The 245,611-nt window shown below is 46.5% G+C and overlaps 14 protein-coding genes, 1 non-coding gene and 1 pseudogene across 34 annotated transcripts; 7 read left to right on the top strand and 9 right to left on the bottom strand.

Moving 5' to 3' along the window:
* Positions 1–1,335: 1,335 nt before the first annotated feature.
* Positions 1,336–18,534, top strand: Pym1 (PYM homolog 1, exon junction complex associated factor). Of its 4 annotated transcripts, XM_048362381.1 has the most exons (4): positions 1,623–1,638; positions 2,124–2,272; positions 17,093–17,186; positions 17,599–18,534. In XM_048362381.1, the coding sequence occupies exons 2-4, from the start codon at positions 2,239–2,241 to the stop codon at positions 18,077–18,079; spliced, it is 609 nt and encodes a 202-aa protein (XP_048218338.1). In that variant the 5' UTR covers positions 1,623–1,638; positions 2,124–2,238; the 3' UTR covers positions 18,080–18,534. The 4 variants fall into 4 exon arrangements, with proteins under 4 accessions (XP_048218342.1, XP_048218350.1, XP_048218358.1 ...); XM_048362393.1 differs by lacking the exon at positions 2,124–2,272 and having other exon boundaries at positions 1,344–1,680; XM_048362401.1 differs by lacking the exon at positions 2,124–2,272 and having other exon boundaries at positions 1,349–1,638.
* On the bottom strand, positions 5,575–6,087 carry LOC125363357 (annotated as a pseudogene).
* Positions 18,535–29,218: 10,684 nt separating the features above from the next.
* Positions 29,219–38,725, top strand: Mmp19 (matrix metallopeptidase 19). Its single transcript, XM_048362289.1, has 9 exons — positions 29,219–29,561; positions 29,860–29,945; positions 32,012–32,142; positions 32,371–32,586; positions 34,021–34,266; positions 34,685–34,810; positions 36,337–36,501; positions 36,661–36,788; positions 37,816–38,725. The coding sequence occupies exons 1-9, from the start codon at positions 29,472–29,474 to the stop codon at positions 38,248–38,250; spliced, it is 1,623 nt and encodes a 540-aa protein (XP_048218246.1). The 5' UTR covers positions 29,219–29,471; the 3' UTR covers positions 38,251–38,725.
* A 455-nt stretch (positions 38,726–39,180) lies between these two features.
* LOC125363227 (transmembrane protein 198-like) lies at positions 39,181–45,303 on the bottom strand. Of its 5 annotated transcripts, none has more exons than XM_048362333.1 (5): positions 45,182–45,303; positions 43,537–43,796; positions 42,132–42,713; positions 40,790–40,953; positions 39,183–39,375 (listed from the first exon to the last, which is right to left on the bottom strand). In XM_048362333.1, exons 2-5 carry the CDS (start codon positions 43,709–43,711, stop codon positions 39,313–39,315), a joined length of 984 nt encoding a protein of 327 aa, XP_048218290.1. In that variant the 5' UTR covers positions 43,712–43,796; positions 45,182–45,303; the 3' UTR covers positions 39,183–39,312. The 5 variants fall into 5 exon arrangements, with proteins under 5 accessions (XP_048218299.1, XP_048218290.1, XP_048218282.1 ...); XM_048362325.1 differs by lacking the exon at positions 39,183–39,375 and adding an exon at positions 40,045–40,660 and having other exon boundaries at positions 40,790–40,950; XM_048362310.1 differs by lacking the exon at positions 39,183–39,375 and adding an exon at positions 40,045–40,660.
* A 437-nt stretch (positions 45,304–45,740) lies between these two features.
* Dnajc14 (DnaJ heat shock protein family (Hsp40) member C14) lies at positions 45,741–56,518 on the top strand. 3 transcript variants are annotated; one of them, XM_048362244.1, is made up of 7 exons: positions 45,741–45,843; positions 47,387–48,852; positions 53,906–54,012; positions 54,215–54,334; positions 55,033–55,193; positions 55,283–55,385; positions 55,569–56,518. In XM_048362244.1, the coding sequence occupies exons 2-7, from the start codon at positions 47,443–47,445 to the stop codon at positions 55,777–55,779; spliced, it is 2,112 nt and encodes a 703-aa protein (XP_048218201.1). In that variant the 5' UTR covers positions 45,741–45,843; positions 47,387–47,442; the 3' UTR covers positions 55,780–56,518. The 3 variants fall into 3 exon arrangements, with proteins under 3 accessions (XP_048218201.1, XP_048218208.1, XP_048218215.1); XM_048362251.1 differs by lacking the exon at positions 45,741–45,843 and adding an exon at positions 46,133–46,140; XM_048362258.1 differs by lacking the exon at positions 45,741–45,843 and adding an exon at positions 46,783–46,801.
* Positions 56,519–56,733: 215 nt separating this feature from the next.
* Ormdl2 (ORMDL sphingolipid biosynthesis regulator 2) lies at positions 56,734–59,225 on the bottom strand. The gene is made up of 4 exons (XM_048362518.1): positions 59,133–59,225; positions 57,992–58,166; positions 57,684–57,835; positions 56,734–57,189 (listed from the first exon to the last, which is right to left on the bottom strand). Exons 2-4 carry the CDS (start codon positions 58,163–58,165, stop codon positions 57,054–57,056), a joined length of 462 nt encoding a protein of 153 aa, XP_048218475.1. The 5' UTR covers position 58,166; positions 59,133–59,225; the 3' UTR covers positions 56,734–57,053.
* Positions 59,226–59,483: 258 nt separating this feature from the next.
* LOC125363334 (SAP domain containing ribonucleoprotein) lies at positions 59,484–114,335 on the top strand. 3 transcript variants are annotated; one of them, XR_007213216.1, is made up of 12 exons: positions 59,484–59,572; positions 63,327–63,426; positions 67,050–67,096; positions 67,527–67,594; positions 71,746–71,797; positions 73,694–73,767; positions 74,188–74,216; positions 77,155–77,180; positions 80,436–80,504; positions 103,739–103,828; positions 107,941–108,166; positions 114,110–114,335. XR_007213216.1 is itself a non-coding variant. In XM_048362496.1 (11 exons), the coding sequence occupies exons 1-11, from the start codon at positions 59,537–59,539 to the stop codon at positions 107,980–107,982; spliced, it is 633 nt and encodes a 210-aa protein (XP_048218453.1). In that variant the 5' UTR covers positions 59,484–59,536; the 3' UTR covers positions 107,983–108,223. The 3 variants fall into 3 exon arrangements, 2 of the variants coding, with proteins under 2 accessions (XP_048218453.1, XP_048218464.1); XM_048362496.1 differs by lacking the exon at positions 114,110–114,335 and having other exon boundaries at positions 107,941–108,223; XM_048362507.1 differs by lacking the exons at positions 80,436–80,504; positions 114,110–114,335 and having other exon boundaries at positions 107,941–108,223.
* Positions 101,441–101,548, bottom strand: LOC125341164. The gene has a single exon (XR_007208896.1). It is a non-coding gene; the product is annotated as a U6 spliceosomal RNA (small nuclear RNA).
* A 146-nt stretch (positions 114,336–114,481) lies between the features above and the next one.
* Positions 114,482–123,608, bottom strand: Gdf11 (growth differentiation factor 11). The gene is made up of 3 exons (XM_048362299.1): positions 123,113–123,608; positions 117,835–118,232; positions 114,482–117,341 (listed from the first exon to the last, which is right to left on the bottom strand). Exons 1-3 carry the CDS (start codon positions 123,606–123,608, stop codon positions 116,961–116,963), a joined length of 1,275 nt encoding a protein of 424 aa, XP_048218256.1. The 3' UTR covers positions 114,482–116,960.
* Positions 123,609–140,662: 17,054 nt separating this feature from the next.
* Cd63 (CD63 molecule) lies at positions 140,663–144,630 on the top strand. 3 transcript variants are annotated; one of them, XM_048362455.1, is made up of 8 exons: positions 140,663–140,687; positions 142,193–142,269; positions 143,146–143,334; positions 143,490–143,564; positions 143,666–143,758; positions 143,872–144,012; positions 144,218–144,301; positions 144,475–144,630. In XM_048362455.1, the coding sequence occupies exons 2-8, from the start codon at positions 142,204–142,206 to the stop codon at positions 144,538–144,540; spliced, it is 714 nt and encodes a 237-aa protein (XP_048218412.1). In that variant the 5' UTR covers positions 140,663–140,687; positions 142,193–142,203; the 3' UTR covers positions 144,541–144,630. The 3 variants fall into 3 exon arrangements, with proteins under 3 accessions (XP_048218412.1, XP_048218403.1, XP_048218420.1); XM_048362446.1 differs by lacking the exon at positions 140,663–140,687 and adding an exon at positions 141,399–141,464; XM_048362463.1 differs by lacking the exon at positions 140,663–140,687 and adding an exon at positions 141,779–141,850.
* A 756-nt stretch (positions 144,631–145,386) lies between these two features.
* On the bottom strand, positions 145,387–150,731 carry Rdh5 (retinol dehydrogenase 5). Of its 3 annotated transcripts, none has more exons than XM_048362433.1 (5): positions 150,513–150,731; positions 149,110–149,464; positions 148,749–149,007; positions 146,345–146,508; positions 145,387–146,045 (listed from the first exon to the last, which is right to left on the bottom strand). In XM_048362433.1, the coding sequence occupies exons 2-5, from the start codon at positions 149,426–149,428 to the stop codon at positions 145,867–145,869; spliced, it is 921 nt and encodes a 306-aa protein (XP_048218390.1). In that variant the 5' UTR covers positions 149,429–149,464; positions 150,513–150,731; the 3' UTR covers positions 145,387–145,866. The 3 variants fall into 3 exon arrangements, with proteins under 3 accessions (XP_048218390.1, XP_048218372.1, XP_048218382.1); XM_048362415.1 differs by having other exon boundaries at positions 145,387–146,090; positions 150,513–150,706; XM_048362425.1 differs by having other exon boundaries at positions 145,387–146,090; positions 149,119–149,464; positions 150,513–150,682.
* A 474-nt stretch (positions 150,732–151,205) lies between these two features.
* On the bottom strand, positions 151,206–155,248 carry Bloc1s1 (biogenesis of lysosomal organelles complex 1 subunit 1). Its single transcript, XM_048362538.1, has 4 exons — positions 155,106–155,248; positions 154,385–154,457; positions 152,302–152,434; positions 151,206–151,388 (listed from the first exon to the last, which is right to left on the bottom strand). Exons 1-4 carry the CDS (start codon positions 155,164–155,166, stop codon positions 151,278–151,280), a joined length of 378 nt encoding a protein of 125 aa, XP_048218495.1. The 5' UTR covers positions 155,167–155,248; the 3' UTR covers positions 151,206–151,277.
* An 11,434-nt stretch (positions 155,249–166,682) lies between these two features.
* On the top strand, positions 166,683–192,861 carry Itga7 (integrin subunit alpha 7). 5 transcript variants are annotated; one of them, XM_048362556.1, is made up of 27 exons: positions 166,683–167,080; positions 172,723–172,850; positions 172,937–173,016; positions 176,966–177,221; positions 177,725–177,856; positions 178,132–178,251; positions 179,087–179,294; positions 179,398–179,591; positions 180,531–180,619; positions 180,724–180,851; positions 181,011–181,106; positions 181,259–181,320; positions 181,474–181,643; positions 182,379–182,528; positions 183,503–183,618; positions 184,355–184,547; positions 184,642–184,722; positions 184,802–184,881; positions 184,986–185,060; positions 185,226–185,328; positions 185,986–186,162; positions 186,306–186,437; positions 188,870–188,983; positions 189,187–189,285; positions 189,398–189,523; positions 190,753–190,865; positions 192,102–192,330. In XM_048362556.1, exons 1-27 carry the CDS (start codon positions 166,875–166,877, stop codon positions 192,160–192,162), a joined length of 3,489 nt encoding a protein of 1,162 aa, XP_048218513.1. In that variant the 5' UTR covers positions 166,683–166,874; the 3' UTR covers positions 192,163–192,330. The 5 variants fall into 5 exon arrangements, with proteins under 5 accessions (XP_048218513.1, XP_048218504.1, XP_048218539.1 ...); XM_048362547.1 differs by lacking the exon at positions 190,753–190,865 and having other exon boundaries at positions 166,684–167,080; positions 192,102–192,861; XM_048362582.1 differs by lacking the exon at positions 178,132–178,251 and having other exon boundaries at positions 166,684–167,080; positions 192,102–192,294.
* Positions 192,862–193,705: 844 nt separating this feature from the next.
* Positions 193,706–197,758, bottom strand: Mettl7b (methyltransferase like 7B). Its single transcript, XM_048362589.1, has 2 exons — positions 196,898–197,758; positions 193,706–194,056 (listed from the first exon to the last, which is right to left on the bottom strand). Exons 1-2 carry the CDS (start codon positions 197,393–197,395, stop codon positions 193,820–193,822), a joined length of 735 nt encoding a protein of 244 aa, XP_048218546.1. The 5' UTR covers positions 197,396–197,758; the 3' UTR covers positions 193,706–193,819.
* Positions 197,759–218,900: 21,142 nt separating this feature from the next.
* On the top strand, positions 218,901–219,839 carry LOC125348141 (olfactory receptor 9-like). The gene has a single exon (XM_048341144.1). The coding sequence runs from the start codon at positions 218,901–218,903 to the stop codon at positions 219,837–219,839; it is 939 nt and encodes a 312-aa protein (XP_048197101.1).
* A 9,888-nt stretch (positions 219,840–229,727) lies between these two features.
* On the bottom strand, positions 229,728–230,669 carry LOC125354402 (olfactory receptor 10P1). Its single transcript, XM_048349988.1, has one exon. The coding sequence runs from the start codon at positions 230,667–230,669 to the stop codon at positions 229,728–229,730; it is 942 nt and encodes a 313-aa protein (XP_048205945.1).
* Between the last annotated feature and the right edge of the window lie 14,942 nt (positions 230,670–245,611).

Below are 245,611 nucleotides of genomic sequence, written 5' to 3' on the forward strand. Positions count from 1 at the left end.
GTATACATCCGGCCAAGGTCCCACCGTGTACTAACCAGACAATTGAGTTTCGTTTCCTGCCAGCCCCAAAGCTGGGGCAGGATATCTGGAGGTGGAGGGTGGCCTAGAGTAAGGAGGTAAACAGGGGCTTCTTTTGGATCGTTCCTTCCCCTCCTCTTTGCAGAGCATCTCCTTTGGAGCTTTGAAAGAGGCAGGGACTACTTAGGCAGTTCAATCAAGACTAATGGGTGTCACTAGTTTTTGTTATTGTTGTTTTGGTCGGTTGTGGAGCTTTTAACTCTGGGCCCCGGGTCACTGTCCCTGAGCTTTTCAACTCAAAGCTAGCACTCTACCACTTGGGCCACCGCACCACTTCCCATTTTCTGGTGTTTAATTGGAGTCTCACAGACTTTCCTGCCCCAGGCTGGCTTTGAACCACAATCCTCAGATATCAAGCCTTCGAGTACCTAGGATTACAGGCACGAGCCACCAGCACCACCCTGGGCTAGTTTTTAAAGGCAACTGTTACTAATTACAACAATAAGGACTGAACACTAGGAGGGGCAGGATCGAAGAGGTGTATACACAGAGTAGGTTTGACAGCTTACATGAAAATAAGTTTTGCTTTTTTTTTTTTCTCTTTTGGTGTTTTTGTTTTATAAACCTCTGCTTAAGCCCATGCAGGAGGTTGAGATCTGAGGATCGAAGCCAGGCCTGGCAGGAAAGTCTGAGAAACTCTTCATCAGCAATAAAAGGTCAAAAATGGCACTGTGGCTCAAGTTGATAGAGCTCTAGCCTTGAGCACAAAGCGGCTCAGGGATAGTGCCCAGGGTCCCGAGTTAAAGCCCCAGGACTGGCAAAACAAAAAACCCTCTGGCTGTATATATGGTTTGAAGTTGAGTTTTGGGACCTGAGGAGTTGGGGGCCCAGATAGAAATCAAGGAGCTGGGAGAATAGGAAGGAAGACAAGGTGTGGGCCCCAGGAAACGTCTAAGGCTTAACGTGTTTCGGGATCTTAATCGGTCATTCCCCTGGTTTTTGCTTTATTTCAGTTGGGGCGGACTTCCAGAAAGCTAAAGCGGTCGCCAAAGTTGACTTCTTCCCTCCTCGGAGGCCCCTAGGACCTCGGCGGCCGAAGTGGAACGCCGAGGGAGAGTAAAAGGGTTAAGGCCAAAGACAGGAGGGGGCGGAAGGCTGACACCCGAGCCGAGCCACGGAACCTGCCGGCGGCCCCTCCCGAGCTGCAGGGGAAACAAGTCTAACAGGACTTAGTCCTCCGGGAACCGCAGTTACCGAGGGACAGGGCGGGGGGGGGGGGGAGGGGAGGGGGGGGGGAGGGCGGGGACCGGACTTTGGGTTCCACTGAAGAACAATGACGCACGGAGCGGGGCAGGCCTGGGGAGTGACCACACGGGCCCCGATTATTGGCCGGTTGCCCCGCCCTTCATCCCTAGCGCCTAGGTTAATTAGAATACTAAGTGGATCCGCCCAGATGCCTCCCCAGTGCCCTCTGACCCCTGTCAGGCTGGGGCCAGAAGTCACTTCGTCACCGAATCCGAATCCCCGTGGCCCGGGTCTGAGTCGGGCCGGGTCTAACCAGGGCCTGCGCGCCCAACTCGGCTATGGAAGTCACCGGCCACTCCGAAGCTGCGGGGACAGGTGACCGATCCGCAGCGCCCTCCGATTTGCACACTTCCGTAGGTCTCTGTCCCGAGAGGGTGATGATGGGCGGCCGAGGACGGTCGGCACGCGAGCTCGACCCCCGTCACCTTGTAGGGCTGAGCTGGTGGGGGAGGGTCTTCCACTCGTCCCCCCAGCCACGCTGGTGCGCTCCGGGACAAGCCTGGAGTTTGCCTGTCCCGCGTCACCAGCCGCTCTGGGACCTGAGTGCATGCCCGGGCCTGAGTAGTACTCCTTTTCCGCACTACTAGCCCCTCTTTCCGGGTGCAGATGGGCCTCGTGGGCTTTTCTCCCAAGACCTCCGAAAAGTGCCTGGGATCTGCCTATAGGTTGGAACTTCCGGCGCCCAGAGGACTGTTTTCCACACAGCAGGCATTCAGCCATAGTTTCGACAAACCCACGGGTTTGTTTTATTAATTGCATCTGCTTCTAACTCGTCCTTCTCTTCTGCCGCGGTGGAAAAGAGACACGGTCTCTTTAAGACTAAAATGGTGGCTGGCTAGAACCAGGACTCCACTTCCGGTGGGGAGGGGGCGGGACCCCGGCCCGCTCACGCCGGAAGTGGTTTGTGTTTTCAAGATGGCGACTCCCTATGTAACTGACGAGACCGGCGGTGAGTGCGGGAATGGTAGAGTTGCTTCTTCCCCCGGGCTCTTGGGGAAGGGGTTCGGACTTGGAAAGGGGTCTGTGGCCCGCCCATATCGGGGCCCCTCCTTTGCCCCGCCCCTTGGACCGCCTTCTCCATTCATTCTCTGGGGTGTCACCTGCGCCCTCTTCTGGTTCCATATTTTTTTGGGGTGTCTCTGCTTCCGGTTACCCAAATTCTGGGGTCTCTCAAAGCTCCCTGTTAAGGATCCTCTCTGGGCTTCAGCTTTTCTCTAGTATTTGGAATCCCCATCTCTTTATTTGGTTCTCCAGGCCTAGACCTTCTGCACTCTCAATTCCCTCCAATTCCTGTCCCCCTCACCCATCTCTGAATTGTACCCCCTTTGCATCCCACCCTAGCCCTGTTTTCATTCTTATTCTCCAATTGTTATCTTCTGAAGACCCCTTCATTGCTATATAGTGTTTTTCCCCACTCTTTCTCTCATCTTCATTTCTTGGGTCATTGAGTTCAGAGATGTGAAAGGAAAAGGAACTTAACTTTCAAGTTGAGTTTTCTACACTGCAGCCACCCTTTTTTTCCCCTCTGCGGTGATGGTGATAGAGATTGAGAGGTCCAAGGTGATCGATTGCAAAAAGGAAGCTGGCTAGTGGCCTTTCTGAAACCAAGCTTTTTGACAAATTCATAGAATTTATTATTCCTTCTAGCTTGAGGAATTTCCGCCTGGCTGTCTGAGATGCTGAAGTGTCTACTTTGTATGTGAGAAACTGAGAATCAAAGCTTTCTTCATGGTTTTGTTCTATTGCCTTGTCCACATTACATAGTAATGGTGTTGACCCAGTGATTATTAAATATGATTATGTATGTGAAAGTAGTTTGTAAAACGCTTTGCCAAGTGCACAGTGGTTTTATAGCCCTCATTGTAGTCTTAATTTGTAATTATTGAAGTCTGTATGTGTAGTCATCTGTAGACTTGACACCACATATGTTGTGGTATGCACAGTCCTTTTCAAAGTGTTCTATATATGTTTCTCATTCTGCTGCTTTCCATGTTCCTTATACTTCAGCCCACCAACCTTATGGTGTACATAATGACAACCCAGACTCTGCTACTTTGCTCCAATTTCTCATTCTAAAGTGGTATACCGTCCTTCCTTATGCTCTCTAGTTAGTAGGTCTTTGTTTAACTAGTACCCTCTCCTCTTCCTCCTCCTTCCCCCCTCTCCCCCCTCACTAGGTAGTTCAGACTAGAACTCATGATTTTCTTGCTTCCTGAGTGCTGTGATTACTGACGTATACCACCAAGCATTGCTGGATACCAACTTTTAATGTGTACTTTGAAAATACTAGTATTATTGTATATTTTAATTGTTTTATTGCTTAACCTAGGGCTTGAACTCAGAGTCTGACTGCTTCCCTGAGCCTTATCCACTCAAGGCTAGGGCTCTACCTTGAGTCATAGCTTTACTACCAGATTTCTTGGGCGGTTAATTAGCGGTAAAGGTCTCACATAGCCTGCCCAGGCTGGCTTTGAACTATGATCCTAAGACCTCAGTCTCATGAGTAGTTAGGATTACAGGAATAAGCTACCAGCTATCTTGAATCATGTCTATCAGCTATATTCTTGGCTTCTGCTTCTAGCCTGTAGAATATTGTTAGACAAAAAACACAGAAACAATCAGTACAATATTAGCACCTGTGGAGATACGGACTTCTCTCCAATTCTTTTTTTTTCTGGTGTCTTAAATTCCCCCATGGCTATTCCTCCAATCTTTTTCACCTCTTTATAACCCTCTCTTTAATTCTTTCTGGCACGTGGCCTTTTTTGTGCCAGTTCTGGGGCGTGGACTTAGGGTTTTTGGTTTTTTTTGCCAGTCCTGGGCCTTGGACTCAGGGCCTGAGCACTGTCCCTGGCTTCTTTTTGATTTTTTTTTTTTTTTTTTTTTTTTTTTTTTGCTCAAGGCTAGCACTCTGACACTTGAGCCAAAGCACCACTTCTGGCCATTTTCTGTATATGTGGTGCTGGGGAATTGAACCCAGGGCTTCATGTATAAGAGGCAAGCAATCTTGCCACTAGGCCATATTCCCAGCCCGGTTTTTTGTTTTGTTTTGTTTTTTTTGGTACTAGGAATCAAACCCAGGACGTGGCACTTGCTAGGCAAGCGCTTTGCCACTAAGCTCCATCCATCTGGGTTTTGTGTGTGTGCCTGTCCTGGGAATTGAACTTAGGGCCTGGGTGTAGTCCCTAAGTTTATGTTCCCAAGGCTAGCACTCTACCACTTGAGCCACAGCTCCACGTCCAGCTTTTTTGATGCCTAATTGAAGATGAGAGTTTCATTCTCGTGTTTGCTGGCTTTTAATCCCCATCCTCAGATTTCAGCCTCCTGGGAAGCTAGGATTACAGGTGTGAATTACAAGCACTTGGTGATGCACTGCTTTTTTTTTTTTTTTTTTTTTTTTTTGCCAGTCCTGGGCTTGGACTCAGGGCCTGAGCACTGTCCCTGGCTTCTTTTTTTTTTTTTTTTTTTTTTTTTTTTTTTGCTCAAGGCTAGCACTCTGCCACTTGAGCCACTGCACCACTTCTGGCCATTTTCTGTATATGTGGTGTTGGGGAATTGAACCTAGGGCTTCATGTATAGGAGGCAAGCACTGTTGCCACTAGGCCATATCCCCAGCCCCGATGCACTGCTTTTAAATGCAAAGTTATGTATAATATTTTCTTATGGTGCTGGGATTTGAACTTAGGCATTGAGAGTTTGCTAGGCTGATGTTATACCATTTAAGCCACACTATTCAGCCCTGTGTGTTTTGCAGTTTATTTTCTTTATTTTTATTTATTTATTCATTCATTCATTTATTGCTAGTTCTGGGGCTTGAACTCAGAGGTACTGTCTCTCAGTTGCTTTTGCTCAATGCTAGCACTTGAGTCACAACACCACTTCTGGCTTTTTCTGTTTATGTGGTACTGAGGAATCAAACCCAGGGCCTCATGCGTGCTAGGCAAGCACTCTTTGACTAAGCCACATTCCCAACCCTGCAGTTTATTTTCAAGTTTGTCTCTCAAACTTATCCACTTGTATTGGCTTGAATCTTTGATCCTTCAGTTCTCATCCTCTTTAGTAGCTAGGATTATAGGTATGAGCCCTCAGCAACTCTTTTTTTTGTTGTTGTTGTTTGTTTGTTTTGAGACAGGGTCACAATACATTGCCCAGCCTGGCCTCAAAACTCCTGATTTAGGTGATTCTCTGGCTTTAGTCTCCCACCTTGCTCAGCTTGTTTGCTCTGCTGGAGCTTCACCTCTCCAGCCACACTTTTTTTTTGGTGGAAAAAATGTATGTTTATAATTAGCCAGCTGGACTCAGTTTAGATGATTCCAATTTTGTTGGCAACATCTAAGACATCATAATCAGGAGCCAGTCGAACATATACTTTCTTCTCTCCATCAGGTCTGATGGAGAGAACCTTAGCTACATCAATGTCATAGAGCTTCTTCACAGCCTGTTTGATCTGATGTTTGTTGGCCTTGACATCCACAATGAACACAAGTGTGTTGTTGTCTTCTGTCTTCTTCATGGCTGACTCAGTGGTCAGGGGGAACTTGATAGCATAGTCATCAAGCTTTTTTCTCCTCGGGCACTCTTCCGAGGGTATTTGGGCTGTCTCCGGAGCCACAGCGTCTTGGGCCACCGGAAGGTGGGTGAAGTACGCATCTTCTTTTTGTGGCTGTGGACACCTTTCAGCACTGCCTTCTTGGCCTTCAAAGCCTTTTCCTTGGCTTCAGTTTTAGGAGGGGCCGGAGCTCCCTTCTTAGCTTTCGGTGCCATCTTGGTGAAAAGGCTCCAGCCACGCTTTTTTTTTTTTTTGGCCAGTCCTGGGCCTTGGACTCAGGGCCTGAGCACTGTCCCTGGCTTCTTCCCGCTCAAGGCTAGCACTCTGCCACCTGAGCCACAGCGCCCCTTCTGGCCGTTTTCCATATATGTGGTGCTTCATGAGTAGGAGGCAAGCACTCTTGCCATTAGGCCATATTCCCAGCCAACCAGCCACACTTTTAACCCTGCTTTTTTTGTTGTTGTTGGTCATAGGCTTGATCTCAGGGCCTGGTTGCTGCCCTGAGTTCTTTTGCTCAAGGTTAGCACTCTACTACTTTTAGCCATCAGTGCCAGGTCCTGTTTTCTGGTGGTTAATTGGAGATAAGAATCTCATGGACTTTCCTGCCGGCCCAGGCTGGCTTTGAACCTTGATCCTCAGATCTCAGTTTCCTGGGTAGCTAGAATTACAGGTGTGAGCCAACAGTGCCCAGCTACTTAAAGCCCTGCTTTTTGATGATTATTTTGGATAGTCTCATGGACTTTTCTCCCCAGGCTGGCTTCTAACCTGCCCTCCAAATCTCAGCCTCTTGAGCCTCTATATCTCTTTTATTTAGAAGTATATGCATAAGCCCTTGGACACCCTCTTGAAACTGAGGACAACTTGCCCATATTTGTAATCTCTATTGCAACTACTGGATGTAGTATTTTTTCATATAGGAGATATATTTGTTTATTAATATAATTAGTATACATTAATCATTTAATTTATAGGTACTCTGGCTATAAACAAGGTTTTCCAAATCACCAAAAACTGTATCCTTTTTCTCAGTTCTTGTCCTTGATCACTCTTCAGTATTTACTAGTGTTAGTCACCTGCCTTCTTAAAGGAGTGTTATTACTTTTAGTTATCTACCATTACTTAAAACTCTTTTTGGTTTCTATGGCATAGGATTTTCTTTTCCTGTGAATCATTTCCTGTCATTGTTTTGCCTCTTTTTTCTTGAGGGAAATAATCATGAGCATTTGGCCAACTTGGATCTTCTCTTTTTATATTTTCTCTTTATTGCAAACCATATCCAGGTCTTCAATTGTTGGTTCTGAAGTCATCTTCAGGCTGGATTCTGGATTCCAGATCTCTTTTATCTGAAGCAAATCCCAAGACTCATTAGTCATTCCTCCTAATTCCTTGGAAGTCTTAGAATCCTTGTTATGTTGTCTCTTTGCTGTCTTTCTGCAACTCCAGAAAATAAGGCGCTCCTCTCTCTCTCTCTCTCCCTCTCTCTCTCTCTCTCTCTCTCTCTCTCTCTCTCTCTCTCTCTCTCTCTCTCATAGTAGTAGTAGTAGTACCAGGGTTTGAACTCGGTCTCAGACACTCAGTTTTCTTGCTCACAGCTTCTAATCTACCATTTGAGCAGACTCCATTTCTGCATTTTTGCTGGCTGGTTGAACATGGAATCTCAAGGACTTTTCTGCCTGGGCTGGCTTGAAACTTATCCTTTGGATCTCAGCCTCCCAAATAGTTAGGATTACAGGTGTGAGCCACCGGCAGCTATCTAGTTTAAGAGTTTTTATTTCTAATAAACTTAAGGAAACAGGTTGAGGTTTATAAAACAGTAGATGTGGGGAAATGAGAAAGCTTAAAATATTCTTGTAGTGGTCCCTAATCTATAGTTTCTGACTCTGAAAAATGTTATCTGAAAGTCCTGATATTCTGCCCTTGGTTTTTATTTCTAGGGGTGGGAATCGCCAAACCTCTCCCTTCTTTTTGACTTCACCCTTGGATACCATCAAGGCCAGAGGATGGAACCAAGATAACATAAAATAGGTGCTCCTTTGTGTATCTCTGAGGGCTTCCACTCAGGATGGCCATTCAAGAAACTCCTGCCCTGCCTTTCTTTATTTCTCTTAAACCTTCAGCTCTACAGTAGTCCCCTTTTATCTGCAATTTTAGTTATCCAAGGTCAAATGAGGTCCAAAAACACAGCACAGTACAATATTTTTGAGAGAGAGAGGCGGTAGTGTTTATTATGGTGTATATTTTGTTGTTGCTTTTTAAATTATTTTATTTATCTCTTACTGTGCCTAATTTACAAATTAATCTTTATCATAAGAAAATATGTAGCAGGGTGCTAGTGGCTCACACCTGTAATCCTGGCTACTCTGGAGCCTGAGATCTGAGGATTGTGGTTTGAAGCCAGCCCAGGCAGTAAAGTCCCTGAGAGACTGAGACTCTTATTTCCAATCAACTACTCAAAAACTGGAAGTGGAGCTGTGGCTAAAAGTGGTAGAGAACTAGCCTTGAGCAAAAGAGCTCAGGGATATCACTCAGGCCCTGAGTTAAAGCCCCACAACCAGAAAAAAGAAAATTATGTAAAGGAACAAACATAACATATAGGATGAGTATCCAAAATGCTTGGGACAAAGTATTTTGGATTTTTATAGATTTTTGAGTATTTGCATATACATAATGATATATTTTGGGGATGAATCCAGTCTAAACACAAGATTCATTTATGTTTCATATGTACTTTTTACATATGGCCTACAAGTAATTTAGTATATGCGCTGCCAAAGCAAGCACTCTACATGTAATTAAAAATATATAGGGGCTGGGGATATAGCCTAGTGGCAAGAGTGCCTGCCTCGTATACACGAGGCCCTAGGTTCGATTCCCCAGCGCCACATATACAGAAAACGGCCAGAAGCGGCGCTGTGGCTCAAGTGGCAGAGTGCTAGCCTTGAGCGGGAAGAAGCCAGGGACAGTGCTCAGGCCCTGAGTCCAAGGCCCAGGACTGGCCAAAAAAAAAAAAAAATATATATATATATATAGTTACTATGCAGGTGATATACAGAAGACTACAAGTAATTTTTGTACAATATTTTTAGTGCATTTGCATTTTTACAGCAAATTGTCACATGAGATCAGGGTGAAGAATTTTCCACTCAGCATAATGTTGATAATCAAGACCTCTCTCTGATTTTGGAGCATTTAAATTTTAGATTTTTGGATTGGGAATGCTCATCCCATGTAAGATTCAGTACTCTGCATTTTCAAGCATCTACTGAGGGCTTGGAATGTATCCCCCACAGATAAGAAGGGACTACTTTCTATACAATTAACTTAAATATATGTTTCCAGTATTGCCTCTCCCTCATTCCATGTAAAATATTGCTTGTCTACAATTGAATTAAGAGCCGTCTTCTCCTCTGGACTTCATTTGCTTCACTGCCTTTTATTCTCCTTATTTTCTACATTTGAGAGTATTGTGAGGGTTGGGAATATAGCCTAGTAGCAAGAGTTCTTGCCTGGTATACATGAAGCCCTAGGTTTGATTCCTCAGCACCACATATATAGAAAATGGCCAGAAGTGGCGCTGTGGCTCAAGTGTCAGAGTGCTAGCCTTGAGTAAAAGGAAGCCACGGAGAGTGCTCAGGCCCTGAGTTCAAGCTCCAGGACTGGCAAAAATAGAGTATTGTGAGCCAGGCACCGGTGGCTCATGCCTATAGTCTTAGCTGTTCAGAAAACTGAGCTCTGAGGAAGGAGGTTTGGCCCTAGCCTGGGCAGACAAATTCATGACTCTTATCTCCAATTACCCAGAAAAGAGCTGGAAGTGGAGGCATGGTTCAAGTGATAGTGCCCAGCTATGAGCAAAATGCCAATCAACAGAGGTCCTGAATTCATGCCCCAGTACCAGCACACACACAAAAGTAGTAGTTGTGGCTGGGCCTGATGACATTCATGTAATCCCAGCTACTTGGGAGGCAGAGGCAGAATTTCAAGTTTGAGGCCAGCTTGGGCAAATGGAAAGACCCTAACTAGAAGCCCCAGATTTATAGTACTGAATTTAAAAAATAATTAACTTTTTCTTCTGACTATACTGAAGATGTTATACTTTTTTTTTTTTTTTTTTTTTTTTTTGCCAGTCCTGGAGCTTGAACCCAGGCTGGACACTGTTCTTAAGCTTTTTTGCTGAAGGTTAGCACTGTATGACTTGAGTCACAGCTCCACTTCTAGCTTTTCTTGGCAGGACAGAGCATGGGGCTTTCCTGGCTTTGAACTGTGGTTCTCAGATATCAGCCTCCTAAGAGATAGGATTACAGGTATGGTCCTATGTTGGTTTTTGTTGTTGTTGTTTTTGCCAGTCCTGGGGCTTGAACTCAGGGTCTGGGCACTGTCCCTGCCTTCTTTTACTCAAGGCTAGCACTCTGCCACTTGAGCCACAGCGCCACTTCTGGCTTTTTCTATATATGTGGTGCTGAGGAATCAAACCCAGGGCTTCATGCATGCTAGGCAAGCACTTTGCTGGTAAGCCACATTCCCAGCCCCCCCCCCCGCCCCTTTTTTAAATTATTGCATACATGAGTTGTGTAAAAAGACTGTCCTTGTGACATTTCCATACATACGTACAGACCTAACTCATGACTCTTCCTTACCCTCATCCTACTTCTAAAACAATTCAACACGTTTCATTCTCATATATGCAAATGAACTAACCATATTTGTCCTCATTCTCCCTCTCTAAGCACCATCTCTCATAACCACCCACACAACAGATTCTTTTACTTTCTTGTCATTTATTTATTTCTAGCGTGTATTGTACCAAGGAATTTCACCATGACATTTCAGATTTGCATATATTATATTTATACATTATGTTATATATTAATCAGTAACCCTTTGTGTTGCTTTCTTGTTCCCAATGTCAGCAGACCCCTATTGATCAACAATTTTCATTGAGATTCCTATTCCATCTTCATACATAGTTGCAGTATACTCAAAATTATATACTTTCCATTGTTCATTTTTCCCTCTTTTCACTGCCCCCTCGTCACCCTGAATGTGTAATTTTTCCCCCCTGGTATTATAAAATAACTACTTACATAGCTTTTATGTTGTATTCTGTATTGTAAGTAGTCTAAAGATGATTTGAAGTATACAGGAGAATTCACATAGGTTATATGCAAATACTATGCCATTTTATATAAACTTGAGTGTTGGTGTCCTTAGAGTTCTGGGACCATTCCCCCATCGACACTGATGTTGGCCTTTTAAAGCACTACTTTGAGCAAATAGACATGTGTTCTGCTTTCTGCCTTCAGTGTTGTGCAGTCTGTGACAAATGTCCAAACTCAGGAGATTAGAGATATTTCCTACTCTCACCAGTTTATCTCTAGTCTCTGTTCTCATTATAGCTGCTTTTTTGTCCAAAACATTTAATTCTTGCTATTTCCTAATGAACTTAATTTTGTTTCTGTTTTTGTTTTGAAACAGTTTGGTTTTGAATTTGCATCTTATAAGCCTCTGGAGTGCTAGGATTTGGGTGTATACCACCCACATGGCATTATACTTAGGTTCTTGGGTAGGTTTTTTGTTGCTGTTGTTTGTTTGTTGTTTGTACATGTCCTGGTACATGTACAGAACTTGAACTTGGCCTGATTGCTGTCCTTAAGATTTTTGGCTCAAGGCTAGCATTCTACCACTTGAGCCACAGCTCCATTTTTGGCTTTTGGTGATAAGAGTGTCACAAACATTTCTTCCCACACTAGCTTTGACTTTGGTCTTCAGATCTCAGCCTCCAGAGTAGCTAGGATTACAGGCATAAACCACAATACCTTGCTTTTATTTTTTTTGTTCTGGTCCTGGGGCTTGAACTCATTGCTTGGGTTGTGTAAGTTTGGCACTTCCACTTGAGCCACACATCCACTTCTGACTGTGTTTTTTTTCTTTTTTCTTTTTTCTTTTTTTGGCCAGACTCAGGGCCTGAGCACTGTCCCTAGCTTCTTTTTGCTCAAGGCTAGCACTCTACCACTTGAGCCACAGCACCACTTCTAGCCATTTTCTATATACCCTGGGCTTCATGTATACAAGGCAAGCACTCTTGCCACTAGGCCATATCCCCAGCACCCCCCTCCTTTTTTTTTTAATGGTTAGAGATAACAGTCTCATGGACTGTCCTGCACTGGCTGACTTTGAGTAACAGTCCTCAGTCTCCTGATGGGCTAGGATTATAAGAATGAACTATCAGGACCTGGTTCTTTATGGTTTTCCTTCTACCAGGTTGCATGATTTTTTTTGTGTATGTCCACTGGTCTTGGGGCTTGAACTCAGGGCCTAGGTGATGTCCCTGAGCTCTTTTGCTCAAGACTAATGCTCTGCCAATTTGAGCCACAGTGCCACAGTGGTTTTCTGGCGGTTAATTGGAGATAAGAGTCTCATGAACTTTCCTATGCAAGCTGACTTTGAACCACAATTCTAATACACACACTTCAGTAAAATTGGATTTGAAGTTTGTCTTAAATTGTTTGCTACTTACAGATGTCATAATTTTCACATAGTTTTGTTTTTTGTTTTCGTTTTTCACTCCTGCTGGAATAAGTTCTTCATGTTAAATTCTTCTTCTTCTTTTTTTTTTTTTTTTTTTTGCCAGTCCTGGGCCTTGGACTCAGGGCCTGAGCACTGTCCCTGGCTTCTTTTTGCTCAAGGCTAGCACTCTGCCACTTGAGTCACAGCGCCACTTCTGGCTATTTTCTGTATATGTGGTGCTGGGGAATCGAACCCAGGGCTTCAAGTATACGAGGCAAGCGCTCTTGCCACTAGGCCATATCCCCAGCCCCTCATGTTAAATTCTTAAATGGGGTTTCTAGGTGTGTTGGTTTTTTTTGTTTTTTGTTTTTTGTTTTTTTGCCAGTCCTGGGGCTTGGACTCAGGGCCTGAGTACTGTCCCTGGCTTCTTTTTGCTCAAGGCTAGCACTCTGCCACTTGAGCCACAGCGCCACTTCTGGCCATTTTCTGTATATGTGGTGCTGGGGAATTGAACCCAGGGCTTCATGTATAGGAGGCAAGCACTCTTGCCACTAGGCCATATCCGCAGCCCCCCATGTTATTTTTGCTTTCTACCCTTTTCCTGTCCTTCCCCTAGCCAGTAAATGACCAAATATGTTGATTCTTTGATACTATATGTTTGTTTGTTTGTTTGTTTTTGGCCAGTCCTGGGGCTTGGACTCAGGGCCTGAGCACTGTCCCTGGCTTCCTTTTTGCTCAAGGCTAGCACTCTGCCACTTGAGCCACAGCGCCACTTCTGGCCATTTTCTGTATATGTGGTGCTGGGGAATTGAACCCAGGGCCTCATGTATACGAGGCAAGCTCTCTCGCCACTAGGCCATATCCCCAGCCCTTTGATACTATATGTAATGTGAATCTCTTCCTTTGTATTCTCACTGTTTAAGCCAGTTCTGCCCCTTCATGCCACATTATTGCAGTCTCTTTCATAACTGGTTTCCCCAGTCTTCTGTGTTTTTCTTTTCCAAGTCAGCTTCTCAACATGCTGGATTAATTGTCCTAAAACACTGCTTTGTATAAAGGATTCATTCATTTGGCAAATATTTATTGAATGTGTGCCATGTGCCATATTAAACTCTGTAACTGACATTCATGGTCTGAACATTCTCCTCTCTTCTAGCTGTTTCTCTGGCTCAGCCAGATTGGACTATTTGCCATTTCCTGAAAATGCCACCTACATCCCATGTCTGCCTTCTTTGTTTTAGAATAAGCAGTTTCCAATCTACTCTATGTCCCTTTTCACTGGGTTCTCTTCAGAACCCAACCCTAATCTGCATCTTCCCTCCATGTCCCTCTCTTTTTTTTTTGATTCATTATTTGTGTTTTATTCTTTGTCTCCATACTATTACAGTTAGCTCCCCTACCCCCCAAAAAAGAAAAATATTTTCTCCTGTTTATCTTTTATTAACCAGCTACAAATCTTGTTTATAAGTCTTCCTAAGATGGATCCACTTGGCATTCCCAGCCTGGTTTTTTGTTATTCCCATATATGAGCTGTCTGATTCACCTGGTTCCGCTTCTGTTCTCTTAATACCCATACCCATGCCACATGCCTTTATGCCAGTATTGGAGCTTAACTCAGGCCTCTCCCTCTGTTTCTTTGTTTGGTGGTGGTAGCGATCGTAGGGCTTGAACTCAGGGCCTATCCCTGAGCTCAAGGCTAGCACTCTACCACTTTGAGCTATAGCTCAATTTCTGGCTTTTCAGTAGTTAATTGGAGATAAGAGTCTCACAGACTTTCCTGCCCAGGCTGGCTATGAGCCCTGGCCCTCAGATCTCAGCCTCCTGAGTAGCTAGGATTACAGGCATGAGCCACTTGACACCCTGCTTGGATTGACTTTTTAGCTGGATTAACTGAGTTTTGCACTGGTGAGTAATATTGTTGACCCATTAAGCATGCAATTGCCAAGGTGATAGCATCAAACAACACTGGTCAGTCGTGTTCTTCATTGCAACACACTTGTAGTAGATTATGCCGGTTTCACTTAAAAATCCTTTGATTATGCAATAACAATGAGTATTAGGCTGTGGCCTTTGAGTACACATCTTTTCAGCATTCTTTGTTACTAAAGGGAAGAAATCATGAAACACTTACTTGTGCCACATACTTGAAGTGAGGTGGAAGTCTCAAGGAAAAGCACTTGCACAATTGTTCCAGTTGCAAGCAATTGTTCCAGCCAAGCAGGCTTCCTTTTCATGAGACACCAGTTTTACTTGAAAGAACTTTGACCAACTACGGTAATTCAGATATATATGACATTGTTTTCCAGAAAATGAAAGAAGCAACATTGTCACTTCAAGGAAAACAACTGTATTTATTGCCCATGACAAACTCTCAAATGAAAATTTGAATTTTGAAAAATTTGTGTCTGTGATATGTGCTTGAAAGCTCCCTAGTAACTTAATGACCTTTCTGAAGGAATTAATTAGTATAATTTTTATTATTGCATAAGGAAATGCATAATGACCAGTCACCAAGGCTCATGTCTGTAATCCTATCAGGAGGCTGAGATCAGTTGGAAGCCAGCCCAGGCAAAATTAAGAGACTTTTATCTCCAATTAATTAGTAAAAAAGTAGAGATGTAGCTCAAGTAGTAGAATGGCTCAAGTGATATAGAACACCAACCATGAGAGAAAAAGCTAAGCAAGAGTGTGAGGCCCTGAATTCAAACCCTAGTACCAGCACAAAAGAAAAATGCATCATACTACAAAGCAAGAGTTAAAAATAGTTACTGAAGTGGCTGGGACTATGGCCTCGTGGTAAAGTGCTCGCCTCGCATACATGAAGCCCTGGGTTTGATTCCTCAGCACCACATATATAGAAAAAGCCGGAAATGGCACTGTGACTCAAGTGGTAGAGTGCTAGCCTTGAGCAAAAAAAGAAGAAGCCAGGGACAGTGCTCAGGCCCTGAGTTCAAGCCCCAGGACTGGCAAACAACAAAACAAAAAGATAGTTACTGAAGTAAAAAAAGTTTGAAGACTTCTAGACACTTTCCTATAGTTTTTTTTTGTTTGTTTGTTTTTTGTTTTTTGCTAGTCCTGGGGCTTGAACTCAGGGCCTGGGGCACTATCCCTGAGTTTCTTTCACTTGAGCCACAGCACCACTCCTGGCTTTTTCTGTTGTGTGGTACTGAGGAGTCAAACCCAGGGCTTCATGCATGCTAGGCAAGCACTCTACCACTAACCCACATTCCCAGCCTAGTTTCCCCCTATCTCCCAGCATTTCATGAACACTATTCAGTTTTGGTATGTATCCCAGGCTGGCCTCAAACACTTGATTCTTGATTAGCCTCCATAGTCCCTAGAGTAGAGCCACATATATCTCCAAACCAACTCCAACCTTTTGTTGTTGTTGATTTTGTTGGGTGTGAGCTTGAACTCTGGGCCTGGGTGCTATCCCTGAGCTCTTTGGTTCAAGGCTAGTGCTTTATCACTTTGAGACACAGAACCATTTTCAGGTTCTGGTGGTTAATTGGAGATAAGAGTCTCAAGGAGACTTTTCCTGCCCAGGCTGGCTTTTAACTGAGATCCTCAGATCTCAGCTTCCTGGGTAACTATGATTACAGGTGCAAGCCACCAGTACCTGGCTTCTAACTTTTTTTTTTTTTTTTTTTTTTTTGCCAGTCCTGGGCCTTGGACTCAGGGCCTGAGCTAGGGAATCAAACCTAGGGCTTCCTGTATACGAGGCAAGCGTTCTTGACACTAAGCCATATTCCCAGTCCCCTAACATTCTTTTTAACAACAGTGTAGTACAACATTGTGTGAATGAACCAAATCTGTTTGTTCATCTGTTAATGACCATTTAAATTGCTTTTTGCTAATTTAAGTAATGTGTGTCAGCAGATATACTTTACACATATCCTGGTGTCTTTATATCTTCAGTGGTATATTTTTCAAGATCCATCTAAATAAAATTTCTATATAACATTTTGCAGATTGTTTTCTCCCCATATAGTTCTTGTATTTTCTCCCTTTAGCCTCTTGTTTATTTACTGTCTATAATGTCTCTTTGTTGTTGCTTTGTGTTTTAAAAAATTTCTTCATCTATGCCTGTCTTGTTTTACAAGTTATAAAAATAGACCTCTGAAGGAAAGGATGGTATATAGTACATAGCCATTCTATAAGTAATGGTAGAATTAGGGTCTCAGGGTGATATGGTAACAGATGCCTTAGCAATTTGCATTTGGTAGACATATGAGTGCTGAGGGGAGTTTTGTACATTTATGCATACTTCTCTCATCCTAAGAAATGTTTCGGTATTTTTGTTTGTTTTTTGGTGGTACTGTGATTTCAATTCAAGAGTTCAGGGGCTGGGAATATGGCCCAGTGGCAAGAGTGCTTGCCTTGTATACATGAAGCCCTGGGTTCGATTCCCCAGCACCACATATATAGAAAATGGCCAGAAGTGGCGCTGTGGCTCACGTGGCAGAGTGCTAGCAAGAGTTCATGCTAGCTAAGTTGGTACAATGCTACTTGTGCCATGCTTCCAGCCCTCCTTTTTATTTTTCTAGTGGTTATTTGGAGATGGAGTCTAATGAACTTTTCTGTCTGGGCTGGCCTCCAACCTTCATTCTCCAGTCTACTAAGTAGCTAGGATTTATAGGCATGAGCCATTGGCACTCAATTTGGGAAATGTTTGAAAATAAGAAAGTAACTCCAACTTAGTTTCTCCAATTTCAGGCAAGTACATCGCTTCAACACAACGACCTGACGGGACCTGGCGCAAGCAGCGGAGGGTGAAAGAAGGCTATGTGCCCCAGGAGGAGGTCCCAGTGTGCGTGCTTAGGCTTGAGGCGGGGGTATTTAATGAGGTCCCCACAGAAGGATAGAATATTTGTGCCTACAAGTTTAGGGATGACTCTCCTGAGCCCCAAGGAAATGGAAGGAGGGGCAACTGTCTGAGAAAGGAGAGGAAGGAGCTGGGATTCAGGGGTAAGTGGGGGTTCCATGTGACTAGTTTGTTCCTGTGACCACTATTCATCAGAACTTCCAAATAGAAGTGAGAAATTCAATGATTTGGGTCCTCGGGGACCCTCCTATAGCATCTTCTACCAAACAAAGTTGGGGAGGGACCCAAAGAAAGCAAGGAAGTAGAAATGTGATAAGAGTTATTTGATTTGGAAAGTCAGGAAAAGGACTGAAAAGTCAGTGCTTCTTGGAGACTGTTGACATGTTGTTTCCTGCAGGTATGAAAATAAGTATGTGAAGTTTTTCAAGAGTAAACCAGAGCTGCCTCCAGGGCTGAGCCCTGAGGCTACCACTCCTGTCACCCCATCTAGACCAGAAGGTGGTGAAGCAAGCCTCTCCAAGACCGCCAAACGCAACCTGAAGCGAAAGGAGAAGAGGCGGCAACAGCAGGAGAAAGGAGAGGCAGAGGCCTTGAGCCGGACTCTTGAGAAAGTGTCTCTAGGAGAGACAGTCCAACTCCCCAGTGCTCTGCAAATCTCCCAGGCAGCCCCTACAGCTGCCTTGGACCCTGACTTAGCAGCCACCACAGAGAAAGCCAAGAAGATAAAGAGCCTAAAGAAGAAGCTTCGGCAGGTGGAGGAGCTGCAGCAGCGGATCCAGGCTGGGGAAGTCAGCCAGCCCAGCAAAGAGCAGCTGGAGAAGCTAGCAAGGAGGAGGGCACTGGAGGAGGAGCTGGAGGACTTGGAGCTAGGTCTGTGAGGCCTTTGGGAATAGGGAGTGGACTGCAGAACAAACCATGGGGCTATCTGGGACCCAGGGAGCATGGGCAGTGGCAGTCAAGTGGGGAATGCCTCATATTGGCTCCTTTCTACTTATTGCCTCCCAGCTCTGTCCTCCAGAACCTAGCCTCTCCTTCATTCCTTCCCTTTTCTCCCCAACTCCTATTTTTTGGACATTTTCCCTCCAATTCCTAGTGTTCAAAAACTCAGCAACTACCCCAGGTACCTCTGCTGCTGATTTGGGTGTCTTGTTTAAAAGAAAATGGGGTGGGTGGGAATGAAATCTCTGAGAACTGAGGCTAGGGTTTCGGGAACACACCCAAGTTTGGGAGTCTTGGTTCCTGTTCACAGTGTTTATGACATTTTTCCCTGGCTGTCCCTAACCTTTTTTTTTTTTTTTTTTAAGAGTACAATAATAAACTCAAGTAGACAACATGTGGTCAAACCTTGTGTCTTTGTTTTTAGATCCTAGTGTTTGATCTGTAAATTTGGTACAGAAGTGGGAGTAATATTTCCTTCGCTTGTTTATTTACTTTTTTTTCTTGTGGTACTGGCACTTACATCTAGTACCTTATACATGCTAGGCAAGTGCTCTACTGCTGAGCTATATTCCTAGCCCTTAGGTGTTTAAAAATTAGTGTGAGGGCTGGGAATGTGGTTCAGTGGTAGAGTGTTTGCCTAGTATGCATGAAGCCCTGGGTTCAATTCCTTACTACCACATAAAGAAAAAATGCCAGAAGTGGTGCTGTGGCTCAAGTGATAGAGTGCCATGCAAAAATTAGTGTGTGAAGCCAGGTGCCAGTGGCTCACACCTGTAATCCTGACTACTCAAGAGGCTAAGATCTGAGGATTGGGTTTGAAGACAGCTCTGGCTGAAAAATCCCCATGAGACTTTTGTCTCCAATTAACCACTGGAAAGCCAGAAGTGGCACTGTGGCTCAAAGTGGTAGAGGGCTAGCCTTGAGCAAAAGAGCTTAGGGACAGCTCCCAGGCCCTGAGTTCAAGCCCCACAACCACCCATCACCCACCCCACCCCCACAAAAAACAATGCTGGTAACCAGTGGCTCACACCTGCAATCCTATTACTCAGGAGGCTGAGATGTAAGGATCCTGGTTTAAAGTCAGCCCCAGTAGGAAAGTTTATGAGACTCTTATCTCCAATTAACCACCACAAAACCAGAAGTGGCACTGTGACTCAAAGTAGTAGATCATCAGCCTTGAGTAAAAAAGCTCAGGGACTGTGCTCAGGCCCACAAAAAAAAAACCTGTGAGAAATAACCATTGATTTCTGTACATTTGTTAGGTATCAGTGAAGAAAAATTTGTATTGTAATCTAGTTAAATGGAATAAATTGGGCTGGGAATATGGCCTAGTGGTAGAGTGCTTGCTGCGTATACATGAAGCCCTGGGTTCGATTCCTCAGCACCACATATATAGAAAAAAGCCGGAAATGGCGCTGTGGCTCAAGAGGTAGAGTGCTAGCCTTGAGCAAAAAGAAGCCAGGAACAGTGCTCAGGCCCGGAGTTCAAGCCCGAGGACTGGCAACAAAAACAAAACAAATGAATAAATTTACTTTGGCATGTTAATTTTTTTTCTTTTTGTGTACTTGTTCTGGGGCTTGAACTCAAGGCCTGCATGTTGTCCTGAGCAACTTTTGCTCAAGGCTAGCACGCTATCATTTGAGCCACAGCTCCACTTCTGTCTTTTTTTGTAGTTGAGTAGAGATGAAAGTTTCACAGACTTTGCTGCCCAGGTTGGGCTTTGAACTGCAATCCTCAGATCTCAGCCTCCTGAATAGCTAGGATTATAGGTGTGAGCCACTGGTGCCTGGCTTGACATTGTTAATTTATGTGTGATTGTTATGACAGACCCCTAAGGGTCAAACTAATGACAAAGGCTGAAGAACTTTCAACCAAAAAGAGCTGTCATTCAATTTTTATGCCTGCTGTTAATGACACCCTTGGTTACTACAGGTTCTTTTTCTGCCAGCTGCTCCTGTGGAGATTCAGGACCAGGGACCTCAGTGATAATCAGCTATCTCAGGTATTCAAAGATCTTTGCGTTACTCAGAAGATCCAACATGGGGCTGGGAATATGGCCTAGTGGCAAGAGTGCTTGCCTCCTACACATGAAGCTCTCGGTTCGATTCCCCAGCACCACGTATATGGAAGACGGCCAGAAGGGGCACTGTGGCTCAGGTGGCAGAGTGCTAGCCTTGAGCGGGGAAGAAGCCAGGGATGGCGCTCAGGCCCTGAGTCCAAGGACCAGGACTGGCCAAAAAAAAAGAAGATCCAGGGGCTGGGGATATAGCCTAGTGGCAAGAGTGCCTGCCTCGGATACACGAGGCCCTAGGTTCGATTCCCCAGCACCACATATACAGAAAACGGCCAGAAGCGGCGCTGTGGCTCAAGTGGCAGAGTGCTAGCCTTGAGCGGGAAGAAGCCAGGGACAGTGCTCAGGCCCTGAGACCAAGGCCCAGGACTGGCCAAAAAAAAAAAAAAAAAAAAAAAAAAGAAGATCCAACATAATCTACTCTTCCTTAATACCATCATCATATCTTACCGTCCACCAACTCTAGTCAAACTGTACTCCAAACATACTGAACAAGCTATGGCTCATCAAATGAGCCATTTCTGACATTGTTCCTAAGCCTCAGTCCTTGCATCTTGCTTGTACTGCTCCTGAAAGCATTGCTCCTAATCCCTTCCTTTTTTGGGGGGGAGTGATGGGTAGGGGTGGGACTGGCTACTAGTGTTTGGGCTTAAGCTCAGGACTTGGGCTCTGTCAATGACCTCAAGACACTGGTGCTCTGCCAGGTATCAATGGCTCATGCCTATAATCCTAGCTACTGAGGAGACAGATCTGAGGATCCTGGTTCAAAGCCAGCCCATGCAGGAAAGTCCATGAGACTCTTACCCCAATAAGTTACAAAAAAGCCAGATATGGGAGGGGAAGGAAAGTGGGAGAAAATGAGGGAGGGAATAACACTGTTGACAAGAAATGTACTCATTACCTCACTTATGTAACCCCTCTGTACATCACTTTTATAATAAAATATTACTAAGAGAAAAAGCCAACTATGGAGCTGTGGCCCAAGTAGTAGAGCACTAGCCTTGAGCAAAAGAAGCTCAAGGACTGCCCAGGCTCTGAGCTCAAGCCCCAGGACTGGCCAAAGAGAAAAAAAAAAAGCCAGCATGAAAAAGTACTGTAGGTGTGGTATGATATTTTTTCTGCCTAGCAAATTGAGTTACAAAAATAAAAGGTGGGGCTGGAATGTGGCTTAGTGGTAGAGTGCTTACCTAGCACACATGAAGCCCTGGGTTTGTTTCTTCAGCACCACATAAACAGAAAAAGCCAGAAGTAGCACTGTGGCTCAAGTGGTAGAGTGCTAGCCTTGAGCAGAAGAAAGCCAGGGACAGTGCTTAGGCCCTGAGTCCAAGCCCCAGGACTGGCAAAATAAATGAGTGAGTAAGTAAATCTAAATCAATAAAAGGTATATATATATATATATATATATATATATATATATATATATAGAGAGAGAGAGAGAGAGAGAGAGAGAGAGAGAGAGAGAGAGAGAGGGGGGGGGGGGCAGCCACTGGTGGCTCATGCCTGTAATGCTAGCTACTCAGGAGGCTGAGATCTGAGGGTTGAGGTTCAAAGTGAGTCAGGGCAAGGCCAGGAGACTCATCTCCAATTAACTACAAGAAAACCTGAAGTGACGCTGTGGCTTAAATGGTAGAGTGCCAGGGTTGAGCTGAAGAGCTCAGGGACAGCGCCCAGGCCCATGACAAGCCCCATGACAAAAATAAATAAATATATACATGTATATATGTCTCCAGCAATACATGTATATTTAAGTATTTTCAGTGATTAGCATTTTATTTATTTTGGTGGAGTGGGATTTGAACTCGGAGTTGTGCTTGCCAAACAGGCCCTATATTGCTGAGCCATGCCTTCTGCCAATAATTAACTCTTCTTTTTTTTTTTTTTTTTTGCAGTCCTGGGGCTTGGACTCTGGACCTGGGCACTGCCCTTGGTTTTTGCTCAAGGCTACCACTGCCTGCCTCTTGAGCCACAGGGTCACTTCTGGCTTTTTCTATTTATGTGGTGTTGAGGGATTGAACCCAGGGCTTCATGCATGCTAGGCAAATACTCTGAATAATTAGCTCTTAAATTTGTGATCCTGAAGCTTGAACTCAGGGCCCAGGTACTGTCCCTGAGCTTTTCTGCTCCAGGCTAGTGCACTACCAGTTAAACCACAGCTCTGCTTACAGCTTTTTGGTGGTTAATTGGTGATAAATGTTTCACAGATATTACTACCCAGGCTGGCTTTGAACCATGATCCTTAGATTTCAACCTCTCAAGTAGCTAGCATGTACAGGCATAAGCCACGGATGCCTGGCTGGTCCTTATCTTTCCTCAAGGCTGGCACTCTACCACTTGAGCCTCAGCTTCACTTTCGGCTTTTTCATGGTTAATTGAAGATAAGACTCCTACTCCTACTCCTCTTCCTTCTCCTCCTCCTCCTTCTTCCTATTATTATTACTATTATTGTTGTTGTTTTGCCCATCCTGGCTCCAAACCTCAATTCTCAAATTTTAGCCCACTGAGAGTAGTTAAGATGACAGGTGTGAACCACTAACATCTGCTTAGATAACCATCTTTTTGACCTGTTGTTTCAGGCACACCACTCCTTTCTTCCCATGAACCTCTAATCGGCAGGATAAGATTGTAACCCAGGTAATGGCTATAAAGCAGGTTTCTTTGTGTAGTGTTCCTCAACAATGTGATCAGACACTAGCTAGTTACCCTTAAGGATTCAGAGCCCATGTGTTGGTTTTTAATTGTCCACTAGGTGGTACTAGGAGAGGCCATTGTTTGCAAATTAACCTGACCCTGGATTGCAGCTTGTTTTAAAGTGGCAGATTGTGCTAATCTTGAGCTCAAGTAACAGTCTCATGGACTTTTCAGCTATCCTCAGCTCTCATCCTTCTGAGCATCTAGGATTACAGGTTTGAATCAATAGTGCCTGTTTCATTTGTTTTGTTTTAGATAGAATTTTGCTATGTATCTATCTCAGGCTGGCCTTGAACTTTCTCCATAGACAAGGCTGGGCTCATGATCTTCCAGCAGACAAGCACACACTTCCTTAGAAGTGGCTTCTGGGGGGACTGGGAATATGGTCTACTGGTAAAGTGCTTGCCTCCTATACATGAAGCCCTGGGTTCAATTCCCCAGCACCACCTATATAGAAAACAGCCAGAAGTGGCCCTGTGGCTCAAGTGGCAGAGTGCTAGCCTTGAGCAGAAAGAAGCCAGGGACAGTGCTCAGGCCCTGAGTCCAAGCCCCAGGACTGGAAAAAAAAAAAAAAGTGGCTTCTGGGTAAAAAATATCTGAGGATAAATTCTCCTGTAGGATCAGTAACCTTCTTAGTTACCTCTTCCTGCCCCATTTCAAAAACTTTTTTGTGGGGGCTGGAGATATGGCCTAGTGGTAGAGTGCTTGCCTCACATACACAACGCCCTGGGTTCGATTCCTCAGCAAAACTCCAGAAGTGGCACTGTGGCTATCCTTGAGCAAAAGGAAGCCAGGGACAGTGTTCAGGCCCTGAGTTCAAGCCCCAGGACTGGCAAAAAAAAAACACAAAAAGCAACTTTTGTGTGTGTGTACTGATCCTGGGTCTTGAACTCAGGGTCCCGAGATTATTTGCTCAGGACTAGCACTCTACTGCTGGAACCATAGCTCCATTTCTAGCTTTTCGGTGACTAACTAAAGATCAGAGTCTCATGGACTTTCCTTCCTGGGCTGACTTTGAACAGAGATTCTCAGATTTCAGACTCCTGAGTAGCTAGGATTCAGGTGTGAGCCGCTGGCACTTAGGCTAAACTGTCTTTTGTCAACATCTTATCAAGACCTTGAGCCTACAAAAAAAGAAACCAGCCAGGCACAAGTGGCTCATGCCTGTAATCCTAGCTAATCAGGAGGCTGAGATCAGAGGATCGCAGTTAGAAGCCAGCGGGACAGGTAAGTCCATGAGGCCCTTATCTGTAATTAAGTGGCACTGTGGCTCAAAGTGGTAGAGCACTAACTTTGACCAAAAATCTCAGGGACAGTACCCAGGTCCTAAGTTCAAGATCCATGACTGCCAGAAAAAAAAAAAAAAAAGAAGGGGGGGTGCTGGGAATGTAGCCTAGTGGAAGAGTGCTTGCCTAGCTTGCACAAAGCCCCGGGGTTCAATTCCTCAGCACCATATATACAGAAAAAAAACAGAAGTGGTGCTGTGGTGGAGTGCTAGCCTTGAGCAAAAAGAAGCCAGAGACAATGCCCAGGCACTGAGTTCAAGCCCCAGGACTGGCAAAAAAGAAAAACCAAACATTTTTTTCAGGCCCATGACAGTCCCCAACCATCATCTGTTTGTGGGATTATAGGGTGAGGCTAAGGAGGTCAAAGCATTCTCTCCAGCCCCACTGTTCTTGGCAACAGCAATGCAGATCAGTTTGGTTTTCACTAAAATTGTTGCCATTTCCAGAAGGAGCGCTCCCCCTACTTCTGTGGTCATAATTTTTCATCCTAGAAGCTGAATGAACACTGAAATTTCTTATTCCTCTCTTACTCATTGTTCCAGGAACTAGAATTTATCCCTTCATGTAATAGGCACTATGCTGTACAATAGGACCCCAACAGAGGCCTCCAGAAAGTTCTAGGCATATCCTGAGGGACAGCGATTTTTGTCTGCAATTGGAGGAGGGAGCAGATCTTGATCTCTCTCATACTTTGGAAGGAACTGAAAAGCTTCTGAATTTAGGTCTAAGGATCTCTCAACTGAACTAGTTCATTTCAAGTGTGTGTGTGTGTGTGTGTGTGTGAGAGAGAGAGAGAGTGTGTGAGAGAGAGAGAGAGACAGACAGACAGACAGAACAGAGTGCATAGGTGAGAATGTCAGGAAGTGTGTGTCTGAGGAAATTTGGGGTTTTATGGGAGCAGAATGTGCCCACCCACTCCCTGAATCATCCTGAAGCCCCTTCCATGTCCCTGATCACTAACCAGTTCCAGCTGTGCACAGTCCTGGCCCTCAATTCCCATATGTTTCTAGGAACTTATGACTAATTAAAGGAATGTGTTTGGGTATGGGGTAAGAAAGTACTCCTAAAAACAGAGGTTTCCAAGTAACGGTCTGAAGAGCTCAACCCCATCATCTAGGGAAAGCTCTCTTTCTCCAGACCCTCTCAGGGTTTTGTGGGAAAACAAACCAGTGGAACTCCCTCCTACCTTTTTCTATTTCCAGAGCAAGTTCTGATCAGGCTTCACTTAGTCCAAACTCACATTTTTTCATTCCTACAGTTTCTAGTTTCAGGCCCAAGATTTGCCATTTATGTGTGTATGTGTTTGCAGTACTGAGGAATGAGCCCTGGTCCTGCAGCATACTTAACAAGCTACTGCTTTTCAGCCTCACTGAACTTGGCCTTCATATACTAGAATGTCCATCCTCTGCTCACCTCCACAGGGCAAAGATGGCTGATAGCCAGGCATGGTTTATAATCCTAGCCTTTGGGAGTCTTTGGGAGTCTGAAGAGGATCAGGGCTATAAGGCCATCATGGCCTTATATAGCTGAGACCCTGTGAGAGAAAGAGAAGGAGGGGGAGAGAGGGAAAAGGAGAGGGAGAGAAAAAGACAGAAAGAGGAGAGAGATTGGTTTCTTTCTTTTTTAAATGTGAAGATTTTTTTTTTAATTTTTAAAATTTTTGCCAGTCCTGGGGCTTGAACTCAGGGCCTGAACACTGTCCCTGGTTACTTTTTGCTCAAGGCTAGCATTCTACCACTTGGGCCACAGCACCACTTCCGGCCTTTTCTATATATGTGGTACTGAGGAATCAACCCCAGGGCTTCATGCATGCTAGGCAAGTACTCTACCACTAGGCCATATTCCCAGCCCCAGAGATTGGTTTTTTGAGGTCCTGAAAATCTGTATACACACATCTCCACTCATAGCAGTTATCATTAGAAAGTACTCTCAGAAGTAATCAAAAATATTTCTAGGTGGGACACCAATAGCTCAAGCACCAATAGCTACTCAGGAGGCTGAGATATGAGGATCAGAGTTCAAAGCCAGCCTGGGCAAAACTTCATGAGACTCTTATCTCCAATTAATACCAGAAACCTGGAAGTGGTAGAGTGCTATCCTTGAGCAAAAGAGCTCAGGGACAGCACCCAGGCCTTGAGTTCAAGCTCCATGACCTGAAAAAAATTTTTTTAATATATGTATATTTCTAGCCAGGCACAAGTGGCTTATGCCTGTAATCATAGCTACTCAAGAGGCTGAAATATAAGGATCACAGTTCAAAACCAGTCTGGGCAAGAAAGTCCATGAGGGGCTGGGGATATGGCCTAGTGGCAAGAGTGCTTGCCTCGTATACATGAGGTCTTGGGTTCAATTCCCCAGCACCACATATACAGAAAATGGCCAGAAGTGTCGCTGTGGCTCAAGTGGCAGAGTGCTAGCCTTGAGCAAAAAGAAGCCAGGGACAGTGCTCAGGCCCTGAGTCCAAGCCCAGGACTGGCCCCCCACCCCCCAAAAAAAAAAAAAAGTCCATGTGCCTCTTCTCTCCGATTATCTACCAAAAAGCTGGAAGTGGAGCTGTGGATTGAGTGTAGAACTCTAGCCTTCAGCAAAAAATCTCAGGGACAGCACCTAGGCCCTGAGTTGAAGCTCCAGGACTGGCACGAAAACAACAAACCCTTCTACAAGCCAGGCACCTTTGCTCACATGTGTAATCCTAGCTGCTCAGGAGACAGATCAGGAGGACTGAGGTTCCAGCTTAAGCAATAAAGTTTTCATGACACCATTTCAACAGAAAGACACAAATAAAAACAACTTCTCCACAAACTCTCCTGCCATAATGTGTGGACAAAGAGGGGAACCAGCTTGCAGGAAAGGAACAAGCAAATCAAACAATCTGGGAGTTACTTCTCTCAAAGTCAAGTTTTCTTTTTTGGGACAAGCTGATTACTAACCCTTTGTACACACACCTGCATCTCCCCTGGTGAGAGATGACAAATACTGAAGGAAAAAAGAGCTGGGTCAGTGGTGGGAGCTCGTGGCAGGCGTAGTCATGACGCTTGGTGTGTGCAGAATTAGTCATGCAGTCCTTGCATACATGAACCACCTGCAGCTCTTGGGGGGGGCGGTTGTTTGGGTGTCTGTGGAAACCCCCCAGAGGCTGAAGAGCTGTATGCTACAAAGATCATAGAGTCCATGACTCTCCTGCTTCTAGCTATGTGACCCAAAGCTATTTATTAGAGCCTTATTAATTCTGTCAAAAGACCAATAGACAGGGGTATTACTGAGATTTAAATAATAAATTATTTGGCAACTTTTAGAATTTTGTTCTCCCATTTTCTGGCTCCTTCATTTCTAAAATGTGGTTCCACCTCTAAGGCCTTCTGTGGCAGTGGGCATGATAGGGTAGGGGGCACCAAGATAGAGAAAAGGGATGAGAAAGAGCCCTATAAGGGGCAGAACAGAAGCTGTGTCCCAAACTCCTTCATTTCCTGGGTGCACCAGCATGCTGAGAGCCTGTACCAATCCTTACTCAGAGGTTCTCTGTCTCTGGTCATTTGGGATTTAGTCACCCAGTTGTTACCCAGTGGGTACTGGGTGAGTCATGAAACCACTGAGGGCAGAAGATGAATCAGGAGTATCCGCCACTTTGATCCTAGAGAGTAAGGGCTCCTCTGTGGCCTCCTAGCCTTTCAACCTGGCGTATAGGGAAGGGCTCACAAGTAAGGTCTTACTGAGAATATGAGTTTAGTAACCCTCTCCGCTTTCCTATGCCTACTTCACTGTGCGTTTGAACAATGTGCAAATGTTGCATAAGTCCTAGTGGAGGCTACAGTGGCTCCTAACTACACAAAGAACAAACCTTTAAGGTATGAGCTGGGTGCTCACGCCTGTAATCCTAGCTACTTAGGAGGCTGAGATCTGAGAATTGTGATTTGAAACCAGCCTAGGCAGGAAAGTCTATGATACTCTAATCTCCAATTAGCCACCTAAAAAGCTGGAAGTGGAGCTGTGGCTCACGTGGTAGAGGGTAGTCTTGAGCATAAAATGCTCAGGGATAACACCTAGACATGGAGTTCAAGCCCCAGTACAGGCACAAAAGAAAAAAAAAAAGTTAATGTGTCCGACAGAGAACATGTTATGGGGTCATCAGAGGAATTTGAATATAGGTCAGGCTCCATGTCCTTGTTCAAGTTTCTCTCTCTGTTTCACCACATAATGTTATAAAAAGTAGCCAAGTCTACTCAGGAGGCTGAGATCTGAGGATTGTATTTCGAAGCCAGCATGGTCAGGAAACTCTGTGAGACTCTCATTTCAAGTAATCACCAAAAAGCCAGAAGTGGAGCTGTGGCTCAAGTGGTAGAGTGCAAGCCTTGAGCACAAAAACTAACGGACAGTGCCCAGGCTCTGACTTCAACCCCCAGGACACACACACACACACACACACACACACACACACACGCACACGCACACACACTCTCTCTCTCTGCATGTGCGTGTGTGCGTGTGTGTGTGTGTATGAGAGAGAGAGAGAGAGAGAGAGAGAGAGAGAGAGAGAGAGAGAGAGAGAGAGAGAGAGAGAGAGAGAAATAGCCAGGAGTGGTGCTTGTAATCCCAGTTTTTCTGGAGGCAGTAGTAGTATTCTTGAGCCTGTAGTAGTGGTGCAGGCCTCTAATCCCAGCTCTTAGGAGGCTGAGGCTGGAGGATCATGAGTTCCAGACCAACCAGGACCACATAATAAGACCTTGTCTCTAAATAAAAATTAAATAATTAATTAATTTCTACTTGATCTTGGAGGAGAAGAAATGAACCTCCCCCTTAGTCCCTTCACTTGAAACCCAAGCTACCTCAGCTGTCTCCTACCTCTTTGCTTTTAATTAATTTTCTTATTCCAGAGCAGATAAGTTTCCCTGGGATACAGGAATGTCCATCTCCACAAGGTAACTCTGATCCTATTCTGATCTTCAGAGATTTTACTTCTCATCTTGCTGGGAAGTTCACTGGAGCAGTTCAGAAAGTCATCTGGTGTCCAGTAGAGGACATTGAGGGAAAAGAGGGTTGTCAGGGGCTCTTTGGGGCTTTTGCCCTCTGGTAGGGCAAGGGTTAATGGTGAATTGCAACACATCCCTGGGCTGAGTCACCTCCCCATTGCCACCCCCCATCCCCCTCAGTTGTTTCATAAAGAGGACCAGAGTCTAACAGTGAAGACAGCTGGGGGTAAGAACCCCCTGTCTAACTGCTTCCTCAGACTCCCAGAAATCTCAGTTCAGAGAACAAGGACAGACTCTGGCACTCTTACCTTGTGGGACCATGAACTGGCAGCAGCTGTGGCTGGGCCTCTTACTCCCTATGACAGTCTCAGGCCGGGCCCTGGGGCCTGCAGAGAAGGAGGCAGCTTTGGTGAGTCCCTTGGGAAAGAAGGTCCCAGGCCAGGGGAGTTACAGGGGTTCCTACACCAGAGTCTCTTTGATCTCCATCCTGCCTGCCTTTCTTTTCCTTCTTCTGTTCCATGATCTATCCTGCCCACTCCCTTTATGCGTTCCCCTCTTTTCACCTAAGCCCCTTCTCCAACACACTTTTCCTTTATCCCTCCCATATCTGTTCTCCTCTTCTTGGGATGGGCCTGTGAGGTCATTTGGAAGGTTTACTCTATGACTAACCCATTTTTACTCTGCTTGTCTCTACTCCCTTATTACAGGATTACCTGTTGCAGTATGGATACTTACAGAAACCTCTAGAAGGACCTGATGACTTCAGCCCAGAAGATGTCATGGAGGCTCTGAGGTGAGAGGTCAAAACGCACTTGCTTTCATAGTTGAAGTCTCAACGATTTCTTTTTTGCTCAAAGCTTCCTCTCCCCAGGCCCACCTCTGCCTGACCGAAGTCACGCTGAGGATCTGTTAGATGGGTGCTATCATTGTTAAAATAATAGTGCATGGGTTGGGGCTGGGGATATGGCCTAGTGGCAAGAGAGCTTACCTCCTATACATGAGGCCCTGGGTTCTATTCCCCAGCACCACATATACAGAAAATGGCCAGAAGTGGCGCTGTGGCTCAAGTGGCAGAGTGCTAGCCTTGAGCAAAAAGGAAGCCAGGGACAGTGCTCAGGCCCTGAGTCCAAGGCCCAGGACTGGCCAAAAAAAAAAAAAAAAGTGCATGGGTTGAGGCAGGGATTGAAGATGATGAGCACAAATTTTGGTATGGTGGTGCTCAGAGGCCAAGGCAGGTACAGGGAGAGTTCAAGGCCCTCCTGTGTTACATAGCAAGTCCTGTGTCAAAAGAAAAGAAAACAAGAAAGAAAAAAAAAGGAAAGAAGGATGGAAAGAAAAAAGGAAGGAAGGAAAGCACAGTTATTGACTCCTCCTAGGCCTGGAACATTCCTTCAGAGACTCCACATTTCCTCCTCTCCTCCTCCTCCTCACCTCCTCCTCCTACTGTCCTGGGGCCTCAACTCAGGGCCTGAGCACTGCCCCTGGCATCTTTTTGCTCAAGGCTAGCACTCTACCACTTGAGCCACAGTGCCACTCTGGCTTTTTCTATATTTGTGGTGCTGAGGAATTGAATGTAGGGTTTCATGTATATGAGTCAAGCACTCTACCAGTAGGCCATATTCCTAGCCCTATATCCATGTTTTCGTATAGTTCACATACAAAATGATGAATCAAATGGGTTGGGAATGTGGCTTAGTCGTACAGTGCTTGCCTTGCATGCATGAAGCCCTGAGTTTGATTCCTCAGTACCAGATAAACAGAAAAATCCAGAAGTAGAGCTGTGGCTTAAGTAGTAGAGCACTGGCCTTGAGCAAAAGAAGCCCAAGAACAGTGCCCAGGCCTTAAGTTCAAGCCCAAGGACTGGCAAAAAAAAAAAAAAAAAAACAGAACAAAATAACCACTATGAATTGAGTTGTTGACATGATGGTACCTTTTGGACATTTAATTAATTTAGACATTTAGTTGTGGGTTTTTTTTTTCTTTTTTTGTGGATCAGTACTTTGGCTTCATGCAGGGCCAGACCCTCTACCACTTGAGCCACACCTCTTCTTCTAGCTTTTTTACTGGTAAATTTGAAATAATGGTATCACAAACTTCTGCCCACTGGCTTCCTATCACAATCATCAAATATCAATCTCCTGAATAGTTTGTTTTTTGCCAGTCCTGGGGCTTGAACTCAGGGCCTGAGCACTGTCCCTAGCTTCTTTTTGCTCAAGACTAGCACTCTAACACTTGAGCCACAGCAGCACTTCCAGCTTTTTCTATATATGTGGTGCTGAGGAATTGAACCCAGGGCTTTTCACTAGGCCATATTCCCAGCCCCCTCCTGAGTAGTTTGGATTACAGACAAGAATACCTGGCTGCTTTTCTTTATCCTTTTAGAAATGTCGAGGTCCTTGAAATGTCCACAGGCCCTATACCAGTCCATAGATGGGTGAAATTGCCCAGGAGCAGGCTGATCTGGGAAGTGTATACAGTCAGGAGGGGAGAAGGCCTAGGGAGGGCAGGCCTTCTGGTGGGAACATTGCTGAGAGACTTAAGAACAGGGGCCCCAGATACACCCCCAGAGCGGGAGAAGTCTAGAAAGTTTAGTAGTGGGAGGAAGGCTATACCTGAGGACAATCTCACTCAAAAAATACTGAAAATGGAAAGTTGAAGTTGATGCATGTTGCCATTTCTACAGAAAAAAGAAAGTCTCATTTATGACCATTGGAAGGTGGAGTAACCCCATCAGTTTCAAAGATTCTGCGCCTATCTTGGTCTCTACTTTGGGCAGCAGGACACAGAAGAGCTAGCCCCAGTCCCTTGACAGTCCAGATTTACCTGCCCTGGTGAACTCACCCCCTTTCCCCTTTCTAGAGCTTTTCAGGAAGCATCTGAGCTTCCAGTGTCTGGGCAACTGGATGAGGCCACAAGGGCTCGAATGAGGCAGCCTCGCTGTGGTTTGGAGGATCCCTTCAACCAGAAGACTCTTAAATACCTGCTTTTGGGTGAGGACTGAGCCTGGCAAGGGAGGGAGAAGAGAGGTTAATGTGGCACTGGCATGAATGTCAAGGCCTGCGCCAGCTCAGTATTGACTGGGTGGTTGATCACCTAGTGATTATTTGGTTATTGTATGTTAGAGGGGCTGGAGAGCTCTCTGTCATTGGGAGAAAGATCTGGCTCTCTAATTCACAGAAGGATCTTTGTTTCTAATCTATTTTCTGGCTCATTACCAGGCCGCTGGAGAAAGAAGCACCTAACCTTTCGCATCTTGAACCTGCCCTCTACCATCTCAACCTATAAAGCCCGTGCAGCCCTGCTTCAAGCTTTTAGGTACTGGAGTAATGTGGCTCCTTTGAGCTTCCGAGAAGTGCAAGCTGGCTGGGCTGACATTCGGCTGTCTTTCCATGGCCGACAAAGTCCTTACTGCTCCAATACCTTTGATGGGCCTGGTAGGTGCCAGTTCTCAGCTCTTACCTTACAGAAATCTAAGTTATTATTATTGTTGTTGTTTGTCTGTTGTAGAATTTAAAATGGGGGCCTGGGTGCTGTCCCTGAACTCTTTTGCTTAAGACTAGCACTCTACCACTTTGAGCCACATCACCACTTCGGGTTTTCTGGTGGTTAATTGGAGATGAGAGTCTCACAGACTTTCCTGCTTGGGCTGGCTTTGAACTGTGATCCTCAGATCTCAGCTTCCTGAGTAGTTGAAATTACAGGCATGAGCCACCCAGTACCCAGATTATCTCTGTCTTCTGGAGCCAGGACTCTGGAGCCTAAATGTTCAGGTTCTTCTTTATGTCCATGTGCACCTATACTCTCTGACCCACTTCCAGTATTCCTTAGTAGTTGGTCACCTATCTAGGACCTTACCAAGCCCCCACTTTAGAGTTTATGTCTCCCACCAGTGGCTTAAGTTCTTCTATCAAGAAATGCTTGAGCCAGGACTGGTGGCTCAAGCTCTGTAATCCTAGTTACTCAGGAGGTTGAGACCTGAGGATTGAGGTTCTAAGGTAGCCTAGGAAGACAAATCCATGAGATTCTTAATTCCAATTAACTAGCAAAAGGCTGAAAGTGGAGTTGTGACTCAAGTGGTAGAGCAACAGCCCTGAGCAAAAAAGCCAGGCAAGAGCATAAGGCTGTTAAGTGCTGGTGAGCCACACCTATAATCCTAACTATTTAGGAGGCTGAAATCTGAGGATCATGGTTCAAAGTCAGCTCACGCAGGAAAGTCTGAGACTCTTATCTCCACCAAAAAAGTTGGAAGTGGAGCTGAGGCTCAAGTGGTAGAGTGCTAGCCTTGAGTAAGAGAGGTTCAGGGACATTGTCCAGGCCCTGAGTTCAAGCCCCAGTACTAGCACTTAAACAAACAAACAAAAAAACCAGACACAGTAGCTCATTCCTGTAATCCTAGTTACTCAGGAGGCTGAGATCTGAGGATAACAGTTTGAAGCCAGCCTGGGCAAGAAAGTCCATGAGGCTTATCTCCAATAAACTACTTAGGAAAAAAAAAAACAGAAGTAGTGCCCTGGCTCAAGTGGTAGAGCGCTAGCCTGAGGCTCAGAGACAGTACCCAGGCCATGAGTTCAATTCCCAGGACAGGGGGTAAAAAAAAGGTAAAAGATACCTGAGAGAGGAATGAGCCTGAGAGAGGAATGAGCCAGAGAAAGGAGTGACAGGGGACATTAAGGAACTGTGATGGCCATCCCTGATAGAACAGGGTAAACACAGGGAAATCACAATGAAACATAAAAAACAAACAAAAATAGTGAATGTATCCAGGAAGAATTCTAAGGGGAAGGAGTAATTAGAGTTTATACCAGGCAAAGTATGCTCTAACATAGTAACTTTCAACCTCTTTCCTGTCTACCTTTGCTTTTGTTCAGGGAAGGTTCTGGCTCATGCTGACATCCCAGAGCTTGGCAGTGTGCACTTTGATGAAGATGAATTCTGGACTGAGGGAACCTATCGGGGGGTGAACCTGCGTATCATTGCAGCCCATGAACTGGGTCATGCCCTGGGACTTGGGCACTCACGATACACTCAGGCACTCATGGCTCCTGTCTATGCTGGCTACCGCCCCTACTTCAAGCTGCACCCAGATGACGTGGCTGGGATCCAGGCTCTCTATGGTCAGGCTCTTTCTTGAGTGAGCACAAGGGGCAATCTAACTAGCATGTCTGTGGGCTGGAAGATGCTGACAGAGAAATGACTTCTTCCTCTTTCTTCACCTAGTTCTTCAGACTTCTTCAATTTCAGGAACTGTTTCCTTCTGACTCTTTTATGTCTAATCTTCCTTCCAAGATTCCCTTCCTTCATTCCTATTCTTGGAGATAAGAGAATGCACATTCTAGCAAACCTCCTTCTGCCTTTCAGGTGCCTCTCAAAATGAAAAATGTATCTTTTGCTGATATCAATAAGATATTGTCTTCTACAAAAGAAAACTTGCTAGGATTCCCTTTATCCTTCTCTATGGGGCTATTGAGCAGAGCTCATGGGAGGCCATGTTTGATGACTTCTTTTCCTCAAAAGCATCACTTCACTTTGCAGGCAAAAAGACCCCAGAGATCGGGGATGAAGACGAAGAAACAGGGGTGCCCACTGTACCCCCCGTGCCTACAGAGCCTGGTCCCATGCCAAACCCCTGCAACAGTGAACTGGATGCCATGATGCTGGGTAAGATCCTTCTCTAGCAGCCTGGCAATCAGAGCAGCCTACAGATACCAAGGCCTGGTTCAATGGGACTGTAGTATGAGCAATTGAGATTCAGTTACAGGTAGTCATTGGTGCATGGAAGAAGCCATGTGACAGGAAAAGGGAGGATTTAGGATCAAATGAAAAGAGGGCCAGGTAAGAATTTGCCAAGGATGCCACCATAACAAGGGCCATTAGAGAAGATCTGGAAATGCAACCAGATGGACTGGCCTGGGAATCTCTGGTAGGGAAGGCTCTGCCTCTGTGTAGAAGAACTTGGAAGCCATTCCGTGGGGGTTGGGCGGAAGGTCTGAGGTCCTGGAGGAAGAGCCACTGTCTGCAGTGCTTTTGTTTTGTTGAGTGAATCAAAACGCAAAGCCTCTAAACAAAAAGGGCTGAACACTGGATCATCCTCTACCTTAAAATTTCTCCCTGAATTAATTTTTTTCTAATTTTTGTTGTTCATCTTGGGGCTTGAACTCAGGGACTGGGTGCTGTTCCCTGAGCTATTGTGCCCAGTTGAATTAAAATTTTATTTTATTTTATTTTTTGCCAGTCCTGGGCCTTGGACTCAGGGCCTGAGCACTGTCCCTGGCTTCTCTTTGCTCAAGGAAAGCACTCTACTACTTGAGCCACAGCACCACTTCTGGCCATTTTCTATATATGTGGTGCTGGGGAATTGAACCCAGGGCTTCATGTATATGAGGCAAGCACTCTTGCCAGTAGGCCATATTCCCAGCCATCCCTGGCTTCTTTATTGCTCAAGACTAGCACTCCACCTTTTGCCACTTCTAGCTTTTTCTGTGTATGTGGTGCTGAGGAATCGAACCTAGGACTTCATGCTTGCTAGGCAAGCATTCTTCCACTAAGCCACATTCTCAGCCTCCAAATTAATTTTTTTTAAGAATTGGCCTGAGGCTACTCAAGAAGTTGAGATCTGAGGATCACTGTTCAATACCAGCCCAGGCAGGAAAGCCCATAAGAAAATTTTTATATCCAGTTAACCAAGAAAAAGCCAGAAGTGGAGCGGTGGCTTACGTGGTAGAATGCTAGCTTTGAGTAAAAGAGATAAGTGCTCAAACTGAGTTCAAGCCCCAGTATCAGCATATGCACAAGAAAATTAGCCTGGCCAGGTACCCATGGTTTACCCCTGTCATCCTAGCTACTCAGGAGGCTGCGATCTGAGGATTGTAATTTAAAGCCAACCTGGGCAGGAAAGTCTGTGAAAATCTTACCTCCAAGTAACCACCAGAAAAACCAAAAGTGGCTCTGTGACTCAACTGGTAGAGCACTAGCTTTGAGCTGAAGAGCGCAGGGACAGCACCCAGCCCAGAGTTCAAGCCCCATGACCAACAACAACAACAACAACAACAACAACAAAAAAGGAAGAATGAAAAAGAAAATCATCCTGGGATGGGGGAGGGTTCAGATTATTATCCACCTGTGATACCACGTCTTTTTCTTTTTGACCATGTCTTTTTCACTTGTTGGCATACCTTTGTTCTCAGGGCCCCATGGGAAGACATATGCTTTCAAGGGGGACTACGTGTGGACTGTGACAAATACAGGGCTGGGGCCCTTATTCCGAGTATCTGCCCTTTGGGAAGGTCTTCCAGGAAACCTGGATGCTGCCGTGTACTCTCCTCGAACTCAATGGATTCACTTCTTTAAGGGTAAGGGGACGAATTAGTCGCAGTGTCTGATCTGGGGATGGCTTTCATCAAAAGGAAACCTTAAAAGTGCGGAAGAGCTGAGAACTTTCTGACAGGATGGACTAGAGAGATTTCAGAAGTCCACCTGACAGGCGACTTGCTCTTCTTCCACACTCTCAGGAAACAAGGTGTGGCGCTACGTTAACTTCAAGATGTCTCCTGGCTTCCCCAAGAAACTGAACAGGGTAGAACCCAACCTGGATGCTGCTCTCTATTGGCCTCTGAACCAAAAGGTGTTCCTCTTTAAGGTATAAAATTCAAAACAAGGACACATCCCTTTTGAGGGGTGGGCTACCACATATTGAGAAGGAAAGATAGGATGACCTTCTACAGCTACAGTGGGGGTTCCCTAAGCCCCTAAGCTCCTTCTTTCTCTCTCTCTTCCTTCCTTTTTTTTTTTTTTTTTTTTTTGGTCGGTGTGGAGCTTGTACTCTGGTGCTGTCCCTGAGCTCTTCAGTCAAGGCTAGTACTCTACCACTTGAGCCACAGCACTACCCACTTAAGCCACAGCTCTACTTCTGGTTTTCTGGTGATTAACTGGAGATAAGAGTTTCACAAACTTTCCTGCCTAGGCTGGCTTTGAACTGCAATCTTCAGATATCAGCCTCCTGAGTAGCTAGGATTACAGGTGTGAGCCACTGACACCTGGCTTTTCTCCTTCTTTCTTTTCTTTCCTTCTTTCTATCTCTATTTCCTTCCTTCCTTCCCCTCCCTTCCCCTCTCCCTCCCTTCCTCCCTCCCTGCCTCCCTAACTCTCTCTCTCTCTCTCCCTCTCTTTCTCTCTCGCTCTCTCTTTCCTTGTCTGGAACTCAGGAGGGCCTGGACAATGCCCCTGAACCATTTTGCTCAAGGATAGTGCTCTACCACTTTGAGCCACCAGTGCCACTTCTAGTTTTCTGGTTTTCTGGTGGTTAGTTGAAGATAAGAGGCTTTTCTGCCTGGGCTGGCTTTGAACTCTGATCCTCAGATCTCAGCCTTGTCAGTAGCTAAGATTACATGTGTGAGCTACCAACACCTGGCTACCTAAGCTCTTTCATTTTTTTTTTTTTTGCCAGTCGTGGGGCTTGAACTCAGGGCCTGAGCATTGTCCCTGGCTTCTTTTTGCTCAGGGCTAGCACTCTACTACTTGAGCCATATTGCCACTTCTGGCTTTTTCTGTATATGTGGGGCTGAGGAATCGAACCCAGGACTTCATGCATGCTAGGCAAGCACTCTACCACTAGGCCACATTCCGTATCTAAGCTCTTTCATTATCTTCTTCTCTCCATTTACTAGGGCTCAGGGTACTGGCAGTGGGATGAACTGGCACAAACTGACTTCAGCCGCTACCCCAAACCAATCAAGGAGTTGTTTACTGGAGTGCCAGACCAGCCCTCTGCTGCTATGAGCTGGCGGGATGGTCGAGTCTACTTCTTCAAGGGAAAAGAGTACTGGCGCCTCAACCGGCAGCTTCGAGTGGAGAAAGGCTACCCCCAAAATATTGCCCGCAACTGGATGCACTGTGGTCCCCAGACTCCAGTCACTATCCCATCAGTTGGGGCCACCACTTCCTCAACCCCAGGCACGACCTTGGAGAGCACTCCTTCAGCCATGGCCACTACTTTGAACCATGAGCACACACCCACAGACTCAATCTGGGACATGATCCCTTCAGCTACTGACTCTACCAGCCTTTTGCGCCCTTCTAATGTCACCCTTCAAGAGACCTAAGGCCTAATCAAATGTCTGTTCAGGAGAAACATGCAGGTGCTACAGTACAAGCATGAACCATGGACCCCATGCCTTTGACCACCATTTTCCTGGGCTCTTTTCCTTCTGGGAAATATAATTAAGTCCCCAGCTCCATCCATTTCCTCCTCATCAAAAATAGCACTTCCAATTGTCATCTGCGGGTGGACAATGGTTGGGGGGGGATGTCAATTAAACTGCTAGCTGTCTGGAGGCAACAGCTGGGGAGGCTGAGTCATGTTCTTCCTGGGCAAATTAATGGCTATAAAAAATGAGCAAGGGCTTTGGAATCCTTGAGAATTACATTTACTTGCTTGTGACTCTGGGCAATCTTGTTGAACCTTGGAATTCCCCATTTGCAAAATTCGGTTAATTTCAGCCCTGCAGGGTTGTTGCATTAAATGTGATATTTATATATGACGTGCCAAGCAATTTAATAAAGGCTAACCTTGTGTTCTTTTTATTTCATTTTTTTGTGTGCCAGTACTGGGGCTTCTATTCAGGGCCTGAGATTTTTGCTGGTTAATTAGAGATAAAGAGACTCACAGATTTCCTGCCCTGCCTGTCTTTGAACCACGATTCTCAAATCACAGTCTCTTGAGTAGATAGGATTACAGGCATGAGCCACCTGTGTCTGTTTGGACCCTGTGTTTGCCAGTTCTGAATCTTGAACTCAGGGCCTGGGTGTTCTCTCTGAGCTTTTTTGCTAAGACCAATGCTCTACCACTTGAGCCATAGCTCCACTTATGGGTGTGTGTGTGTGTGTGTGTGTGTGTGTGTGTGTGTGTGTGTGTGTGTGTGTGTGTGTGTGTGATAAGAGTCTTAGGGACTTTTCTGCCCAGGCTAGCTTTGAACCTCCATACTCAGATCTCAGTCTCCTGAATAAAAAGGACTATAGGTATGAGAGCCAGGCACCAGAGCCTGGTTACCTCTTTGTTTTGAAGGACAGAAAAACAAAAGAGCAGCAACAGTAGAAACCAGTCTCCCTGGTGGAGTTTTCAGTGTCATTTTATTCACATGATCCCATGTTCTTCCTCCCTCCCATCATAACTTTGCTGTCCAGGGAGGGATCTGTCTTCGTGCTGTCTGGGAAACCAGGGAACAGACCTTGGACAGGAAAGTCAGAGTGGAGAAGAATTAGAATGAATTAGTGGCTGGAACAAAATTTTGGTTAAGGAGGAAGCGAGTATCACCCACAGCAAGAGGCAGAGAAGGCATTTATCTCCCATGCAGTCCTAAAGATCGGGCTTCTTTGGGAAAAATGGCGAGACCCTGGCTGGCATTTGGGCCAATAACTCTTTTTGGAGTGAGGACGGCTCTTGGGGAGGTGGGTATAGGAAGCAGGTGCTATAATTTTCTCTCAATGAGAGAGAAAGGGCACCATGGAGAATAGTGCTGAGGTAGAAGGCAGCTTGAACCAATAGGGTCTGGGGGGAAAAAACAACAACCAGAAACCCAATTACGCCCTAATAAGGGAGCACCTGAAGTTTATCTGGGCCATTCTCCTCATTAAAAGCCTACCACATACTTTAAGAAGCACCATATTTTGTATAGGGCCTTAAAAACAACAACCCAAAATGCCCCTCAGCTGAGCGCAAGTGGCTTGCCTGTAATCCTAGCTACTCAGAAGTGTAAGATCTGAGGATCTCAATTTGAAGCTTGCCTTGGCAGGAAGCTCCGTGAAACTCTTATCTCCTGTAAAGTACAAAAAAGCTGTAAGTGGAGCTGTGGCTCAAGTGGGAAAGCAAAAAAGCTCAGGGACAGTGCCCAAGCCCGGAGCTCAAGGTCCAGGACTGGCGCACGCATGCACGCGTGCACACATACAATCTTTTATTTTACCATTGTGATGCACACAGAGATAAATATTTGTAAGGCATGGGGTGGGATAAGTGTGTAGCTCAGTGGTAGAGTGCTTGTCTAGCATGTACAAGGCCCTGGGCTCAACCCCCAGTAGTATAAAGCAAAAAGATCTCTTGGTATGCAGGGAATTAAGGCAAACGTTTCTGTAGGGACCAAGGCATTTCTATTAGATAGAAGTCCTTATATTTCCATCCCTCTCCCTCACTCCCTACAAGACTCTTGGCTGCTTGTCCCTGAAATGCATCCCTGTAAGGACTCATCTGGAGCACAGGTCCTACTCTCAAGCCAAGAGGTGGGGAATTTGTGTGAGTCCTGAGGGCTCTGATCCTCTCCACTTAGCACTCCCAGGCCCTCAATAGGGCAGGAGGGTGGGGGCATCAGTGGATGCTTAAGTTCAGGTCTGGGTGGAGCTAGAGGGCAAGGTGAGGGGGACAGTGGAACCATAGTCAGAATCCAGGTCCAAGATGATGTGAGGGGCTGTGGCCTGGGTACTTGGTCCTAGATGGTGTTCCTGAAGACTCTGGAGATAACTCTGGAGGAGTACAGGACAGAAGAAGGGCCTGGATTAGAACACCTTGGCTATTACCTATCCTAACCCTTCCCTAAGCCCTCTGCCTCATCCAGCCCCTAACCCTCCAGGGTGTCCCATCCATCCACTCACAGGTGCCAGACTGTCAGCAGGGCTCCGGGAATTGGTGGTAGGGAGCTGCCACGAATAGCTGCCCTCACACAATCCTGCTCTGGAGGGGGTCCGGTGCCACTTGGCCTCTTGCTGAGGGATCCGAAGGAGCTGGAAATGCCTTCGCTGGTGGCTTAGGATCACTGCTTGAGAAGGGGCAATAAAGACTCAAAGAGGCTCTTTACCTCTTTAGGGCCTGAAAATCCCCGACCCTAAACAGACTCACATTCCATAGAAATCCACTTGGACTTTCCTGTTGTGCTTTTCTCAAGTCTCAACCTCCCTTCAGTTATTGGAATTTTTTTTTTTGGGGGGGGGTACTGGGACTTGAACCTGAGTCTGGGTGCTATCCCTGAGCCTTTTTGTTCAAGTCTGGTGCTCAACTACTTAAGGCACAGATCTACCTGTGTGTGTGTGTGTGTGTGTGTGTGTGTGTGTTAATTGTTAACAATAATTTCACAGACTTTCCTGCCCAGGCTGGCTTTAAATTGCAATCCTCTCAGATCTCAGACTTCTGAGTAGCTAGGGGAACAAGCATGAGCTATGGACACCCAGCTTGGAATTCTACTTTTTCTTCTTTGGTTTCTCTGGGATCCTCCTTTGATTTCATAGCAGTCTCAGTATCCCAACAATTGGTTTTCTCACTCTTACCTATAGCTCCCTTGGCTATTTAACTTCTAACTTTCCTTTCATGTCCTGCCCTGTTGATCTTATTTTTTATTTTATTTATTTTCATTCAGTCATGGGGCTTGAACTCAGGGCCTGGGTGCTGTTCCTGAGCTTTTCTGTTCAAAGCTAGAGCTCTATCACTTTGAGCCACAGTGCCATTTCCAATTTTCTGGTGGTTTATTGGCAATAAGAGTCTCATGGAGGCTGGGAATATGGCCTAGTGGCAAGTGTGCTTGCCTCATAGACATGAAGGCCTGGGTTCAATTCCCTAGCACCACATATACAGAAAATGGCCAGAAGTGGCGCTGTGGCTCACGTGGCAGAGTGCTAGCCTTGAGCAAAAAGAAGCCAGGGACAGTGCTCAGGTCTTGAGTCCAAGCCCCTGGACTGGCAAAAAAAAAAAAAAAAAAAAAAAAAAAAAAGTCTTATGGACTTTCTTGCCCTGGCTAGCTTTGAACTGAGATCTTCGGATCTCAGCCTCCTGACTACCTAGGATTACAGGTGTAAGCCACTAGTGCTCAGCTTCCCTGTTGATTTTAGATATCCTCCCATTCTCTTTCCAGTGTTTCTCCCCTCCCCCCAACCCTTCAAGTCTGCGAAGTAAGGACACCAGTAGGCACAGGTTGGCTGTTTACATACTGCAGCACTAACTCACCATTGGCATGGCCTCCATATTCTTCAGCCACGAGTTTCCACTGGGCCAGGGCTCCAAGAGCTCCCAAGGCAGGCCAGGTCCCCAATAAGACCCAGCTATACCAACAGAGAGGAGGCAAGGCTGCAAGTGCCTGCAGGCGTTGGCCCAGCCGACTACCCAGTGCCAGCCCCTCCAGGAAGTAGTCAGCACAGGCCACCAGCACTGCAGCACCCAGAAGAGCTGTGCCCAGAATGGTGAATGGACGTGACCACCGAAGTGTGAGCAGGGCTCCCAGTAGTGCCAGTCCCACCAGTCCCCCCGCTGGCACCCAGGCTGAGGGTGGTTGATAGATGGGTTCAGTGCCCAGCAGGATCCCAATGCCCATGGTCAGGCCTAGCAGGAGACCAGTCAGGAAGAGTCCAACACTTCGAACCAGCATGGTGACGAGGCCACAGAGGAGGCCAATGCCGAGCGCGATGCCTGCGGTCACCTCTAGGCTCAGCTGTGTCTCCAGCACCCGTTCCTTGTGGCACAGAAGGAAGATCACCAGAGCTCCTGACAGCAGGCCGGAGAGAAACATCACTGCCTTGAAGCAGCGGTAGCCTGGGAAGAGAGGTAGGAGGTACTGAAAGGTAGAAAGAGGACTCTACAGGAATGGCTAGGGCAAATTAGGAGAGGAGCAGTCATCAGAGGAGCAGAAGATGGGAGCAGCAAACCAAGGTGACGTCAAGGCAGGGGGTGGGATGGGTTAAGCTCCAGGAGGGAAGGAGGGTATTCAGAAACTGTAAGGCGGGGCTGGGAATATGGCCTAGTGGCAAGAGTGCTTGCCTCCTACACATGAAGCTCTCCCCCTGCACCACATATATGGAAAATAGCCAGAAGGGGCGCTGTGGCTCAGGTGGCAGAGTGCTAGCCTTGAGCGGGAAGAAGCCAGGGACCGTGCTCAAGCCCTGAGTCCAAGGCCCAGGACTGGCCAAAAAAAAAAAAAAAAGAAACTGTAAGGGGATGGAGGGGAAAGCCAGGAGGTAAGATAGATGTATTGAGGAGAATAAGTATAGGAAGAAGGGCTAGAGCTGGTCCATTAGGGGATGGCACACAGGAAGAAATGACTACAGACTTGTTCTGGTTTCTAGGTGTTTCCTCAGGCATGAAAGATAATTTGGGAATAGAGTTTTGAAATAGTGGAGTTTTGATAATTTGGAAATGGAGTTGGGAAAGGAGGATAGAGAATGCCAGAGGTGACAGCTGGAGGAATGGGCCAAGGGGGGGGGACATAAAGCTGGCAAGGGTAGTATAGGCCACTCTGAAGGTAGGCATTTCCTGATGGAGAAGGCAAGGTGAACCAGGAGCAAAGAAGAACTGTTTCCCCCCATTGAGGGTAACAGTTGTGGGCAGCTGCCTCCCAGGACCTTGGCCCTGCCCTCACCGAAGCAGCAGTAGACGATTCCAAAGCAGCAGCAAAGGGCACACACCAGGGTGGGTGCCAGTTCAGGATTGTCCTGGGGCTCCAAGACACATCTTGAGTTGGGAGGCTCTGAGAGTTGTTGATTAAAGGGCCTTGGGTCAGATGTCAGAGTCAAGGGCAGCAAGGTTTTCTCCATGGCCGAAGAGAAGGTGGTCACAGAGTGGGAGGTTAGTGTCAGCTCCTTTCATCCATCCATAAATGTCTTGAGGTAGCTGGGAAACCTGCAAGGGAATGCGGAGCAGGAACTGAGGCATCTATGAACCTTTTTTATTTTTTGGCTAGTCCTGGGACTTGAACTCAGAGCCTGGGCAATGTGTCTGAGCTTCCTTTGCTCAAGGCTAGCACTCTACCACTTGAGCCACAGCACCACTTCTGGCTTTTTCTGAGTAATCCAACCCATGGTTTCATGTATGCTAGGCAAGCACTCTACCACTAAGCCACATTCCCAACCCTATCCATGAATCTTTTTTTTTTTTTTTTTAGTGGTGGTAGTGGTTGAGGGGCTTGAACTCTGGGCCTGGGCATTGTCCTTGAGCTCTTCAGCTCAAGGCTAGCACTCTAATACTTAAGCCACAGCACCACTTCCAGTTTTCTGGTGGTTAACTGGAGATAAGAGTCTCACAGACTTTCCTACATGGAACCGTGATCCCCAGATCTCAGCCTCCTGAGTAGCTACGATTACAGATGTGGGCCACCAGCATCTGGCAATCCATGAATCTTGAAGATTATCTATGTTTCTTTTGTAGAATGGCCAATTTCAGGAGGGAAGATGACCTGGTTGTAGTTAAGTAAAGAAGTCTTCAAGATTGTGCACAAGGGAGCTTTTCCCATCCTCTGAACCAAGGATATAAAGTAAAACGTAGACAAGTGAAAGTCTTGTAAGACAATAAGGCTTTGTCTATCCTCTAGTTTTCCAGGGCTAGAGGAATAGGAAGTCCTAGGTCTGTAAAGGGAGAAGTATAAGGGCATTGAAGTTATGCTAAAAGTCTCAACATCTTGTTCCAGCTAAAAAGTTTATCTCATCTGCCGCTGGAGCTCAATACTACCTCATGGAAATGGAAAGGGTGGGGTTAAATAGGAAGGGGAGAGGAAGGAAGAAGAGGAGAGAATGAGTCATGGTGGGGTCTTAGGACAGCTGCTCCAACCCCAAGGAAGAAAAAAATAGACACTAAAAGAGTTTGAGACAAGGAATTAAGTGGAAACAGTCACAGGGGTTTGAAGCCTTGGGTTTCAAGCTGAGATGGAGTTGGGGGAAGTGGAAAGGAAGGAGAAGGGGAAGCATGGCTCCACAAGGAATAACCAAGCCGCCTTGCCCACAGACACCCCAAAGCTCAGTACCCACTTGCAGGACACTGATGGGACTTTCCTTACTCATTACTTTCCCCTAGGAGTGTCTAGGCTGCCAGTGGGATCTGAATTTAGATTCTGAAAAGAGCCGGCTGAAGAACTGGCCCTTGGGATATTGTGAGAATGGGGCAGTGTGACTTGCAGGCACTTTCCTTCAGCTGTCTTTTGTCAGTCCTAACAGACTGAAGGTTGGCTCGGAAAATCTGGGATCCTAAACAAGGGGGGAAGTTGGGGGGAGAGGGGGGTGTTAACTACTCACCACCCTGCCTGGGCTGAGAAGAGGAGAGGGGTGGAAGTGCTTCCCTAGACCCCCAGCAGCATCCCAGCCTGCCCGGAGGTCCAGGGTGCCCGGGTGATTGTCGGCCGCCGGCACTCGTAGGGCCGCTCTTGCTCGTTGCACCCTAAACTCTTGCAAGTCGTGGCCCAGTGAACTAAATGCAACTGTCTTGGAGGTGGGGGTGGGGTGGGGTGGAGGAAGGGGGATTGTGTGTGTGTGTGTGTGTGTGTGTGTGTGTGTGTGTTTGAGGGGTGACATCACGGGGCGGGACCCTCCAATCCTTCCCTCTGTATGGGGGGGAAGGGGGAACCCAGATTGCCTACTGCTCTAGTTCAGAGCCAGAGACTCCCCAATCACAGCAGAGAAAAGTCTAGGGAGACACATCAGGAGATTTGGAGAAATGTTTCCAATGCATTTAAGATGAGTCGACAACTTGAAGCTCTCAAAGCCCTAACTGGGGTGCAAACGACCCCCTAGCTCCGGTTTGGTTTCTTCCACTTCCCAGAGAATTGGAGTATTGTCTTTCTGGAGAACCGGGTGGTCGGGATCGGGAGCCGGGGAAGGGACTTTTACTGATCTGGGGGCGCTGGTGGTGGGCTGAGTGGAAAAACACTTGCGGAGCATGACGGGGCATTGACAGAACTGTAAGGCTAGAAGCGTGTGCAGAGAAGGGGAGATCCCGGGGGTCTGCGCGGGAGCAGGGGGTGGCGGGCCGACGTCGGCTGAGGGGGCTCGGCATGCAAATAAGTGCGAAGAGGCCGGACGAGGAGGGCAGTGTTCTGTGGTACTTGGCTCGGGTTCTGAGCCCGCGGAGTCCCACTCCCAGCTCCCCCTACCCAACAATCCAGGACCGGGCCTGCGAGCCGCGTCCAGAGGGGGAGGACCCGGGGCGTGGGAGCCGCAGTTAGCGGGGCCGCCCGCCCGCCCGGGCCGGAGCCGGGGTAGGCCGTGGGTTGCCTGGAGAGGAGGAGGGGCCGATCACAGAGCCCGGGTGGGGGGTGGGGGGCAGCCTGTGGCACCGTCTTCCCCGCTCCACTTAGGCCGGACACAAAGGGGCTTCTGTCCTGCAGAGGACCGGGAAAAGATCAGGGCGGCGGCTCCTGTAGGCTCCCTGTTCTTGTTGTTTCCCCTCTCCTCCCCTCCCCCCCGTTGGCAAGGAAAATAGACTTTTGTATGGCTCGGCGGCTGTCCTCCATCTCCCAGTCCCCGCCTAGCTGAGGGATACAGCCAGAGCAACTCTGAGAGTCGGTCCTTCCCTCTTCTCCCCTCCCTTCCCCCTAGCCTGCAGGCATTGCAGCCAGAGCCCACTTCGCTTCTAGCAGCCCGGCTTTCGAGAAAAGCCATTCCAGCACTCCGAGGGCGGCGGTGGATGGCCCTTTAAGAGGCGGGACCAAGGGTCTCTCCAGGGCCGCTTCCTCTTGTTTTGACGCCGAGTTAGCGGCGACTGGCTCGCGCCCCAGCCAACCGCTTTTCGTCCTCCCCCCCGCCCCGCCCCATCCTCGCCTCCCACCCTGTGACCCCGGAAGTGGAAGCAGGCGCAGAGCCCTGCTTGCGGCGGGGACGGAAGGCGGAAGCGGAGCGGGAGTGGGAGGCGGAGCCGGGGGAGCTGCTCTCGTAGCTCCCCCTGGCATCAGGCCCGGCTTGCTCGAGGGGGAGGAGTTACCGCCGCTGTTCGGTACGTTACCTTCGCCCCTTCCGTCCGGCTGGGTGAGTTACCCGGTGGTCTTTCTCTGGGGCAATCCTAAACTCCTCCCTCCTCCTCCCCCCACCCCCTGCCAGCTTTTCTTTCAGTCTCCAGGTCCCCACCCTTTCCTGACAGCCTGTGGGTCCCCGCCCCCCGCCCCCCCCCCCCCACCTCTCAGGCCGCCTTTCCCTTTTTCCTTAGAGTGACAGTCTCCCCGACCACACCCTTTGCGGTCCCTTATTCGTTCCCTTGATTGAGTGAATATTTTAGTTTCCTGGGAAAACAAACTTTTAAGGTTTGGAAGTGGGGTGGGAAAGGTTACTGTGAGGGTTATAGTCTGATTACTACTGGACACATTGCTAGGATGAGCGAATGCCCCCCCAACCCCCCCGCAAGAACCTGGGATAAAATGGGGGCACATTGAATGTGTACTCAAGACTTTGTAAAAAGGCTTCTCTTGGTCCCATCCTTGATCATTCTCCCCTTGATACCTTCTTTTACAGGTATCAGAACTTACCAGGATGGCTGTGACCTAAAATCCTCAAGAAGCCCCGGGGAAATGGCCCAGAAGCACCCCGGAGAAAGAAGGTTGTGTGGAGCCCACCACGGTGGTGGTGCCTCCCTCAGGACTTCAGGACCCTCGGTGAACCCTGAAATACTTTCTTTCTCAGAACTCAGGGACTCAGCAGGGACTGTGCCTAATGGTACCCGCTGCCTCACGGAGCACTCTGGTCCTAAGTACACACAGCTCCCAAACCCAGCTCACTGGTCGGATCCAAGCCATGGCCCCCCAAGGGGTCCAGGACCACCTAGAGAAGAAGACCCTGGTCAGAGTGAGGCATCTTCAGAAGAAGAGTCAGGAGTGGACCAGGAACTCTGCAGAGAGAGTGAGGCTGGGTACCAGGAGGATGGGAACCCTTCATTTCTTTCCATTCCATCTGCTTGCAACTGCCAGAGAACCCTTCAGATCCCCGAAGGGCCTTACTCTGAGGGAGGAGATGGTTCTTCCAGCAACTTTTGCCACCATTGTACCTCTCCAGCCTCGGGGGAAGATGAAGAGTTGGAAGAAGAATATGATGATGAAGAACCTCTTAAATTCCCCAGTGATTTTTCACGTGTGTCCAGTGGGAAAAAAAACCCATCTCGGAGGCAGCGGCACCGTTTTACAACCAAGGAGGAAACTCGGGAGGTTGGACGTAAAGATCCCAGGTCCCCTGGTCGAAATCGGCAGGGCCGAAAACGAAGTCAGACCGATAGGCGCAGAGGCCTGGGATTATGGGGGGCAGAAGAACTATGTCAGCTTGGACAGGCGGGCTTCTGGTGGCTAATCGAACTTCTGGTATTGGTGGGAGAGTATGTGGAAACTTGTGGCCATCTCATCTATGCATGCAGGCAGCTGAAAGGGAGTGATCTTGACCTTTTCCGAGTTTGGGTGGGAGTCTGGGCAGGGAGGCTTGGGAGCTGGACCCAGGTGGCATACCAGTTTCTAAGCCAAGGCTTTTACTGTGGGGCAGGACTGTTCACCCGTTTTCTTAGACTACTGGGTGCTTTGCTACTCCTGGCTCTGGCTCTCTTTTTGGGCTGTCTGCAGCTGGGCTGGCGGTTTCTAGTGGGGCTAGGTGACTGGTTAGGCTGGAGAGATAAGGCCACCTGGCTTTTCTCTTGGCTAGATTCTCCAGCTTTTCAGCGTTGCTTTAGTCTTCTGAGAGATAGCAAGCTGTGGCAGCAGCTAGTAAGATTAGTTCAGTGGGGTTGGCTGGAGTTGCCTTGGGTCAAGCAGAGGACTAATAGGCATGGGAATGCACCTATAACTAGTGGGCGCTACTGTCAGCCAGAAGAGGAAGTGACTCGACTCTTGACCATGGCTGGGGTTCCTGAGGATGAACTAAACCCATTCCATGTGCTGGGGGTTGAAGCCACTGCGTCAGATATTGAACTGAAGAAGGCCTATAGGCAACTGGCAGTGATGGTGAGTACCCTCTACCTATTTCATGTTCGCCTTGGTTCCCATATTCCAAGCTTGGGGAGAGTGAAATAAAGGAAAGGCATTGTACAAAGTCTACTTGAAACAACATTTTTTTTTTCCTTTTGCCAGTCATTGGGCTTGAACTCAGAGCCTGGACACTGTCCTTGAGCTTCTCTTGCTCAAGGCTAGCGCTCTACCACTTGAGCCACAGCACCACTTCCAGCTTTTTCTGTATGTGTGGTACTGAGGAATCGAACTCAGGGCTTCATGCATGCTAGACAAAGCACTTTACCACTAGGCCCTGAAACATAACATTCTTAGGAAAGAGTATGAAGATTTTCTCTACTATGGAATTGACTTTCCCTCCATATTAATCTTTTGATTAATGACAAATTAATCTTTCATCATAAGATTTTTGTTTTGGGGGGCTGGGAATGTGGCTTAGTGGGAGAGTGTTTGCCTAGTATGCATGAAGCCCCGGGTTCAGTTCCTCACTATGACATGAACAGAAAAAGCTGGAAGTGGCACTGTGGCTCAAGTGATAGAGTGTTAGTCATGAGCAAAAAGAAGCTCAGGGACAGTGCCTAGGCCCTGAGCTCAAGTCCCAGGACTGGCAAAAAAAAAAAGATTGTTGTTTTTCGAACCAGTTGTAACAGACAGTGATGGACTTCACATGCCCTATATGAAGTCACTTTAACTAGGTTGGAGAAGAGTACCTCAGCTGCCCCTCCCCTCCAATAGAGGAGGAATTTCTTTTGTTGCCTTTTTGTTGTTGACAGTATTGGGGTATGAACTCTGTACACTGAACTCTTAGCATTTTGCTCTTGCTGGTTGATGATCTACCACTTGAACCATGAACCTCCAGGTCCTGATTAGCTAGGATTACAAATGTAAGGATCTGGCACTTAGCCTTTTTTTGCCAGTGCTGGGGCTTGGGACTCAGGCCTGAGCACTGTCCCTGGCTTCTTTTTGCTCAGGGCTAGCACTCGACCTCTTGAGCCACAGCGCCACTTCTGGCCTTTTCTATATATGTGGTGCTGAGGAATCGTACCCAGGGCTTCATGTGTACTAGGCACTCTGTCACTAGGTCATTTTCCCAGACTCCTTTTTTTTTTTTTTTGGCCAGTTCTGGGCCTTGGACTCAGGGCCTGAGTACTGTCCCTGGCTTCTTTTTGCTCAAGGCTACCACTTTGCCACTTGAGCCACAGCGCCACTTCCGGCCATTTTCTGTATATATGGTGCTGGGGAATTGAACCCAGGACCACATGTATATGAGGTGAGCACTCTTGCCACTAGGCCATATCCCCAGCCCCAGACTTCTTCTTTTTTTTTTTTTTTTTGGCCAGTCCTGGGGCTTGGACTCAGGGCCTGAGCACTGTCCCTGGCTTCCTTTTTGCTCAAGGCTAGCACTCTGCCACTTGAGCCACAGTGCCACTTCTGGCCATTTTCTAGATATGTAGTGCTGGAGAATCGAACCCAGGGCTTCATGTATACGAGGCAAGCACTCTTGCCACTAGGCCATATTCCCAGCCCTAGACTCCTTTTTTTTTTTTTTTTTTGGCCAGTCCTGGGCCTTGGACTCAGGGCCTGAGCACTGTCCCTGGCTTCTTCTTGCTCAAGGCTAGCACTCTGCCACTTGAGCCACAGCACCACTTCTGGCCGTTTTCTGTATATGTGGTGCTGGGGAATTGAACTCAGGGCCTCATGTATACAAGGCAAGCACTCTTGCCACTAGGCCATATCCCCAGCCCTAGACGCCTTTTTTTTGAGACTGGGTTTCACTGTATAGTTCAAGCTGACTAAATTTATAATCTTCCAGCTTCCGCCTCGAAATGTTGGGACTGTAGTCATGTACTATCATGACCTGCAAAGGAGAGTTTTGTTGGTACCAAGGTTTGAATTCATTCTTTGCTTTTACGTGGCTGGCATTCTACAACTTGAGCCGTGTTTCCAGCCCTGCTTTTTGCAGGTTATTATTGTTATTTTGCCAGTCCTAGGGCTTGAACTCAGGGCCTGAACACTGCGCTGAGCTACTTTTGCTCAAGGCTAGCAGTCTATCACTTGATCTCACAGCACTACTGCTGGCTTTTTCTCTTGATATGGTACTGAGGAATCAAACCAGTGATTCATTCATGCTAGGCAAGCACTCTATCACTAAGCCACATTCCCTATCCTTTGCTGGTTATTTTGGAGATAGAATCTCATGGACTGTTCTTTCTAGGTTGATTTCAAACTGCAATCTTCCTGTTCTTTCCCGAGTAGTTATGATTGATTTCAGAGGTAATTCACTGGCACCAGCTCAAAGGAGGGATTATTTATTTATTTTGCCAGTCCTGGAGCTTGGACTCAGTTCCGCTCAAGGCTTACACTCTTACTACTTGAGTCCCAGCATCACTTCACCTTTTTGTGTATATGGTGCTAAGGAACGGAATCCAGTGCTTCATGCATGCTAGGCAAGCACTCTACCACTAAGCCACATTCTCAGCCCAGGAGGGATTTTTAAACATGGGGAAACTTAGCTGTCTCCTAGAGGCAAGTGTGGACCTTCTGTGGAAGGGATTCAGGGAGTGCATGTTAAGTGATTATTCCAAGACAAAACAGGAAAAAGCTGGCTATTTTTCTTTTTTTTTTTTTTTTTGTGGTTCCTGGAGTTGAACCTGGGGCCTTGCAAGTGCTCTACTGAGCTATATTCCCAATTTTGAAAACAGGAAATTTCAAGAAGAGCAGGCCAAAATTTTAGAGGGAATGAAAATGGAACATAAATCATAGGTATGTTTCTCTATATATCATACATGAAAGTACAGTTTCTTTTATTGATAAGAGAATGTGCTGGTAATGTACTGTATGTATGCTTGAGGGGAATGGTTTAATGCAAGCAGAGATTGCAGTTAGAGGGCTGGGAGTGTGCCTCAAGTGGTAAGCACTTGCTTAGAAAGGAGGCCTTGGGTTCAATCATCAGTACTGGGGGAAAAAGATATAAACATTGTTGCTATTTTTAGGCTTATGGTTGGTGTTGCTGGGGATCCAACCCAGGGCCTTGTGCATACTAGGCAATTGTTCTACTGAGCACTTCAGGTTTTACTGCTTCTTGTTGCTGTACAAGTAAAATATAAATTGGTTTGGAGGCCTACTTCTGAGTGTATGGAACTGGACTTGTTAACTCTCAGTGTGCAAATTATCTCAATGGCTGCATAACAAAGAGAAATGGGTAAAGTTTCCCTTAATTGCAGATGTACAAGAAGTCTCTATATCTGTAATTTACCAAAGAACCAAATTAGTTTGGTGGAAAATGAATGACTCTTAGAGGATACCCTCCTGTGTTTTTAGATAACTTTATGCTTAGTTACTAATAGCTCTCTTCTCACCTTCATGTCTTTTAGCAGGCATTCTCTCTTGAGAAATCACTTTTTTTCAACTCGAGTAGAAACGTGTTTTCCCATCCTTTACACACCTGCCTCTAAACCCCAAGGTTCTCTTTTTTATTTTTTCTGGGCTAGAGTTTCTAGTTTTCTTTTAGAGAACCTAGATCCTGTTGAACATAAAAGGCTGCCATATTGGGCTGGGGATATAGCCTAGTGGCAAGAGTGCCTGCCTCGGATACACGAGGCCCTAGGTTCGATTCCCCAGCACCACATATACAGAAAACGGCCAGAAGCGGCGCTGTGGCTCAAGTGGCAGAGTGCTAGCCTTGAGCGGGAAGAAGCCAGGGACAGTGCTCAGGCCCTGAGTTCAAGGCCCAGGACTGGCCAAAAAAACAAAAAACAGGCTGTCATATTAATTTGGGAACATGGGAAGCTTATTTGGCATTAAAGAGAAGTGCTGGGAGTGTGCCTGAAGTGGTATTAGGCAATGGGGATGGGACAATCAGGAAGCTGTAGGAAGAGAGGCTATTATTTTTCATGGAGGAAAGCTCAAAAATGTATAAAAAGCTTTGCAGAGCACCATATGCTATTTAATTTCTGGAAAAGAAAGGCAGATTATTGTAGTAAGACTTGGAAATGAATTTTTCTTTCCTTTTTTTTTTTTTCGAGATAGTGGCTAACTAGGTAGCTCAGGCTGACCTGAAATTCCCTTTGTAACCTAGGCAGACCTCAAACATGATCTTCCTGATTCAAGCCTCCTGAGTACTGGAATTATAGGCATAAGCCACCACGCCTAGCTTTGGATGTGAGATTTTTTTTTTCTAGTAGGAAAAGAATGAGTGTGTGTAAATAACATTTTTGAAACTCTGACGACTGGTAATATAGCTACAACGTAAGGGCTTTGAATGTGTGTCAGGTAGGATGACCAGCCATTCCTATGTGCATTTTCAGTACTAAACTGGGGTAGTTTCAGGCAAAATCAGATAGTGGGGGCTGGGAATATGGTCTACTGGTAAAGTGTTTGCCTCCTATACATGAAGCCCTGGGTTCGATTCCTCAGCACCACACATATAAAAAAAGCCAGAAGTGGCGCTGTGGCTCAAGTGGTAGAGTTCTAGCCTTGAGCAAAAAGAAGCCAGAGACAGTGCTCAGGCCCTGAGGCTACGTTCCAGGACTGGCAACAAAAACAACAGTAACAAAAACAAACAGAATCAGATAGTGGATAGCCAGATTATGTGCTACCTTTTTTTCTTTTGCCAGTCCTGGGGCTTGAACTCAGGGCCTGAACACTATCCCTGGGTTCTTTTTGTTCAAGGCTAGCACTCTACCATTTGAGCCACAGGGCCACTTCTGGCTTTTCTGTTTATGTGGTGCTGAGGAATTGAGCCCAGGGCTTCATGCATGCTAGGCAAGCACTCTATTGCTAAGCCACATTCCCAGCCCCATGTGCTACATTCTTCATATGTATTCTTACTTCATCATCTTACCAATCTGTAATAGACAAAAGGTGAAATATTCAAGGTCATAGAGATGACAGCTGGAACCTGAATCCAGATCTGTATGCGGAAGCAAAGTTGTCAGTAAGCAACACTGATTCTCCAAAATGGTGGAGAACTATTTGACATGGGAATGGACCCAAGATAGAGGATTGGGGTTGGGATGGATTTATGATAGTATGTGCTTTGTCTTGGTAGGTTCATCCTGATAAAAATCATCATCCTCGGGCTGAAGAGGCCTTCAAGGTTTTGCGGGCAGCTTGGGACATTGTCAGCAATCCTGAAAGGCGGAAAGAATATGAAATGTAAGTTGGAGATGGGAAATGGTCAGGTAAAATAGATTTTAAAATACCCAATAGGAGAGACCCCTGGACTTGTGGATAGAGGCTGTCAGGAAGAGAGAATGGAATGAAGTTCCTTTCTAAATAATAGGGGTCTTAAGAGGCAAACAGGTCTGTCTCTGTTCCTCCCTCAGTACCCCATAACTTAACAAAGCCTTCCTTTTAGGAAACGAATGGCAGAGAATGAGCTGAGCCGTTCAGTGAATGAATTCCTATCCAAGCTGCAAGATGACCTTAAAGAGGCAATGAATACTATGATGTGTAGCCGATGCCAAGGAAAGCATAGGTATGAATTATGAGGGCAGGGATGGGACAGCCACAGCTCAGAGATTGGGCAACTAGGGCAGGGTGTGCGTGTGTGCAAGGTCCTGAGTTCATATCCAAGTACTGACAAAGAGAAACAGAGATTGGGTAGCCAAACACACTTCTTGGCTGAGGGAAAAAACAAAAACCTGGTAATTGTGATATAGATGATGAACAAAAAGACTAAGGTTTCTCCACTGCTACTGTAGTACAAGAGAATTGAGGATTCCTTTTTTTGTGTGTGTGCCAATCTTGGCGCTTGAACTCAGGGTCTGGGTGCTGTTGCTGAACTTCTTTTGCTCAAGGCTAGCACTCTACTGTTTGGGCCACAGCTCCACTTCTGGCTTTTTCTGAGTAGTTTATTGGAGGTATGTGTCATGGACTTTTCTGCCTGGGTTGGCTTTGAACCATGATCCTCAGATCTCATCCTCCTGAGTACCTTGGATTACAGGCATGAACCACCAGAGCCCAGCAGGACTGAGGATTTGAATTAGCAGGAAGAAAATAAAATTAGCTCTAAGATTGAAAGTTGCGGGAAGCCTGTATGTACCTAGGCACATAATAATTAGAGATTATTTTAACATTTTTGATCATATTTGATTGTAATGATGAGACACTACTGGCAGTGCCCTTGGGAGACTTAAAAAAAAAATTAAGTACTGTACTTTCATTTGGTTGCAGGAGATTTGAAATGGACCGGGAACCTAAGAGTGCTAGATACTGTGCTGAGTGCAATAGACTGCATCCTGCTGAGGAAGGAGACTTTTGGGCAGAGTCAAGCATGTTGGGCCTCAAAATCACCTACTTTGCACTGATGGATGGAAAGGTCTATGACATTACAGGTACCTTTCTGTCTTTTAGAAATCTTCGTACTTCATCTTGTATGCTCTAAACTGAGATTTTTCTGGCTAATTATTTCTCTTGTTTGCAGAGTGGGCTGGATGCCAGCGTGTGGGAATCTCCCCAGATACCCACAGAGTTCCCTATCATATCTCATTTGGTTCTCGAATGCCAGGCACCAGTGGTCGGCAGAGGTAGGTGATGTTCCTTTGAATTACCTATCCACTATTTGAGTTCTGAGTATAGTTTCAGATGACTTGCTGTTTAGAATATCTAAGTGCCTTACTTTCTGGGAAGTTTGGGAACTGACTCAGTATAATTTTAGCAATATGACTTTTAACATCTTGTGGCTTATTCATTTATTTTCCCCCTCTCAGAGCCACCCCAGATACCCCTCCTGCTGACCTCCAGGATTTCTTGAGCCGGATTTTTCAAGTACCCCCAGGCCAGATGTCCAATGGGAACTTCTTTGCAGCTCCTCAGCCTGGCCCTGGGGCCACTGCAGCTTCCAAGCCTAACAGCACAGTACCCAAGGGAGAAGCCAAACCGAAGCGGCGGAAGAAAGTGAGGCGGCCCTTCCAACGTTAACACCCCTTCTCTTCTTTCCTCAAATCAATGTCAGGGAGTCAAAAGGGCTGTGTACAGCGCAGGATGAAGTTTGATTTGTTTTATTTTTAACTATTTCAAAAAGGGAAACTTTTAAGCCTAAATTGTTCACCTCAGTCAGTACTTGTAGGAAGCCCCTGAACCACTTTCCTCCTCCCCAACACCCAGGAACTGAATCTTGTCTTTTGACAATACCAAAGAAATGGGGTAGCTAGAGCAAAGAATCTAGGTCCTAGACCTAGGCTAGACAGTATATCCCTTTAAGGTGTGAGAACTGGGTATTTTCCTGAGGTCAGTAAACCATTGTCTTACTTGCTTTTAGGGCAAATGATGCCCCCTTTTAAACGGAGTGTACTTTATTTTAGGGGGAAACCTCCTCTTTTACCCTGATATATTAGTCAAAAAGAATGAGAAAGCATGTCGCCCTAATTGTGAAGAGGTATAGAGTTCAAAGAGTGGAAATGGAATTTTTCCTGACTTTTCACCTTGTGGGCAGATTATCCCACTTCTGGCTTGTTGCTGCAAGGATGGCCAAAATTAATAATTTTTAAAAAGTAGACTCATGCCCTCTACCCTTGGGTGAGGGGGAAGGATAAAGGGATTTTGCAGAAGCCCCAATGTGATCCAAGGGTTTGTATTTTTTTAAGTTTGTTCATATTTGTATGTACATATCTATTTAAAGCCAGGGGATTATCTTTCTATAAATATATAACTGGCAACCTATATCTTCCCTTTCTTCTTTGCCCACATAGTTGGAGCTCCTTTTCCCAGGTGAGAATCTTTTCTCAGTGTACTAAGTTAGCTGAGAGTGAAGGAAACCTCCTACTGTACCAAAAGAGAAGGGATAACAAATGATTTAAAGTTTTGTAAGTAAATCAGCATTCTGTATTTCCTTCCCAGCATTATGACATCACTCTATCCTTGCTGACCCAAGTTGCAGCTGAAAAAAAATTTTTTATTATGAGGAAAATACACAGCAAAACCAAACTAGAAGGTGGTAGGGATAAGGAAAAATGTAATCTCCAAACAAGCTGCCTAAACATGGATGGCTTCCTGTTACACAGGGTGATTTGGCCCTTCATTTCATCTGCCTTTCCTGACTCAATCTTGTCATTAACAGGAGCACCAATTTCTAACTTATTTGCTTTCTGAGCGTTTGGGAAAGGTTCTATAGTTCTCAGAATGGAGAAGTGAAAAAAATTTTTTTTTGTTCCAGTGCCTTCTCCATGCCCATGGAGTTGTCTTCAGCTCATTTTTCAGTATTTGTTGATGCCAAAGAGACGAACCCCATGGAATTGTGGTAACTTAGGCAGCAGCACACTGAGCAATGAGGTAGTGTTGATGAGGAAATGAGCAGCATCATACTTGGTATAGAAGCTGGCCAGTAGGTAGCTAGGGAGAAAAAATAGGATGAGTGAAGTATGGCCTTCCCTACCCATGCACCTGTTTTTCCAGTGACTATTTTAAATGATGTGTGTGTGTGTGTGTGTGTGTGTGTGTGTGTGTGTGTACACGTGTATTCCTTGGATATTGGAAAATTTTCCAGCTATATCAACAGTATTTACTTTGGAGTTGAGGATATAATCCGTACCTTTGATTAGAGACTATAAACCGATTTGTGTTCATTTTAGTCTGTATGACTCTTTAAGAGTCCTGCTTCCACTGTCCCCAGTTTTTGAAGATTATCATTTCTGCAAGGAATGCTTTACAGAAGTCCCTGTCTCCTATTTTTTACTATTCTCTGTAGACTCAGGACTAGTATGCCATGCTATCTTTAAAGGGTCTTACTAGGTAGTCTGCCTTTTAAGGCTTCCCTATGGACTCTTCCACCTTGCTCTAGAGTTGCTTCTGATTGCAGCAGCATCTTCCCTATCCCACAGACTCACAGTACAATAGGAGAGATGCTGAGGAACTTGCGAGAAGAAGTAAACTGAAGCCCATAGTCCATCTGTTCCCAGTGTGTCAAAAGTCGAGCTTTTCCTTGGTCAGGGGTCTCAAAGGGTGTCCCTTTCACTGTATGTAGGAAGACATACATTGCCTGGGAAGAGGAAAATGGACAGTATGAGGGGCAAAGTAGTCCTTCAGTCCAAGAATTATGCTTAAGATTCCACAAGGAAGACATAAATCCCCACACAATTTTATTTTTGGTTAGGAAAGGCCTGGGGTAGGTACAAGGGTATGGTTTAGTGCTCACCAAGTTATGAATGACGTTGGTCAGGGTCCAGACAACAGGAATGCTGAAGAAAGGGATGCTGAGTAAAACCACATGCAGCAGTCCTACCAAGATGATGTAGGCCAGCCAGATGCCCCGACTATTCATCACTCGAGTGTTGGGATTTACTTCACTGTGTGCCACCCCCACATTCATCCTACCACAATGAAGGTTCAGACAGGAATCCAACTCAATTTCTTCATAATCTGTGTTTGAGTTTATTTTCCTCAGTTGTCTCCTAAAGAACCTCAAGTCCTCTGAATTCTATTGTACATGCAGAAACAAACAAACTACAGATGTGGGGAACATTACAAAAGAAGAGAAGTTATGGTAATTTTTACTCTGATCCTTACACTTCAGTTGTAACACAGTATGCCTAGGCTTGGGGCACCCACTTCAAGGAGTGGGGGTTAGAGGAATATCTCACCTAACTTGGAAGAAGTAAGTAGTCAGGAAAAGATCAAATATAGTCAGAATTTTTTTAGAGAGTCAATCAGGGGGCCAAAAAGAAGAAGTGTGAGTAAAAGTACCAATAGTCCCCACCTTTTTCTCTGGGACTTGCTCATCCTCACACTAGCCTGACATATCAGCAGCATACAACCTCATTCCTTCTCTCAACTGTGGGGCCCTGCAAGAATTTGCCTGCAGTTTCTGGTCTGGACTAAGAAGAGACCCGAGCTCAAAGCCTCTACTTATATTTGCTAGGGAAGCTCAAATGAACTAACAAAGGCAATGAAAGAGATGAGAAAATAGTTTAATAAAGAGATGGAAACCGCGGAATGGGGGTGAAACATCAAGCCGAAATCCTGGAAATAAGAGTTCAACTGCCCAAATAAACTCAATTGAAGGCTTAGGTAATAAACTAGGCTCTTCAAAAGTGCTATACCTTAAACAAATGATGCCTGGTTAGTAAGCAGCTCTCCTGGCACGCCCTAAAATTCCGTAAGCCTCAGTTTCGAGCCCGCCCCAGGGCCCTCCCAGCGTCCCATATTCGCTCTTCCGATATATTCAAGCTTTCTTCAGCCTTACCATCTTGATATTTAACTCTCTACTTCCCCGCCACTCGTTCTGCGTCCCACCATTTTCCCTCAGAACCAAATCCCAAGATTTAAGCAGCTCCTACCTGCCAGCTTCGGGGAGCCGTCAGGCTGAGGGCGCGGCGCTCCGTTCAATACCTGTGTTCTCCCGGAAGTTCCCGCCCGCTCTGCGCACTCTCTATTGGTAGAGCCGACTAAGCGCTGCCACTAGCCATTGGTTGGCTGGTGGTCTGCAATGTGGACATACAATTGGCCGCTTTTTAGGTCGTTAGGCAGCTGCGGGTCCCGCCCCTTTCTCCCAGGTCCGACTTTGAGAGAACTGCCGAAAGGCTTGAGAGTCACGTCAGCCGTTGACGAATCAGAAGAGCCGATGGTGTAGGGTGAGAGTAAGAGTGGTAGCGATTGGTTGGCTCTGGTCCCTACGTCTAGGCGGGAGCTCCGGGAGGCGGAGGCAGTCGGTGGGGGCCTAGTTGAGTGGAGGGGTAACAAGATGGCGGCGGAGACGGTGGAGCTCCATAAGCTGAAGGTACGGTGGAGAGAGGGAAGGGCTGAGGTGGGCTTTCCGGGAAGATTTCGCGTTCTTGTCTTGCACGTTGTCATTCCAGGGTTTTCTGCTCGTTTCCGGCTCCGGCTGTGGTTCTTTTGTGCCTCCTTTCCCAAAGGCCTCCACTTCTCCCCACGAATTCCCCACTTCTCCTCACGAATTTATTGCTGTCTTGGCCTGTCGTTTCGGCTTCCTTCTCGTCGTCGCTTAGGCCGCTAACCCCTCCCCACCAGGCCGAGCGAGAGTCCTCGGCCGGGTTTGTTACTCGTTTATCCAAAGCTTGGTTACGTCAGTGTTCCCTCCTCCGCCCCAGGCAGGCTCCAGGGCTGGTTTTATTTTTCTGCCCAAATTGGTGCTTTCGAGTCTGTTGACCAAAAGCCGAGATTCTTCTGTTAGCAGATGGTGAGCATTTTTGCGTCTGTATGTGTACATTTATATACATGTATATCCTGAACATGATTCAGAAAATGCTTGCGTTCTCTTTTTCTAGGTGAGGCACGCCTCCAGTAAGAATTTTGAAACCAGCTGAGCACAGTGGCTCACGCGTGTAATCCTAGCTATTTCAGGAGGCTGAGATCTGAGGATCACGGTTCGAAGTCAGCCTGGGCAGGGAAGTCTGTGAGACTCTTACATCCAGTTAACTACCAGAGAACTGGAAGTGGAGTTGTGGCTCAAAGTGGTAAAGCACAACTAGCCTTGAGTGCAAAAGCTCAGGGACAGCACCCAGGCCCTGAGTTCAAGTACCACGATCGCCCCCCCCCCCCAAAAAAAAAGAAACCCAAAGAATTGAAACCGTAGTGAGGCCTCAGAAAATAGACCTCTCCGTAGAAGCTTGGTATTAAGGCAGCCTTTATAAAAGAGTTTGTAAAAATACAGACCTCAGCTTTGAAAGTTCCTCCAGTTATCTCAAGTTACCTCATCTGGTGTGCCTCTCCTGCCACTGAGAGATAGTTCATAACTGCAATAGTTTGGGAAAACAGTTCCAAAGTTAGGGTTATCTTTGGCTTGTTTCTTATTGGGTCCTGGTAGCTCCATTGGGTGACATTCTGAATTCCAGGAGCTATTTTAAGCTGTATCTTTTGGGAATCTTGGTAGTTTTCTTACACTTAGAATATTATTCCTGGAAGGGGAGAGTAGTTCATTTTAGGAAGAGAATATCTTGATTAGTTCCTTATTTGTGGTTCTATTAAATAGTTTTCCCATTAAATGTTTGCTCTTGTTTTGGTTGAATCATCCCAGGAACCCTTTTTTGTTTTGTTTTGGGGACAGTAATGGGGTTTGGGCCAGGGCACTGTACCTTAGCTTTTTCCACTCAAAGATAGCTCTCTCGGGGGCTGGGAATGTGGCCTAATAGTAGAGTACTTGCCTTCTCTACTAGAAGCCCTGGTAGAGTGCTAGTATTGAGCAAAAAGAAGCCAGGGACAGTGCTCAGGCCCTGAGTTCAAGCCCCAGGACTGTCAAAAAAAAAAAAAAAAAGGGATAGCTCTCTGTCACTTGAGCCATAGCTCCATTTCTGGCCTTTTGGTGGTTAATTGGAGATTAAAGTTTCACAAACTTTCCTGCCCAGGCTGGCCTTTGGAGTAGCTGGGATTATAGGCAAGAACCACTATCCTTGGCTCAGCACTCATTCTTTTTTTTTTTTTTTCCCTCTGTCAAGTTGAACTTTTAAGATGAAGAGCTTTTTGGGTAAGCCTTAAAAACATTTTGTATGTTAAAAGAAAAAAAAACCCAGATATTAGCCAGCAACTGGTGGTGCATGCCTGCAATCCTGGCTACTTAGAAGGCTTAGATAGGATGGTGGTTTGAAGGCAAACAAATCTAAGACTCTTGTCTGTAGTTAACCAACAAAAAGATGGAAGTGGAGGTGTAACTCAACTGGTGGTGGTGTGCTTGAGTGAAAAAGCCAAGCAAGGCTATGAGATCCTGAGTTCAAGTACTGGCGCACATGCACACACAACCAAATACAAGGGATTATGTATTGTGTGACTCAGTACCACTTTGTTTGAATCCACTGGTGAGTGTTCATCTTACATGGCATCTTGGTGGTATCTGACAGCTCATAGCTGTCTTCAGAACGCATGCTTAAATTACATTTGCTTCTCTTTTTCTTCAGAGCACTTCTTAATTTCTTAGTGGTTACAAGTATCTTTAAACTCTGATGAAATGTATATACCCTTTCCCCAGAAAAAGGCATATATATGCAATTGGAGGGACTCTATAAAATTATCTTGAAACTCTGAAGAGCCATGGTAGAACCTTTTATACTCTGACTCTAGGACAGTTAATTTGGTCCCACCCATGGATCCACCTGATTTTTTGGATTTTCTGCCTGAAGATTTTATTTTTTTCATATAGTAACTTGCAGAGTAATCATTAAAAATCAAGTACTTTTTGTTTCTCCATAAGTGGTGAAGTTTTGTGATAATAAATAGGTACATAGCCTGGTACTTGTGGCTCTTACCTATAATCCTAGCTATTTCAAAGGCTAAGCCCTGGATTTTGACTGAGGCTTAAAGCCAGCCCAGGCAGAAAAGTCTGCAAGACTATCTCCAATTTACCAGCAAGAAGTTGCATTGGAAGTATGGCTCAAGCGGTAAAGCCAAGGGTGAGCTAGCTGTGATCAAGGAAGCTTATGGAGCATGTGAGGCCCTGAGTTCAATCCCCGATACCAACTCATACACAGCTATGCAAATAAACTAGTCTTATCAAAGTGTGACAGTCATACTACTGAAAAGTCATCTTGCATATTGAATATTGGTAGAGGGAAAATGGGTCATCTTCCTCTTCCCTCCAACATTAATTTTTTTGGTGTTTCTGATAGCCAGCTTTGTGCTGGCTAGGCACTCTGAAACTTGAATTGTGTCTCCAAATCTAAAAGTTTGTCATCTTTGTTGAATATAGGGTTTTAGTATTGTTTAGAGCAATAGTTTTATTTATTTATGTTTGTTTGCATGGGTCCTGGGGATTGAACTCCACCTGGGCGCTGTCCCTGTGCTTTTGTGGATAAGGCATTGTGTGTGTGCATTGTGTGTAATGGCTCTGCCACTTGAGCCATTGCTTCACATTGGCTTTTTGGTGGTTAATTGGAGATGAGAGCCTCATGGACTTTTCCTGCCTGGCTGGGCTGGCTTACAGATAGCTAGGATTATGGGTGTTAGCTGCCATGCCCAATTTAAGAGCAGCAGTTTCAAATTGAACTTTGTCTTTCCTTTCTTCTAATTTTATTTATTGATTGCCAGTAGTAGAGCTTAAATTCAGGGTGGTGTCCCTTAGACTTTCTGCTCAAGGCTGGCATTCTTCTACCACTTTGGTGGTTTGTTTGTTTCTTTTTGTTTTGCCAGTCCTAGGACTTGAACTCAGGGCCTGAGCACTGCTCCTGGTTTCTTTTTGCTCAAGAGCTAGTACTCTACTACTTGAGCCACAGCACCACTCTGGCTTTTTCTATATATGTGGTGCTGAGGAATTGAACCCAGGGCTTCATGTATGTGAGGTAAGCACTCTATTACTAGGCCATATTCCCAGCACCACACTTTGGCTGTTAATTAGAGATAAATCTCACGGACTTTTCTTCCCAGATTGGCTGTGGTCCTTAGATCTCAGCCTCCTGGGTAGCTAACTTACAGGCATGAGCCATCAGCACCTAGATAGTTATTTTATATTCTTCATCTGATTACTACATCTTTTTACTTCATGGACTCATCCTGTTAACTAAGGAAAAAAATATATTATTTTCCAGCTGGCTGAACTAAAGCAAGAATGTCTTGCTCGTGGTTTGGAGACTAAAGGAATAAAGCAAGATCTCATTAACAGACTCCAGGCTTATCTTGAGGAACATGGTGAGTACATATGGAGGCAAGGTGATGTAAGGGGATTAAGTTTTAGACTCTGACACTTAGATTTCTTCCTTCCTTAGATTATTGCTAGTGTAAACTCTAAATTAAGAACATCAGGAAAACTCTTGGGCTGGGCTTGGTGTACATACCTGTAATCTAGCACTTGAGAAGCTTCGACATAATTGTATTTGAGTCCAATCTGCTAAAAAAAAAATAAACAAAAGTTAGCATGGAGCTATGTCTCTGTGTTTTATGCCTATAATCCTAGTTATTCAGGAGTTAAGATCTGAAGTTCCTGGCTCATAGTCAACCTGGGTAGGCAGACCTGAAAGAATTCTTAGCTCTAATTCATCAGCAAAAAGCTGGAAGTGCAGATTTAGTATCAGTCGAGTGAAAAAGCTAAGCAAGACTATGAGGTCCTGAGTTCAAGACCCAGTATTGGCACACGTATGTGAGCTCGCATACAAAGTTAGCATGGATAGCTGGGTGTATTTCAATAGTAGATCATGTGTGTAGCATGCAGGAGGGCCTGACTTTGAACACTAGCACTACAAAAGAAAATGAAAGGAAGGATGAATGAATGAATGAATAAATAAGAGTGTGTGTGTGTGTGTGTGTGTGTGTGTGTGTGTGTGTGTGTGTGTGTTTATATGTTATAAATGTGTTAGCCTGAAGAACCAGGTCTGTAATCCCAGATGCTGGGAGGCTGGTGTAGGAGAATTATGAATTTGAGGCTACCCTAGACAATTAATAAAACCCAGTTTTAAGGAAGGAAAGGTTGGAGGAGGGAAAGAAGTAGGGATAACCTGGTGGTACAAATATCACTAGATGAAAACTTTTTTTTTTTTTTTGGCCAGTCCTGGGCCTTGGACTCAGGGCCTGAGCACTGTCCCTGGCTTCTTCCCGCTCAAGGCTAGCACTCTGCCACTTGAGCCACAGCGCCGCTTCTGGCCGTTTTTCTGTATATGTGGTGCTGGGGAATCGAACCTAGGGCCTCGTGTATCCGAGGCAGGCACTCTTGCCACTAGGCTATATCCCCAGCCCTAGATGAAAACTTTTAAAGTCCTGAATTTTAATTCCTCTTTTGCCAAGAATTTACTATGTCAAACTCTTCATATGTCTTAAATATTCATGATATGATATATGTCTGGAACCAAATCTATAAACTTGGCAAGCTGTGGTCTCTCTTAGGTCTGGTATTCTCCACTTCTACTTTTAAGAAAACAAAAACAAAACAGATCCTAATTCCTTCCTTCCTTCCTTCCATCCTTCCTTCCTTCCTTCCTTCCTTCCTTCCTTCCTTCCTTCCTTCCTTCCCTCCCTCCCTCCCTCCCTCCCTCCCTCCCTCCCTCCCTCTGGGTGTACTAAGGCTTGAACTTGGGGCTTGGGTACTGTCTGCCTGGGCAAACTTAGATCCTTAGATCCTTAGATCTCAGCCTCTTGAGTAGCTAGGATAATAAGCCTGAGCCAGCAGTGCCTTAAGTCTATACTTTTATCACTCGTGCATCAGAGTTTTGTATCTCCACAAACCTAAATTTGACATTATCTTATCAAGTGTCCTATTTGTGCTCATTTGTTGTTTTTAACTTACATATCATTTTTTTTTTTTTTTTTGGCCAGTCCTGGGCCGTGAACTCAGGGCCTGAGCACTGTCCCTGGCTCCTTTTTTGCTCAAGGCTAGCACCCTGCCACTTGAGCCACAGCACCACTTCTGGCCATTTTCTGTATATGTGGTGCTGAGGAATCGAACCCAGGGCTTCATGTATACGAGGCAAGCACTCTTGCCACTAGGCCATATTCCCAGCCCCTTACATATCATTTTTGTATAGCTCTTTAGGTTTCTTTGCTCGGTTTTCTATTCGGGTTCCCTTCATTCATTTACTGGTTTGCAGATTTTTTTTTTCCCTAGTAACTTCGTTGTTTTAAGAGACATTCTTTTTTTCTGTTTTCTTTCTTTCTTTTTTTTTTTTTTTTTTTTTTTTTGTTGGTCATGGGCCTTAAACTCAGGGCCTGCATTCTGTCCTTGAGCTTTTTCACTCGAGGCTAGTGCTGTACTACGTTGAGCCACATCTGTACTTCAGTTCTCTGGTGGTTAATTGGAGATGAGTCTCACAGCCTTTCTTGCCTGGGCTGGCTTTGAGTTACTATCCTCAGAGCTCAGCCTTGAGTAGCTAGAATTACAGGTGTGAGCTATAAGCTCCCGCCTGAGAGATTTGCTTTTGTGGTTAGTTTTTTACATTTTTCTTTGGTATTCTTTCCTAAGTAGGAGTCTTAGTTTTTGAAAAATCCAACATTCTTCTGTTGCTTTTTTGCTTCTTAAAAAAAAAAAATTGGGCTGGGGATATGGCCTAGTGGCAAGAGTGCTTGCCTCATATACATGAGGCCCTGGGTTCAATTCCCCAGCACCACATATACAGAAAATGGCCAGAAGTGGCGCTGTGGCTTAAGTGGCAGAGTGCTAGCCTTGAGCAAGAAGAAGCCAGGGACAGTGCTCAGGCCCTGAGTCCAATCCCCAGGACTAGCCAAAAAAAAAAAAAAATTGATATTGTGGGGCTTGAACTCAGGGCCTGGGCACTATCCCTGAGCTTCTTTGTGTTCAAGGTTAGTGCTCTTTCACTTCAGCCACAGAGCCACTTCAAGTTTTCTAGTGGCTAATTGGAGGAGATAAGAGTCTCACGAACTTTCCTGCCTAGGCTGGCTTTGAACTGTGATCAGCATATGTCGGCCTCCTGAGTAGCTAGAATTACAGGCCTGAGCCACCAGCACCTGGCCGATTATTCATTTTGAACCTGAGACCTTGCACTTGCTTTCTCAGTTGGTTGGCTGGTGTTTTACCACTTGAGCAACACTTCCACTCTGGTCAGTCTAGCTTGCTTTTTGGGGTGTGTGTGTGTATGTGTGAGTGTGTGTGTGAGCATGCACACCTATACGTCTGTACTGGGGCTTGAACTGAAGGTCTTGTGTTCTTGTTTGGATTTTTCACTTCAGGATAGTACTCTAGTACTTAAGCTGCACCTCTATTTCTGGTTGTTGTTTTTTTCCTCAAGACTTGCACTTAACCACTTGAGCCACAGCCCCACTTCTAGCTTTTTGGTAGTTAGTTGGTGATTAGAAGCTCACGGACTTTTCTGCCCAGGCTGGCTTCAAACCTCAACCCTCAGATCACAGCCTCTAGAGCAGCTAGAATTACAGAGGCGTGCCACTGGCTCAAGGCCACTTAATTGCTTTTTGTTGGTTAATTGGAGATGAGGGTCTTGGGAATTTTTCTGCTCCTGTTGGCTGTGAACTTTGATCCTCAGATCTCAGCCTCTTGAGTAGCGGTGATAAGCCACTATTGCCCAGCTCAGTCTGGATTTTTGCTGTTTATTTTGGTGATGGAATATTGTAGACTTGAGGTAGCCTGAGCCAGCCTTAAACCACCATCTTCAAGACCTTAGCCTCCTGAGTAGCTAGGATTATAGGCATGAGCCACTAGTCCTGGCCAAAATCTATTCCATTCTTCAAACATTCCATATCAGATAAGCATTGATTCTGCCTTCACTGCTTAATTTTATTTTTGGAAAACAAAGAGATTTTAACTTTGTTTTTGTAATGTAGTTTGACCTGAATATTTTAATGTTCTTTAGCTGAAGAAGAGGCAAATGAAGAAGATGTATTGGGAGATGAAACAGAGGTAAGTTGGAAAAAATTGGCTTGGTAATGTGCTACTGCCTTGGCCAGTATTGCTAAATATCAACCATTACAGTATTTAGATGCTAATTTATTTGGGGAGCTCAAGAACAGAGTGAAAATTCTGAGAGATTTGTTCATTTTGGGGTTGTAATATTCTTTTGTTGATGGGTATTTACTACTGTTGATTCATGGTAACCTTTTTTTTTTTTTGCCAGTCCTGGGGCTTGAACTCAGGGCCTGGACACTGTCCTTGAATTTCATTTGCTTAAGGCTAGTATTCTACCACTTGAGCCACAGCACTACTTCTAGCTTTTTTCTGTGTATGTGGTACTGAGGAATCAAACCCAGAGCTTCATGCATGCTAGGCAAGCACTCTACTACTAAGCCACATTCACAGCCCAGTTAACCTTTTTTGTTTTACTTCATTTTAGGAAGAAGAACCAAAGCCCATAGAGCTGCCTGTCAAAGAAGAAGAACCCCCTGAAAAAACTGTTGATGTGTAATTGTCTTTTTAAAAAATAATCTGAATATAATGCATATATAATGCATATATGAATATATTGTGCTATTTTTAGTGGATTTAGTTTCAATTCTATTTACCTCTTAAATGTTCCCATTAGCTTTTATTTCTGGTTAATTAGAAATTTTCAGAAGAATAGGCATCAGTGGCTCATGCCTATAATTTTAGCTACTTAGGAGGCTGAAATCTGAGGATTGAGGTCTGAAGCCACTCTGGCAGACAAGTCTGAGAGACTTACCGATATCTAGTTAACTATGAAAAAACTTGGAAGTGAAGGTGTGTCTCAAGTGCTAGAGCACCAGCCTTGAGCATAAAAACTATTAAGTAAGTGTGAGACCTTGAGTTCAAGCTCTAGTACTGGCACAAAATAAACAAAAATGAAACAACAGCACAAAAACCCCAGAAATTTTCAGGTAAAGTAAAAGTTTTTCTTCAGGTTGTACAACAGGTGATTAAAACCACGTGTCTTCAAGCCCAGATATAGTTCAGTGTTAGCCTTAGTTCTTTTTTTTTTTTTTAAACAGTCCTGGGGCTTGAACTCAGGGCCTGAGCACTGTCCCTGGCTGCTTTTTGCTCACGGCTACCACTCTACCACTTGAGCCACAGCACCATTTCTGGCTTTTTCTGTTTATGTGGTGCTGAGGAATTGAACCCAGGACTTTATATATATGAGGCAAGCACTCTACCATTAGGCCATATTCCCAGCCCCAGCCTTAGTTCTTTCATAGGTTTATCATAAGAATTATTCTGCAGAATCTGTAAGATTGTCTGTAAACATAAAATTCTGTAAACTGTTACTCTTCTAGAATTACACTCTTACAGAAAAATATAAAATGGCCAAGGTACTTGTGGCTCATCCCTATAATCTTAGTTAGCTATTCAGGAATCATAAGATCTGAGTTTTGTGGTTCATAGCCAGCCAGGGCAGAATTGTTGGTGAAATTCTTCTTTCTAGTTAACCAGTAAAAAAAATGTAGACCTGTATAAAAGGAGTTTTGTAATGAAGGAGGCAGTTGAGCAGAGGTTTTATTTCTCAAGTAACACTGTATCCTTTCTTTTTGATATGCTTTAGTGGAGGGAAGACAAATATTAGAATAAAAAAATGGGTTTCAGTTTGTTTAAATCATCCTACAATGTTGATCATAGGCATTTTGAGGGAGAGTTCTCTCCCAACATATTTAGCCATTTTGTTAGCATATTCAGAAAAATTGAGGCCGGGCACCAGTGGCTCACACCTGTAATCCTAGCTACTCAGAAGGCTGAGATCTGAGTATTGTGGTTCAAATCCAGCTGGAGAAGGAAAGTTTGTGAAACTTGTATCTCCAATTAACTATCAGAAAACTGAATGTGTTGGTGTAGAGCAATTGTCGAGCTGAAGAGCTCAGGGACTGTGCCCAGGCCCAGAGTTCAGCCCCACCACTGATCCAAAAAGAAAAAAGAAAAGTTGAGTTCCTTTTATTATTTTTGTTTCTGATAGGTATATGAAATAGACTTAAATATAAAAAAAGAGAAATAGTACATGGAGGAGTATACAAACATAAGTACCTCCTGTTAGATTTTTTTATCCCAAGGAAATTGAAATTGAGATTGAACTCAAGACCTTGTATATTCTAGGCAAACACTATACTACTAAGTTACATCCTTATTCCTTCCATTAAGCCTTTACAGAAGTTTTCTAGTAGATTCTTTTGAGGGTATTTCACCTCTTGTGTGTGTATAGGAATGTATGTGTGTTTTTATGTATATACAGATAAATGCTCTATACACAGGTTCTGAGTCTTCTTTTATGTTTTGTGATCTTTCCTATATAATAACCTTATTTTTGCTGGCACTGAGAATGTAAGTCAGTGTATTGGCTTGCTCATTACTTGCTTGTTCAACTCCTACCACTTAAGTCATGCCTCTGCCTGGCTTTTGCTGATTATTTTTGGAAATAGTGTCTTGGATTTTCTGCTTGGGTTAGCTTCAAACTTTGATCCTCCAGATCTCATCTTTCTGAAGAGTTTAAATTTATAGACATGAGCCCTGGTGCCTAGCTTAAGTGAATAGCAGTTTTGTTTTGTTTTTGCCTATATTGGGCTTTGATTTCTGGACATCATGTTTGCTTGCTTGCTTGTTCCACTGGAGTTCTCAGTTGAGCCATGTCTTCAACCCTTTTTACTCTGTGTTTTTAACACAGGATCTCAGGTTTTTACATGGATTGGCCTAGACTGCAGTCCCAACTGCAGTTAGTTGGCTTCACAGCTAACTATAATGACGGGTACACACCACTGTGCCAATTTTTGTTGTTGTTAAGACATGTTGCTTACTTTTTTGCCCAGGCTTTGAACTGCGATGCTCCTGATCTCCAGCTGCTGAGTAGCTGAGATTACATGTGTGAGTCAGGCAGTAGCCTGGCTCCTATTGAAGATACAGTGCCTTGAGAACATGACTTAGTGAGAACCTTAAAATAGGAATATTTGGAGACTTCTGGGACAAGAAGGAAGATCAAATGAATACAGTGATAATTAGCTTCTTTAGGTTAAAATATTGAGGTTGGAAAGTTGGTAGAGCTTTGGAAGAAGTTCATTATATTTAGCATTTATTAAATGTGCAGTCATCTTGTTTATGGAGCTTAAATTCTATTGTTGAATTTTGAAATAAGGACGTTTAAAAGGGGATGATGGTGCTGACTTTGTTTTTCTGAGGCATACTTGTGGTTTTAGACTAAAGTATATACAGAAAGATTCTGGGTCCCCATAGTTTAGAGAGCAGTTTTTGTGACTGACAGTGAATACTGGAAATATACCCTGTGCCCCCAGAATGTGATAGGCATTGTTCCGTGAGTTTTAGCTGTGTTTAAAAGAGTTGGAATATAAGCAGTTCTGAACTCTCTTGGATTAGTTCCCTTTCTGCCATGAGATCTATTACAATGATTGTCTTTAAAGATGAGAACAAAGGAAGTCATTAACTTGTGGTTGATGGAGGGGATTGCTCTTTTAATGACATTGGTCTTCAAGTAAAACATTAAACTTCTGTGGTCCTTTATTTTGTGAGTGTGTGCTAGAATAAGGCAGAAAATGCCATTGCATATTCAGAACTAAATCCTCTGCTTCACCTCTGGCCCCAGGTTCTTCAAAAACATAGCTTTCTAGTTTAATGGCAGGTTTGTTTTTTTGTTTTGCACCCAAGGCAATTAAATGTTGTAGGACTTAGTTATGGTCAGCAGGGGGCACCCATTGCTTGTCTTTTGCTTCAGGGACCTCCCAACAAAAGGAACGGGTGGTGGGGAGAGTGTAAGTTCCTGTTCTAGAATTGCTTCCTCTGAAAATGTCATTAAAACCTTACTACCTTTCAGGGCATCAAATGGGAAAAGTGTCCAGGGTATTGGAACAAAAGCTATCCATGTCTCTAAATGAGGGACCTTAATGAGACTGGTTATGACCCACAGTTTTATTGGAGTTGTTTGTTGGAGAGTTAATGCCCTTCCATTTATCCTAGGTACTTCTGAGCTTTGTCTCCCGCCCCTTCGGTCCCCCTCTTTTGTTTTCTCTTAAACCTTTTGCCTGTAACTTGTCATGTTTTCCTAATTCAAGCCCCTCTTAACCTTTTTTCTTCTCATTCTCTTTGGCATTTTTATTTGTTCCAATTTGACTGTTTCAGTTAGAGCTACAGTCCCCTTGGGAGAAATAAGGGATTTGTAAAACAAGGAAATTGGGGCTTATTGGGCACTCATTAGTTGTGATAAAAATTGAAAGCTGGTATTTAAATTAGGGTTGGACAACTCGTCATTAGTTCAAAGGTAAATTTAAAGTTCCTAGGAAAAAGCAAAATCATTTTTTGGCATCCTTTGAGTGTTTCTCTTTGGTCCAGAATATTAAACTAGATTTCTTTTTCTGATGACTTTTTTCCTCTTCAAATAAAAAAACCTAGTCTTATTTGAACTTTTTCTTCTCAGTAGATGACAGTTCAAGGAACCAGAGTTTTAGTGGACTTCAGATTTCTTTGGATTAAGAGGTTGCAGGGGAAAAAAACAGCAGTGGCAGAGGATATGGATTAGAGGTCCATGACTCAGGCAACTTCTATTACATTTCTAAGGTTTTGATGTAAAATACCAATCTCCTGATTTCTGAAAAATCTTTCTTTTCCAGGGCAGCAGAGAAGAAAGTAGTAAAAATTACATCTGAAATATCACAGACTGAGGTAAGAATTCTGCTCCTTGGTAGAGCAGTGTCAGCATTTCTCTGTCTCTGTGCCTCTGTGTCTGTCTCTTTCTGTTGCGAGTTTTTAAGTCAGTATCTTGCTCTGGAGCCCAGCATGACCTCAAACTAATGGGCCTTCTGTCTCAGCCTCTTGATTGCTGGGATTACAGGCATGTGCTATCATGCCCAGCCATTTCTCTCTCTCTCTCTCTTTTTACCCTTTATTTTATCTGTATGATCATTTCAAAATCTTATTCACAGCAGAAAGTCAGTATTGACAGCTTTTAATGGTGGAATTCTAACTACTCTTTGACACAGAGTGTCAGCTTTGAAATAGTCTTGTTTATAATTCTGTGGTCTTACAGGAACTCTGTTATAAAGTTGTATATAAACCTATGATTAGCGTTTGATAGGATTATGTCTTGAAAAAGTAGCTGTGATAGTGTCTCCTTTAAATTACTACCTGGGCTGGGATTTTGGTTTAGTGGTAAAGTGCTACCTAGCATGCACGAAGCCCTGGGTTTGAGTCCTCAGTACTACATAAACAGAAAAAGCCAGAAATGGCACTGGGGCTCAAGTGACAATAGAATGCTAGCCTTGAGCCTAGAGAAGCTCAGGGACAGTGCCCAGGTGCTGAGTTCAAGCCCCAGGACTGGTTTTAAAAAAAAAAATACTACCTGCTAGCAGATGAGATTGAGATTTCTTTGGATTCTGTCTCAGGATCTCTGAAACCAGCTTCTAGTTGAGGTTTTCTGTTCAGTGTTATACCTTTCAAAGGTGGAAACAATTGAAATTTTAGAATGCCATGAGATGATGCTGCCCCATTTCTAACTGAAAAATTACCATTACAATTAGAACCAAATTATTACTACTATTATTATTATTATTATTTTGCCAGTCTTGGGTCTTGGACTCAGGGCCTGAGCACTGTCCCTGACTTCTTTTTATTTAGAGCTAGCACTCTTCCACTTGAGCCACAGCACCACTTCTGGCCATTTTCTATATATGTGGTGCTGGGGAATCGAACCCAGGGCTTCATATATACGAGGCAAGCACTCTTGACACTAGGCCATATTCCCAGCTCCCAAATTATTTTTAAAATCACTTTTCTTTTTTTTTTTTAAATCACTTTTCAAAGACCAGCCAAATGTAACTTTTATGTTTTGGGTTTTATAGAGTGATGGGTTTTATATTATTCTTCCTTTTTGTTTCTAGAGCATGAATGTGGAGTTTGTGTGTGTATGTGTTTGATTTCTGGAAATAGCTGTTCCATTAAGCTTTAGGATACATACAACTTAATATACTCTATGCCTGTCAGTGTTTTAAGTTTAGATCCTTAAAACTACTGATGTTTGTAAAGTAAACCTTTAACCAACCTTTTTTTTTTTTGGCCAGTCCTGGGCCTTGGACTCAGGGCCTGAGCACTGTCCCTGGCTTCTTCCCGCTCAAGGCTAGCACTCCGCCACTTGAGCCACAGCGCCGCTTCTGGCCGTTTTCTGTATACGTGGTGCTGGGGAATCGAACCTAGGGCCTCGTGTATCCGAGGCAGGCACTCTTGCCACTAGGCTATATCCCCAGCCCCTTTAACCAACCTTTTTATTTTGTACTAATCCTGGGACTTGAGCTCATGGTCTAGGAGTTGCCCCTGAGCATTTGTACTCAGGGCTAATGCTCAACACTTGAGCCACAGATCCACTTTCTGCTTTTTAGTGATTAATTGGAGATAAGAGTCTCATGGACTTTACTGCCTGAACTTGCTTTGAACTGGGATCCTCAGATCTCAGCCTCCTGAGCAGCTAGAATTATAGTCATGAACCAGTGCTGCCTGGCTTCTGACCAACTTTTAAAATCCAGAAACTGAAATTTTTCTTCTTATCTTTCATCTGTCATCACTTAGAGAATGCAGAAGAGAGCTGAACGATTCAATGTACCTGTGAGTTTGGAGAGTAAGAAAGCTGCTCGTGCAGCTAGGTGAGTGTCTCCAGCTTTTTGGACCTCATAGATTTGAAGGCCCAGTGGTATGACTTTTACTTTTAGTTATAAGTGTTGATTTTAATTATAATAATGGCCCAGCTAAAAGGAAATGAACACATTTTAACTCTGTTACAATATCTCTGCTAATTGAATGTAGTATAGATTGGACTTGATTATTGATAAAGTTTTATAATAGGTACGTCAGGAACTGACTGATAAAGATTCCTTTTAGTATCGTCCCTTCACTCTTGGTGAGAAGGAGAGTAAAGTGAACCTCTTTCATAGGGTTGTTAGAATTAGCTAATGATTGCAAAACTTGAGATCACAAGCTAGAAGTGTCATGTACCCTTGACATGGGGACAGACAACCAGGAGTGTGAACAGCTTCCTAAAATTTAGCTTGTTTTTGTTCCTGCAGGTTTGGAATTTCTTCTGTTCCAACAAAAGGTAAGACTACAGAGATTCATCTGAGAAAGTTACTTACGTTCTGTTTTGATTTTTTTTTTAAAGATTTAATTTCTTCAAACTAAGGTAAACATGTTAGCTCTGGAAGTCCTTAAGTGGTTGCAGCATTTGTGTTGCTTTAGGTAAAGGCATATTTAAGATTTCCAAGCAAGTAAGTAAGAGAGGGTTCTGATGTTACAAGAAATAGGAGGAGCTGCCATCATTTGTCTTGGCTTCCCTGGATATGCCCAGAGACTTTTCTACTACTTTTCTTACTTAGTCTATTGTTTAATCAGAATGAAATTACTTTTCTTATCATCATAAAATTAGTGTTATGGGATGGTGTAAGTGGTAAAAGGGAAAAGACTATCTTTTACCTTCATTATTTTACTTCTAAGAACTTACAAGGAAATAATCTTGAATGTGCTTAAAAGATTTATTTTTAGTTATTAATAACTAAAAACAAGGGCTGGGAATATGGCCTAGTGGTAAAGTGCTCGCCTTGTATACATGAAGCCCTGGGTTCGATTCCTCAGCACCACATATATAGAAAAAGCCAAAAGGGGCGCTATGGCTCATGTGGTAGAGTGCTAGACTTGAGCAAAAAGAAGCCAGGGACAGTGCTCGGGCCCTGAGTTCAAGCCCCAGGACTGGCAAAAAAACAAAACAACTAAAAATAATAGAATATACAATAGAGGGGCTAGGAATGTGGCCTGGTGGTAGAGTGCTTGCCTACCATGTGTGAAGCCCTGGGTTCCATTCCTCATGGCTCAAGTGGTAGAGTGCTAGCCTTGAGCAAAAGAAGTTCAACAGTGCCCAGGCCCTGACTTCAAGCCCCAGGACTGGCTAAATAAATAAATATACAGTAGGTGACTGGATAGATAAATCTATGTGTAGTATGGCAGACTGTTTTATGCTAAAAAATAAAATTCTAGCTGGGTGCCAATGACTCATGCCTGAATCCTACCTACAGAGGAAACTGAGCTCTGAGGATCAATTTTTTGTTGTTGTTGGTTATGTGGCTTGAATTCAAGGCATGGGCACTGTCCCTGAGCTTTTCATCCATCGCTAGAGCTTTACCACTTTGAGCTACTTCTGGTTTTCTTGAGGCTAAATTGGAGATGAGAGTCTCATGGGCTTTCCTGCCCTGGCTGGCTTTGAACCACAATCCTCAGATCTCAACCTCCTGAGTAGCTAGGATTATAAGCATGAGTCACCAGTGCCTGGCTAGGATCAAAATAGGAAACCAGACCAGGCAGGAAAGTCCATGAGATTCTGATTGCCAACTAATTAGCAAAATTGGAAGTGAGGGCATAGCTCACGTGTTAGAATGCCAGCCTTGAGCTAAAGGACAGTACCCAGGCACTGAGTTTAATCCCCAGTAACTGGCACAAAAACAAGTAAGTCTTGCTCCTCATGGTCACTCAAATGGTTTTGTTTTTTTTTTTTTTAAACTAATTGAGCAATGCTTCCCAGCCTGGCTTTATGCTGGCTATTTTGGAAAAGGGAGTCTTGTGTATTTTTCCCTAAGCTTCCTTCAAAGCATGATTTTTCAGATCTTATCTTCTTGAATAACTAGAATCACAGGTAGTGCCCCAGAAGCCCAACCTAGGGAGTCTTCTTAATTACACCAACTAAAACATTTTCTAGTATAAAATGCACCTCTAACAGGTATTTGTTGCATAATCAAATAATTACATTAATGACTGCATCTAAACTCAACTTGATGACACACCTTTGACTATATTTTGTCACGCGTGCTTATGATCCTCATGAGTATATTTTGTGTAAGTTTATGTTTGTGGAGTTAAATTTTTTCACAGCTAATATTTTTAAAAATTTAGCTTACATTAACAGTGTAAGGAAATTTCACTATGATATTCTATGCATGTGTACGGGGTACTCTGAGCAATTCCATCCTGTTTATTCAATTCCCATATGCTCCCCGTCTCTCCTTCTTAAACACTGTTTTTGCCCATTTTTAAAGTTATCTTTAATATATTTTACCAAAGGAGTTTTGATTCAATATGGCAGTTTATGAGTACAATGTTCCTTGGTACATCATTCTCCATCTCTTCTAACCCCACTCATTCCTGTAAGTTACCTGGTTTCATTTTGACATATGTACATTGACTATTATGACTGTTTCCACTCTTCTTCTCTTCTTTAATCTTCACCCCTCTCATGGACACCCGCTTTCACAGGGTGCATATTCCAAGTTTCTAGTATTCATTTTGATGAATTGCAACCTAGTTGTTCAAAGATGGTACACCACTGGAATCCTCTTTTGTGTACACCATAAATTAGTCAATTTGTGCGTATCTGATAGGCTTCATTTACTATCTTTGTGTGTGTGCATACATGTGAGTATAACCTACTTAAATCCTCTTTACCCTTCAGTATCCCTTCCTTGAATAAAAACAAAACAAAACAAAAAAACAAGTCTAAACCCAGAGTGGAAGTATATACCTATAATCCCAGTAGTCAGGAGTGGGGCTCAAGTGGTAGAATGATAGCCCTTGAACTCTGGGCCTGTATGCTATCCTTGAGCTTTTGTCCTTAAGGCTAGCACTCTACCACTTGAGCCACAGTTCTAACTGTGGCTTTTTTTGGTCGTTAATGGGAGGTAAGAACTTCATGGACTTGATTGCTCGAGCTGGCTTCAAACTGTGATCCTCAGATTGCAGCCTCCTGAGTAGCTAGGATTACATAGATGAGCTACCAGTGATGACCAGCTGTATGATTAATGTGTGTGTGTGTGTCTGTGTGTCTCCTGGGCTTAAACTCAGCCTGAGCGCCCTGTCCATGAGCTTCTTTTGCACAAGGCTAACACTCTATCACTTAAGCCACAGTGCCACTTCCAGCTTTTTATGCTGTCAGATTACTGACTTTCTTTATGACTTTTAAGAATATTAAATAAAACTCTTATTTGCTTCCTTAGGTCTGTCATCTGACAACAAGACTATGGTATGCAATCTTTTTTTAATTCCTTGTAAAACTAGATCTTAACTCTATACAGTTAATTTTTAAAATGAGAGATTTCCTTGGTTTGGTACCTTTTTTTTGATACATGTCCTGAATAATGATATGTATAGTAATATGTCCTTTGCTTTATGAAAAAAAGTTTTCCCAAACCTAAAAATATAATAACAATAATAATGAAAAAATGATTGAGATACAGAAGAGTTAGGATAATTGCCATTTCTTCACTGTTTTTTTTAGACTTCTTTCGTGCTGCTACTTGTCTCTTTGTTTAGAAGGATAAATAAATGTTGTTAGTTAGAGAACAATCTCTTTGTCTTATGGTACTGGAATTTCAGGCCTTGTCCATTGGCTTTAGGTAATACCTTTACATTTATTTTTATATTTTTTTTTTGCTGCTACTACAAATTTAGGGTTTTTTTTTTTTGCCACTCCTGGGTCTTGAACTCAGAGCCTGAGCACTGTCTCTGGCTTGTTTTTGCTTAAGGCCGGCACTCTACCACTTGAGCCACAGTGCCATTTCTAGCTTTTCCTGTATATGTGGTGCTGAGGGCTCAAACCCAGGGCTTCATGCATTCTAGGCAAGCACTCTACCACTAAGTCATATGCCCAGCTCTGATTCCCCCCCACATCCCCCCTCCCCCCCAGCTAGAGTTTGAAGTTGGTGCTTTATTCTTTCTAGGCTGATACTCTACCACTTGAGCAAACACTTTAAGTCCTTTTTTTTTTTTCTTTTTTTTTTGCTGTCATAGTGCTTGATCTCTGGGCCTTGGGTGCCGTCCCTGATCTCCTTTGCTCAAGGCTAGCACTCTACCATTGAGCCACAGCACCACTTACGGCTTTTTCTGTGATTAATTGGAGGTTAGAGTCTTACAGACTTTACTGCCTTGGCTAGTTTTGAACCATGATCCTCAGATCTCAGCCTCCTGAGTAGCTAGGATTACAGGCATGAACGACCAGTGCCCGGCTCCAGCCCTACTTTTTGGTGATTATTTTGTCTTTTTTTTTTTTTTTTTGGCCAGTCCTGGGCTTTGGACTCAGGGCCTGAGCACTGTCCCTGGCTTCTTTTTGCTCAAGGCTAGCACTCTGCCACTTGAGCCACAGCACCACTTCTGGCCATTTTCTGTATATGTGGTGTTGGGGAATTGAACCTAGGACCTCCTGTATACGAGGCGAGCACTCTTGCCACTAGGCCATATCCCCAGCCCTTGGTGATTTTTTTTTTTTTGGCCAGTCCTGGGCCTTGGACTCAGGGCCTGAGCACTGTCCCTGGCTTCCTTTTTGCTCAAGGCTAGCACTCTGCCACTTGAGCCACAGCGCCACTTCTGGCCATTTTCTGTATACGTGGTGCTGGGGAATCGAACCCAGGGCCTCATGTATACGAGGCAAGCTCTCTTGCCACTAGGCCATATCCCCAGCCCCGCTTGGTGATTATTTTGAAGATGAGATTCAGCAAACTTTTCTGTGCTGGCTGACCTTGAATTGTGATCCTACAGTTCTCAGCCTTCAGAGTAGCTAGAATTACTAGCTAGCTACTTGGTGTTACTAGCAGTTGGTGGTAGTGTCTAATTTTGTTCTTTTTAATTCTAGTACTGGGACTTGAACTCACTTTGCACTCTGGCTTACCTTTTTCTGCTTATAGCTGGTATTTTGCCATTTGGTCCACACCTCCAATCCAGCTTTAATCTTGCAGACTTTTTTTTTTTTTGCCAGTCCTCGGGCTTGGACTCCGGGCCTAAGCACTGTCCCTGGCTTCTTTCTGCTCAAGGCTAGCACTCTATCACCTGAGCCACAGCGCCTCTTCTGGCTTTTCCTATATATGTGGGGCTGAGGAATTGAACTTAGAGCTTCATGTATACAAGGCAAGCACTCTGCCACTAGGCCATATTCCCAGTCCTCTTGCAGACTTTTCTGCCAGACTAATTTTTTTTTTTATGTTATTTTTTTTTCCCAGAGCTGGGGACCGCACTCGGGGCCTTGTGCTCGCCAGGCAGGCACTCTTCCGCTGAATCAGATCCCCAGCCCCTATCTACCAGACTGATTTTAAATTGCAATCCTGAGATCTCAACCTCCTGAGATGCTAAGATTACAGATGTAAGCCACTGGCATCTGGCTGATAACTTCTAATTCTTTTTTTTTTTTTTTTTTGACCAGTCCTGGGCCTTGGACTCAGGGCCTGAGCACCTTTCCTGGCTTCTTCCCGCTCAAGGCTAGCACTCTGCCACCTGAGCCACAGCGCCCCTTCTGGCTGTTTTCCATATATGTGGTGCTGGGGAATCGAACTGAGAGCTTCATGTGTAGGAGGCAAGTACTCTTGCCACTAGGCCATATTCCCAGCCCAACTTCTAATTCTTAACCACAAGAAAATCTGTGGAAGCAGTTTAAAAGTTGTATTTGTACTAAATACAAAATCTGATAGTAAAGAATGTTAAAATAAGAATGGCCTTCTAAGCCATTGTGATCAAGTCAGCATGTTTAGAAAATGGAAACATGCTGTGTTAAAATGTTCAGCTTTATAAAATCCTGCTGAAAGAGTTATTATTTGGTGTTGTAAGTGAAATTCAAATGTTTTGTCAGTGTTGTTATTATTTTTTAAAATGTGTTCTAAACCTATGATAACAACTTTTATACCAAGGCTCCCACAAGAAAGGGTAGAGAACCAGGTTGGATAGTGGCAGTATATTTGTCTTCTCAAGATTACAAGTGCTGAGTGGTAGGTTGTTCGTCTTTGCATGAAGATAGAGTTAACTATTTTCAGAAGCTGTGTTTAAAAATGGGATTGGGCTATGAATGATGGAGTTGTTTGGAGGTAATATTTTATATATTTGGTTGCTTTTTCAAGCCATGTTTGGCCTACTTTGATCTTAGCTGCCTTTGACAAATAGAGATTGGACTAAAACCTTCATGCATTCCAGAAGAGGCTTTTTAGTAATCATTGGAGTGCATAGGTGCTACTTTAGTTCCCAAGTTTGTCATAATATGGTGTCTTTGATGTTACAGGTTATAGGGTTGTTTGTTTTTTTCCAGGCAGTGTCCCAGGCTGGCCTGGGAATGACTATGTAGCCCCACATTGGCATCAAACTCAGATCTCCTGCCTCACCCCACCCAAGTACAGGGATTACAAGTGTGTACTACCACACTGTTTTGATGCTTTAAGCTTTTCTGAATTCTTAGCTTTTTACCATAGTTTCTGCCTTCTTTTCTTTTTTTCTTTTTAAAAGTATCCCTATATTTTTGTAGGTTAACCTGGATAAGCTAAAGGAAAGAGCACAAAGATTTGGTTTGAATGTCTCTTCAATCTCTAGAAAGGTAATGTAGATTGGATGTAAGTGCTGTTTTCACAATATTAAATCATCTTGGCAGGTTTATACAGATTGAGGACTCTTGTGAGAATGTAGCTGTCTTCTAAGAATGTATTATTATTAACATTTGTTGCTCGTGGGATTTGAACTCGAGGCCCCAGTGTTGCCCCTGAGCTCTTTGCTCAAGGCTAGCTTTCCTACTACTTTGACCCACAGCTTCACTTCCAGTTTTTGAGTTGTTAATTAGAGATAAAAGTCTCATGGGCTTTTCTGCCCTGGTTGGTTTGGGACTGGTTTTGAACAGCAATCCTCAGATTTCAGCCTCCTGAGTAGCTAGGATTACAGGCATGAGCCACCAGTGCCCAGCTTAAGTATTGTTTTGACTGATTAAGTCATCTGCTTGTCTCTTTTGTTTTGGAATTACAGTTGGAACATATTACAAATTTGTGGAAACAGTCTTTGCTATTCTTCCTAAGCTGACCTTTTTTTTTGTCGGTCATGAGGCTTGAACTCGGCTTGGACACTGTCCCTGAGATCTTCAGCTCAAGGCTAGTGCTCTACCACTTGAGCCACAGTGCCACTTCCTGCTTTTCCTGTTTTGTGGCACTGAAGAATCAAACCCTGGGCTTAATGCATGCTAGGCAAGCCTTCTATCACTAAGCCACATTCCCATCCCCCTAGGCTGACTTTTGAATAACTGCTTATATATTATAGTTTTCAGCTGTACTAGAATAGCAAATACATTAGGCATGACATAGAAACTTAAAGAAATCTGGCTTCCCACACCCCATCATCTTCTTCCTTTCCCCTGCCCAATAAAAGTCTGTCTATTCATGTTTGTAGCTCAGCTCTCAGTGAATAGGATCCTGTTGGTTTAGGATAATGGGAAGTGACAAGGCAAAGAATGGCTCTGGCATTTATAGACATTTTTTACACAAGCGGCTGTAAATTGTCTCATCCAATTCTTTGGACTATTTGAAGATAGAATGGCATCCCTATTCTCCTATAAGCCATATGGTGACTATGGACTAAGAAACCTCTTACCCCCTGAAACAAAACCAAACCTAGAAAAATAAGATCTGCCTCGTTGGTTCTGATTGATTACCAGCTTGTTTTTCAGTCTTGTGCTTGACTGGTTATTTTTTTTCCTGTCAGTTTTCTGTGTCTTCTAAGAGAAGTAGTGTTTGGGTCAGTCGTATTGGTAAAGGACAGGACTTGGTCTGCCACATAATAAACTCACCTTTGAAAGGAGAGTTGTATAGAGGAAATCAAGATGGCAAGCTAGTACAGTTGATTTGTAATGGCCAAAAGACATTATTTTTGGTAAAAACAACAACCACCAAAAAATAAAACAAAATAAAATGAAAATCCCCCAAAAGCTTCTCATAATTGTCTACCTGTGCTGGCTTCCATCCACAATGCTCAGATCTCAACCTCTCCTGAATAATTTGTGATTGTAGATGTGGACCACTGTTGTTTTTTTTTTTTTTAATAATAAAATAAAACAATGCTGGGCGCTGGTGGCCTGCTGTAATCCTAGCTACTCAGGGTGCTGAGATTTGATGATCATGGTGTAATGCCAGCTCAGGCAGAAAAGTCTGTTAGAAGCTAGGGCTGGTGGCTTACGCCTATAATCCTAGCTGCTAACAAGCCTGAGATCTGAGGATCAAGTTTCAAAGACAGCCCAGGCAGGAAAATCTGAGACTGTTATCTCCAATTAACTAGCCAGAAACAGATGGAAATGGAGGTGTGGCTCAAGTGATAGAGCATTAGCCTTGAGCACAAAAGCTAAAGGAGAGTGCCAAAAAAGAGAAAAGTCCAGTATACTCTTTTCTTTTTTGTGGGTCATGGGGCTCGAACTCTGGGTTCTGGCTACTGTCCTTGAGCACTTCAGCTCAAGGCTAGAGCTGTACCACTTTTGAGTCACAGTGCCACTTCCAGTTTTCTGGTGATAAGAGTCTCACATATTCTCCTGCCTGGGCTTTGAATCTTGATCCTCAGATCTCAGCCTGAGAAGCTAGGATTACAGGCACGAGCCATTGGCACTTGGCTCCAATATACTCTTATTTCCAATTAACCAATAAAAAGCTGGAACTGGAGGTGTGACCCAACTGGTGGAATGACTGAGTGAAAAGGCCAAGTGAGTGCATGAGGCCTTGAGTTTAAGCCCCAGTACCTGCACCAAGAAAAAAAAAAAGCCAAACCCAGGTTTACAGAGCACTGGAGTATGGGTGAGGCTCTTCTTTCTAGGAATATACTAAGCATTTGTTACTGATTATATTGATTGGTGTTAGAAGATAGAACCATACTGTATCCCCCCCCCCCTTTTTTTTTTTTTTTTTTTTTGCTTTTGCTCTAGTAAAATATTACCAGGGTTTCTTTACATTTGTGCCTCCTTATATAGGTAACTTCTACTAATTAGTTATTGTAGGAGTGGTCTATCTGTGTGCTGGAGATGGAACCTAGGGTTTTGCACATGCTTACATCTCCATTTCTAGAATATTCTTGAATAGGTGTAGCAGTTACTTTCATGGCCTTTTTGTAATATATCTTTGCTACTTATTAGTAGTTGGAGATGAACTACTTCAGAGCAAGAGAGCTAATAGGCCTTCTTTGTTTTTGAAGAGATTGCCTCTGAAATTTGTTGAAATAACAAAGAAGCTGGGACAGAGTCGATTCCAAGTACAAGAGAGTACCAGTGTCATGCAAATTTCACTGTGGCTAACAGATTGCAGTTTGGTCTCAGTTCATGGAATATGTTTGACTTTATGTTGATTCTCTCTTGCCATCCAAAATAAAGGAAGATGCAACTGTTCTGTTCTATCAGTCCTAGGTTTTGGTGTTAAGCCATTGGAATATGAACAGAAGAAGACGTTTTCACTGTGGATTTAGGAGTTAGTCCATCCTTCTTAGAGGGTCTATAATTTTAAAATTTGTCAGTTTACAAACTGTGGGGTCATGTATACAACATTGTCAGTAGGAAACTGAATCTTAGGACTGTAAGCTGTGATGAGGAATTTGGTAGATTAGTTTCAAAGGGGATAGTGGTAAAAGAATTAAGTTCTATGACAAGCTGAAAAGAGTAACCTAAACATTTTTATTATTTTTATTGGAAGTGGGGCTTGAACTCAGTGCCTGGCTACTGTCCCTGGGCTCAAGGCTAGCATGCTACTGCTTTGAGCCATAGCACCACTTTTGTTTTTTCTGGTGGTTAACTGGAGATAAGAGTCTTATGGACTTTCCTGCTGGGACTGGTTTTGAACCATGATCCTCAGATCTCAGCCTCCGGAGTAGCTAAGATTACAGACATGAGCCACCATCACTCAGCCTATAGATTATTTTTAGCTAATTTCCACTATAGCTATTTTCTGCTAAAAAGTAACCTGTAGATTAACTATTGGCTATTAAAATATTTCCAAATGTCTTTAGGAAGCAGTGCTTGAGTGTAAAACTTAAATCTTTGATTTCCCTTACTTCCTGGGGTTGGAATCAAGGAATAAAAATGCTGCTTATATACAGTGGTTCATTTTAATAGGTTTGTGTATGTTGTGTGCACGCGTGTGCTAGTCACGGGGTTTCAACTGTGGGCCTTGTGCTCACACTTAGCCTTTTTTGATTATAGCTGGATATTCTTTTTTGTTTCTGTTGGTCATGGGTCTTGAACTAAGGGCCTGCTTGGGTGCTATCCTGGAGCACTTACCTACCACTTTGAGCTACAGCTCTACTTCTATGTTTTTTGGCAGTTAATTGGAAGTAAGAGTTTCATGGACTTTCCGCCTGGGCCTGCTTCAAACCATGAGCCTCAGATCTCGGCCTCCTGAGTGGGTAGAATTGTAGATGTGAGCCACTGGCTCTGGGTTTAAATGCATTTTTGACTTAATCTTTTTATCTTTTGACTGGTTTATTGGGTATAATCTCATCATAAATTGAAAACCATCTGTATATAGTTGAAGTAGTAAATGAAGGTGAGTGGATAAATAAACCTAAGTGAGTTTCCAGAATAGGTGTCATTTCTCAGAACATTTAAAGCTCAACAAACAACAACAAAAAAATTTTCCCCCAGTACTAGGACTTGAACTCTAATTAACCTTTTCCATTCATGGCTGGCACTCTACCACTTGAGCTATGACTCAACTTCTGGCTTTTTGGTGGTTGAGGCAAGCGCTTTATCACTAGTCATATTCCCAGCCCCTTTTTGGTGGCTGATTGGAGATAAGAGGGTTACATATTTTTCTGCCCAGGCAGGCTCTAAACCTCCATTTTCAAATCTCAGACTCTTGGGCAGGGAATGTGGCTTAGCGGTAGAGTGCTTGCCTAGCACGTGTGAAGCCCTGGGTTCGATTCCTCAGTACCACATACACAGAAAAAGCCAGAAGTGGCGCTGTAGCTCAAGTGGTGGTAGAGTGCTAGCCTTGAGCATAAAGAAGCCAAGGACAGTGCTCAGGCCCTGAGTCCAAGCCCCAGGACTGGCAAAAAATCAAAACAACAGCAAAAAATCTCAGCCTCTTGATTAAGAGGTGTGAGCCATCAGTGCCTGGTCATGGCTCAACAAAAATGTAACCTAGTTTTAGTATTCCTCCTAATTTACAATACTTTGAAAGTAAGTAATTGATGTTTTCAAGAAAAGACGCATTGTATAATCATGTATCTGGTTTTGTTTTGTTTTTTCCCCATCTTTTTCTCCTCTACTGCCCCAACGGAACAAATCTTGAGGGAGTGGTGAAAGAGCTGTTTAAAGAGGAGACAAAAGGAGAAACTCTGCCCTTAGTTTATCCAGTCATCTGGTTCTTCATTTGTCTCTGCTGAGGAACAGAACTTGTCTTTTGTCTGTAACACAAATACATCTTCACCTCCTTCCCTTTCCATCCCCCCACAAAAACTTCTCATTCCCTTTTATTATGGTTCCAATCAATGATGTCATTATGTGTGCCATTCAACTGCTGTCAAACCACTTGGATATAGGAATTTGGAAGAGCAAAGGGGCAGAATGGAATTTTTCTCTCTTCTACACAGGGCTCTTAAAAATGTATTCTTATTTGAACTAGAGAAACAGGAGTGGTGTTTTTCTTTGCTTAGCTTTTTCCTTCTGCCTTCCCACTGTGCCCTAAACTTTAGACATACTTTTTTCACCTAGGAAAATTATGAAGGAAGAGAAAACAACAACAAATGTTAAGGATATAAATCTAACACTTTCACAGGAAAAGTTTTTTTTTTTTGCTTATGCCAGTCCTGTGGCGTGGGAGTCAGGGCCTGGGCACTGTCTCTGAGCAGTTTTGCTCAAGGCTAGGGCTCTACCACTTGAGCTACAGCTCCACCTCTGTTTTTTTTGCTTTTTGGTGGTTAATTGGATTTGAGAATCTCCCAGACTTTCTTGCCTGGGCTGGTTTCAAACTGCTATCAGATCTCAGTCTCTTGAGTAGCTACAATTATAGGCATGAGCCACCAGTGCTTGGCAAAAAGCTTTTAAATTTGAGAAGGTAACATTTTGGATACTATATCAGTGTTACTGGCTAGTCCCTTGCCCTGTTTACATAGACTAGATATTTGGGAAGTTTCTGGTAGAAGGTTGGACTTTTTCTAAAGGATGTGGCTGAGACCACTAAGGTCTTTTGTAGTAAACAAAACTTTCTGTGTAGTACTCTACTCTGTCTTTGCATTCCTTCCTTCCTCTGATGTGTCAAAACTGATGACTTTGGGCCCCCCCCCCAAAAAAATTATGTCTTTCTTGTCTCCCCAAAGTTAACACAGCCTGAAAAAGGAAGGGATTCTGTTGAGTCTGTTTTACTTTAAATGCCTTCACTAATTTTTGCAAGTCTAATTCTTAGGGTAGGATTGTTCCCTGAGTGACTTTTCTATTGAGGTGGAATCTTGTGATCTGGAACTTTGACTGCAATACTCAAATCTCAGCCTTCTTGTAGTTGGAATGAAAGGCCACCCTGTTGGTTGAGAAGAGGTCATAACCTGTATACCTGGAACTTCACTAGATCTCAGCCTCCTAAGTAGTTGTGATTACAGGTGTGAGCCACTCTTGACACCTGGCTGGCTTTCTTCCCTTCTTTCCATTTTCTCTTTCTTTTCTTGCTCTCTTTTTTGTAGTTTGTACAAAGGGGTTTCAGTTCCGTTTATGAAAGTATGCATACAATGTATCTTGAGACACCTGGCTTAAGTTATGCCACAACCGGGGCTAGAGTCATAGCTTAAATGGTACAGCACCTGCCTAGCAAGTAGGAAACTGAATTCAAACGGCAGTATTACCAAAAAGAAATAATCATCTTAAATGCTATTTGCAGTATATAAGTAAATTATTTTTAATTTTTTTATCTAGTTTCTTATTTAATTATAGATATAACATTGAGGTAACCAGTAGGTAGCTAGCTATGCATTTCTTTCTTTCTTTTTTTTTTTTTTTTTTTGCCAGTCCTGGGCCTTGGACTCAGGGCCTGAGCACTGTCCCTGGCTTCTTTTTGCTCAAGGCTAGCACTCTGCCACTTGAGCCACAGCGCCACTTCTGGCCATTTTCTGTATATGTGGTGCTGGGGAATCGAACCCAGGGCCTCATGTATACAAGGCAAGCTCTCTTGCCACTAGGCCATATCCCCAGCCCCTAGCTATGCATTTCTAAGTGGAATAATGTCTATTTACTCTCAGGTACTCCCTAACTGGTGAAATGTGAGCTAACTATATGAATCTAAGTATAGCCATCCTTAGAAATCTTCATGGGAAGGGGAAAGTGATGGTTGGGAAGTTATTTGATTTTGAAGGGAAATAGGGTGTGTATTGGGGATTTTGCTTGTTTTGTTATAGTGAAATGAGCTGGTGATGATATGTTTGTATACTGGGGTTTGAACACAAATCCACTTACTGGGCAGGCACTCTACCACTTGAATCACACTTCTAGTTCTTGATTTTTTTTATTTAATTACTTTTTTTGTGCCAGTCTTGGGGTTTGAACTCAGGGCCTGGGAGCATCCCTGAACTTTTTTGCTCAAAGCTAGCACTCTCCCACTTGAGCCACAGCTCCACTTCAGGGTTTTTGATAGTTGATTGGAGAGCCTCATGGACTTTTCTGCTTGGGCTGACCTTGAACTGAGATCCTCAGATCTCAGCCTTCTGAGTAATTGGGATTACAGGCATGAGCCACCAGTGCCTGGCTCAATAATTTTTTGGAATTTAAAGCCTTCTCATGTTGTAAGAACTGTAGTAGTTTAGGAATACTTAAGATATATTTTAATAATTGAGCTCCTAACACTTGAGTAATAACTTGTTTGTGATGGCATTGATAAAGTTAACAGTTTATACATATGGGCTCAATTCAAATAAGATTTAATAGTTACATGGACTTTTCTGTGTACTCACCACAATAGTATAATTGCTCTTCTTGCCCGAAAAATGATGGTATGGATATTCATAGACTACTGAAGGTGCTTGCCTAGGCAACAGTTACTCTCTTGATCAATCACTTGGTCCATGTCCTCAGCCATGTGTGTGTGTTGGTGCTGGGGCTTAAACTCTGAGCCTCTGCTTTCAGCTTCATTGCTCACAGATGGTGCTCTCTATTACTTGAGCCAATATCCAATTCTGGCTTTTTGCTAATCAAAGACAAAGTATCTCAGATCTGTTTGCCCCTGTCCATAGTGGGGCTTGAACTTTGGGCCTGGGCAATGTCTCTGAGCTCTTCAGCTCAAGGCTAATGTTCTGCCATTTGAGCCATAGCACCACTTCTGGTTTTCTGGTGGTTAATTAGAAATAAGAGTCTTACAGACTTTCCTGCCTGGGCTGGCTTTGAACTGCAACCCTCAGATCTCAGCCTCCTGAGTAGCTAGGATTGCAGGCATTTGCTACCTGTGCTGGCTTCCTGCTGGCTTTCAATCATGGTCATTAGAGCTCAGCCTTCTAAGTAGCAAAATTATAGGCACGAGCCACCTTGTGTCTAGTACCCCCAACCCTTTTTGCTTGTTATTTTTCAAATAAGGTCTCCTTTTTAATTTAGGCCTGACTGAACTATAGTCCTCTTATTTATTCTTTTCCTTTAGTTAGAATAGCAATTTTGAATCAGGAGCCACCACACCCCAACTTTATTGATTGAAATGGAGTCTTGGTTGAAATGGAGTATTTTTAACTTGATAATCTCTAGAAGACTCTAGAAGGTGAGGAGGGTATGGTTCACAACTGTATTGCAAGCTGTTTGGGAAGCTGAGATTTGGAGGATCATTTTTTGAAGTCAGCCCAGACAGAAAAGTCCAACAAAAGAATTCCTCTTCAAAAGAATTAGCAAAAAGCAATGCCGAGGGCTGGGGATATAGCCTAGTGGCAAGAGTGCCTGCCTCGGATACACGAGGCCCTAGGTTCGATTCCCCAGCACCACATATACAGAAAACGGCCAGAAGTGGCGCTGTGGCTCAAGTGGCAGAGTGCTAGCCTTGAGCGGGAAGAAGCCAGGGACAGTGCTCAGGCCCTGAGTCCAAGGCCCAGGACTGGCCAAAAAAAAAAAAAAAAAAAAGCAATGCCGAAAGTGTGACTCAACTGATAGAGTGCCAGCAGAAAGCATGCAAGCTTAGTAAGTGTGAGACCCTGAACTCAGAGCATGGTAGAAGATAAGAACCTAGAAGTTAACTCCAGGGGCTGGGGATATGGCCTAGTGGCAAGAGTGCTTGCCTCGTATACATGAGGCCCTGGGTTCAATTCCCCAGCACCACATATGCAGAAAATGGCCAGAAGTGGCGCTGTGGCTCAAGTGGCAGAGTGCTAGCCTTGAGCAAGAAGAAGCCAGGGACAGTGCTCAGGCCCTGAGACCAAGCCCCAGGACTGCCCAAAAAAAAAAAAGAAAAGAAAAGAAGTTAACTCCTTTCTTCTTCCCTTTTCTATGCTACTGTCTTTTCCCACTTTAAAAAAATATAGAGAGGGCTGGGAATATGGCCTAGTGGCAAGAGTGCTTGCCTCGTATATATGAACCCCTGGGTTTGATTCCCCAGCACCACATACATAGAAAACGGCCAGAAGTGGTGCTGTGGCTCAAGTGGCAGAGCGCTATCCTTGAGCATAAAGAAGCCAGGGATAGTGCTCAGGTCCCGAGTCCAAGCCCCGGGATTGGCAACAAAACAACAACAAAAACAATGGAGGGTTGGAGATAGGGCTCACTTGGTACAGTGCCAACCAATGAGTAAAGCTTCAGATACCAAGTTCGAGTCCTGGTCTGAGACAATAAATATATGCATATATACATGTATAAGTTCCAGGCAGATCCTTAGGACAGAAATAGAAATGCATTTGCAGTATTGATTGTACATCTGAAGTATATATCTGATTTTTGCTTTTTAATTCTTTTTTTTTGGCCAGTCCTGGGCCTTGGACTCAGGGCCTGAGCACCTTCCCTGGCTTCTTCCCACTCAAGGTTAGCACTCTGCCACCTGAGCCACAGCGCCCCTTCTGGCCGTTTTCCATATGTGTGGTGCTGGGGAATGGAACCGAGAGCTTCATGTGTAGGAGGCAGGCACTCTTGCCACTAGGCCATATTCCCAGCCTGCTTTTTAATTCTTAACAGTGGAGATGTGGCTTTTTTATGTATTAATTTCTCATAATACAGAGATACATTCTTGAGATTATATTTGAAACTCGTGGTGTAGACTTTTAGACAGCAACTTAGTGAGTCTGGGCACCAGTGGCTCATGCTGGTTATCTTAGTTATTCAGGACACTAAAATCTGAAGATCATGGTTTGAAGCCAGCCTGGGTGGGAAAATTGGAAGTGGAGCTGTGGCTCAAATGGTAGAGCACTATCCTTGAGTGATAAAGCTCAGGGACAGTTCCCTGGCAAAGAAAGAAAGAGAGTGGGAGGGAATGAGAAGGAAAAGGAGAGAGAGCGCAATGAATTTTGGGATATAAAGTAGAGGCAGTTGTAGAATTTTTGTTCTCATGCCCTGTTTAGGTATTTGCTTGTTGAGGAGAATGTACAATTATAAGGTGAGTACCCTTGAAGGATGGGCGATATCCTCAGTGCTATAGAAGAATAAGCAAAATATGTGAGCGTTATGACAAATCCAATTTCCCCTTTTTACTTTATTGATGTTTCTTTTTCTCTTACCAATTTGATAGGGCAAAATATGCTTTTTTTGTGCTTGATCCTAGCCACCTCCCTATTTTGCTCCTGTATACCTGAAGTGTGTTCTGATGTTTTATGGTTGGTTTATTTAAGGGTCTACATATGTAGCCCAGGCTCTTTTCTCTGCCTCCAGGGTGCTGAGATTACAGCCATGTTACCACCATACTAGGCTGGGGGGATGGGTGTGTATGTGTCAGCTGTGGGACTTGAACTCAGGGCCTGGGTGCTGTCTCTGAGCTCTTCAGCTCAAGGCTAGTGCTCTACCACTTTGAGCCACACTGTCACAGTTTTCTGGTAGTTAATTAGAGATAAGAGTCTCATGGGCTTTCTTGTGCAGACTGGCTTTGAACTGCAATTCTCTTATCTCAGCCTCTTGAGTAGTTATGAATACAAGCATAAGCCACCAGTGTCCAGCTTTTATTTTTTGCCAGTCCTGGGGCTTTAACTCGAAGCCTGTGAGCACTGTCCCTGAGCCTCTTTGTGCTCACAGCTGGCGCTCTACCATTTGAGCTATCGCTCCATTTCCGGATTTTTTTTTTACCCTCCTGAGTAGTATATTAGAGTTAAGAGTCTCATAGACTTTTCTGCCTGGGCTGGCTTTGAACCACAATCCTTAGATCTTATCCTCCTGAGTAGGATTACAGGCCATTGGCCTATATTGTTTCGTGTAGTCTAGTAGCTGGGATTATAGGCATGAGCCACTGTACACAGCATAGCCCAGGGATTAAGCCTTTCATATTATGTTTTTCCTTGTATTGAACTAAGATCGTGCTGCTATATTTGTGAAAAAGGTTTTCTGTTGGTTGGTTTTGTTGTATTTGTTGTCTTGCAATGCTGGGGGTTGAACCCAGGACCTTGTGGCGAGGCAAGCAGTCTACCACTGAGCTCATTCTCAGGCTCTTTATTTGAACTAGGAAAGTAAAAAGATAGTTGTGCTACATGCAACACCCTTTATGATTCTCTCATGGCTTTCTTTTTTGTTGTTTGTGGGGCTTGAACTCAGGGGCTGGACACTATCCCTGGCTCCTTTTGCTCAAGTGTAGCACTCTACCACTTGAGCCACAGCACCACTTCTGGCCTTTTCTTTTTATGTGGTATTGAGGAATCGAACCCAGGGCTTCATGCATTCTAGTAGGCAAGCACTCTACCACTAAGCTACAATCCCAGCCCTCATAGTTTTCTTATCTGTAAGAAGCATGAACTTTTTTGGAAGATCCCTAGTGTTTGTTGAGGAAAGTAAAGTCTAATAGCTTTATTTGGACTTGATGAAAAATTGTTTTTGAAATTTTCATCTGTATTTTATCAGAGATATGTGTAGCACTTAAACAAGGATTGCCAGAGGGCAATATATTTTAATATATATATATATATATAGTTTTTATTAAGGTATTGTACACAAGAGTTACCTATTTCACAACTCAGGTAATGTGCACATTTCTCATTTGGACAACGTCACCCCTTCCCTCAGTTTTCCCCTCACATCCCTGCCTACAGTGTGGCTTCCCTTTTGACATTTACATTTATTCAGTTGGGGTAGAGCCAAGAATCACCTTCATTTTTTAAATATGCCAGATGACAAGACTTTTCCCGGTACTTATTCTAAATTTCTGAATATTCAGGTAACTGTCTTTGCTTCATTCTTTGTCCCAGATAAGACTTAACCTCCCTTCGTAAGTTTTAGTTTCCCTCTACTGACTTCTTGACATTTCTACCAAACTCTGTATCACTTTTCCTTAAAAGCATCAGCTTCCTGGCTTTTAAGGGAGGGAGGTGGGGACTTTTAATAGAAACTTGATTTCTGGAGGTCTCAAATGTGAAGCCTTCATTTCCTCCACCTGCTTAGCTTTGCTGCTTTGCTTTGCTTTGTCCTACAATCAGCTAGAGCAAGACCTAGTCAGCCTCCTCTGGCAATGAAGAGGATGGGGACTGGGGAAAGAGCTTGATTTGTATGTGAGAAAGAAAAAGTGATAGGAGCTGGTGAGTCAGAAGAGTGCTTCTGAGCTGACCGTGATTTTGAGCTTCAAAGTCTGTGAAGATAGGAGATAACAATTCTTAAGTGGTCTTAAATTCTAGTAGTCTTACCAGGTGCTAGTTGCTTATGACTGTAATTCTATCTACTCAGGAGGCTGAGATCTGAAGATCCTAGTTTGAAACCAGCCCAGACAAGAAAGATTGTGACACAATGGAATTTTGCTTATCCATTAGAAAGAATAAGATTATGTCATTTGCAGGGTAATGGATGGACTAGAACAAATCATGCTAAGTGAGGTTAAGCCAAGCTCAGAGAGACAAATGGTGCGTGCTTTCTCTCACAGTGGAAGTTAAATCTAAAATAAAACGATAATATAACCCATACAGGACTTTCTAGGCATTCACACACAAGCTGTCAGACTAAAGGAGAGGATATCCTAAGGGGAGGAACCCAAAGGTGTAACTTCTCTGTACACTTAAAATATTATTTGTTGTAACAAATTCCAGGAAATGGGAACAAAGTGGTAGTGGTAATTGTTTTTGCTTAAAGTCTGCAAAGCCTGGCATGATGGCTCAAGCCTGTAATCCTAGCTACTTGGGAGGCAGAAATCTGAGGATCATAGTTCAAAGCCAGCTGGGGCAGGAAAGTCTAGGAGACTCTTATCTCTAACTGCCACAAAAGCTGGAAGTGGAACTGTGGCTCAAGTGGTAGAGCACAAAAACTCAAGGACAGTGCCCCGGCCCCTGAAAGTTGGTTCTGGTCTCACAGTTGGAGAGTGCTAAGAGTAGGAAAAATGGTTATATTGAGGAAGTTAGTATATGTTTGTGAGTAGAGTATCTCTTTACCATGTATTTCTTAAGGTGCATTCTCTGCTAGTCTAGTCTTTCACCTTTAGTCTTCCTAAACTATATGCATTAACTTTATTACTGCTCTATATTCAGTGATCTGATTGGTATGAAGGCTTAGAAATAAATAAGTTCAGATAGGTTTCAGAAATGGGCCAAGAGATGACAGCTATGTATTCCAGCATTGAAGTGTTTCTGAGGAAAGGCCATCAGTTGTCATTTATCTTATGAGTATGAAATTAGAAGCTCACTTACCCTGGAGTGTTTCATAACCTTTAACTCTGGAAAGTCAAAGCCATGTTGTCCTTAATCTATCATCAACAGAACCCTTAGGCTCTGCTTTTCATCCTGCCATCAGTCAGTCACATGGCAGTGGGATTCAGGAAAGTAATTATAAGGCTCCCCTTTTCCTTTTTCCTCACTACAGTTCCCTTGGAAAATTACATTGGTCTGAGAACTGCTAATATCTTAGGGTAGTGATTCCTTTACAATAACAGAAGTTACCTGTTACTTTTGCAAAATTTATAGCCATTTTGGGTTGGGAGTTGCTCAATGGTAGAACACTTGTATCATATGTGCAAGGCCCTAGTTTCGATCCCAGTAATGGGGGAAAAATTGACCAGCTTAGTTCCCTGTCTTTTTTCATCACTCCAGGGAAAGACTTCTAGGGAAAAATGAGTCGCCATACTTGAACTTCTCTGAAATAGTCCTTTCTACTTGTAAAGATATATCAGACTGCATTTCTGGATTTGAATTTGTCCTCACACATATAAGGGATAAGGGATGAATGTGTTCTTAGTACAATCAGAAACAATACTGGGCTTGGTTAATTCTTTGTCCCCTTCTGAGAATAGTAAGGAGATTTCTTGGATCCAGTGAATACCTAGCTTTGTGTTCTTGAGAATTTTTGAGTTCAATTTTTCTAAATTTGCCTGGGTTATACTCTAGGACACTGTTTTGTTTTCTCCAGTTTATTTTTGATCTAGAGTGGCACTGGTAATAAGATTGAAGAGAGCTAATGCTTTGAAAAGACAGCCCATGGGGGTGCTAATTGCATCAAAGTGTGGACTCTTTTTGGCAGAGCAAATAGCCCTTGGCTAGGCTAGGATCAGTGTTTTTTATTGTATGCAGAATAAAGGTTAGTGGGTTTAGGGAAATGTCCTCTTGAATTTGAATCTTAAGGCAAAAGTTAGAGCTCTAATCTGTATAGAGATATCAATAGTATTCTGAGATGAAAGGCAATCAATTTAAAGATATGTATGATATTCAGCTGCCAGTTGTTGCAGCTGGTTTTCCATTTGGGACTTAATACACTGGCTACAGAGTGCATGCTATTGAAACCATTGCCAAAAAGCCCTTAGTTTAAAGTTTCTAATTATAACCTTGTACCTCTTGTATTCCTTCTCAGGTCATTGAGGTATTTTTAAATGATTCTATTATGTTTGGCCTGGAGTAAGTTCTTAAGGGACTAGCAGCAGTCCTTTAACCAATTACACTTTGAATCTTGTTTTCTAAGCAACTTCTGTGGCTCTAATTTGATCATCTTCTTTGTATCGTATAGTTCTTCCCCATCTCAATACCTCCTCCTTCTTTTCTCTCTTTCTCCTCTCACCCCCAGGGTGGGTTAAATTGAGCCCAGTATCTCCAGTAACAGTTATTATTATTATTATTATTGCCAGTCCTGGGGCTTGGACTCAGGGCCTGAGCACTGTCCCTGGCTTCTTTTTGCTCAAGGCTAACAGTCTTACCTCTTGAGCCACAACGCCATTTTTGGCTTTTTCTATTTATGTGGTGCTGAGGAATGGAACCTGGCACTTCATGCATGCTAGGCAAGCACTCTACCTCTAAGCCAAATTCCCAGCCCTAGGTAACAGTTACTATGCCACACAACATTAAATTTTATTTTGAGACAAAGTCTTGGAAGCAGGTTAACCTTGAACTCACACTTCCAACCTCAGCCTTCCAAGTAGCTGGGATGAAATGTATTTGCCATTACACTTGAATGGGCTTCCCTTTTCTAAGAGAAACATTTTCAGAATCATTTGTCAGCAATAAACCATACATAGCCGGGCACTGTGCCTATAATCCAAGCTACTGAGATCTGAGAATGATGTTTAGAAGCTACGTTTGACAGGAAAGTCCATGACACTCATCTCCAATTAAACAATCAGAAGCCCAAAGTGAATGTGTGCTTCAAGTAGTAGAGTGCCAACCTTGGTACCAGAAGGAAGGAAGGTGCATGCCACACATTTGGCTCCAGACATACAGCAGTAAAAGAAATACAGTTATACTGCTTACAGTGATTCACAGAGTTCACAAGGTAAATGCTCTCAAGTTGCATGAAAGTATAGCTGTGTATTTTTAACTGTATTGGGTTTGAGAACCAGAAAGAACATTTCTCCATGAGTCTTTACTGTAACTCAGTGGTGAATTTATTCATAAACCTTGTGTGATTAAGGCTCTTTCTTATTAATTTCTGTATTTTCAGTGACCAAAATATAGTGCCTGATCCAAAGGAGACATTCGGTTGTTGGTGTGAATAAATTATTGAATGAGTTTTATAGTTGGCAGTGTTCTTGAAAATGATTTATGCCAGGTGTGGGATGATTGTCTAAATAATCCCAGCCTCCAGAGGCCGAGGAAGGATATTCTTGAATGTGAAGCTAACCTGGGTTACATAAGACACCAGGTGGTACAGAGTACTTGCTTAGCATAGTAAGACCCTGGATTCCATCCTTGACACTATGAATGAATGAATATGCTAGTGAAAATAATTCCTCAATTCCTTTTTTTTTTTGGCCAGTCCTGGGCCTTGAACTCAGGGCCTGAGTACTGTCCCTGGCTTCCTTTTGCTCAAGGCTAGCACTCTGCCACTTGAGCCACAGCACCACTCTGGCCGTTTTCTGTATATGTGGTGCTGGGGAATTGAACCCAGGGCCTCATGTATACGAGGCAAGCTCTCTTGCCACTAGGCCATATCCCCAGCCCCCTCAATTCCTTTAGAACTATATAAGTAAAGGTAAAATCCTTGCTCAGTTCCCTCTGATACTACCTTATGTGGGCTTATGCTGTTTTTAGCCACTTGAGTTGGAGAAGTCAGTACAGCCTGACAAAAGTTTTCAGGGGCCTTGAGAGAAAAAATGGTTAAGATCTGGTGGACAAGACTGGTTTTTGTCCAGTTACTACACTAAATTTCAACTTTGAATCTAGCCTTCTGTTCACTTATGTCCTTTGGTAATAGATCTTACTCTTATTGTTTGTCCTGTGTTGATTCCATCTTTTTTTTTTCCTTTTTTCTTTTTTTTTCTTGCCAGTCCTGGGGCTAGAACTCAGGACTTGGGCATTGTTGCTGAGCTTTTTTTTTTGCCCAAGATTAGCACTTTACCACTTGAGCCATAGCACTGTGGTACTGAGGAATCAAACCCAGGGCTTCATGCATGCTAGGCAAGCACTCTCCTACCAATCCACATTCATAGCCTGATTCTACCTTTTATGTAAGAGAGTGCATGGTGTAGTTAGCTTCAAAATTTTGTTGGTTTCAGGGGGAATGTGGCAAAAACACACACACACACACACACACACACACACACACACACACACAAAAACAACCCTTTGGGGCTGGGAATATGGCCTAGTGGCAAGAGTGCTTGCCTTCTATACATGAAGCCCTGGGTTTGATTCCCAAGCACCACATATACAGAAAAACGGCCAGAAGTGGCGTTATGGCTCAAGTGGCAGAGTGCTAGCCTTGAGCAAAAGGAAGCCAGGGACAGTGCTCAGGCCCTGATTCCAAGGCCCAGGACTGGCAAAACAAAACAAAACAAAAACCCTCACTTTTTTTGGTTTGGGGGAGGCTGGTCATGGGGCTTGAACTCTGGGCCTGGATGCTGGGTTCTTTTTGCTCTACCATTTGAGCCACTCTGCCACTTCTGGCTTTTGCTGTGATTATTGGGGATGTGATTATTGGGCACTTTCATGCCCAGACTGGCTTCCAATTATGATCCTCAGATCTCAGCCTCTTGAGTAACTAGGATTATAGGCATGAGGTGGGCCCGCCTCCTAACACTTACTTAATACCCTTTGTAAGATAGTTAATATGTCATACGTGGTAGTTTCTATGTACCAAGTTTCTGCATATGTAATTGGTGTCTTGGAGTAGTCTTGAATGTCTCATTCATTTCCTTTAGCATGTGTTATTTTCTTTATACTTTGTGTCTTAAGGATTTACCAAGTATAGAAGAGAAACAAGGAGCTGGGAATGTGGCTTAGCAGTAGAGTACTTGCCTAGCATGCGTGAAGCCCTGGGTTCAATTCCTCAGCACCACATAAATAGAAAAGGCCAGAAGTGGCGTTATGAGTCAAATAGTAGGGTGCTAGCCTTGAGCAAAAAGAAGCCAGGGACAGTGCTTAGGCCCTGAGTCCAACTCCCAATACAGACAAAAAGAGAGAGAGAGAAACAAGGAAATAGTGAAATTTGAGAAATTCAGAGTGTCTTCAAAGGAACTGTCTTTGTTACATAATAGCAATATGCAATAGTAGTAAATATTCTGGAATATTTGGAAATATTTGGCTTCTTACACGAGTGCTCTCTTTTGCACAATTCTTTTTCATTTTAGAAATGTAAACATCTCATTTTGAGGAATGAGAAAATTGGGAGAAATAAAGTCTGGATGAGCTTATATTGCATTGAGTAAGGCTGGTTTCTTCTCTGATTTTGAGTTGTATGTTTAGAGTTAACATTTGATGGAAAATCAGGGCATTTCAGATTAGAGGAAGGAATTGAGAGGGTGATGAAGAAAGGAGAGTTTTACAAATGCATGTGACACAGAGCTAGAAAGGCCAGTGCTGTCTGCAAATGTGTAAACCCATTTGGGCTTGTGAACATGGCCTGGGGGAGTATTGGCCGGATGAATACAGAGAGAGATGAGTTTTGATTGAGGTAATATCTTTCAGATGGGTCTCGAAATCCCATGAAACAAAACCTGTCAGCAAGGAGCTGACGATGGAGTGAAATTTATTGTATGTTTGTTTTCATGGGACATAGTCACCCTAGAAGGGTCAAGTGAAAGAGATCATTAGAACCATGTTGATTTACTAGGCTGTTGTACACTTTCCTGCAGGGCAAGAAGGAAGGAGGCCACATAGGGGAGTTGAAGGGTACTGGTTGAGGAGGGAAGGACAGGCTATAGGGAATAAGGAAGCTGTATTGGGTTTTTTTTTTTTTTTTTTCATCTTAGAGTTCCTAGTAAGTTTGGAGCCGATGCTTTGCTTGGACCTCTGGAGAGGCCCCAAACATCTGATTTTAAAAGACAGGTATGGAGAAATCTCTACTAGCCTTAGCTAGAGAAGTGAGTCCTCATTCTCTTTCTTCTACTCTTCATCCTTCACCTTTGAATGCAAAAGGAAATATATTTAATTTCAAATTGAAACTTGCTATTTTAGGATTTAGCAAAATGAAGAACAAAGGAAAAGACTCCTTTCCTGTCCCCTACCTTCCAGATGGACATAGACATTTTTGATATGTGAAAGAAGTGGCCTTGCGATTTGTGCTAGGATTCAGGTTTAATGTGTTCTCTAAATGCTGAAGTACACATAGCACTGAACTGAATTTGCTTAAAAAAAAAAAAAAAAAGCTGGGCGCTGGTGGAGCACACATGTAATTCTAGCTACTCTGGAGGCTTGAGATCTGAGGATCATGGTTCAGAAGCCAGCCAGAGCAAAAACGTCTGCGAGACTCTTATCTCTAGTAAACCACCCAAAAACTGGAAGTTGAATGGTGGCTCAAAGTGGTAGAATGTTAGCCTTGAGCAAAAAGAGCTCAGGGATAGCACCCAGGCCCTGAGTTCAAACCCATGACCAACAACAACAATAGAAAAATTTAGGGCTGGGAATATGGCATAGTCGCAAGAGTGCTTGCCTTCTATACATGAAACCCTGGGTTCGATTCCTCAGCACCACATATATAGAAAACAGCCAGAAGTGGTGCTGTGGCTCAAGTGGCAGAGTGCTAGCCTTGAGCAAAAAGAAGGTAGGGACAGTGCTCAGGCCCTGAGGCTACGTTCATTTGCCTTTTTCCGAGAAGAAATGTTCCTTTTTTCTCTTCCTAAAACTCATTCTATTAGTTAGTCTCCATTGATATCTTACTTTGTCTTAGTAGTCATATTAAAAAATCAGTGCAACTTTCCCCTTGCTGTATGCAGTAAATATGGGGTGGAGCTTAGTGTTCAATTCTTTTTTCCCCATTGTTATTATAAAGGTGATGTATGGAGGAGTTATAGTTCTTTACAATTGTTTATTACATTCCAACCTCTGGAATGGCTACTTAGCAAAAGTTAGAAACACATTTCAGCTGAAGAAAACCTTAATTTTTTTTTCTTTCTTTTTTTTTAAACTGCCAGTCCTGGGACTTGAACTCAGGCCTAGGCACTTTTTCTAAGCTTCTCTTGCTCAAAGCTAGCACTCTGCCACTTGAGCCACACCACCACTCCAACTTTTTCTATTTATGTAATACTGAGGAATTGAACTCAGGGCTTTGTACATGTTAGGCAAGCACTTTACCACTAAGCCATCTTCCCAGCCCCTTAATCTATCTCTTTAAATAAATAACAAAGAGACATGACAAAGAAAGCAGGACACTAGGTACCAAGTCACAGGGAGACCAAAACTTGGGAGAATTAGTCTTAGAGAATTTAAAGGATCCTATACCCTTTATCTCAAACAGGTGTATACATGTGCACATCTGAAAGAAGCTGGGAAGAGGGCACAGAATGAATGGAAAATTGGGAGGAAAATACAGTAGAAAGGGCCCAACAGCTGCAGTGGACATTGATGAGAGCAAACTAAGCAACTCAGGGGCAGCAGGGAGGAGAAAAAGAAGGAACAGATTACACTGAGCAAAAGGAAAGAAATGTATATGTATATATCACCCGATCTGGAAGGAGTTGTTTTACGGGTTAATAATCATAGTGGTCCTAAGCATTGTAGACTAGATTGACAATGTACATCAAGGGTAAGATTTGGGGTGGGGGGAGGGCGTTGAAAAAAAAATGAAGAAGGCAGGGAGGGTTGAGGGACTGAGGGGGAGGGAAGGAGGGAGAAAAATGAGGAAAGGGGTTATAAGTATGACAAGAAATATATATGTATTTACTACCTTAAGTATGTAACTGTAACCCCTCTGTACATCATCTTGACAATAAAAAAATATTAAAAGCAAAGATACACACACAAAAAGAAAAATACACACTGCCTTATGTATGAAACTGTAACCCCTCTGCACATCACTTTAACAATAAAGAAATAAATAAATATATCTACAAAATATATTTCCTTAAAATATATGTGTCTGTATATAGTTATTGTAAAGATGATGTACAGAGGATTTACAGTTATATAAGTCAGGTAATAAGTATATTTCTCCCAGTATAAATATATTTCCCCCCAGTCCTGGTGCTTGAACTCAGGGCCTGGACACTGTTACTGAGCTTTTACTCAAGGCTAGTGTTCTATCACTTGAACCACAGTGCCACTTCTGGCTTTTTCTATGTATGTGGTACTGAAGAATTGAACCAAGGTCTTCATGTAAGCTAGCAAAGCACTACCACTAAGCCACATTCCTAGCCCATGAGTACATTTCTTTATGGACAGAGTTGACCCTTCCCTTGCTCTCTCACCATTTTCCCTTCTATCCCCACCCACAGGTTGAACAGTTCATTTGCAACAGAGTGTCTAGTGACATAGTGTCGCTGCTGCATTTGTTCACCTTTTGTTCCACGCTTTTTGTCTCCCCACCTTCCCCCATATAGGCAAATTTACAAACAAAAGGTAAAACAAAAACAGCAACAAAGGGAAAAAAAAATCAACCCTCTTGTTTCCATTTCTTGGAGCTCATTTTGATAAATATTATTTTATATGATCATATGCATATAGCTATTGAGCCTTTGTGATTTTTCTCCTAAGAATATCCTCCTTTGGTCTCACTGTGTAAATGTCTAGAGTCCTGTATAATTTATCATGTCTCACTGTATTTTTTTAAATAGGGAACACTTCACGAATTTGCATGTTATCCTTGCACAAGGGGCCATGCACATCTTCTTTGTATCGTTCCAGTTTTAGTATATGTGCTGCTGAAGTGAGCACCTGTTGTTGTTTTTTTTTTGTTTTTTTTTGTTTTTTGGCCAGTCCTGGGCCTTGGACTCAGGGCCTAAGCACTGTCCCTGGCTTCTTCCCGCTCAATGCTAGCACTCTGCCACTTGAGCCACAGCGCCGCTTCTGGCCGTTTTCTTTATATGTGGTGCTGGGGAATCGAACCTAGGGCCTTGTGTATCCGAGGCAGGCACTCTTGCCACTAGGCTATATCCCCAGCCCCTGTTGTATTTTTTGTCTTGTACTATCCAGTGTATTTACTTGTAGCTTTATAGGCACATTTTAAGTTACTACAAATGAGGGAAACCATGCAGCCTATGTTTTTGTGAGTCTGGTTTACTTCTCTTAATACAATTTTTTCCAAGTATTTCCATTTCCTTACAAATAGTACATTGTCATTCTGGTGAAGGAGTAGAATTCCCTTGAGTATGTCTACCACATTTTCTTTATCCATTTGTCCATTGAGGGGCATTTGGCTTGATTCTATATCATGACTATGGATGGCCTTAGTATATTTCTAACAAGTCCTTTTCCTAGGTTCTTAGTTTATAAAGTGGAAGCAGTTGTTATGGTAGGAGGATGCTAGTATTGCTTCAGTTATGTAACCATGTAAAAGTAATTATAGTAATTTACAAGTACTTCTAGTTAAGGTTCTTGGTGATCCTTTTCCTTTGGGAATTAAGCATTCTGTATTCTGCTACTATTCATCCAAAGAAATACTGTGTTAGATACTAAAGTTAGGAAAAATGTGTTCTTGAGCAAAGTGTCCTAAGGATTAAAACAATCTAAGTATTTGTATAAAGGGGTTTTAATTCAGCATGTTAGTTTGTAAGTACAATGAATCTTGATCAGATTTTAATCTTGGCTCTACTACTTAGTGTTTTTTAGATTAATTTGTGTATGTGTGTGTGCACATGCATGTACATGGGTGCTAGTACTGGGTTTGAACTCAGGGCCTTGGCGCTGTCCCTGAGCGTTTTTTCTCAAGCCTACCACTCTACCACGTAAGCTGCAACTCCACTTCTGGTATTTGCTGGTTAATTAGAGATAAGAGTGTCACACAGACTTTCCTGCTCCTGTTGCCTTTGAATCAAGAGCCTCAGATCTCAGCCTCCTGAGTAACCAGGATTACAGGTATGAGCCACCGGTGCCCATTTGAGATTAATCTTTTAAGCTTTAGTTTGTATACGTATTCAGTGAATCTAATCATTGAACCTACTTCATAAGATTATTATAAGACTAAAAAGAAATAACAAATGAAAAGAACTTGTATGTGTCAGATAGGAAGCACTCAAATGTTAGTGCCCATATTTTTATTATTATTTTGTAGTTAAGGACAAAAATACTTAGTACCTGGTTTTTCCATTGTTTAGATTATATGAATAGGTTATCCACTGTAGATTTATTAGTGGTTATAATGAAAAAGGTAGAAAAACTGTAGGCAATATTTTATCCTAATAATATCTAAGATTAAAAAATTGATGTGTAAGATTTTTCACTTACAGCACCCAAGCTTTCTTAATGTCCTTTGTACTCACTAGGAAGGAAGCACAACATATAAACTGAAAGTCAAAGTTAGCTGGGTACTGACTCACACTTGTAATCCTAAACTACTCAGGAAGCTGAGATCTGAGAATCACATTTCAAATCCTGCTTGGGCAAGGCAGTTCTTAAGACTCTTTGTTCCAATTAAGCACCAAAACAGCCAGAAATGGAGCTGTAGTTCAAGTAGTAGAGTGCTAGTATTGAGCAAAACCTTGGAGAGTGCCCAGGCCCTGACTTCAAGTTCCAGAACCCACACCAAAAAAGTCAGAATGTGACTTGGATTGGGCTTGCTCTTAGAATAACTCACTCACAAGAACTAACTCAAGATCCCACAAGAACTACATTAATTCCCTCTTACATCTTGCTACCAATGACTTAACCAAATTTCCACAAGGTTCAACTTCTTACAGGTCTTACCATCTTCCACCACCATCACATTAAGAAAGCTTCTAAAACATCAACCCTTGGGGACAAACGTGTTTAAATAATAACACCAGCTTTATTCATTGGATCCTTGGTTCTTGGGTATAAAGCTGGGTTACTTATTGTAACTGATAAAGTTTTATATCTATGTACTTTGTGAATAAAAGACTGATTTGTTTCAGCTGTTTGTTTTGTTTTGTTTTTGTTGTTGAGCAGTCTGAAGATGATGAGAAACTGAAAAAGAGGAAAGAACGATTTGGGATTGTCACAAGTTCAGCTGGAACTGGAACCACAGAGGATACAGAGGTAAAATAGAATGCTCTGTAGAGCTGTTAAAATGAAATAAATGATGAGGAATATGTTGGAGAGGAGAAAACACCTTTATTTCTCCATCCCGCTTCTCAAATTGTCCAAATGACAAGATATTCCTTTTGCGTGATTGCATTTTCTAGGTTGAAGTTACACTGAATTCCACCAATGTATTTAATTCCATGTTAGATTAACCTAGTAAGAAACAGCAATGGATTTGATATCATGAATACTTTTCTTTTTATTTTTTAAATGACTGTGGCACTTATCAATTAGAGTACTTTGCTAAGCCTTCATTTCACTATTTGAGTAGTAGAGATTATAAACTTAACTCAGAAAAGGATTTTCAGAATGAAGTGAAGTGATTCTATGTAAAAAAGGATGGCTTTATTCAAAATGCTTAAGAATGATGGCCTGTCATATTGTAAGTATTCAAAAGTGTTTATTCAGCAGTGTTTATTATTTTCTGCTTGGCATGTTTCCTTTGATCATTTAATGAAAGCCACCTCCAACCTAGGCACAAGAATAGTTAGGCCTAACTCCCCTCTGGAATTGATAGTGGATACATATGAGGCTTCTCATTCTTATACTTGGTTTATAATTAAGTTTCTCAAAATGAAACTTAAGCGTTCTGAGAAGCTAGGATTACAGGTGTGAGCCAGTATAACCCGGCCCCAGTAGCTTTTTAAAAGACCTGTTTATCTATACCTCAGATTACCCTAGAGTAATTGACATTAACTGAGATCAATCATTGCTAATTTAATTGATTGATTTGAATACCTCTAATAGTGTGTGGGTATCAACAGGAGTGGAGTGTATATAAAGGACAATTGAAATTATACCTGTAGACTTCTTGAGTGTAGGCTTCTTGAGTGTCAAGGCATTTATAATGGTGTTTCTTACTTCCACAATCTAGGTTTTCTTCTATCTACTTCTGGAGATAGCCTCTAAAATTTATTTCCTTACCCATAGTCTTTCCCCGCCCCCCCCCTCCCGTGCCAGTCCTGGAGGCTTGAATTCAGGGCCTGGGCTCCGTGATTTTCTTTTTGCACAAAGCTAACACACAATCATTTGAGCCACAGCTTCCCTTCTGGCTTTTTTTTTTTTTTTTTTTTTTTTTTTGCCAGTCCTGGGGCTTGGACTCAGGGCCTGAGCACTGTCCCTGGCTTCTTTTTGCTCAAGGCTAGCACTCTTATCACTTGAACCACACCACCACTTCCAGCTTTTTCTGTTTATGTGGTACTGGGAATTGAACCCAGGCTTTATGCATGCTAGGCAAGCACTCTACCACTAAGCCATATTCCCAGCCCCAACTTCTGGCTTTTTTTATAGTTTAGTGGAGATGAGTCTTACTTTCCTACCTGGGCTAGCTTTGAACTGCGATCTAAGATGTCAGCCTCTTAAGTAGCTAAGATCATAGGTGTGAGCCAGCAGCCTCCAGCTCTACCCCAACCTTATAAATAAGCTAGAATAAGACCCACAGTTTTTTGTTTTTGTTTTTTTTGCCAGCCTTGGGGCTGGAACTCAGGGCCTGAACTCTGTCCTTGGCTTCTTTTTGCTCAAGGCTAGCTCTCTACCACTTGAGTCACAGCGCCACTTCTGGCTTTTTCTATATATGTGGTTCTGAGGAATTGAACCCAGGGCTTGCTGTATATGAGACCAGCACTCTACCACTAGGCCGTATTCCCAGCCCCAAGGCCCATACTTTTATGAATTAAATCATATTAGTTTACACTCACCAGTAGGAAAAAGCAAAAGGAATTTATTTTCTTTGTACTACTGAGTACTTACATTGTTAAATATCTGCTTATATACTGATTTACCAGAATGATCATGAAGTAAACTTAGACTTGTTTTAACTGGTTAGAATTACTCTCTTCTTATAAGGGGAAACTTGTTAAACCAAGCATCTTTGCTAATAATTAAGTGTATTTGTCTTCGCCCAAGTTAAGGAATACAGAGATTTTCTGGCAGAGTACCATGGCTTTTGTTAGAAGAGGTAGTGTATGCAAAGGAATAGTAACTTTTTTTATATTTTTTATTTTTGCCAGTCTTGGGGCTTGAACTCAGGGCATGAGCACTGTCCCTGGCTTCTTTTTGCTCAAGGCTAGCACTCTGCCACTTGAGCCACAGCGCCACTTCCGGCTTTTTCTATATATGTGGTGCTGAGGAATCGAACCTAGGGCTTCATGTATATGAGACGAGCACTTTACCACTAGGCCATATTCCCAGCCCCAGGAATAGTAACTTCTAAAGCTGATGAAATTCATGTGAATCAGATTTTTGTTTGATTTTCATAGTAGAATGGCTGGGATTTCTTTTTTTGTGTATGCCAGTACTGTTGCTTGAACTCAGAGCCTCATGCTCATTTAGCTTTTTTTGTGAGCCATGCCTCCAATTCTTATAGTCAGATTTCTTTTAAAATCTGTATTAAGTTGGGTGCCCATGGCTCACACCTATAATCCTAGTAACTCAGGAGGCTGAGATCTGAGGATTGTGGTTCAAAGCCAGTCTAGTGAGGAAAGCCCATAAGACTCTTCAGTCAACTACCAAAAATTGGAAGTGGAAGTTTGGCCCAAGTGGTAGTGTGCTACCCTTAAGCAAAAAAGCAAGTGACAGCACCAAGGCTCTGAGATCAAGATTAAGTACTGGTACACATGCATTCTTGTGCATGTGCGCACGCATTGTATTAGGCTGAGTGCTGGTGGCTTATACTTGTAATCCTAGTTTTACGGGAGACTACTAAGGATTAAGTTCAGAGCCAATCCAGACAGAAACAGTAACCAGCAAAAGAGCTAGACTGGAGACAATGACTCAAGTGGTAGAATGCCAGCCATAATTTAAAACTCATCTGAGTGGAAGGGATGAAGGGCGGGGGGGCGTGGGAGGGCAGTCCTGGACCTTGTCCACTCAGGGCCTAAGCACTGTCCCTGGCTTCTTTTTGCTCAAGGCTAACACTTTGCCACTTGAGACACAGTGCCGCTTCTGGCCTTTTCTATATATGTGGTGCTAGGGAATCGAACCCAGGGCTTCATGTATATGAGGCAAGCACTCTTGCCACTAGGCCATATTCCCATCTTATCTGTACTAAACTTTCTATGTGATTGGGTTGAAAAGTCCCATGTGTGTCAGAGGATGAAGGGCTAGAGTGCTTTTTGTGTCTGTTTTTTTGTTTTGTTTTTTTGCCAGTCCTGGGGCTATGAACTCAGGGCATGAGCACTGTCCCTGGCTTCTTTTTGCTCAAGGCTAGCACTCTACCACTTGAGCCACAGTGCCACTTCCGGCTTTTTCTATATATGTGGTGCTGAGGAGTCGAACCTAGGGCTTCATGTATATGAGGTGAGCACTTTACCACTAGGCCATATTCCCAGCCCTAGAGTGCTTTTTTTAATCCAGCCTTTCTGTCCCAAGTTTGTGCCATCACTCCAGTGCTGTTTCTTAAGGGATCTAGGACTAGGACTCTCCTGCAAACACCCTTCCTCCACTAATTTATTCTGTTGGTATTGAAGATTTACATGCTTCTCTGTGGATTGGAGTCCTGAGACTTAAGGTGTAGCTACTGCTTGCTTAAAGCAGAATGCTCCCTCATTGAATAGTACCGGTTACTACCCCTTTTTGTTCTCTGAAATCTCCCAGCTCCCCACTGAGTGGAAGACTTTCCTAGCCTGTTCAGGAAGTACACTTTCCAGAATAGCTTCTTCTAAGGTGGAGCTGCCGTTTTTCAGGATTTTTTTTTCCTATATAGTGAGACAGGATCTCAGTATGTAGCCCAGGCTGGCCATGAACCTCAGCCTTCTGATTACTGAGACTACTGATGAATGCCACTTCTGTTCCTTCACAAAATCTTTGCCATTTCTATCATTATTTTCTTTGTCCCCTCCTGTCTCATGTCTTACTAATATTTCCTCCTCATCCTCTTTTTTCACTAAATCTTCCCAGCTTAAACTGGATAACTAGAAGGACTCGGGAATGAAGTCTCTGGCTTAAAGTCTTGACTCATCATTCCTCTGGCCTTGTGACAGTTCATGTGAGTTTGGGTTAAAGCAGCCAGGAACCTAGGCCACTATTGTTTTAACAAATGTTTTTTTCTTCTTGCTTTTTCCTCACAGGCAAAGAAGAGGAAAAGAGCAGAGCGCTTTGGGATTGCATGATGAACAGTTCTTCATGCTTTCTGTTCTCCAGTGGTTTCCATTTCTATGGTTCTTCTTGGTTACATATATATCTAAATGCACAGTCACATGTCTACTACATCCAGCTCCCAGTGAGGGAGTGTGTACCCCAAGTACATCTGTGAACTCCAGCAGCAATTGGACTTACTGCTGTTCCAACTTTAAGGTTGTTGTGTTTTTGTTTCTAATTATTTTGCTTGTTAATAAAAAAAAAAGAGAGAGAGAGAGAAAATAGAACAATGTGTTTTATTAGGTGCTCCTTTTTTAAGTTTTTGGAGCCAGATCAGACCAGATGAGGGGAGCTTCAGGGACAAATATTAGAGCCATAATTCTTTTATCCTTTTGGAAAAGAAAAGAAAGAGGATTGAGTCTACCTTCTAAGCCTATTTATTCATTCTCATTTTTACACTCACAGACATCCATCTACTTTGTGAAGAAGAGGCCAATTTACTACCTCTTGAATTTTTGCTTCAACAGGTTAAAATGATCATGAGATAAAATAGAACTTTGGGAGGTTTTAGGAGCTGCAAATGATATAATTATAAAGACTAATGACTGATAAATTTATTCTATATGCCTTGTTAGTTAAAATGTGCCAAAATCCCACACCAAGAAGGGCCCTTTTTTCCAGGATGGCCTAGCATGATATTGATACCAGAAGTCATTATGTTTGACCTTGTTGGTTAAACAGTTCTTGTAGGTAAATATTTGGTGTGGATATTCCTTAGATAAAACATGTCAGGTGTCATATGTTTAGCATCATTACCTACATCATTGGGACATAAGCAGTGGGACTGGATGCTTCTTGTTTTTTTGCTGTTTTTTTTTGTTGTTGTTGTTTGCCAGTACTAGAATCTGAACTCAGAGCCTTGTACTTGTTCTACTGTTGCTCTACTACTTGAGCCATGTGTCCAGCCTGTTTTTTTTTTTTTTAACTTGGAGGTGGAATCTCATGGACTTTTCTAACCAAGCTGGCTGATTTCTCTGATCTCAGCTTCCTGAGTAGCTAAATTTAGTTACAGACATGAGCTACTAGTGCCTGGCATGCACATAAGTGCACGTGTGTATATGTGTGTATGTGTGCATGCTAGTGTGTGTGCATGCTGGGCATTAAGCCCAGGGCCTTGTACATGCTGGACAAACACTACCACTAAGCACTGAGTTACACTCCAAACCCCACCTCTACTTTCTGATCAAACCCATTAAATCAAACTAGGGTGCTAAAAACTTTCATTTAAATGTGCTATTACTATTTTGACAGTGATGTTTCTTGGGTATTGAAAATATTTATTTTTGCTGAGACTCCTGATTAGAAAAGTATGGGCTGTCCCCAAGCAGGCTGCTTGCTTGTACTTGAAGTTGTATATATGTTTGAGACCTAGTATTTAGTATTTTTGATGTGTTAGTGTTGTATTTCTCCATTTAGTCTTTATACTTGAATATCTATAAAAGCTTGCTTTTGCTTTTTTAGTGGAGGGGAGGTGTGAAGTCATAAAACTTAAAAGCCTGGTATCTTACCTGAAAACTGCTTTCATAATTAGCTTCTGAGATGCTTGTTTGTACCTAAACCAGCCTGACAAGGGCTGGGAGGAAGCCCTGGGCTCCATTCCTCAGTACCACATATATAGAAAAGGCCAGAAGTGGCGCTGTGGCTCAAGTGGCAGAGTACTAGCCTTGGGGAAAGAGAAGCCAAGGACAGTGCTCAGGCCGAGTCCAAGCCTCAGGACTGGCCAAAAAAAAAACACAAAAAAACAGCCTGGCTAAAAAATAAGTCTCGTGGGTGAGGAAAGCAGAGACCACCATGTAGACACTTTAGCAAAACTGCACCATGGACAGCAGATCCAAGCCTTGCCCATTTGCGAATTTTGCTTCATCTGTGACTTTGTAGAATTGAGGGACAGAGATGGAAGAGCAAGTGAAGTGACTTTTCCTTTTCTCATCAGTCTCTTCTGTCCCCTCCCTTTCTTTAACTTCAGGCCCCAATCTCTGGATTAGCTTCCCCTTACCCCTTTCTCTCTCTCTGTCTCTCTCTGTCTCTCTCTCTCTCTTTGGGGGGGGGCAGTCCTGGGGCTTGAACTCAAAGCCTGGGCACTGTCCCTGAGATTCTTTTGCTGAAGGCTACCACACTACTACTTGAGCCACAGAGCTACTGTGGCTTTTTCTGTTTATGTGGTACTGAGGACTCAAACCCAGGGTTTCATGCATGCTAGGCAAGTACTATACCAGTAAGCCACATTCCCAGCCCCAGAATTTATCTTTTTGTAGTGAGAGAGATAATAGATTCTGTAAGAATTTCTACCCCAGGATGGTAAGGGAAGAACCTGTGGCTCCTTCAGAAGGTTTCTTCTGTTTATCTCCCATGACCTTCCAAAAATGTGTCTTTACTAGTTAGGATTCCCTTCTTGAAGCCTAATCATTCTCTTGACACTTTGCCCAAATCTTTTATACAGTGTCTCTCAATATGGGAGGATTTTTTTTTCCTGGTTAACCTTTTTCCATTTCTGCAGTTCATATGTTATTCGAGCTGAGTTACAGGTAGCTCACACCTGTAATCCTAACTGCTTGAGGGAGGGTGAGACCTGGAAGATCAGGGTTTGAAGTCAGACTGGTCAGAAAAGTCTTTGAGACTCTGTCCAGGCTGAAGGCATGGCTCAATTGGTAGAGCAGCAGCCATGAGTAAAAGCTGAGGGAGAACTTAATGCCCTAGGTTCAAGCCCTGGTGCCACCCTCCACCCTCCCCTGAGGAGAAGAAAAGGGAAGAGAAGGGGGAAGGGGAGACTCTAACTTCCAAGCTTGACCGATATCATAGTTTTTTTGTCTCAGTGTTATGTCACACTTACTTTTTGAGCTCACATAGTTTACCATGTCTGTGTCTAATTTAGTCCAAAGGAGAAAGCCCATTTTATTTGCTTAGATAAAACAGACATGTGGGCTTGTGATTCTTTATCTAGAACCCATGTACCTCTTCTATCCTCTATTCTTCCCCTGTGTGATACAAAAGCCCAAAGCTTAAAGCTCTTAAATGAGGGAGTCTTTGGCTGGGAGCCAGTGGCTCATGCCTGTAGCCCTAGCTACTCAGGAGGCTGAGATCGAGGATCACAGTCAAAGCCAGCCTGAGCAAGAAAGTCCGTGAGACCCTTATTTCCAAATAATCATAGCAAAGGTGCTGTGGCTCAAGTGGTAGAGTGCTAGCCTTGAGCTAAAGGAGCTCAGGGACAGCGCCCAGGCCCAGAGTTCAAGCCCTAAGACTGGCAAAAAAAAGAAAAGAAAAGAAAAAAGGAGTCTTTAAAAGCTGCAGAGAGAATGAGCTTCTTTAGCTGTAAATCTGTACCTTTTTATACTTTTCTAGGATATTTCTCTACCATCCCTAAAATGCCTTTTCTCCGGCCCCATTTCTTGAGAATTATTGAAAATAGAAGGCTAGAAGCTTGTGGAGTTGAAAGGCTATGAGAAGGAAGGTGTCATTAAGCAGAAATTCTTAGTGTTGAGCTGAGTCTTCTTGCTATGCTATGAGAAATGGAAGGAGGGAGGGAAGAAGGAGCTCAGATCATTAAGACAGGATAGTTTTTCCCTGTTCTCTTTTATGAGGCTTCTTAAAGTCATTGCCACTTGTGACTACTGAAATTATTTCCAAATCTAATCTTGCCTTCTCTTGGTGTTTCTAGACCCCTTTTTTTCCCTTCAAGGGGATTGAAAATGAAGTTTCACACATTTAAACTGTTCAAGCACATAGTGTTTCTAACCTTTTTCATTACTTTTCTTCTTTGTTGTCCTTGTACTTAGTTTCTCACCTGTCATATCAATAATGATAGAATACAATAGGTTAAAATGTAATACTACATGTTAGGTACTTTGATTTATTTGTTCTACCACACTAGCCCTGAGACCTGGGCAAATTACTAAATTAAATCTTTTTTTCATTTTCCAAACTGTAGGAATCCTGTTGTGAAGGTTACTGTGAAAATTAGCTGATCCCATATTATGTACCTGGCATGATTTGCATGCTATACTTAGCATAGCAGTCAGTCAATAAATATTAACTCTTAAGTTTATTAAAGTTCAATTAAGGCTTAGGTTAAGTGGCATTGTTTTTATTAGGTTCCAGTTAAAGAATAGGGGTTAAGTGGAATAGTTTGAGCCTGCATATGTGTACATGTGCTTACTTTTCACAATTGTTTTTGGTGTAGAGACTGCAAAGAATTCTAGGTGCTCTCTTAGCTCTAGCTCACTGGCAGAAAAATTGACCTTTTCATGTGGGACATTGATTTTCCTCCTCCTGTTCCTCACATGCAAAACCTGGTCAAAGGCAAAGTACAGGATAACTTATGCATTGTCTTGGAGGAAGTTTGGGAAAAGAGGGGAAAAAACTTTCTGTAACCTTATCAGTTTACAAAACCATTCCTGTAATCCTAGTAGAAGTGTTGCTCAAGTGGTAGAACAGCCTTAAGCAGAAAAGCCAAGTAAGAGCACAAAGGCTCTGAATTCAGGCCCCAGGGTGGGGGGGCCTATTAGTCATCTTATACTTTCTTCTGAATGCTTTTTTTTTTGGCCAGTCCTGGCCTTGAACCCAGGGCCTGAGCACTGTCCCTGGCTTCCTTTTGCTCAAGGCTAGTACTCTGCCACTTGAGCCACAGCGCCACTTCTGGCCGTTTTCTGTATATGTGGTGCTGGGGAATTGAACCCAGGGCCTCATGTATACGAGGCAAGCACTCTTGCCACTAGGCCATATCCCCAGCCCCTGAATGCCTTTTCAATGCAGGAGATAAATGAGTAATAGGAAGGGAAAACCCATTGTTGGCTCAGGCCAAAAGCTAGGGATAGATGGGGAGAAGTAGAGTGCCAGCTGAGTGGAATGAACGTGCAAGCCCAGGGAGTTCAGGCCCTCTGTTCAAGCCCCATTACTAGTATACCCAAACAAAAAACAAAGCAGTTCCTTTGGAGGAAAAAGGAAAGATGTAGCGTTTTTGTTATTCATTAACTTTACCCATTCCCAACTTGTTTTGTAGTTTGTCTGGGTGGGGATCCATATATTCATGGAACAGTACATTGAAACCCTCTTTTGGTCCTCTCTCCTTCATGCTGGATCAGGTTGATGTCACAGGAGTTTGTTGTTTATTTTGGGCAGTTCTGGGGCTTATACTCAGAGCTTTACGTTTGTTAGGGAGGCACTCTATTGCTTAAGTTGTGCCTTAAGCTCTTTTTGTTCGAGAAATAAGGTCTGACTTTCCCCCTAGACTGAACCTATGTCTACTTCCTGCCTTAACTGGAATAACAGACCTGTACCACCATGCCCCGATTTTTCTGATAGGATCTCTGCCAGGTGCCACCTGTGAGCTATTCAGGAGGCTGAGATTTGAGGATCATGGTTCAAAGCCAGCCTGGGCAGGAAAGTCAGAGAGACTCTAATCTCCAGTTAACCACCAGAAAACCAGAAGTGGCACTGTGGCTCAAGGGGCAGAGTGCTAACCTTGAGCAGAGGCACTCAGGGACAGTGCCCAGGCCCAGAGTTCAAGGCCTATGACTGACAAAAGATAGGATCTCCTTTTTCTGCCCAAGGTAGCCTCTGGCCATAATCCCTCAATCTCTACCTCCCATCATTATTTTTAATGTAAGCAGGGCAAGATTCTCTTGCCACCTTCAGCTCTCATTGCCTGGAGTGCAAGGTACTATGCCTCTATGGAGACAATTTTTGTAGTGTAGTGTTTGAGGTGCTTGTTGCACAGGCAGAATGAATGGGAGTTGGTGTGGCTCATAGGTTTTGGTGACAGTGTTGAAGGACACAGGACTGCGGAATAGGAGAGACATGAGCTAGATTATCTCAAGATAACTTACATTTTTCATTCTGAGGAGATTCAGAGATGTCTTCAGAGAATTTTCCAGAGAAGAATTCAGACTCTCCAGAAAAGAATTGTTAGATCCTTTCCCTTTCCTGTCTTCTGTGTCCCAACCCTCTTCCCACAGTCCTTTATAGTGTTTTTCTGTCTTGCTCCAAGGACCCCTTTTGATCCTCTTCAGTTCCTGGTCTCCTTGGTGTAAATGTGGCGCTTGATTAGAAGAGGTCAGCACTGAATTCTAAACTCTTTGACTGCTTTTATTTTTCTTTTTTCAGGTTCAAGTGCTGGATTGTGTCATGTGACCATCCCAAAACTCAGAGCACCCTATGGCCATCTTTGCCCTCTGTCACATAACTTGAAAACTGCTTGATGGCCTTTTTGCAATGGTTCCTCTTTCCAGGAAGCCTTGATCTCAGTGAAGAAGTCCTTTCCTGGCATTCCAGTACCCCTCTCAGTCCCATACTTCTCAGACACCCTTAACAAACAAAGGCAATCACACACATGATGTAACAAATACACAAAGCAAATAATTACACTAAAAACTGGTATGTTTGGAGGGGCACTGACCAGGTCCACACACATATGCTGTGTGTGGTGGGGTTAAGGGCTAGCTCCCTCTAGGGAGCTGGGCCATGTACCCAAGCCAACCCATGCCTCTTTGGGGATGGGTAAGAATGAGGGAGACTTCATATGAGAGTCCTCCCTCCTTGCAAAGTTCTTTATGGTGGTAACAAAGGGACGATGTTTTAAGTGTCCTCCAAGTTTAATGCCCTAACTCTAGACTATTGAGGGAAGTTGGCTGGTGCCCACTGCCTAACACCCACCCCATCCAGTATCAAGAGACATTTGGGCCTGGGGAAAGCATCTTCACTTTTCTGTTCCTATCCTTCCACCAAGGAAATGTAAATAGTGTTGACAGTCAAGGGTATCTTGTTTTCCAAGCCTGGGGCAGGAGGAAGAACAGAGCCAGAGGAGAGGCTTGGGGTTAACATGGTTGCCATATGGAAAGTGAGTTGAAGTCACTTATTCCTTTAATAAAGCACCTTACCCCATTTTCTCACTATGAAAATCAGAGAAAGATGCTAAGACTTCGCAACAGCACCTTCCCAAGGTTCATCACATACCTTTGCCCTTTCCGTGGTCTGGTCTAAGCAGGAGAGACATGCTCTCCGGAAGAACAAGCCTTCTAGGCCTGCTTGCCAGCTTGTGCTTTACTTCATCATTGTTTCTGCCAGATTGTAACTGCTGACTATTTGGAGGGATTTATTTTGTCATACCCTCTTTTCCTCTCTTCCTCCCTCTAGGCTCTTGCTGGAGCCAGGAGGTAGCTGGTGAGTAATGGATAGGGTATAGATTCTCAACTCCGTGGCTTCAGGCACTGTCCAGCTAGGAGGCAGAGGGGAACTTGTACTCCAAAGCCTGTGACTCTGCTAAGCCTCACATCTCTTCACCACCACTCTGGTGCCCTGGTTATCTAGTCCCACAGCGAGAGGTATTTTATGTCCATAAAGTGCCCGTGGTAAGTGCTCAGAATTCATCTCTTGGCTGTGGTGGGTGCTGCTATTTTTCATTCCATCGAGGGGAAGAAACTGAGGCACAGTGAGTCCAGAGGAGGGTGGGTCCAGATTGTGAAAGGAACGAAGGGGGGCTTAACTAGTGGCTTGAAGTGGCAAAGTCTGCCTGCTCTGTAGCCTTTCAAATCCAGAGGGTCTCTATCCTTCTCATACTCTGCTGTAACTGGCCTTGTCATGTGCCTTACCCCGCTGTACTATCCCCTCCCTGCTGCCAGATACTATTTTCCAAAAATAAAAGATAAAAATTATAGACACTCTACTCCCTTATTCTCCCTCCTTCTACCCTGAGCTTTGGGGTTGGGGGACTAAAATGCCCCCACCTCCAGAATCCCTTCCACCTTGGTCTGCTGGCTTTATTCCCTAGCCCAGAGCAGTGATTTGGATTCAAATGCCCTGTGACCTTCAGCCTCTTCACTACTTCCTAGACCCTTTCTAACCCTTCCCAGACCTCGAGGATTCTGGGATCTGTACCTTTTTTTTCCCTTGACCTGAAGATAGAGGCTGGGAGCAAGGGCATTCCACAGGCTCTTTGGTCTCTCTTGGCTGAGGGGAATTTGGGCATAAGCAGGTTGTACCCCCTGGCAAAATAATACCATGAAGGTGGGCCTGAGGGTTAGTTTAGTGGCTCTCATACATAGATCCTGGATGTTGAGGGCTCCCTCTCCCCTCCCACCCCTTCCCAGCTCTTAAACCCTAACCTGTTTCCATGAACACTCAGCTCAACCCCATTTGGCTCAAAAAGGTTAGTTAGGGTGATTATGGGGTATAAACTTAATGTGTTAGCCCTCTTGCCCTTCAATCCCATCCCCAACCCTGGAGGCTTTATACAAGTGCTTAAGTGGGTATTGGGGAAGAACAGGGTTTGAGGAATAAGGAACAAATGGGGCATAGTGGGCAGGGGCCCCCCTATTCCAGTAAAGCCAAATACCAAAAAAAAAAAAAAGTCACAATAAATAAATAAATAAAATTCCCAAATCCTTACTTTTGCCCCTGTCTTTGTTTCCCTTCCCCTGGCAACTTTTGGAGGGAGAGGGAATAACCTAAGAATGGATTTTTTTATTTCTTCCTACTGAGTAGTCAGGGGAACTCCCCAAACTAGACCAAGCCTCTTACCTTACCAGTAGAAAAAAGGAGGCTTGGTGTGGGGCTTTCATTTATTACTCCATTTCCATCTCTTTCTCAGCATTTGTCTCTGCCTAGTCTCTTGTCTCATCTGCTTCTCTGTCCTTTAGCCTTCTCCATGCTGCTCAGTTTGCTCCTGTCTCTATTCCTCCATCTCTACCTGTCTCTGCATCTCTATCTTCTTGCCAAACCTTCTCATCTTGGACACTGCCTACCCTGACCATGCCCCTCCTCTCCCTTTACCCCCAACCCCTCAGCCCTCAATCCCCACTTGCCTCCCTCTGTTGTATTGCACACTGCATGGTCAGGGAACAAGGTGTGGTGTTCATGGGAAGAGGCGGAGGGAGCTGTAGGGCTTGGGGGAATTAGGGCCAGGGCTGGGAGTGTTGGGGAAGGGTCTGGTAGGGAAGGCCATCCACTGTCCCCCACCTTAGGAGCAGCCACAGCGATCCACCACCATGCCAGGGATCTTGCCGTAGATAATCTGCTGCTTGTCATTGAAGTAGAGCATGTTGATTGGGGACATCTTGGTTGGGGTGCAGCAGGGCCCAGCAGAGCCTCTTGGATTGGCTTGTTGCACCAAGTGGGTGTGTGGATACTTTTGCATGAACATGTACTCGCACTGGCCGGAGCAGTAGTTGGCTTTGTAGCGCTTAGGTGCGATGATCCAGTCCCAGCCAAAAGCCTCAAAGTCCACTGTGAGAGGGTATCGGCAGCATCGGGACTCGCTTGAGTGCTCGTCACAATCCAGGCCCAGGTTCCGCCGGGACCGTTTTGTGTTCTCTAGGACTCGAAGCTCCATGAAAGGATGCTGAGGGTCAGGGAGAGGGGAAAGAGATGTGACATAGCCCTGAACAGTAGATCTTCCCTGTTCCTTCCCGTCCTGCCTCTCACAGGGGCATCAGAACAGAAACCATTGATTTCTTGGCTATTTAATCCCTACTTACCCCAGACTTTATATTCTACACACTTTTGTCACCTAACCATCTTGACTCACCTCCCCTAATTCTTTTCTGGCAACCTGAGCCTCAAGCAGCTCGGCCCAGGGCCTCATCAAGGGCCCATTTGTATTCCCACGGATCTCCCATTAACTGACATCTTTCTTCACCCCAAATCCAGTTTTTAGCTGTTTGCCTGGCTTGGGTCCCTGGATTGCCACTCTAACACCCAATGCCTCTAGAATCAGCTCCTGACCCCAGATAAATAACACTGGTCCCTAGTCTCCTCACATGCCTAGTCTACTTTTTCTAACATCCCCACCTCCTCAGGGCCATATCCACCACCACTTCAGGCCCCCTGCTCACCAGCCCCTCAGCTCCTGGCCCCAAGGAGGTGACAGCCAGGTCTGTGCCACTGGGATCAAAGGCGTTGATCTCGATGCCCCAGTTGCTCTGTGGCTGGCGGAACCAGCTGTGTAGCACTTGCTTGAAGTCGATGCTCTGCCAATGGCCGGAGCGTGAATGTAGCTCAATCTTGAGTGAACGGATACGGATGTGACGCCGGCCTCCTCCCCCTCCCCCTGTGGTCCCTTCCCCAGTTAGGGGTTTCAGTCGCAAAATCTGCAGGTAGACTGTGGCTGGGCGGGGCACTGGCCGAAGGTACACCCACAGCTGGGCCTTCAGTACCTTTGTGAACATCACCTTGGGGCTGAAGTGGAAATGGCAACAGAGAGGGCTGCCATCTGTCTGCACTGCAGGGTCCGCTGATAAGAGAGAAGGGGGCACAGCATCAGCAAAGAGTGTATGGAGAGCTTCAGCAACCCTGGGAGGCACTGGCAGGTTCTTCTGAGCCTGAGTTTTCCATTTCTTCTTTACCCTTCTGCACCTCTGGTACCCAAGAGTGTCTCCTCTCTAGGATGAAGGCTGTTAGGCTTTACTGATCTGTACCAGTTACCCTAAGATATAGGTTCCCCTTTACCAAATGGCCTATAAAGCTAGTTATTAGGTAATTCTTTCCTCCAGACCTTTCAAGCATATGACTCCAATTTTTTTCTGAATCTTCAGTATTCTTCATAGAAGCTATACCTCACTACTCCTGTTGTCCTGGCTGCTTTGCTGTTTATTGGTGGAGCCTGATACCCCACCCCCAAAAGAAAATGGCCTTAGAGGAGATCTGAGAGGTCCTTAGAGAGTATAGGCTAAATTTATCTCATAAAGTAGAACTCAGATCTAGGCTTCTCGTCTTATTCATTCTCCCCTAAATAAAATTTCCTTAGCTGCTTCCTCATTGCCATTACTGTCCCAGCCCACCTTCCCTCCCTTCTTCCCTTCCTTCCTTGTGATACTGAGGTTTGAATTCAGGGTCTTGGAGTTGATAGTCAAGCATCCTGACACTTGATTCATACCCCAGTATTTTTAGCTTTAATTTTCAGATAGGGACGCAAGCTTTTTGTACAGGTTGACCTCTTCAGACCATGACCCTCCTATCCTCACTGCCCAAGTAGCTGGGAGTAGCATGAGCCATGGTGCCCACCACTGGCCCCCACTTTTGAGGAAGGGAAAAACTTATTTCCTATTTGCACAGAGTGTCAGAAATAATTTTTAGCACATCAGATTAACCACTAGCAGCTTTTTCTCCTCTGAGCTTTCTTTGATCCCTTAGTCTACTGCTACTGAAAGTCTTTACAAAGGTTCAACACCCCAACATTACATTTTGATCCATTTTCCCTGGTCCAGGATCATAAATAGATATATTGATTCTCAATATAGGCCCTCTGCTTCTTCCTCTCAGTTCTGGTTTCTCTCCTTCCTAATTCCTTAAATCAGTTGGGAATGCTTAAGTTGTGAAGTCTTTCATGCCCAGTTTTCACATTCTGAAGGACTTAGCATATGTTGTCTCCCATCAGCACTCCCCACCCTCCCCAAAAGGAGGTGAGATGGGGAGGAAAGTGCTTAAAATGATTTCCATATATTCAGAACATGATACACAAAGTTCTTCTGTAGTATCTTTTCCTTGGTTCTTCTGAGGTCCCCGTGCTCTGGTAGTCCTCCCAGTGACCCTACTGGTGGGAGCTTCAGTAGAGGTGCAGTAGAGTAGGGTTTGGGGAGTGGAGATTGAGATTAGGAGAGTAGTAGCTGGGGCCAGGAAGCTACTAGTGAGACCTGGAGTGATAAGCAACAATCCACATGGGTATTATGTGCCTAACTGCAGCATAAGAATTACCTGAGTTTTACCATTAACTATTCATCTCCTTGAGAACAGATTCTCATAGTACAAAGCTGTACTAAACATTCCATGCTGAATGGAACTCTCGGCTCTTACATTACAGGAGCAAGGATCTGTTTTTCCTAAACTCTGTTCTTTGGTTACAACCCCAGTGGGTTTGTTTTTGTTTTTAACCTGGTCCTGGGGCATGAACTCAGGGCCTGGTCACTGTTCTGGAGCCTCTATGTGCTCAAGGCTAGCACTCTACCACTTGAGCCCCAGTGCCACTTCCGGCTTTTACTGAGTAGTTTATTGGAGATAAAGAGTCTCGTGGACTTTTCTGCCTGGGCTGGCTATGAATGGTGATCCTCAGATGGCAGCCTCCTGAGTAGCTAGGATTATAGGTTTGAGCCACCGCTCCCCGCCCCCAGTGGTACTGCCTGACTCCTTACCCACCACACTTCTCAGTGTGGTACAGGGAATTTTCAATAAATGTTGGTTTAACTCTCTAAGCTCTAAACCTATGTCACTATCAAAGCTGTGCCAGGATTTGGAGGTAAGGGATTGAGCACCAGAGTCCCGTCCCCTCAGTCTGGTTCCTTGTCCTCAATCTTCACCCACACCAAAGAATCCTCACACTTACACTTCTGTGGATGTGGTGACCAGGAGGGGAGAAACAGAGATGGGAGATGGCAAGGAATGGTGTGAGGAATGGCAGAGATGGTGTGAGGAATGAAGGCAGGTTAAAGATGAGAGGAACTAAGCAAAAAGATCACAGAAAGGGAAGAAGTCAGTTTGCAAATTGGAGAAGGCTGAGGTAGTGAGTTGGAGAGGAGTGGGCAGGAGTTAAGAAGCTAGAGGTAAGAGAGTGGAACCTAGTGGGGTAAAGAAAAGAGCAGAAAGGGTGCAGAGGGAGAAACAAAGGGGAAGCAGGTAGAGCTACAGAGGGAAATGGGGCTTGAGAATGTCCCCAACACATGCCTCTCCCCCCCCCCCCCCAGCACTCGTGGCACTCATGGGGAGGGGAAGGGGCCACATCTGTGTTGGATTGATTTGGTTGGTGGCAGGCAGCAGGTCAGGTTTAGTAGGCGGTGCTGGTGGGGGAGAGAGGTCAATGCACTATTTTCACCAAAGGCCCAACCCCCTCCTGCTCACTGCCTCCCCTTCCTCTCCTCCTCCCCCCCCCCCCCCACACACACAACACACCCTCTCCTAACCCAGGCTGGAAGGCCTGGGGGCAGAAGGTTGGGGCTGAGAGGGCAGGGGCCTCAAGGGGTGTGCCAGAGAGACAAACTAAGGGGCTGGGCTTGGCTCCCGGAAGGGCAGGGGGCTGGGTTCCCAGGATGAAGGCTGGGGTGAGAGCCTGAGAGGGTCGAAGGAACTAGGGCAGGCAGGCACAGCAGCCAGGGCGAGGTGGGGGCTGGGGTCCACTGTATAGGGCTGGGGGAGGGGAGGCAGGGGGAGGGGAGCAGAGGCCATCTCTGCTGACAAACACCTCCCCCGATTAGCAGAGCACAAGTCTCTTATTAAAGCGGGTCCCTGGGGATTAGACTATAAAAGTCTCTTTTTCCTTTTCCCCTCTCTCCCTCCCCTCCCCTCCACTCCCCCTCCCTGTCTTAAGAGCACTGCTAGACTCTTAAAGGGGCCGTACAGTACCTGGTTGGAGACCTAGTCCTAGTTGCCCAAGCCCTGAGATGGTGCTAGAGTAGACTTTGGGGTAAGACCCCACCAGCTGATACTCCTCCACCCCCCCACCCCGACTAACATGCACTGCCCCGTCCTGAACACAGCATCCTTTCACTTCTTGCATCCCCATTACCAGGGCTAACTGTGGGCTCAGTCTTTAAGGTTAAGGGATGCTGAGATAGTGGCAACAAGAACATCACAGCCTAGGAATCCTTCCATCCTGGACATCCTTCCACTACAAAACATAGACCTGAGTATCTCTTTACCTCTGCACCCTTCGTTTTCCAGCCCACTCTAGATCAGAATTCCTCTACAACTTTTTTCTAGAAGACTTTCACCATTCCTGCCTGCAGTGAATCTCAGGCTGACCCTAGCTCCCAAAAGCAGGAACCCTAGAAACAGAAGGAAGACTAAGGAACCCAAGACCAGATCTCCATGCCTTGACCTGCCAGCAAGTTTAATTTCCCGGTTCTTTGCGTTCTCTTCACAACACTGCCCAAGCACTGTGGAGTTAAGTTCTGCAGAAGGAAGGGTGGCAAGCTTCAGGCACTCACACTCCCAGAGGCACACCTGGGTTCCTGTGCCTCTAACACGGTGGTGGGCCATTAGGACTCCCCTCAACTCCCAGCTTTTTATGACCCATCTGCCAATAAACCACAGTCTCCCTCCTCTGCTGTCCAGAGCCATAAAACCAAAGAGTCTGTGTGAGTGTGTGTGGTGGTGGGGAACCTTGCCATTCCACTAGGGAATAGAGAGGGGCCTGGTTCCCTGGAGTTGGGGGGGGGGGGAGGAGACGCAGCAGGAGAGGGGAAGAGGGAGTCACCTGACCCCAGGGAGAACTGGAGGTGGGGGTGATAGTATTGGCCTGGATTTTCCAGGCCATAAAATTTCAAAGCAGCTCATGTCTATTAACATGTTCATCTTCCGTTTGGTCAGGAGCTCGGGTGCCTGGGTTTCACCGCCCCCCCCCCCCCCGAGTTCTTTCTCTTTTCTCCTTGGATCTTCCTCGGGCTCCTGCGGGTAGAGCAGTGAATAAGGGCCGGACTCGAAGGTCTGAGTAACCCAAGATGTCCTTAAGCCCCACCCCCACCCGCAGCGCCTCGGAGTTGAGTTCCCCGAGCTCGGTCAGGACTTGGGTAACCCAGTGTGGAGACAGGGCTCGGGCAGGATGTGGAGGTGCCAGCTGGGCTGTTGGGCAGGACACGGGGTTCTGGGATCCTATTCCTGGGACGGGTGGAGGGGCCTTCGGTTCTCTGCAGCCCGCCGGGCGCAGCGCGCAGCGCGGAGCGCGGGGCGGCGAGGGGATGCCGGAGCCGCGGGGCGGCTGCACTGCGGCCACCCGGGCGCTGGACGGGACTGCGGGGGTCCCAGCGCCTCCCGACGCTGTTCCAGCCTGATCCACCCTCCCCCGGCCAACACACACACACGGCCCCTCAGAACACGCCAGGGGGGGACCCCTGACGGTGGCTCCTGGACTCCCAGCCTCACCGCCGGGGGTGTGCGAGGCAGGGGCTCTCCACCCGGTCTCACGCCCAGCCTCCCGGAACGGGGCGTGCACGGAACTCCGCTGCCCACCGTCACCGCTCAAAAAAAGAAAAAGTTCTGCGGAGCAGCCCCTGCTCCCTAAGCCAAGTTTGTTTTTTTTCCCCCTCTCTCTCTCTTTTAGCCGGGAGCGCCCCGCTTCCCCCGAGCCGGGCGCGCGCGGCCCCGCGCCCGCGCCACCCCGCGCCGCCCGCCCGCCCGCGCACTTACTCTCCTGGGCCATGCTGATGACCGTCTCGGTGGTGGCGTGGTACTCGTCCTCCTCCAGGAAGTCCTCGGGCTGCAGCGCGTCGCCCTGGAAGTCGTGCAGGTCCAGGATCTGCTGCAGCGGCGGCGCCTTGGGCAGCAGCTGCTTCACCACCTCGCGGCTGATGTTGGGCGCCTCCTTGAGCCGCAGTTTGCTCAGGATCTGCGACTTGATGCTCTCCAGCCGCAGCTCGCGGCTGTGCTGCCGCCACACGCACACCGGACAGCCGTCCGGCTCGGGCGCCGCCGACGGGGCGGGCCGGCTCGCGCGCTGCCCCCCGGCCCCGGCGGCCCCGGCCCCGGCCCCGGCCCCGACCCCGACCCCGGCCCCGGCCGCCGCCGCTGCCGCCGCCGCCGCCGCCGCCGCCGCCGCCGCGGGGCCCTCGGCCGCCTCCCCCCGGGGCCGCAGCTCCAGGGCGAGGAGCAGGAAGCCCAGCAGCAGCGGGGCCGCGAGCACCATGCTGCAGGGGAGGGGAGGAGGAGGAGGACTGGGGGGCGGGGACGCCGGAGTCCCGCGGGGAGGGGGCGGGGGAGGAGGGGAGGAGGAGGAGGGGGTCCGGGCGGCGCGGGATTGGGGGCTGCCCGGCCGCGGGGGGGCCGGGGGGCCGGGGGCGGCGGGCGCGCGGGCGGGGCGGGCGGGCGGCCGGGGCGGGCGGCTGGGGGGGCCCGGGTCCGGGCCAGGCCCTTTATAGCCCCGGCCCCCGTGTCGTCAGCGTCCGCGATTGGCTGCGGAGCCAACAAAAGAGGTAGCGCTGTCATCCGAGGCGAGAGAGGGAGCTGGAGAGAGCGGAGGAAAAGAGAGAGGGAGAGGAAGAGAGAGAGGGAGAGAGGGAGGGAGAGGGAGAGGAGGGAGGGGGCACCGGCCCAGAGGAAGATGCTGGGACGGGACGGAGGGATGAGGGAGAGGGGGGACAGTTAGGGACCAAGGGGGAGAGGGTCGGATCCAGAGAGACCCAGTAGGCAGAGGAGAGATGGGGAAACAAAGGAGGGAGAAAATTAAGAGTCGGAGTGGGGAGAGTCACAGAGAGAGAGACCCCGAGAGGCCGAGAAGAAAAGCTCCCCCCCCCCCCCCCCCGCCTCGGTTTCAAGAGGGAAGAGAGTCAAAGACAAAGATAAGGAGTCTAGAGAGAAGTGTGACTTGGAGGGCCGGAGACCAGGAGAGATGTCAAGGCATAGAGACAAGAGTGGGAGCTGGGGGACATGGTGATGGGGGGCCCAGTCCAGTACCCAGGGGGAAACAGAGGATGGCAGAAAGGGGGGGGGGGTACCAGAGAGGAGCTCCATGCAGAGAACTGGGGAAGGCAGAGACTCCTGAGACTCTCCGAACCATAGGGACTAGGGCGAGAGGCAGCCTTGGTGGAAGCACCGAGAGCCCAAGGGAAAGAAAGAGGATCCCTAGCTAGAGGAGGTACTCCTAAGAAATTGTTTAAAGAAGCCATGGAGGCCCTGCTCCAGTGACGCACGGCTGTTATCCTAGCTACTCAGGAGGCTGAGATCTCAGGATCAAGGTTGAAACAAAGACTCCAATTAATCATAAAAAATAACTGGAAAAGGAGCTATTACTCGAATGGTAGGCACTCTAACCTTGAGTGGAAAAAGCTAAGGGATAGCACCAGTACCAACACACACACACACACACACACACACACACACACACACACACAGCCATGGAGACTGTAATCCTAGCCCTCTGAAGGCCTAGCCAGGACTGTCACTATACATAGTGAAACCCTGTGTCAAAAAACTGTGGGCCTGGGGCTGGGGATATGGCCTAGTGGCAAGAGTGCTTGTCTCATGTATACATGAGGCCCTGGGTTCAATTCCCCAGTACCACATATATAGAAAATGGCCAGAAGTGGCGCTGTGGCTCAAGTGGTAGGGTGCTAGCCTTGAGCAAAAAGAAGCCAGGGACGGTGCTCAGGCCCTGAGTCCAAGCCCCAGGACTGGCCAAAAAAAAAAAAACAAAACAAAACTGTGGGCAGCTGGTGTTGGTGGCTCATGCCTATAACCCTAGTTATTCAGGTTACTGAGATCTGAAGATCGTGGTTCAAAGCCAGCCCAGGAAGGAAAGTCTATGGGACTCTCCAATAAACCACCAGAAAACGGGAAGTGGCGCAGCTGATGCGGTAGAGCGCTAGCCTTAGCTGAAGAGCTTAGGGACAGCACTAGGGCCCCAAGAGTTCAAGTCCCATGACTGACAAACAAATCAAGGGCTAACAAAGGGCAAGGGTGCACTGGGGGCTCATGCCAGCTACTCTGGAGGCTGAGATCTGAGGATGGGGTTCAAAGCTAGCCCTGGGCAGAAAAGTTCCTGAGAGACTCATCCTCAGTTAACCTCTCAAAAACTGGAAGTAGAACTGTGGCTCAAAGTGATAGAGCACTAGTCTTGGGCAAAAATTGCTCAGAGACAAAGCCCAGGCCCAGAGTCCTGGCCCCACAACCAACAACAAACCAGTCGCCCCCCCCCCCAAATGGAGACAGAAAGTAGCAGGACTGAAACACTGAAACTCTGATGTGAGACCAGCCCTCTTCTGCATAGATGAGACCCTAGGCACTGCCAGAAAGCAGAGTAGAAGAATGCCTAGGGATAAAATGCTTTGGGAATACTTAACTTCCTCACTGTTGCCTCTTCAAGACCTTAGTTCCTAAAGGCCTATTTCTCAATCCCCACATCTCTGGAGATCACTAGGCTAATGGAAAATATTTACAGAATCAAACTCCATTCAATGTTTGCTGAAAAAAGAAAGATGAACTTCATTATTGAGCTTTTCAGACCAAGTAGATGGGTGTTGATTTCTTTTCTGGAATTAAAGCCCAATACTGTAATAAAATATCATAAAGTTGGCTTTGCATAAGCATGAGAGCAGAGCCTTGGGTAGGGGAGCTGGAGTAAAATGTGGTGAAAAAATTGGAGCTCCAGGTGTAAGAGGAGGCTGGGTAGGAGTTAAGAACAACAACTTGGGCCAGGGGTCAGTGCCTCCTGCCTGTAATCCTAGCTACTCAGCAGGCTGAGATCTGAGAGTTGCAGTTCAAATCCAGCCTGGGCAGGAAGGTCCATGAAATTCTTATCTTCACTTACCTGGCAAAAAGCCAAAAGTAGAGCTGTGGCTCAAGTGATACGAGTACCAACCTTGAACAAGAAAAGTTTGAACCACAATACCTACACTCATCTAGTTTTAAGGGTTACATAGTAATCAATAGAGACCTTCATGGGCTTCTCCTTCAATATTCTTTCCCTTTCCCTCTCATCCCCTAGAGCAGTGGTTGTCTTTATCGAATATTTAGCTATGTCCTGTCCTTCAGTGTTTCTCTCGTGGCATCACCTCAACAAAACTGTAATCTCCTGCTGTAGAAAAGGTAGCCTAGCTTCATTTCCTCACCAAACCCTTCTAGTAGAAAGTGCAAAGAGAAATCAGATTCAGGTTCTCTCTTCCAGGAACTTACAGACCAGAAAAGACAGTAGATAAATTGTACCAGCCAAGACTCCAGACCAGGGGGCTGAGCCAAGGCACTGTAAATGTCAGGTGAAGTAGAAAACTCCTCTCTTCTAAGATGATCTCTGAATCTTTGCACAGGTTGATTTTCCCTAGAATAACTGCCAGGACAGGGCTATAGTTCAGTGGTGGAATGAGTGCTTCGTATATGCAAGACCCTGGGTTCAATCCCCATCCCCAAGCATCTCCTCAAATCTTTTGGCTGAATTTACTCCTTCCTGGGTCTCTGTATTGATGGATTTGTTTGTGTGTGTGTGTTTGTGCACCTGTGAGCATGCCAGTATTGGTGTTTGAACTCAGGCCTTACATTCTCCCTTACCTTTTGTGCTCAAGGCTGGTGCTCTGTCACTTGAGACATACCCCTACTTCTGGTCTTTTGCTAGCTAATAGGAGGCATGAGCCTCAGGGACTTTTCTGTCTTGGCTGACTTTGAGCCTTGATCTTCAGAGCTTAACCTTCTGAGTAGCTAGGATTACAGGTGTGAGCCACCGGTGCTCGGCACAGTGAGAGTTTTTAATCCATTATCCAGAAGTCCTTTTCTGATTCTGACTTCGCAACTAGAGCTATGCTATCTGGGTTCAAACCTCTGCAGTCTTCCTTTTTAGCCTATGTGAGCTTGGGAAAGTTATAAAGTCTTTTTACACTGCAGATTCCTCATTTTGTAAGACAGGGTAACATTTCTGTAGCTATTTCATAAGATTATGTACCAGCCAAGACTCCAGACCAGGGGGTTAAATGTGTTAGTCATAACCAGGCTCTAGCAGCTCATACCTATAACTCTAGCTATTCAGGAGGCTAAAATCTGAGGATCATCATTCAAAGCCAGCCAGGGCAGGAAAGTCCATGAGACTCATCTCCATTAAACCAGCCTTAAATGGAGCTGTGCTTCAAGTGGTAGAGTGCTATCCTTGAGCAAAAAGCTTGAGAACAATGCCTAGCCCCTGAGTTCAAGCCCTAGGACTGACATAAAAATAATAAAGAAAAGTGTTAGTTATTCCCCTTCCTTTAACTTATAAGAGAAGTTTTCACTGAAGTGCCTTAGCTACATCGAATAAAGAACGAATGAGCTCGAATGCGCTTTGCTGAGTGAGCCTGCAGAACTGTAGAGAGAAAGCTATGTATGTCCACGAGGGGTTACTGTTTGCCAAATATTGCCAGGCAGGAACAAATGGGACAGAAAGTATTTAGCCCTTCGCTTTCTGCCCTGCTGGTTCTGGGACTAGGCGTAATCCAATAAGTGGACAAGGCTGCCATCTGGTGTTGGAACATGGACTGTCAGCTCCTTAAAGGTAAAACTAAAACCATAAAACCGTGTGGTTTTCCTAGCTTGTACATCCCGCCCCCCCCCATAACCCCCCATTTTGTTGTGTTGTGTTGTGTTGCGTGTGAGGGGGAGTGGAGAATGGAACCCACAGCCTTGTGAATACTGAGCAGGTGTTTTACCATGGCACGATACCCTCAGCCCAAGAAGTTCTACTTCATTATGTGTTGTCTGTTCTTTCTCCAATCTGCTTATATCTGCCCCCTTTTCCTTAGTCCTTTAGGATTCTGAAGCTGCAGTGTTTCTGGGAACAACCCACAGGTTTTTCTTTTCCTTTCTCTTTTCCTCTCCTTCCCTTTTGTTTCTTTTCCTTTCTTTTTGAGACAAGGTTTCATCGAATAGACTTGCTATGTAGCTTAGGCTGGCCTTGAACTCATCATCTTCCTGCCTCCAGCTCCAAAGCACTGAGATTACTGCCAAGCAACGCATGTTTGGCTCTGGGAAGTTTCTTTCAGGAGCTTCAGCAGGCCAGCTGTCCCCAGACTCAGTCCTGAGGAGGGCAGCCTGAGACTTTACAGGAAAGCAGTTGTGAGGGAGAACTGGACATTAAGATTTTAGCATATCCGAATACATGCCAACCCTGGCTTGGGTTCCAGCCCACTGTCCTGGTCTCCTTGGCAACTGACTTCCTGCCAGGGGTACCCCTCTCCTGGTGTTACCCTGGCAACCTTCAGGCCTGCCTTTCAAGGTCCTGACTGGTTTATAGTAAATATGAGTCGGGGCCTAAGGAGGCACTTAGATTGTGAGGGGCAGGGATGGGAGGCTGTGTTCCAGGGGGCGGAACAGGGTGAAGTTCCAGGACCTGCTGGAGTAAGAGGTGGTATGGCCTTGGGTAGAGGCTCTGTTACATTCTGTGGTAGAAGAGCTGCAGCCATGAACTACAGATCTCTAGAGTCAAGGCCACTGCTGCTAGAATTGGAGAACACTGTAAGGAGAGAAACCTGCTATCCTGCACCTCCACCCTCAAACTGCCTTGTCCAACACAACCTGGCTCATTGGGGAATACTTGTTTCTCATGCCTCTCCCAGTAGGATCCCTTATTGTAATTCAACTCCCTTTTTGCTCCTAAAGTCCTTGTTTTGAAGGTCAGTGGATGGATTCCTTGACACTACTGGCCTTTCTTAAGACAGGGAGGGGAGAAGAAGGTTGGTTGAGCTATAGTGGGGAGAGGGGCCTCCCTCAAGGTTTTCTCCACCCCTCCGGGCATGAGGCTCCAGGGAGGGGGGTGGCAGCTTTGGGTGGAAGGTGGTGTGTGGCTCTGCTCCCCACAAGCCCGGAGTCCCACCCCCAGGGAGGACCTCACTGTGTAATTACTGCCCTTTCCCACACCACTGTTCTCAACCATATAATTTATCTTGCTCAGGTCCCTGGGCAGCTCTGTGAACCTCTTTAGCCCTAAGGCTCTCTTAACGGTAGTTGGGTTTGGGAGAAGGGAACCAAAGTGAATTTGCATTTCAAATTTGCATTTCGGGCTCGAGGCCATACCACTAGAATTCTTCCCAGAACTCTCTCCATCTTTACCCAGCCACTTCTCACTTTTCCTTTCCTTTTTTGTGAAGAGCCTGGGCTTGAACTAGGCATGGTATACTTCTAGCTTTTTGATAGATAATTGGAGATTAGAGTCTAATGGACTTTCCTTCCCAGGCTGGCTTTGAACTGTGATCCTCAGATCTCAGCCTCCTGAGTAGCTAGGGTTACTCGTGGGAGCCACCAGCACCACATCTGGCTTTTTGGCTTTTCTTATTGCTCCACCTCCAGTGTGGGAGAGCAGTGGCCCAGCCTGGCTGCATTACCTGGCGGTGTCAGCAGGCAGCGCCCTATTCTAACTACTAATCAAAAAGAGGTCTGATCATGATACTCAGTATACAGTACGTGGAAAATCAAGTATGCAACTTGTGAATAGGAATGGGAGGGGAAAACTGGGAGAAAGTGAAGGAAGGGGTGACTGTCCAAAAGGAAATGTATGCATTACCTGGATTATGACATGGCAACACCTGTGCACAACACCTTAATATATTAAAAAAAAAAAAAAAAGGAAAGAAGGGGATTCTGAATGTGATGTCTGCTTCTCCAGATACATTAAAATATGGGTGGACAGATGTTGGAGGCTCTGGGCCCAGGTGATGGCTTCAAGCGTGGGACCTGGGCACCAGCAGGGCCAGCTGTGCAGGACAGATGCTGCAGGTGCTGCCGGGGCTGTATCTGGGTGGTGCTGCTACTGTTGCCAAGCCTGGTCATCTGGGGGAGGGGGCAATGCTGCCATGCTGGTGGTGGACTCTGAGCCCAGTTTCCAGGTGGGAGCTGGGTTCAAAGGTCTCTGCAGCCTCTCCTTACTGGTGCTCTACAAACCCGAGACCTACCTGCTCTGCCTTGGGGTGTGTGTGCACTGGTCGGCTTCTCAGTTGAGGTGTAGCTGGAGTGGCTGGTTTCATGATGAAGACTGACCAATTTTACCTTTGCAAAAACCTATGAAAACCTCCAGACTTGGGTTTGGGAATATGGCCTAGTGGCAAGAGTGCTTGCCTCGTATACATGAAGCCCTGGGTTCGATTCCCCAGCACCACATATATAGAAAACGGCCAGAAGTGGTGCTGTGGCTCAAGTGGCAGAGTGCTAGCCTTGAGCAAAAGGAAGCCAGGGACAGTGCTCAGGCCCTGAGTCCAAGCCTTAGGACTGGCAAAAAAAAAACCCTCCAGACTATTAAACCAGAAGCTAAGGTGAATGAGGAGTTTGAATGGCAACTGAAATGATGCCGGGTAGTGGAATATGAAGTGGATACCGCTAGTGCAATTTATAAGCGAGGTGGTTTATGAAAGGTGACAGAGAAGTATCAGACATGCAGGATTTACTTCAAGAATAATTTGCCATTGACCCAGCAACCATTTCATAAGGATTAAAAGATGACATTCTCTAGGGCTGGGACTGTGCCTTAGTGGTAGAGTGTTTGCCTAGCATGCATGAAGCCCTGGGTTCAATTCCTCAGCACCACATAAACAGAAAAGGCCAGAAGTGGCACTGTGGCTCAAGTGGTAGAGTGCTAGCTTTGAGTAAAAGAAGCCCAGATTCAAGGCCCTGAGTTCAAGCCCCAAGTCTGTCTGGCAAAAAATAAAAAGATAACATTCTCTATAAATGTATAAAGTGCAGGTGATCTTTATTTCACAGTTCAAGTATTTTGAATCATGAGGAGGGAAGTGGGCCTACAGCCTTTGCCCACAAGAGAACAACACCGTCATTCTTGTCACAGAGAGTCAGGCTTGGTGGCCATCTTATTTCATTCTGCACAGTGGATGGAATCTACTTTGTTGGCAATGATAGGTGGACAGTCTCTTTGCCCAAAATGTAATGCTGAGGTGGGTTCCTTCAACTGGTATGATGATCAGCATTTGTGCGGCAGATGGCTGATACCTGCTTTGCAAATACACAAGAATAGAGTGGATGAGATGAAATGCTCCCAGTTTTAGGATCACAAATAAGAAAATTTTGACCTGTGACTTTTGGTGACTTGGAAGGAAACTTGTTGGTGATTTATTATTCGTGGCAGACAATCTTGTTTTTAGGCTCCTGTTTTATTTGGAATGTGAGGAGACAAAAATCTCTTGGTGTGGCACAGGAGCTGGGTTATTACAATACCTCAGACGAGAAAGCCTAACCTGGGCTCCCTGGCCAAAGAAGGTGAAGGCAGCAGAAGACAGAAGTCTTCAGAGAAAATTCAGTTTTCCAAGTTGTTGTCAGGTGAGGATGGTGTGTGTGTGTGCGTGTGTGTGTACTGGAGGTGTAAGGATAGCCAGAAAGTCTGGCTAGGCTCTTCTTAGGAAGTCTGCACCTCCCACCATTGCAACTCCATCTGCTCTCAGCCCAGCACGCTGAGTGAGTGGCATGACTGTATCCATGTGTGTGTGTGGGGGGGAAGGGAACAAACGGGCTTGGGGCAGGCAAGTTCTTCACATCCCTGCTCCCTCTTCCTGTGCCCACCAGCCTCTGTATCCAGGCCTGTTGCCTGCCTGCCTTCTTTTCTTTATTTCTCTTTGTCTCTTTCTCTGTCTATCTTTCTCTTTTTTCCCTCCCTCCATCCCCCAATCAACCCTGCCTTCTTTTCTTTCTTTCTTTCCTTTTCTTTCTTTCTTGTGTTGGTCTTAGTTTTTCACTCAAAGCTAGCACTCTATCACTTGAACCACAGTAGTTAATCAGAGATAAGTGTCTCATGGACTTTTCTGCAGGGTCTGGCTTTGAACCACGATCCTTAGATATCAGCCCCTTGAGTAGCTAGGATTACAGGCATGAACTGCCAGTACCCCGCAGCTCCTCTGTGATCTTCCTCACTGCTCTATGATGTGGGAGAGGAAGTTTCCTTCCTATGAGACTGAGAAGAAGCTGAGATTCAGAAAGTTAACGTTGGGAGGGTCCTGCAGGGGCAGGTGGAGCACCTGAGCTGGTACATCCAGCCGTGGGCTTTTTCCTGTAGGCTGAGCCTGACCCAGAGGCTTCACGTCCCTCTGCCTCCCTCTTCTTGCAGAAGGACACACGGGGACCTGGTCAGTGTTCTGGGGATCACGGTGAAGCATGCGGCCTCCCAGCAGGAGCAGCCACCATTATGACTGCAGACTCTGCTAGCCAGCACAGCACTGACATGGCCAGGAGGCCGCTGTGGGGGTCCCCCGTGGGAACTCACATGGGGGCCCCCCGTGGGAACTCACATGGGGGCACACCCTGTCTATGACAGGTCTCTCACGGTAGTGCTTCCATCAGGCCTGTAGGTGCCTTACCTATACCTCCCCATGTTTTGCTCTGAGCATGGAGTCTGGGCAGATCCTCTTCATTATCCAAAGTTGGACCCTCAGGGTTCAAATCCAGGCCCCCTTTAGATGCAACCTCTGTTTTTTTTTTTATTTAGAGCTTTAATTTAAATGTGTTCTTCATGTTACAATGCAACCCTTTAAAATCAATCCATACATAACGTTAAAATACTTTCAAAATTTATCAGCAGAGGCAACCTCTTGACCTTAAATTCCAGCCACCATTCTTCTTACCCTCCCTTAGTGGGGGTGAGGCCTTGACCCTGATGCACCTTTCATTTCCTCAAGTCCTACCGCCCCTGTCTCCTTTCTCCTCCTGCCTATTTTCTCCCCTAATGTCTTCCACCACCACCCCTTTCCTGCCATACTAGGTTTTGAACTCAGTGCCTGAGCTTTTTTGCTTAGGCTAGTGTTCTACCACTTGAGCTACACTTCTATTTCTGGCTTTTTGGTGGTTAATTAGAGATAAGTCTGTGGGCTTTTGTGTCTGGGTTAGCTTTGAACTAAGATCCTCAGATTTCAGCCTCTTCAGTAGCTAGAATTACAGAAATGAGCCACACATCATGGTGTGAGGCCAGCTTGGGCAGAAACAAATCTGTGAGATTTCATTTCCAAAACAGATAGCAGGGCTGGGAATATGGACTAGTGGTAGAGTGCTTGCTTCGTATACATGAAGCCCTGGGTTTGATTCCTCAGCATCACTTATATAGAAAACGGCCAGAAGTAGCTCTGTGGCTCAAGTGGTAGAGTGCTAGCCTTGAGCAAAAAGAAGCCAGGGACAGTGCTCAGACCCTGATTTCAAGCTCTAGGACTGGCAAAAAACAAAACAAAACAAAACTAGATAGCAAAAAGCAGGACTGGAGGTATACCTTAAATGGTGTAGTGCCAGCCAAGAAAGCATAAGGGCTGGGTCAGACCTGTAATCCTAGCTACACAGGAGGCTGAGATCTGAGAGTCTTAGTTTGAAGCCAACCCAGACAGGAAAGTCCATGAGATTCTTTTTTTCTTCTTCCTCTTCTTCTTCTTTTTCTTTTGCCAGTCCTGGGGCAACTTCCGGCCCTTTCTATATATGTGGTGCTGAGGAATCGAATCCAGGGCTTCTTGTATATGAGACAAGCACTCTACCACTAGGCCATATTCCCAGCCCCCCAGTTAACCACCAAAAAGTCAGAAGTGAAGCTGTGGCTCAAGTGGTTGAGAAAAAAAGCTCAAGAACAGTGCTCATGCCCTGAGTTCAAGCCCCATGGACTGACAAAAAAATAACAGAGAGAGAGAGAGAGAGAGAGAGAGAAATAAAGTATAAGGCCTTGAGTTCAAACTCCAGTAAAAAAAAAGTTCATGCCTGTAATCCAGTACTGCCAATAAATATATAAAACAAATAAAAATAAACAAACTGGGAATGTGGCCTAGTGGTAGGGGTGCTTGCCTAGCATGCATGAAGCCCTGAGTTTGATTCCTCAGCACCACATAAAAAAACCAGAATAAAACAGAAGCAGTGCTGTGGCTCAAGTGGTAGGGTGCTATCCTTGTGCAAAAAGAAGCCAGGGACAGTGCCCAGGCCCTGAGTTCAAGCCCCAGGACTGGAAAAAAATAAAAAATAAAAGAAATGCTACTAACTCCCTATCCTACTAACAATTACCTTCTGTCTTGACTAGTTTTACCTACACTCTTGCTTGTCTCCCTTCCCAACTCTCCATGGCCTCTGGGAACCTCCTGGTGCACCCTTCTGTTCCCTGTTGTTTTACCACTCAGAAGACACCCCTGTGCCCTTGCCAGAGCTTGCCCTGGGCTCCCTAGGCAGGTACCATTCTCTTGACCTTCCTCTCAGCTCCCCCTCTCCTCCTCCTTGCCTTTCCCTTGCTTCTCACTACTGAGCACTAGGGTCGCTGTTGTCCCCTAACTCCTACCCCCACCTCATAATGTTTTTCCTGGCCTCCTAGAGAAGGGGGGCAGGGACATGGCCTTAGAACACTTAGAGATCTGGGTTCAAATCCTAAGACTTCCTTTCACTGTCTGGGGCTCTGGACATGTTACCCTATGTCTGTGAGTCTTGGCTCGATCCTTCCTTCCTTCTTTCCTTCCTTCCTTCCTTCCTTCCTTCCTTCCTTCCTTCCTTCCTTCCTTCCTTCCTTCCTTCCTCCCTCCCCTCCTCCCTCCCTCCCCCCTCCCTCGCTCCCTTCCTCTCTCCCTCTCTTTCTTCCTTCCTTTTGTTCTTTCATTGCTCATTCTTTCTCTCTCTCTCTCTTTCTGCCAGTCGTGGGGCTTGAACTCAGGGCCTGAGCACTGTCTCTGGCTTCTTTTTGCTCAAGGCTAGCACTCTACCACTTGAGCCAGAGCGCCACTTCTGGCCTTTTCTATATATGTGGTGCTGAGGAATCGAACCCAGGGCTTCATGTATACAAGGCAAGCACTCTACCACTAGGCCATATTCCCAGCCCTTGTTCTTTTTTTTTTTTTTGTATATGAAGCGAGCACTTTTACCACTAGGTCATATTCCCAGCCCCCTTGTTCTTTTTTTTTAGTGCTGGTCCTGGGACTCGAATTCATGGCCTGGATGTTGTTCCTGAGTTTTTATGCTCAAGGTTTGTGCTCTACCACTTGGCCCACAGCTCCAATTCCAGCTTTTTTTTTTTTTTTTGGCTGTTAATTGGAGATAAGAGTCTTATAGCGTTCCCTGCCTGGGTTGGTTTTGAACTGCCATCCTCATATCTCAATCTCCTGAGTAGCTAGGATTATGGGCATGAACCATCAGTGCCTGGCTTGGTTTCTTATTTCTAAAACAGGAAACGGAATAGAGTCAAGAGGTGATTGTCAACTCAAAATGGATCAAGGACCTCAACATCAGACCTGAATCCTTGAAACTACTGAAGGACAGAGTAGGAAAGACACTAGAACTTATAGGCACAGGAAGGAACTTCCTGAATAGAGTCCCAGGGGCACAACAAATAGGGGAAAGACTCAACAAATGGGACTACTACAAATTAAAAAGTTTCTGCACAGCTAAGGTCATAGCCACCAAAATAGAAAGACAGCCAACGATATGGGAAAGGATATTTACCAGCACAGCAACAGACAAAGGCCTGATATCTGTCATCTACAGAGAACTCAAAAAACTAAGCCCCTCCAAGCCCAATAAACCTATTAGGAAATGGGCAAAAGAGCTAAAGAGAGACTTCACAAGAGAAGATATAAAAATGGCAAAGAAACACATGAGGAAATGCTCAACATCCCTGCTAGTAAAGGAAATGCAAATAAATACAACCCTGAGATACCACCTCACCCCAGTTAGAATGGCCTATACTCTGAACTCAGGAAACAACAAATGCTGGAGGGGGTGCGGGGAAAGAGGAACCCTTCTCCATTGTTGGTGGGAGTGCAAATTAGTACAACCACTTTGGAGAACAGTATGGAGGTTTCTCAAAAAGCTCAATATAGACCTACCCTATGACCCAGCCATACCACTCCTAGGCATCTATCCTAAACAGCAAAACCCAAGATATCAAAAGGACATTTGTACTTCCATGTTTATTGCGGCACAATTCACAATAGCCAAAATGTGGAAACAACCCAGATGCCCCTCCACAGATGAATGGATCCAAAAAATATGGTACTTATACACAATGGAATACTACATAGCGATTAGGAATGGTGAAATATTGTTATTCGCAGGGAAATGGTCAGAACTCGAACAAATAATGTTGAGCGAGACAAGCCTAGAACACAGAAAACAAAGGGGCATGATCTCCCTGATATATGACTGTTAACAAAGGGAGATGGAGAGACAGTAGAGACCAAGTCTGTGAACACTGTATATGTGCTTGATACATTGTAAATTGCATATGGGTCTACCTGACCTAGACAAGGGATGGAAAAACAGGTTGTAAGATATCACAAGAAATGTACACACTGCCCTACTATGTAACTGTACCCTCGGTGCACAACACCTTGTAAAAAAATTTTTTTTGCTTAATTAATAATAAAAAAAATTAAAAAAAAAAAAAGAGGTGATTGTGAGGATGAAGCCCTGAGCTAATGAACTTTGTGTTTAGCACAGGGCCTGGCATCTGGTAGAGAGGCCCAGCCCTGCCCACTCCGCTCCCTTTCAGCCTCTTTACTAGATACCCTCAGCCCCTGACCTCACCCTGTGAAGCCTTCTGGAGGCTATGGCTCTTTTCTTCCCTGGCTTACCTGTCCATAGATTACTCAAAACTTACTGATTAATATTGTTATTATTATTATTTTGTGCAGGTCCTGGAGCTTGAACTCAGAGCCTGGGCACTGTCCCTAAGCATCTTTGTGCTCAAGGTTAGCACTCTACCACTTGAGCCACAGCTCCATCCCCAGTTTTTGAGTGGTTAACTGGAGTTAAGAGTCTCACAGGGACTTTTCTGCCTGGTCTGACTTCAAACAAGATCCTCAGATCTCAGCCTCCTGAGTAGCTAGGATCAGAGGTGTGAGCCACTGGTGCCAGGATAGTCATATCATTGCAAAGCTAACAAAATAGATTTTTTTCATGCTGCAGCAATGGAGATTATAGTCTCAGATCCTTGTGCATGGTAGGCAAAGTCACCCCACTGAGCAACAAATAAAGCCAGCCTAATGAAAAAATATTGTCATTTCTACTTCTCATTTAATAAATATGCACATTTCCCAAGTTGTTTCCAAAATGTTTTTTTGCAGCCGACTTGTTTGTGCAAAGAAACAGGACAAAGCATTATGCTTGGGCTGGGAATATGGCCTAGTGGCAAGAGTGCTCGCCTCATATACATGAAGCCCTGGGTTCAATTCCTCAGCATCACATATATAGGAAAGGTCAGAAGTGGTGCTGTGGCTCAAGTAGCAGAGTGCTAGCCTTGAGTAAAAAGAAACCAGGGACAGTGCTCAAGCCCTGAGTTCAAGCCCCAGGACTGGCAAAAAAAAAAAAAAAAAGCATTATGCTTGCCTGTTATGTATTTTAGGTCTATCTTGATATTTGGACAGTTTGTCCACCCATCTTTACCATATCTAGCACCAGTCTCTACCTGCCACATATCTGGTGTGTGTGTGTGTGTATGCACGTGTCTGTGCATATGTGTGTTAGTATCAGGGCCTGAATTCAGGGGCTCAAACTCTCATGAATCTGTTGCTCATGGCTAGCATTCTACCAAATGAGCCAAGCTTCCAGTTAAGCATTTTACTGGTTAATCAGAAATGGAGTCTTGGAGGGGACTTTGCTAACTGGGCTGGTTTTGAACCTTGATCCTTCAGGTCTCAGTTTCCAGAGAAGCTAGGATTACAAGTGTAAACCAAGAGTGCCAGGTCTGCCATATACTTAGAAAAAATACTCCTTTTCTAGTGGTCCTCACTAGACACTATGTTGAAAATGAACTATACAACTTGTGGTGCGGAGTAGGATGGAAAAACTAGGAGAGAGCCAGGGAAGGGGTGACATTGTCCAAAAAGAAATGTGCTCTTTGACCTGACTCATATCACTGTACTTTACCTTTATTATAACAAAAATTTTAAATGCTACTTCTGTACAGCTGACCACTTTTCTGTCCTTAAGAACTTGCCCTTCTATTCCTCAAGGTCACCATGGAGATTTCTGTGAGATCCATTCTCCTTTCTCCATCCTTCCCTGTGCTCATCAGCCTGATTCTGAGAACTTGGTTCTGCCTCCTGGCAGAGGGCAATCCACATTTTCATTTTCTGCCCTGTGCCTAGCACATGCCTGGCATCTAGTGGGAGAACAAGAAGAAAATGGGTGAATACCCCTTTCGCTGGCATTTTTCCTCCTCCACGGCCTGCTGAGCAGAAGGGAGAACAAGATCCAGAATGAGTCCAGTGTATGCTATTAGGAGCGTGAAGGGGCAGAAGGCATTCCTCAGAAGTCCAGCCAGATCACTTTCCCTTTGCTCTTTCACTGTTTGTTTGCTTGTTTTATGAGCATATAAATTGCAGAAAGTGAGGAGTTTCATGCTGACATTTTTCATGCATGAATATAAGATACTTTGATTGTATCCACCTCATTACTGTTTCCCATTCTTTCCCCTCTTCCATTTTCCCTACCATTCCCCCTTATACTGTCATGTGTATCTCCCATCCCCTACTCCTTATACAAAAGAAAATATATGAAACTTGTCTCTGAAACTTGTTTGTTTTACTTAACACAATGATCTCCAGTTTCATCCACTTTCCTGAAAATAACATAATTTCATTTTTCTCCCTTCCTTTCCCTTTCTTTCTTTGTTGCTGGTCCTGGGGCTTGAACTCTGGGCCTGGACTCTGTCCCTGAGCCTCTCTGTGCTCAAGGCTAGCACTCTACCACTTGAGTCACAGCACCACTTTTGCCTTTTTCTGTTTATGTGGTACTGAGGAATTGAACCCAGGGCTTCGTATATGCTAGGCAAGCACTCTGCCAGGAAACCACATTCCCAGCCCCTCCCTTTCTTTTTTGAGGCAGAGTCTCACTACAGAGCCAAGGCTGGTCTCAAACTTACGATCTCCCTGCTTCAGCCTTCCAAGGGGAAGTTGTTTTTTTTTCTTTTCTTTTTACTTTGAATTGGAAATTGGTACTGAGGATCCACTCTAAGGCTTTGCATATGCTTGGCAAGCATTCTACCAAGCATTCTATATTTACAGCCAGAATTAAAACTAAATACATTAAAATTAAATACATATATATATATACATATACACACGCATATATATTTGCCAGTCTTGGGGCTTGAACTCTGGGCCTGAGTGCTGTCCCTGGGCTCCTTTTGCTCAAGGCTATTGCTCTACTACTTTGAGCTACAACACCATTTCTGGATTTTTTTCTGTGATTAATTGGAGATAAGAGTCTCATAGAGGGGCTGGGGATATAGCCTAGTGGCAAGAGTGCTTGCCTCGTATACATGAGGCCCTAGGTTCGATTCCCCAGCACCACATATACAGAAAATGGCCAGAAGTGGCGCTGTGGCTCAAGTGGCAGAGTGCTAGCCTTGAGCAAGAAGAAGCCAGGGACAGTGCTCAGGCCCTGAGTCCAAGCCCCAGGACTGCCCCCCCCCCCCAAAAAAAAAGAGTCTCACAGACTTTCCTGTCAGTGCTGGCTTTGAACTGTGGTCCTCAGATCTCAGTCTCCTGAGTAGCTAGGATTACAGGCATGAGGTGCCAGTGCCCAACTAAGGGTGGCTTTAAAAAATTTGTATTGTGGTGGTTTTAACTCTGGGCCTCACAGACTTTGACACTACCACTTGAGCCACCCCCTCTGCCTTTTCTTTTACTGTTATTTTTAGAATTGGGGTATCACTTTTTTGGTCTGAAACAGGGGCTGGAAATGATTCTCTGCCACTTGCTCACTGGTTGGTACTCATGACCTAAGCCCCACCTCCAAGCCCCAGGTCTCTGGCTAACCAGGATGGAGAGCCTCCTTTATAGGATTTCAGGAGATGACAGGCAGCAGACACCAGATCCAACTGCCTCCTGAGTAGCTAGGATCACAAATGTGAGCGTCCAGCTTTTTTTTTTTTTTTTTTTTTTTAAATTGGTTGAGACAGGAGTCTCACAAACTTTTTTGTCTGGGCTAGCCTTCATCTTCTATTCTCCTGATCTCTGCTGTGGAGTAGCTAAGATTACAGGCATGGAATCATGCCTGGCTTTATTTATTTATTTATTTATTATGGTAATGGAGCTTTGAACTCAGGGCCTTGTACTTGCTAGGTAACCCGACCCTTCTTTTCCGGACAGGGTCTCACCAAGTTGTTCTAAGCTGTTCGGATCGGGCTCCCACTGGTGATGCTCCGGTCTTCACCTTCCGCTTAGCTGGATTTACAAGCACGTGTCATCGAGCTCGCCCTTTGCTCACAAAAGTTTTTTTTTCTTTCTCCGTCCAAACTTCCCCACCCCCAGGGCCCAGGAAGCGGCTCTCGAATGTAGTACCCAAGAATCCGGGTTCGGACCCGACCGGGGCCTCCGCGCTCGCGGCCTCCCCCGGGCTTTGCTTGGGAGAAGGGAACCCCGCAGGCCACGGTGAATTCGCTCTGCGATCCCTAGCTCCCCGCCTCCTCCTCCCCCCGCCCCCCCGAAATGGCAGGGAAGCGACCCTGGACTGGCTGCTAATCTTCCCCCAGGGAGGAACAGCGAGCCGACCGTAATGGACGGCCGGGTAAGCTGGCCCAGGAGCCCTGGAAAAATGGAGAGGCCGCTTCAGGCGGGAGGCCAGGAACCCCTAGTCCAGAAAGCCGGGGGACTTCCCTAAGCGAGAGGGCTGGAGACTTGCTGGAAGTGTCGACTCCCGGCCCCGCCCGATCCAGGCAGACCCAGGACCCGGGCGGTGGGGGCGCGGACGGGGCGGCGGTGGGTTCTGGGCTCCCCAGCTGGTCCCGAGACCGTCCAGTCACCGCCCCTGCCTGGCGCCCTCACCCGCCTCCCCGGCTGGCGGCGCTCCGAGGGGTCGGGCGCGCGGAGCCCCCTCGGCGCCGGGGGTGGGCGCCGGGCTTCCGGGAGGGGGCCACGTGGCTCCCGTCGGGCTGGGCAGCGGGGACCCGGAGCCCACCCCGCCCCGGCCGGCCGCGGTGACTCAGGCCGCAGCTGTTCCCGCGTCACGAGGGCGGCGGGCGGCCACGGGGGGAAGGAGGGGGCGGCGGCGGGAGCCGGGGCGGGGCCGCGGCAGGCGGGGCGAGGGGGGCGCAGCCAGAGGGCCGGGCGCCGCGGCGGAGTGGAGCGGGCGACCTCGAGGAGCTCAGGTGAGGCCGCGGGCCGAGGGGACCGCCGTGGGCCGGGGGCGCCGCGGGTCTCAGAGATCCCTGCGGGCACGCTCTTCTCCGGGGCCCTGGCCTCCTCCCCCTCCTCCGGGACCCAGCCCCGCGCTCCCCGGAGCCTTGGGAAGCTTTGCCTGAAAGTTTCCTCGAGGAGCCCGAGTGGGCGCGCGGGGCTCTCGGGATCTTGGCCGCCTCTCGGGATCGGCGTCGCGCAGAAAGTGGCCGGGGCGGTGGGGTGCCGCGACCGAGCCCCGCACGGGCTTTTGGCGGAGGTTGGGCGGGGAGCGGGGGCTCGGGGAGCCCCGTCGAGGATCGGCTTCGAGCCTGGCCCCGGGGCGGTGGTGCCCCGCGGTCGGGCCGGGCAGCGCGGGGTGAGGGGGACCGGCTGGGATCGCGTCGCCCCCTCTCCTCTCTCCCTCCTTCCCCCCCCCTTCCCGTGGGCAGCGGCGGGGGGCAGGGAGACGTGGATCTGACCGCGGGCTTCCGGGTGGGAGGGGCCGGGAATGGGGGCCTGCCCGGGAACTCGCGAGGGCCGGGGAAGGGGAAGCCCGGCGCCCCCCTCCCGGTCTCACCCCTCCCTTCACGCGCTCCGGGCCTCATCCCCTCCTCCCGGCCTCTCCCCTCCCTCCCTCTGCGGCCTTCCCCCCCCCCGCCCCGCCCCGTCCGGTCTCCCCTCCCTCCTCTCCGGCCTCACCCCTTCCCCTCGCCCCCAGGCCCTGCAGCCATGGCGGTGGAAGGAGGCATGCGGTGTGTCAAGTTCTTGCTCTACGTCTTCCTGCTGGTCTTCTGCGTGAGTTGGGAGGAGGAAGGGGCGATGGGGGGGCTGCCGCCGCCGCCGGCTGGGTGCGGGGACTCCAGGCCCATGAGGCTGTCTGGATGAAGGCAGCAGCTGGAAGCCAGATGGGGGGGCGGGTGCAGGGCCCCGGCAGCTCGGGCCGCCCTGCCCTCCAAGCTCCCCTGCCCCCCCTTCCCCCCCCCCCCCGCCCCGCCAGTCCCTGAGGCTACCAATTCTACGAGTTCGGAACCCGGGTTCGTCCTCCAGAAATTGCTGCAATTCCTGTCCCTTCCTCCTCCTCCCGTCTTCCTGTCCGGTGACCCAACCACTTGTGATATGGGGCGGCCTGTGGGGCAACCAGCCAACTGCCCGATGCTATCAGGGCGCCTCCTCTCCCAACCTCCTCAGCCCTCCCTACTCCCTTCTCCTACCCTGCTAGCTGCCTGTCCACCTGAATGCCCCCCAACCGGAGAGGTTATTGTCCACCCCCCTCCCCCAGCCATGCCACCCTGGCCCCCTTCACCTTCCCTTCTCCCTGACCTGGCTGGGCCTAGTCACCAGGGTGGTTTGGGGAGTCAGGGGAAGCGTTTCTCCGCCTTAGGTAGGCACTTGTGCCCTGGAGTCAAGCTTTTCAGCTTCCTTTCCGTTTTGTATTGGGTTCAACTCCTGGCTCTAGAGCTGCTTAAGGAAAGGCATGACCCCTGACGCCCCCTTCCCTGAACTAGTCAGTCCCCAGCCTTCACTGTGGGGCCAGGATGGGGGTACCTCCATCCCTGGCAATCTCAATTTTCTGGGTGCTGGTCAGGTGTGTGCCCTTGGTGCACCTCCACCGCCCCAGTGCAGGCCTGTTGGGTTGTGCGTCTGCTCTAACCTCCACCTGCTTTCCCTCAGGCCTGTGCAGTAGGACTGATCGCTGTGGGGGTAGCTGCCCAGCTCTTCCTCAATCAGACCATAATCCAGGAGACGACCCCCAGCACCCTGCTGCCTGTGGCCATCATTGCCGTGGGTGCCTTCCTCTTCCTAGTGGCCTTTGTGGGCTGCTGTGGGGCCTGCAAAGAAAACTATTGTCTCATGGTCACTGTGAGTAGGGGCGTGGGAACAGCCGGGAGATTTCTGGGCTCAGTGGGGTGGGTGGGTAAGTGAGGCTTCCACGAGTGTTCTAGAGGCCGTGGGCCATCACAGGCCCTTTTTATCCAGACTTCAAACCTAACTCTGGCTCTCTTTTGCCCCCCCAGTTTGCCATTTTCCTGTCTCTTATAGTGCTGGTGGAGATGGCCGTGGCCATTGCGGGCTACGTGTTTAAAGACAAGGTAAGCAGAGAACATGGGAAGAATCTTCCTGCATTGGGGTGCTCTGGGGCCCACTGTCCTGATTGTCTAATATAACTCCCCTCTCCTCTCCTTACTCTTAGGTGGTAATGGAGTTTGAGAAGGGTTTCCGGCAGCAGATGGAGAATTACCCTAAAAACAACACTGAGTTGTTACTGGATGAATTGCAGAAAAGAGTGAGCCGGGTTGCTCAGTGCGGGAGGAGTGTGTGTGTGTGGGAGAGCATTTTCACCTCCGTGCCAGAGGTGGGGGCTTGCTTAGCAACTTCTACTTTTCTCTGCTCCCCCAGTTTAGCTGCTGCGGAGCTAGTAACTATACAGACTGGGCGAAGGTCCCTGACATGGCTAAGAACCAAGTCCCTGACTCCTGCTGTGTCAACGTCACTGTGGGCTGCGGAAAGGATTTCAAGGTGGAGGCCATCCATCCCAAGGTAGGGGAAGAAGACTGGCAAGACCTGTGGCAGAAGAAACCTGGGGTGCTCCTCTGCCGCGGCCCCCTCCTCCCCCCTCCCCCCTCCTCCTCCCTCCCCCTGTGGTTGGGAAGGGGAGGGAGGGGTGAGGAGAGGGTGGGAGGAGAGACAGATGGACCCAGGAGGTGGCCGGAAGTCTCTTTGATGGCTCTTTGCCGGCCTGCAGGGCTGTGTGGAGAGCATCGGGGTCTTCCTGAGGAAGAAGGTACTGCTGGTGGCCGCAGCGGCCCTGGGCATCACTTTTGTGGAGGTGAGTGGTGCTCTGGGCAGGGGCTGGGACTCAGTCCATGGCGTGTAGGGAGGAGGGTGCTGAGCTGGAGGTGCTGGCCTGGGGAGGGGGGGTCCTAGGTGTATGTGGGATCCCTTGAGGGGCAGCTTGCTTGTGCTTCTGACTCCTTTACTCTGCCCCGTATTGCCTTCCAGGTCCTGGGAATTGTCTTTGCCTGCTGCCTGGTGAAGAGCATCCGAAGCGGCTATGAAGTGATGTAGGGGCCTGGGCTGTTCAGCTTCTTTATCGTGGGGAGTGGAGTGATGTCCTCCAGGTTTTTCAATTAAACGGATTATTTTTTCACACCAAAAGAGAGAAGGTTTCTCTGTCTTAGAGTGATATTGGATCCTGATCCAACTTTTTTTTTTTTTTAACTGTACTGGGGCTTGAACTCATGACGTGTGTTGTCCCTTAGCTTTTTCACTCAAAGCTGGTACTCTACCACTTAAGTCACAGCTCCACTTTTGGTTTGTTGGTTACTCATGGACTTTCCTACCTGGGCTAGCTTTGAACTGTGATCCTCAGATTTCAGCCTCCTGAGTGGCTAGGATTGCAGATGCCAATCACCAGTGCCCTAGCCCCTTCCCTCTCTGTATGTTCTCAGTCTTCTGAGTGATGGATACTAAGTTGTTTGGGACATGTATGGCCAGTGTTTCTGATTCTTTTTTTTGCCAGTCCTGGGGTGTGAGCACTGTCCCTGGCTTCTTTTTGCTCAAGGCTAGCACTCTACCACTTGAGCCACATGTTCATGTGGTGCTGAGGAATTGAACCCAGGGTAAACCCAGGGTTCATGCATGCTAGGCAAGCACTCTACCATGAGGCCATGGTTAATATTTCCTTCTATGAAAACTTTTTTTTGTCAGTCATGGGGCTTGAACTCAGGGCCGAAGGGCTGTCCTTGATGTATCTAACTCAAGGCTAGTGCTCTAGCACGTGGAGCCATAGCACCACTTCCTGGATACTTTTTTTTTTTTTACAAGTCCTGGGGCTTGGACTCAGGGCCTGAGCACTGTCCCTGGGTGATTTTTGCTCAAGGCTACCACTCTACCTCTTGACCTACAGGGCCACTTCCTGCCTTTTCTGTTTGTGTGGTACTGAGGACTTGAACCTAGGGTTTTATGCATGCTAGGCGAGCACTCTACCACTAAGCCACATATATTTCCAGTCCTGGATACAGCTTAAGATTCATCTTCACCTTTCCTCTTCCCACATGAAAATTAGATCAGGCAAACACAATTGTATCCTTATCGAAGGGAAAGGCTTCCCTCTGGTGGTCACTCCAGGTACAGCTCCAAAGACCATCTATAAATGTGAGGGGGTTCCTATCACCCCCTAGTGGGCGTTGGCTGTTTTTACAGGTTAGCTATTAAAACTGGAGAGAGATGTTGGTCAACACAGTAGAACAGTTTTTCATTGAGCATCTTTTCTTTTAAACGATGCACATTTTTTGAGTGCCTCTTTTGTGCCAGGCATTAGGCAGAACCAGGAAGGGGACAGAAATAGAAGTGGCTGCCTTTGAAAACCAGTCTCTTGTTGGAAGTCTGGCTTCAGTGGACTGTCTGGGCGGGCTTGGGAAGGACCCAGGTGAGCAGAGCATCCACCAGGCAGGCTGGCAGATAGGAGGCGGGCAGCCAGAGGAGCTTGGCATCCCAGCCTGGGCTATAGCGGGTTCGAGGATGACGAGCAGTCAAGGCGTGCTCCAGACATCTGCTCACCTTGGTGAGGTCTGGGTCACAGATGAGGCTCATGATGCGTCGCTGCACTTTGAGGTCTGCGGTCCCATGGGTAGTGGCCATCAGTATCCTTGCCCATTGCACTCTATCCACCCCACCTTCTAGATCCTTGGGCCTGTTGCCCAACAGTGCCGAGAGGGATCCTTGGTTCCTTCCCATTGTGGGAAGTGGGCACCATTCCCAGGCCCTCCCCAACCCCGACCCGTCTCCTTCCTCCTGCTAGGCTGATGCAGTAAAGGCTTTTCTGGCTCTCTCATGTCTCATGTACCCCCAAGTAGGCCCAGTGACTCACATGTGGTGAGGAAGGCCTCCCCGTAGCGGGCCTGTGTAGCTGGAGGTAGCTGGGCCCAGCAGGCCCTCAGGGAGGCCTCCAGAGTTTCCAAGGTGGTTGCAGGGGTTCTGAAGAAGCCAGGTTCCACGATGGAGACTCGGACCCCAAAAGGAGCCACGTCTCGCCTGGAATGTCAGCAGAGGGATTTCTGAGTTCTTGCCTTACATGGAGGTGATTTTCAGGGCCTTGGGTGGGGATTCCCAAGATGGAAGGTCATCACAGATCAGGAAGGGAGGGATGAGGGGCAAGTATGGCAGGTGGAGGGAGTTTTTTGGCTTATTTTGCCAGTCTTAGGGCTTGAACTCAGGGCCTGGGCACTGTCTCTGAGCTGCTTTTGCTCAAGGCTAGCACTCTACCACTTAAGTCACAGTGTCACTTCTGGCTTCTTCTGTTTATGTGGGACCAAGGAATTGAACCCAGGGCTTCGTGCATGCTAGGCAAGCACTCTACCACTAAGCCACATTCCCAGTTTGTTTGCTTTATTTGCTTAAGCCTGGGGCGTTGTATTTGGTAGGCAGGCATAAATACTCTGTCACTAAGCTGCATCTCCAGGCCTGAAAAAGGTATGTTTTGGTTTTCGTTTGAAGCAGGGTCTTACGTAGCCCAAGCTGGTTCTGAACTTGAGGTCCTCCAGGGTGCCTCTGCCTCCAGGATGCTTTCTTTTTATTTTATTATTATTTTTTCTAGCTTCAGGACTTTATGCTTGCTAAGTAGGTACTGTGAAGCTTGATCCATGCCTCCAGCTCTTCCTGCCCTGGCCATCTTTGAGATAGGTTTCTTTTTGCAGGTGCCTCCCTGGACAGCAGTTCTTCTAGTTCTTCTGGTTTGTTTTGCCAGTCCTGGGGCTTAGACTCAGGGCTTGAGTACTGTCCCTGGCTTCTTGCTCAAGGCTAGCACTCTACCACTTGAGCCACAGGACCACTTCCGGCTTTTTCTGTTTATGTGGTGCTAAGGAATGAAACCCAGGGCTTTGTGCATGCTAGGCAAGCACTCTACTGCTAAGCCACATTCCCAGCCCTATACTTTCTGCTATAGCTGGGATGACAACTATGCAACAGCACACCTAACTTTTTCTGTTGAGATGGTGTCTCTAGAGTTTTTTGCTTGGGCTGTCAATGAACTGTCATTTTATCTACACATTTCCATTAGCGAGATAGGGTTACGATTCTTTTTTTTTTTTTTTTTTTTTTTTTGTGCTGCCCTGGGCCTTGAACTCTGTGTCTGGGCACTGTCAATGAGCTCTTTTGCTTAAGGCTAGTACTCTGCCACTTGAGCCACAGCACCACTTCCATTTTTCTGATGGTTAACTGGAGTAAGAGTTTCATGGGCCAGGCACTGGTGGCTCACACTTGAAATCCTAGCTACTCAGGAGGCTGAGATAGAATAGTGGTTCGAAGCTGGCCAAGTAGGACAGTTCATGAGACTTTTATCTCCAAGTCACTGAAAAACGGGAAGTAGAGCTTTGGCTCAAAGTGGTGGAGTGCTAGCTAGCCTTGAGCCAAAAAGCTCAGGGACAGTGGCCAGGCCTAACTGATCAAAAAAACAAAAAACAAACAAACAAAAAACCAAAAGGGAGTCTCATAGACTTTGCTGCTCAGGCTGGCTTTGAACCGAAATCCTCAGATCACACCTCCTGAGTAGCTAGGCTTACTGATGTGAGCCACCAGTGCAGTTTGCAATTCTCGATGGAGATGAAAACCCCATTCTCTAGCTCCCCAAACACAGGATTGAGTCCTGGGTGCTGGACATGAAGGATCTGATGTGTTGGGTGGGGTGGGGGTTAATCTGACGTGAAGAATGGGGTGCATCCCACTGCCTGTCTAGATGTAGAAATCCAAGTCCCAAGTATGTATTTGATGATGCTGACTGGGAAATTAAGGACTGAGGAACAGGGGCAGAGAAAGACACCGTGATCTGCGGGATGGTGATAGGGGCTCAGCTTGGGGCAACCCGGGCTTCTGCCTCAAATCCAGTTCCCTGTTGACCTCAAGGCTGCTCTGCGCGCTCCCAGAGCCTTGTGTGTGCTGGTGGCTGGGGCTCAGGCTCAGCTCCTTGTACTCCCTGCTCTCTGCACGCAGCTGGTATTCTGCTCCTTGAGTCAAACCTCCAATCCTAGTCTAGTATTTTTGTGGCCAACTGGAGATGGAGTCTTACAAACTTTTCCTCATGGGCTGGCTTTGCATCAGCACTGTCTACATCTCAGCCTCGTTGGTAGCTGGGATCCTCTGCCTCCCCACTGTTGGGGACTCTAAGCATGTGTCACCATGCTCAGCTTCTTCTGCCTTACGCTGGGCAGTAAGGAGTGCGTTTATTGAGTGGGCTGCCCCTTGCAATGGCGTAGGGCCCGGAGTCCTGTACCTCTTACCTCAGACTATCAGAGAAGGCCTCCAGACCAAATTTGGAGACACAGTAGCCTCCACCATTGGCTGCCAGGCGACCCAGGACACTGGTGATGTTCACCACTCGGCCCCGGGCCTGCTGTAGCAGGGGCAGCAGGGCAAGGGTGACCTCGATGGCACCCAGTGTGTTCACATTTAGCACCCGGTGGAAATCATCTCGTGTCAGCCACGGTGTAGGCCCGATAATGCCAGCGATGCCAGCATTATTCACCAGACCAAAAAGCCCTGTGGGAAGATGAGACAGAGCGGGGAGCACTCCCACATTCTCCCCTCCTTGGGGCATCTAAATACATATCCCCTGCAAGTGTCCTGGGCCCATGCTCTTACCGTACTCGCCTGCTTCTTGAACATGTGTCTCTGCCCACTTGGCTGCCTGCTGGACACTGTGGGGGTCAGTCACGTCCAGCAGGGTGGTGTGGAGGCGGGAGGAAGCCATCTGCTGTAGGTTCTCAGCCCCTGAGGGGGTCAGGCAGCCGGCTAGCACTCGGAAGCCCCTCTGGTCCAAGCGCAGTGCCAGAAGGCGCCCAAAGCCCGAGTCGCAGCCGGTGATGAAGACGAAGGCATCGCTGGGGGGCAGGCTCTGCCGATCCCTGAGCCACCACAGCACTGCCCAGAGCAAGGCACCCAGCAGCAGAAGCAGCCACATGCTGGGCCCAGGTGACCTGCAGGCGATCACCTAAGTCTGGGCAGGAAAACTTGTCATTTACTTTGGCCCTTCTGCCCTCGCTTGACATTCTCCCCAATTGCAAGTGTCTGGTTTGAGCAGACTGAGAAATTTGATCAGTTAGGCAGATAATTGGCAAACTATGGCTTATTGGGCAAAAACAAAAGAATGTGGGCAGACTCCATATTTGTGGCTAACTTTAAAATGGTTGAGTGGAGTCCTGTGCTTGGCTCTGCATTGTGGGAGCCGCTTTGCTTTGACTGAGTCAGAGACGCTGGAATCCTCTAATGGAACCTGAGCCCTCAGCCTTATTTTTGGAACTGCATGGAGGGTGCAGAGCCGTACACTGCAGTCCTGATGGCCTCATGTCCTGCTGTGTGATGGTGGATGTGCGTGCGTGTGTGCATGCGTCTTGGGATTGAACTCAGGGCACTGGGCATGCCGGGCAAGTGTTCTGCCACTTAACCCAATGATTGTAGCCCTGGGGCTTGAACTTAGGGCCTGGGCCCTATCCCTGAGCATTTTTTGCTCAAGGCTAGCACTCTGCCACTTGAGCCACAGCACCACTTCTGACTTTTCAGGCTTGGTTTTTGAACTGCGATCCTCAGATCTCAGCTTCCTCAGTAGTTAGGATTACAGGCAGGAACCACTTTACAGGCACCCATGGTTCGTCACTATATCTGTTAACCTATTTTTTCACCTACCAAATTAAGCTAATATTTGTCAGCTCTGCTTCAGAGTCACAGTGGACTAAAGAGACCTGCCAGAAAGCCTGTCAAAGCCTGTGGGCTTGGAATGTGGCTCAGCGGTGGAGTGCTTGCCTGGCATGCATGAAGCACTGGGTTCAAGTCCTCAGTACCACATGCACAGAAAAAGCTGGAAGTGATGCTGTGGCTCAAGTGGTGGAGTGCTTGGCTTGAGAAAAAAAAAAAAAAAGCTGAAGGACAGTGCCCAGGCCCTGAGTTCAAGCCCCAGGACTGGGGGAAAAAAAAAGCATGAAGCCTGAGTGTTCAATAGGGGGCCTTACTTGGTAGTCTCACCGCACCCCGCTCTGGTGTCCACTTACCCCTTCTGCAGAAAGCTGGCAGTACCACAACGTGCCACACTGCTTCTCTTGCTGCTGTTTAAAGACTTTGTTCCCGGTCTTCCCCACTAGCTGTGGCAAAGGCCAAAGTCCAGAGTGGGTATTAAGTGTGTGTGATGGGGCGTGGAGAGGGCGGGAGAGGGGAGCCAAGGAGGCCGGAGCCGCCTGGCTGAAGCTAGGACTTGGGTGGAGGCCAGCTCTGTCTCCTCAGCCCTTTTTATTCTGCTGCTTCCCGGTAGGGAGCTGTCGAGAATGGCACCTGCTGTCTGTCGGTGGCTTTGGACCTGACAGTTCTTTCCCTCCTGAGACCTGAAGTGTCTCCAGGAATCAATCTCCCACCTGGTCCAGCCTCATGACACTGCTTACGTGCCAGCCTGGGAGAGGCCATAAGCCGGAGCGAGGACCAGGCCTTTTTCCTATCTCCTTTCTCCTCTGGAGGAGCCAGAGCTAGGAAGGTTGGGGCGGAGAGCATTTCTCTGGGGAGGTAGGGAGCTTGTGCCCTGCTTAGCCACCAGGACCCGCACCAGGCCTGCAGAGGAGGGAGCAGCAGAGGAGGGAGCAGCAGGGAAGTCTAGTCCCACCCTCTGCCTGAAAGGCCCCTGTCCCTCAGGGAGAACCTGACCTTCCCATTCATTCCCACCTCCACAGGGAAGCTGGGTGAAACACACCACAAAGAGTAGCTACTGTATTTTATTCTTGCTCCTGTGGGTGAGGCCAGAGAGTGGGGGAGAGGGGAGGAGAGAGGGGTTAGGAGGAGGCGGACTGCAGCTGCCCTTTGTAGACGTACTCCAGTGCCGTGGCAATGGTGCGCATGTCCAGCTCGATGCTTCGCGCCCAGTTCTCCACGTCCCCAATTTCCTGAGAATGGGGAGAGGGGTGTGGAGGCCAGGACTCAGGCTAGGTAAGAGGACGGCTTCCAGGCCATCTCCTGGAAAGGGCTTCACTTGGGTCTACTAACGGCTTTTACTTCATATTTTTTGTCAGCCATGGGGCTTGAGCTTAGGACCTGGTCACTGTCCCTGAGCTCTTTTGCTCAAGGCTAGTGCTCTATCACTTTGACCCACAGCTCCATTTCTGGTTTTCTGATGCTTAATTTAAGATCCGAGTTTCACAGACTTTCCTGTCCGGGCTAGCTTTGAGCCTCAGTCCTCAACTCTCAGCCTCCTGCATGGCTAGGATTACAGGCCTGAGCCACCAGTGCCTGACTTCTTTTCTTTTGTGCTGGGTCCTGAGGCTTGAACCCAGGGCTTGGGCACTGTCCCTGAGCTGTCTTACTCAAGGCTAGTGCTCTACTACTTGAGCTACAACTCCATTATCAGGTTAATTGGAGATAAAAGCCTTAGATTTCTCTGGCTTTGAACTGTGATTCTCAGACCTTAACTTCCTGGGTATCTAGAATTACCAGCGACTGGCTTCTCAACTATTTTGTTGATGGGGGTCTTGCTATGTTACCTTATGTTAGCCCTGAACTCCTGGACTCATGCAATCTTCCTACCTCGGCCTCCCAAGTAGCTGTATCAGGATGTACACGAGCACGCACCATGATGTACATGAGCACTTATCATGATGTACATATTCTGAGCATATTTTTGTGGTGTTGAGGGATTAAGCTCTGGCTCTGTGCATGTACACATTGTCTCACTGAGTCACATCCCCCACAGTTTTTCTAGCTGTTCTAACATTGGGGCCACAGATGGGGTATCTGCCACTATCCCACTTTCTCCTAATCCTGGGCTCAAATGAGGGTAGTGATGTGGGGAATTTGGCTTACCTTGAGTGCCTGGTTAAAGTTTTCCACCATCCCGATCCACTGGCCTGTCTGCTTGGCAAATTGGGCAGCCTGGACCTGTAAGGTCTTCACCTCATGGTCTAGCTTCCTCTGGTTCATGTAGGCCTGGGCCACACTAAAGATTGGAGAGAGGAAGTCATCCTCTGGTTTGTGGGGTGGGGTGGGCCCCAGGACTGATGTTCTATTGTAGCAGTGTGTGTGTGTGTGTGTGTGTGTGTGTGTGTGTGTGTGGCGGGGGGAGGTGGTGTGCAGCCAGAAATCAAGGCTTGGGAAAGCTTGGGCTTCTGGCCTTTCTTGGACGTGATGCAAGTGAAGCCTGCTCCTTCCTCCATTCCCAGGGTTCCCAGGAGAGCCAAGTTGAGATGCCGACTAGAAACACATCAGCTCCTATTTCCTAAAGGAGTCCCTGCAGCTGAGTGGGAGAAGGGAGGGTTAATTTGGGGAGATATCCCTGAGGAAGAAGCTAGTGGGGAGAAGGGGTGTGTTGATGCTGGGAAAATCCATCTGGCAGAGATGGGAAGCTCAGGGATTTGTGCAAGAAGTTGGGAAGGGAAATTGGGCCCCTCCCTGAATCTAGGGTGGGATGGGAGGGCAAACCCCCTCTCCAGGAGCCCTGGGTCAAGAGAGAATATCCCAAGAGTTTCCTCTTGGCTCTGTCTCTCCCCACCCTTCTCCTTTTGACCACACATAAGCAAACACACAGATTCCTTCCCTTCTCCAGGCAATTACCCTTCTTTCTCTTCAATCTAGGTGTTAGCTGTGATACCATTACTGTCAAAGGGTAGTGACACAGGGTAGTTTGGGTCCTAATCCACCAATGGTTTGGCTCCTCCTTCTGCTGAAATGATTATTCTCCCTACTGGCTGATGCATCTTTCACTCACTGCTCAATCCTAAATTCTAGGTCAGCCAGAAGACTCCACATCCGGTACCCCCACTCACTGGAATGTGTGGGGGCGAAGGAGACAAGGGGTTGCTGGGGGGAGGGGAGCAGTCAAGAAAGTAGGCAGGACACCTGACAAGGGCTGAGACAGACTGGGTCTTTGTTTTCCTTTCTATGGAATAAATGGAGCTGTGGGCAGCAACACAAAACTCTTTCTAATCTGGATTTGGTTTAGCTGCCCTCTAAGCCGAGAGTGGGGTGGTCTCTAGCAAATGAAGAGGGAGATGCCTGAGCCAACTTCACACATGGTAGCACAGGAGGAGCCAGTATAGGAGGGAGGGAACCAGGCAAACCCTGCCCTTCTCTGGAAAGCAATCCAACACTGAGAGAAAGCTGCCTGGAGGGAGAGGAAATTCGAGGCTCTAACTCCAGTCTTCCTTTCCCCTCATTTCCCCTCAAGAGGAGTAATGATGATGACCCGAGCCCCTGCATGACTTCTTTCCATGACTCAATCTCTGGATTGACAACTAAGCTGCTCTACTTGGCCTGAGTCAAAGGTATTATGTGGCCTCTTTTCTTCCAACACACAGGCTATCAAATCCTCATCCCCTCACTCTTCTGAGTCACACAGGGTCAGGAGACAATCTTCTTTGCTCCTTTTCACGTCTTTGGATATTACTGACATTTTCATTTAGGCCTGGGACAAAGGATGATCTCTAGAGGCCCAGAAGGAAAGAAGCAGACAGTCCGGGTCTGCTGTGGCTCCTGGCATAGGTTGTACTCTAACCCCCACCAGCTGTGCCATCTCTTTCCTGCCAGCTGTTCCCCAGAGGCTTGCCAGAGAGTGAGAGGTGGGGGAGAGGGCAGAAGTTGTGGTCAAGAAGGGTGACGTCCCTCCCACCAAAATGACAGCTGGACTTGGAAGGATGAAGGGAGGTGGGCAGATGGCATCAAGTTGTAAGTGCCAAGGAAGTGGGGAGGGGGAGATTTGGCAGCTTCACCAACCATTGCAGCTGCTCCTTCCTCATCCCTTGTTTGAGGTCTGAGCTGATTCACGTTTTTCTCTTTTAAGTTACAATGCCTGGGAAGGGCTGCACAGAGGGAGGGAGTGGGACATGGCAACCCTTCAAGAGGAGTCTGAGGGCTTAACGTGGGTGGGTGGTGGTTGGGCAAAGGTTCATACCCCACATTGAGGTGATCCACCAAAGCTTCTGTCAGGCAGGTCGCGGCCGTGATGGCCTCTCGTCTCCTCCTCTCTGGGGGAAGGAGAATGGGGATTGGAGAAGATACTTGTTTGTTTTTGAGGGGTGATGCTAACGGTTCCTCATCCATCCATTCCTATTCTGCTAGTTCCCAGAACATCACAGCTTAACTCAAATGCCAGAGCTGAAAAGGACTTTTTTACTAAACACAAGCAATCCCCTTCCATTTAGAAATGAGACTAGTATCCTGATAGGGGAGGGGAGCCACTCGGGGGTCTGAGGGGTCAGTGGCGGCACGCAGGACGGCCTATCCCACTCTTGTTTGCAAAGCGTCGGTCACCCTGGGACTGGATAGGAGGTGGGAGGGACAAAACCGCCCCCATCAGTCTCAGGGTTTAACACTTCTTCAACTACCCAATGAGTAACCGGCATTTCTTCGCACTTCCGGGGTGAGAGACTCCGCGGGCCAATAGGCAGCGTGTAGCACGCGCAGGGGGCGGGGCTCAGGCGGGACCTGAGGGGGCGTCACCGAGGGGCCAGGGCGCGGCCCTAGGGACCGGGCGGGTGGGCAGGGAAGCACGTTTCCAAAAAAATGCATTCTCGGGGGTCCCTTCCCTTCACACCCCGCGGCTCGCTGGCGGGCGCCCGTCCGCGGGCTGATTCTAGGCCGCAGGCCGGGAAGGAAGCAGCTGTCAGGCTCACCTTGCAGTTCCTTGCGTTCATTCTGTTTGGCCTGGTGCTCCCGGAGCAGGCGGGACAACATGGTGGCGTCGGGCAGGGCTGGGCTAGCGGGTGCCCGCGGACAGTGCGGGAGGAGGAACGCGCCGAGGCTCCTGCGGGGCGGGGTCACGTGGCCTTGGCGTCACGTGATGGCGGGAACCTCCCTCCGTGAGGGGCGGGGGAGGGGGAGGGCGGTGGTAGTGGCGGGCTCCGGTGGGCTCCGGCGGGCTGGGTGGGTGGGTGGGTGGGGATGGTGGGGGAGTTCTTCTGTGAGTGTTGGAGGAAGTTCTCTTTAGCACCCACTTCCGATATATGTATGTATATATTTATGTATATATACATCTATATACGCATACATACATACGTACGTATATGTGTATATTAACACATATACGTACATTGGTCTGGTCCTGGGTCTTGAACTCAGGGCCTAAGCTCTGTCTCTGAGTGCATATATAGACACGCACACACATATGCACACATTTACGTACATTGGTCTGGTCCTGGGTCTTGAACTCAGGGCCTGAGCTCTGTCCCTGAACCTTTATGATCAAGGCCAGTGTTCTGCCACTTGAGTCACAGCTCTAGTTCTGGCTTATTTATTTTTTTGTTAACTGGAGATAAGACTTTCATGGTCTTTCTTTCCTGGCCTGGCTTGGAACTGCCATCCTCAGATCCCAGCTAGGATCACAAGCTGCAGAGCCTGTGTTTAGCCTCTCCTTTGGCACTCAGGCCAGGAGAGGCTTGGTGTTGCCAGGTTGCCCATCATGATTGGGTTGTTGGGAGCTGAGACTCTCTGGACTCATTGAAATTCTTTCCCCTTGCTTGCTTGTCCTTTCTCCTGGCACTTGGTGCCAGTTTGCAGTGGATTTCCAGTTCACTCCTCCTACAAGAAAAATGTTTTCCTCTTTTTAGCCTGTTTCTCACCTCTCTCTCTCTCTCTCTCTTCCCCACCCCTTTGGGGGCACTCAGCTCTGGGTGATCCCTATAAAGAAGCAATTTAGGCCCTTGGAGTGGCCTTCTAGGGAGCTTTGCTAATTTGTTGGGCTGTGTGTGGTCAATACAAAGTCATCCCTGTCCTTTTGTGGTCAGGGAATGCAAAGTCATTTTAAGCCTTAGCAGAAGCATTAAGGGCTGCTGTCAAAGTGAAAGGTAAATTATACAATGCCTCCAGAACTAAGCAAACATGCTCTAGGATTGACTCCAACAGGAAGAAGTGATAAACATAATCAACATATTGCTATTGTTACAGCACCTCTTAGTGGCTTTTAAAAAGATTTATTGATGTCCATTAGTTCTTCAAGGAAGAGTTTCATTGTGACATTTCCATATATACATAGATTATACCCTGATCAAACTCACCCCCTCCATCTCTTTCCTACTCCTCTACCCCTTCTTAGAAGTTTCAGTGCCAGGTGCCTGTGGCTCACACTTGTAATCCTGCTTACTCAGGAGGCTGAGATTTGAGGATTAAAGTTTGAAGCCAGCCTAGGCAGGAAAATCTGTGAGACTCTTTACCTCCAATTAACCATCAGAAAACCAGAAGTGGAGCTGTAGCTCAAAGTGGTAGAGTGCTTAGCTTTGAGCACAAAAGCATAGGGACAGCATTAAGGCCCTGAGTTCAAGCCCCATAAAAGATAAAAAAGAAAAGAAAAGAAAAGAAAGTTTCTAAAGGTCCCATATATATGTATAAAGTCATTCCACAATTTTTGCCTCCTTTACCCTCACTTGACCCTTCCCCTTCTGCTAGTACCTGTCCTAAAATTGCCCATTTTACTTGCCTGTCATTCATTTTCTCCCTACACCTTTACTGGGGCTTGAATTCAGGGCCTAGGGTCTGTCCTTTAAGTTTTTCACTCAAACCTGGTGCTCTATCACTTGAGCCACACATCCACTTTCCCTCATTATTAATTGTTCAAGGCTAGGAATGTGCCTTAGTGACAGAGTGCTTGCCTAATATGCATGAAGTACTGGGTTCGATTCCTCAGTACCACATAAATAGAAAAAGCCAGAAGTGAGGGGCTGGGAATATGGCCTAGTGGTAGAGTGCTTGCCTCATATACCTGAAGCCCTGGGTTCAATTCCTCAGTACCACATATATAGAAAATGGCTAGAAGTGGCGCTGTGGCTTAAGTGGCAGAGTGCTAGCCTTGAGCAAAAAGAAGCCAGGGACAGTGCTTAAGCCGGAGTTCAAGCCCCAGGACTGGAAAAAGAAAAGAAGCCTTGATTTTCCCACCTTGGTATCTCACACCTGTGATCTCAGTAGTTGGAGACTGAGGCAGGAGAACTTGGAATTCAAGGCCAGTTTAGGCTACAAGCTAAATACTGTCTCAACTCTCCTCAGCCTCAAAAAAGCCTGGCCCCAGATTTTTGTGAGTGTGTGTGTGAGTTGTGAGCTTGAACTCAGGGCATGGCACTGTCCCTGAGCCTCTTTGAGCTCAAGACTAGCACTCTACCACTTGAGCCACAGCACCACTTCCAATTTTTGAGTGGTTTATTGGAGATAAGAGTCTCATGGGGACTTTTCCTTGTGGAGCTGGCTTCGAACCATGATCCTCAGATCTCAGTCTCCCGAGTAGCTAGGATTTATAGGCATGAGCTACTGGCACAGGGCTAGTCCCAGATTTATTAAATAGATTCTCTGAAGGATAGACGCCACACATCAATATTTTGTAAAAAGCTGTTCTGGTCATCCTTCTTTGTTTCCTCCCTCCCTCCCTCCCTTACCTCCCTCCCTCCCTCCCTCCCTCCCTTACCTCCCTCCCTCCCTCCCTCCCTCCCTTACCTCCCTCCCTCCCTCCCTCCCTCTCTCCCTCCCTTCCTTCCTTCCTTTCTCTTTCTTTGACAGGTTCAGGTTGGCCTTGAACTCCCAGTCTTCCTGACTCAGCTTCCAGACTGCTGAGATTATAGGCTTGAGCCACAATGCCCTACCTATTCATGTGATTCAAATGTACATCCAGGAATAAGAACCACTGGCCTAAATCATATCTAAGACTGTTTTCAACTTACATTTAACTTATTTTCAGATCCAGTAGCACAGTTGAAATTGGCTTCATTGTATTTGTCAGGAAGTCAAATGAGTGCTAATTGAGTTCGAATAGAACATTCTTCTCAAATTTTCTGAGTAAGATTAGAGAGCTACTGATACATTGGTGCATTTGGTTATTTGTAGACCCAAATCCTGGGAGATGTACAACTATCAAAGGAGTGAGAAGCAGTTCATGAATGGTTAAATGGCAGCATTTAGCAGAACATCAAGCACTGAAATAAGTATTTTCAGTAGAGGCTGGGATGTAGCTTGGTGGTAGAGTGCATGATTAGCACATCCAAGGACTTGGGTTTGCTCCCTAGTATCACTTATACAAAACTGAATAAAAACATTGGTGACTGGCTGGGAATATGGCCTAGTGGCAAGAGTGCTTGCCTCGTATACATGAAGCCTTGGGTTCGATTCCTCAGCACCACACATATAGAAAAGGCCAGAAGTGGCACTGTGACTCAAGTGGCAGAGTGCTAGCCTTGAGCAAAAAGAAGCCAGGGACAGTGCTCAGGCCCTGAGCTCAAGCTCCAGGATTGGCAAAGAAAAAATTGGCTGCTATTTATGTGTCTGTATGCTTACATATGCCATGAACATTTAAAAAATATTTTCTAAGCCAGGCTCATGCTTGTAATCCTAGCTACTCAGGTGGCTGAGATCTGAGGATGGTGGTTCAAAGCCAGTCCCTGGTAAGAAAATCCATGAGACTCTTATGTCCAATTAGCCACCAGAAAACTAGATATAGAGCTGTGGCTCAAAGTGGTAGAGCACTAGTCTTTTTTATTTATTTATTTATTTATTTATTTATTTATTTATTTATTTATTTATTGCCAGTCCTGGGCCTTGAACTCAGGGCCTGAGCACTGTCCCTGGCTTCTTTTTGCTCAAGGCTAGCACTCTGCCACTTGAGCCACAGCGCCACTTCTGGCCATTTTCTGTATATGTGGTGCTGGGGAATCGAACCCAGGTCCTCATGTATACAAGGCAAGCACTCTTGCCACTAGGCTATATCCCCAGCCCTTAAAAAAAAAACACTTTATTTATTTATTTTGCCAGTCTTGGGGCTTGAACTCAGGGCCTGAGCACTGTCCCTGGCTCCTTTTTTAAATTTTATTTATTTATTTATTTATTATTATTATTATTTGCCCATCCTGGGCCTTGGACTCAGGGCCTGAGCACTGTCCCTGGCTTCTTTTTGCTCAAGGCTAGCACTCTGCCACTTGAGCCACAGAGCCACTTCTGGCCATTTCCTATATATGTGGTGCTGGGGAATTGAACCCAGGGCTTCATGTATGGGAGGCAAGCACTCTTGCCACTAGGCCATATTCCCAGCCCCAGAGCACTAGTCTTGAACAAAAGAGCTCAGAGACAGCACCCAGGCCCTGAGTTCAAGCCCCACAGCTAACAACAACAACAACAAACAAAACAACAACAAAAAAATTCCAGAACTGGGTGCAGATTGTTGGTGCTTGTAACCCTTGGTACTTAGGAGGCTGAGGTCTGAGGATTGCAGTTCAAAACCAGCCTAGGTCGTATACATGAAGCCCTGGGTTCAATTCCCCAGCACCACATATATAGAAAATGGCCAGAGGTGGCGCTGTGGCTCAAGTGGCAGAGTGCTAGCCTTGAGCAAAAAGAAGCCAGGGACAGTGCTCAGGCCCTGAGTCCAAGGCCTAGGACTGGCAAAAAAAAAAAAGAAACACACAAAAACAAAATCAGCCTAGGATGCAAAGTCCACGAGACTCTTATCTGCAATTAACCACCAATAAAGTAGAACTAGAGCTGTGGCTCAAGTGGTAGAGCACCAGTCTTGAGCTCAAAAGTTAAGGGACAGTGACCGGGTCCTGAGTTCAAGCTCCAGTCCTGGCACAAAAGAAAAAAAAAATTCTGAGTACTTACAAAGGGTCAAGCACCGGCTGGGAATATGGCCTAGTGGTAAAGTGCTTGCCTCGTATACATAAAGCCCTGGGTTCGATTCCTCAGCAGCACATATATAGAAAAAAGCCGGAAGTGGCGCTGTGGCTCAAGTGGTAGAGTGCTAGCCTTGAGCAAAAAGAAGCCAGGGACAGTGCTCAGGCCCTGAGTCCATGCCCCAGGACTGGCAACAAAAACAAAACAAATAAACAAAGGCTCAAGCACTATCTATGCTGTCTGTCTGTCTGTCTGTCTATCTAAGAATAATCCTGTGAAATAGTAATGCCATCTCTAATTTGTAGGTGAAGATTCTGAGATACAGAGAAGTGAAGTACTTAAGCTGGGATATAAATTCAGGCTCTCTGACTCCAGACCGTGTGTGATCAGTGCTTGTGGCGGACCCAGGAGAGGCGGCTCCCAGCATTTTTCAGAAGCACTTCTGGCCTTATCACTGCATCAGCCTCATTGCTGGGCATGAGTTGAAGGGAATCCTGGCTGAGGAGGAGTGTTTGGGAAGAGGCTGTGCCCCTGGAAAGAGCTGATTAATAGAAGCGGGAAGAGTGAGAGCATCACAGGGCTGCCTAGCCCCCTTCCCCTCCCCTTCCTCCCTCTCTCTGGCTTCTGCTTCCAACTGCAGTGAGCAAGCCAAACAGTATCAGGTTGGAAGGCGCATGCTGCTTCCCTGGCAGAGCTGAGGGGCCTGGGAGGGAAGGGTGTGGCTCAGCCGGGGCATCAGAGAATGGGGGCATGGAGCAAGGAGAATGATGGGTGGGGGCTGGCAAGGGGGGGTTCATGTTGGGATATCAGGAGTGAGTCTGCAGTAAGAGCAGGCTGACTCAGAGTGTGAGGCGCATTCTATACTACCCTCACCCCCTTGGCACTGCGGGACATTTTCACAATCGGTCTGGAGACTGCCAGCATGCTGCAGACACCAGTCCCTGGCCTCCTCTCCAATGCACTGGCTGTTCCTTTGCCCTAGAGTGGAGTAGAGCAAATGGGGTACCCCAGCTGATCTCCCTGTATGTCCATCTTTCATCAGCATGTTCCTGGGCTTTTCTACTTCTAGCCATTTCTGCTGTGGGTTAAATCATAGTCTGCCTTTGGTAGAAGTGGACACATGTTACATCCTCTCCAGACACTTAGTTGACATTTGAAATATAAAGCTAGGCACTGGTGGCTCACGCCTGTCATTCTAGCTACTCAGGAGGCTGAGATCTGAGGACCGTGGTTTAAAACCAGCCTGGGCGAGAGAGTCTGTGATTCTCTTCATCTCCAATTAACCAGCAAAATTTGGACGAGGAGCAGTGGCTCAAGTAGTAGAGCACTAGCCTTGAACAAAAGAGCTAAGGGACAGTGCTCAGGCCCTGATGTCAAGCCCCAGTATTGGCACAAAAATTAATAATAAAAAATCAAATCAATTTGGCTGGGAGTGTGGCTTAGTGGTAGAGTGCTTGCCTAGCATGCACGAAGCCCTGGTTCAATTCTCCAATACCACATAAACAAAAAGATACTAAAATAAAACAAAAAAAATCAATCTGGACTTGTACAGTTTCCTAGCTAGATTATTTTCCTTAGAACAAATGAATACAAGCTTATATTCATTTTCTCTTCTGATTTTCCTCTTCTTTTGAAGTCTATCTTTAATTAGCAGACTCCAAATGGACTGGCTCCATGAAGTGAAGTGTTAGTTAGGGCTAGAAGTTGCCAAGATGTTAGGGGTTGGGTGAGGACTGAGGGAGGACATGGAGGGAGGGGAGAAGGCTTCACATACTGGAAAAGCTGGCTGGACTTCAAGGGGCGGGGGTGGGCGGGGTGGCCAAGTTCCAAATGTTGGCTTGAAACCAGGACTCAAAAGAAAAGAGGCCCTCAAGACAGTCTCAATGACTTCTTGTGGGAAGTGACCTCCTAGCTCTCTCTCCAAGATGCAAGGATTTCTCCTGGACCCTCAAAGATCAGAGTGGTCAAGCTGTATCCCTGTGGACTCCTCTCAATCACATTTATTTTCTTTCTCAGACACTCCCACAGTGCGAGCTTTGGCTACAGCCAGAATTCAGAGGCAGGCAGAAGGAGTCCAGTGCTGGAGAGGTGGGTGGGCTGAGAAAATCCTCCCGTGTGTGTTAGAGAGGAAAAGCCTGACCCCGGGCGTATGCTCCAAGCCTCCATTGTCAAATGAAGGGGAGAGAGAAGTGAGTTTGGAGTGAGTGTTCTGGAAATGTTTGCTTCTAAGCTTAAAAAAAAAAGAGCTGGAAAAAAAAGTGATCTGGGAGAACTAAAAAATTGGAGCCTTGGCTGGGAATGTGGCTCAGTAGTAGAGTGCTTGCCTCGCATGCATGAAGCCCTGGGTTCGATTCCTCAGCACCACATAAACAGAAAAAGCCAGAAGTGGCCCTGTGGCTCAAGTGCTAGAGTGATAGCTTTGAGCAAAAAGAAGCCAGGGACAGTGCTCAGGCTCCGAGTTCAAGGCCCAGGACCCATTAAAAAAATGGGATCTCAGGAGGCAGGAAAGATGTTAGAGGAAGGCCACACACACACACACACACACACACACACACACACACACACACTATATGCTAGGTTTGGGCATCTTTTCTTTTTCTTTTCTTTTGCTGGTCCTGGGCTTGAACTCAGGGCCTGGGCACTCAGGGTTAGCACTCTACCACTTAAGCCACATGCCCACTTCTGGCTTTTTGGTGGTTGGAGATGAGTCTCACAGACTTCTCTTCCTGGAAGGCTTTCAAACCTTGATCTTTGATTGGCAGCATTTCTTTCCCTCCCTCCCTTCCTGCCTTCCCTACTTAGTGCCGGTCCTAGGACTTAAACTCAGAGCCTAGGTATTGTCCCTGAGTTTCTCACTCAAGGCTACTGGTCTACCAGTTGAACCACAGGTCCACTTCCAGTCTTTTTGATGATTAATTGGAGAGAGTTTCATGGACTTTCTTGTCAGTCTGGGTTTGAGATCCTCAGATCTCAACTTTCTGAATAGCTAGCATTATAGGAGTAAGCCATCAACTCCCAGACCCTATTTATTAATATTTTTGACTTAGAGGAAGTTGTAAAAGTAGTACACAGAGGGCTGGGAATATGGCCTAGTGGTAAAGTCTCATCTCATATACATGAAGCCCTGGGTTCGATTCCTCAGTACCACATATATAGAAAAGGCTAGAAGTGGCGCTGTGGCTCAAGTGGCAGAGTGCTAGCCTTGAGCAAAAAGAAGCCAGGGACAGTGCTCAGGCCCTGAGTTCAAGCCCCAGGACTGGCAACAAAAACACAGAGTACACAGAGTCTATATATCCTTCAGTCAGCTTCCTAGAATGGTGACATCATATACAGTACATATGAAAACCAGAAAGTAAAAGGAAATGTACTCATTACTTGACTCATGCAATTGTAATCACTCTGTATATCACCTTTATAATAACAATAAAGTAAATTAATTAAAAAATTGGGAAGTACACATAGTTAACAGCCCTGTTGACTAGCTTATAGGTTTTATTCAGTTTTCACCACACATTGTGTGTGTGTGTGTGTGTGTGTGTGTGTGTGGTACTCTGTAGTTTATTCCATGTATAGATCCAGATATTGAACTCATAAAGGCATGTCTTTGTGAGCAATTTCCCTCCATTTGTGCTAACTTCCTTCATCTTTATCACAAGGCAATCACTAATTTGTTCTTCATGTCTATAGCCTTGTCATTTTGATAATGTGGTAGGAGCAGAATTATGCAGTTTTTTGTTTTTTAGGGCCTGGGTGCTGTCCCTGAGCTTTTATTTATTTGTACTGATCCTGGGGTTTGAACTCAGGGCCTTGGCACTGTCCTTTAGATTTTTTTTTTTTGGCCAGTCCTGGGGCTTGGACTCAGGGTCCGAGCACTGTCCCTGGCTTCTTTTTGCTCTTAGCACTCTGCCACTTGAGCCACAGTGCTACTTCTGGCCGTTTTCTATATATGTGGTGCTGGGGAATCGAACTGAGGGCTTCATGTATACGAGGCAAGCACTTTTACCACTAGGCCATATTCCCAGCCCTGTCCTTTAGATTTTTTGCTCAAGGCCACTTGAGTCACAGCTCCACTTCTGCCTTTTTGATGGTTAATTAGAGAAAAGAGTCTCACAAGCTTTTCTGCTTGGGCTGGCTCTGGCTTCAAACTGTGATCCTCAGATCTCAGCCTCCTAAGTAGTTAGTATTACAGGGGTGAGCTACCAGCACTGGGCCAGCTCTTCTTTGGGGAAGATCTACTTGTCTAAATTTACTGGGCTGGTCTAGTGCTCTGTGTGTTCCCTGCCCTCCCTTACCCTACTATTTATAGCCAGGCTAATTTTGGGTGTCCAATCTCTCTTCTTTTCTGCTCCTTCCTCCTGTGGCGGGTGAGGTGACTTCTCAAATATTTGGGCAGGGGAGGTCAGGAGCAGATTCTTGGCATCTGATTTCAGCCTTGGATTTATTACAGGCCAGTAGAGTGGAGATGGAGTCAGGCAGAAGCTTCAGGTGCAGAAAGGAAGGCAGCTGTGGCTCTAAAGACATTTTGCCTGGGTCAGGGTTCTGAACTGAGAGGCAGGAATTCTGGGTTCTAGCTCACTTTCTCTCTTCTGCATCCTCACATCAGCTCCTGTGAGATACAGAAAGGTGTCAAGGAGCTGGGTGCTGGTGGTCCTCATTTGTGATCCTAGCTGCTCAGGAGGTTGAGATCTGACTATCTTAGTTTGAAGTCAGGCCTGGTAGAGAAGTCTGAGAGACTTAAAAAAAACAACAACACCCAACACATACACACACAAAACAAAAACAACAATAAACAAAACCTCTAAAACCTAGAAGCAGAGCTATGGGGTCTCACGTGGTAGAGCTCTAGCTTTGAGAGGAAAAAACCCAAGAGAAAATGAGAGGCCCTGAGTTCAAGACCCAGTAATAAGAACACAAACAAACAAAACCCAAACCCAAACCCCAAACAAAAGGATGGAGAGGGCATGTGTGGAGATCCTGGGATTAGAATGCTGGTACCAGTTCTGTTCACGCATTTCCTTCATGGCACTGGCTGAGAGGTGCCATGCCCACAGAAGGAGCATTACAAAAGCAACTGGCCAAGCGACTGCAATTTACATGGGGGCAAGGATTGTTCCAGAGCCAGCCAAGTCAGGGCCTGCCTGTTCTTTTCTTTTTCTTCTTCAAAGAAGTTGTCATGCTGAATAAAGAAGAGAGACAAAGGGGTCACCAAATCACCAAATGAGGTAGGACACATAACAACTCTAAGAATCTGAGAGCAGTTGAAAGGCAGAGATGTAAGTGACACTGAGAAATAGGCTGAGAAAGATTCCAAGTATAAATGAGACAATAAGGGGGCAAAAATAGAACTTGGGGTAAGACAAACCAGAGAGAGAGGGAGGGACACAGAGAGAGAGATAGAGATAGAGATAGAGAGAGAGAGAGAGAGAGAGAGGAGGCAGTAGCTATGATTTAAAAAAAAGAGGGGGGCTAGCCTTGAGGAAAAGAGCCCAGGGACAGCACCCAAGCCCTGAGTTCAACCCCCCCAACTGACAAAAAAAAATGTGAGAGAGCCGGTGCTGGTGGCTCATGCCTGTAATCTTAGCTACTCAGGAGGCTGAGATCTGAGGACTGAAGTTTGAAGCTAGTCAGGCAGGAAAATTGGTGAGATTCTAATCTCCACTAAACTACTCAGAAAAAGCGGGAACTGGTGCTGTGGATCAGGTGGTAGAGTGCTAGCCTTGAGCAAAAGGAGCTCAGGGACAGTGCCTAGGTCCAGAGTTCAAGGCCCAGGACTGGCAAAAAACCAAACCAAAACAAAAACCTGAGAGAGGAGAAAAAAGGAAGGGGAAGGATGAACAGTTGCATAGACACAAAATCACCTTAATAAGAAAGAGAAGAAGGGAAAGTGGGAGCGAGGGAGCCCCTTCTTTTGCCAAATGATTTCTCATATCTTATCCTGGCTCCATTTCTGGATTACAGTTATAAATAGCAGAGAGATGGAAAAATGTCCCATCCTTTTGCTTCTGTCCCAGTCTCGGGGAAAGAGAGAGGAAGAGAGTCAGGCTGTCGGGGTCCTGTGGAGTTCCCTTCCCTGCTCCCCAGCTTCTGCCTGAGCTGGTCCAGGACTGCTTCATCCATTCCTGCCCCTCCCTTTCTCATTTTCATTTTTTTTGGTGTGTGTGTGTGTGTGTGCCAGTAACAGGGCACTGTCTTTGAGCTTCTTTGCTCAAGGCTAGCACTCTACCATTTGAGCCCAGGACCACTTCCGACTTTTTCTGAGTAGTTTATTGGAGGTTAGAGTCTCACAGACTTTCCTGCCCAGGCTAACTTCGAACCCCGATCCTTAGATCTCAGACTCCTGAATAGCTAGTGACCTTTCCTTTCTTTGAAATCTGTATTATTTCCCTTCCCAGGTGGCCCTTCAGCCTCACCCCATTTTCAGAGGGTGGGGCGGGAGCTGGGGCGGGGGCCGGGGGTGCAGGGAGCAGGGGTGGGGTCGGAAGGATGCTGCAGCTAGGATGCATCCCTCCCACCTGCAGCGGACGGGGGCGTGGCTTCGGAAGGGCGTGACCTGCGCGAGGGCGTGGTCCGGGGCGGGGCCGGGCAGGGGCGTGGACACAGTAGCTGCGGCTGGTCGCTGTAGCAGTCCTAGCGTGTCCTGGGGCTGCGGAGGGGTGGGAGAGAGAAGGGTTGGGGTGACAAAAGATCGGTAGACCCCCGAGAGACCCGTTAGACTTCCGAAGCCAGAAACACGCCTGGGGCAGACCTAGGGCTCCCGGCTTGCCCTCGCGGGGACCGCGCGCCCCGCGCGCGTGGGCGGCCCTATGGCTGGGACTCGGAGCCGCGATCTTCGGGGATCCCCCCGGATTTGCTACCTCCTTGGCTCCTTGTTCTTCGGGTCGCTCTTCCCACGAGCTGTCTCCTTCAATCTGGACGTCATGGGCGCCCTTCGCAAGGAGGGCGAACCAGGCAGCCTCTTCGGCTTCTCCGTGGCTCTGCACCGGCAGCTACAGCCCCAACCCCAGAGCTGGTGAGTTTCCCCGCCCAGGGTCCCCTGGCCCAAGCCGTCGAACACCGCCTTCCCCTCGTGCCCTGGTCACCTTCTCTCTCAATCTCTCAACCCCAGTGAGACCCGCCCTCCCGCAGACATTCCATACCCCAACCTGGAGCCTGGAGCTGCATCTGCCCGAGTTTCCCCGTCTGTCCCCACCCAGGTCTGAGACCGAGAGCTTATGTAGGGACGGGTAGGAGAGCAAGACTGTTGTCTAGGAAGGCAGTCATCCCTTCTGCCTTTCTCCCCAGTGTGCTTGTATCTTTGCTCCACTCCCAGAGTCTCTGGTTTCCCTCTTCTGAGGACTGAAGTCCCCGCAGGGAGCGAGGCTGACCACTGCGCCTCTCCTTAGGTCAGGCAGAGAAGGAGTGGACCGAGAGGATGAGGGAGCCCGGGAAGGAGAGGAGGGTAGCCTCCAGAAATAACTTCCAGCCAGGGCATCACCATGGTATGAAGGGAGGGTTACAGAGCATTGGAAGGCCAGGAGGCCAGCTGCCACTTTTGTGGTTCAAGACAGCAGGAAGCTGAGGAGAGGATGGGGAGGCTTGCTGACCTGCAATGATGGTGTTTGGGCGATGGAGGCGGTGGCAGCAGGGACAGAGATCCACAAAGGATGCTGGCCAGGCTGTTCGTTCTCTCTCCTCCGCAGGAAATTTCCAACTGCAGGGATCTCAGCAGTACGGCAAAGGCAGGGAGGTGCACGGGGCAGAGGACAAGTCTACTTATCTCCGCCTTGATCCAGAGAACCTCGGCGAGATACCCTTGTGTGGGACCTGCAGTTGGTGGTGCTTCCTGTAGTGTTGGCTCTTGCTACTGTAATCAGAGAGAGATAAGGGGGTGGGGGGGGGGGAGAAAGCTCCCCATTTCCGCCTGGCCAGGGGCATTTTCTCCCTTTAGCCCGGTGCTTAAGCCTTCTTAAGTGTCCATTACTGGGATCAATGAGACGGTCCCCTGGGACCGTCTTCTCTCTCCCCCCCCCCCCACTATTGGTCTGGGGGCAAGGGGAGTTAGGGACAAGAGCTTATTTGCTTCACCAGCCAGAGGTGAAGGCTAGCCCTCATTGTTCTCCTCCCATCATCTTGTCCTCTGGGAGCAAGTCTGTGGTCCCTGGAAGTTTGGAGGAAGAAAATAAAGTATCTGACTTCACTGCTCCTGAAGTCTGCCTCTCTTCCTTGTCTCCGTCTTGCTTCCTCCCTCCCTCTTTCTCCCATCTGCCAGAGTCCCAGGACGGGAGGCCTTTTTAGGACATGCTGAACTCTGAGCTATTTCTAGGCAAATTCTAGGTTATTTTTATGAGCTTGGTCTCTTGTCATTTCCCCCCCCTCATCTTGGAAGGTGGGTCCTGAGTTTGTCTTTCACAGCCAAGCTGGAGGCATTCCTGTAGGGGCTTGATGACTTAACTTTGTCTTTGCTCCAGGGCACTCTGCTGCTTGGTGACACTGAAAAGACACCTGGTACCTTCTCAGCCTCGGGAGTCACAGGTCACTTTCCTTAGCACCTATGGATGGAAAAACCTTCACACCTGTCAGTCTACTTTGCTCTGTGGTTGCAGCCACATTTTCTTTCTCCCTCCCTCCCTTCCTCCCTCCCTCCTTTCTCTCTCTCTCTCTCTCTCTTTATTTTTTTGCTGGTCCGTGGGACTTGAACTCAGGGCCTGAGTGCTGTTCCTGAGCCTCTTTGTGCTCAAGGCTAGCACATTCTACCATTTGAGCGATGGCACCAATTCTGGATTTTTCAGAGTAGTGTACAAGTCTCACAAACTTTTCTCAGATCTTGGCCTTCTGAGTAGCTAGGATTATAGGTGTGAGCCACTGGTGCCTAATCCATCCTTCCTTCCTTCCTTCCTTCCTTCCTTCCTTCCTTCCTTCCTTCCTTCCTTCCTTCTTCCCTCCTTCCCTCCTTCCCTTCCTCCTTCCCTCCCTTCCTCCCTTCCTTTTCCTTCCCCCTGTCTTCCATGCTTTTTTTTTTTGTCAGTTGTGGGGTTTGAACTCAAGGCTTGGGCTGTCCTTGAGCTCTTCAGGTCAAGCTAGCTCCCTACCATTTTGAGCTACAGTGCCAATTCCAGTTTTCTGATGGTTAATTGGAGGTAAGAGTCTCCCAGACTTTCCTGCCCAGGCTGACTTGGAATTATGATCCTTAGCTCTCTAGATCCTGAGTAGTTAGGATTACAGGTGTGAGTAAGCCCCTAGGCCCAGCGGCATTCTTAACATAGGGAAGACACTTAGAATACTGCACAGCCTGTAGCAAGTGCTATAAAAATGTTCATAGTAAGGTTATTTATTTATTTATTTTCTATTCCACTCTTTCTTTCTTTTTCTTTTTTTTTGTAGTCTGGGGTCTGAACTCAGGGACTTGTATTTGTAAGGCAGGCACTCTGCCACTTGACTTACATTCCCAGCCTTTCCTTTTTATTTTTTACTTTATTTATTTATTTACTTCTTTTTGTCAGTTATGGGGCTTGAACTCTAGGCCTGGGCATGGTCCCTGAGCTCTTCAGCTCAAGGCTAGCACTCTACCACTTGAGCCACAGCATCACTTCTGGTTTTTTGGTGGTTAATTGGAAATACGAGTCTCATGGACTTTCCTGCCTCAGCTGGCTTTGAACCATGATCATCAGATCTCAGCCTCCTGAGTAGCTAGGATTACAGATGTGAGCCACTGGTGCCTGGCTTTCCTTTTTATTTTTTAAAGTATATATTAATTATACAAATGAGTATTTTTTTTTATAAGTAACAGTGCTAAAGAGCTACTTTGGTGTCTTACAGCATCCTGGATCCAAAGGCTTGGCTACAGGACCTCCAGGCCCAGCCAGCCTTTCAGTCCAAGTAGCGTTCCCAGAGGGCCACCCAGACTGAGGGGTCAGGGAGGGGCTGGACTTGGGCTGGAGCCCCAATGTTTGCAGAGAATAGAGAAGTCCATGGTAGTGGGTGATCCCTTGTCTGTATTTAGCTGGGCCCCCAGGAGGTCCCTCTACCCCAAGCTTTGCAGCTTTCTTTTTTTTCCCCCCTCTCTGCAGTGACTGCAGCTGGGGCTACTGTGCTGTCTGGAGGCTTGGGGTGCCTGGGACTCCTGCGATGAAGCTAGGAAAGAACACGTGGCTGGGGTAGAGGTGGAGGGGTTGAGGAGGCTGCACGTGGGTGCTCTTGTTGCAGGAAGAACTGTCTGGTCTCTTTTCCATCAGAAGTGGGGCTGGGTTTGTCTCTGCACATTCAGCTTTTGTCCATATGGGCCTCTCCCTGTTCTTGGCCTCCAGGACAGGAGCAAGCAAAGAACACTTAGCTGCTCTGGGTTCTTCGCTATATGCACTGACTCACTCTTTGTGAGTTTGCAAGAGGTGTGGGTTTAGTCAATGCATCCTAGTGGCTCCTGTGGGCCAAGCACAAAGGCAAGTGAGGCACCTCTGTCTCCTAAGGGATGGCCCCCTCGGCATTGCGAGGTTGGAGCTCTGCTGACTTTCCTGGGCGTTGGCACTGGGCTCTGTCACCCAGATTCCTAGGGAGATTCCCAGGGTGCTCGCCCTTTACCTCCCTCCTCTTCCTCTCCTGGCGTAGTGTCAGTGTTCTGAATACAGGCCAGTCGGTGGGTGGAGCAAATGAGTGGTGGAGTTAGGCAGATGTGGATTTGAATTCTAATAGGACTGCTTAATGTCCTTCAGTGAATTCCCTCATCTGGAAGACAAGAAAAAAATCCTTAAACCAGTGCCTGTAACCCTAGCTACGTAGGCTGAGATCTGAGAACTGAGGTTTGAAGCCAGCTGTGGCAGGAAAGCCCTTGAAACTTTTTGATTTTTTGCTGGCTTGAACTCAGGACCTGGGCACCGTCCTTGAGCTTTCTTTCTTTTTTTTTTTTTTTTTTTCTCAAGGCTAGTGCTCTACCACTTTGAGCCATAGCACTACTTCTGGTTTTTGAGTGGTTACAGATGAAAAGTCTCAAGGGACTTTTATGCCTGGGCTTGCTTCAAACCGAGGTCCTCAGAGCTCAGCCTCCTGAGTAGCTAGGGTTACAAGTGTAAGCCACCAGAGCCTGGCTTCCATGAAACTTTTATCTCCAATTATCAACCAAAAAGCTGGAAGTGTAATTGTGGTTCAAGTGGTAGAGCACCACCCTTGAGGGTAAAAACCAAGAGTCTTCAGTTCAAGCCTCAGTATTGAGTGAAGAGGGAGAGGGAGTCCGAGTCCTTATCTTGCAGTGTTGTTGGGGAGATAAAATGGGATCATGTGTGTGACTTGGCCCTTCTAGCACCTATGTGGTTATTTTCTCTTATGTCTAGCCTTGGACCTGATAAGAGTAGGTGCTGAATAAGAGTAAATGCTGAATAAGAACCACTACCTTGTGTCTTTGGTGCCTGACACAGGGCTTGGCATACGATATGATCTCAATAACTGGTTGTTCAATGAATGCTGCATGTCCGTTCTCTTCTTTACTGCTGCCCCTCCTCCACCCCCTCTCACTTGACACTGGCTCTGACATGGGATGACAGCTGCTCAGAGACAGGAGGAGTTGTGGGAAGGGGGATGGCTCTGTGCCCTTCCCTTGCCCCATCTCGCCTGGCTCTGTGCCCTGCAGATGCCTGTCTGTAATATTTCCCGACCCTTTTGAGCTTCAACCCTCTCTCTTAGGAAGGGAGATTGAGGAGTGTGGGAGAGAGGTCTTGAGGCTTGTCCCGCTGCCACTTTGGGTTTCTCCTCTTGTAAACAAGGGACCCATGTATTCTGCTGGATGTCAGTCAGTCACCTCACTTCACCCCCTCCTTCACTCCTGGCCTGGGGGTTCAGTCTCAGGGGACCCAGCAGGCAGGGTCCATTCCCAGCGCAGTGCTCGCCTGGGGAGGATGCCTTGGCTGTGATTGTGGAAAATTGTCCTGCCAAGAAAGCTGTAGCTGGGAAAAAGGCTGAGGGGGAGGTTGGAGAGAAGATGGGCTAGGGGGTGGGCGATGAGGGAGGCAGGAGAAGGAAGGATGGGGAAGGGGCTTCTAGATGTGTGTGGAGAATGAGGGTAGGATTGGAGACAGAATAACACACTTGTCCTGACTTCCAAGGCAGCTGGAGTGAATGACAATGAATTCTGGGCTGGTGGAGCTGCCTTGGGGATGGGGTAGGGTCTTTGCCAGGTTCCTGATGATGGAGAAGCAACTTCCCCTAATCTCAGGCAAGGGGGCTTCTTGCCTGGTCTCTGAAGCTGATATCTGAGTCCCACTGGTGGTGCCAGGCTGGGCCCTGGTTGCTCTTGCTCCCAGCATTCTTGGCATTCTGGCAGGGTATCAACTGAACCAGGGTGGGGGGAGGAGGGCAGAGCCCGGGGATGGGGCCAAGAAGGGGGTCAGGAAGGCCTGTTAGGAACAGGTGCTGGGCACAGGCGGTTTTTTCAAATTCTCAGTGCTGGCCAGGATGCTGTGGTCGGCATGTTTATGTGCCTGTGCATATGGATGTTACTTTCTCACTCAGACAGTATGTGTCTATATAACATAATGGTTGCGTGGCCAAATGTGTTAATTTGTCACAGACAGAGCCAGAGGCAAATGACTTTTGCCCTTCTCTTTGGCACTGAAGGGCTGGGCCTGCGCAGCTCTGGAGAAGTCGAAACCCTCTGACCTCTAACTCTGGCCTCTGTTCATTGTGCAGGCTGCTGGTGGGTGCGCCCCAGGCCCTGGCTCTTCCTGGGCAGCAGGCAAATCGCACTGGAGGCCTCTTCGCTTGCCCCCTGAGCCTCGAGGAGACTGACTGCTACCGAGTGGACATGGACTCCGGAGGTGCGGCCTATGAAGGAGCACTGTTGTGGGGAGCAGAGCACTTGCTCTTCTCTTCCCTCTCTTGATCCTCAGTATCTTGTCTCTAGCTAATCTGCAAAAGGAGAGCAAGGAGAATCAGTGGTTGGGAGTCAGTGTTCGGAGCCAGGGACCTGGGGGAAAGATTGTGGTGAGTATTCCTTCTCATGACTGGACAAAAAGATGATAGATGATGGCGATGAAAATGACAGAGTATGGGTGGTGTGAACATGTGTCAATATGCTGATAGAGCACACATTGGGCACATGACATGATTCCTAGGACCTCTACAGATATAAAAAGTGTGAGAAATGATCTCTGTCCTTATACATTTACAAACACCTATCAGTTATCTCCCCTCCCCCCACCCCCATTTTGGTCCTGGGGCTTGAACTTAGGGCCTAGACACTGTTCCTGAGCTTTTTTGCTCAAGATTCGTGCTCTACCATTAATTAGCCTTAACCACTGCTTTTTAGTGGTTAACTGGAGATAAGAGATTTTTGCTCAAGGCTAGTGCTCTGCCAATAGCTAAAACCACTGCTTTTTGGCTAATTGGAGATAAGAGTCTCTGGGACTTTCCTACCTAGGCTGCTTTTGAAATACTATCCTCATATCTCAGACTCCTGAGTAGCTAGGATTATAGGCATGAGTCACCATGCCGAATCAAGCTTCAGACACTAGTACTAGTTACTGAGAGAAGGTATATGAGGGTAGGGGAAGGCCGAGTCCTTGCTATATAGTTATGGAAATTCATTTTCTTTCTTTCTTTTTTTGTTTTTGCTGGTCAAGGGGCTTCATCTCAGGCTGGGTGCTGTCCTTGAACCTCTTTTTGCTCAAGGCTAGCATTGTACCACTTGAGCCATAGCTTCACTTCAGGCTTTTTCTGAGTAGTTTTTTTTTTTTTTTTTTGGCCAGTCCTGGGGCTTGGACTCAGGGCCTGAGCACTGTCCCTGGCTTCTTTTTGCTCAAGGCTAGCACTCTGCCACTTGAGTCACAGCACCACTTCTGGCCATTTTCTATATATGTGGTGCTGGGGAATTGAGCCCAGGGCCTCATGTATACGGGTCAAGCACTCTTGCCACTAGGCCATATCCCCAGCCCCTGAGTAAGGGGTAAGAGTCTCAGAAACGTTTCTGCCCAGGCTGGCTTCGAACTGTGATCCTCAGATCTCAGCCTTCTAAGTAGCTAGGATTACAGGTAGGAGACACCAGTGCCTGGCTGTTTCTTCCATTTTCTTTCCTTTTTTGGTACTGGAGATTAAACCTAGCATGTTGTGCTTGCTAGGCAAGTGCTTTGCCACTGAGCCACAGCCCAACCCTGGAAATTTTTATTCTCTCTTTTAGGCACAATTATCACAAGTCTTTTTTTTTTTAAATTAAACTTTTTTCTTTATTGTCAAAGTGTGGTACAAAAGGATTACAGATTCTTAGTAAGGCAGTGAGTACATTTCTTGTTCAACTTGTTCCTTCCTCCCTCACTCCCCCCCTTTTCCTCTCCCCCCAAGAGTTGTGCAGTTGATTTACACCAAATGGTTTTGTAAGTATTGCTTTTGGAATGGTTTGTCTTTTGTTCTTTGTCCCTCAATTTTGATATTCCCTTTCCCTTCCCCAGTTGTAATACCCACATAAACAGTATCCAGGGTATTCGGATGAGATATAGTGGTAGTGGGGGTACAACCACAGGAAGGGACTACAAGAGAAACAAAACAAAACAAAACAAACAGGCAAGAAAAAAAACAAAAAAAATACAAAAGGTACGGTTTCACATGGCATGTTGACAATAATTACAACAGTGGTATAACTCTTGTTTCCATAACATGGAGTTCATTTCACTTAGCATCATCTTATGTAATCATATGGGTGTAGCTCTTGGGGTATTTTGATCTTCTACCATGACTAGCTTAATCATTTACTAGCTATTCCCTATGAGGGACACCATAGGGTTTATGTTTCTTTGGGTCTGGGTCACTTCACTTAATATGATTTTTCTAAGTCCTTCCATTTCCTTACAAATGGGGCAACATCATTCCTTCTGATGGAGGCATAGAATTCCATTGTGTATATGTACCACATTTTCCTGACCCACTCGTCTACTGAGGGGCATCTAGGTTGGTTCCCTGTTTTAGCAATGACAAATTGTGCTGCAATGAACATTGTTGTGCTGGTGGCTTTAGTGTGGTCTTGCTTGTAGTCTTTTGGGTATATGCCCAAAAGTGGGGCTGCTGGGTCATAGGGGAGCTCTATGTTTAGCCTCCTTAGGAACCTCCACACTGCTTTCCAGAGGGGTTGAACAAGTTTGCATTCCCACCAACAATGTAGTAGGGTTCCCTTTTGGCCACATCCCCTCCAGCATTTGTTATTGTTAGTTTTCCTGATAATGGACATTCTTACTGGGGTTGAGGTGGAATCTCAATGTTGTTTTGATTTGCATTTCTTTTATGGCCAGTGATGTAGAGCACTTTTTCATGTGACTCTTGGCTATTCTCATTTCCTCTTCAGAGAAGTTTCTTTTTAGGTCTTTAGCCCATTTGTTGAGAGGGCTGTTGGTTCTTTGAGGTTTTGTTTTGGAGGATTTTAATTTTTTGAGTTCTGTATATATTTTAGATATCAGGCCTTTGTCCATTGTATGGCTGGTAAAGATCTTTTCCCAACCTGTGGGCTTTCTTTTTATCTTGCAAGCTATATCCTTTGCCCTGCAGAAGCTCTGCAGTTTGATACAGTCCCACTTGTCCAACCTTTCTTTGATTTGTTGACCTTTGTTGGGGAAGTTTCTTCCAGTACCAAGGAGTGCGAGAGTTTCTCCTATTCCTTCTTGTAGTGTTTTCAGGGTATCTGATTTTATTTCTAGGTCTTTGATCCATTTGGAATTGATATTGGTTGATTGGAATTGATAGGATGAGAAATAGGGATCTAGTTTTAGTTAGTTACAGGTGTTGACCCAGTTTTGCCAGCACCATTTGTTGAAGAGGCTGTCTTTGTTCCAACCTATATTTTTACCTCCTTTGTCAAAGATTAGGTAGCCATAGGTCTGTGGGTTCATTTATGGTCTTCAGTTCTGTTCTATTGGTCCTCGGGTTAATTATCACAATTATGGGACCAGATGTGGTTAACAATGAGTGGTCCAGTTCCTTGTCTGTAAGTTCAAAGGAGTGGAGAGAAAAGATTCCTGTGATGATTTGAGATAGGCTTTTAAGCATAACAGTTTGAGAGTGGAGAGGAGGTTCTTTGTAGGTAGTGGCCCTCAGAAAAAGAGTTAGGCACTGGTGGCTCATGCTTTTAATCCTAGCTACTCAGGAGGCTGAGGTCTGAGGATCCTGGTTTGAAGCCAGTTGGGCAGACAAATTTGGAGACTGTTATCTCCAATGAACCAGCAAAAAACTGTAAGTGGAACCTGGCACCGGTGGCTCAAGCCTATATATCCTAGCTACTCAGGAAGCTAAGATCTGAGGATCGTGGTTCAAAGCCAGCCTGGGCAGAAAAGTCCCCATAGGACTCTTATCTCCAATAAACTACTCAAATAAGATGGAAGTGACTCTGTGGATAAGTGGTAGAGCTCTAGCTTTGAGCACAAAGAGGCTTAGAGACAGTACTCAGGTCCTGAGTTCAAACCCCAAGCCCCACAAAAAAAGCTGGAAGTAGAGGAATGGCTCAAGTGGTAAAGCACTAATCTTGAGTGGAAAAAGTGAGGCAGGAGTGTGAGGCTCTGAGCCTCCAGAAGCAGTGCGTACACACACATATACCCACACACACCACAAAAATTCAGGGACAGGACCACGCCTAGCATGTTGTAGGATAGCAGTGTCCCGTGTGCTGCCTTCATCATGTGTCTGTGGTGGCCATGTAGAATGTGAAACAAGGCCATCTGTAGGCAGGGACAGGAGGTGGATAGAGCTGAAATTCTGGGTGGTGCAAAGACCTGCCTAACAACAGTCTGGGTCCTTGTGTTCAGATGATGCTGGCATAGGGACACGTACGTGTGTGTGTGCAGTTGTGTGTGTGCAGTTGTGTGCATGCACATGTGCGCGCGCGGATGTCTGCATGTAGGCAGTGTATACATCTCAGACCCTCACAGGAAATGACCTTTCCTCCTTTCCTTCCCAGACCTGTGCACACCGATATGAGTCAAGGCAGCGAGTGGACCACATCCTGGAGACTCGGGACATGATTGGTCGCTGCTTTGTGTTGAGCCAGGACCTGGCTATCCGTGATGATTTGGATGGTGGGGACTGGAAGTTCTGTGAAGGGCGTCCCCAGGGCCACGAACAGTTTGGGTTCTGTCAGCAGGGCACAGCTGCTGCCTTCTCCCTCGACAACCACTACCTTCTCTTTGGGGCTCCAGGAACCTATAACTGGAAGGGTGAGTCATTCCTCCGGGAGGGGAGAAGGGGACCAAAACCTCCTCTTACCTCAGAGATGGGATTGAGGGTAGCACATGGCCCCAGCATGACCACGTGCTCCCTGGCATATTACCCTGGGGCATTGCCAGGCCTTCCACTCCCATCGTGCTAACACACACACAAATGGGGGTACCTCCTCTTTTCTGCATGGCCAAGTGTTCCTCCACACGCTGGCATGAGCCCCCACATGCATGGCTGGGTCAGGTCACCACCCAGCCCAGGGTCTGCATGCTCCAACACAGCTGCCCACTCCTCATCACTGCCACTCCCGTCTCTGCACGCTGCTGCTGGCTGAGCTGACACTAGGTGAGTGAGATGCTAAGTCTGGGCCTGGGCTAGGGTGAGGGTGGAGTTAGGACGGATGAGGAGAGGAGGGGCTTCCTTGGGCCTGTCTACCTCCATGTCTGTCATGAGGAATGCTCCTTGCTCTCTGCCCTGGGCACTAACAGGCTTGTCCTTGCAGGCACGGCCAGGGTGGAGCTCTGTGGACAGGGCTCGGCGGACCTGGTTCACCTGGACGACGGGCCCTACGAGGCGGGGGGCGAGAAGGAGCAGGACCCCCGCCTTATCCCGGTCCCTGCCAACAGTTACTTTGGTAGGGACCCCTCCCTGACCCAGAGCCACTCTAACCCTCTGTTCCTCTCTCTTGTCCTCCCCCTCCATGCTCCTCCCATCCTTCTGTTTCTGTCTGTCTTTCTGTTTCTGACTTTCTGTCTCTGACTCTTGTCTCTGATTGCTTGGTTTCTCTTATCTTCCTCCTCCTCTTCCTGCTTTTTTTCTATCTGACTCTGTCATCTCCCTACTCTGTGGTCCTTTCTCTGGATGTCTCTTCCCTGGTGTCTCGCACTCCCCACCCCTACCCCCCCACAGGGTTGCTTTTTGTGACCAACATTGATAGCTCAGACCATGACCAGCTGGTGTATAAAACTTTGGACCCTGCTGCCCGGCTCCCAGGACCAGTCGGAGACTTGGCCCTGAATAGCTACTTAGGTTTGTAAGCTTCCACCTTCTGGGCCCGGGGGCGGGGGTGGCCCTGGCCTCCCCTCCCCTTTCCTGCCCTGAAACCTATAACACACACACACTCAAGAAAACACACATTGGGCCCAAATCGCAGGGAAAAGCTGGGTGTAGTAACCAGGCCTAGGGAGGCCCTGAGGGTGATGGTGAACAGAACCTCTTTATTGAGGAGATCCAGGTGGGTGGGGGAGGACGGGGCTGAGACTCTCTTGGGAAGTGTGAGTCTAGATTTTTAGGAGGACTTTGAAGGTGGAGAACATCTAGCCTTGTTGGCAAGTCTCTCCACCTCTGCATCCTTCTGCAGTGGAGGAGGAAAGAAGGCCTGGGAGGCCTTTGGGAGAAGAAAGCGCTTCCTCACTGCCTGGGTCGGGAATGGGACAAGGAAGGCATGTTGGATGGGGCAGGGGCCTTTTAGGGTGTGAAGCTGGGAGGGGCTTGGGGTTCTTTCCCAGGCCCGAGTTGGGCATGGGCAGAGCCTCTGGCTCATCCCCTGTCCCTGTGCCCAGTCCCTGCCTGCTGGTCACAGTCACTTGGGCATTTCTGTCAGTGCCTTTCTGTCTCCTCCCTAGTCCGGGAGCCTGACCTTATCATACTTCTTGTGCCAAATTCCAGCCTGTGGGCGAAGAGGGCATGGGAGGGCTGCCAGGCCCTGGGAGGGGAATGAAGGATGGCCCAGCCATGGTGGTAGCACCTTTTTCTTTTGGTTCCAACCAGAGTTGTTTAGGGGTAGGGCAAGGGCCAGGGATTGTGGCTTTTTTGGCTTCTGAATCTTGGGGGAACGTTGACTGCTAAGTGATCCCTCATTTAGGTTTCTCCCTTGACTCTGGGAAGAGTCTGGTGCGTGCGGAGGAGCTGAGCTTTGTTGCAGGGGCCCCCCGTGCTAACCACAAGGGTGCTGTGGTCATTCTGCGCAAGGACAGCGCCAGCCGCCTGGTGCCTGAGGTTGTGCTGTATGGGGAGCGCCTGACCTCTGGGTTTGGGTACTCATTGGCGGTGACAGATCTCAACAATGATGGGTAAGGTGGACAGGGAGTGGGGTCTGGAGGGGCTGGGTCTGGGGCTGGGAGGGAGGAAGAGCTTGGAAGACCCCCCACATTGACTACTTCCCTCTCTCCATAGTTGGTCAGACTTGATCGTGGGTGCCCCCTATTTCTTTGAGCGCCAAGAAGAGCTGGGAGGTGCCGTGTATGTGTACATGAACCAAGGCGGTCACTGGTCAGAGGTCTCACCACTCCGGCTCTGTGGCGCCCCTGATTCCATGTTTGGGATCAGCTTGACTGTCCTGGGGGATCTCAACCAAGATGGCTTCCCAGGTGTGGCTGGGAGCAGGAAGGGCTCAGTGAAGGAGATGGGGGAGGGATGTGGAGGTCCCCTCCAGGGATCATGGGGTGAGGGCTTCTGAGGGCTCAAGGAGAGAGGTGAACCTGAGCTGATGTGTGGATTTTACCATGCTTTTGGTGTTGGGCAAGTTTAGCCTTTCTGACCTAGTCCTATTTGGAGGAATGACTGAGGAGATTAAATTGCCTGGGACTTAGTAGCTTATTTTTTGGGGGGCAAGCCAGTCCTGGGGCTTGAACTCATAGCCTGGGTGCCGACCTTGAGCTTTTGTGCTCAAGGCTAGTGCTCTACAATCTAGACAGCTCCACGTCTGGCTTTTTTTTTTTTTTTGGTGCTTAATTGGAGATAAGAGTCTCATGGACTTTTCTTCCTAGCTCGCTTCCAACTGCAGTCCTCAGATCTCAGCCTCCTGAGTAGCTAGAATTACAAGTGTGAGCCACTGGTTCCTGGCTCTTAGTACCACCTCCTCCTCTTCCTCCTCTTCCTTCTCCTTTTTTTTTTTTTTTGCCAGTCCTGGGGCTTGGACTCAGGGCCTGAGCACTGTCCCTGGCTTCTTTTTGCTCAAGGCTAGCACTCTACCGCTTGAGCCACAGCACCACTTCCGGCTTTTTCTATATATGTGGTGCTGGGGAATTGAACCCAGGGCTTCATGTATGCGAGGCAAGCACTCTACCACTAGGTCATATGCCCAGCCCCTCTTAGTTGCTTCTTAATAAAACAGAAAACATGGAATTGGAGGTGTGGCCCAAGTGGCAGAGGCCCAGTCTTGAGGGGGAAGGGGAAGCTGAATTCAAGCCCCAGTTACTCCTCTCCTCCACAAAGCCATATTAAATAGGGTTGAGTGAGGGAAACTGGGCCTGGGCCTTGCCTACCATCTTCCCTAGCCCGTGTGACACCTTTCCCACATCCCACAGATTTTGCAGTGGGAGCTCCCTTTGACGGGGCTGGGAAAGTCTTTATCTACCATGGGAGCAGCATGGGGGTTGTCACCAAACCTTCACAGGTAAGGGGAGTCCTGGGGATGAGGGAATGAGCATGCGTGGAGAGCAGGGAGGAGGCAGCGATGGAGGAGATGGGGATTCCAGGAGAATGATGGCTGGTCCCCAGGTCCTGGAAGGGGAGGCCGTGGGCATCAAGACTTTTGGCTACTCCCTGTCGGGTGGCCTGGATATGGATGGAAACCACTACCCCGACCTGCTGGTGGGCTCGCTGGCGGACACTGCTGTGCTCTTCAGGTAATCAAATCCTTCTCTCTTCCTGAGGCCCTAAGCCTCTCCCTGTAGCTCCAACCCCACCTTTGTGCCTTATCTGCAGTGTGCTCCCAGCCTCATGTTCTTCTATTTCTTGCATCCTGGATTTCTCACATCCTCTGCCCACCACCCCCTGCCCTCCAGGGCCAGGCCTGTCCTCCACGTTTCCCATGAAATCTTTGTGGCTCCTCCAGCCATCGACCTAGAACAGCCCAACTGTGCTGCTGACCGCTTAGTCTGGTGAGCTGGCATCTGAGAGAGGATGGTGGCAGGGTTGTCTCCTTCTTCTCTCTGGTGTGGCACCCGGGGCTGGGCTTTGGCATGAGTGGAAATGGTGGGGTGGGGGGAGTAGGGTCTCACTTGGTTCAGGAGCCTCCCTTTGCTCCCCGCAGTGTGGACTTGAGGATCTGTTTCAGCTACATTGCCATGCCCAGCAGCCATAGCCCTATTGTGGGTGAGTGGGGGGAGGGGGCTCTCTTCTGCTGTTCACCCTGTTGGATTTCCAGGGTGGGTCACCCTGAGGTGGAGAGGAGGGCGCCTTAAGAACGGGGTCAGGTGGAACAGCTCCCCAGCTCACTGCCTCCTCTGTTTTCTTTCCATGCCACAGCCCTGGATTATATGCTAGATGGTGACACAGACCGGAGGCTCCGGGGTCAGGTTCCTCGTGTGACCTTCCTGAGCCGTAACCCTGATGACCCCAAGCACCAGGCCTCAGGCACCGTGTGGCTGAAGCACCAGCATGACCGAGTCTGCGGAGATGCCATGTTCCAGCTACAGGTGGACACTGAGCTCCTGCTTCTGGGTGTCCTCATTGAATGTCTGTTCCTTGATCCCTCTTAGCTGCCTCCTCCCCCTCATCCTTGTCCTCCTCTTCCTCCTTCTTCTTTGTGTGTGTATGTGTGAGCTCTGAGGCTTGAACTCAGGGCCTGACTGCTGGTCCCTTAGCATATTTTATTCTTTGTTGTTGTTGTTGTTGCTTGTGGGTCTTGAACTCGAGGCCTGGGTACTCTCCCTGAGCTCTTTTACTCAGGCTGGTGCTCTACTATTTTGAGCCACAGCACCACTTCTGGTTTTCTGGGGATTAATTAGAGATGAGTCTCATGGACTTTTCTGCTTGGGTTGGCTTTGAACCATGAGCCTCAGATCTCAGCCTCCTGAGTAGTTAGGATTACAGGTGTGAGCCACTGGTGCCCGGCTCCGTAGCTGCTTCCTCACGGGTACACTGGCACCTTGTTCTAAGATAGACACTGGTAGGTGCCTCTTTTCTGGGTTACCTCGTCCTCACTGCTCTTTCTTGCAGTAATCTGTTCAGTTCTGCACTCCAGAGAGGTAGGGAATCTGGGCGTCAGAGCTTTAAATGCAGAGTTTCCTTCCTTCCCTACTTTACTCTCTTCTTCATCTTCTAGCTTGGTTCCCCAGCTCTGTCCTCCTTCTCCCTAAGTTTCAGTGTCTTTCCAGGGTCTGGCTGGGCTCTGGAGGGGACTCCAGTGAGGAACAATCTTTCCTTTGCAGGAGAATGTCAAAGACAAGCTTCGGGCCATTGTGGTGACCTTGTCCTACGGTCTCCAGACCCCTCGGATCCGGCGACAGGCTCCTGGCCAGGGGCTGTTCCCAGTGGCACCTATCCTCAATGCCTACCAACCTAGCACCCAGCGAGTAGAGGTGAGCAAGGGCAAAGTAGCTGGGAGGGGCAGAGGTGCTGCTCCCTCACTGTGACTCCACCCACAGCTCCCGGAGCTCCTGATTGCTGCAACAGCAGTTCTGCACAGGGCCTGGGTGCTGTCCCTGAGCTGTTTTTGCTCAAGGCTCTGGCTCTACCACTTGAGCTACAGCTTCACTTCTGGCTTTTTTTGGCGGTTAACTGGAGATTAGAGTCTCCTGGACCTTTCTTGCCCATTCTAGGTGTTCTAACAAGTAGACCCCAAAATGTGAAATGGCCCAAATGACCCATGCTCCTAGTCCAAGGGGTCAGTGTTCATTTGCTCCCTGTCATCATTCAGGTCCTAGGCTGTGAGTGGCCATGGTGGTGGAGGGTGGGGGGAGAAGGAGGAGAGGCTGTCATCTTCAAATGTTGCGTCCAAGGTTCTTCAGTCACCTTCTTCCCATTCAGCTTTAAGAGGAAACATGGAGTTCCCTCCGGAGCAGTGCCCTTGACTGCTCCTCAGTGTCAATGTGGAATCCCAAACATGCAGTTGAGGCAGAGGAAATGTGGGCTGACTGTGAACTAGCTTGTTCATGCTTGTCTGTCTCTGTCTCTGTCTCTGTTTCTCTCATTTATCTCTCTATCATCGGTCTCTGTTCTCTCATCTCTCTCTTTATCTCTCTCGTTTCCTGTCTGTTTTCTGTCTCTCTGTCTCTATCTCTGGGACTGGAGTTTGAACTCTGGACTTTGCCCTTGGTAGACAAGTGCTCTATCACTTGTCCCAGAGCAGCTCTAGCTGGCTATTCTCTACCACAGCATGGCTATACTCCCATCATTTTACAGCTCAGAGTGGTGAAGTGAGTGGCCCCAAAGCACACAGATGATCCACAGTTGCTTAATCCTGTGATACTCTATAATTCGTCCTATGTCCTGGGACACAGTCAGCCCCTGCCTCACCCCCTAGGGATGACCCTCTTCTCAAATCTCTGCTCAGATCCACTTCCTGAAACAAGGCTGTGGTGAAGACAAGATCTGTCAGAGCAACCTGCAGCTGGTCCAGGCTCGCTTCTGTTCCCGGGTCAGCGACACGGAGTTCCAGCCCCTGCCCATGTGAGAAGGGTGGGGGGCAGATGGTAGGGAGAGGGGAGGGCAAGAGTGAAGGAGTGGGAGGCAGCCCTCTCTGGAGGGCCAGGCAGAGGAGAGTCTCAACCTGCAGAGGAGAGAGGGCTAGGGAAGACCTTGAGGGGAGGGGCTGGGCTGAGGCCACAGGGCTTCCTGGCAGGGAGTGACAATCCCGCCACAAACCAGATGACAGCATAGGCTTTACTCACACCTCACTGCTTAGTCTTCCCACGTGTGTGAGGTAGGACTTGTTTTCTTTCTGTGCCAATACTGGGGATTGAACACAGGGCCTCATATTCTTGTTTAGCTTTTTTGCTCCAGGCTAGTGCTCTACCTACCACTTGAGCCATGCCTCCACTTTGACTTTTGGCTAATTAATTGGAGATAAGGGTCTCTTGGATTTGTAGATGTGTCTGTCTGGGCTGGCTTCAAACTGGGATCTTCACATTTCAGATCTCCTAGGATTACAGGTGTGAGCCACAGGTGCCCAGCTTTTTAAAAGTTCTCCCTTATTGATGGAGAACTGAGGCCTAGAGTCACTGAGTTATTTGCCCAAAACAATGGCTTCACTGGCATGAGAATAGAAGTCTCCCAATTCTCATTTGTGTCTACACAGCCCTGGCTTGGGCTAGTGTGTTTTCAGTACCTGGCTTAGGGTGAGGGCTGGGAGGGGAGCCAGGGGAAGGATTCAGATCTTACAGTGAGTGGGGATGTGACCCTCCAGGGATGTGGATGGGGAGACAGCCCTGTTTGCACTGAGTGGACAGCCAGTCATCGGCCTGGAGCTGATGGTCACCAACCTGCCCTCGAACCCAGCCCAGCCCCAGGCTGACGGGGACGATGCTCATGAAGCCCAGCTCTTGATCACCCTTCCTCCCACTCTGCACTACTCAGGAGTCCGGGCCCTGAACTCCCTGGTGAGGACCTGGGGCTGAGGTGGGGCAGGAGGCAGGAGGCCTCTTGAAGAGCTCTGGTACCCCCCACTGACCTGCCTTCATCTCTCTATGCCAGGAGAAGCCACTCTGCCTGTCCAATGAGAATGCCTCCCGTGTTGAGTGTGAACTGGGGAACCCCATGAAGCGAGGCTCCCAGGTTGGCATGTCTGCATAGAGCCCTGAGTGATCCCGTAAGCCCAGCCCTCCCCTGACTCCATCATTTCACCCTGGCCTAGGTCGCCTTCTACCTCATCCTCGGCACCTCTGGGATCACCATTGAGACCACAGAGCTGGAGGTGGAGCTGCAGTTGGCCACGTGAGACTGTAGGGTGGAATAAGGGGAAAGTTGGGTTGACTTCATGAGGTGTGTGTGGGGGTGTCTGTGCCTGCTGACCCGACCTGCCCCTATTCACATACCAGGATCAGCGAGCAGGAGCTGCACCCGGTCTTTGCTCGAGCCCACGTCTTCATTGAGCTGCCACTGTCCATTGCAGGGTAAGGCCTGACTGTGTGGCCACTTCATCTGGAGATGGGCAGGAAGATGGGCACTGCCATTCCCAAACCCTGGCCTGGGTTCTGCCTTACCTGCCATTATCCTCCTGACTTTGTTCAGCCAGACCCCAGGCCTCATCAGCCCCTGTTTTGACCCCTTCACCCCAGGGTGGTCACACCCCAGCAACTCTTCTTCTCTGGCGTGGTGAAGGGCGAGAGTGCCATGCGGTCTGAGCGGGATGTGGGCAGCAAGGTCAAATATGAGGTCACGGTAAGTGTCTTAGTGGATATGCCTTTCTTCCTCTTCCTGCTCATTCTTCTCTCCCTCTTTCTTCTTTTGTGTTGGTCTTGGGGCTTGAACTCAGGGCCTGGGCTCTGTCTCTTGGCTTTTTTTTTTTTTACTCAAGGCTAGCACTCTAACACTGAGCCACAGCTCCACTTTTGGCTTTTTGGTGGTTAATTGGAGATGAAAGTCTTATGGATTTTCCTGTTCTGGCTGGCTTCAAACTGGAATCCTCAGATCTCAGCCTCCTGAGTAGCTGGGATGACAGGCATGAACTACTGACCGTCAGCCTTCTTGGCATAGGGTACAGGCTGAGAAATGTCCTGAGCCTGGGGCTCTTCTCCCTGTGTTAGGAGGGTGTCCAGTGAGTCTACAGTCTCTGCCCTTACCAGGACCTGGCTGTGGGCAGATGTTTGTGTTCGAGTCTCAGCTTGGTATTTTGACCGACCACCTCTCTTGCTGATGTGAGAAGTAGAAGTTGGATGAGCACAGAGGAACTTTTCTGCTGTGGCCTCAGCAGAAAGACGAGACCTCAGGGCAGAGCTTCCTGAAGCCCTTCCCCTCTTCCTTGTCCCCTCCATTTCTGTGGCTTAGGGTCTGCCCGGAATCGGAGCTTTCTCCCTTCATACCAGCTTGTGCCTACAGGTCTCCAACCAAGGACAGTCCCTCAACACTCTGGGCTCTGCCTTCCTCAACATCATGTGGCCTCATGAGATTGCCAACGGGAAGTGGCTGCTGTATCCCATGCGGGTGGAGCTGGAAGGAGGGCAGAGGCCAGGGCAGAAAGTGCTCTGTTCCCCTAGGCCCAACATCCTCCACCTGGTGAGGTTTAGGCAGGGCTAGCCTTCCAGAGGGAAGTCATGGGGTGGGGATAGTGTGTGTGTGTGTGGGGAAGGAGATAGCATCTCAGGATTGCTGCATTTGGGGGAGGGGGTCCTCATGGGTTCCTTCCTCCTCATATCCAGGATGTGGATAGCAGGGAGAGGAGGCGGCGGGAGCTGGAGCCCCCAGAGCAGCAGGAGCCTCAGGAGCAGCTACAGCCTAGCACATCCTGGTGGCCAGTGTCTTCTGCTGGGAAGAAGAAAAACATCACCTTGGTGAGGGCAGGGCCAGTGTGGTAAGCCACAGTGGGAGAGTGGTGTGGAGCAATAGAGGAGGCTGGGGTGGGGGCATGGAGCCTCAGGGTGGTGGGATGGTGGCCTGGAAAATCATGGGGTGGCCAAATGCCTGAGCAAGATAGTTGCTGTACAACTTGAGGGAAGGGGCACCAGGGAGTCAGCCTCCCCCACCCAGCTCCAAGTGCCCACTGCAGAGCAGGGCACTGGACCTATAGACAGCTCACCAGCCAAGCAACCCATTCTCCTCACATTATACAGCACCCCATCTTGTAAGAGATGGGATGGAGGAAACTATCTTTGAGATGTTTGTTGTTCTTATGAACTTAGTGAAAGGAACACCCACTCAGTTTTCACTCAGTCAAAACATCTAGTTTTTTCTTTTCGTGTGTGTGTGTCTGCTTGTGTCTGCGTGTGCATGCGCGTGCCATTACTGGGGTTTGAATTCAAGGCCTTAAGTTTTCACTTTATTTTTATTTTGCTCAGGGCTAAAACTCTACCACTTGATGAGATATTTTATTTTATTTTGTTAGCCATGGGGTTTGAACTCAGAGACTGGGCACTGTCCCTGAATCTTTTTGCTCAAGGCTAGTACTCTACCACTTTGAACCTCAGCTCCACTTCCTACTACTCGAACTAGTTTTGGCTTTTTGCTGATTAATTGGAGATAAAGTCTTTTGGATTTGTTTGCTTGGACTGCCTTTGAACTGTGATCCCCAGATCTCAGCTTCCTGAGTAGCTAGGATTATAGGTGTGAGTTACCTCATCCCTTTTTGCTAGTTCCCATCCCACAACAAAGCCTGTTCTACTTTTCTGGCATTCATTTTTTCCCCCACCATTTAAAAATGTATATCAGGGGCTGGGACTGTGGCTTAGTGGTAGAGTGCTTGCCTAGCATGCATGAAGCCCTGGGTTCAATTCCTCAGTACTACATAAACAGAAAAAGCTAGAAGTAGCACTGTGGCTCACTGACTGTTTTGCTTGGGTGGCTTCCAAGCTTTGATCCTCAGATCTCAGCCTTCTGAACAGCTAGGATTACAGGTGTGAACCATCAAGGATTCTTGAGTCACTTACAAGGTGCAAATATAAAGATAACATCCTCAAAGCCATTCTCTGTACATGGAATGAGACAAATGATCAGTAAAACTTAACTTTTAGGCCAGTCCATGATTGGTGGTGATTGGGTCAAATGGATTTAGGTCTGAGTTCCTTGCGCCTAGCAGCTCCTTAGGGACAGTCACACCCTAATTTAGTGAATTTGCTTAGTGCAGGCTTGTGGCCTTGCCATATATGGACTTATCTCCAAATAAATTCAGCTAATTAAAAAATTTTTTTTACAAAGGTGATATACAGTCAGATAGCTTCTATTTTCTAGTCTTGCTGGCTTTGTGATCCAAGTTAGGCTGGTGGTTGTCTCCTTGGGCCTCAATTTCCTCTTTTGAAAGATGCTATGAAGGGCTGGCCTGATAGTGCAGGACTGTAATTCCAACTGTGTAGGAGGCAGGATAAATAGGGTTGAGGATCAAAGCCATCCTGGGCTTAAAAAAATGTCAGCTCCTCAAACATCTAGGAGAGATGGGATGTACCTGTAATCCAGCTAACAGGAGAGATGGAGGTAGAAGGGTTACTGTCTTGGGCTGGCCCCTGAGCAATGCATGAGATGCTATCTAAAAAAAATAGCCAAAGCAAAATGACCAGGCTGTGTGGCTCAAGCATCAGTTGAGGAAGCTACTCAGCCTGTTGTGAAGTAAGAGACTCCCTTTCCCTCACTGTGTTTCAAAGAAAAATAGTTCAGATTTGGGTAGAGAGTCACTTTTATTTTGGTGTCAGTACTGCGGCTTGAATTCAGGGCCAGAGAGCCATCTTTGAGCTTTTTTGCTCAAGGCTAGTGCTCTACCACTTGAGCTCATAGCTCTACTTCTGGCTTTTTGATTGTTAATTGGAGTCTCACAGGTACAGGCTGAGGGCCGGTGGCTCTTGCCTGTAATCCTAGCTACTCAGGAGGCTGAGATCTGAGGATCGCAGTTCAAAGCCAGCTTGGCCAGGAGTCTGTGAGAACTGTTATCTCCAATAAACCACTCAGAAAACCAGAAGTGGCGCTGTGGCTCAACTGGTAGAGTGCTAGTTTTGAGCTTCAGGGACAGTGCCCAGGCCCAGAGTTCAAGTCCCACAACCTACAAAAAAATGTATCACAGACCTTCCTACTCAGGCTGGCTTTGAACCTCAATCCTCAGATCTCACTCTCCTAAGTTGCTAGGATTATAGACGTGGGTTACAGGCACCTGGCTAGACAACTACTTTGAATCACAGAGGAAGACTTCCCTGGGGAGGGGTAAGGAAAATGCGAGAGATGGGCTGATTCAGCCGCGGTGTGGGGCCATGTGGCTTAGAGCCCTGTCTTATCTTGTCATCAGGACTGTGCCCGGGGCACGGCCAACTGCGTGGTGTTCAGTTGCCCCCTCTACAGCTTTGACCGGGTGGCGGTGCTGCACGTCTGGGGCCGCCTCTGGAACAGCACCTTTCTGGAGGTAAGGGCACCGCTGGGGCTCCAGGCTGGATTTCTTCTAGAAAATCCTCACCAGGACTCGCGTTTACCTCTCTCTCGCCTAAAGGAGGCACTCAAGTGTTGTGTTGGATACTGTTTCATTTATGATCAGACACTGGAAGGAGGGAGAGGAAAGAGGAGGAGGGCATGGAGCACTTAAGAGGGGGATCTCCTCTATTCTGTCAGGAATACTCAGCTGTGAAGTCCCTCGAAGTGATTGTTCGAGCCAACATCACTGTGAAGTCTTCCATCAAGAACTTGGTGCTCAGAGATGCCTCCACAGTGGTGAGCAGTGGGCTGGGTAGAAGACTCTCCTCCCTCCTCTTTCCTGATCCTCCCTCCTTCTCCTCCCCCATTCCCCCTCTAGCTCTCACCCCACCAATCCTTTGCTCGGCAGATCCCAGTGATGGTCTACTTGGACCCCATGGCTGTGGTGGCAGAAGGAGTTCCCTGGTGGATCATCCTCCTGGCAGTGCTGGCTGGGTTGTTGGTGCTGGCGCTGTTGGTGCTGCTGCTGTGGAAGGTGAGGCTTTGGGAGGGGTGGGGGAATCCTGGCCAGGTGCTCAGCCTCCCCTACTGGGGTTCCCTCACTCACCAACACACCCGTGTTCAATGTCTTTACACTGAGCACTTTACCCAGCAGGCACCAGGAACTCTATCATACCTGGACATTTCAAAGATGACTCAGGGGGGCTGGGAATGTGGCCTAGTGGTAAAGTGCTTGCCTCATATACATGAAGCCCTGGGTTCAATTCTCCAGCACCACATATACAGAAAACAGCCAGAAGTGGTGCTGTGGCTCAAGTGGCAGAGTGCTAGCCTTGAGCAAAAAGAAGCCAGGGACAGTGCTCAGGCACTGAGTCCAAGCCCCAGGACTGGCAACAAAAACAAAACAGATAAACAAAGATGACTCAGATTCCAGTCTTGCCCTTAGGAAATTTATAGTCTAGTAGGATGGTGAGCAGAAGGTCTGGAGTTGAGATCGTGGGCGTGAGTTCAGAGGAAGAAAGGCTTGAGTTCAGAGGAGGTAGCCTCGGAGCCGCGCCATGTAAAGAAGGGTCTTCTTTCCTGTTTCCTTTGGAGGACTCAACTGTGAAGTCCTTGGCCATGACTGCTTAGGTGGGAGCCCTGGGTAGCGCCTGCAGGTGGACAGGGTGGGTAAGGCCTGCACCTTTCAGAATCACCATGGTAGGCAAAGCCAGGGTGGCAGGGAAGTGTGGCTCTTTAAGCAGAGTGTGGCAGTGAAGGCTGGAAAGGAAGCTGTGACAAGGGCCACCAGATGTGGAGAAGTAGCTCCAGGGAAGTGTTTGCAGGACAGTCCAGGCTCCACATGGACCCACTGTCCTCTGCCAGGAACTGTCATGGACTCCCAGTGCCATCTGAGACTCAACATTCAAGCAGACACATGTACATGTTGTGGGGGCAGTCACATGCATCAGCAGGGCCTGTCCTCTCTGGGCCACACATTCCCATGTGGGGCTGCAGTCCATGCGGAACCATCAATGTCCTGGGCCTCTGGACAACTTTCCTGCCCTCGTGCTCCTTCAGACCAGTCATGTACCGAGCACACCCACTGGCTATGGAGCGGCGCCCTAACTGTTGGGAACGTGTCCATTCTTAGAGGAGCTGGATGTATTCAGGAAGCCGGCCCCAGAGTACTTGCTTTTCTGCTCCCAGCAGAGGAAAGGACCCCTCCTTCCTCAGTTTCCCCATCCTCTGCCTCTTTCCCTCCTTTTTCCCTCCACATCCCAGTGTGGCTTCTTCCGACGGAGCGGTCAGAGCTCAGCTATTCCCACCAACTATCACCGAGCCCATCTGGCCGTGCAGCCCTCGGCCATGGAAGTTGGGGGCCCAGGGACTGTGGGGTAACTGTTGTGTGTGTGTGCATTTGTGTATGTACATGAGTGGTAAGTTCAGCTGCCAGTGTTCAGGTTGTCAGGAAGGGAAGGGCGCAGGGTTGAAGAGATACGTTTGCATGAGGGCCAAGAGACTCCTAGCAGCTGAGGTAAGACGTCACCAGCAGGGTGAGATGGTCAGGGTGAGTATACATAGCTGAGGGGCTCCACAAAGAGGGGGAGGCTCGAGGAGTGTGGGCATGTGATAATGTGGGGTGGTTCTCTGCATGTCTTTTCCACAGGCATGAGTGTGCAGATATGAGCGTGCAAGGAGATGCTCTGTAGCCTGAGCATGGAGGAGTCTTGACAGTTCTGTGTGTGAGGGTACAAGGGATGCATTATCATCTTGGTGTATTGGGTCAGCACGGCCTTAATTCAGGGCCGAGCCTGAGGGAGATGGTGCTGTGTACAACAGTATATGTTTATGAGGTCTGAAGTCTCTGAAGAAACTAGAGTGGTAGCTGGGCACCAATGGCTCACTCTTGTATTTCTGGCTTCTCAGTTAGCTGAGATCTGAGGATCACCGTTCAAAGCCAGCCTGGGCAGGAAGGTCTATGAGACTTTTTTTTTGGGGGGGGGGAGGGGTCATTGGGCTTGGCCTTGGGGCCTAGGAACTGTCCCTGAGCCCTTTTGCTCAAGGCTAGAGCTCTACCACTTTGAGCCACGGTGCCATTTCCAGTTTTCTGGTAGTTAATTGGAGATAAGAGTTTCACAGACTCTCCTTTCTGGGCTGGTTTTGAACTGTGATCCTCAAATCTCAGCCTCTTGAGTAGTTCAGATTATAGGCATGAGCCACCAGCACCTGGCTTGTGGACTTTTATCTCTAATTAACCACTAAAAGCCAGAAGTAGAGCTGTGGCTCAAGTGGTAGAGTGTTAACCTTGAGTAAAAAAGCTCAGGGGCAGCACCCAGGCCCTGAGTTCAAGTCCCAGGACTGGCACAAGATTTTTTTTTTTTTAAAGCAGCTTAGGTGGTTGGAAACCTTCAGCGTCAGAGGGCTTATGCTCCAGCTTTAAGCCTCTCTTTCAGTGGCAATGGGAGAGTTCCTCAGTCCTGTGTCTGGGGCCTTCCTGGTGAATGAGCACCTGGGGCCCTGGCAGTCATGGTGCCACCCTGGGGGGGGGGAAGGTGCTGGGCTGTACTGGTGTTTGCTCCATGGCCTGCAGTCCTGCAAGCTCTACATGGCCTGTTTTGGTGTCTGTACAGATGGGATTCTTCAGGCGGGCGAAGCACCCCGAGGCCACCGTGCCCCAGTACCATGCAGTGAAGATCCCTCGGGAAGATCGACAGCAGTTCAAGGAGGAAAAGACGGGCATCATCCTGAGAAGCAGCTGGGGCAGCCCCCGCAGGGAGGGCCCCGACACACACCCCATCTTGCCTATGGATGGTCACTCTGAACTGGGCCCTACCGGGCATCCTGTGCCAGCCACTGCCTAGCTTCCTTTGTCCCATGCTGCCAGGGGTTCCCTTTACCCCTTCTTGAGTGGCTTTCCAGAATGAAGAAGGTGGAGGGGGTTGTTGGGGTGGCAACAGGACTTGGCAGGGCCTGCTTCCTCAAGGGGTGCAGACCTCTCCCACCCAGGAGCACCACCCCTCCAATTTCTCTTTAGAATGCTGAGGGGTCACGGGAGGGCTGTGGGCAGGGCAGGAAGGGGAGGGAGGCCCTGATAGAAGGCGGGAAGATGGGATCCCAATCCCCCCTCTCCCATTCACCCCTACCTCTCCCTTCTCCAGCTACCCTATGTAACTTGTCTTCCCCAAAGTGCCTTAGCCAGAGGGTCAGGGAGGAGATTGTGTCATGGACTCAGGGGCTCCTCCCTCCCTAGTTTCCCCTCTCCTCTGACCTTAGTTTGCTGCCTTAGTCTAGTAGGTTTTGTTTATTTATTAAAAAATATTGGAAGAAAAAAAAATAACCCTCTGGCTTTTTTTTTTATTGCCTAACGGTCCTTCATCCTGGGTACAGGGACTTGGCTTCTGTCTGGCACCTGGCATTCAAGACAAAGGTGTTGTGAGTGTCATAGGTTCACATAGCCTAGCATCCATGTATCATGACTTTTGGGACTGGTTCCCAGGGGCAGTGACTTTTGGGGATGGTTCTGAGGGGTACAGAAGGTGGTCAGGGGAAACCATACCATAGGGATGTGGAAAAGGGAAGGGGAGTGAGCGTGTGAAGTCCAAGGATTTGCAATTAAGAGTTTGACTAGTGGGTACTAGAGGCTCACACCTGTGATCCTAACTATTTAGGGGGCTGAGATATGATGATTATGGTTCAAAGCCTGTCCAGGCAGGAGAAAGTCTGTGACACTCTTATCTCCAATAAACTTCCCAAAAGTCAGAAATAGAGCTGTGGTGCCTCAACTGATAGAGCACCAGATTTGAGCAAGACAGTTCAGGATCAACACTCAGTCTCTGAGTTCAAGCCCTAGGATTGGCATGCATGCACGCATGTGCTCACACATGTGTGTGCACGCATGCACACACACATACACAGAGTTTGACAGGATATAAAGATGGATGGAGGTGAGGTGGGGGATGGATTAAAGGAGAGATTCCTCTTGGTAAAAGTGGGGGCCGGGAGGAAATCGGGGATGGTGAAGGGAGATGTCTCTCAGGCCCTTGTTATGGGCTGGGAATGGGGCTTGGTGGTAAAGTGTTTGCCTAGCATGCATGAAGCCCTGAGTTCCATACCTCAGTACTACATAAATGGGAAAGCTGGAAGTGCGCTGTAGCTCAAGTGGTAGAGTACTAGCTTTGAGCAAAAAGCTCAGGGACAGTGCTCAGGCCCAGAGTTCAAACCCCAGGACTGGCAAAAAAAATTTATTATAAAGATGATGTACAGACTTCTTTCAGGAGACGATAGCCTTGGCTGGTGAGTGGAGGCTGGGGAGGGAATGAATGGTTATCCTGAAGGCTTGAGGAAAAGTTTACTTTATGGCCTTCCCCATGATGTGGGGCCCAACAGGTAACCATTTGAGGGGAGGGGGCTGCCATTCCATTTGGACTTCAGCGAACCCGGCATTCTCAAGGTCCTTCCAGGTCTCTCTGGTGAGGTGACAGCCATTCCCGATATGTTTCCAGGTGGGCTCCAAAACTTGCTGACACATATGGGCCCAGCTTCCACGAGGCTCAGCCACATGCTCCCAGAACAGCAGCAGCCCTCCCTGGGAAAAGAGAGTGAAGCACTGCCACTGAGCTGCCCCACTGGGGTCTTTCTAGCCTTCCTTCTCTCCTAGCGTACCCGGCCTCTTGGTGAAGTGGGAGCAGCGGGTCTAAGGGTGTATAGAACAAACTATCCCATCTTGAATGTTTTCTGTCCCCCCATGTCTGCCCCTCCTCATGAGGTGTGTAAAGAACTCTTTCAGTCCGGTGCCAGTGGCCCATGCCTCTGTAATTCCAGCTACTCAGGAGGCTGAGATCTGAGGATTGTGGTTCAAAGCCAGCCTGGGCAGGAAGGTCTGTGAGACTTTTATCTCCAGCTAATCACCAGAAAACTGGAAATGGAGCTGTGGCTCTAAGTAGAGTGCTAGCACTGAGTGGAAAAACAAAACTCAGGGAGAGTATCCAGGTCCTGAGTCTAAGCCTCAGGACTGACAAAAACAAAACAAAAAACACCCACCCACCTAACCAACAGAAACCAAACAACAATAAAACCCTTCTAGCAACTACTGAGAGGGAATGGCTGGGGAATTTCTATCTATCTATCTATCTATGATCTATCAATCAATCAATTTATTTATTTTTACTAACACTGAGGCTTGAATTCCGGGCCTTTTTTTGGTCAGAGACCGGAACTTGAACTGACTTTGCAGTTGGTCTTGAGCTGATGTTTTTGCTTGTTGGCTAATGCTCTCCCACCTGAGCCATGCCTCCAATCCCATAAAAGGTTAGTTTGTTCATTTTCCTTTTTTTCCCCCCTTAGGTCTGAGACTGGGACTCAAATTCAGTACTGCCTTACACTCTCACTTGGGTTTTTCATACAAAATGGTGCTCTATTATTTGAGCCACAGCTTCTTTAACTTTTTTTCTTGTGGCTGTTTAATTTCAGCTAAGAGTCTCTCACATTGGTCTGTCGGTCTGCTGGGGCTGGCGTCAGCCTTGATCCTCAGATCTCAGCTTCCTAAGTAGCTAGGATTATGGGCATCCATATCCTTTGCCTGTAACTGGGCATGAGTGATAAATTTGGGGTATAGAAAACTTACTTTAACTTTAGGCTCAAGTCATAATCTCCAATTCAGCTTTATTAGTAATGAACCTAACATTTTGCTTCCTAATTTAAGCCCTGGTCCTGGGGTGTGAACTCAGGGCCTGGGTGCTGTTCTGGAGCCTCTCTGTGCTCAAGGCTAGTGCTCTGCCATATGAGCCAAGGCTTCACTCCTGGCTTTTACTGAGTAGTGTATTGTAGATAAGAGTCTCATGGACTTTCCAGCCTGGGCTGGCTTTGAACTCAGATCCGCAGATCTCAGCCTCCTGGGTAGCTAGGATGTGAGCCACCAGTGCCTGCTGTGCCCATTTTCTCTCTAGAGACTCAGGTGAAGACCACAACTGATTTCTGGATATTTTGTATATTTTAGGAAAACACAGTCTGGCCCACCAAAGTGGGGATTCCACAAGCTCTTCTCTCCCCAAACATGCTCTCCCTAGGTGGCTCATTGAATTATCACCTGCAAATTGGTGGTACAGACCAGCTACATCATCTTTTCTTTCTTTCTTTTCTTTTTTTTTTTTTTTTTTGCCAGTCCTGGGGACTTCTGGCCTGAGCACTGTCCCTGGCTTCTTTTTGCTCAGGGCTACCACTCTACCACTTGAGCCACAGCGCCACTTCTGGCTTTTTCTATATATGCGGTGCTGAGGAATGGAAACAAGGGCTTCATGTATACAAGGCAAGTACTCTACCACTAGGCCATATTCCCAGCCCCAAAGCTACATCTTTTCTTGATTTCTGGGTCTGGTCTTCTAAGGGTCTGTAGGCATGAGGCCAGATGTGGCTGGAGTGTTAGTGCATTAGCCAAGCAAGCACGCACATATGCATGCAATGCCAGAAAGCCCCTGGACTTCAAAGTTCAGCATAGGGAAAAAAACCCACCAGTTGACTAATGGCCTATGTGATTTTCTCAGCTCGTGGTCTTCCAGCTCTGAGACCTTGTGAGTACAGAGCACAGTTCTTTTATCCAAGCAAGTTGGCCTGCTTGTCTCCCTTGCTTTCAGTTCACATGCCAAAAACTACCCTAAACTCCTACTCTCCACACTCAGATCAAAACCTTGTGGGTCCTACAGGCCCCTCCTCACCACAGAACTCTAGGAATGGCTTGACTTTTTGCCCATCCCTTCTACACCCTGCTCAATCAATACTTCCTTCCTTCCTTCCTTTTTTTCTTCCTTCCTTCCTCCCTCCCTTCCTTTCTTCCTTCTTTCTCCCCATGTTTATCTTTCTTTCATCATTAGTGGGGCTTGAACTTAAGGTCTGGGCATGCTCCTTTAGCTTTTTTGTTCAAGACTTGCACTCTACCACTTCAGCCACAGCTCCACTTCTGGCTTTTTGATGGTTAATTGGAGATGAGAGTCTTTTCAACTTGTTTTCCCCAGGCTAGTTTCCAACTGTGATCCTCAGATCTCTGCCTCCTGAGTAGTGAGACTACAGGCCTGAGCCACCAGTGCCCAGCTTGCTTAATCCTCTAGAACTCAATTTAAATAGCTTTAAAATTTTAATTTTGGTGGTACTACTGGGATTTGAACTCACAGCTTCAGGCTTGCTAGTCAACCCTCAGATTGCAATTCGCCTTCATTTCCTTAGGTGTCCTTCCTAGCTTCCCTAACCCAGCCTTAGGTGATGTTTCTGTGTATTTCTTAGGGGCTTGGTGTGGCCAATACAGACAAGTAGGTGGACATGGTGGGAGTCTAATGTGCTAGCTTCCCTATTTGTGTGTGTGTGTGTGGGGGGGAGGGGTGGTGCCCAACACCACTCTAGGCTTGATCTAGGCCTGTACCCTTCCCACCCTGCTTACCGGCCTCAAAACTCTCTGGACTTCTTGCAGGACTCTCTTTGAGCTCTTCACAGAGCACAGGACCAGTGTGCAGACCACCACATCCATGGAACTATCGGCCAGTTGTTTCATGTTCTCACCAGGAGCCACGACAAACCGCTCATACTGGAGGTGCCGATTCTCTGCCATGCTCTTTGTCAAAAACTTCTCGAAGTTGGGATTGGGATCTAGGCAGGTGACTTTGCAGCCAGGTGGGTAGAACTGGAAGTTGGCACCCGTGCCACAGCCCAGCTCCAACATGGTCACTTTCCCAGAGGTTTCCATGAGCTTCTTTATCTGGTGGAAGAGCTCCCGTTTCTTGCTCTCCATCCTGCGATTGGTTTTGGCAGTCAGTATAGCCATCAGATAGGGGAAGTAAGTTTCACATAGGTGCTGCCAGAAGCCCAGCAGAGCCATGAGGTGCAGGGGCAGGGTCAGGAGCAGCACCAGCAGCTGCAGGAGTCGGATCACAGCATCCATGGCACTAACTCTGGTTGCTGATTCCTCTGGGCACTGGCTTTTTGCCTCTGTTCAGTCACTGTAAATGCTCGTTTTAGCTCCTCCTATGACAGGACTTTGCTCCTTGTCCCCTACCCAGCAATTTTCTCTAGGAGGCAGTGTGTGTATATTCCCTGCTGTATTCACAGACCCTATGACCCCAGAGTTTGATTTGTCTTTTGTGGGGCTAAAGGGCCAGGTGATACCTGGGCTCCTGCCTTGTGGGAGCACTGTCTGCCCTGACAGACAGGTGGGGTGTGCTGACTCACCTCAGAGGGGGTGCTCGAAGGAGGCCAGTTCAAATCCTAGTCTCATGGGGGTCAAAGGCTGGGCAGAGCTGACTCACAGGACATCCTGATTGCTCTCTGCCCACAGGTTTGCTCAGGTTGTGCAAGCTGGAAATTCTGGTTGAGTTTCTCTGCCACACCCCCATCTCCCCAGGGCTGGTGCCGGGGGAGGGGTTTTGGTAAACTGTAACCTGCATCTGCTACAGTTGTAGGCCAAATACAAAATGTCCAGTGTTGTTAGGCCTGATTGGTCATGAGAAGGAGGGTGAGTCCAGTGGTCTAAAGAATGACGCTGGCACTGGGGGTTGTAGCTCGGTGGTAGAATTGCTTGCTTACCATGGGCAAGGCCTTGGGTTCCACCCCCTGCCCTAGAGGAAAAATAAAAGGCACCACACTGCTGTTTGTTTGTTAAATTCAAGGCTTGAAGCCCAGGGTGGTAGGCATGTTTATAAACTCAGTACTAGGATTGGAAGTTTGCAGCCAGCCTGGGCTACACAGTGAGATACAAACAAACAAATAATGAATCTCAACAACAGAAAGTGAAAAGTGAAATTGTAAAACAGTAACAATAAACTTAGTTACTCAGAAGGGTGAGATCTGAGGATTGAGGTTCAAAGCCATCCCAAGCAGGAAAATCCACAAGACTCTTTTTTTTTTTTTTTCGGCCAGTCCTGGGCCTTGGACTCAGGGCCTGAGCACTGTCCCTGGCTTCTTTTTGCTCAAGGCTAGCACTCTACCACTTGAGCCACAGCGCCACTTCTGGCCGTTTTCTGTATATGTGGTGCTGGGGAATCGAACCCAGGGTCTCATGTATACGAGGCAGGCACTCTTGCCACTAGGCCATATCCCCAGCCTCCACAAGACTCTTATTTACAATTAACTAGCAAAGAGTCTGAAGTGAAGCTGTGGCTCAAGTGATAGAGAGCCAGCTTTGAGCGAGAAAGCTAAGGAACAGAGCCCAGGCTCTGAGTTCAAGCCCCAGCATGTGCACATGCTCACACACACACTCTCACACACAGACAAACAATACACACAAAAAAAGACATGAAACAAACAAACAAAACAAACAGCAAACCCACCAAAAAACCCCGAGAAATTCAAGGCCTTAAGCCCCAGAAAGAGAAGAGGAGGTGTGTGTGTGTGTGTGTGTGTTTGTGTGTGTGTGTGTGTGTGACAGAATGAAGAAACAGAGGAGTCAGGACAGACCCAAGTTTCAGTCTCAGTTCTGCCACTTGGTTCCATTGTTGTTGTCGTTGTCGTTGTCGTCATCGTCGTGGTCATCATCATCATCATCATCATCATCATCATTATCATCATCATCATGATTTAGTTGTAAAAAGGGATTACAATCCCATAAAACAGATTATGAGTACAATGCATCCTGACCAATGTCACTCCTTCCATCCTTCTCCTCAATTTTCTCCATCCCATCCCTATATATGAGAGAAAACATGCATTGTTTGTCTCTCTGAACTTGGCTTACTTCACTTACTATGATTTTTTTTCTAGGCCACCCATTTCCCTCCTAATGATATATTATTCTTTCTAATGGGTGTATAAAATTCCATTGTGTATATGTATCACATTTTTTTGATCCACTTATCTGTTGTAGGGCATCTGGGCTGTTTCTCTCACTTGGCTATTGTGAATAGTGCAGTAGTAAACATGGGGTACAGATGTCTTTACTGTATCCTGTCTTATTTTTCCACTTGGGACTCACCTCTAGTTCAGCATTTTCCTGGTTAATTGGAGATGATTTCTCTTGAACTTTTCTACCTGGATTGACCTCAAATTGAGATCTTACAGTTTTCACCCTGCTGAGCTAGGATTATAGGCTGTTGCTACCTGGCTGTTATTTAGTTCTGACTTCCCTTGGAAAAGTGATTCTACTTTCTCATATTTAAAACTTTTTTTTATTGTTGTTATAAAGGTGATGTATACAAGGGGTTACAGTTACATAAGTCAGGTAGTGAGTACATTTCTTTTTGGACGATGTTACTGCGTTTTCCCAGTTTTTCCCTCTATCCCTACCCACTACTTGTATAGTTCATTTTCAAGATAATATCATCACATATAGTGAGTTTACCCTTTGTCTGTCCATTCCTGTGTGATTTTGCTTTCTGACCCTCAACTTCATGTATAAAATGGGTAGACAGGAGAGCTTAGAGAGTCTCACTCAGTTTCTGGGGTATATTAACAACAAAAAAAAGTCTACTAGGGCTGGGAATATGGCCTAGTGGTAGAGTGCTTGCCTTGTATACACGAAGTCCTGGATTCTATTCCTCAGCACCACATAAGCACAAAATGTCAGAAGTGGCCCTGTGGCTCAAGTGGTAGAGTGCTAGCTTTGGACAAAAAGAAGCTTGGGACAGTGCTCAGGTCCTGAATTCAAGCCCCAGGATTGGCAAAAAAAAAAAAAAAAAAAGAGGGGCTGGGGATATGGCCTAGTGGCGAGAGAGCTTGCCTCGTATACATGAGGCCCTGGGTTCGATTCCCCAGCACCACATATACAGAAAACGGCCAGAAGTGGCGCTGTGGCTCAAGTGGCAGAGTGCTAGCCTTGAGCAAAAAGGAAGCCAGGGACAGTGCTCAGGCCCTGAGTCCAAGGCCCAGGACTGGCCAAAAAGAAAAAAAAAAGAAAAAAGAAAAAAAGAAAAAAAGAAAAAAGTCTACCAATGGGCTGGACGGTGACTAATACCTGTAATCCTAGTTACTCAAGAGGCTGAGACCTGAGGATCATGGTTCAAAGCCAGCCCTACCAGGAAAGTCAATGAGACTTAAAATTTTTTTATTGTTATTATAAAGGTGATATACAGAAGGGTTATAGTTATATAAGTCAGGTAATGAATACATTTCTTTTTGGACAATGTTATCCCCTCTCTTCCTCTTTTCCATTTTTTTCCTTCCCATCCATAAGGCTTTTATCTCCAAAGAACCACCAAAAAAATTGTGATCTTCAAACCTCAATCCTGGGGCTGGAAATGTGGCTTAGTGGTAAACTGCTTGCCTAGCATACATGAAGCCCTGGGTTCGATTCCTCAGCACCACAAAAACAGAAAAAGCCAGAAGTGGCACTGTGGCTCCAGTGGTGCCAGAGACAGTGCTCTGGCCCTGAGTCCAAGTCCCAGGTCAGGCAAAAAACAAAACAAAACAAACAAACCTCAATCTTCAGATCTCAGCCTCCTGCGTAGCTAGGATTATAGGTCTGAGTCACTGGCATGGTTTCTGCTTGTTTTATAGTCATCTCACTAAATTGTTTTATCATTGAAATATATATATTATATACATATATGTACATACATACATATACATATATGTATATATAATATATGTTATACTTTATATGTATATAATATATATATTTTGTCAGTCATGGGGCTTGAACTCTGGGCCTGGGCACTGTCCCTGAGCTCCTCAGCTCAAGGCTAGCACTCTACCACTTGAGCCACAGCGCCACTTCTGGTGGTTAATTGGAGATAAGAGTCTCATGGACTTTCTTGCCCAGGCTGGCTTTGAACTATGATCCTCAGATCTCAACTTCCTGAGTACCTAGGATTATAGGCATGAAGCACCAGTGCCTGGCTGGTATTGCATTTTTAGCTTTGATCCTTTGACTTTTCTAGGTTCAAAATAATATGTGGTAGTAATAATGATTTTGTTTCTCCTTTTCAACTTTTCTATTCTTTCTCCTGCCTCACTGTTTTAACTAAGGTTTCACAGCCTCATCACATAGTGGGAAAAAAACCATAGTTTTCCTTCCCTGCTTCTGAAATGACTGGGAATATTTCCATGTGTTCCTACACTTGCTGTTTGCCCCGAGTCTCCCAGCCTTTCACTTGCCTTTGCTCTCTATTGCTGGGTTTAGGAGGCTGCATATTACATTTTCTCGGCTCCTGAGCTTTCAGGCTTCCTTGTGAGAAGCTGTTGGTGTTGGTCTGCAATCTGGTTTGAAGAGGGAGAAAGCAGCTTCCTGCTTCTGGTGTACAGTGCAGGGCAGGAAGGGTTGGGGAAGCAGGGGCCATAGGCAGTTCTAGACTCTGCCTGAGGTGGAGGCTGGACCTTTGCAGCAATGGAGGCTGTGATCCAGGTAGGCACTCCCTGGGTAGATCTAGATCATGTCCGGACAGTGTTGGCAACAGGCTGGCCTTGATCACTGTGGGTTCCAGGGAAGTGCTGTTGGCAAATTATACCTCTGGTTACCCTCCCTTCTTCCTCTTTTATTTTTTTTTAAATTTTTATTGTCAAACTGATATACAGAGCAGTTACAGTTTCATACGTTAGGCATTGGGTACATTTCTTGTACTGTTTGTTACCTCTTCCCTCATTCCCCCCTCTCCCCTCCCCTTTTCCCTTCCCCCCCATGAGTTGTTCAGTAGATTTACACTAAACAGTTTTGCAAGTATTTCTTTTGTAATCGTTTGTCTTTTTTACCCGGTGTCTCTCGATTTTGGGTATTCCCTTTCAGTTTCCTAGTTCTAATTCCTGTATACACGGTTTCCAATGTACTCAGATAAGATACAGAGATAGTGCAGGTACAACCGCAGAAAGGGGAAACAAGAGGATCATCAACAATAGAAGCTACGGTTTCACATTGCATGTTGAAAGTAATTACAACAGTGATATAATAGTTGTTTCCATAACATGGAGTTCGTTTCATTTAGCAACATCTTTTGTGTTCATAGGGTATAGCTATTGGGCTTTTGTGATCCTCTGCTGTGACTAGCCTAAACCTGTGCTAATTATTACCTATGAGGGAGACCATAGAGTCCATGTTTCTTTGGGTCTGGCTCACTTCACTTAGTATGATTTTTTCCAAGTCCTTCCATTTCCTTACAAATGGGGCAATGTCATTCTTTCTGATAGAGGCATAAAATTCCATTGTGTATATATACCACATTTTCCTGATCCATTCGTCTACTGAGGGGCATCTGGGTTGGTCCCAAATTCTAGCTATGACAAATTGTTCCTCTTTTATTTTCAGTGCTCCAATTTTGCTTTTCAGCTACTTCATTTTGGTTGAATATGTTTGTGAGCAGTTAAAGATGTCAACTTTTTTTTTCTTCTGGTTCTGAGGCTTGAACTCAGGGCTTGGCCTCTGTTCCTCAGCTTCTATGTACTTAAGACCAGTGCTCTACCATTTGAGCCAAGAATCACTTCTGGCCTTTTCTGTTTATGTGGTACTGAAGGAATCAAAGCCAGGACTTCATGCATGAGAGGCAAGTACTCCACCACTAAGCCACATTCCCAGTCCCCCAGCTCAAAAATCTATAACCCCTTTTCTAAGTGGCTCAGTGGCAGAGCACATGCTTAGAACACTGTGGTTCTAGGTTCTTGCACTGTGGTAGAACACTGTGGAAGACTCCAAGGTCTGTCTCTACCACCTCATTAAAAAACTAAGAAAGAACGCTCTTCTAGCTTTACTATCAGTTGATGGATTTACCTTACATTTTATAATAGGAGTTACTAGATATAAATATCTTTCTTTCCTCCGTGAGACCTACCTACAAATTATTTGAATCTTTCTTTTCTTGTATGACAAGGAGGTGTTACTCCTCTCTGTTCATGTAGTATGCCTCTCTTGCCTTCTCAGGAGTTCTTACTTTAGTTTTTGTTTTTTTCACCATAGAGCTTCATTGAGATACAATTCATATACCATAAAATCCACCCATTTATTTTTATTTTATTTTATTTTTTCCAGTCCTAGGGCTTGAGCTCAGGGCCTGGGCACTGTCCCTGAACTTTTCTTGCTCAAGGCTAGTGCTCTACTACTTGAGCCACAGCGCCATTTCTGGCTTTTTTCTGTTTATATGGTACTGAGGAATTGAACCCAGGGCTTCATGCATGCTAGGCAAGCACTCTACCACTAAGCCATGTTCCCAGACAAATCTACCCACTTAAATGACACAATGCATGGGTTGTTAGCATAGTCACAGAGCTGTGAAATCATTACCTCAAGGAATTTTAGATTATTGGGATCACCAAGAAGAAACCCTGTGCCATTTAGTCACTTTCATTTCTCCCACCCCTCTGCATCCCCGAAAACAAAGACTGCTTTGTGCTTCTGTGACTTCATCTATTCCGTGTACATTATATAATGAAATCATATGACATTTGGCTTTTGTGATCTGGTTCTTCCACAGTAGGTGACCTGGATTAGTACACCATCATCAAATAATATGCCATTGGATAGATTTGGCTTTATTTAATTTATCCATCCATCATATGTTGAACATATAACTTAAGTGGCAGAGTTCCAGCCATGAATGAAAAAAGATATGATTACATTTTTATCACACCTAAAAAAATCTAACAGGCTTGGGAACGTGTTTTCGCAGTAGTGTGCTTGCCTAGCTACATGAAGCCCTAGGTTCAATTCTTCAGTACCACATAAATAGAAAAAGCCGGAAGTGGTACTGTGGCTCAAGTGGTAGAATGCTAGCCTTGATCCCAGAGAGGCTCAGGGACAATGCCCAGGCCCTGAGTTCAAGCCCCAGGACTAGAAAAAAAAACCCTAACGTATTTCCTAAAACAACGTATATCGTAAAACAACAACTTCTTCTTCTTCTCCTCCTCCTCCTCCTCCTCCTCCTCCTCCTCCTCCTCCTCCTCCTCCTCCTCCTCCTCCTCCTCCTCCTCCTCCTCCTCCTCCTCCTCCTCCTCCTCCTCCTCCTCCTCCTCCTCCTCCTCCTCCTCCTCCCCTCCTCCTTTCCTCCTCCTCCCCCTCCCCCTCTTCCTCCCCCTCCTCCCTCCTCTTCTGTCACTTATAGGGCTTGAACTCAGGGCCTCGGTGTTGTCCCTGAGCAATTTTGCTTAAGGCTTGCATTTTATCACTTAGAGCCACAGCTCTACTGCTGGCTTTTAGGTAGTTAATTGAAGCCAAGAATCTCACAGTCTTTCCTGCCTGGGTTGTCTTTGAACCACAATTCTTAGATCTCAGTTGATAGTAGCTAGGATAAGAGGCATGAACCCATACAAAACTTCTATTTTTTTTTTTTTGCCAGTCCTGGGGCTTGAACTCTGGGCCTGAGCACTGTCTCTGGCTTCTTTTTGCTCAAGGCTAGCACTCTGCCAACTTGAGCCACAGCACCATTTCTTGTCTTTTCTATATATGTGGTGCTGGGGAATTGAACGCAGGGCTTTATGTATACGAGGCAAGCACTCTTGCCACTAGGCCATATTCCAAGGCCTACAAGACTTCTATTAAATTTTTTTTTTTTAAAACAGAATCTCACGATTTAGTCCAGACTGGCCTTGAACTGGAGATCCTTCTACATCTGTCTCCCAAGTACTGAGATTACAGGGCCAGACCTCAATTCTAGTTTTCAATTTTTAAATGTCCTGCATTTCTTTAATCTCCAGTGGCATGAATCTAGAGCAGAAGATAAGGCTCTCCAGACTGGCCCATAGCAATAGCCTCATAATGAGTTTTTCTACTTCCACCCAACTGTTTAAAATCACTTTAGTGGGTTCCTCTTGAATTTAGTACAACTCAAGCACTGTTTCGAAGGCCCTGTAAAAGGTGGCCTTTGCTCAGCAATTCCACTTCTCTCCCTCACCCCAGCTGTCTCAGAGATACAATCTTCTTTCATTTCCTCATACTTTCACTCTTTCTAGCCTCAGGGTCCAAAGAGAGTCTTATCCAAGATCAAACTAGCTAGGGGTGGTAGGTTGGGGGCCTAGATGGAAATTGTAGGTAAGAAGCTTGAGTCAAGTTGGAGAGTCATGTAAGGTAACTCCTGGGACTGGGAAGGGATTGAGGGTGGGCCCTCACCTCGCAGGCTCAGGGGTAGAGTGAGCAATGGGAATGGGGCAAAGCTCAGAGCTGGGGTGTCAGTATTAGGGTAAGGGTCAAAGTGGGGATAGGGTCAGGGATAGGTAAGGGTCAAGGTTGGGGTAGGGTCAGGAATGGGGTAAGGGTCATGGCTGAGATGAGGGTCAGGTTGGAGGGCTGGAAATGTGGCTTGGTGGTGTAGTGCTTGCCTAGCATGCACAAAGACATGGGTTAGATTCCTCAGTACCATGTAAACAGAAAAAGCTGGAGGTGGTACTGTGGGTAAAGTGGTAAAGTTTAGCCTTGAGCAAAAGAAGCTCAGGAACAGTGCCCAGGCCCTGAGTTCAAGTCTCAGTATCAGCAAAAGAAAAGGGTCAAGGTTGGGTGGTGTCAGGATTGGACTAAGGGTCAAGGTTAGGGTAAGGGTCAAGGCTGGAGAGGGTCAGGATTGGGGTAAGGGTCAGGATTTTCAAACATCTAGTGCAAACCTCATTCTTGTAATTCAGAGCACTGTTTCTCCATTTTGAAGAGGTGGCTGTGACACTGCCTGCTTTATGGTGCCAATTTTTAGGCGTCCTCTGGTCCTAAGGACAACTCAAGGCGGCGAGCAGGGTAGGGAAATGGCAGGAAACCATGCCTCCAGGCAGCCCAGTGTGCGCTTCTGGGTGACTCCTGCAAGTTGCTCTTTCATGTTCCCAAATGATCATTTCATGTTTCTTTTTTCTTTTTTTTTGTCAGTCCTGGGGCTTGGACTCAGGGCCTGAGCACTGTCCCTGGCTTCTTTTTGCTCAAGGCTACCACTCTGCCATCTTGAGCCACAGCGCCACTTCTGGCTGTTTTCTGTATATGTGGTGCTGGGGAATTGAATCCAGGGCTTTATGTATACGAGGCAAGCACTCTTGCCACTAGGCCATATTCCCAGCCCGATCATTTCATATTTCACAGTGAAAACTATTGAAGGCACCAGATGAAAACTATAGCCTGAACTATGCTATGTGTTGAGGTATGAAGATCCCCTCCTCCCCCTTTCCTTCTGTCAGGAAGGGAATTGTAGGTCAGAACTTGTACCCAAGGCATAGGAGCCCCGGAGTGACTTACTAGATCGAATGCAGGCTCAGGCAGGCACAGGAAGATGTCAGAGGTTCCCTAGTTTTGTCTTGTAAGGGTCATCATTTTGTAAGGAATATGGTGAAAATCCTCTCTCTCTCTCTCTCTCTCTCTCTCTCTCTCTCTCTTCTCTCTCTGTGTGTGTGTGTGTGTGTGTGTGTGTGTGTGTGTGTGTGTGTGTGTGACATTACTGGGGCTTGAAGTCAAGGCCCAGGCTCTGTCTCTTACTTTTTTTTTTTCTTCTCTCAAGCTTGGTACTGTATTACTTGAGCCACAGCTCCACTTCTGGCTTTTAGCTGGTTCATTGGAAATATGAGTCTCATGGACTTTCCTACCTGGCTGGCTTTGAACTGCAATCCTCATCTTAGCCTTCTGAGTAGCTAGGATGATAGGCATGAGCCACAGGTGCTGGACTTTAGGTCTCTTAATGGCCCCTTTGGTTCTTTTCCTATCTTGGCTATTTGGGAACAAGAAGGCCATGAACATGGTAGTTCAGATGTCTTTTTGTGGCAGTGTTTTCTTTCCTTTAGGTATTTGCCCAGAAGTGGTATTTCTGGGTTTTATGGTAGTTCTATTTTAGATTTCTTTAGAAGCCACTATCCATGTTTATTGGTTTCTCTCCCAAAGCCCCAGGGAACTATGAAGAAAATGTGATTAAAAACATCAGAGCAGGAGGAAGCTCTTCTGGATTGATGGAGCAAAGAACTTGGAAAATGTGCTCTTCTTCATAAGTAGCAAGAAATAGTCCTGATAAAAATAGTCATGCCTGTAATCCTAGCTACTTGGAGGCTGAGATCTGAAGATCTCCATTCCATTCCAAGCCAGTCAGGGCAGGGAAGTCCATGAGATCATATCTTAAATTAATCACCAAAAAGCTGTAAGTGGAGGCATGGTTCAAGTGGTAGAATGTCAGCCCTGAGCAAAAAAGCCAAGGGATAGCATCCAGGCCCTGAGTTCACTCTCCAGTATCAACACACACACACACACACACACACACACACACGAAAATCAAGTTTTTTAGGATGTAGTCAATTTCCACTCCTTGGAAACTGTCCAAGGAGTGATTTTTATTTTTCCCCCAAAAGAAAAATGATTGTTTTTAAGAATGGTGAATATTGGGGCTGGGAATATGGCCCAGTGGTAGAGTGCTCGCCTCGTATACATGAAGCCCTGGGTTCGATTCCTCAGTACCACATATATGGAAAAAGCCGGAAGTGGCACTGTGGCTCAAGAGGTAGAGTGCTAGCTAGTCTTGAGCAAAAAGAAGCCAGGGACAGTGCTCAGGCCCTGAGTCCAAGCCCCAGGACTGGCAACAAAACAAAACAAAACAAAACAAATAAAAATGGTGAATGTTGTGCTATTTTAATTGCCCCAATTGCTGTTTCCTTTTCTCAACTCCATGGTAATCTTGGAAGCTCAGAACCACTGTAACCACGAGCACTGTCCTTGCAGCAGCCATTGGAGGTGGGAGAATGGGCTTTGTGCTCTTGAAGAGAGCTGACCTTCAGAGAGAGATGGCCCAGTGAGAAATCCCTGGAAAAGCCTCATGCACAGAGATGTCTTCATTCAGTCATATCTAATAATCAATGACAAGGTTTTTATGAAAATATGATTTTATTGTTATTGTTAAGGTATTCTCCAGAGGGGTTACTGTTAGGTTTTTAAAGTAGGTAGCCGGTAAAGGAGAACGCCACGCGGTATTCAGGCAGGAGAGAACGTTTATTACCGAACTGCTGGCCTGTGGCCAAGGTGATCCATGGCCTGAGAGAAGGGAGAGAGAGAGAGCCAGCGTCCCCCACCCAGCCCTGCTTTATTTAGGGCAGGGGCAAGGGGTGTGGCCAGGTGGATTAGGAGGTGACCTCAGGGAAAGGGGAGGTAACTGCCTCCAGGTCTGCTGGTTACCCAGGTAACTGGGTGGAGACTTAATGAGGTGGGGGCATCTGCATGGAGCCCTCAGGGAGAGGACCTAACAGTTACCATCTCCTAAGTCAGGTAAATGCGTACATTTCTTTTTTGGATAATGCGACTACTTCCTCCTTCACTTCAATGACAAGTTTTAACAGTGCCATTGCCTGAGGTAGCGAAAGTCATTAAACAAAAAAAAAAAACACCCCATGGCGTAATTTTACTTAGAGAATCATGGGATTTCTGTCTGTATGCCTGTAGGAGGATTTGAACAATTACTTATCTTATGCTGAAGGCCTAGAAGGTCATATACCTGGAGGGAGCTGGCTATCTCTCACCTCTGGCTTACCTGGTGGCTCTGAGCCAGCAGGAAGTGAAATACAGGTTAAAGTTACCACTTTACAGGTTAAAGTTACAACCTACAGCTGCTGAGATGCTGAAGGACACACACACTGACACCCCCACCCCCCACCCCCGCACCCCCACACCCACACACTGCACAGTGAGCAAAAAGCAGATTTAATGGTAACAGACATTTAAGGAAATCTCTTCCATTATTAGCTGACTGCTAAGCTAGCCCAAGACTTCTGTAGTCACACATGACAAAGAGTTATAAGAAGACAAAGAAATACAGAATTAGTCCAGGGAAGTCAACAAACAAACAAACAAACAAAAACAAAGAGAAGCAAAAGATGTTATTAAAAAAACCCAACAACTCACAGACAAGAGAAGCAGAGAAAAGCCCTGAAGGAATAGAAGTGTGCTTTTTTAAAACTCACACATAAATTGTTGAAAGCAGTCAGTTTTCAATTAAAATAGTGAGAGATGCAGAGAAAGGAGGATATGGGTCATGCATGGGGTGGGAGACACAACCAGTAGAATTGCTTCTCTTCACAAATCCAGATGTTTGACTTTGGAGATAGATAACATTTACCTATGATTCTTCCTTATTTCTGTAAGGCCTCTCTCTCTCTCTCTCTCCCCCTCCCCTTCTCTCTCTTTTGTTAGTCAGGGCCTGAGTGCTGTCCCTAAGCTTTTTTGCTCTACAACTTTGAGCATTGGTTTTTGAATGGTTAATTGGAGATAATAGTCTCCCAGGGACTTTTCTGCCTGGGTTGGCTTTGAACCTATATCCTCAGGTCTGGACCTTCTAAGTAGTTAGGATTACAGGTGTGAGTCACCTGCACCCAGCTTGGGGTGTCTTCTCCTTCACTCCTGATTTTAGTAATCTCTTTAAGACTTTTTTCTTAGTTTGTCAATTCTGTTGATCTTTTCACAAAACCAACTTTTTAGTTGGTTCATTTTCTCTTCCTTTTCTTTTTCTTTTTTTGCCAGTCCTAGGGCTTGAACTCAAGGCCTGAGCACTGTCTCTGAGCTTCTTTCACGCATGGCTAGCACTCTACCACTTGAGCGACAGCACCACTTCCAGCCTTTTCTGTTTATGTGGTACTGAGGAATCAAACCCAGGGCTTCTTGCATGTTAGGCAATCACTCTACCATTAAGCCACATTCCCAGACCTCTCTTATTTTTTCTTCCATGATCTACTTAACTTATCTATATTTTACTCTTTATTTCCTTTGTGATAGGTTGAGCCTCTTATCATCTAAAAATGTTCTTCTTTATCTGTAGTAGTAATTGTTCTCTTACTCTATTCTTTGTTTGGTGGTGCCTGATTTCTTTCCTTTTCTAATAAAAAAGGAAGCATTGATTTCTACCCTTGGATCATTCATTGAGGAGACATTTGATAATGTCTGAGGATGTTATGATATTGGAGGGAAGGGTGATACTGGCGTCCTAAGGGAAGAGACCAAATATGTTCTTAAACTATTAACAATGTGTGGAACCAGGCCCAGGGCAAAGGATTCTCTTGCCTCAGATGTCAGTGATGCTAAACTTGGGGTATTCTGTCTCCTGTCAGGCTCTCAGGGAAGGGTGGGACAGGTGCATCTCCTTTATGAGTAAGATCCATCATAGCAAACTCGCAGTCAAGGGCAATGGCAAGGCTGTGGACCAGCCCTCTCCCTCTGTGTGTCCTTGGAAGAAACTTCTGTCTAGTCTTTGTTCCAAGAATAGTTCTTGCCTATGTAATCTGTGTCTGTTTTATCTCATGGTTAACTTTTAATGTTTTATCTCATGTTAACTTTAGAATGGACCAGACTGTCCTTTTGGGGTTGGGTATGAACAGTTCTGAGCCAAATGTGTGGTCCAGCCCTAGGAAGGACCTAAGTCTTCACATATATATATACATATATATATGTATATATATATGTTCAGCTTTATTCTTGTGTTTTATATTACTCTTTTAAAATATTTGTTACATTTCTCTTTTCTTTGTTCCTGCCATTAATCTTCACCACATTGCTGTGTTTTGTATGTTATGCTGCGCAACAGGACTGAGCAAATAAATAGCTGGAACTTTTTTTTTTTTTTTTTGGCCGGTCCTGGGCCTTGGACTCAGGGCCTGAGCACTGTCCCTGGCTTCTTTTTGCTCAAGACTAGCACTCTGCCACTTGAGCCACAGCGCCACTTCTGGCCATTTTCTGTATACGTGGTGCTGGGGAATCGAACCTAGGGCTTCATGTATGGGAGGCAAGCACTCTTGCCACTAGGCCATATCCCCAGCCCTGGAACTTTTTTTAAATTTATTGTACCAATACTGGAGCTTGAACTCAGGACCTCACACTTGCCTTTGGCTTTTTTGCTCAAGGTTGGCCCTTTACCACTTGAGCCATGCTTCTTCCACTTCCAGCTTTTTGCTGCCTGACTGGAGGTAACAGTCTTGTGGATTTGTCTACCTGGGCTTGGCTTTTAATCTCCATTCTCAGCCTCCTGAGTAGCTAGGATTGAAGAGGGGAATGAAGAGTTAAAGTAAACCTCATTTTCAGGCAGCCCCTGTTTTTTTTGGCCAGTCCTGGGGCTTGGACTCAGGGCCTGAGCACTGTCCCTGGCTTCTTTTTGCTCAAGGCTAGCACTCTGCCACTTGAGCCACAGCGCCACTTCTGGCCATTTTCTGTATATGTGGTGCTGGGGAATCGAACCCAGGGCCTCATGTATATGAGGCAGGCACTCTTGCCACTAGGCCATATCCCCAGCCCCGCAGCCCCTGTTTTGTTGTCTGTTTAAACTATGGGCAAACCCAGGGCAAGCTTATTAGGGCCCAGCCGGTCAAGAACTCTAACCGCCTGGGAATGCTTAACTCTAACCATGTCCAGAATGTCTTGAGCCCTGAGCCAATCAGATTTGTACCAGTGTCCTAATCTTGCTTGCTTGAACACCTGATTGCTGTAACTTTGTTTTTTGTCTTGCTTGAACACCTGATTGCTGTAACTTTGTTTTTTGGCCTTTATAAGCACTGTGCAATCGCAGCTTGGGGCTTCCGCCTAACCTCTGCTGTGTCGGTGGGTAGGACAAGGCCCGGGCCATGGCCCGCTTGAATAAAGCCTTGCCTTGCTTTTGCATTTCGGAACGTCTGAGTCTCGGTGGTCGTTTCGCGACTTGGCATAAAAGGATTACAGGCATGAGCCATTGGTGCCAGGCATCTGTGTGTGTGTGTGTGTGTGTGTGTGTGTGTGTGTGTGTGTGTGTGTGTGTGTGTGTTACTAGGAATTGAACTTAGAGCTTTATGCTTGCAAAAGACTCTATCACCTGAGCCAGCCTATCAGCAGGGATCTCAGCTGCAGAATGGAGGTAGGGGGCAGAATGAGGCAGATTATGGGTGCTATGACAGAGACAGAATCCCTGAGGCCTGGGATGGGGCCCAGTGGCTCTCTCTCCTGCTTCAGGAGCCTGGTTAAGTGGCAGAGGCAGGGTGTGAGAAGGTGGCCCGGGGGAGGGGTGGATACACCAGTGCAGCACACTGTAGCCTCTTGGTATTAAAAAGACCTGCTTTTCTCGGCTTCTTGTGATAGCCGATGGGAGCCGATGGGATCTTGGTTTTAAGTCCCAATTTCACACTGGTGACTGTAGTCACTGGTTGCCTCATTTTCCTGTCAAGACAAGAAGTCAATAATGAATACCTACTAGGCCTGTCTCTAGGGCCAATGGGGGACCCAGTAGGATAATGCAGGGAAATGGCTCATGTGCTCTACTCATTACTAGGCTGCAAACTTTTCTTTCTTTCCTTTTTTTTTTTTTAAAATGTTAAAGGACAAAGGTAATTGTGGAGTGCTTGTGTCTGTAATTGCTGCTGTGCTGCAGGAGCTGGTCTGATTGCTGCTACTGTAGAGGTGCTGGGGGGCCGGGGAGCTGGGGAGGAGGCCTGAGGGACACGAGAACACTTGGCTGACCCCAAGGAATTAATTAAAACTTTCCCAGCCCCACAGGGACAAGGGATTTGTTAATATGAAATTGTAATATCTGGATAGAAGCAAGTAACTGCTCACGTTTGTAGAGTATGAGGAATCTTTAGGTCCCAAGTTCTTCTTCTCAGGAGGTCACAGCACCCCTGTTTTCAATATAAAAAGAAACCTTATGGAGGCTGAGATCTGAGTTTTGCCGTTTGAAGCCAGTCCAGGCAGGAAGTTTGTGAGACTCTTATCCTCAAGTAACCACCACAAAAGCTGTAAGCGGAGAGATGGCTCAAAGTGGTAGAGCACTAGCCTTGAGTACAAAAACTCGGGAACAGTGCTGAGGCCCCTGAATTCCTGAGTTCAAACCACAGGACCAGCATGCACACACAAAGTTGAAAGCTGGTTGCCTGTAATTCTAGCTACATAGGAGGCTGAGAACTGAGGATTGTGGTTCAAAGCCCACTCAGGAAGGCAAGTTCATAAGACTCTTACTTCCAAGTAGCCAGGATAAAAAGCTGGAAGTGGAGCTGTGGCTCAAGTGGTAGAGCACCAGACTTAAATATATAAGCTAAAAGACAGTGCCCAGGCCCAGTATTGGCATAAAAACAAAACAAACAAACAAACAAAAACAAAGCTCAGCCTCGGAGAAGCCAGAAGTTCTGGGACTCAGGGTAAAAGCCATTCCCAAGCTTCTGTGTTGTTTCATGGTCTCCAGGGAAAAGATCTTTAGTTTCTTGAGTGCATTGCAATGTGTTCAGCCGACATTGGAAGCCAGTTTCCTTCTCTAACCTTTGTTTTGTTGGTCAGAAGTCCTGGACTCTCTGTCTCTCATTTTTCACATCATTTTTGAGTTCATCTTTCTACATCCTTCGACCAAGGCACATCCCAGACTCTGCCACCACCTCCCTCCCCAGTATGCCTGTAGGGACACATCCCATTTGGGTGTGGAACTTTCCATGGCACTGCACTCTATCCTGGGCTAGCTCAGCTCTGACCCTTAGCTCCCTGGTAGGAGCTTCTTGCCACCCAGCCATTGGTACCCCAGCCCCGGGGGACATCAGGGATGTTCTGTCTCTGACCGTCCTTTCCCTTCTGCCCATGGGACGTCTTGTACCTTCCTAGCTCCCACCTTGGTGTGTCTGCTCAGCAGAGGTAGGAGTGTGGAAGAAACCTCTGTCCTGGGAAAGGCAGGGGTTTGTGGCCTGAATCTGCTTATTTGTGTGGTGTTTGATCCCCTGCTGGCTTCATGTGGGCCTCTGAGCCTTGCGTGCTGAATGGCAGGGAAGTGTGTTCCTGGGATCTTGCACCCATGGAAGCATCCTCAAGCCCAAAGAGCTGCAGGGTGGTACCCCAGACCATCTATCCCTGGCCCCTCCCTTTCCCATAAACTTCTATCCCTGTCTCTTGCTTCAAGGTCTGTGATGGGGCAGGTGCCAACTGGAGAAGCTGGCGAGGATTGCTGTGGGGGTTTCCTGGCTACTTTTTCTTTGGGTAGATGTGTCCCAGCACACAGGGACACACACGTGAGTCCATACATGTATTTTGGCAGAAACATATTGACAGGTATGCAAACATAAGACACACACACACACACACACACACACACACACACACACACACACACACACACACAATTGCAGCCAAGGAGTAGGTGGTAAAGAGAGAGGCCTATAGAGAATGTTAGGCCAGGAGCCTGCAGACATGGGTTCTAGCCCCATCCTTGACCCTTGGTGCCTGTGATAAACATTTCCCCCATCCACCTTTGTTTCCTCTTCTGCAAAGAGATGGATTTAGAGCAAATTTCTTTCTGTGCTCCAAATGCAGAAGCATTGCAGAGACATGTAAGGTGAACAATGGATTTGGGGGTGTTGGGGACAGATGGACTTAGTTTGAATTCAGGCTGGACTGCTGTGGACAGGCTGTGTGACCCCAGACAAGATGCTTCACCTCTGATCTGTCCAGTGGATGACTTAAACCTCACTGAGTCAGGACTGAGTGAGGTGATTTATGTCATGTGGGTAATATACATGATTTATATGATTACTGGTCTTAGCTTTGCAATGAATTCATTGCATGATATTGGGAAAACAAAATTAGTTTTTCCGGGCTAGGGATATGGCCTAGTGGCAAGAGAGCTTGCCTCGTATACATGAGGCCCTGGGTTCGATTCCCCAGCACCACATATACAGAAAACGGCCAGAAGTGGTGCTGTGGCTCAAGTGGCAGGGTGCTAGCCTTGAGCAAAAGGAAGCCAGGGACAGTGCTCAGGCCCTGAGTCCAAGGCCCAGGACTGGCCAAAAGAAAAAAAATAAATAAAAATTAGTTTTTCTTTTTTGTTTTGTAGACTTTTCCTCCCTTTATTGATTGAGAAACTTAACTCTTGGCATATGTCAATTAAAACCAATTTCTGGGGACTGGGGATGTGGTTTAGTGGTAGAGTGCTTGCCTAGCATGCACGAAACCCTGGGTTTGATTCTTAAGTACCATATGAACAGAAAAAGCCAGAAATGGTGCTGTGGTTCAAGTGGTAGAGTGCTATGTTAGCCTTGAGCAAAAGAAGCTCAGGGACAGTGCCCAGGCCCAGAGTTCAAGGCCCAGGACCGGCAAAAACAAAACAAAAAACCCAAAAACCAATTTTGGGGGTAGGGGGATAATAAAAATCCACAATAGAAAAAATTAACCTTGTCTGGTCCAAGTAGAAGCTAAAAAATCCAAAATGAGTTTTTCTTGATTTCAATTTCCTCTGTGTAGACTGAAGAATTTGGACAAGTAGACATTCAAGTTTGCTTTCTTTATATCCCAGACACAGTTCAGAAAAAGAGGGGCAATGCTCAAAGTGGCTACGCAGAGGTTTACCACATGGAGGCCATGTGCACAAATTCTAGAATTGTACTCCATTGTGCAGGGTTTTTTTTTTCTTTCTTTTCTTTTTTTTTTTTTTGATACCGGTACTAGGGCTTGAACTCAGGATCTGGGCTCTGTCCTTTACCTTTTCTGATGAAGGCTGGTGACCTACCACTGAGGTACAGCTCCATTTCCAGCTTTTTTTTTTTTTGGCCAGTCCTGGGTGTGGCCTCAGGGCCTGAGCACTGTCCCTGGTTTGTTTTTGCTCAAGGCTAGCACTCTGCCATTTGAGCCACAGCACCACTTCTGGCCATTTTCTGTATATGTGGTGCTGGGGAATTGAACCCAGAGCCTCATGTGTACGAGGCAAGCACTCTTACCACTAGGCCATATCCCCAGCCCCCATTTCCAGCTTTTTGGTAGTAAGAGCCACATAGATTTTCTTGCCTGGGCTGGCATTGAACTGCAATCCTCAGATCTCAGCCTCTAGAGTAGTTAGGATTACAGTTGTGAGCCACCAGTACTTGGCTTTCTTTCTTTCTTTCTTTCTTTCTTTCTTTCTTTCTTTCTTTCTTTCTTTCTTTCTTTCTTTCTTTCTTTCTTTCTTTCTCTCTCTCTCTCTCTCTCTCTCTCTCTCTCTCTCTCTCTCCTCTCTCTCTCTCTCTCTCTCTCTCTCTCTCTCTCTCTCTCTTTCTCCTTTCTTTTATGAAAGTCACCAACAGCCCTCAAATGAAAATGAAAACATTTCCCTTTTGGGCCCATTTTCAGAATCTACCCCACCTGTTCTTATTTATAACTCATTTGAACTGGAAATAAATTAGAGAAATGTTGAACATCATAAAGCTGGAAACAAACATTGTTCTCTTTGTAGCCTTTCTGCCAGGCATGCATTTGGAACAGTGCAGTGACAATTAGAAACATTGTCTATTTGGTGATGTGGCTCAAGTGACAGGGCACCAGCTGTGAGCAAGTGGCTGGGCAAGTGTGCAAGGCTGGGCAAGTGTGCAAGGCTCTGAGTAAAACAGAACAGTACAAAACAAAACGTTGGCTACTGACAAAATTACAAAATCAAACTATTGATATAATAGTCCCAAAGATACAGCATAGGCATAATTGGGTGAAGATTAATTAGACATTTAATATATTAAGCTAAAAGTTCCATCTTTGCCAGTCCTGGGCTTGAACTCAGGGCCTGAGCTTCTTTTGCTCAATGCTAGCACTCTACCACTTGAGCCACATGGCTACTTCGGCTTTTTCTGTTTATGTGGTACTGAGGAATCAAACTCAGGGCTTCATGCCTGCCAGACAAGCACTCTACCACTAAGTCACCTTCCCAGCACTAATTCTATCATTTTATTTTAATGTTTTATGCTATGGTCCTTATTGTATGATTACAAGACCTAAAATACATTAAAAACACATAGAACCAAAAGAATTAAAATTCCAAATCCATCTCCATCTCATTTAGAATCTGTTATTGTTAATACCTTGCTATCTATCATCTATGTATCCATCGTCTATCTATCATCTATGTATCTATCATCTATGTGTGTATGTATGTATGTATGTATGTATGTATCAGTCTATCTACTTATCTATCATCCATCAGAACAAAATTTCTTTTTTTTTTTTTTTTTGGCCAGTCCTGGGCCTTGGACTCAGGGCCTGAGCACTGTCCCTGGCTTCTTCCCGCTCAAGGCTAGCACTCTGCCACTTGAGCCACAGCGCCGCTTCTGGCCGTTTTCTGTATATGTGGTGCTGGGGAATCGAACCTAGGGCCTCGTGTATCCGAGGCAGGCACTCTTGCCACTAGGCTATATCCCCAGCCCCAGAACAAAATTTCTTTATTTCCTCAGACTTTCCTTATTTTGATGACTTGAGTTTTCTTTTCTTTGCTTTTTGGTACTGGGGCTTGAGCTCAGGTCCTCTTGCTCTTTTGTTCTAGGCTGGCACTCTGTCACATACTTTAGCCACATCTCTATTTCTGGCCTTTTGGTGGCTTATTGGAACTAGGAGTTTTGAGGATTTTTCACAGGGCTGGATCCTTAGAGCTCAGCCTACTGAGTAGCTAGGCATGTACCACTAGCTTCTGGATTTTTTTTTTTTGTCTGTTGTGGAGCTTGAACTCCGGGCCTGGGTACTGTCTCTGAGCTATTCAGCTCAAGGCTAGCGCTCTACCACTTGAGCCACAGCACCACTTCTGGTTTTCTGGTGGTTAATTGGTAGTTTCTGTCAGCAGCTGGAGTGGGTTGGGCTAAACTCCTGGGTTTGGTTGGAAGTTTTCAAAGTCAGTTCTATCACTATTGAACAGTTATTTACTCTGTGGACTAGGAGTGCCTCTCAAAAGGGTTTTGAGAAATGCTTTCCAGGTGGTAGGAAGAAGGTTGGGAGATAATTCTGAGAGAACATTGTGCAGATGGCAGCCCTTGGGGGATAGTAGCCCATAGTCCAGTCTAAACTTGAATTCTGGGCTTGGACACTGTCCCTGACCTCTCCAGCTCAAGGCTATGCTCCACCACTGGGACAACAGCTCCACTTCTGGATTTCTGGTGATTAATTGGAGATAAACGTCTCACAGACTTTCCCGCCCAGGCTGTCTTTGAACTGCGATCCTCAGATCTCAGCCTCCTGAGTAGCTAGGATTACAGGCATGAACCACTGGCTGCCTGGGTCCTCCATCCTTTCATCATTTTCCCCAACCCATCTGCCTCCCTTCCCCTGCTGGGAATCAAAATCATGGGGGAACTGAGCTGCTGGGATGTGCTGCTGGGAGGAGCTCTCTGAGAGCTCTGGGGACCCCTTTGCAGGTAAAAGCCCACAGGCCCTCAGCTCAGGCCTTGGAGCCTACATCTTCTATTTTCCTCTCTTGATTTTGCTCATTCCCACTCACTCTCTGCTTCAGCCTCCATCCATTTTTGTGGATCCATAATTATCCTGTCGGCTCACCCACTTTTCCGCCTCTTTTCTTCGCTGCTTTCTCAAGGGGAGCTGCCCCATTCCCAGCTCTTTGCCTCTGAATGATGCAACCTGGGTGAGTGGAACAAACCACCCTGGTGTCCATCAATCCCCCACCCACAGGAACGTCTGCCCCTGTCCTTCACCTCCTGGGGTTTATCTTCCTTCTGCCCTGAGCCCATTGCCTGGGTGGCGTCCGCCCTCTTCCTCTGAAAGCTGGAATGTCTGCCTGTCCTTGCCCATCTTTCCTGCTGTAGCCCCTGTCTCCCCAGCTGCCTCTCACTGCTGCAGGACACCCCCTCTGACCCCCTCCTTCCAGTCAGGACACATGGGGGTGGACAATGGCACAGCAGTCACTGAATTTGTTCTGCTGGGGTTCTCAGAGTTTGGCTCCCTCCGGCGCCCCCTGTTTTGGGGGGTGCTCTGCATGTACGTGGTCACCCTGCTGGGCAACTCTCTGATCATCTTCCTCACGCTGGCAGACTCTGCCCTGCACTCCCCCATGTACTTCTTCCTCTGTCACTTCTCGCTGGCAGAGATCCTCTACACCACCACCATCGTGCCCAGGATGCTGAGGGACCTCCTGTCCTCCTGCCCCACCATCCCACTGGGCAGCTGCTTCACCCAGCTCTATTTCTTTGCCCTCTTTGGCATCGCTGAGTGTTGCCTGCTGGCTGCCATGGCCTATGACCGCTATGCCGCCATCTGCCGGCCTCTACATTATGCCACCCTGATGAACTGGGGTGCATGTGTTGGTATGGTGGGTGCCTCCTACCTCATGGGTGTCATCACTGGCACCTCTCACTCCCTCCTCATCTTCACCTTGCCCTTCCATGGTGACAATGTAATCCACCACTTTCTGTGTGACATCCTGCCTGTGCTGAAATTGGCTAGTGCAAGCATCTTCTGGGGGGAAGTGGGGATTCTTGGAAACACCATAACTTTTATCTTGATCCCCTTTTTGCTGATCATGGCCTCCTATGTCTGTATTCTTGCAACCATCCTTGGGGTCTCAACAGCCCAAGGTCGGCGAAAGATCTTCTCTACCTGCTCCTCTCACCTCTTTGTGGTCATACTGTTTTATGGGACTGCAACAGTTGCATATATAAAGCCTCAGGCAAGCGCCTCTCAAGACACAGACCAGGTACTTGCTCTCTTCTACACAGTTGTCACCCCCATGTGCAACCCTTTTGTGTATTCTCTGAGGAACAAGGAGGTCACTGGAGCCATGAAGAGGGTCATAAAGAAGCACTTTTGGAGTTCTTGATCCCCACCCCTTCCTGAGGGCTTGGAGCTCAGGGCCAGATCCCTGGACATTTTCAAGGAGGAAGGAGAAGCTGTATGGAGCACAGTCCACAGGAGCCTGGCCTGCTGTGCAGTGGTGTCCTGTGGAGTTTCTTGCCCTGCCCACTGAGAGCACAAGACACTCTGTGACTGTAGAGCTCTGCTTCTGAGGGCTGGCCACGGGACCCTAATGTGGCTTCATCCTGAGTGCACTGCTGAGCCAACTCACAGCACAGGGAGGTTGCTGGAGCAAGGAAACTCTGCTGACCTGGTGTGAGGATCTCTCAGTTCCTGGTCTTTGTGGAGGCCCCCATGACTTCTTGGGCTATATAGTTCTTGAGATCCTCATGTTTGCCCTTCTCCCAGAGACTCCTCCTTGCAAGCCTTTCTCTGACATCAGCCACTTCTGCTTCAACATAAGCTCCTTCACTCCAGGTGTGATGTCTGTTCTGTGCCTTTGGTGGCAGGAGCAACTATGGGCATGGAGTCATTGGTTTGGCTTTGGGAATTCAGGTGCCACTTATGACTTGGTGTTGCTTTAGGCCAGGAGGCTTCTGTCCAGTTACTTGTCTCTATGAGATGTTGGTATTCTCTCTCTGCTCTTTCCTGCATTCCTTTGGTGGGCTGCTTTTCTTTTTTTTTTTCTTTCTTTTTTTTTTTTTTTGGCCAGTCCTGGGCCTTGGACTCAGGGCCTGAGCACTGTCCCTGGCTTCTTCCCGCTCAAGGCTAGCACTCCGCCACTTGAGCCACAGCGCCGCTTCTGGCCGTTTTTTCTGTATATGTGGTGCTGGGGAATCGAAGCTAGGGCCTCGTGTATCCGAGGCAGGCACTCTTGCCACTAGGCTATCTCCCCAGCCCCTGGTGGGCTGCTTTTCATTTCATCCTCTGCTATTATGGTCCAAGGACTGATGTGGCCCTGAGACCTTCGCAATAGTACTGTGGTTTCTTGCAACCAACTGTCCATTATTTCTAGTGAGAGTCCACTTTGGTTTGCAGCCATTAGCTTTTCTTGGGGAGCCAGGTCTTTTCATGAACTGTCCTTCAGCTGTATGCCACAGGAGGGGGCAATGTGTGCAGAAAAACCACTCTCCAGGCAAAGAGATAAGCACTTTTAAAGAGTTTTTATTTTTATGAAGAACCTAGATTAAAATAGGTAAGAAAGTAGAAGGGAGACTATTTGGAGAGAGGAATGAGACCAGGGGGAGCGGATAGGGAGAGACACAAGAGGGCGATGGAGATGCAAATATGATTAAAACACATAATGCACATGTTTGAAAAATGTCATAATAAAATCCATTATTTTTTTCAATTCATATATACTAATAAAGATGAATGAAGAATAGTATTGATTGTCTTTCCCAGCTTGCAAAACCAACGCTGGTAATTATAGTGAATTTTGCACATAGGTGAAAAGAAAACAACTATTAATGTTTTGGTGTTATGTCCTTGGAAAATCACTACAGAGTATATTGTTCTTTCTCTCTCTCTTTTTCTCAGTCTCTCTAAATATATCTTATATATATTTAAAAATGAACAATGAGATTTTATGGCTTGATTGCTTTGTAAAAGTCATTTTCTACTTTTTGAACTGTATTTTTACACTGTACCATAACAGGAGACTGCTAGAGAATGGTTTTATTTTTTATTTATTTGCTTATTTATTTTTGCCAGTCCTGGAGCTTGCACTCAGGGCCTGAGCACTGTCCCTGGCTTCCTTTTGCTCAAGGCTAGCACTCTACCACTTTAGCCACAGCGCCACTTCTGGCCATTTTCTGTATATGTGGTGCTGGGGAATCGAACCCAGGGCTTCATGTATAGGAGGCAAGCACTCTTGCCACTAGGCTATATTCCCAGTCCTAGAGAATGATTTTAATATCCATGTAGTACTTTACTTTTATGGATATGGTATAATTTCCATCCTTAGAATTAATATGTTTTTGTCACAGTATTGCTGAGATAGATGCTGTTACAGTTATATCTTTGTATATTTACCTTATGGTTTCTTTAACAAAAAATTCTGGAAGTTGTTGGACTGAAATAAAATGTTTTGGAACCATTTTGACAGTTGCCTTCCTAAGAAATTTTATTTTCTTACAGTCCATTTGATTACCTTTCCAGATAATTTTCAGGGCAGGGCAATGGAGTAAGAGCCAAGAATGAGTTGGGATTAGATATATCATAGAAGAAAAAGACAGGCAAAGAACAGAATAATATTTTCATAGTCCCACAAGGCACAAAGAACCTGATAATAAGGCTTTAAGCTCACTTTTCCTCAGTTTACAGAGGACAGAGTGAGACATGGGTGAACTGGAGATATGCTATGATACACCAAAGTTGGGCTCAAGGAAGCACTTCCCAGTAGAGTTCTATCTGAACAAGACAAGGAGAAGACATTGTCTTTTTTTCCCCTCCATGTTCTGAGCTGAGAGTTAAGGCAAAGGGATGATAAGGTCTTGGTTCAACCCTCAGGTTTCCCTTACGTAACCTTCAGCAGTGGCTGAGGTCTTTTAGAAAGTACTGAAAGAAAAGGATGACCAGTCAAATTTGAATGTTAGGTAAACAACATTTGTTTCTTTTGTCAGTTGTGTGGCTTGAACTCAGGGTTTAGGCACTGTGTCTAAACTCTTTTTGTTCAAGGCTAGAGCTCTACCACTTTTTTTGTTTGTTTATCATGGGACTTGAACTCTGGGCCTGGATGTTGTCCTTGAGTTCTTTTTGTTCAAAGCTAGCACTCTACCACTTTAAACCACAGTTCCACGTTCAGCTTTCTGGTGTAAATTGGATATAAGAGTCTCACGGATTTTCCTGCTTTGGCTGGCTTTGAAATGAGATCCTCAGATCTCCTGCCTCCTGAGTAGTAAGGATTATAGGCATGAGCTACCAGCGCTTGGCAACATGTCAGTTTTTCAGTTTTTAATATTAGCATGTCCCTTGAAATATCTATCAAAAACAACTCAGCCTATTTTACCCTTCTGAGGAGAGAAATTTGAGACACACAGAATAAAACACAATTCATTGTTAGTTAGAAGCTCAATTTAACTGGACATCTTGCATTTTTACTTGTTAATCTGACAACCCTGCTCCCAGTTATTAACCAAACCAGGCAGAAGAGCAGAAAGATGTGAGGATGGAAGAAGAAAGCTTGGGATGATCTCTGTTCAGAAAGAAGGAAATCTACCTGGAAGTAGTTTTTTTCTCATGAGTTCTTTGACCAGAGCCCTATTCTTAGTACCTGTGTGAATGCTGGCCCTTCCTAGCTAAATCATGAGTATAAGAGTCTCTGTGATTCTCACAGCTGTGGTGAGGTTGAAGGTGGTCCTATCTAAAGCTGCTGGCAAGTCTAAAATGTGTCATGGTGAAGACAGGCAGAGGAGAGCTGTGTGATTTGGAGGAGAAGGTCTTAGGGAAGAGCAGTCACTGGTGCAAGGCACAAGGGGATGGTTCAGAAAGGATCCGAGGGCCCGGGCCCTGGGGTGGTGAAAAAGGAGGCAAGGGGAAGGAACAATTCTGGAGAAAAAATGACCATGGTGGCTCACAGAGTGCAAAGAAAAATTTAGTCCACCAGGCTTAGAGATGGCTGGGAATGGAGAGACACTGAGAGTCAGAACCTCAGCCAAGGTCAGACCACAGGGGTGGCCTGGTTAGGATGCTGTGGGGCTGCCAACACGGGTCACTGGAGACTTTGCTGGTGTTGGTGCTGGTGCTCCTGGGCCTGGAACTCGGGCCCACCGAGTGCACCAACAGTGACTGCACCCTTTCTGCTCCTCTGTCACACTTGAATCTGAATCCAGGTCTAAGGCAGGTGTAATCACTGAGACTTCGGGATGGTCCTGGGCCTGTGAGGCAGGGGAGGCACAGACTATGGGTACTGGCTTCTGGGGAGGTGGGTGGAGTTTGTCTGTCACAAAGCTGTTCATCACCAAAGCAAAGAAGATGTTGTGTCAGTCACATTCTCATCAGCGGAGGTAACTGGGTAGACAGGGGGAGAAAGGCCGTGCATTACTTCTCTGTTGTGAATCTCTTCTTCCTGTTCCTGTGTCTATTCCCCTTAACTTTTTATTTACTCTTAACTCTCTACTTGCTCTCAATTCAACTTGTCAGAGGAAGAATCTAGGTGAGAGGGTTACACAGGTAGCCTTAGAAGTTGGAAACCAGTTAGTTACTTATTTCCCAGCTGCACTAGCTGAGGAAAGCTGAACAAAAGTCTCTTTATTTCTTTTGTGCCTCGGTCATCTACTCTTCACACTCAACCTAGAGAGTAATCTTTCAGAAAATCACACATGAAGGGCTGCTTCATTCCCCTCCTTGAGGAACAAGGGAAAAAGCACTTCCTGCCTGCCTTTCTCTATGGGTCTTCCTGCTTCTTCATGGTCTGGGGAGGGACATGAATTACTGATGATTCTGTCCATGGCATTTTTGCCCTTTGGCTTTTCCCCACAGGCTGACTTGCCTTCACATACTGTTTTCTCTTTCAAATCACTCTCATTTGGAGTGACCTGTGATTCCTTTCACATGGGATGAGTGGTAAATGGGAGGTGTAGGAAGTTCATTTGGCCTTAAGGTTCAAGCCATACCCTGTAATTTAGCTTTAGGAGTAACAAAGGTGATGTTTTGCTGCTTGTTAACTCCTTGGCATGTAGTCATTGTGCAAGGCATTTTCTGTCTGACTGCATTGAACATCAACTTCCCAAAGGGTGCAGTGCAGCATGCTTGTGGGTCACATATACTGGAATGTTCTCTAGGGGAGTTATCCTAGCTTCTTGTTTCTTTTCTTTTCTTTTTTGGCCAGTCCTGGGGCTTGGACTTGGGGCCTGAGCACTGTCCCTGGCTTTTTTTTTTTTTAATTTCACATCCATTTCTTTCTTTATTTTTAAATTTGTTATTATTATTAATTTTTTGCCAGTCCCGGGCTTGGACTCAGGGCCTGAGCATTGTCCCTGGCTTCTCTTTGCTCAAGGCTAGCACTAGCACTCTGCCACTTGAGCCACAGTGCCACTTCTGGCCGTTTTCTATATATGTGGTGCAGGGGAATCGCACCCAGGGCTTCATGTATAGGAGGCAAGCACTCTTGCCGCTAGGCCGTATTCCCAGCCCTTTCTGGCTTCATTTTGCTCAAGGGTAGCACTCTGCCACTTGAGCCACACCGCCACTTCTGGCCATTTTCTGTATATGCAGTGCTGGGGAATTGAAAGCAGGGCCTCATGTATACCAGGCAAGCACTCTTGCCACTAGGCCATATCCCCAGCCTGTAGCTTCTTGTTTTGAGGGTCTTAGAGTAGAAAGATTCTCCCAGGTCTGTTGCCAGTGGCCATGAATTGCCTTGCTTCGAGCTTCCTAAGAAAAAGCCACATGGCTGGGAATGTTGCCTAGTGGTAGAGTGCTTGCCTAGCATGCATGAAGCCCTGGGTTCAGTTCCTGAATACCACATACACAGAAAAAGCCAGAAGTGGTGTGGTGGCTCAAGGTTAGAGTGCTAGCCTTGAGCAAAAAGAAGCTCAGGGGCAGTGCACAGGCCCTGAGTTCAAGCCCCAGATGTGACAAAAAAAAAAAAAAAGCAAAAAAAAAGCAAAATCCATTGGGAGTGGAGTTTGGTGATGCTTCCTAAGTTCTCATAGGTGGGGAAAAAAATGAGCAATGCCCACTGCTTGGCCTGTGTAGGCCACTGTGCTCATAGTGCATTCGGGGCCTGCAGGCTTCCCACAGGCCTGAGGCACATGGGGCAGCTCCAAGTGTGGAGGAGTTGGAGGATGGGAAGCTCCCAGCGTCTCCTGAAGGTTTCTCTCTATTGACTCTGACCTTGGGTTCCAACATACATGAGATGCTTCTGTCCATTGTCTATTGAGGTGTGCTACCAAGCTACATAACAGGCCACATGATGACAGCCCTGAGTGCAGACACGTTCTGAACATTAGAGCCTCATCAAGATTATGTTATGAAAGACTTGGCAATGAAAAATTAAGACTTTTCATCAAGATTTTTCAGCATTAATGTATTTTTCACTGACAGATGCCGGGCACCAGTGGCTCACACTTGTAATCTTAGCTACTCAGAGGCTGAGATCTGAGGATCATGGTTCAAAGCCAGCCCGGGCACAAAAGTCCGTGAGACTCTTATCTCCAAGTAACTACCAGAAAACTGGAAGTGGTGCAGTGGTTCAAGTGAGAGAGCACTAGCCTTGAGCTGAAGAGCTCAGGGACTGTGCCCAGGCCCAGAGGTCAAGCCTCATGACAGACAGAGAAAAAAAAAAAATTCAGTGACAGAAAAGAAAGTAGATTACTTACTTACAATTTCAACTCCTGAGAAATGGTAAACGCTTTGAAAAAGTTTCACTTTTTTTTTCTGCCAGTCCTGGGCCTTGGACTCAGGGGCTGAGCACTGTCCCTGGCTTCTTTTTGCTTAAGGCTCTGCCACTTGAGCCGCAGCGCCACTTCTGGCTGTTTTCTGTATATGTGGTGCTGGGGAATTGAACCGAGGCAAGCACTCTTGCCACTAGGCCATATCCCTAGCCCAAAAAGTTTTACATTTTAACAATTAACTCCTTCTGCAAGTGGCCATCTTTTTCCATGGTTGGCAGCCCCACTGAAGAGGTGATTAGCCATTTTCAAACATGACATCTTACATAAAAAGATAACTATGTTTGCTTCACAGAAGCCAACTGGGTGAGGGAAATGTTTGTATAAAGCGAGTATTTAAAGGTTTTCCTATGTATTTTATGTCATGTTATTTATTTCTCTGGGCCTTCTGCTTTTCCCACTCAAGGCTGTTGCTCTCTCACTTGACCTGCAGCTCCACTTCTAGCTTTTCATTGGTTAATTGGAGGTAAGAGCTGATCAGATTTGTCTCTCTGGGCTGACTTTGAACCATGATTTTCAGATCAGAGCTTCCTGAGCAGTTAGGATTATAGGTGTGAACCATGGACAACCCCTTGTGTATTTTATTTTTTATAATGACACAGTGAAAAGTCTGTGATAATTTTATTTTTCTTGCATTAATCCCTTTCCATATGTCGCCAGATCTCTTCAGCTTGCCTGCTGTGCTATTCCAGTGTTACCTGTGAAGTGAGGAAGGTTGGATGTGCTGCTCAGAGACACTTCTAGGAAGTTTTTCTGGAATACTGCCAGGAATCATCAACCTTCAAATCCACCCACCTTTATAATTACAGGTTTCTGCTAGTTTGTTTCCTCTCCACTCCATACCTCTATCTAACCTGCATTATCAGGAATCCCATGGACCCAGAGACCGTAGGTTAGTTTCTGAATATCAGGAATGGTGTTCATGGCTAGTCTTCTTGGTCCTGTGTGTTTATCTGAGGACATTCTCTGAGCCCAAGCTCTCTTTAGATGCTTTTTCTAAGAGGTCAAGACCATTTCATGCTAAGAACATCAGGGTTAAAGGTCCCCTCTGCTGTTGCCATCCCCTAAACCTTGGCTGTCTAGATGATAAAGCAGAAAAATGATTTATGAATAAAACAGAAAGCAGTTCACAGAGACTTGGAGAGGGCTGCAGACCAGGTTAGAGTCTAAGTCTCTGGCACTGTCTCCCAAATCCAAACTAGTCAATTGCTGTTGCCGGTCAGATGCCACTTCTAGGCCCGCATGTTGGTGAAAGAGGGCCACATGCTGGGTGGCTCCACTCTCCAGATGTCTACTCTCCATGTCCTGGGTAGCACGGTTTTAGTGCCCTACTTGATCCAGGAGCTGGTGAAGGCCTACAAGACCAAGCTGTTAACGTGGCCTGCAGATCCTCTTGTGCAGGAGAACAGATGGTTACTGTCATGGGGGAAGTCAGAAGTCCAGGGTGGGGCCAGAGAAGTAGATGTAATGGAATCCTTCCAGGAGGAATAGCGCCAGGATTTAGGAGAATCTGGTGAGGCTGGCAATCTTTGAATATCATTGGGAGCCAATTAGGACACAGGAGTTAATCAGTTAATAACATTTTATCTAACATTTCAGTTTATGAAGTGATTTTAGAAACAGTACCAGACTTGAGCAATTCATTATGGTAACTGACACCCATTGGGGGTATTTAGGGAATACTGAGAATGGACCCCTCTTTTCTTATATTCAGGTTGCTTAAAACAAGATGAAAACACATGAAAGACAATTCTAATGATTACCCCCAAACTTACAGTAGTAATGACATGAAGCAGAGAATCATTTCTTTTTTGCCAGTCCTGGGTCTTGGACTCAGGTCCTGAGCTGAAGCAGAGAATAATGAAATCTATCTTGGGCAAAAATTTCAGGGATAAATTTCTTTCTTTCTTTCCTTTTTTTTTTTGGTTACTTGTCCTGGGGCTTGAATTTAAGGCCTGGGTATTATTCTTTAGCTTTTTGGCTCATGGCTGGTGCTCTACTACTCGAACCACAGCTTCGCTTCTGGCCTTTTGCTGGTTAGTTGGAGATACGTGTCTCACGGATTTTCTTTCCTGGACTGGTTTTTGTTTTTGTTTTTTCCAGTTGTGGAGCTTGAACTCAGGGCCTGAGCACTGTCCCTGGCTTCTTTTTGCTCAAAGCTAACATTCTACCACTTGAGCCACAGCGCCACTTCTGGCTTTTTACATATATGTGGTGCTGAGGAATCAAACCCAGGGCTTCATGTATACAAGGTAAGCACTCTACCACTAGGCCATATTCCCAGCCCCTCCTGACTGGTTTTTGAACCTCAATCTAGATCTCACCCTGCCTGAGTAGCAAGGATTACAGGTGTGAGGCCCTGGCACCAAGCTCAAGGATAAATTTCTTGAGCTGGGATTTAGAGGAGAACATGGCAGGTAAGATGTACGCTGGGAATGCTGGAGAAAAGCTCATGAAAAGGCCTAGAACCGCAAGAAGGCTTCCTGGGCAGGGAGGACTTGGTAGAAACGAGTCTAAAGAGGAGGCCAGGGTGAGCACAAGAACTGTATCTGGACACAGTCCTTGTGAGGCCTTGTGGGAGGTGAGCTGGAAGGTGGAGGGAAGTCAGGGTTCCCACCACTCTCTGAGCAGTATTATTGATGAAACATTGGGGTTATGGCTCTTTACTCAGAGTGTGAAGGATGTGAAAGTGGTAATGTCATGTGGGGCTGAGAGGCCAGGGAGGTAAGGCCTGGAACCATCTGTCCTTTTCCATCAGCCTTCAGTGGCTCTCTTTACAGAAGACACCCCAGGAAACAATGATGGGGAGCTGTGTTGTAAGGCTGGGGCATTAGCCATGGCTGAGGCTTTTGAGGGCTTTTGCTTCCATCCTTCCCTGCTTCTGATTCTTTGTTTGACTTTACTTCTGGATCTTGCCCATGATCTCCTGGAGTCCCAGACTTGCCCTCTCCTAAAATGCATCTAAGCAGGGGATTCCAGTGTGTTTCTGGCAGGAGTACATAGGAGCCCCTGATGTGATGCTTAGAGAAAAGTCCTTTTCCATTCTGTTTCAGCCTACTGATGCATGCTCTGACAGTGAGTCTGGGGTACGGGATGGGAGATACAAAACAGATTTATCTGCATTTTAAGTCTAGCACTTTCTACTAGGAGGCCCTATTTGAGGTACTGTATTCTTTTTCTTCTTTCTTTTTTTTTTGTGTGCTGGTCCTGGGTCTTGAACTCAGAGCCTGAGCACTGTCCTGGGGCTTTTGTGCTCAAGGCTAATGTCTGATAACTTGAATTACAGTTCCACTTCTGGCTTTTCTTTCTTTTTTTTTTGTGGGGGATGATTAATTGGAAATAAGGGTCTTACACACTTTCCTGTCCATGCTGGCTTTGAACTGCAATCCTTAGATCTTAGCCTTTTGCTTGGCTTACAGGTGTGAGCAACTGGTAGCCCACCCATCTGAGGCACTGAACTGTTTATGTTAGGCTGGGGTTTTATGCTGCCCCGGAGTGCTTGACTCCCTGGAATCTCTTCAGGGGGATGGGACGTGTCTCTTCATCATGTGCTGCAGGGCCCCAGTCACCTCCTTGTTCCGGAGGGTGTAGATGATGGGGTTGAGCATGGGTGTGATGACTGTGTAGAAGAGACTGAGGATACGATCTGTGGTGACAGAGGAACCTGCCCGGGGCCGAATGTAGGTGATGCTGGCTGTCCCAAAGAAGAGGGAGACCACGAGCAGGTGAGAGGAGCAGGTAGAGAAGACCTTGCGGCGGCTCTGGGTGGAAGCCATGGCCAGGATGGCCCCCAGGATGCGTGCATAAGAGGTGATGATCAGGGAGAAGGGGACCATGATGAAGACCACAGTGGCTGTCATCACGGAGATTTCGCTCCTGTGCTTCCCAAGACTCGCCAGCCTCAGCACAGGCAGGATGTCACAGAGGAAGTGGGGGATGACTGGGTGGCTGGGGAAAGGCAGGGTGAAGATGAGGGAGGAGTGCGTGGTGGCTGTGATGATACCCATGAGCCACGAGGTGCCCACCATGGCCATGCAGGCCCGCTGGCTCATGAGGACGGAGTAGTGCAGGGGCCGGCAGATGGCTGCGTAGCGGTCGTAGGCCATGGCGGTAAGCAGGCAGCACTCTGAGATGCCCAGGACGATGAAGATATACATCTGGGTGACACAGCCCTGGAAGGAGATGGCCCGGGGGAGTGGGGAGGTCAGGTCAGCCAGGATCCTGGGCACGATGTCGCTGGTGTAGAGGAGTTCCACGATGGATAGGTGGCGGAGGAAGAAGTACATGGGGGAGTGTAGGGCCGGGCTGGCCTGGGTGAGGAGGATGATCAGGGAGTTCCCCAGCAAGGTGACCAGATAGACGAGAAGCACCACCCAGAACAGGGGGCCCTGCAGAGCCCTGAGGTCAGAAAACCCCAGGAGGATGAATTCAGGCACCGCAGTATGGTTTTCTTCAGCCATCTTGTCAGTCCAGAAGTTACAGCACAGCCAAGAAGTTATTTGTTTAGAAACAACCAGCTCATTCAGTAAGGCATTCGACCTCTGGTTCTTCTCTAAAACAATTGGGAGGATTGTCACCTTGGATAAGCTCTGGGTCTCAGATTAAACAACACATTGGAATGAATAATCCAGGGATCGACACAGCTGGGACTTGAATCCAGTCCTCTTGACTCCAAAGTCTATACAGTGTTTTTCCCCCTGTTCCCCAAGTGCTGGTCCCAGGTCTGAGGTCTTGCTCCCATGTGGAGAGACCCCAGCTCTGCACTTTGGGTAGAGTTGCTGTGTCCTTTGTACTTTCCAGACTGAAGCTGCATCCCAACAAATGAGGCCACGCCCAAGACTATTTTAGGCAGAGGAGGCCAAGACAAGTAAGATGTTTAAGGACCGCCTCTGTGTGTATGGGTGATTTAGAATGCTCTGGTGATTGACGGTGATAAAACTACCCAGTTGCATCGTGCTTGGGGATTCTGGCCCTGGCTCTGTTTTTTTTTTTTTTTTTTCTTTTTCTTTCTCTTCTCCCCTTATCTGGGTCCCTGTGATCAGCTATACCTGCTGTGTGTCCCAGAACACTCAGTTCTCTTAGGCCTCACTGCATTGCCAGTGTTTCCCTTCCCAATTCCTATTCATTCTGTTAATATCTCACTCATCCATCGAGGTCCACTGCCCCACGGCAGCATTGCTCACTCCTAATGCTCAGAAATGATCTGATCTGTGGCATTTAGGGTAATATATTTCATGCAACAATGCTCACATCTTACCGACAGTAGTTTAGAAAAATACTGTGAGGGGCTGGGAATGTGGCTTAGTGGTAGAGTGCTTGCCTAGCATACATGAAGCCCTGGATTCAATTCCTCAGTACCACATAGACAGAAAAAGCCAGAAGTAGAGCTGTGGCTCAAGTGGTAGAGTGCTAGCCTTGAGCAAAAGAAACTCAGGGCAGGCCTAGGACTGGCAAAACATAAACACAAAAATCTACTGTGAGGTGCTTTTTATTTTTATGTTGGTACTTGAACTCAAGACTTCCCTCTCTCTCTTCCTATTTCCCCATGCAGGAAATTGGAGTTAAAGAAAATGGCAAAGCAAGTTTAATAGAGAGGAGAGACAGGGTGTGTGAGTGAGAGAGAGAAAGAGAGAAGGGAGACAGAGAAAGAATTCCTGCTTTCTATGCACGAAATAGGAGTAATAACTCCGTAGGATATTATTTTTTTAAAATTGAAACATTAAATCTGGGTGCTAGTGGCTCATGCCTGCAATCCTAGCTACTCAGGAGGTGGAGATCTGAGGACTATGATTTGAAGTCAGCCCAGGCAGGAAAGCCTGTGTGAGAGTCTTATCTCCAATTAATCACCAGAAAACCAAAAGTAGAGTTGTGGCTTAAAGTGGTTGAGCACTAGCCTTGAGCGAAAAGCTCAAGACAGTGCCCGGGCCCTGAATTCAAGCCCCATGACTGACAAAAACAAATTCAGGGGGTTGGGAATATGGCCTAGTGGCAAGAGTGCTTGCCTCGTATACATGAAGCCCTGGGTTCGATTCCTTAGCACCACATATATAGAAAAAGGCCAGAAGTGGTGCTGTGGCTCAAGTGGCAGAATGCTAGCCTTGGGGAAAAAAAGAAGCCAGGGACAGTGCTCAGGCCCTGAGTCCAAGCCCCAGGACTGGGGGAAAAAAAAAAAAGAGCTTAAGGACATAGCCTAGGCCTAGAGTTCAAGGCCCAGGACTGGCAAAAAAAAAAATCCTTAAAAAATACAAATTCAGTAATAGTTGGAATAAAGTTGTAGTTTTATCACCTTAGTAGACTTCTCTTTCTTGTAAATTGCCTTCATGTCTTTGTCCCCCTACAAACCTATTTTGCACGTTTGCAATCACAATATAGTTCATATTTAGTCTTCTTCTTGCCCTCTCAGAGTTTGTTGTAGGTATTTTTCTATAAGCCTACACAGTATTTTGAATGAACTTCTTACAAAACAGGGTTGAAGGGGGCTGGGGATATGGCCTAATGGCAAAGAGTGCTTACCTCGTATACATGAAGCCCTGGGTCCAATTCCCCAGCACCACATATACAGAAAATGGCCAGAAGTGGTGCTGTGGCTCAAGTGGCAGAGTGCTAGCCTTGAGCAAAGAGAAGCCAGGGACAGTGCTCAGGCCCTGAGTCCAAGCCCCAGGACTGGAAAAGAACAACAAAACAGGGTTAGAAGTATTGTCTAGTGGAAGGCTGTGAGTACTGCCCCAAATAAAAAAGATCTTGTAGTAATTCATTCTGCTCTCTACTAGCATTTCACAAACACTTCTCAGTTAAAGTGGCAGAGAGAGAGAGAAAGAGAGAGAGAGAGACAGAGAGAGAGAGAGAGAGAGAGAGCGTGAGTGCCATTAAGGGAAATAGCAAGCTTGGGCTGTATGGCTCAAAATCCCTCTTCAAATTTAAGTGTCCTACGTGTTGGGCATTGTAAGGAATGGTGCAAATGATTTGTGCACATCTTGATTTGCTTCTGTTAATATACTCTCTTAGGATAAATAACCAGGAGTGGAATTTGTCACTGAACATGGAAAGTCATTGAATACATCCTTTCATTATATAACTGGGGTTCCTCTAAAGGTGCATGTGAGTGACAATCTCTGTCTTCCTTCCCTGGGCCAGGCTGGGGTTCTCCTGTATCCTGGTTCCCCTCCTGGGTTACTCCACCTTTGCCACGCCCAAAGCCTCTGGTGGCTCTCAGTCCTTTGACTGAATTCTGTTTTCAGAGGTCATTCGTGAGTGTCCAGAGGCAATTTTTCTCCCGAATCCTTTGCACTTCCCTGCCCTGCTTCCCAAAGCCTCACTTCCCGTGTCTAATCCATTAATCTCCTTCTTCAAAGTCTCTTATTTCCTAATGTCCCCACACATTTGAGACAATCTTCACAGTGGCAATGGCATTTAAGTCTCTCTCTCTCTCTTTTTTAATGTGCTGATTCTGGGACTTGAACTCAGGGCCTGGTGCTGTCCCTGAGCCTCTTTGTGCTTGATCAAGGCTAGCGCTCTACCAGTTGAGTCACAGATCCACTTTTGGATTTTCCAGAACTTTTTCGTCTTGCAAAAGAGGAACACTATACTCATTCAATAATTCCTTGTCTTGCCTTCCCCATGGCTCTTTCTTTCTTTTTTTCCAGTTGTAGGGCTTGAACTCAGGGCCTGAGCACTGTCCTTGGCTTCTTTTTGCTCAAGGCTAGCACTCTACCACTTGAGCCATAGCACCACTTCCAGCCTTTTCTGTATATGTGGTGCTGAGGAATCCAACCCAGGAATTTTTGCATGCTAGGCAAGACAGGCAGATGGATAAATTCCTTTCTTTTCTCCTTCCTTCTTTCCTTCCTTCCTTCTTTCCTTCCTTCCTTCCTTCCTTCCTTCCTTCCTTCCTTCCTTCCTTCCTTCCTTCCTTCCTCCTCCCTCCCTCCCTCCCTCCCTCCTCCCTCCCTCCCTCCCTCCCTCCCTCCCTCCCTCCCTCCCTCCCTCCCTCCCTCCCTCCCTCCTTCCTTCCTTCCTCTCTCTTTCTTTCTTTTTTGCTGGTATTGGGGTTGAACTCAGGCCCTGGCACTGTTCCTGAGTCTCTTTTTGCTCAAGGCCAGTGCTCTACCACTTGAGCCACAGCACCACTTCTGGCTTTTTTGAGTAGTTTATTGGAGATTAGAGTCTCACAGACTTTTCTGCCTGGGTTGGCTTCAAACCACAATCCTCAAATCTCAGCCTCCAGAGTATTAGATTACAATTTGTGAGCCAATAATGCTCAGCCCAGACTTTCTTTTCTTGCCTACAGTATTAATGGGAACTGTGCACGAAAGGGAGTGTGTATATATGTGCACACTTGTCCATGCACATGGGTGTTGGGAAGGGTGTCAGTAAGCACAGGAAGACGCAGGCAGCCTTGCTGTGGGCACTGAGATAGTGACCTGTAATCTGAGTGACCTCACCACAGACATTATGGAGGCTAAGACTGTCTTTGTTTAAGACAGTTGGTACCTACTACCCCACTTATTCCATCCTCCATCTTCCATCCTCCATTACAGATCATATAATCACCACACTTATCACACTAGATGCTTCTGTACTTCCAGAATATCTACTTATCGCACACAACAAAAGTTTGTATTATAGGGGGGAAGGTGGAAGAACAATGAGGTAACAAGTTTGATAAGAAATGTACTCACTGACATGTATGAAACTGTAACCCCTCTGTACATCACTTTGACAATAAATCAATTAAAAAGCTGGTATTATATACAAGACAAACGCTTGTATTACCTTGTTCTTTTACATGTTGTTTACTTGGCAGAAATTGTCTAACATTCCTTATCTCCTCCCCAGCCCTTCCCTCTGACCAGCAAAGCCAGTGGCACCTGAACAATACCTCCACAACTAAACAGTAGAGATTTGGAATGTCTCTCCTGGATACTTTCCTTCTGTGTTTGGTGACAGATATTGGATCCTTACACACAAAGAAGTTCTAAGGGCTGGAGGGGGCCCTGTTCTACCCAATGCTTTTCTTCCTTTCCTGTGCATGGAAGGGTCTTGTCAAAGAAAGGACAGGCGACACTGTGTGGGACACTTACCCACACAGAGGAGATGGAAATGGTCAGCAGGGGCAGGAGTGATGGGGTATATGCGAATCCCTGCTGCTGCCTCCTTCTCCTCCTCTGGAAGTCTCAGCCTCTGTGGTGCCCACAGGTATTCTCTAGCTGGTATAGAGCCTCTGCCCCCTGAGGACTAGAAAGGCCCTGACTCTTGGGGTTTCCCTGGGAACCATGAGTTGAGGAAGTGTTATGGACCAGATAATTCTGTTTTAGTGCCCAATGCCATACGTGTTCTTCCTCTTTCTCTTACACTCATTTCCCATGGCCACTCTGTGTCCTCCTTCCTTTCCCTTCCTGGATAGCCATTGCCTCTCTGGAGGCAAGGAAGGGTCTCTTTGGTTACAGATGACAGGAAGCTTGAGGGTCTCCCTCCCTCATGTGTAGACTCTCTCCTGAGAAGTTCATCCCTGGTTCTGTACTCTTGACTGACTGCCTGCCTGTAAGCACAGTCTCCTGTCCAGTTCTTGTAGTTCATTACAGTGAAGCATTCTTTAGCCACCTTGTGTACCATGCTTTCTTTTTGATGAGAGCTGGTGCATTCAGGGGTATGGATGGAGACAGAGTTTGTTTTTGAGAAAGTGTTTTAGCGAGGGCCTGCCCTGTCAGGCTGTGTGAGTCCTGTGGATTTGGTTTCTGTCAGCTTATTTATTTTTTCTTTTTCTTTCTATTTTTGCCATTCCTAGGGATTGGGACTCAGGGCCTGAGCACTATCCCTGGTTTCTTTTTGCTCATGGCTAGCACTCTATCACTTGAGCCACAGAACTACTTCTGGCTTTTTCTGTATATGTGGTACTGAGGACTTGAACCCGGGGGCATGCTAGGCAAGCACTCTACCACTACACCACATTCCCAGCCCTATTTAATATTTTTTACTCTGACTTTTTTTTGGCCAGTCCTGGCCCTTGGATTTAGGGCCTGAGCACTGTCCCTTGTTTCTTTTTGCTCAAGGCTAGCACTCTATCACTTGAGCCACTTCTGGTCATTTTCTATATATGTGGTGCTGAGGAATCGAACCCAGGGCTTCATGTATACGAGGCAAGAACTCTTGCCACTAGGCCATATTCCCAGTCCTGCGCTGATGTTTTGACACCTAAGACCTCACTGACACTAGGATGCCTGCCTCTCCCAAGCTCAGGTGATTTTTCAGGTCATCTCATAACTGCAAGGATGCTTTCCAGAGGCAAAGGAGCCAACCTCAAGTCCATACCCTAAGCTGCTTCTGGCCCGATGCTTTGGGCCAGAAATCTACTTTCCCAATCATCCCAGGGTCAGGTACCAGAGGCTCTTGGGAATTTCCAGCAATAGATTATTTTTTCAGTGGCAATTGTCTTCTGACCTGTTGTCCTTACCCTATATGAGCACTCATAATCAAGCCCACATTAATAACACTTATGATTGTCCGCTCTGGGGCAGCCATGCCAGCTCTTTTCTTCCCTAGGCACTCTTCAAGTTTTTTGCATATCATCCCCTCTGTGTGGAATTTCTTACCTTAGACCTTTTCCACAGACTTCTAATGAGGCCTCAGCTTAAAATTTACCTCTTTAAAAAGCCTTCCTTATTGAATAGTCCTAGATAAGGTAGCACCATGATTACCCTATTTTGTATGCCCCATCGCATGTGTTTCCATCAAAATGCTGTCTTTTGCTTGTTTGAGTGTGCAGTGCAGGTCTCCTCTGCTAGGAAGGGGAGGCAGAGACATTGCTTTGTTCATAGCTACTGTTTTAGAGCTTAGAAGAGACTAGCACACAGCTTACACAAGGTGCTTATGACCCTTTTATTTATTATTACTATTATTATTTTTTTGCCAGTCCTGGGCCTTAGACTCAGGGCCTGAGCACTGTCCCTGGCTTCTTTTTGCTCAAGGCTAGCACTCTGCCACTTGAGCCACAGCGCCACTTCTGGGTATTTTCTATATGTGTGGTGCTGGGGAATTGAACCCAGGGCTTTGTGTATATGAGGCAAGGCAAGCACTCTTGCCACTAGGCCATATTCCCAGCTTCATTCAAAGAGAGGGGGTTGGGAGGGAGGGGAGGAGAATGTATGCTTTTCTTTTCTGTGGTCTAGAAAGATTACTTTCTTCACCCTCCTTAATAGTTTAGGTCATACTTATGACCTAGCTTCTTCTGAGCTGGGGTATACAGGGCACATGGAAGCTGGGGAAGTGAGGTGGAGGCTGTGCTTTTCTTGATTCTTCTGAGTCTCCCAACAAGTTTAGTTGTGGTTTTCTGGGGGCAGTGGTAGGTGAGATGCCAGTCCAGTGGTTGTGAAGAGGCAGGGTTAGGGTACCCCCGTTTTGCCTGGCATTCATGGAGGTAAAAATGATGTGGTTTTTACAGCCAGCAGTTTCCCAATGCCCTACCTTCCCAATCTTGGCAGTGGTAGCAGATTGCTGGGCAGGTTTGGGCAGTGTTGTCCTAAAATTCATTCCTAACCAGGTGCTGGGGGCTCATGCCTGTAATCCTAGCTACTCAGGAGGCCGAGAGGCTCAGGAGGATTGTGGTTCAAAACTAGCTCGGGCAGGAAAGTCTTTTTATCTTTCAGCACTGCCTATATGACTGGTTGATGGAAGAGGAAAAAAGAAAGAGTCCAATCTACAGAAAACTGCAAAATCTGCTGTAGCTAATTAGATATGGATTTTTTGTAGCATTACCCCCCAATAGGGGGGGTGACTCTGAGAAATACTAGAGAAAAGAAGATAATTTCCATTACATAAAGCTTTGATAGTAAACCGAGAGTCTACTCTGCCTGGAAGAAGGATGGTCTAAGCATCATTTTCTTTTTGGTGTTTAGTTGGAGAAAAGAGTCTCATGAGTTTTCCTGCTTGGTAGAATGCTAGCCTTGGGCAAAAGAGTTCACAGGGATGGCAAGTTCAAGCTCTATGACCACTACCACCACCAATTAAATAGCTATGTGAATACAGCATAACGAAACCCATGAAATGGGGGAGGAGGGAAGAGAGAAATGGGACTATAAGGGATGAGTTGTACTGCATGCAATTATTAAAGAAACCTCAAGAAACCCCATCATATTACAAATACGTATTAACTCGAAAATAAAATAATAAAGCCAGGTGCCAGTGGCTCACACTTGTAATCCTAGCAACTCAGGAGGCTGAAATCTGAGGATTGCAGTTTGAAGTCTCCCCAGACAGGATAATCTGTGAGATTCTTTATTTTATTTTTTTCTTTTTGCCAGTCTTGGAGCTTGAACTCAGGGCCTGGGCACTGTCCCTGTCTTCTTTTTGCTCAAGGCTAGCACTTTACCACTTGAGCCACACCTGTTTATGTGTTTCTGGGGAATCGAACCCAGGGCTTCATGCATGCTAGGCAAGCACCACTAGGCCACATTAGCAGTCCCTTGTGAGTTTCTTATCTCTCTAATTAATGCAAGTGGAACTATGGCTCAAATTTAGGGGCAAAAGTTGAAGGACAGTGCCCAGACCTTGAGTTTGCGCTCCAGGGCCGGTACACACACACACACACACACACACACACACACACACACACACACACACACGCACACACACACCGGTCAAAGGAAAAAATTCCAACCATAGTTTGGAGGGTAGGGGGAAAAAGAAATAGCAAGTCTAACAAAGACCAAACCTAGTTTAAAGGGTTTATCTGGGGTGCTTATAGGCAAAAACAGTACAGCAGGTCTTTCAAAGATGTACAATGCAGAAGAAGGTTTGAGGCTCTTCCATCAGGTAAAATAATCCTGGTGCTGGCTAAAGCCAAAGAAATACACATTTGAGGAAGGAAGGAAGCTTCAAACCAACTACCACTTCATGAATCATTGTAGAAATAAAGGGTAGCCATATTTTATTTCTTTTTCATGATATGTTTATATTATGCACACGAATCAATTTTCATCTGCATTTTAAAGTAGGGTGTCTTAGTAGTGGTTCACTTTATGGCAACACTCACAGTTTATAGGATAATGACGTGGATTTGTGTCTGAAGTGGAAGAGAAACTGTTATACAGGAATTTAATCACAAGAGATAGAGAAGCCACATTTTGAGAGGTTGAATTGGCAGTCTTTATTAGAAAGCTGGTGACTACAGTGGACATATGTCCCCAGAAAACCTGCAACCTTGAATAAACTTAACATTGTTAGAAAACTGAACCATGAGGGTAGTAAAGCAAAGAACGAGCGGGAAGACAATTCCAACAAACCAGATCAACTGCAATGGAGAGCCAAAGAGGGATGCCATGGCGTGGCCTGAGGAGAGTCAGGAGACAGGAGGCATAGCATGCAATGGTGCCTGAGCTGGCCTGGAGGTGGGGGTGGGGGGTGGAGTTTAAATAGGGTCATGGGGCAAGGTCACAGGGAGCTCCAGAGTTTCTGGAGTTCCTTCCACAGGACTGGCAGGTACAGTAAGCTATTGTCCAAGTCCCTGCCTTTGCCTCTAGGAATTCAAGCATGCCCATCCCCTGGGTGTGGGACTTCATCTCCATCTACCAAGAAGACAAGATGGCTCCAGTTAAATCCAACTCCCTATCATCCATCACATGGCCAAGATGGCTCTTGTTAGACCCAGTATCTATAAGGTCCACCCCTGGGAGGGCACCATGCAGATGCCCTAACCCCCTGTCTAAAGTCTGTGTCCAGTCCCTGTGTTACCTAGGTATCTGGCACACCTGGAGGCAGTTACCTCCCCCTTCTCTGAGGTCACATCCAATCCACCTGGCCACACCTCCTGCCCCTGCCCTAGATACAGCATGGCCCATCAGTGGTTCACCCCTTCTCTCAGACCATGCATCATCTTGGCCACAGGCCAGCAGTTCTGGAATAAACTTTTCTCTCAAGCCTGAATACCACATGGTGTTCTCCTTTATTGGCTACCTACTTTAACAAAACTTACCCCATCCTTATTTCAAACTGAATACCACCTAGAAATGGATCAAATAACTGGTAAGACTTTAGATTTCCCTCTTGGGGAGAGGCCATGGCCTTTGTAAGATGGGAGTGGATTTACATTAGGCAAATCCTGCTAGTGTTAGTTAACACTGCTGTTGAGTAGAGTCTAACATTAAGAAGAAGCAAAAGTTTTCTGAAACAAACATATGGTGGTTCTCTCAACTTCCTTCCAGTGCCTTTGTAGCATCCCTTACTTCCAACTGGAAGTGGAGCCCTAAACATGTTGGTTTTCCAATTGAGTCATAGCTTGGACTCTGCACTGTAAATTTGTTTTCACTATAGAGTATATTCACTAGGTATTTGGAAGGAAACTCGAGGTGAAAGCTGCCTTCTTGTTACACTTGCTGTTTTTGCTGGAAGCTAGAGTGATTTCTATTTTTTTCCCCTCCAGCAGTGGCAGCAGAGATCTATAGGTTTTATTTTGCAGGTATAAGGGGCTTTATTTTTCTAGCATGGGTCATGAGTGAGATGTGTGGGCCCAAAGCTCACAGCGGGGGGTGGTGTGGTGTTTCCTGATACTCAGATCACAATGGAGGTAGAGTGTTTCCTAAGCCAACCACTGGGAAAGTAGGTCCCTGGTTTTCTAGATTTCTGAGAATCACAGAGACAGCAGGGCCTTTGGCAGGGCTTTTCAGATCTGGATGCCTAATATCTACTATGTTCCCGTAGCCCTTCATTCATGCAATCCCTGTATTAGATCTTTTCTGTTTAAGGCAGCTAGGCAGATTTCTGAATTCTGCTCCAGCACCTGTGATGTAAGCCAGGTGGAATTGTTGGTCTACCCAGGAGAGCCCTTTGCTGTGCAAATATGAGGAAGAGGAAGTTGGTTGTGGTGATCTGGTTTTCCTTAACTTCTAAGCCATTACCCTCCACCTTTTCCTTTCCTTTGTTTCTTTTCAGATCTGCATTTTCCTCCGTGTGTGTGCATATGTGTGTGTATGTGCTTGTGCCTATGCTGGTACTAGGGTTTGAACTTAGGGCTTTATTTTTCACTCAAGGCTGGTGTTTTACCACATGGGCCATAACTCTATTTTTGGCTTTTGATGGTTAACAAGAAAGACCACACTAAATCCACCAGCACAACAATGTTCATTGCAGCACAATTTGTCATTGCTAAAGTATGGAACCAACCCAGATGCCCCTCAGTAGACAAGTGGATCAGGAAAATGTGGTACATATACACAGTGGAATTCTATACCTCCATCAGAAGGAATGACACTGCTCCATTCATAAGGAAATGGAAGGACTTGGAAAAAAATCGTATTAAGTGAAGTGACCCAGACCCAAAGAAACATGGACTCTATGGTCTTCCTCATAGGGAATAATTAGTACATGTTTAGGAGTCATAGCATAAGAACACAATAGCCCAATAGCTATGCCCTTATGAACACATAAGATGATGCTAAGTGAAATGAACTCCATGTTATGGAAACAAGAGTTATATCACTATTGTAATTATTTTCAACATGCCATGTGAAACTGTACCTTTTCTTCTTCTTTTTGTTTCTCTTGTATTCCCTTCCTGTGGTTGTACCCCCACTATCACTGTATCTGATCTTAGTACCCTGGATACTGTATATACGTGTATTAGAACTAGGGAAGAGAAAAGGGAATATCAAAATTGAGAGACAAGGGGTGGGAATAGTGCTTGCCTCCTACACATGAAGCTCTTGGTTCGATTCCCCAGCACCACATATATGGAAAACAGCCAGAAGGGGCGCTGTGGCTCAGGTGGCAGAGTGCTAGCCTTGAGCGGGAAGAAGCCAGGGAAGGTGCTCAGGCCCTGAGTCCAAGCCCCAGGACTGGCCAAAAAAAAAAAAAAAAAAAAAAAAAAGAGAAAGGAGAGAGAGAGAGAGAGAGAGAGAGAGAGAGAGAGAGAGAGAGAGAGAGAGAGAGAGAGAGAGAGAGAGATAAAAAGACAAATGACTCCAAAAGCAATACTTACAAAACCATTTGATGTAAACCAACTGTACAATTCATGGGAGGGAGAGGGGGAAGGGTAGGGGGTAGGCAGGGGGGGAAATGAGAGAGGAGGTAACAAGTTGAACAAGAAATGTACTCACTGCCTTACATATGAAACTGTAACCCCTCTGTATTTCACTTTGGCAATAAAGGGAAAAAAAGTCTCAAGGGCTTTCCTGCCTGGGCTGGCTTTGAACTTTGATTCTCAGATCTCAGCCTCTTGAGTAGCTAGGATTATAGGGGTGAGCCACCCGTGCCTGGCCTTACCGCACAGACATGTTAATGGCATTACACGGTAGAGCTGAGCTCTATTCTTATTGTCATCCCCATAGGAAACCTTTCTGCCAGCTATTGCAAAGAGGGGAAAAGAAAAGTGCCAGTTACTACCTTCCAGCTTGATTTGGTTTGATATGGTGAAAGCAGGTGTATAGCCAATTATGACTTTCTTTTTTGAGTGCTGAAGATTGTACCCACGCATACACTTATGCGTATTGTACAATTATACCCATAATCATAAGCTTTTTCATTAAATGACACCCTAAGCCCCATGACTATTTTCTTCAATAGTTATAGTTTGAGTGCTGAATTTTTATTAAGAATTCTAAGTCTCCTATGAAGCAGTTGTATCTAAACAGAGTTACATCTGTGAGTAGTCCTTCAGTACTTGGTAGATCCTAAAAACAGAAAATAAAAAAATCCTTATTAGAAAGAAATGTTTGAATAATTCCTCAGAGGGTAATTCCATTCCAGTAGAATTAAGATCCTTGGAGCTTTTGTACTATATGGGCGTGTAATGAATGTTGTGAGAATAGGATCTTCCACTAGAGGGAGCCATGTGACTATATTATCTTTGGACTATTGAGCCCTTGCTTTGAGAATTTTGTTCTCAGTATGTGCACAAAGCTTTGTTCTAGCTCTCTGCCCCAACCTCTCATCCTACAGTGCCTATGGGGGTTTCTCACAGTAACTCCTTTCACATAATATTAGTTTTGAAGTGGATGATGATGGAACAAACTTGCTAGCTACCAAGGCAATCTATGTTTTACTGAGTTTGAGGAAAGGAAAGAAAAATATCCAATTAAGATTGGTTCAGGGGCTGGCAATATGGCCTAGTGGTAGAGCGCTTGCCTCGTATACATGAAACCCTGGGTTCGATTCCCCAGCACCACATATATAGAAAACGGCCAGAAGTGGCGCTGTGGCTCAAGTGGCAGAGTGCTAGCCTTGAGCAAAAAGAAGCCAGGGAGAGTGCTTAGGCCCTGAGCCCAAGGCCTAGGACTGGCAAAAAACAACAACAAAACAACAACAACAACAAAAAAATCCAACAAAGATTGGTTCAGGTTAGGAGTAGCATAGATCAGTACGTCTGCTTCTTGCCTCTTTCCCATACTTTCTGAGAAATACATACCCAAACTCGGCAGTTCAGGGTACTTTTCTTGTAGAGGGTTGCCTTCATCTGAGAATTTTATTCATGTGGTTAGAATCTTTGGGTAAGGACATCCCAAGGATACTGTTGATGAGAGTGTGGGAGTTTTAGAGCACAAGTGGCTCCTGAGCTTTCTGGGAGACTGTAATGTCTTATTTTGCATAGAAAAATGAAGCACATATAATACAGGGGCAGGGAATCTGTCTTAGTGGTACAGTGCTTGCCTAGCATGCACAAAGCCCTGGGTTTGATTCCTCAGTACCACATAAAATAGGAAAAGCCAGAAGTGGCACTGTGGCTAAAGTGGTGTGTCCTAGCCTTGAGCAAAAGAAGGTCAGTGCTAGCCTTGAGCAAAAGAAGGTTAGGGACAATGCCCGGGCCTTGAGTTCAAGCCACAGGACTGGCAAAAAAAAAGAATATATAATATATACTATATAGTATGTACTATATAGTATTTAATGTATACTATAGAGTATGCAACATATTCAGTACATAATATGTAATGCAAGATATAATAAATATATAATAAACACAAGATAATATAGCATATGATATAATATACATATAAAATTTCGAATCCTTAAATGTTTCCAAAGAGAAATGTCAACTTACTTAAAATAACAAGAACAAACTTGTTCAACCACTCTGGAAAGCAGTATGGAGGTTCCTCAGAAGGCTAAACATAGAGCTCCCCTATGACCCAACAGCCCCACTTTTGGGTCTACCCAAAAGATTACAAGCAAGACCACACTAAAGCCACCAGCACAACAATGTTCATCACAGCACAATTTGTCATTGCTAAAGTATGGAACCAACCCAGATGCCCCTCAGTAGACGAGTGGATCAGGAAAATGTGGTACATATACACAATGGAATTCTATCAGAAAGAATGACATTGCCCCATTCTTAAGGAACTGGAAGGACTTGGAAAAAAATTATACTAAGTGAAGTGAGCCAGACCCAAAGAAACATGGACTCTATGGTTTCCCTCATAGGGAATAATTAGTACATGCTTAGGTGAGTCATAGCAGAAGATCACAATAGCCCAATAGCTATGCCCTTATGAACACATAAGATGATGCTAAGCGAAATGAACTCCAAGTTATGGATACAAGTGTTATATCATTGTTGTAATTATTTTCAACATGCCATGTGAAACCATACCTTTTTTTTGGTTTCTCTTGTATTCCCTTCCTGTGGTTGTACTCCTGCGATCACTGTATCTGATCTTAGTACCCTGGATACTGTATATACATGTATTAGAACTAGGGAAGGGAAAGGGAATATCAAAATCGAGAGTCAATGGATATAAAGAGAAGCCATTGCAATAGCAATACTTATAAAACCATTTGGTGTAAACCAACTGTACAACTGGAGGGGGAGGGGGAGGGGAAGGGGAAGGAGGGAGGTGGGGGAAAATGAGGGAGGAGGTAACAGAACAAGAAATGTACTCATTGGGGCTGGGGATATGGCCTAGTGGCAAGAGTGCTTGCCTCGTATACATGAGGCCCTGGGTTCAATTCCCCAGCACCACATATACAGAAAATGGCCAGAAGTGGCACTGTGGCTCAAGTGGCAGAGTGCTAGCCTTGAGCAAAAAGAAGCCTGGGACAGTACTCAGGCCCTGAGTCCAAGCCCCAGGACTGGCCAAAAAAAAAAAAAAAAGGTGGAGGTGGAGGAAGATGGCGGAGGAGCGGCTGAGCGCTTGCAGAGCTCCCTCCGATATCGTAGTTTTCTCACCTCATAGAAACTGTTTCTCCAAGAAAGACAGCCAAAGTAAGTTCTAACAGTACAGAGATTCTGAACAGGAAGGAAAAATCGACTTTGCTGGTCTGAAAACACAGATTTGAGCTCCGGGCGGCCTCCCGCCGCTGCGCCAGCGCCGGCTCCGGCACAGTGCCGGGCACAGCCCCCCGCACTCCGCGCAGCTAAAGCGAGAAATACTCCAGACGACAGCCGAGCACGGAGGACCTGACATCGCAGAGACAGCGT

This window comes from Perognathus longimembris, chromosome 1 (genome assembly GCF_023159225.1).
Source record: "Perognathus longimembris pacificus isolate PPM17 chromosome 1, ASM2315922v1, whole genome shotgun sequence".
In the NCBI taxonomy this organism is placed as follows: domain Eukaryota; kingdom Metazoa; phylum Chordata; class Mammalia; order Rodentia; family Heteromyidae; genus Perognathus; species Perognathus longimembris.

Bases quoted from the DNA above. Each gene is read 5' to 3' on its own strand.
- Gdf11 (XM_048362299.1), bottom strand. From the start codon at position 123,608: ATGGTGCTCGCGGCCCCGCTGCTGCTGGGCTTCCTGCTCCTCGCCCTG. The intron at 118,233-123,112 runs GTAAGTGCGCGG...CTCTCTTATCAG, and splicing joins CATCAGCATGGCCCAGGAGA to CGGACCCTGCAGTGCAGACA. The intron at 117,342-117,834 runs GTGAGCAGGGGG...CCTGACCCTCAG, and splicing joins GGCCAGGAGCTGAGGGGCTG to CATCCTTTCATGGAGCTTCG.
- Pym1 (XM_048362385.1), top strand. From the start codon at position 1,352: ATGACGCACGGAGCGGGGCAGGCCTGGGGAGTGACCACACGGGCCCCG. The intron at 1,639-17,598 runs GTGACCGATCCG...TGTTTCCTGCAG, and splicing joins CTCCGAAGCTGCGGGGACAG to GTATGAAAATAAGTATGTGA.
- Mmp19 (XM_048362289.1), top strand. From the start codon at position 29,472: ATGAACTGGCAGCAGCTGTGGCTGGGCCTCTTACTCCCTATGACAGTC. The intron at 29,946-32,011 runs GTGAGAGGTCAA...TCCCCTTTCTAG, and splicing joins GATGTCATGGAGGCTCTGAG to AGCTTTTCAGGAAGCATCTG. The intron at 32,587-34,020 runs GTAGGTGCCAGT...GCTTTTGTTCAG, and splicing joins CAATACCTTTGATGGGCCTG to GGAAGGTTCTGGCTCATGCT.
- LOC125348141 (XM_048341144.1), top strand. From the start codon at position 218,901: ATGGGGGTGGACAATGGCACAGCAGTCACTGAATTTGTTCTGCTGGGG.
- Itga7 (XM_048362547.1), top strand. From the start codon at position 166,875: ATGGCTGGGACTCGGAGCCGCGATCTTCGGGGATCCCCCCGGATTTGC. The intron at 180,620-180,723 runs GTAAGGGGAGTC...GCTGGTCCCCAG, and splicing joins TTGTCACCAAACCTTCACAG to GTCCTGGAAGGGGAGGCCGT. The intron at 188,984-189,186 runs GTAAGGGCACCG...CTATTCTGTCAG, and splicing joins GGAACAGCACCTTTCTGGAG to GAATACTCAGCTGTGAAGTC.
- Cd63 (XM_048362455.1), top strand. From the start codon at position 142,204: ATGGCGGTGGAAGGAGGCATGCGGTGTGTCAAGTTCTTGCTCTACGTC. The intron at 142,270-143,145 runs GTGAGTTGGGAG...GCTTTCCCTCAG, and splicing joins TCTTCCTGCTGGTCTTCTGC to GCCTGTGCAGTAGGACTGAT. The intron at 143,335-143,489 runs GTGAGTAGGGGC...TTGCCCCCCCAG, and splicing joins ACTATTGTCTCATGGTCACT to TTTGCCATTTTCCTGTCTCT.
- Rdh5 (XM_048362415.1), bottom strand. From the start codon at position 149,428: ATGTGGCTGCTTCTGCTGCTGGGTGCCTTGCTCTGGGCAGTGCTGTGG. The intron at 149,008-149,109 runs GTAAGAGCATGG...ATCTTCCCACAG, and splicing joins TCAAGAAGCAGGCGAGTACG to GGCTTTTTGGTCTGGTGAAT. The intron at 146,509-148,748 runs GTAAGAGGTACA...CTGACATTCCAG, and splicing joins GCCTTCTCTGATAGTCTGAG to GCGAGACGTGGCTCCTTTTG.
- LOC125354402 (XM_048349988.1), bottom strand. From the start codon at position 230,669: ATGGCTGAAGAAAACCATACTGCGGTGCCTGAATTCATCCTCCTGGGG.
- Mettl7b (XM_048362589.1), bottom strand. From the start codon at position 197,395: ATGGATGCTGTGATCCGACTCCTGCAGCTGCTGGTGCTGCTCCTGACC. The intron at 194,057-196,897 runs GTAAGCAGGGTG...CTCTTTTCCCAG, and splicing joins TCCAGAGAGTTTTGAGGCCG to GGAGGGCTGCTGCTGTTCTG.
- Bloc1s1 (XM_048362538.1), bottom strand. From the start codon at position 155,166: ATGTTGTCCCGCCTGCTCCGGGAGCACCAGGCCAAACAGAATGAACGC. The intron at 154,458-155,105 runs GTGAGCCTGACA...TCCTTCCCCCAG, and splicing joins TGAACGCAAGGAACTGCAAG to AGAGGAGGAGACGAGAGGCC. The intron at 151,389-152,301 runs GTAAGCCAAATT...CCCCATTCTCAG, and splicing joins ACTTTAACCAGGCACTCAAG to GAAATTGGGGACGTGGAGAA.
- LOC125363227 (XM_048362310.1), bottom strand. From the start codon at position 43,711: ATGGAGAAAACCTTGCTGCCCTTGACTCTGACATCTGACCCAAGGCCC. The intron at 42,714-43,536 runs GTGAGGGCAGGG...CTCTCTTCCCAG, and splicing joins AATCGTCTACTGCTGCTTCG to GCTACCGCTGCTTCAAGGCA. The intron at 40,954-42,131 runs GTGAGTTAGTGC...CCCCTTCTCAAG, and splicing joins ATATGGAGGCCATGCCAATG to CAGTGATCCTAAGCCACCAG.
- LOC125363334 (XM_048362496.1), top strand. From the start codon at position 59,537: ATGGCGGCGGAGACGGTGGAGCTCCATAAGCTGAAG. The intron at 59,573-63,326 runs GTACGGTGGAGA...ATTATTTTCCAG, and splicing joins TGGAGCTCCATAAGCTGAAG to CTGGCTGAACTAAAGCAAGA. The intron at 67,097-67,526 runs GTAAGTTGGAAA...ACTTCATTTTAG, and splicing joins TATTGGGAGATGAAACAGAG to GAAGAAGAACCAAAGCCCAT.
- Ormdl2 (XM_048362518.1), bottom strand. From the start codon at position 58,165: ATGAATGTGGGGGTGGCACACAGTGAAGTAAATCCCAACACTCGAGTG. The intron at 57,836-57,991 runs GTGAGCACTAAA...TCCTCTTCCCAG, and splicing joins CCAACGTCATTCATAACTTG to GCAATGTATGTCTTCCTACA. The intron at 57,190-57,683 runs GTGAGTCTGTGG...TTTTCTCCCTAG, and splicing joins AGCATCTCTCCTATTGTACT to CTACCTACTGGCCAGCTTCT.
- Dnajc14 (XM_048362244.1), top strand. From the start codon at position 47,443: ATGGCCCAGAAGCACCCCGGAGAAAGAAGGTTGTGTGGAGCCCACCAC. The intron at 55,194-55,282 runs GTACCTTTCTGT...TCTTGTTTGCAG, and splicing joins AAAGGTCTATGACATTACAG to AGTGGGCTGGATGCCAGCGT. The intron at 55,386-55,568 runs GTAGGTGATGTT...TCCCCCTCTCAG, and splicing joins GGCACCAGTGGTCGGCAGAG to AGCCACCCCAGATACCCCTC.